A 274,847-nucleotide genomic window follows, 5' to 3' on the forward strand; every position below is an offset into this window, starting at 1 on the left:
CGGGCAGGCGGTCACCTGGGCCAGGCGGAGCCCGGCCGCTCCGCGCTCCCTGGAGCCGTGTGAGCACCGGGAGCCGCTCCCTGGGGCCGTGTGAGGGCCCGGTGCCGTGTGAGGACCGGGAGCCGCTCCCTGGGGCCGTGTGCGGGCCTGGTTCCCTGCGAGGGCCGCTCCGCGCTGCCCGGGGCCGTGTGGGGGCGGCGCGTGCCCGCGGGCCCTGCCCGGTTACCGTTGCCGGGGCCCGGCGGTGGCGGCGGCGATGGTGAAGGAGACGATCCAGGTGTACGCGCGGGTGAAGCCGCTGGGCAGGCGGCAGCAGGCGGGGGTAGGCTGGGAGCTGTGCGCCGGGGGTGCGCTGGGGATGCCGGGGAGAGCCAAGGGCTGGCCGGGGACCCTCGTTCCTCGCCCAGGTGCGGGCAGAGGAGCGGAGCCCGTCCCCTTCGAGAGGCTCGGGCGGCTGGCGGGAGCGGAGATGCTGGTACGCGGGTGGGTGTGCGGCGAGAATCTCTTGCTGTCCGAAGCCGTAGGAAGTTCATAAAATCACGAAGTAGAGGAGTTTAGGCTGTAACTGTTGGGGGAGTGGCTGAGGAACTTTCTCAGCCACTATTACAGAAGGGCTCCGCAGGAAAGCGCTTGACCCGCGTCACTGGGTTTGTGCAGCTCAGCAGCGCTCTGAGCAAGGGAGGGCAACGCGTTGCTCCCAGTGTACACCCAAGGGATAATAAAGATAATGAAAGTGTTCCTCAGGAACCGTGCATTTAGGTCTCTTAATTGCCTTCTTGTTTTAAACCAGCTCTTCTCGTCACAGCCTTTGTCTTGCCGTAGCCTTTCCTAATGTAGTCTTTCAGATTGTTTTGAGAGGTTTGCACTGGGGGGCGTACTTTGTTTTTTTATAACATTACAGATATCAAAGTGGTTTAGTAAGCAAATTATGTCAAAGAGGCTGCGCTTTTGTTTCAAGCGTGATTGTGGTGTTTACATGGCGACAGGGTAATGCTGTTATGTGCTGAGTTTGTTGTGTAGTAGTTAAGGGAGATCTGCTCACGTATTCAGTGCAATTTGTAACAAGTTTGTCTCCAGACAATTACAGGTGCTAAGCTTAGGTGAGTGTTGTATCTAAGGGTAACGCTGTTCTGTTGATGACGTTATTCTGTGAATTTGCGTCCATCCTTTATTAGAGTTATTCCGTTGATAATGAGGAATCTCTGCCCAGTCTGGAGATTACTGTGCCACGTGACTTAGCAGATGGGTTCATCAATAATAAACGAGAAAGCTACAAGTTCAAGTGAGTTGAAGCCTTATCTTTGTACCTTCTGCCTTTAGTGACGGACAGTGTTATGTGTAGTGATACAGGTCTATAGACTCTAGAAAAGTCTAAAATTAAATTATCGTATGGATGGGTTTATTTTTTCTATAACTCCTGTAACTAGAAGAATATGTCAGGACAGGCTCTTCACCACAACAGGTCTGATTGCATTGGATAAAATTGTCATACTGTTGTCTGTCCATTGCAAGTCATTATGTATTTCTAAATCTCATCTCAAAGATACATTTACCAATTCTTCTATTTTTGCACTTTGTTTTGAACTTATGTATGAAGACTGAATCAGGACTGTATGTTATCTTGTGATCTTATGAGTTGTCCTAGACTGGCTGAAGTTTTGATGTAAACCATTCTGTTTGGAAACTGTGTTTCAGACATAGCCAAAGCAAAGTAACAAAAACCAGAAACTGTTGACAGAAGTAAATTCTTGGTTTGAGAGTGTAAATATTTTTTAGGAACTTAAAATCAGTACAAGAATATCAAACATTTTTATTAATTCAACAGAAAAGTGAGGCAACACTTTTAAAATTTTGGTGATGAATAAAGCTAGATATATCATCTCTTATGATGAGGTCAAGACTGTCTTTTTCCAATTCAGCTTCATTTTTATGCTTCATTTTTTATAGTAAACAACAAGTAATTTGTTTCTCTATGCTATTAAAAAAGAGAGCTCCACATAAACTGCAGCTCAGACTGATGTAGTTTTAACCTGCTTGGAAAAGAGGAGCTGCCCTCTCCAAATAGATTCATATGCAACTACCTTAGTCTGTAAATGCCCAAGCCTGACTTAATGAATGCAGATATTTTTGTCTGACTTCATAATTCATTAAAAACTCTGAGATGCATTTTGAGAAACCTTATGACTTACTATCCTTAAAACAATGCAAGAATAATTGTTTGAGTTACTTGACTGATTAGCAGGATAGAATAAATGCTTTCATGTTTTGTGTGTTGCATTTGTCTGTGATGCTGCACCCACTGCATGGGTCAGCACGGTGCTTTTCTACACACCCAGTGTCCCTAAGGCCTTCCTACACACCCTGGCGAGTTCTGTGCAGGAATAGAGTTCCAAATAAGGGGGGCAACACAGCAGGGCACCTGCACTATGGGGAGCTGCTGGAACATGTGGATGGCAACTTCCTAACATACAGTTAAGACAATCAGGATGTTTACAAACGTGGACAAGCTGTTGAGGGATATTAAGCCTGGGGGTAGCTTTGACTGCAGTGGCTGTGAGATAATGAAATTCAGGACACTGAGAGAAGAGAGTTAGGCAAAAAGCAGGATCACATCCCCGGACTTCATAAATACAGACTTTGGCTTGTTTGTGGATCTGCTTGTAAGAATTTGGAGACACATTCCTGGAGAGATGACCAGGAAAACTGGCCGATTTTCAAGGGTCACCTACTCCAAGCTCAAGAACAGTCCATCCACATGAACAGAAATGATGCAGAGGCAGCAGGAGGATTGGAACAAATGGTCCCTTCCAATCTCAAGAATTCTGATTCTGTAAAATAACTGCAGATATTTTATATAGAAAGTGACAAAACATAATTAAATATCTCATTGTGACCTATAGTAATTGTGCAGCAGAATGAAGGAAATTGCTTGGAAAAACGTGAGCCTGGCTGTACTGGTGGGATGCTGTATTTGGTTATAGTGTAATCTATTTATCCAGGATTCAGTGTGGTGCCAGTTACAAACACTAATTCTCTTGATGGTTTTAAAATACGGTTTATTTTTTTCTAAGCCACATCATTTTATCAGAGGATTTTATTGTACAGATCTTGTCAAAGCAGCTCTGTGTACAGCCTATTTATGTACAATAGCACAACAGCAAGCTGTGGTTAAGACTACAGGGAAAACATTGTACTAAGTTATGTAAGCCTAATGATGTAAACATTGACTATTACAAACACAAACAAAAATGTATGAATCAAGTACTGTTTTAACATTCTAAGCAATTATTATTTGCTTAATATTTTCAGATTTCAGAAAATTTTTGATCAAGAGGCAAAACAAGATGTGATTTTTGACAGCATTGCCAAACCAGTAGCAGAATGGTATGTTGTTGATCCTGCACGTAACCAGGGAAAAGCTATTTCTGCTTTTGTTGTGTTATTTGAAGGAGAGCTGTCAAGTCTTTGTCTCATTGTTGTAAAAGTGAATTGATGTTCTAATTTACTAAATACTGACATGTCTGAATCCAGGAGTTATACAATCCCCTCAGAATGTTATGCATACTAATGTTCCTTTTTTGACTCTTCAAATAGCAATGCTCCTGTTGCCTCTTTTGTTGTATAGCAATAGAAATCCATGGCCAATTCTTTTTTTGTCTGTAATATAAGCTGACTTCATTGCCTTGGAATAGTATTTTCTATATAGTTTAATGCGGAGGTAAACCTAATGAAAATTTTATTCCCCCCATATAATTTTCATTAAGCTAGAGACTCTCACTAATGTTTGTGGAGATATTCCTAAGTCTTGTCATTACTTCTGTTTTGACATGTAAAGCTCTGCTTTTGGCACTGGTTTTTTTTTCTCCTCCATTTTCATAAGAAAACAATGCTCATACCTGACAGTTTGCAGAGGCAAATATTTAAGACTGATGAAGACCTCTGCATTCATTGAGTGGATTGAATGCTACTCTGAAACAGGTGGATTTTTTCAATGGAAAATGGATTTTATGCCGTTCTCTTTGCTCAGTTTACTGTCTGTGTTCCTGAAGTTTGTACTGGTGTGGGACAAAATCCCATGCAGGAGGAGGCAGAATTTCTGTATAGTGTTTGCTTGTTTATCAAATTTGCTGCTCAAAATCCAGACTGGTAGTGAGCTGACAACTATTACTTCAAGTGCCAACTTCTTTCTCATTCATTGTCTGACCCATCTGTTGGTTTAAGCCACAATCCTGCAAGTTATTCCTCAATGTATTGCACAGTCCTCTGTTTAGCACTGTAGGAAAACAAACTTCAGCTGGACACTCAGCATTTCTCAAGTTGTTACAAGGAAGAAAAATATATCCATCTCTATAATTTTATTGTCTTTCTCCCCACTCCTCCTGTTTTCGTCTCTGAAGTCCCACAAAGCAGGAAGGTAATTGACAGTGAAAATGAAAAGCCAGAGAATTTGAAATTTCATTAGAATATGTTAACTAGACTAAAAATAATGCTTGTTATTTTCTCATTCAAAAGATATTTCTTTGCTTATCTGACATTATAGCTTCATATTAACTCATACACTAAATTTTAAGTATTTCTGGGTTTAATGTTGACTGCAGAAAAAAATCTTTATCAAATTTGAGTGTGTTTGGAAAGAGAAGCATTCAAAGTCCCATTGTTATGTACTATGGACTTAATTTTGATATGTTGAGGATAACTAACTATTAAGAAACTGACTAATTTCTTCTCTTTGGAGTGTTTTTCTTGAATATGTAAATGTTTTCCAGTTAATGAGTTCACCTATGCAGTGTTGTATAAGTTCTTTAATAATCAGGAAGGGGTGGTCTTCTTTATTTCAGTGTCAGCTGATAAAAGACTTGTTTTATATATTAATTTTCTCCATTACGTGGGTTTTAGTTTCAGAGTTTAGATGGTTTTAAGTACCTGAAAGTACTTTAGTGCTATTAAAATCAATGGTGTTTTGGCAGACAACTATCTCTAAATATCTCTAAGTCCTTGTCTTTAATGCTGAAATTGACTTCTACAACCATTCTTAATGAAATCAAAATTGCCTCTGAGCATTATAGTGAGGTTGTTTTCTAAACTATGCCTGTGTTACTGATAATGTTACTCATGCTTTTATAATAGAGTAAACAATAACTGAAGTATGTTTATGTTTTTTGTCCACTCCCTTAATTTTTTACCTCTTTGTAGACAAAAATATAAATTTCAAAATAAATTCAGAGTCATGAATTCCTTGGCTAATGGAGTCCTGAACTGGGCCTGAAATTTGTCTCACTCTGTGGTTAATGATACCATTTTGTTTTTCATCATGGAGAGAATAAGAATTGCACTGTTTCTCTTGGAGACCACAGTTTTTCACAGTAAAATGTCCTTCATTATTTGTTTCTTTCACAGTCAGTATTCTCTTGCGTGAAAAAGCTGTTGCAAGTACACGTTTCTGTGTTAGAGTGACTTTACTAAGGGAACAAATTTTGTGTGTGTATTGCCATTGAAAAGAAAGTAGCAGGAAAATATCAATGAAATAGTTCAGTAACATTTTGAGGTTCTTTGTCATGCATTCTTGCAGTCCTGAGAAAATTCAGTTAGAGACTTGAATGCTTAGGAAAAAAAAATCTTGGGCATTGTTTAAACTAAAACCAGAAAGGCAATGCTCAGGATTCTAAAATCTTTCTATTTTGTTCTTGGATGGATGGAAATTGGATGCAACTATGCAACTTTCTTTTCTCCTTTTCCTTTTTTTTTTTTTTTTTTTCCCCTTTTTAAGTAGGTTTTCTTTGATGTTGGGCCACTTCTTCTCTTTCTCTAAGTCCAGTTACATTGTCATCTTGCCTGTGGTTTCAGAGGCACCAGACATGAGTTAGTTTAATTTGCTTCTTCAGTCAAAAGTGCCAACCTCTGCAAACCATTATAAACATATGACTTGCTTGAACTTTATTAGTTTTTTTTCTGTCCTTGAGTCATCTCTTACATTGTTTCTTTTCCTTCTAATTTTAAATATATATTCTTGATAATGTTTTGTGCAGAGTTTAAGAAGCACCACTAATTCTGTTACTGTATCAAAACCAGAGAAAATAAATAACACCCTGCTTTAAAAGTTTGCTAATGGCTAAGCATTGCTTTAGCCTCACAACTAAACAAGGCTACTCTCAAAATTTCAAATATTAGTATTAAGTTTATGTATGCAACCAGAAATTAAGTAGAAAATGTTAACTGTTTTGAATTTGTTGATTTTTCAGTTCTAAAATGAACTGAAAACTCAATGTTTCGGTATTAGATTTCTTGTTTTTTTAAAGAATAGCATTTGAAAATGTTTTCAGTTCTCAGGCGAATAAGAATTAACTTAACTGTTTATAAACCTAATGTCAATCACCTGTGATCTTTTGAAAAATCTGATGGCCTTGGGGATGATGCTCCCACTTCTGCAGGTTCTGATTTCTTATGGGTTATATTTATCCTAATAATTAGCATCTGTAATATATAAACTACTTCAGCTGACCCTCAACTGGTGGTGTGGGGCTGCTTTCTGCTGTGTAGTCTTACAGAAAATGTAGTAAAAACATTTTTATAAACAGTTATTCATTTTATACCTGTGTATATTTGTCACACAATGTTGAAAGTAGGGATCTGCCTCACAAAGACCTGTAGTATCTATATAGAGCAAAAGGACACATTGTTTCAGATGTCATCTTGAAAGAAATATAGCCTAAACTTTCCCCTAAATTGAGAAATTAACAGTGCTTGCTGTTCTTTCTCAAAGTGAGTGCAATTATGAGTCAGTAAAAAGTGAGAAGTGTCATTGATATTTCTTCTCAAATGACTGTTAGTTGCTTGTTTGTTTTGACATAAATTGTGCAATTTAGAGTTGTTCAAGAAGGTTGCTTAAGTTAAGTTACAGTTTGACAGTTTTGATTCAGAATATCTTTGTGTCACTTATCTGTTATAGTGTTTATGGTGAAATTCTAAATATATTTAGAGATCTTGGTCAAAACAAGAAAATATATTACTTTTTTTTTTTTTCCATGTAGGAAAACTTCTGAAATTTCTAAGGAAACTTGCCTGCACTAATTTCTCAAAACTGTTGCATTCAAATCAGTTTTCTTTTTTAAAGATGAAGCATTACCAATTTGGATTTATTCCACAAATCTGGCAAAGACATAAAGAAAAAAGAAGTCATACTGAGATACTTTGTTTATTTTTAATTAAAAGGAACTTAATCTTACCTTCAAGTGTTAGAAGATACCTGAAAGCTGAGTCTCTGTGAAGACAAATTCTCCTGAAAACTTGTTTTCCAGATCCTTGAAATTAAGTTCTTCCTTCCTTTAATCTTCAATATCATTTGGAAGGGGGAGAAGGGGTTGAGGGGGCTGGTTTTGCCAGGATTTGGTTAATTTATTTTTTAATATCGATGAATTGAGGTTTCATGAGATAGAAGGAAGGAAAATGAGGGACGCTGATTTTAAAAAAAGTTCAGATCTGCAGGAACTGAAATAAAGAGTATTCAAATATCAGAGATACTGGTGTCTTCTGCTTTTTTCATTAGTTGAATGTTTTATTGTATTGAATATTTGTTTTGACCATTGCTTTTATGTTACTACTCATTTAAAATGAAGATGGCAGAACTCAGATAAAATGTTCATATGAAGCCAAAATAAACTAAGAAAATTAAATAAGTTTTTAAGATCAAAGTCGTTTTTTGTTATTGTTAAGGATTTTCTCTTACCTACTTAAAGTGCAGAATTTAGTCTTACTTAATAAGGGGTTTTCAGTGTTTTATTCATTCGTTTTATAAACTTTGTACAAAACTTTCACTTTGAGTTTTTTAACCTATTAGAATAATTAAGTAAAAAGAGGTCGCTGTAGGTCATCTGGACCAATCTTCTGATGAAACCAAGTCTGGCTTCTAGGTCATGTTTCTCAGGCCCTCGTCCAATAGAGATGCAAAAATGTCCAAAGATGGGAATCCGACAATTCATCTGGGAACCTGTTCCAAGGTTTAACTACTCTCACTGTGAAGAATATTTTCCTTATACGCACTTGGGGTTTCTTCTCTTGCCACTTGTGACCCCTGCTTTGTTGTTCTACCAGTGCACACCTCTGAGAGGAAGGTGGTAGTTAGGTAGGTGTAAGGCTTTCTCTTTGCTGGGTTGATAGGAAACAGTTCACTGGGCTTCTTGTGCATGACATGCTGCAGCCTGAATTCAATTGGTCCTCGCAGGCTCATTCCAGGTTCTTTAGTGTATTTTTCATCTGCTGGGGAGCCCAAAAAGTGGGGACAGAACTCAAGGAGGAGAGTATTCCCCCCTTTTCCCCCCTTTTCCCCCCCCTTTTCCCCCCCTTTTTCCCCCCTTTTTTCCCCCCTTTTTTCCCCCCTTTTTTCCCCCCTTTTTTCCCCCCTTTTTTCCCCCTTTTTTCCCCCCTTTTTTCCCCCCTTTTCCCCCCTTTTTCCCCCCTTTTCCCCCCTTTTTCCCCGTTTTTATTTTTTCCTTTTTCCCCCTTTTTCCCCCTTTTTCCCCCTTTTTCCCCCTTTTTCCCCCTTTTTCCCCCTTTTTCCCCCTTTTTCCCCCTTTTCCCCCCTTTTTCCCCCTTTTCTCCCCTTTTCTCCCCTTTTTTCCCCTTTTTCCCCCCTTTTTCCCCCCTTTTTCCCCCCTTTTTCCCCCCTTTTTCCCCCCTTTTTCCCCCCTTTTTCCCCCCTTTTTCCCCCCTTTTTCCCCCCTTTTTCCCCCTTTTTCCCCCCTTTTTCCCCCCTTTTTCCCCCCTTTTTCCCCCCTTTTTTCCCCACTTTTTCCCCCCTTTTTTCCCCCTTTTTTCCCCCTTTTTTCCCCCTTTTTTCCCCCTTTTTTCCCCCTTTTTCCCCCCCTTTTTTCCCCCCCTTTTTCCCCCCCTTTTTTCCCCCCTTTTTTCCCCCTTTTTTCCCCCTTTTTTCCCCCTTTTTTCCCCCTTTTTTCCCCCTTTTTTCCCCCTTTTCCCCCCCTTTTTTCCCCCTTTTTTCCCCCCTTTTTCCCCCCCTTTTTCCCCCCATTTTTTCCCCCTTTTTTCCCCCTTTTTTCCCCCTTTTTTCCCCCTTTTTCCCCCCCTTTTTCCCCCCCTTTTTTCCCCCTTTTTTCCCCCTTTTTTCCCCCTTTTTTCCCCCTTTTTTCCCCCTTTTTTCCCCCTTTTTTCCCCCTTTTTTCCCCCTTTTTTCCCCCTTTTTTCCCCCTTTTTTCCCCCTTTTTCCCCCCCTTTTTCCCCCCCTTTTTTCCCCCTTTTTTCCCCCTTTTTTCCCCCTTTTTTCCCCCTTTTTTCCCCCTTTTTTCCCCCTTTTTTCCCCCTTTTTTCCCCCTTTTTTCCCCCTTTTTTCCCCCTTTTTTCCCCCTTTTTTCCCCCTTTTTCCCCCCTTTTTCCCCCCTTTTCCCCCCTTTTTCCCCCTTTTTCCCCCCTTTTTCCCCCCTTTTTTCCCCCTTTTTTCCCCCTTTTTTCCCCCCTTTTTTCCCCCTTTTTTCCCCCTTTTTTCCCCCTTTTTTCCCCCTTTTTTCCCCCTTTTTCCCCCCTTTTTCCCCCCTTTTTTCCCCCTTTTTTCCCCCTTTTTTCCCCCCTTTTTTCCCCCTTTTTTCCCCCTTTTTCCCCTCTTTTCCCCCCCTTTTCCCCCCCTTTTCCCCCCCTTTTTCCCCCCCTTTTTCCCCCCTTTTTTCCCCTTTTTTCATTTTGTTTTCTTTTTTTTTCTTTTGTTTTGTTTTTTTTTTTTGCTAATTTTGAAGGTAACTGTTCTGTTTGATTCAGCAAAAAAGGTCCAGCAGCCGAAGAAGCAGAGTTCTTGGTTATACTTAGGCAAAAGCCTCCCTAAAGTCTCATTAACAATGAGCACAGAAACAAATGAAAAGTTCTGTGTCCATAAGCTTTAAATAGAACAAATGATCTTCACTGGAAATTGAAACAAAATGTAGTCAGAAAACCCAACCACAATAGAACAACCTCAGTCTGCTTTCAACCTCTGTCTACTGTCGCTGGGCTTTTACCACTATTTAGATTGTCTCAGATACTCAAGGACAAAGTACTGAATGATATTTTAGACTGTAGTAACTACCCATAAATTGTCTAGCTCTCACTTGAGGAATTTCTCACTTGAGGAATGTTAGGTGGTTGTAAACATAATATATCTATCAATTTAAGTGGAATTGCTTCCATGAGTTATACTTCTGTATATTTAGGAATTAGACAGCTTTCAGGAATGAGACAAGGCAGTGGAATGACTGGAAGTGCCTGCTGATAGCTCTGTAACAGCATTCATTTACATAGGAGTCTGAACTGAATTTTCAAATAAAAGTTCCTATCTCACTGTTCATGTTTTGAAATCACCACTAATTACAAGTTAGAACATGCAAGTTACTTGATAAGTGAGTGAGAAACTTGGGGGGAAAATAACCACATGATATTGCTGTCCTTTACCTTCATGTAAAAAATTGTCCTGTGCTTGTTACTGTTCAGCTCTGTAAGGTAAAGCACAAGCTGTTGTGTTGCTAGAAACCAACATTAAGTTTTTGGTGCTTGATCAGAAAATAAGCATTCAATTCTTTGGGTAAAATGTAAGAACAGATCTAATCCTTTTCTAAATTATAATCATCTTGAAGAGAACCTATAATTTGATGATAAATTATAATGCAAAATACAACAATAAAGAAGATTTAAGCATGTAATAAACAATAATTATTCATACTTTGGGAGTTGCTCGCCTGCAATTTATGCTGTTATTTGCCTTTTTCCCATGCACTCTCTTATTCGGTTTTCTACCATGCCAAATCTTTTTGCACTGTTTTGTGTTGTTCAATGATATTAACTTTTTTATTACTTAATCCATGTTATCACATACAGATGTTCAAAATTGACATTGACTAATAGTCACACTATTATACTTAGAATGGTAGTTATATCTCTTCAGTTTTGAAATGTTCTTTCATAAGTATATATGTATGCACAAAATTAACTTTTGTGTAGTTCATAAGTTTCATTTTCTCTCCACAAGCTGATGTAGTAGAGGCTTTTCACTTTCACTGCATCTTCCCCTCTACTTTTGAGGAGGCGAGATCATGGTCTACAGCTCACTTCTGATCCAAAGGAGTTTTGTCAGTCCTGCCTGAGCTCCTAATCCCTTGTCTCTTGTTTATGAAAGTGTTTTGCTTCTCAGACTTAGAAAGGGATTTTGTTCTCCATCCTGTCCTCATTGAGTTGCATGTTGCTCTTAGAGGGCTTTGCCAGCAGTTTCACTGGTACTATTGGAAGTTTTCTTTCCTTACAGGCTTCCTTAGCACCTCAAGCAGGCTGTCCTTAAACTGACTTGCTGGTATGACTCTGAATGAAAGACATGAATGTTGTAAATATGGACAGGATGCAGTTATTTGTATATATTATACACACACACATATAGATACTTGCACATAAATTTAGAAAGTAATGTTGACTTTTAGCTCAGAATTTTAATAACATAACTGTGGAATCAAAATCATCTGTGTAATGCAATATTAAGGTAACTTATAATTGCATTAGTTTAGAGGAATGCATTATTGACATGGATAGGTTCACATTTTATGAGCAGTTAGGGTTTTCTAGAAAATTTTCAGAGCTGTGCTGATGTACTACAGAAAATAAGAATATATATGAATCAAATAACAAAAAGAAAACTCACTGACTTTTGCAGCTGTTTTGACAGCATATGGTATGTGACATTTTATCATGTGTTTACATGTGAGATGGTTCTAAACAACAGCTTTTTCTGAGCTTGTTAGAAATCAGAATACAAACATGTTGAGTTAATAGTCTGCAGCCACATGTTTATTAGTTTTTAACACATTGCAAGATACACCTTTAAAGATGAGGGGTAAGAAAATTTAACAACCCCAGCTGCCAACTCTGAAGAGCCAGAGAGCTCATCTGTAGGAGCTGAAGAGCAATTATACAGCATCAGAACAAGGTTCCATCTAGTGCACTATGTTGTCTCTCACAGGGACTAACAGACAATGCTCAGAGGAACAAAACAGAGTAAGCATGTAGAGCTGCCTCCTGCGTGTATCCTCTTAGTCTTTAGTTATTTGTAGTTCTAATTTCTCTGTGATTAGTAGCTCTGAAGAAAAATGTGATTTAGTCCAATCTCTGCTGAAGCCTGTGTGATGCGTTAATGTCCAAAACATGACATGGCAAAGAGTTGCACAGCTTAACTACAATTTGCTTGAGGAATCATTTCCTCTTGCTAGGTTTGAATCTGCTGTGTCTGAACTTCTGTTGATACCCTCTTTCTTCTGACAACTCATTACTGTCATCAGTATTCAGATATTGTGACAGTGGGCACTAGAAATTCCTAAGATAGATGAATGAGGTGTTTTATCATAATAATTGTTTTGATTTGTAACATCTGGGATCTAATATCTATATATATTCCATCTTTATGCATTTTGGGAGCAGATGTTCACTGTAGCTCCTTTCAACATGTTTCTGGTTTTGTCTTTGACATCCTACTGTAATGGATTAAAATAAGCAATTTGGCAACTACCCAGGCCTTTAAATAAACTTTAATAAGTTGGAGAATCATTGCATCTCTTGTGGCGCCAGACCAGCAGCTATCTATATACATGTTTCTTTTCATCTTACACAAGGGTTGTTTTCCCTCTTTTTATTTATTAAAATTGTAGTTTATTTATCACTTCTTCTTTAAACAAATTGCACAGGAATAATTTTTACTTTTCAGTTTGTTGATCAAAATGGGTAGGTCCTTAAGCATAGTAAATCCAATCCAAAATTTAAAATGATTAAGCTTATCTACTGTTTAGTGGAAATTAGGTGGAAATCAATGGTGGCAGTGTGGTGAATTAAAGAAAGATATTTGAACTGGACTTTCATTAGGCACTTCTGCAAACAGAAATAAGAGGTGTGAAAAAGATGAATCTGAATGCCATTTCATTATGGCATGAATCTGAATGCTATGTCATTAACAGCTATTTTGTCTGTTCTATCAAAGCTTCGTGTACAGTCATAATTATACCAGAAAAGTTTGCAATTACCAATGTGTATTTGTGTTTTTTCTTAGTAAAGGAAGATTTTATTACATTGATTTAAGCACAGGTTCTCCTGCATACCCTTTTCAAAGGATTGTCTGGTAGTTCAGTATAGTCATAGTCTCAGAATAAAAGCTGGACCCTGGTATAACAGTATCCTTAATGAGATTCTAACTATAATATAGTTTTCTCTATTTGCATTTCATGAGGTCCTATGTGAAATATTTCTTGATTCTCCTAGTGTATGAATAGCACAATTCTAGACATCTACAGTCTTTAAAGAGATTAAATGTCATCTTTGCAAAAAATCATCTGCCAAACTAAAAAGTATGAAAAGGTAGTGTAAATAGTAATAAGTATGATGAACTAATAATGGATTAAGTCAAGGCATCAAGAAATCCTTCCATTCTAGATAGTTTAAATTCTATAGAATCTAGAGTATATATATTAAAGTGTACTCTTGTATTACCAAAGATAGCTTCTATGCAATTTAGAATTACTGTTAATTGTACTTTGGTTCTATACAAAGTTAGTCATGGACAACATGTTCTACCTTAAATGTTAATTATCTTCCTTTTTTTAATTGTATAGTGTTTTGGCTGGATACAATGGTACTATCTTTGCATATGGTCAGACAGGCAGTGGCAAAACTTTTACCATCACAGGAGGAGCAGAACGTTACAGTGATCGAGGCATCATTCCCAGGACTTTATCTTATATTTTTGGTCAATTGCAGAAGGTATGGAACATTATTTTCTGTTAATTTCTTATGTCTGGTTTCAAATATTTAACTGTTGCTTATGGTTGTTTTTATAATAGTATTAGTGGAAGTCCTAAAACTAATACTTAACAAAATATCTAACTTGACACGGTACTTACTGTGTGCAAGCATATATGCGTAGTTGTTTTGGCTACCTGGTTTGTTGCAATAGTCTGAAAACAATGGGCATCGTTAGGGGGCTTTTGTTGTTGTAAAACCCAGGCTATTTTCAGTTGGTGCAGCATACCTTCAGATCACACAAGTGGTTCTCCTTGTCTAACACTTATATCAGCTCCACTCTGGTTTTGTATTGCATGCATTGCATTTCATTGTTGACTTTTTATGTGATGAAATGAGTCAATAAGTGAAAGGATGTGCCAGAGTAAGCACACTGATTTTTTTTTTTTGTTATGCTTATTATGTTTGTGAGAAATTTAATTTTCTTTTAGTGTCTGAAATACTTACATGAGTCAACACAGCCAATTATTCCAGTACTTTTATAATTATAGGAGAAAGTGAAGAGAGGAGTCTGGTGTAATTTATGTTTTGTCTCTTCATATATTCCACCAGGCCTCTGACTGATTAATCTTCACATTTTAGCAAAGCTATTTAATTAATCCAATTTAAATATGATTTGCCGTTAACATAAATCATTCCACTGTACATTTATACTCTTTCAGTTGTGTACTGCAGAATACCAATCTGTTTGCAGAAGGGTATACGGCTCAGTCACACTAACATGCCCTGTCTCAGTAAGGGTTAACAAGAGTGAGTAATTACTTTGGCTCTTTGGAAGTATGGCTTTGGCAGGTAAATGTACACAGCATGTACAGGTGCACAAAAACTTGCCATTGTGGGAATGGAAATAAACAAAACACACACGATCATGTTATCTTAGACTTTCTGCTGCGCTCACACAACCTCCATGGAGGACTTTTGTTGTGGAAAGTGAACGGGTTTATCGTGTAATTGCCAACAACAAACAGTGTTAACACACCAACATTCTTTTCTAATGTTAATTATGTAGTAAAGAAAAATAACTAGATGAGAATTAACTAGTATGTTTGTCAGATTCTCAACACAGAAATAGGAATGTTTCCCATTTCAGACTGCGTTTTGGATCAAAAGTTATACTTAGTTACACTTATGGGGCTATTTCAATTTTCCTGCTTCCACATCATTGTTTCATATATTTTTTTTCTTAGTGCATTTTAAAGGATCTCTTCTTGGTGTTTTATCTTTCCTCTCGCATTTCTTTTCATATCTGTCCCCTTTTGCATTTCTTTATACCTACAACTATGGTTTGGAAGATGCTCAAATAGTGGAGAAGAATCATTTGCCTTCTAACCCTAAGTAGGATGAAACAGGAGAAAGTGAAATCAGGGACATGAAATACAAGACTTGTTAAGCTCTTACTTGGACAAAGCACAATTTGAAACCAAAGAAACAAAATTGGAGAACTAAATGAGAAGCAAATCAAGCCCTTTGTTTTTAATAACATCTCCTTTTAATTTAGAAATTCTCCTATTTCCATGGCATCCTGTTTGAACTGTTCCTTACTACATTTTTTCCATCCATCTGTAGTATATCTTTTAAATTATGTCCCTTGAAGTATTGAACTGTCATAACCAATTAAAAAAACACGGGAAATAATTATTAAATGAAACTGACAAATTATATCTCTAAGTATTTTGCAAAAAACCTGCAGTGGATTGAATTATTACATTTCAACTGTGATATGAGTGCTTTCACAGTGGTTTTGTCTGCTGAAAAAAAAGTGACTGATTTTTTTATTCTCTTTTATTTCTTTAATTTTGGAAATCATAGCCCACTATTTTGAGGTTTATGTTGTTTGGATTTGGCTTTGGGGTAGGGGAAAATTGTCGGCAAAACTCAGTTGTGTTAAATTACTTTTTGGCAATGTAATTTGCCAAAAGAATTGTGATTGCAGAGAACAGCTGACATCATATCATATACAGTGCTCTAATGTTGTGATGAAGAGAATGAAAACCAGTATGTCACTGATGTTTCTAAGTTAAGCAAATCTTATTTTTGTTGCTGTTTTTACTTGTGCTTTGTTTTTTCTTTAAGCACAGTCTTTCTATCCATAATATGAGCATTTACCTTCTTATAAAAACTTTCTTTTTTTAGTGCAGAAGTGAAAAATGCCATGTTGCATAGTTCTGTAAGCAGCTCACATGTTCTAAATATAAACAGACTTTTTAAAGTATACAGAATCAATTAAAAATCCCAGACTAAACTCATGGTAATAGTGGTTTTTGTGGGGGATTTTTGTTTTAGTGAGTGTTGTGTGTGTGTGTGTGTGTGTGTGTGTCTCTATTTTATTTGGGAGCTTTTGTGGGTTGTTTTTTTTTCTCCTTTTTTCTTCTTGAGTCCTTATGCATATGGTAACACAAAATGTGAAAGTATCAGAAATTGAATATGTGCACCATACCCATGAAAAGAGACAAAGTGAGAAAGTGACCTAGAAGCCACAGAAATAAATTTGTCTTCTAATCTACCTCTGACTTCTGTTTATAACACTATTTTTTTTTCTTATCCAGGATAGCAGTAAAGTGTACACGACTCATGTTTCCTACTTAGAAATCTACAATGAATGTGGTTATGATCTGCTGGACCCAAGACATGAGGCCTCCAAAATGGAAGATTTGCCGTAAGTAATAAATACAGAAAATCATCAAAACCAACAGGAATCATTTTAGTATACGCTATTACATTGTTTAAGGACTTTTTGAAGTTGTGCTACTGATTCAGTGTTCATTTAATCAGAATATTTTGTTTACACAGTTCTGTCAATGGTGGTTAAGTGTTCTGTTATTTTGCGTGTATGGAGGGTAGGGAGTAACCAAAGGTGAAAGGATTGAAAGTGTTCACTGCTATTATGCAGAAGAGATCTCTTGCAGCCACTGACAAGGAGAAGGTGCACTTGTTTTTCTCATGGCACCCTGTCTCTTTGTATGGCATGTATGACTGTGTGGGGCAGAGACATGGAACAGATGGTATTTCCTAACAGCAATAATGAGAATCTCCCTGCTTCTATTTGGACCTTTTACTTCAAGGATAATTATTTTTCTAGAATATGCAATTGTGAAATAAGGTAAGTTACAGCTAGAAAATAGGCCACAAGTAGCTCCAAAGAATAGTATATTTCCTTCAGAAAAGATGGCTGTTATAATGGTAGTCATTGATCAGACACTAGCACCTAGTGATTGGAGAAGGGTAGTAAACAAATCCAAGTCCTAGTCTTCAAGTCTGAAATAATAGTTTATAGTCTGTGTTATTTTTAAATAGCTAAGCAAACACTTAATAGGTGTGAATAAGTGAGTTGTTCACTGGGTTTGCAAGTACACTGAAATAATGCTGGGCACTGTGGATTTTATCATTCAACATGATTGTAACAGACACTTGTATCAGCAGTGATTTTTATTGCTGTTTACAAGAGCAGGAAACGTGCTGAAAATTTTCAGTGGGACAATAAACGAAAATCAACAGAATTTTATTTTGAAATAACTAATTATGTTATTCACGTGTTATTAAATTTTATTTATTAAAAAATAAATAAAATTTATCTTTTTTATTTATTAAAGAAAATCTTGCGGCACAATATTTTGTGTTTAAATGGAGCTTTGTTTTTTCATGCAGTATGGGGTATCTAGGATATGTATGTACAAAGTAATTTTCAAGATTGATCTTTATGAAAGAAGCTGGTCTAGAGATTAGGAAAGCAGCACACAAATGCAAAGTGTGGGACTGAGCTGTGAATTGGTCTAATTGTTTCAGTTTATTTACCTGAAAAATGGAAGTAGAATTTATTGCTTTATGACACATCCGTGCTATGAAGACTGTTTGTCATTATCAGTGTCTTTCATGATGAAGTTTAGGATTCTAATCTAATTTATTTTCTGCTTCCTGTGGCATTCAGACCAATATTTTAATCAGAGGCTAATTTGCATAGTATAATTTAGTGCTGTGTCCATTTTTGGATGGACAGAAAATAGTAAATAGTGTGTTACACTTTTTTCTACTTATTAGATTTAATGCTATCAAGTTATTCAAGTTTATTACATTAATAATTTCATTTATTAACTTATTTGAAATATTTTATCTGAACTCATTCAATTTAACATTTTACAAGGATGAATTTATTCAATTCAAAGAAACTGAATTTTAATAATATAACTGTGACTTTGAAACAGATATTTGGGGTCACATGCTCTGGAAAATGTCATATTTTAAAACTAGGTGCTGAATATTTCCTAATAATTGTGATTTTTAGAAAGCTCCAATTAAGTTTATGTATGGTGATTCAATAAACTAAAGAATAATTCTGTGTTGTGTGTTAAGGTTATTTTAAAACATAAAAGTTGATGGATAATTTGATTGTAAATTAGGAATAAAGCATGCTGGGATAGTCATAATTACCTGTAAACTTGCATAGTGTATACTACTGCAGGATGAGTTTAATATGATAATAATTTTTTCTCTGCTAAGTAATAATAATGAGTGCTTTAAAGTTTTACTGTACATTGGCATTATTTCTACTACATCATTTATCAAGAAAATATGTTCTGTAAACTAAAACTATACCTACATAAGTTACATTTTTTATGCGTAATAGTTCTTAACTAATAAAATATGTTTTGTTTATTTTTTAATATTGTAGTCTGGGAATTCAAAACTTAAAAATTTCTAGTGTCATTCTGATCTAAAAAGGGAGTAAAAATTGCAGGAATAGGTGGTTACATGATTAACTATATTTCAATTACTTAAAAGATAAAGTAGAGGTTACTTATAAGTAAATAATCATATTTTAAAATATATCAGGTGTTTATCTAATATATATTTTTTGGATAATTTTATGTGCTTAAAACCTCTTAATATTTTAGTGGCAGTAAGCAAAATACAAAATAATAACTTTAAATTTGCTTGAAAGCCTGTATTTAATGAGAATATTAAAAAGAATTTGGTTTATGTACTTTAAAGGTGTCATATTATATATAATTTTCTGTTCAACCACACAGTGGATCATCTAAGCTTTGAGCACCATAAAAAGCCAAAGGCTTTTTACGGCTTCAAACCCTGTGTTCTTGGGTAAATATTAGCAGTCACAGCTGATACTTTCCTAAGTATTTAAGATGGACAGGAAGAGTATTGACGAAATGTGTCATTTTAGAAGAATAAGCAAAATGATTAGTTAACCTCATGTGATGTGCAGATTGTTCTGGAATAGTATTGCTATCCATATTCTTGCAAAAGAAGGGGATGTAATTTGAGTGAAAGATATGTACTTCTGACCAGCAAACTCTTCTTATCTTTATATTACCAGCTCAATGCAGGGACTAAGCACAGATTGCATTCAGGTGATAGAGGCTGTGAAAGGCTTGTGGATTCATGACAGACTTGTTGATAGTACTTGAAAAATGAGACCTTGAAACTGTATTTGATGCTTAAGGCAAAAGGAATAATACACATTTTTTAAATTGTCCATTACATTTAAACATTACATGATTATACCTGGAATCTCAGCTTCTGAAGTCAAGGTTTTGTGTGTAGCCATACTTTGTTTATTCTGTAGACTATGAGATTTTCATCTTAGCTCTGCTTACTCATTTCATCCAAGTCTGCCAGATGAGGAAGAGGCTCTCACAAATACCACTACTTTTCTGTAAATAAATTCCTGACAAATGCATGAATATGAGCTGCATGTCTATATGTATACATATACAGATTCCTGCATAGAACTATGAAGAAATTCAATTTAATATTGGCAATCTAATTCTGTTTGTAGCTGTAGAGAATTCTATGTTTCTACAAGGACATTCTGATTGTTTTCAACACATAAAGGTATGAAATAATTGCTATAAAGCAAAGCTGGTAGGAGACTATTTAAATACTTACTGCCACCTTATATTTTGCAAGAGTGTTGAAATTAGGAATACTTTTCTGAAGCTCTTAATTTGCTGTGCATTTGTGAATGAGCCTTTTATCTCCAACAGGTTCTTGGTTGTAGTGTATATGTGACCAAATGTTACTGAATTTCACTTTAATTACAACCTATCAGAAAAGTTCTTCCTAAAGTGTTCTTATTTATCCAGAAGAAAGGAATTTTTTGACATCATATATAGCACAAATGTAAAAACTGAAGTTATAGAACCATTAGTCGAGAATGACTAGATTAATTTATAGGTAAGCAATAAGTTACTGTTTTACCTCTCTGATGGCATATGAGGGCTAACTACAATTAGTGCTGTTTTGCCTTAGAATGATAATGTAAGCTGCAGTAACTGAGGAGGTACTTGTCAGGGAGCTCAGACAACAATTACTCCACAGTGATGTGGCCAGGGGAAAATAGAATGTAAATTTCAAGTCATCAAAAGGGATTCCCCGTTTTTGTGTGAAGAATCTTTTGTGTGAAGATTCTTTAAAGTCCTCTTTGAGAGGGAAGTGTTTAATTTTTAGTATGATGCAGTCTTCCTTTAAGGAAACCACACTTTAAGCTCAAAGCCAAATAATTTCAAACATCAGCAGTGATATCTATATCAATATATGTTAGGAACATGCAGAACTGTTATGTTCCATGGGGTCAGTGTGAAATAATTTCCCTTTGAAACAAAACCTGTTACTGCATATTGATGAATTATCTCAAATGAGTTTGTACTCTTCTGTTTCTCTACTGCCCTCCAAGGGCTTTAAGAGTTACCAAAGTGCTGACACGGAAAGCTAAAGCAACTACTAAAATAACTCCTGCCTTCCTTAACAAAGAAGGATAAAAATAAAATAAGACTAAAGGAATGATCTTAAACATATAGGAAACACATTTTATTCAGTCTGATTTTTTGATGCAAATAAACCTGATTTTCTCCTCCAGTCTCAACAGTGTTAATGTCAGCCCCTTTTAATGGCTGTACCAATTCTGTAATTTGGAAACTGACCACCAACCATAAACCTACAATAATATATTTCCATGTTCTCAGAATTATCCCTATTTAATACTTCTAAGGCTAATAATATTACTTGTTCACTTTTTTGTATTAAATAAATTCTTTCAAAATTAAGAGTGCTCATTGTGTTACTAGTGAATAGCAAAGGTTAAGAGAATACAAAGTTTTGTGAGGTTAGACTTTAATGAGGAGACAGCTAAAAACTGTTTTGAATAATTCCTTCAAAGACCGATTTTTTTAAAATTACAGTTCAAACAAATTACACTTAAAATGCATACAATAACTTCAGCATACAAGATATATTGGTTATTCACATCCATGTTTTATGTTGATTTGTTTCCTGAAAAAGAGTATAAAGTCCAGTGAAGCTTTTTAAAGGTAACTTTTCTACAAACATTTGAGCAAATGTCAAAATTTATTTAACAAATTTTTTTTTTGTGAGTGAGATTATTTAAGTTGCCTACAAATTCTAACAGATTTTGTATGTTTTGTTCATACATGAATCACTGATCTCACTGGTTCAGTTTTGATCCCTTGTTCTACATGATGGGATGGGGTGAGAGAGAGTGCACAGCTTTTTTCAGATGTTCAGTGAGAAAAGTTTAGCAATAAATGGCTTGATGGGGTAACTGCTTTGGTAAGCCAGAATAAGAGGAGGAAGATACGAGGCAAATCTTGCATCCCATCACATGCTGGGTGCCCTGCACCCATGCAGCATTGGACAGAGCCTGAATGATTTCCCCATGGCACACTGCACAAGAGCAGTACAGATCCTGGCCATGGAGAGAAGGTCTCCCTTTTGATCTTTTGAGCCTTTGTATGATTTTCTTACAAGAAAACAACTTCATTCTAGAAGGTGTTCTTCTGAGAACTCAGTGAATTTATTTGGCAACCAAGGGATCTGTGCAGCACAACTTGGGCCTGAATGCCCCACTGCATGCACAGCACCTTACAGGCTGTGCCTGCTCAGGTTCACTGTTACATGAATCATTAACCCCTAAATATGTAACAGCCTCCAGTCATGTCCATAACATCCAGAACAGCCTAACTGTTTTTGTTGTCTCAAAACAGAATCCATTGGAGACAGTGGGAAGGATTTCCTATCACAATATGATGTGTCAAGCAAGCAGTCTGCCCGAGCCCTTACTCATCTCATAGTTCTGCCATGTCTCATAAGGGAGATTATGCTCTAATTCTCTTCTTGGATGGTGTCCTGGTTCAGGGCAAATTTGGGAGAGAACCCCCAAAGGGGTTCCTCCAGAAAACTGCAGATTCAACTGCCCTCTCCCCGCAACCGGTTTGGGAAAAATACCTCCTTGGAGAAAGTTGGAAAAAACTGCTTATTGAACAATTAAACCTAAACAATATTGAGCAATAAAAGCTCTTGCTGCTCCAAAAGAGATGACAAACTCAGGAAGTCCCCTCCATGGGCTGTAGCTCAACTCACACAGTCTCTTATCAGTCCCTCCAGTGCTGGAAATGTCGTGACCCAGGCCCAGCTCGGTGGACCACAGATGAGAGCTGCCAGTGCTCTTCTGGGTGTTCAGTCCAGAGCAGGTTTAAACAGGTCCAAAGAAAAGAAAAAAAAATCCATGGAACTTCTTTGCCTCAGCTAGCTAAAACTAAATAAAAGCCAAGGAGAGCTGTGTCCTGTTGTCTGTCCATCTGCAGAAAAAACAGTCCAGGAGGAGGAATGTGGAGGAGTGAGTGCAGTTTTCTGAAAATAAAAATCCACACTTCTCTCCCCACTGTACTCTTGAAACAATCTTAAATTTGCAAAACTTATTATTCAGCATAAGCAGAACATATGACTGGGGATAAAAGCAACATGTAGTTAGCCCAGGACAGATAGAAAATCAAATCTGTGTGCTGTTGTGGTGGTGGTAGCTGAATAACTTTGTGACCTTGCCTCTTGAATAAGTGTTGACTTTGTCCTCTGTTGTGGTATTCAGGTATTCATGTGGTATTCATTATCTTTTGAAAGATCATCTTTTTGAGATGATACATAAGATGATTATCCTGACAATTCTTTCCTAAAAGATAAAGTCCCTTGCAGTTATAACATATTTGTTTCTTATAACTGATAGATACCTAATAAAATATAGATACCTATTTTATCTATTTATCTCTGTGCAAATAGATACCTATTTGTATCCATTAATTTATTATGTTCTTCTGAACAGAATACAAGATGCATACTTGCTGCTTTTCTCTTTTAACTTGATCCTAAATTTAATTGTGGCCCTATAGTCTTGTCACAATGACACAGTATCACTATGTCCTGCTCATGTATTGGCATAGGGCTTGTGTATCTTCATGTGTTGTTTTTTTCCATCATTATGATCAATTCTTAAATGTTTATAAATTTTTTAAGATTACTTTATATTTCTTCAATTCTAAGCCCTAGAGAAAGATATAATAATGGGAAGCTTGACTTTTAAAATGGTCATTCGTTTTCCAAAATATATTAAGGGGATTTTTTATTATTATTTTTAGTGCACAAATTAATGAGATAGTATTAATTAATCAAAGGAAGTTTTAAGGTCAATATTTGCTAGTAACAAGAATTTAATAAATGAAAGCAGTGTGCAAGGCTATCCTGCATTGGTGGCAGTTGAGTTGATGCAGGAAAGAGCACAAGTTAATAAGAGTATATTGCAATCAGAATTGCTCTGGGCTTTAGTCTGTGATGCAGATGCAGACAGAATACAATCTGACATTATCAAAAGTTTGATATGCAAGGCCAGACTTATACTTTGGGGTTTATGTTTTGAATGGGGAAGCTGAATTTTGGGAAGAAATGAGAAATGTCTTATACCACCACACAAAAATAAGGCTAATGGTGGGAGGCAATCATACTTTGGAAGAGCAATTGTTATGATTACTAAAGATTTGTGTGTATTTTATGTGCAATTTTTCTTGAAAAGAGTGAGTGCATTTCAATGTATTAAAATTATTTCTCTATATTCATTTGAATGTTTTGACCATCAGACTGTGAACTACTCCCACAATGTCTAAGAGCAATACTATGGAATGCTGCTTTGATGCTTGATTTCATTCTCAGTTTGAGGTGGGGTGGGGGAAAAGAAAGTAAAGCAGAGCAAAACCCAATCTCTCTGGTTTTGAAGCAACTTGGAGTAATTAACCTGCAAGAACTACCTACTGATAAAAACTCAAGCCCCATACTCCCTCTTGTGGTTTATCTTGAAGAACATGAAAAATATTTATATACATATATGTATATCTATAGGTGTATATGTATGTATAGAAAATATTATCTATACTTACACAGAAGATAAAGTTTTAGTTTAAATAAAAACAACTTCCAACTTTTAAAAATGCTCTAATTTGTTTTAAATTGTATCAGAACATGTAATTCACTCTGAAAGACATGTTATTTATCTTCAGATTTAGTGTACTTCTGTTTTAACAGATTCTTCTCTGAGTTTTCCAAATCCAGTGAGGAAACTACTTGGCCTCCATGTTGGGTACTATAGAATGTCCCAGCTGAGGAGACACTAATGTCTACTTACTAATGCCAATAAATTTTAACTCTCATTAACTGTTTCAAAAGAAAAAAAAAAATCTTATGTTGATCTTTATGTTCACTTTCAAAGTGAAAAGGATTTTCAGTAATATTTAGCAGCTCTTTTGGAGCTTTTGCCATATCCTTGATGCTTGCATCCAATTCCTTTCTGGCAGCTTCAGTCTTATAGATGTGTAACTAAGAACATTTCTAATAGGGGGAATAAATAAAATCATTGTTAGCTTGCTTTTAATTTAAGGGGGGGATAATTTACAGTTGTAGTTACTACCATTTAAGAAAAATGAAAAGAGAAGTAGTCTTGACAAATGTTTCTAAAGTTATTAGAAACATGTTGACTACAGATGTGTTGATTCTGAAATATTCCATGTACATTTGTATGTCAAAATAATGGTATGCTTTATGTATCATCTGTACTTGGTAATAGCAAACAAACCCTTACATATTATTTGTTTGTGAGGGTTCATCTAATCTCTTACTCTTGAAATTTTAATATCTCAATAAATAAAAATACTAAAGCTTTCTCTAGAATGTACAGTTTTCTTATATTTCTTTTCTATGTGAAGTTTCATAATAAAGGAATAAAAAGGGAGGGGACAGTAAAAAAAGACATCAATATTTCCTTTAATGTGAATCATTTATTTTTCATGTTCTTTCATTATGATTTAACTTTGGTTTTAGATTTCACCTTTTAGGCATGATCAAAATTAAATTATGAAACAACATTTCATTAAAACTCTAGTTTTCACTGTTGTTTTTATTTTGCATGTAGAAAAGTGACAATAATGGAAGACTCTGATCAAAACATTCATCTGAAAAACTTGTCTCTTCAGCAAGCAACAAATGAAGAGGAAGCCTTAAACCTACTCTTCTTGGGGGACACCAACAGAATGATTGCTGAGGTGAGATTTGCCGCTCCAATCTTCTTAATACCACCAAAATTAAAATGGTGAAAAACATCTCTCCTCTCTCAAATAAAATGTATATTTTTGAAGTCCTTGGGCGTAAATTACTATCCCCTTTGTGAGTGTATTTCCACAGTGAAATTAAATAAGCATTTCTCTGATGATAGTGTTCTATAGTGGATCTGATTGGTGGCTCTTGAAGTCATAACTCACTGAAATTTAAAGTAGAATACAGAAATTCTCATTAACTGTAGACTTACTTTTGAATGTGGCATGTATCAACATACACAGACGTGTAAAGATAAGAAAATATGTCCTTGCAAAGCATTGTCAAACATTCCCAGTGAAATTTTTCCCTGGAAGTGTTCAACACCAGTTTGGATGGGGCCCTGAGCAACCTGTTCTAGTGGAAGGTGTCCCTAGTCATGGGATGCGAGGGGATTGGGCTGTTGGAACAAGATGATCTTTAAGGTCTCTTCCAACTCAAACCATTCTATGATTCTATGACTAAGCACTCAATTGCCTTTGCAGTACTTAATATAAATCCCCTCTTTTTTTCCTTCTTACTGCATAATAAACATGTGGTGTTTTATGGAAAAACACAAAACAAACAACCTCCCAAACCAAACAAATGAACAAAACCCACCAAAAACCCAGATAGTAGTTCAAAGGAAATTCAAAATAAATACATGCCAATATTCACACACAAGGCTGTTTTTACGGATTCTGAAAAATTAAAATTAAATGTTTCCATATCTGTAAGGTTTTTTTTTCCCTTCATGCTTGGATATGGAACGTAAATATAAAAAAGTGTATTATATAATATGAGCACTGGCAATGTGTCTTTACTACAATAGAGTTGATTCTCTTTTAGAACTTTTTTGGTTTTCCTCCTCTGTATTTCCAAAAGGATATATCATAAATCATTGACAAGAAAGATACTTAGAGTATATGAATAGTCAGGTAGTTCTGTGCTCCTGCTGGATGACCACATACACCTGGACACAGAGGAAGAAGCATTTTATTACAAAACATAAATAGGCAACACAAATACTTGTTCTTTCTCAAGGATGACTGTTTCAACAGTTATATTTTGAGAGGTAGGAATATGTTAACGCAAGAGATAATCAACATAAGGCCTTCTCATAAACCTGAGCATTTAGGCAAGGAACTGCTTCATGATATTGAAATAGAAATATTGATACTATGTGGAGGAGATGAACTTGACAAAGTGTAATAGAAGACAAAAGGGTTAATCTAGAGATCTAACAAAGAGGACTTATGACATAAAACATAATTTCTCTGGAGAACCATATTTTTAGATCTTGAGTTATGGTAATACTTTCTGACCTCTGAAGATTAGAACCCTCTTAAGTAAACTTTAAAGAAAAAGAAACAAGATTAATAAACCTAAATAGAAAAGAAAGTAAAATAAATGCTTAATTCATCTTTTTAATGATGAGTTTGGCTGTGGAAAAACTCAGATGACTGTCATGGATCACATATGACATGTGTAGCCTCTAAAATTGCAATCTAGTGCTTTCACCCTGAATAACCTTTCTTTGAAGAGTTGACTCATTTGAAAATAAGAATGATAATTTAATTTCTGCATTGCCTATGCTAATGCAATCTAACTTGTGATTTGAGGGGTGCATTTTTCCCTCATCACTAATTGTGCTAAAAAAATGTCATCACAATATTAAAGTATTTTCCAGGCAAAATTTGTTCATTCATTCTATTTCAGAATCTAAGAGACCGTTTATAACTGAATGCTTCTTTCCCGCATGTAACTATATAGCCCAAGAGAAGGAAAAAAAGGCAACTAATCTAGTTTGCTCAGGATTACTTTGCTTAGGTCCTTTTTTCTAGTTTTGATGTGTACTACAAGTTGTGTAGATGGTAAGATGGGAGACATTTGTGCACAGACGATTCCTAATGTAAAAATCCAAATCGGAATTTTTTGTCTCATATTTTGCCAGAGAGAAATAGGCAGAGATCAATACAAAAAAACCTGGAGTCTTTTGTTGGCAGTTCTGCTGAATGTAAGGACTAGATTTTTGTTTGCTTTCTGATAAAGCAGTTTCTTGGTATATTTAAATACATAAGAATCTGCAGCAACAAGTTATAAAATCTGACCTGTTTTCTTATATTTTCTATCTGTTAAGACAAATTTATGATTTTGGTACCTAAAATGCATGCTGAGGGTTTAAAAATCAAGTTTGCAGTATAAACAATTGGTAACAGCAACATCTAAAAAAGCTGCTGCGTGGAAATAAATGTTTGCCTGTTTAGGTAGTGTTCACAAACCATTTTATCTTGGTATACTATTAATATATCTTCAGCTGAAGTGGTATTTTCTAAGTTTTTGTGATGGGAATCCCATATAACCTCTGCCTTTTGAAATAACCTGCCTAAACCTCTGTGATTTTGAGAATTTATAGTAGTTTTTAGTGTTTCTCTAAAAGCAATAGACTAAGGTAGCCTCCCAAGGATGTGCAGCAATTTCAAAACTGTAAAATCCTTTTCTGAGATTAGTACATCTGAGGACTGTAGTGACATGTACAGTTAGAATTTATTTTTTCCTCTACTGAAAAGCTATTTTGCTTTAATGAGGAAGGAAATGTTTTAGGGCATGGTTTGATACCTACAGCACTCCGTTTTTTTTTAATTTGGCACACAGTGTATAAAACGCAGTATTTGTTCCATCATTTAAAATGTTTGAAGGACAAATGGGGCAATCAGTAAGCTTTTGGCAATGTTTAAATATAATCATTTCAAGAAAGAATGAAATTTTATGGTTTAAGGTTAGTTGTGGAGCCTGACTTGTGACCTATGAATTGAACTCATTCTATTTGTATTTATTGTATATTAATATTCTCTTGAATATATTTAGAAACTCAGTGGTAGTGTTTGACTGCAATTTTAATTCGATGAGATAGGAAAAATAGGATTTCAGTGTGTGAGCATATGAAATTAAATGCCACTTTTGACAAAAATGCATGCTATCTGGGTTAGTGCTGCAGTCTAGAAGAAATTACAACTTTCTGCTTTCCTAGGTTCCTCTTTGGTGTCAATTATTAACTTCTTTCCACTCCAACAAATCTGTAATATTCTGTTATGAGCACCAAATAGTATTGTTATTTCAGCACAGGTGTTTTCATTTCCATGTGTGGTAAAAATATTACTGGTCATACATACTACTTCGAATAGTCCTTAAAATAGTCCTTGGGATTTATATGGATAAAAGGCAATATATAACATAAGGCTAATAATGTCTTCACCAGGGAATATTAATTACTTTAAAAGTTACCTGAGTTTAAAAGTTATCATGGTCTAACTGTGAAACTGTGCTTCTAGTAAATACGAAAATGAAGTATTGTTTCCAGGACGTGATTGCACCTATTCTGATCCTGATATTTTCATAGAAAACTTTTTTCAATTTCAAACTATGACAAGTGTACTTAAGTACAACTGAACAGCACCTATACCTGTAACATATTCTTTAGAAAGGGAACTAAAGACATACTGAGGTTTCTCTCATCTACCAGATATAAAGACAGGCACCTCCTATTCCTCTATTTGTGTGCTCTTCCTTATAGGATAGTTCTATTTGAACTGGAGTTTAAATTCATTAGACAGAGATATCCATCTGAACTGTGAAATGACTGTAGTTGTCAAAGCATCTTCCTACAGATATCCCTCTGATTGTAGCACAAAATTGGAGAAAATTGATTTGATATCAATCTTGAATTCTATCAGTATTTTCTCTTTTTTCTCCTTTCTCTTCTTTGAAAAGTTCAGAAGCAAAAAATCCTTAAGAAGAAAAAGAAGTACTCCTTAAAAGAAAATTTTGTAAATTTTCACTGGGACATTCTCTCAAAAAACTCTGAACACTCAGAATTGACATCTCTTTATGCATTGGCTAATCACTAATTCACTCATACAGGAAAATCATATTCTGCTGCTGTCTAAATATTTTGATTCAAGGAAGAAAAAATTTCACTGGAATGGTGTAAGTTGCCAAGTGGCGATGGTTTGCAATATGGGCTTAACAACTGCATTTAACACCTGCAAAATTGTTTTGTCCCAGCGGTCCTGCTCTCTTTCATGTATTATCTCAGTCAATGTTTTGGCAGCCATGCTTAACACATTATTCTTCCAGATAGTAGCAGCTTCTGTTAGTCTAGTGGTGATTTTCAAGCAGCTTTTCATACGTCTTAATCCTGTTTAAGACGCTTTCTCTTTCTTAGGTCCTCAATCCTTAAGAATGCTGTTTAGACCTGTAGCATCCATTTCTGGCTATTTTTAGTGAAAACATTTATAACAACAGCTGCAACAAATAAAGGATTTGGGAAATACATAAATTCCTGTATAAGCAAGAACTCCTGCAGTGTTTTGCTGACTTAAGATGGGTAAGAATTAGATTAAGATGGACAGCTTAGGTTCCAGCAAGTTTTTGGATGGTTCTTGACCTTGCATTCCTTGACAGAAATATCCAACTCAGAAGTTTCTTCCAGTATGACTGTGATGTAGATTCTCATTTGAGTAGAAGCTATCTTCTTGCAACCATTGTACAAATAGATGTAGCAGTTAAAGTCACAAAGCTTCTATACAATTTATTTAATTTCAGCACGGGTATATTGTCATCCTGGAAAAAAACAAGACTGGCTTGTATGGCTTGAAATACACCTTGTACATATTTTCCATGATCAAAAGAGGTGTTGATGCTTTACCAAGTCAATATTACTGAATTTGTCCTTTGCCAAGCTACAAATGGGCAGCAATAGATGACCTGGCATTAAGTCCTTTGTAGTGTTCACGTGATATCACAAAGCATCTGAAGTCTGCTTATGTGGTTTATGATGTAACAGAATTCCTGGAAAAAATTATTCTTTGTAAGTAACTGCTACTCATCAGTTGTTCTATATATAACTCTGACAATAGCAACCATCTGCTGAGAACCAGGCCACTCCCCTCTTTCTCTTTTTTTTCCTTCATCACATCAAATTAGTGTTAGGATGATTTCATATACATATGGTTTGAATACTACTAACAAAGCCAAAATGAACTCTGAAAACCACCAAAGGAACATTTTAGTAGGCGCTGAGACATTGTCCAGAAAATGTTGTTTTCTGTTTTCAAACTTTCTAAACGGATGAATTTGATACTCAGAAGTTGTATAAGATAACCAAATAGTAAAAGAAAAGGCTTGTTCTTGGACTAGAGATGCCAACACATCATAATTTCTCTTCTGTGCTGTGCATCTACTTGTGTGGTAAAAGTAGCTAAGAGTGGGGCGATAATGAAATTAACATTTCATGGTCGCATCCCATTTAACAGTTTAAATTTTTATTGCTATATGCTTTCTGCAAGAGTTCTAACAGAGCTTCCTGTATATGGGAACTCCAAAGCAAAGAGTATCATACTGCAGAAAGGAGTTTTGGTGTCTTGATTAAGCCATGGTTCTACTCTGAAGAAGGACTTCACAAAAATACCAGTTTGGGATTCTAGCCAATGACTTCCAAACCAGCTTCATTAATTTTTTTCCATTTACATGAGGAAAAAAAAGCTGTGGAGAGAAAATCAATGGAGCTTCTAATGACTAGTTCAGCCAAATCTACATGGAACACTCAAAATAAAGTTGTGGCTAGTGTATCAGAATAGACAATAAAAACCTTGTAGAGCAAATATTGCCATGTGCTTTTTGGAACTCAGAGTCCTGAAATTAGGTTCTTTTAGGATTTGAATTTTTTTTTGCCTCTGTTGACATTAAATGGGTGTGACTAAAAGCCCTTTTTGAAATAGACAAGGTTTTGCTTTAGTGTGAATCTCACATTTGCTTAACAATGCTTATTCAGAAGTATGATGATTTCTTCAGTTTCTGTTATAGCAACATTTGCTTTGTGCTTCCACCTGTACTGATACTTGATCTGGCTTAGACTTTTCTGCATTATACTGTGACTGATGCTATCTCTGTAGTGCAAAATGTCCTTAAATATCAGTTCTGTCAAGGAGAATGTGCTTAATTATTAATTCTGTTGGGGATTTTTAGCTGGGAAAAAAAATCCAGTCCTGCTGCAAATAAAAAAGTCACAGGCATCCCAGTAAAATAAGTGAAGCTGGCTCTGATTATTCATGGAATCAGAATTGCTGAATGAAGTACATTTTCACAGCATATAACTTTTTCTTAGTCTAACTACATTTTAAGTAAGTTTGGGAATGCTTTCTTGCTTGACACCTTTCCTTCAGCCTGTTTATTTTCATTCCAACACTACAACTCACTTCGTCTTCATTTGCCCAGCATCACCTCTGAGGACAGCATAGCATGTGACTGACTGCACTCTGATGCTCATTTCACAGGATTATGAATTCTAAAATTCTTCATCTTTATGAACTAATGAAGAAAATTCTTTACCTTCTCCCTCTGAGCTTGCCTGTATTAGGTAAAGCAGCCCAAAAGAAAATACTGCCAGGGCTGAAATTTCCTTACAGAATTTTCACCAATGGCTACAAGTATATGTTGTTTCTGCACACTACCTACTTGTTCATGTCCAGTATGCTGCCATTTTCAGGTATTCTGCACAGTTGTTTTCTCTAGCTGTGCTGTGGCTATATCAAGAAAATTATCTAGGTTAAATATATATGGTTTGCTCTCTTTTTTTTTTTTTCTTTTTTTTTTTTAAGCTGGATCTGTTCCCAAAAGCCATTTGATTGTGCTGGCACTATTAAGACTTTAAAAAAGGGAACTTGAAGTGGAGATAATTGAACCAAATGGCCCATATTATTCCTGTGAAAGGACAATTCACTTGTAGTCTTTTTGTTAAGAGCTGTCCTTTCTGGATCTGTAAGACAACATCTTCAGTACCTGCAATGGGAAGGCCATTTTAACATCTGCAGTGTTGCATGCTAAAGCAGATTATGTAAAAAAAAAAAAAGGCAATATGTTTATATATCTGGTCAGAATCACAGGATAGGTCTACATAAAAAAAATACTGCAGAATGAATAAAGTAGAGACCAGAGATTAATGTAGACAGTATAACCAGGATGTTTCTATTACTTTTTTCAGCAGCTATAAATAAATATAGATTTAGTTGCTGACTCAATAATATTGATTTATTATTTTACTACTCTGGTTTTTTGCAGGGTCAGCATTTATGTCCTGAGAACAATGTATCATACTTGTTATAGTTTATGAATAAAAATACTATCTGTATGCTAAACCTTTAATCTCCATATATTATCTCAAGCTTTAGCTATTTATGAAATGAGGATTATGTAAAGTAATTTTAGATTTAAGTTTCTAACAATACCTTGAAACAAGTAAACAAAAGGTGCTTTTGATGTTTAAAGGTATTTTATATGTTTTTAATAAAAATGCAAATGTGATGGCATATGGTAATTAAAATCTAGAGTTAAATAACTGAGAGCTGTTTAAAACTTTTAGTTCTGCATTTCAAATATATTGAGAAAACCTCTGAAGTGATACTAAGACTGCACATTTCTAAAAATTGACCAAGACTTTCTGTGTTTTAAATTAAGGAAGTGTGGCTGTAGTTATTCCCAAAAAAATATATTCAAAGCCAAATATTTTATGAAAACTCTATCATGCCACCTAAAAGTCTGATATTGATTTTGCCAAGCAGAATTTTTTCATAAAAGTTATAATTCAGAAGTCTAAGGCCTTATAGGAAGTCCTAGTCCTTGTTACACTGGTAGCTACCTATCATAAAAAAAAAAAAAAAAAAAAATGCACCAATGAGGAAATTATTAAGTTCTTAGAAATCAACATTCAGTAACTTTTCCTCCAGTCAAGCTGCCCTTTTCTAGTATTCCTCGTGTAGTAAGGCCGCTTGTTTTGCTGATGTTACAGTATTTTGGACCAACCTTAATTGCTTACAGTACAATTTGTCCATATTAAAGTTATCCAAGTATTTTTCCAGAATACAAAAGTCAGGTAAATCCTTTTGGGTTCTTTTTGCATCTTCATTACGGGTCCAATAGCTAAAAATTGGGATAGATTATTTCAGTTGCCAGATTTCTGAGCTATAAAGAGCTGAATTTATTTATCCACTGAACATTGAGAGTTCTTTTTTCCCTGTCATTGTAGACACCAATGAATCAAGCCTCAAGCCGGTCTCACTGCATTTTCACGATTCACATCTCCAGCAAGGAGCCTGGATCTGCAACTATCCGGCGCTCCAAGTTGCATTTAGTAGATCTCGCTGGATCAGAACGTGTTGCAAAGAGTGGAATTGGAGGCCACTTGCTGACGGAAGCCAAATATATCAACCTGTCATTACATTATTTGGAGCAGGTATAATTGAAAAAGAGTAAAACATTTCTCCCTTTACTAAATTCCTGTTTAACAATGTGCAATGTTTTGGAAAACTTTATTGCAATATTTACTCAGTCTTAGGCTATTTATTGCAGGGTTTTTTTTTTTAACATTGAATTGATGTCTCTTCCTTTAAAATAAAATATTTTAATTTAGAGCAAACTTAACAATTAAGCAGTAGGATTATAATAGGTATACAGGGTAGTATTTCCAAAATAGTTTTTTTGTTTTCTTTGAAATACTAAAGATATTTACAAGATTTGAGCTATATTTCTCCTAAAAATGTTCTGCATAATCTTCGTCCCCTTCCACAGCTGGGATCAGGATGTATCACTGAAAAGAAAGTGTTTGGGCTTTATTTGGTTCAAGCATTGTAATATGGTAAATTATTGGGCTCTTCCCTCATGTGTCGTTGTTTTATTCCTCTACCAATTTAAATCTTTGATCTTTTTGTGACAGAAGATATCATTGGTAATGTATTTATGCATTGACTACCATAACTGGATTTACACCAATAGTACTCATGGATGTAGTATAATAATAAGTAAAGAAATAAAATTTTGTTATTGTTATTATTATTGTTGTTCTAGTTATTATTAATCTCCACAAAGCTTTGTCATTCAGCAGTTGTTACTAAAAATATTCACCCTCTTAATAAGGTGTACTAAAATCCCTATTCTTCTTTCACTGTTGCTTTTTGGTTTTCCTCTTTGGAAAAGGCAAATATTGAGCAAATAGATTGCTCCTAACCAACCTCATTAATTAAAAATTACTTCAGACGGCAGCAGTGAAAGGAAACTTTGGAGATAAAGATTTCTAGTAAAAAGGTTTGGTTAATTATGGCAATTATTATTATGATTAATATGTTTTACAATAATTATATAATTATTAAGTTAATTATTGAAATAATTATTTAAATACTATTTTTAAAAAATTAAGGTTTTAATATATATCTCTTTGACCTACGATGATGTTTTTATATGTGTGCATGTTTATGATGCTTACCAAGTTAGAGTAAGAAATCCTTGGCAATGAATGAAATCTCTTGTGTGAATGCTGCACTATTAAGCAATCACTGATGATTTACAAGCATCCATTTCAGATCCCACACCTGGAAGAGAAATTAATTTCTTCCTAAAACAAAAAATATTTAATATTGCTTACACAGTTACAGCATGCACTGTTCCTGTTGCTAGAAATTCATTATTTTGGGAATTCCAACGGACAATACAGTACTTTCTCCTAAGGCTTCTTTAAAAATTTTTATGTAGAAACACAGCAGGTCAGTGAGGCTGTCATTTAGGGGGACAATTAAGGAAAATACGGAGAAGAAAAAAGGCTTAATTCTAAAATTCAAATCTGTACTTTTTGAGTTACATTATAGTACATATGCTATTTAGTAAAATATGCAGTTGAGGAGATCATCATTAAACCTGAAAATTTTGTGAGTGTGTATATGTGAAAATTCTTTAAAATAATGATTAGGAAGTAAACAGTTCTACTTGCTGGGGAGAATATTTTTCAGTTTTGTGTTAAGTGTTTTTCTGCTACCAAGAACAAATCTCTTGGATTTCATTTAATTTATCGTCAGAGATATTTCATCTGTCAAAAGAAGAAGCTTAAGGTACAGCAGGTGGCAGTCAGTCATTTACTATTGCACTAGATTTTTTTCATGCCCCTCATTTGTTTAAATTTTACCTTGAAGAATAATGTCTGTATTTAAATTGTACTCAAGGGAAGTGATGAGTATCACTTCCTAAAATGAATGTCTTCAGAATAATAAATTATACTCAGGATCCCTTCTTATTTATTGTATGATTTTCATGTAGTTAGCAGGGAAAGATATTATTTTTTCATGCAAATTTTAATTCCTATTTTAGAGAAATACTGTTGGAAATAGGCATGTTGTATTCTGTCTGGGATTGTGTATTAATAGAAATGTTTTCTAATATTGAATAAAAGACCACCAAAGACAGTAAAAATGTCTTTTTTCCCCCAAATAATTGGGAATTTAACCATTCAATCCTGAACTTGCAGTGAATAACATATTAAAGTGCACAAATTCTTCAAAATTTTAATTTCTTATTAAAATTCTCAAGTCTTTATCTATCTACTGGTGGTCAAGTGTTGATTTATGCCATTTTGAAATACTTTTCATGGTAAAATAGTCATATTAAATGATTTTTATCAAGATGACAATAAGAACACAGTTCTGTGTTACCACGCTTGATCTACTTGTTAAATATCGGCAGCATGTTAAAAAAGTCTTCAAATAAATCCACTATACTTTTACTCCAAGCAGCCTCTACATCTAGAGAAAAATGAAGATAGTTCTTTGTAGCTGATCTGAAATGATAGCAGGAATTTGGAAGTACTTATTACTATATCTGGATAGGGTTTTTTGTCTGAGAGATGTAGTAGCGCATTCTGGAATTACAATTGTAGTGTAACTGTGCATATGTAGATATTCCCTTAAGACAGAAATATAGAAGATCCTGGACCAGATTTAGAGTTGCAAATTAAGTTGTACTGCCATGTGATTTGACACTATAATGGAATTATTTCCCCCCAAAAAAACCCAGGTTACTGTGTTCTCATTGCTTTAATGAATGTGTTTGTTAACCCTCTTTTAACACATGTTCCTTTTACAGAATGTTGAAAGATTTTTATCCATTAATGGATGGTTGCTGCCCAAATTTACCAAAGGGGTTTTTTTTATAGTTTGTGTGTTTGTTTGTTTGCTTGGGGTTTTTTGTTTTGTTTGTTGGTTGGGGTTTTTTTCTGCAAAGACCACAGTTTAAGCTTCTAAACTCTACCAGAAATGGGAAGTAGGATGGGAAACAAAGAGAAGATCTCTGAAGCAGGAATATGGCTTCAGAGCATGTGATACACTAAACAGCAAGATAGAGGTGTACCTGACAGCTGTTTCTGCAAGTGATGCACGCCAAAATGCCCATCTCTTGAGGATTCTCTGAGAACAGGATGGCATGAGATCCTGGTGCAAATCTGCTCCTTGCACGAAGGACGTGGATGGAAACAGGGACCCTTGGGCACATTTCAGATCATGTCATATTCACTTGCAAGTCTTGCACTTTCTGTTGCGCTAGCAGTGTTTCCACATGTGTCAGTGGAGTTATTTGTGAGTGACTGTACCTGCTCTCTTTCATATAGGATACAATTTTACAAAATGTGAGAAGAGTTCTGACAGCTACTAGGGCTTAAGGTGGTTTATCCGACCCACTCAAAATGAAGCTTTTTGCTTTAGTGACATTGTTAAGCATAAAATTGCAGCTATTAAAAAAAACCCTTTATATATCTAAAGGATAATAACACCTTCTTAAATGAGACAATTTTCTGATTTTTGCATTTGGTGCCTCTTAGAGAATCCAGGTTCAGCTTCTGTACAGGTGGTCTTTGTCACTTTGTCAAAGTATTCAGGAGTCTCCTCTTTCTGTTCCAGATTACTTGATTGGATTGTGAAGATCTATGTAGATGAAGTTTTACTAATGGGACTTTGAACTAAAATAATTTGTGTTATGAGACTGTCACATGACAGTGCAATGGGTTCTGCATCATGATAGCTGGTCACAGCTTTCCAGCATTATTGTGGGAGGATTCAGATTCTAACTGGGCTGCAGACTTCCTGCATGGACTTCAGAAAAAATGAACTTCCCTGTAACGATGTTCCCATTTTTAATGGAAATAACTTATCTTCTCTCTGGCTCTTTTCTCATCTTGTCTATTCCATTTATGGTCTCTGTGTGGCAGAGGCTGAGAATGTGCTTATTAATGTATGTGCTAGAGTACTATGAAATTTCTATGCAATATTATAAAGTAACAAAGTTTTAATGTGTTTCTATATAACAAGTTGTAATATGAGATTTGAAACCCTTGATCCAGGAAGGGGTTTCTAGATTCCTTTGCAAGACAGTAATTTTCTTATTATGCATTTGTGTTCCTCAGGGCTGCCAGTGTAAGACTTATAGCTTTAACTTTGTGAAGACCATTTAGAGAAACTAATGCCACAAAAAAGTCACTACTAAATTTTTAAAATAGCATTTTTTTAATGTAGTGTAAACAAAATATACACCGATATGTAACATTTATTAAAGAAAAACCAACTCCTAATCATTTAGGAGAGCTTGCGCAACTCATATAGCTGATGATTTTCAGTACAGTGCTTGGCCAGATAACAGTTCACATCTTTTATATCACAGGACATTATGGGGTAATCTAGCTTTTTATTTAAAAATTAGGTACCATAATGTAAACAGCTGAGGAGGGAAACTGAGAATGGTAGGTGTACAATTTCCTTTCTGGCCAAGGCATATATATTCTAAACCGAATCATTTCTTTCCAGCAGTACATTGTAATCATGCACCCTTTTATTTGTGCTTTGCTTTCCAAGACATTTTCTCAGAAATAAATATATTGGCCCATGTACAAAGTGCATGTTTTAAGAATGTGTAATTTTTAAAGCGTGCTTTAGCAAATATTGAGGAAGTTTTTACTTTAATACTATACATATTTTGTAGTTATGACAAAAAAAGTATGAGGAAGATTTTCATTGAGTTCCTGTGTCTTAGGAAAACCTGTGGGTTTGAGTTTATCATGTTCAGTTTCCATGTTGCTGAGAGACTGTAAGGCTAGGGCATGATAAAATTTAATGTATTTGGTCTTTCAGGTCCAGCTCCTACAAAGACATATAAACATACTGAATTTTAACTTGGAATTCTTTCAATAAAGCCAGTGGGTTTGCAGCTAACAGTGGAGTGCATAAGCATCCCAGTTTTGTTGTGTCAAAAGTTCTTGAGCAGATTGGATTTGTTCTTTATGTGTTTTATATGTTGGATATGTTCTTTATACGTCAAACATTAAGAGACATACAAGTTTAAGTATTTTATTTTTGCTATTGTTTCAGGTAATAATTGCCCTTGCAGAGAAAAACCGGTCCCACATTCCTTACCGAAACTCTATGATGACCTCCGTGCTAAGAGACAGCCTGGGAGGAAACTGCATGACTACCATGATAGCAATGCTTGCTATGGACAAAAGAAACATAGATGTATGTTATTTCTATCTTGAACAAAAATCTTGTCACTTCTCTCTAGATCCTACTCTTTTGATTTTTAGTATAGATTAAAATTCAAGTGTGTAAGCTTTTATTCTTATCTTTTTGAAAGGATATTTTAATTTTGTTTCTAGGAGATAATTTGGAATAGAAATAGATAATTAATGAAAAATGCTTTAGGATAGAAAAAAATCATTTAGAAAAATGTGCTTTTCTCCAAGTAATCTCAAGTCAAGGAGCAGTTGGGAAATGACTTGCACCTAGTGATGAGCTACACTTTTTTTTGAATTTACTGATTTCCTGGTGAATAAATTTTTGAGTTATGAAAGTACATTTCCACTTAAAACCTTGGCAGAACTTCTGTTAGACTTCTTTGGAGTCAATTTTATAGAATATGGTAGACAAATGGAGCATTCACTTGGAAAGAAAGGGAATTGGGAGGGTAGTTTGGGATTTATGGAAATGTTTCAAGTATTTTGTATCCTGTCACCGATTTCCTGAACTGGAATTATGTGTAGTGATGTTTTCTCTTTTTTGCAAATAGATCTGTATTGGTTTTTATCAAAAGTCTGTAGTTTTTATCAAAGGGCTCCAGACAGATGTAATGGGGCTACATCTGTCTGGAGATTGGTCAGCAATGATATTATTCAAGGATCTGTTCCAGGGACAGTTCTGTTCAATTCATTCATCAATGATCTGGATGCAGGAGTTGAATGGCCCACTAGCATGTTTGCCGATGATGCCAAACTGGGAGATGCTGTTGACTCTCTTGAGAGACAGAAGGCCTGGCAGATGGATCTAGATTATTGGAGCATAAGGCTGTGATTATTGGGATGAAATTTAACAAGTTCTGTGTTTATATTGGAGTAATGTCCAACACAAACATAGTTTGAGAGACCAGTGGATGGAAAGTAGCCTTGCAGAAATGGATCCAGGGGTGCTGGTCAGAGGAGCAGTGAGCCCTGGCACTTAAGAGGGCACCACATCCTGAGATACATGAAACACAGCACAGCCAGCAGCTCTAAAAAGGTGATTATCCTGCTGTCTGCTGTTCTCACCTTGAGCACTGTGTGCAGTTCTGAGCCCCACAGGTTAAGAAAGATGTGAAGGTCCTTGAGTGCAGCCAGAGGAGGGCAACAAAGCTGGCTAAAGTCTGGAAAAAATTACCTGTGAGGAGCAGCTGAGGAATTTGGGCTTGTCTAGTTTGGAGCAAAGAAAGCTGAGGGTGGCCTCATTCCTCTCTGCATCTCCCTGAGGAAGGAAAGTGGAGAGGGAGGTGTTGAGCTCTTCTCCCTGGTGTCCAGGGATGGATTGTGTGAGTATGGTTCAAAGATATGCCAGGGGAGGTTCTGGCTGGACATTAGGAAGCATTTCTTTGAGAGAATTGTTAAACACTGGACCAGGCTGGAGAGGTGGTTGGTGTCCCAAGCCTGTCAGCATTTAAGAGGTGTTTGGACAATCCCTTAACAATGTGCTTTAACTTGGTCAGGCAGTTGGATAAGCTGATCATTGTAGGTCCCTTCTAACTGAAGTCTATTTTATTCTAGAACATGTAGCTATGTGAGTACATAGAACACTGCTCAAAGCCATTTATAATCAGTTTATTTCCTGATTTTCCTAACATAAAAGCATTCTAATATGACTAAACAAGAAAAGAAAAACTATTTAGTCTGTTTTCTGAAATACAGTGGAAAATATTATACTCAAACCGTACTTCATTTAGTTATAGACCTTTCCTTTAGAAAAGTGGACTTTGCTGTTAAATTAAGACATATTGCTCAGACTTGCTAATGTAGTTATGCAAACATATTGTCTGATTACAGAGAAAGTTGGGGAAGTTTGCTAATTTTATTTTAAGCTCTGTGAGATCAGAAGCCTTTCATATATGAATTCATCAGGTGTGTCTCTCATTGTGTTCTAGATTTCTATTTTGGAAATATTTAGATCAAGCAATTATTTAGATCAAGCAATTATCAAGAACGAGCTATTAAACTTTTCATGTTCTTGCTTTAATATATACTATTTACATCACAGATCTTATTCTTTGGTCCTCCCAAAAATAAAATAAAATGAAACAAAAACCTCAAAAAACAAAACAAAACCCAACAACAAACCAAACAAAAATGTAACAAACAAACCCCAACAAAACAACAAAATCCCTTCCTTGATCCCCAAAATCTGGAATGTCCAAATAATAAAGGAAGATGATAAGCTAATATGTCCAAATAATATAAAAAGATTATAAGTTGCTAATCATCAGAAAATGTCAGAATTAGAATAGGTGCATGAGTCATTATCTATAGCTATGTTAGGGCCGCATGTTGGTTATTTTTTTCATTGGGTGTTCATTTCACTCACAAACAATGCAAAAGATAGAACTATCTGCAGTATGAATTGAAGTTGTATAATAAAAGCCACTTTCTGAAGGACCTAGTGTTGCTTCTTGTAATGAAAGTAATGAAGCAGAAAATTCAGAGTAAGAAAGGGTACTCATATGAAGAGGACAAATAGATTATTATCCTATAGAAGTGGATTATATTCCTACTTCTACCAATGAGTTTACTGAATTTCTTAAGTCACTACCTTAAATGTTTTTGGAGTGCTTGGATGAAGATGTTGATTCTGATTTGTAGATACATTATTCAATATAACTGTAGCTGAAGCTGAATGGAAGCTATTTTGAGTAGCAGATCATAAAATTACAACGATTGAGTATAATTTTTTGATACTTTTGACTTCAGTTTCCATTCTGTTAAGTATAATCATTCCACACACTTGCAGAAAACTTTAATTGATTAATCCTTGTAAAGCCCTGAGGTATTGTGATGATAAGCATGCTACCGAAATGATTAGGAAATTAGATGTCTGCCTTGATTGCCATTTTGATTGCATGGAATAAACAAATTGTAAGCTAGCATATTGAACATTGAGAACTGAATTGATTACCTACTCATTAATTTAACATGTGCTGCACACTAAATGGGGCAAAGAGATCTAATGGAAATGTATGTATGTATGTGTACTGTACATATAACTGTACTTACTCTACATATAGGATTTAATTAAAATCACATTGGCTGATCATCATTGCAAAGGAACAGCACAGACAGATATAGAGTCCAACTAATACAGTCTGCAACTCTATTAATTGTAAGGCCTTCCTTTCTCTGTGTGTATCCTGTGTCTTTAGCAAGAATCATCTTTCCTCGTGTAACACTTATTCAATGTTCCAAACCGAAACCTCCAAGCACTTAAACGGACAGAAGTTGTGTAGAAAAAGGTGTATGAACATAACATTTAAACTGGTGTTTCCCTATACCGGAAGACTGAAAACTGCAGAATTACTTCTGTTCTGAAAATCGATTCTGCTACAGTAGTGAATTAATTTAGGGGCTAACAAATTCTCTTTTAAATGCAGGCTGCCACATCCCATAAGGGTTTATCATCCTCAAGGATCATTTAAATTTCTAAGATTTATTTTTAAGATTTAATTCTGTGTTTTATTACTTGACTGAACTTTGATGCAGGTGCTAAGGTTTTTTTCATTAAATATGTACATCTTATAACAGGGTCTGGCATTTAAGTATCAGCTGATCTAGAATGCGAGAACAGTAGTTATCAGCATCTTTGATTTCTCTCTGTGTGCTAGATGGGAGTACACAATGGCTGTCACAGAGTTACCCCAACCAACTCAGTCTGGTATCTTTTTTTTTTCTGCCTTTCAGTCCTGTGGATCCCTGTCTTAGCTCATCTGACAAGTTTTTATCTGGTACCATAGTTCCCTTGTATGCCTCCCAGTTCCAAGTCTCCTAGCTTGTTTCTCAGTTGTCCTGGATTTCCTCTATTCTTCCCTCCATTTTTTTCCCCACCTTCTTTTACCTTAATTGCCTAGTCCCTTTTTCACCAAAAAACCAACCAACAAAGCAAAACCAAAATGACAACAACAAAAACATAACTTTTATTACTTTTCTCTTTTTCTCATCATTCAAAGGTTATTGCCTTCTGTGTAGCATGGCTTTGTTATCCTATAGTTCCAGCTGGGGACTTACCTGAAACACAGTTGCTCAGGGGATAAACTGTATCAGTAAAATATGTCCTATGATTTAACAGTTTTATGTGCTCCTGTCATTAATATGCTAACCTAATTTCCCTTCGGTATTGTGATTTTGGAATAGAAAATGGTAGAATATTTCTGTAACATACTCAAAAAATGGAAATGTAGTTTAATGGCTTCGTTAGCAGTCTGGCTACTTACCTGGTGCAAAGGTAATTGGAATTCTCTCTTCTCTCTCATTTTTTAAAATTTTTCTTCCAGGAATCTATATCAACCTGCAGATTTGCACAGCGAGTTGCTCTTATTAAGAATGAAGCAGTTCTTAATGAAGAAATTGACCCCAGATTGGTGAGAACTGTCTGGGCACAGAGGGAAGGAGATTGCCTGGCTTAAGTTTTGTTAATCAATAGCATACAAATTGATGTTGGGGATTTTATACTGAAAAGTGCCATTAAATTGTTTTCAGATGCAAGCTCCAACTTTTTTTCTTTAAAATAACTGCCACTTTAACTTTTTTTCTTTTGGACACAATTATAATTAAGTGAATCTTTATCAAATCTATAATTAAGTGGATCTTTATCAAATCAAAGGCTTTCTCAACTCTTAAAGCATCCGAGGAGAAATGGTCACTTTCATTATCATCTTAGTGTTGTTTCTTTAGTATGATAATTCCTAAATCATAGTCACAGACCATTGGATGGTTCTAAAACTCTAAGAACATACCAAGATTGCTAATCATTTGATGAAGGCACACAATTTCACTGAAACAATTTGTGTATTAAAAAGCTGAGAAATATACCAAGTCCTTCATTGAAATTGATTCAAGGAACATTTTAGATAGGAACAAAGAACTTTGTGAAGTTACCATTAAGAAAAAAAGTGGGAAACAAGCAAAGGAGACAGAAATGGCTAATTATGTAGCTAATGATTTTATTCATTGTTACTTGATGGTAACTAACATATTTCAGTTATTGTTAATAATTGTACTTTTATTTTTTCTTGTCTCTTCTTCTTGACTTTCAAAGGGAATAGAAGATCCTTGTCAAGTTTTCAGCTGGTTTCCTTTGTCATTATTATTATTTATTTTATTTTTCCTTGCAATTTCTAATAGCAATAGTATCACAGAGTTAAAAAAAAAAAGGCAAAAAAAACCCCCAATAAGCATTGCACAACTTCTTAATTTCTATCTGTCTGTTTTCTTTTCTTTTATACATAGACTTTCTAGTAGCAAATCATGCAAAGCATTTCTTCCATGGCCACAGAAAGCTTTGATTGAGGTAAAGCATATGCAGGCTCCTGAACATTTACTACATCCTGTGGAGCTATACTCCACAAGTTTGGTATGTCTTGCTCTGCAGGATCATTTAGCAAGTAAAGCAAAAGTGGACACATGAGAGTTACAAAACCATCCCCTCTTGTGGAAAAAGCAGGGGAACACAAGTACCTTGAATTTATATGGCCCTGTGCTCATTGTGGAATTTGTTGCCCATCTTAAGTGTATTCCCAGGGGGCAACTCTATTATTCAAAGTGCTGGACTTAGGATCTTTTTCATAAAAATTAAATTTTATTGTAATAAGATAACATTAATTTTATGAAAAATCAAAACACAATTTATTGTCAGTATCTATCATCTGTGATATATGCATGCTTTATAAAAGGTGTTCACAATACGTCTTGGTGGATCTGAGTTAAGTCAGATTATTGCGTAAACTTTATTCTTCATAATGGAGAATTCCTGACTTTTTATCTTAATGAGAAAATGAATTTGTACCTCTTATACTTTTAAGTGACTCATCTTTGAACCTCTCACTCATGGCTAAAGGACATAATTTAAACTGAAAATTGAGGTCTTGAATTAAACCTCATCTCTTCTGGTGTTCATGTAAAAATAGAAATGAAGTTATTTGCCTTCTGTAGATTTTTGTTTGTCTTAATAAGACTTGAAAATGAATCTTCTATCCATATCCTGAAATTGGGATTTCTGTTGTTGTGAGATTGAAGTTAATCATCCTACTAAATTTGAACATTGAACAGAGATCTTACTGTGATTCAGCTGTTTTAATTTTCTTGACTCACCAGCTGGCACAAACTATATCAGAGTGTGGCGCCAAAATGGGGCAACGTAAAATTAGGGTAAAATGTTTGACCTGCAACATTCTCTAAGTGTTCTTGCAGCTTCTCTAATTAACAATCATAATTTTAATAGGCTATTAAATAAAATATTTTAGACTTTCAAACTTTATTCTAAAAACAACCCTATACACTGTAGGTTTAGAGTTAAAAGAAGTAATCATATGCACATTTAAAATAATTGAGTTTTCAAAGTAAAATCTTAGGAAGTTATGATTTAACCATTAAAAGAAATAGAAATGTTTGAAGGAGTTTTAACATCCAGCAAAAATATGTGTCATTGATTTCAACAATCTCATTACTGGAAAGTGCATGCAATCAAAATGATTAATTTTCCTTAAAAACATTCTTCTCTTGGAAAGTTATTTTGCACATGGAATCAGTGTATGCAAATCCATCTAAAAATACCACTGGCCTACTGATACATTTGAGCCATATAAAGAGAGACTTCATTAAATAATCAACCATTAAGTGTCCAAGAATGCGCTCATTCGTGTCTTAGACTTAGGTATATGCACATTGCTCTGCTTTGTAGAATTTGGCTTTGAGAGTTTAATGATTAGTAAAATTTGGTTTTATACAGGCATTTATTCCCAAAGTACAGATTCTGACAATGACTTCCTAGAGTTTAAAAATCTAAAGTTTTCCATGTAATGTTATTACTATTCATTAATACCATTTAATTTCAGTGTTGCTTCCTGCCATCAGTTTGTTGTTAGCAACTGATGCATCCTACAAGTATAGCATGCAATAATTTTAATAATATCAAAATGTCACATGAAAAAGAAAAAAAGGTAAGATTAAAATTATGATATTGCTTGGAAATTTCTGTTTCTATAAGAGAAAGAAAAAAAATTGCTTTTGTTGTATAGTTGTCCTTACTCTAACAAAGGTGTCAGTTCTTAAATGTGTTTTCATTATTAAGAGGCAAAACAAATGAGTCAGAAAAACTCTTTTTATTCCTATGTCAAATAATATTTCTCTTTTGCAAAATATCTTCTAAGCTCTTTCTGTACAGCCAAGTCTTCTAACACAAGAATTTACTGAATTTGGAAGACTTTTCTTGGGTTTTTAAATGGAAAAAAAGGAAAAAAATGCTTGGTGTATTTAAAGTATTTTGACAGTTTTTAGAAAAGACATCTTGTTTAAAAAAAGAGAAAACTAAAGTGTATTTACCTAAACTAGACCTTCTACTGAAAAAATCATAAACAAGCTATTAATTTGTTGGTGATGCTTGGTTTATGTCTTGCTGTTTGTAGATGATTATCCAGCTGAAAAAGGAGATCCAGGATTTGAAGGATGAGTTGGCACTGGTGACTGGCAAGCAAAGAACATCAGAGCTTTCCCAAGAAGAGCTACTTCAGTAATGTCTTACATTGTTTTCATTTTCTTCTTTTATTATTATACTTTTCATCCGTTTCTTTATTGGCATAAATATTTAAATTAATCTCTGAGTTTTAAGCTTCCTTGAGTGAATAATAAAGTGGAGTTAGGTGCCAGTTTAGAATGGCAGATTTCCATGAAAAGCTCTGTGAGGCTGCTGGCTCATGTTTTTGCAGCCTCAGCATTGAGGAAGTGAAGTAAAGTAAACGCAAAGGATGGGAATGCCTGTCAAATGCCAGGCAAAAAGAAGTGTTGTATAATAGGGGAGAATGAAAAACAGTCTCTCTCAAAACTGGATATGCAATCTGAGTAGATTCCAAAAAGTATTCTTGTGCTAAGATGTATCCTGTTGCGGCATTAGTTTGATATAAACCAAAAGAAATCTCACATTTCGGATCCACGATTAGTCTGTGTCTTGAAAGCCAAATATTCTTTTTTTTTAAATGGAACATTCGGTTGAAATATACTATTAATTCATGTAAATATTGTAACATTCTGTAGCTTTTGGTAACAGATCAGTACAGCATATAGAAACTTTCTAAATATGATGTGTTTACTCAGGTCTAAATGTTCACATTGACTGAATTCAATTTCTAGGCTTGAAAAATTGATTCTGTAGTATGGACCTATTTAATTACTGTACCTCAAGTCTATAAAGAAAGAACTACCTAATTTTGTTTGATTAGGATGTTAACAGTAACCAAATTGAAGCTGTAGGAATATTTAGTCTTTAATTTCTCAAGGGACTGCTCCAGAAGACAACTGCCAGTGCTCACAATTTCCCCCGACACATAGGAGAGTCTGGAGACATGAGGACAAGCTGCTACCTTGAACCTTGAATTTCTCATTTAGATTGTTCTCATTATTGATCCTTTACATCAGCAGTTATCATTAATTATAATTAAAAAAAATAGTTATATATTAAAACAAAAATTAGTTATCTCCTACCCAGAAATGTCCCTGCAGTTCCTATGGAGTTAATATATATTTATCATCTGCCCAAACATGAGTGTCAAATGCACAAATAACATTGCAGAGTAGCATGAGATGTGACCAAGACTAGCCATAGAAAGAAAAGCACCTTTCTTTTTCATTATATGCAGAATTAAATGCCCTTATTGGTTATCTTCTTTTTACCCTGGCAGAGGGGTAAAAATACACCTTTTTAATCTTCAAAAGATGACAGACTTTCAGTGATTTTATTCAGACATACTTAAATAATTTATATGTTAGTTTAAATAAGTGCTTTCATAGCATAATTGTAAAAATCTGTCACATTAATTTTCCACTGTTTGCTGATTACTTTGTGTAGAGAAACTGGGGTTTTGAAAATCGTATGAGTTTTCTATTACCACAGTCACAAATCTTATTTGCTAAGATTTTTTATCTTTTTGCCATGGAAATGGCAGTCTTATAAACAGGAATAGGTTATAAATAGTAATGGATTAATGATTTATCAAATTTTTCATTATGATTATGCAAAAGAAAAGTAGGAATGTACCATCTGCATAAAATTGCACTGTAGCATACCTCTGGGAGGCCTGATTTCAGAATTGTGACTAAAAAGCATATTAGTTTTATGTTTTTCCTTTTTATCTATGTAGCACAATATATAGTGCATTACGCTATCAGAAAAGGTTTCTTCTAGGCTCACAACAAGGAATTTTGCATCCCATTACTCCAGAAAGAAGCAGGGTGGAGACTTTTATGAGTTTCTACCTGTATTAAATCGCGCAATGAGAAATAACTTTCAAGGACCTCAGCTACGCTAGGTCAATGCAAAATTTTAAGGTTTCTAAATTTATCATTTCTTTGTATTTACTTAGGGTCATGTAGCACATGTATTCATTGTTTCAAAATTAAGTTCTTTCTTGGAACAAATGCTGTGGAATTAAAATATAGAGCAGCAGTTAAGTACGGCTGACTGGGATATAATAATTTGCCTGAGGATCAATACTAAACAAGAAGGGCCTCAAACAATTAACCTCATCAATCATCAGTGCCATATAATAACATTTTTCAGGGATTGTTTTCTTAATATGTTTTTAAGTGAAAAAAAAGAAAATTGGATATATAGAGTTGTTCAGGCAAAGAGAGTGTTAGAGAATAACTGTCACATACATGAGTCAGACTGGCTTGTTGGTATTTGGGCTGCAGTTGAATGGAATGCTGAAAGCTAAGTCAATCTTTTCTAGAACAATTCAAGGGAAGGAAAATACCAAATGTCAGTGTTTATGAGTTTTACATTTGTCTGTGTTCATGCAAACAGAGTGCTCACAGATAAACAGCTGATGCAACTCAAACACCCAAATGAAAATATAATGAAATGATAGTATAAAAAGCCATTACTTCAATGAAAGTATCTTTTTGTGGTTTTGAACATTTATACTTTTTGAGCTTGCTTTCATATGGCGATAACATTTGTGACCATGCTGATTTACATGTGTGAGCTTGAGGTCCATAAATGTTCTGAGCATTTATGACAATCAGCAGATAGAATCTAAGTGTTCTGTCTCCAGTTAGAGTCTATCAACACATAACAGCAAATCTCCACGACAGTTCTGTTTATTGGGACTGGCCATCTGAGCTTGGAGCTACTCATTATCTGGAGAGTTTGTACACATTAAAGAATAAATATACAAGTGAGTAGTCCAAACAGAACTATGGACCTGGATGATGGCTGATAAAATCATGATTGACTATTACTGGAAAATGTCTATGTTGGGATTTATATCTGGTTTTGCATCTATAATGAAACATAAATAATATTATTTATCAGGAGCCATACAGATCAGTTTGTTATGACAGGGAGAACAAGAAAAGAAACATGGTAAAGGTGATAATGCAACATACTCTGTTGTGCTTTATTTCAAGTGGCCACCCAAGAATGATTTTAAAGCACTAGTATTGTAGGGGATTATTTTTATTGTTTTTATTGTTGATGTTTTTCTTTAATGTCAGAGAGGAAACTGTAATTAAGGTCATTATGGATTTCAAATCCCACTTAGACATTTTTGCTGAGTTAAAATATCTTCTGTTTAAACTTAAATAAACTATATCTCATTGTGTGTCTGTGTATATATCTATGTAAATAATTCAAGTTTATATAGTTATTTTCCAAATTCTTAGACTTTGACTGAAGTCTAACTGTGGTTAATTTTATTGCAAATGCTTGACTAGTAAGGAGAACTGTTACAAAGGATAGTCTTATAAAAAATGGATATGTTATAATACTTTTTTTGATTCATCATATGTATTTTAACAGAGGTCACAGCAAAACTGATCTGCTAAGAGTATTCTGATCCTGGGTTGGTTTTTTTTAATTCTTTGATGCTGAGCACTGATGGTCAAAGGTACAAAACATGTCAATGAGAAACTCCATGCACTGAGTACACATTTATTGTTTTTGCCCCACACAATACTTTATCTTAGGCACTTTTCCGTAGAAGACAGATGCCAAAATGAAACCAAGCCCAGTAGTATGTGTGTAGATCCAATATTTTTTAGTCTAACACAATGCTTATGGTATTGCATAGGTTTTTTTTCTCTCTACATATGTTGCAGGAACTAGGTGTTAGTGATTACCCAGGAAACAAGTGTTAATAATAGGTGAAAATTATGTTTTGTATATTTCTTGACTTACTAAGTCAAGAAATGCTGAACATTTCTCATAACGATGAGCTTCATTCTACTTGTTTACATTCAGAGCATTCCAAAAGAAATTGATGGGCTACTCAATACAGTTGGAATTGCTAAATATTTGCAGATAGCCTATGAATAAACTGATTTTCATTCTTTATTGTTTTTTCCCTCAAAAATCAAAATTCTTCAGGGATTTATTTTAATTTTTTTTTTCATTTAATGGAAGGACAAAATCTGTCAAATAGGCTTTCCTCATAATTGCTACAATGTCACGCTAATATTCACTAACTTTAAAACAAAATGGAAAACAAATGCTCTTGACTTTTGGAAATGGTAAAGTATAATATGATGCACCTTATCAGTTGTGTGTGTGACTAAAGCTACAGCTCTCTGAAATTCAGAATTCTGTGTTAAATGGTGAGCACTTGCATTACTGTGTCATATTTTTCATTTGATTAGTTTGTTCTCATAAATGTTAAACATAAATCAATTCTTCTGCTCTCATTTTGTTTATCTAAAAAGCAAAGCTTAAAAATTTCAGCTAGACTACATAAGTGGTTCAGAATGTACTTCATAAAATGCTTCCAAAATCTGAATTGCTTGCTTTGGATCTTGTCTTCTATTTCCTCAGCAGTAAAAGGCTGATCTAAATATTTCTTTGAGCTGAAGAATTAGTTTCATATTTAAGGGGAAAAAATTAGAAAAGGAGCTCTTTGAACTATTTTAAAAAGTAGAAAATAACATCCTACATCCCAAATACAAGGAAATTGTACTCTTTCAGGTTTCAGCATTATGGTTTAGAATAGAATTAAATTACCTTCAAATGATTTTTTTTGTGAGTTATATGCCAAAAGTAAAAGGGAAAGTCCTTTTTGTTTGAATAATTTGTGATTTATTTTAATAATATAAATGAGCTCACTAGCAATTTTCAGTATGTGCCCAGAAAGTCAGGATTTCAAATCAATGTCTTATGTTCCAGAGAACCCACGCTTCCAGAGCTTTTGCCAGCTGGAAATCTCTGAGAACAGGACCGGAAGTACTGGCTTAGCACTTTAATTTATTAATAACTTTACCTTATTTCTTTGAGATACATATGTTAATACAGACACTTCTATTTTTTACTTCAACAGTCATATATATTGTTCATGTTACTCAAGTCCTGGAGATCTCATTACTTCTGTCTTACATTTGTTCTGTTTCAACATTGGGACATCTGTATGCTATCATAGTATTAACAATATTGCACTGTTGTACAATATAGACCTTTAAGAGTTACTCAGTTAAGCTCTTGAACAAATGGCTTCTTTTACAAAGCAGAGTAAATGTTCTTATTTGCTGATGTCAGTGTTCAATTTCATTTGCAAGGTGGAAGAAATAAAGACATATCACCTTGCCTTTTGGCAACACACTTTTGCAGACTATAGATGTAGAAGTTAGCAGATTGACCGACATGAACTGTGTAGGCAGTATTCAAGAGAAAACAAGCTACCTTAGCTATAAAGTAGTCTTAAGATGTCTCATGTTAACTGCTTGCTTAGATGCCTGATTTAGAATGCTATTAAATCAGTGTATTTTCTTAGAGGACATGTTTTCTCCTACATGTTATGAAATCTGTAGCAACAGCACAGAAAGTTCAGATTCCTAATGCATGCAGCTAAGCTATGTGCTTAAATTGTAAATAATTTTCTGTGATCCTGCTTTTTGTTCCAAGGCCCCTGAAGGAAGGGGAAAAAAATCTTATTTCAACTGATCACCTTTTACATTGAAACTATTCAGAGACAATAAACTGTAATGTTCTTTTCAAAGGATAGCAAGTTTGTTTCAGCATGGGGGTGGGAGGGAAGTAGGTGATTGACTGTGTCCTGCTTTTTAGTGTTCAAAATTATACCAGTCATCTAATGTTATATGGTTTCAACAGTAATAGTGTAATAAACACATATTAGTGAGGTGTATGGAGAAAACATAACATAGCTTCCATTGATTATTTATATGTTTGAAAAAATCTTGGAGCCAATTTTCAAGTATATATGACCAAATGTGATCATAGAAGCTTTTAGAACCTCACTGAAATTCACTGAATATTTGGTCATGTGCATTCTTCTGAAGGTACCACTAAATATCTGTTTGCATATTTTGGAACTTTGAATACTTTTTGGTAGTCTTTTTCTTTTGAGCTTGTAAGTAATAACCTGTAAGCGATACTTTACAGAGTTTTTTTAACTACTTCTGTCTTCTAAACTGTAAGATTATCTTGGTGTTCATCCATATGAGTACTTTTGGCTTCTTTGAATTGCTATTATGCTTGTCCTATGTAATTTCATTTTATTTCAAGTTCTTCCTACTTTGTAGATATTTTGATTTTTTAAAATTTTGATAAAAAAAGGTTGGTTTTCTCTTGCTACTTTTATATATACTCCAGTGATTAGAACATAACTACTGTTATGGCCACAATTATTAGCTGGCAGTGAGTAGCATTCCTTTCTGTATGCACTTTTGGATTGTTTTTATAAAGTGCTGTTGAAGAAGGAAATCATCTACTCAGCAAGCTACTTGACATGTTTCTTCTCTGAAAAAAAAAAATTTGCATGTGTAGAATTAAAGGCAGTAGGCACCTTTTTCCTTCATAAACCAGCCTTGGTCTTTTGATTGTCCAGTCCAAGCCACCCCTTTTCTTACCAATACAAAGATTTAGAGCTGTGTGCATTTCATCATTGAAATGAATGCTTTTCAACTGTGTAGAAACTCATCTTACATCTGTTTGTCACATGGTAGCCATCTAATTCAGAAGAATCTCCTATAATATGTAGTTGTTAGAGCACTATATAGATATTTTTCAAAACTGTGTAAATCTTCCAGTCTGTAGAAGCGTAAGACACTCAAAGGCTTACTGCTCTTGCTTACTACCCTGGTCTAAGACTGAACCAAATCAATGCAGCCTATAACAGGGCTATGATAATAGAACTATTCCATGAAATATCAACTGAAGGAATTGTACAAAGGCTTATTTAACTGCTTCCACTATTTACCAGAATTATTATTATTTCACCCAGGAGTTAGCACACTTTTGTTAAATGAGGGGTTAAGCAGTTATTTCTGGACACAGCACACAGAATTATCCTCTATAAATGTCAGTTAAGCTGTCAAATGTACTACCTGTCAGCAATGTATATCAGCTCTTCTCTGGGCAAGCTGAGTGTATTCTGTGTACTTTTACCTTCTGTCATTTCATTCACAACAATGCCTGGAAATACCTTTCCTTTTTTCCCCTGTCTCACATAGCATTATTCATAGAATCCACTACTTTGAATCTCCATGGTCTTTCCATGCTGATGCACATTTGAGGCTAATTTAGCTTCAAGTTAGCTGTTTTAAATGTAATAGTCATTCTGCTTCCACTGTCATGCATGTTTTAAATCAATGAATTCGTAAAACTTTTAGAGATGTGGCATTCCTAATTAAACAATATAGCCATTATTATTAAACTTAAAATAATTTTTGGAATTTATATATTTTAAAACAAATTGATACCAATTATGTTACCAATAGGAAAACTATTGCAAAGTCAAGGTAAACAAACTTGTTTAATTAAAATTAACTCTCTAATTACCACAAGTTCTTCATTAGCTGCCTTGTTAGCAGCCTACTTTTCATAAACTTAGATTTTTGCTCGTGACAGAGTTCACAACTGACACACAAAATTAATTGTTATTTAAGTGGACTTAATTTTGATACATAACATGCAGTGTCAGTGATCAGGGGTTAAAAGGCAAGTTCTCTCAGGAATGAATCATGGCACATAAAGCAAGGTCAAAACAAGTCCTTCCAAATCTGTGTTTTGAGACTGTGCATCCTGCAAGCTATTGAGAGCTCCAGACTTTAAAAACTTACTCAGTTGGCTGGAAGTGCTTTTCTGATGCATTTCAGCTGTGTAATTTGCACCCTGGTTCATCTAAACAAGTGACTGATTCAGAAGCAGATTTTTAGAAAAAATATAGGTGGGTGTTATTTAATGAATGGGTAAAAGTGAAGTAGTACAGTGCTCAGTTAATCATTCTGAAGTTGTGCTATCAGAAAAATTGCATGGAATCTGCAGTAATGTGGGTAGAAAAGTTTTGTGATTTATGTGCAGTCTAATCAGTAAGCATTCTTCATTAAAGAAGAATTTCTGAAGGGTGGAAAGTAACAGAAGAGAAATAAAGTTGATAATGTAAAAGCTGTTTCTGAGCTGCAGTGCAGTGTGTGTTTACATTATTTGCAAAAGAAAAGATATAAAGAGGGGAAGGCTCCGCCAAGAACTTGGGCCTGATTTACAGTCACTAATGAAAGAGCACTGTTAGTTTAACACGTTTCCATCCCAACTGTTTATGACTGTTCTACTGTGAGTTTTCTTCCAAGCATCAGCACAAGGACTTGCGCTTGACACAGCTTGTGGTTTCACATTCTGTTATCATGATTCAAACCTGCCTGGATCAGCACTGTAATACTTTTCTTTTTGTACTAGCTTAATACGTAAAGGGTCACTATCAAAATTAGTTTTAAATTAATCTTGCAAATCACTTAATACTGTTCCCTTGACATTGACTTTAAAACTTTTGTGCATGTGTCTAATCTTTTGCTCCTATTTGGGGTTTTGTTGTTTGGTTTTGGGTCTTTTTCTGATGAGCACTGGGAAAGAAAAACCCATTCTTTGTTTATTGCTGTTTTTCACAGAAAATTAGTTTTTGTTTCATACTTCCCTATTCTTCATCCTTCTGAGAATTTCTGTTGGGAAAACTATTCTTTCTGATACAGCAGGGTTCTGGCAATAGTCTTCAGCATACCCTTGCTCTTATTAATGTAAGTTAGGCCTGCTGTTCTCAGGGCAAACATTGCAGTAGTAAAAGAACAGAAATCTATTAAAAATAACCTTGGATGCTCCATTTACTTTAATAACATCAAACCATATTTACTGCTCTGTAGTTTACCTTACAGCATACAAGAGAAAAGAGAAAAAAGGGAGTCACTTTGCATGCCCATGAGTTATGAGACATCTTCATATGATACTTATTTTCCTGTCATGTAAAATTAACAGTGATTGTCCACGTTGCAGTTTTGATTCTGGAATGCTGCATGAAAACATTTTTTAGAGCCTTACTAAGCTAAAACTAATGAGGAATGCAGCATCTGGCTTGCTAATGTTATTAACTACAACAAATGAAAGATTATTAGTTTAATACTTGTTTACACACAAAAAAAGACTTTTTAGGATTTCTAAAATATACTTTTAGGTTTGGGGATTTTTTTTTTTAATACTGGTTTAATACTTTCAATGTAAGTATCTTGTGGCTAGGTACTTCTATTTCAGATAAATGGAGCCTTTTCTGATACAACTCACCAGCTTAACAAAATCCCTTCAAATTTAAATAAATTAAATTGACCATCTTATGTTAGAAGATTACCAAATACATATATATATACATATGGCATATTTTCACTGAAGCAGTTAAGTGTAACAAGTAAGCAATTCAGTTATTTTCAATTCAGTGTTTGTACCTAGCTCCATGATTAGATTTCTATTGAATTTCAGTTAATTAAACAGCTTCTATCATAGCTTTTCCCTATCAATCTGGCTTTAAAAGCAAAACAGTGTGAATTCATAGCTATAAGTATTTTTTTTATAAGGGTCTCTCCAGTGTATACAAAATTCTTGATGTTGATCTTCAGATGATAGTACAGAAAGCATTTCTCTATCTGGTTTTCTGCCTCAGTGAGTGATAGGTATTGTTACAAGGGTTTTGGTGTAATTTCATTACTAGGCCTTTGTCTTGAATTTTAATTGGGGGATTTTTTTTTGCTACCAATTGATACCTTCCTTGCAAAGCTCATTTTGTAAGTTATGACTGAGAAATAGAATGTCAAAACGGGAATTTATTTCTTCTGTAGTCCATCTTTCATATAACAGGGAGGTCCAGGACTGCTGTAGTGCTGCTCTCCAAAAATACAGTCAAGAAAGGAAAACATAATATCATACTGTAAGCAGGAGTGTTCACATATATTCAATGTTATGGAAAGTGGTTTTGGTATGTTTGTAAGTTGATTTTTTTTTCTTCTTGATTTTAGCTGGTTTTCATTATATCCTTGAACCAAAACATTTAAACATTTTTTCCTTCCCTCTAGTTTATGAGCTACCTTGGCATTCTCAATCATTTTATAGAAGCTATGTATATGATTTTTCGAAATGATTTTCCAATTGACTTTTGACAGTTTGTGTAACGGGGAAATCAAGGTTCAGCCTGGGTTGTTTTGGGGAGAAGAAATCTCAGTCACATACTTTAAAATTTTTCAAACATGATGTGTACTCGGTGTCCAACATGCTCTTTCCTTTGACAATTTCATTATCAAAACACCCTTCTTTGGGCAGCTTTATTTTATAATTTCTGTTTTGAGAGAACATAAAATATTGGCCATTATTCTCAGCATAAAAGCATAAGTTAAAAAAAGAATTAATTGCTCAGGTCTTTTTGAAAGAAACTCTAGTTCACAACTCTTACAGAAAATAGGACATACTGACTGACTAGGTGTATGGTCTTAGGACTGAGCCACAATAGATGACTAAAAATACTTTATTTCCTATGCCTTTTTTATTCTACTATGACTGAGTAAAAAATGAACCTTTAGAAAAAGGTTTTTTATTTTACCTCATGATTTCATATTGCCTTTGTTCTGCCACTTACCCATATCTCTGAGTAGATCAGTAAAGGAAGATTTGCTAGAAAGTTCTCAGGACTTCTTTTTCTCTACGAGTTTCTTGCTACTCTTGAACAGCTGGATGCTACTTTGCTCAGTGTTGGGATGTTTAATCTGTTCTGGTTCAATTCTTGCTGACATTTTCTTGCAAAAGTCTTTGGTTTGAGAAAAACAGTTCAATTTGCATTCTCCTTGTAGAAAGCTAAGGATCAAACATAGGTGACTATTTCAGAAGATGCTACTATTGCTAAGGAGAATGGTATTATCCATCTCTTGAAAGTAACAGAATGAAAAATGAAATCTCTTTTGGGTCTCCTTTATTTTCAAAAAGGTTTTTCTCACTGTCTCTATTGGAGGATGACTACAGTTTGTGCATGGTTTTGACCAAAAAAATTGTTCTAGGCTTGTAACTGTAGGTGCCCTAAATGAATTTCATAGATCTTTTACAGCCCTATTTTATATAATTCTGTGCTCTAATTTTCATTTATTCTATATATTTAATTTTATGGAATATTTAGAGAAAAATAGTAAACTGATTTTGTCAGGAATATGAGAAGTAAAAAGGATACTCCTCTTGTAAATTCTGTTGTCATTTGTTTTTGTGCCACCTACCAAACAGATAAACCTTGTCTAATATATCTTAGGAAAAAGTAAATGTACAGTCAGTATTCCTTTTTTATGCTTATTCTCATCTGTATTTTTTTCCCTTGCCCTGTGATTCTTCATTGTCTCCTTGAAAAATCTTGTAAATATTTCTGAAAATGAAGTAGCATTGTCTATTTTTAATTTATAAAACTGAAGATCTGAACTGTATAAATTCATTTGTTGTTTTGACGGTCTTTGAGCTGCTGAATCAGTTAAACAAAAGATGGTTCAGTTTACTACGATCTACTCATTGAGAAGAGAATCTTCAAGTTGCCTCTGCATTGCATTGTTTAAATAAACCTTTGTTTATTGCTTAAATTTTCTGGAAGAAGTCCCATAATGTCCAGAGTGTTGCCAGACTTTTTGTTATTTTAGAAAGAGTTCTGGTTGGTGTTTTTTACATGGAAACCTCAAAGAGTGAGAGAGGCAGTGATTTCTTTTGCTAGAAGTCATGGAGTTTTGCATGGCTGGTTTTCTTTTATTTATTTATTTTAATTTTTGTTTTATCCATAGCATTTAGACTTGGATGGTCTTTTCCTTATCTTGTTCTCAGTCTTAACAATGAAATATTGAAAATTTATCTAAAAATTTAGTGACAATCTAGGGTTTCCTACAACTAAGAAAGAGGCTGAATTTGTTTATAACTTCAGATTTACACTGTGCTATTTTAGATTTGACTCAGTCTTTTGGTGCTTAGATCTCTTTTGGCTTTTATGTACTACTTGGAAATCAAAACATGAATTATATTGTTGTGATTTTTCAAGAATTCAGAAAAGGTAATATGAGAGAGAGGAAATAACAGTTTATATCTATAACTACTATTTGTCTAGTTTGCTACACTTAACAAATGAACCTTGACTCTTGACTGCAATAATAATTTCAAAAAATTGAACATTATGTTTCAGGAATTATATATTCTTTATCTTTCTCTAGAAATATTTTCACATTATAGTAATTGTAATTGCAAGTCAGGGCAATTTTTTATGATTGATTCCCATAGCCCAAATCTGTTGTAATCTGAGTATGGGTAAATCCCGGGCAACCAGATAATCTTTGAAAGGTTAAAACATCTCCCTCATAATTTCTAGTTGAAGATAAAGGCCCATTTGTGTAGATGACTTCATACAGTCAGTCTAGACAATCTGATTATCAAAAACCAATTTTTAGTTATTTCCTCTTACTTACTGAAACCAATAAGGTGCTTAAGACAGTGAAAAATACTGACTCTGTGTAATCACAATCATATTCTCATTAAAAGTATAAATGCCTCTTTTTTCACAGTGCTTACAAAAATACCTGCCTCCATGGATGAAGGATTAATTCTCCTGCTCTTTGTGCTTAGTGTGTCTGCAGAGAGCATGAGTAGCTTTGTGCTATTTGTTGTACTTCTGTTTTGTTGTATTCTTAATGCTGTGAAAAATCATGTAGCAATAATTAAAATTTTGGGTTATTTTACTGAGTAAATTTTGTTATCTCTTCAGCTGAGAAGCAAGTCAATGCCAATAATATTTCTGTAGCTAATATTTCTCTTTAAATATTCTCTCCTTCAACCTCTCCATATGTACAGTTCACATTGACTTCAGGGAAGTCCTATAAATTAAGATGTTGTGAATTTTGGACATTTGATGAGTGGGATATATAACATATATGTCTTTTGCTATTTAAGTGAAATTATGAAAATGAGAAAGCAAAGTTTGTTTGAAGCTAATCCTCTTGTTTCCTTTTTCTTCTGTTCTGAGTGTTGCCACTTTGCTGTCTCTAGAGGAGATAAATACCAAAGGTTTTTGTTGTTTGTTGTTTTCCAATTTTCATTCCGGTCCTGCAGCATTATTTTCTCCAGAAAATAGTGTTAGGGTTTTTTTTCAGATTGTCATGCATATTATTGTTTCACTCTCCAGCAGGAATTTCCTATTACTGTAATGTGAAGAATTCCAGTGAGCGAAGTCTTCAGAAGCAGGGAAATACCACAAAACATACTCTAGGGTCAGCTTTGGATGCTGTGATATTGTAATGGCTACAATTTTTCTATGTGGTTACAACAAAGTGATTCTGATAATAAAACAGCAACAAGATTCCCAATCCTGTGACTGAAATGACTATGAAGTGACATTCAGAAGGCTTGCATATATAGTGGGGAGCTGAACAAAAACAGTCCAAAAGAAACACTAGCCACAGAGATGATCTCTTGCCCTTCTTGGGCACTTGATGCAGCTACCTTAGATTCCCTGGCTCAGGCTCAGAACTTAATCTTCTGAGGATGATAACCTAAATAAACATTTAAAATGATATAATTATGCTTTACAGGGCATATGCCCGTCACTGTTGCCTGCCTTTTGCCTATTAAGTAGCAAAGAACATTTGTCAGGAACCGGGAAGCCATAAATCTGAACCCAGTTGATGGAGTTTAAATTTGCACTTGAAGTTTCTCAGAAATATACCTTAGTAAGTGGGTTAAAAGTCTAATTTGGGCTTAGAAATCCTCTTCCCTTTGTCTTGAGAATGAACTGCAATGCATCCTGAAATATGAGACCTGGGAAGATGGTGACAGCATGTAAGAGGAAGACTGACTCTATCTGTAGAGATGCGACATCTGGCCTAAAGCATGATATATTACGCCTGTATAGGTTTCTGGTCTGATAATTTTAATTTGGGTTTAAAAAATAAACAAGGTGCTTCTCTGTGCCAGATTGTCTTATGAAGACCAAATTACTGAACGGTATCTCTCTAAGGAAGACTTGCAAGGGAACACATTGCAAGAGAATAAAATGCTAATATTTCATTCCTCAGAGGAGCAGTAGGTCTTTGAGAAATGCATAAATATCTGCACTAGAAGATATTTTGCCTTACTTGGTTATTGGAGCAGGTAATTTATGCATGAAAGCTGTGCTATCTGCTGACTATTGTAATAGAAAAATAAGTTGATTTTTCTTTTGCAGAAATAATCATATTAAGTTACAAATCCTATGCCCAAAATATTTTAAAGTGTAGTCTTCTGAGAGAGCAGATTTTAAGCCTTTTCAATTATGAGATAGCAGAAGAGGAAAAGGTTACAAAATAAATGAGAAAAAGAAAAGATTACTTCTAAGTTGCTTTTTTTTCAAGAACTATTCCTTAGCATGTACCAGTATGTTCAGATATGCAGTTGTAGAATCTTCAGTATCAAATCCAGGTTTCATTAATCAGAACAAAAGTGCATTTCAAATGCATGGACCTTGGAGAAAAATAGCCTATTAATATCAGGCAGCTTGGTACATTTTGTATTGTATTTGGCATGCCACTTTGCAGAGTTGTCTCCTTGTTTGTGAAATTTCTTTTTTTCTCTTCAAAAAATGTAATTTCCAGGTTGGATGACTTAATTGAAGCATTTCTCAAAGATAATGATCCTGATAGCTCTCTAGATGTTGGTGCTGACATGCGGAAGATCAAGTATTGCTTCATTTACATGAAGGTATTTTTTTTAAATGGGGATCAAGGTGTGGCTGATACTCTGAAAATAACTTGAAGATATTCATGGTTTAAAAGTGTTAAAAGAAATTCAATGTAGTTGAGAGGCACTGGGAAAGGGTAAAACAATTGAACTTGAAATAGTGTGGAGGACTCATAGAAAACTTAAATTTAGATGGGGAAATTCAGCAGCATTTTTTGGAAACATCAGGATCCCAGCATGCAGTAAATTGTAAGACTGGAAGTTACTGGAATCAAGACAAGTTGTTTTTATATGGATAGATGTTCTCATCTGTATTTCCAGCATTGCTGAGGCTTTATTTTGGACAAACTATGTTGACAGAGGTAAAAATGTAGGTTAAAAACATTATATCCCTTTACCTGTTGCACTAATTCATCTGATGGGGATGCAAGACCTTCTGAAATATTGAGAAAACAAGACACACTTGATAATTGTGAAATTATAGAAGATAATACTTTTCTGTATTTTGGGATATTATCTTTTCAATATAACAGTGTATACATTCCTGATTTTAATTTATTATTTTTAAATAATTAGTTTTTAATTATATTTTTAATGCTATGATACTAGAGAACACTAGAGTTTGTGTAGAAGGAGTAAATTGAACCCTTGCTAATGAAGATTAAAGAATACAATTTGTTTCATACTTGATTCAATGGATATAATTTGACAGTCAACTGTGGCATGATTTTTTTCTGTCAAGACTATAGAAAGGTTTTACCTTTCTTTCTATAGCTAGACTCCCTCAGAATAGAATAGAGAGTTGGATGGAAAGTTAAAAGAGTGTGCTTTTTCTGTTTCTCTTTATAGCAAATTATAAATCATCCAGTGACTTCAGGTAAAAAATTGCTCTCAGAAGACATCTCTGAAGAAAAAAACAGTAATGAAGAACTGGAAAAACTGAAAGGACTTCTGCAGCAAAGAGACAATGAAATCAGTATCCTTTGTGGGGAAAAAAGTGCTATTTGGGTTTGAGATGATCTTACAACCATTTTTCTTTGTGTGAGAGAGGCTGTGCTGTGTTAAAGGAAATACTCAATTCCCAGCTTTTATGTGACAGGACTTCTGCTTTGCACCTGCTTCTCTTTCCGTTTTTACCAAAATCTAAATTCTGGATCCAAGCACCTCTTCGCTTTAGAATGGCCCAACCAATAACCAAATATTGTGGATCAGGCCACATTTAAAACATTCTCCTCAAGCAAACTAAACTACTTTTTAGAGGGGGAAACTATATAAAGCATATAAAGATGCTATATAAAGACCAATCTATACCTTACAAAGAATAGAATTTCCTATGTGTCTTATTTTTAGCCAAATGAGGTGTTGCTTTGGGGACTACTGGGCAATTTGCCCTTAGAACAAATATAAAACTTGTACTTTTTACATTTAAATTTAAATCATTTTGCACATAAAAGTGCTAAACTATTCAGATGTTCTTTGTCCGTTTCACTGCCTCACAGGAAACATAAGTAGCTGCACTGCAGCCTGACAGGTGGGATGTATTTTAGCAGTTTGGCAGACCTGTGGGCTAACCACAGCCACTACAGCCCCAACTTTGTGGCTGCTCAGTGGGGAAAGTTTGTAATACAGCAGAGAAATTAAAATATGGGGTTGTTGAATGTAAAGGTAACAGGGGTTGTCTCATAGTTATTAGTAAAGAGCAAACTCGGGTGCATTCTTTGTGCTCAACGATTCCAGCTCAGTTTTATATGTCAAATGAGAATAGCATTTTTTATTGGGGTGTAGCATGTTACCTGTCTGGACTGAGGTGGCAGGAAAGCTTCCCCATTTCTGCTCTTTCACAGATGATAAGATTGTGTTTTTCCAAGGTGCAGTTTCAAATAAATTTAACTAACACACTAACTCATTTATTTTGAAAGAATTTTCTTTCAAAAACTTCTTCAGTTTTTTTTTTAATGGAAATTTTAAGATCTGAGTTCCCAGAAACATTTCCTCCTGAAATGAATTACTTCATTAGCATGAGAAAAAAAGCAAAAGATCTCTATCAAACACATTTCAGCTCAACAGAAGTATACAGCTTTGCTCACAGAAGTGAAAGGAGGAAACTTGTGCAAATCCATGTAAGAGTTAAATAGAAAGAATATAGGAAGACTTTGAAGAGAAGACTGATTTAGGGAGTCTGCAGTGGCTAAGTGACAGTGCATCATCACTAGAACATTAATAACATGTCTAATGTGATGAAATGGTGGGAAGTATGGAAGCTGTTGAATAAACTAGGAGTTCCCTCTTGCCTACTGTAGCTAGAAGCTATCATAAAAACTGAATTGGAAAGTGTTTTATTATTATTACTTAGTCTAGTTAATAATATTCCCCAAAGACTACTTAGAATTTCTGCTGTTCATTAAGAAGATTAATTAGGATTAAGAAGAGCAGCATATAAAAAAACAGATCACAGGGACTTCAGTGTTGCTAATTGAATGTATGCAGGATTTCCATTATATGTCCTCTATGAGCTGTTAGGCAAAATGTATTTATATTTAATATACTTCCAGTAAATTCACAGTGTTATTGCAAGAAATTTCCTAAAGACTTCTTCTGAATTTTAGTGAACCTTTTGTGAAAAGCTTACAGATAGGATATACTTGCAAGGCTACCTGTAAATTAAGAGGTTTTTTCTTTTGTCATTCTGTAATAAAAAAGTTTTTTTATTACAGAATTTGAAAAATAAAAAGGGCCTGCCACAATGGCAATAAGATCCTGTTTGTCTGAATATGCTTTTATCAGGAGTTGATTGAATGGGATCAGCCATTGTAGTCGATGTGTGACTTTGTTATTGTTTTAGTAAGAACTAATCTGCTGTTTGGAAAAACTGAGGTGGATGAAAATAATTGCAAAGAATATGTCCAACTTTATTTTCACATTCACACATATGCTTCCATAATGTGAATTTTTTCACTTTGGAAAAAAATAAAATGCTTATGGACAAACAATGATGATAGTAGCTTTAAAAAAAAAAGAAAAGAAAAAAATTTTTCCTTAATATATTTTGCAGATATTCTGGTAACTATGCTGAAAAAAGAAAAAAAGAAATCACGAGATACTCTTTCCCAGTTTAATGCCACCTCTGCTGGTTCTGCAGTCTTGGAGCAGTCTCCTTCTGTGAGCTTGGAAGAACGTCAGAGTCCATCTAGATGTTCTAGTCTGAAAGAGGCAAAAGTTTTCAGTTCTTCCATTCCCAGACTACCTTTTCTTTGCAGAGCAACAGGTTAGTGTAATTAATTAAGTTAACAGTTATTGCATCATTCCAGTATGACTTATAGCATATCCTTCAAATGTAAACCAAAACAACGAAGCTTTATTTTTAGTACTAGTCATATTGTGCTAATCCTATATCTACAAATGCAAGGTTTTAAATTTAAAGCCCTCTAAGGTGCTGATGGCTTTTACAAATTTATGTAAATACTCTGTTGAACAGCCGTATGGAACCATAGTATAAATTCAGTTGCAGGCCCTTTATTCTTTCAGTAAATTAAGAGAAAAAAATGGGGGTTTGAGCATAATTCATTAAGAAATATAATAATATTTTCCCCCAGAAGATCCATTTCAATTTATCCGTATAAGTGATATTTCAGGATTTAAGTTTGTGTTTAAATCATTGTAGAAGCAACTCAAACAATTAAATAATATTGACCAGTTAGCATGGATTGGTAGGGCAGTTTTTATAGTGGTTATTTGAAAAGTATTAAATGTGGATCATTGTAATTTTCTTTCCATACATCATTTGAGCTAGTTATTTATGAAAATAGGTAGCAATATTCTTGCAAGTTGTTAATTTCAAAATCCACATGAAAAAACTTCTAATAACTGTAGACAGATTTTTCTTGCATGGTTTCATGTTTTCTTCATTTTCTAGTTGAATTGTTCAAATAAAAAGATTTTTTTATGTCAGCAGGTTCTAGAAGTTCTTATGTTTTTGTTACTAAAGAACATACCTCATCCTAAATTATCACATGTTACATATTCTTGATTTATATATCTGTAAGCTTTTCATGCATTTTGGGGGGTGGCTAGCTGAAGAAGACTTTTTAATGTGAAACTCAGACATGGCAGCTGGCAAGTAGAAACTTAGATTTTGCTAGTGTACTAGTGGGAATGGCATTCTTAAACCACATAAAGTTGCCAATTATCCTCGAAAATTGCATTGTAATTGAACTCGTCAGTTTTCACACTTGCTATTTTGTTTCAGTTGCTCAACTACTGAGGAATTCCCTTTGCCTTCTACTCTTTGTATTCATCATCCTTCTTCTCATTTTATAGGAAGAATTTATTGGATTTGGTGTCACAATACTATAAACTAAATATAATCATGTCCTTGGAACACATTTCCTTTTCATTACCTCAGAAATATGCCTGCAAATAATAGCTATATTTTTTCAACAAATTGCTAGTGTAATTAGATCTTTTATACAGTGGCATTTCTTTGATCTTTTAAAAAAAGCCCTCATAAGCATGAGAAAATTCTTAGTATTGATCAGCGCATTCCCTTTTTACGAACATTGTGTGGGTACATTCATATCAGTTTTCTTTTAGTGTAAAGTAAGAAGTTTGAGCATGTCAGCTCAAATTGACTGGGTTGTAGAACCTTACTGCCTGCACTCTGCACTGGCAAGGCCAGGTTGGATGGGACCCTGAGCAGCCTGCTCCAGTGGAAGACATCTCTGCTCTTGGCTGGGGGTTTGGTACTTTTTCATCATCAAGGTCCCTTGCAATCCAAACTATTTTGTGATCCTTTGCTAAGTTTGGATGAGACATCGTTCTCACTTAAGCACATAGACTCATTTTTCATCTATTGAAAGACTGAAAATTATGTTCATTGCTATAAAATTATCTATCCATTTCAAAATCTATCTAAGCTATATATATATGTATGCTATTTTTTCTATAGGCTTTAAGAATTCACTAAAGATTGTGAAAGGGCTTGGGCCAGAGCCAGGAGCAAACTCCCAGGTTGAAGCTTTCATGTAGTATTAAAGCTATTCTTCATAATTTAAACCCTTTGCATCCTTTACATTGTTTATGAAGATTTCAATTTACAGCACAAAGGCTTTATAGTATGTTAACTATTTGAAAATTTTGCTTTTCTTTTTATTTAATTCTGTACTATCAAACCTGCTATCAGCCTGATTTATTGCATTATAACATCATATTTCTATTGTCTCTAATGTGTTTTTCATTTTCTTATCTAATTTCCTCATCCTGAAAGTTAAATTAGGAAATCAAAAGAAAATATAAGGAAAAAAACTTAGTTTAACAAAATAGTTGTTGGAACATCTATCTAATAATTTGTTTAATAAATATATATTTAGAAAGTTCATTTATTTTGCAGTTGATTTGTTATGTAGCTTTACATTTGCTTGCCCAGAAACAGATCTTTACCATTCTGTGATAGAAAAATATTATTACCATTTTTTCCCATATGATCTAGGACCATATCTAGATTGAAAGATATTGTAACTAGGTTTCTTGTCTATCCTATCCAGACACTTCTTGAAGTAAGAGAAAGGCAGTAATACTATTTCACTGCTGAGCTTGATGTGATAATCTGTGATAACAGGAAATCTATCTTGGTCTCATCACAGCAGTAAAACAATTCCTGGTCCAAATTTGTCCCTCAGCAGGCTGACTTTGAAGGTAAATGAGTAGTGACTCCAACAAGAGTTAATGTTCTACAGGTACAGCTGTAATTTATCTCTTTTTAGGTCATCCTGCACTGAATGTGCATGGTCTTTTCAGAAGAAACTGAGTGAACATAAAAAAATCTTCAAAGATTTGGCGTACAGTATTATTTACCGTCCTGTACACTCTGCCTTTTCCCCACCACGTGTATTCTCAAACTCTCAACAGAAGCCTTTAATCGCAGTACAGACTCAAAGATTAACAAGGCCTAACACCCAGATTTGATTTCCATGTAGGTTTTTGGGTACCATTATATAATATTTTCAGCTGATAATACTAAGCTGTAAAGAGTTTATTACACAGAGTCATAGAATTGCTTGGGTTATGTAAGGGTCCTTAAGAATCATCTAGTTTCAAACCCCCTGCCATGGCCAGGAATGCCACTCACTAGACCAGGCTGCTCAGGGCCCCATCCAAGCTGGCCTTGAACGCTTCCAGGGGTGGGGCATCCACAACCTCTCTGGGTAACCTGTTCCAGTGCCTCAGCACACGCTGAGCAAAGAATCTGTTCCTAACATGTATTCTAAAAACACTGTCTTTCAGTTTAAAACCATTTATCCTGTCACTACCTGTCCATATAAAAAGTCCCTCTCCCTCCTTTATAAGCCCCTTTAGATAATGGAAGGACACAATGAGATCTCCCTTCTCTTCTCCATGCTAAGCAACCATAGCTGTCTTTGCCTGTGTCTGATTTAATGTTGAAAAGTACTTTTTCTGAACAGGTATGTCTTTAGCTGCTTGTTTGAATATTATATTTGAAATAATGTCACCAGTAAAATATTGTTGAATATGAGATTTGATACCACTGGAGACCTAATTAAGAACAGCTGCAATTAGACATGTGGATTGTTGTTGTTTTGTATTGTGCTTTTTTTTAGTTTGTGCCAGAGTATGGATTAGGCTGTACTTCTTGACAGCCACAGCAGAGAAATATAAAAATGCATATTGTCCTAGTAATGCCCTAGCTTTCTCTGCTGGTTTTGGGTCACATAGATTGAATTCTACACTAATTACAAAAGATACCAGTTTACATGCTGTCAGATTTCTTCTTCTTGGATCCCAGAAGACTTCTTTTAGGAAGGACTGGATGGCAGGCAGGCTGCCTGGAAGCAGTGGAAGGCTGCCTGCTGCTGTCATTTTGTCAAGTCAGATGGCATACAACAGTGAACAGACCAGAACTTGCTATCTTAGTGCAAGTGTTACACCATAAAAGGGGATAACTTGCTTTTTAATATCCATCCTCCATCACAGAGAGCTCTAAATTATAAATCCATGACCACATGAGGGAGAGTGAGCAAAATAGTCTGGCATAGTAGCCACTGTTATTATTGCATCATAATATCTTTCCTGAATCTGAAACAGACATAACTAGCTATGAATTTAAATTATGTTTCAGATGATCATACCAGAAAATGCAAAGATAAGTTATTGGCATAATAACCTGAGCATAACAAATGCTTCAGCAATTTTTAATATAATAATTTATATTCAGCTTTTAATATAATAATTAATATAATAATTTATATTCAGCTTTTAATACAATAATTTAGTTCATAATCGTAAAGTATCTACTGCAGCTTTGTGTTAATAATTCATATCTTCTAGACATATAATTGTAGAACTATATGTAATCCTTCTTAGGAGTTGAGTCAATTGTTAATTAGTAGTTTCAGGATAAATCAGAGAATGAATGAGTCTATCAAAACAAGAAAAAAAATCAGACTTCATCAGACAGTAGAGTGATAAATATTGTATTGTATTTAACTTTTATTGCATGATATCACTCCTGTACAGAGAAGTCTTATTTTGGAATCAGTTTCTGATTTCAATGATGGCCACTTGCCTCTTAGGATAATTCTGTGAGCATAAAAGATGATATATGTATGATATAATTTTTTCCCTGCTAGATTTGTTTTTCTCCTGAAATATAAACAGTTTAGTTACAGAAAACAGTGTGACTATTGTGACATTTAAAGAATGCAGTAAATCTTAGTAAGAGGTTCAAACTGTTGTATATGCTGATGGATTTGAGAGTGATTATTTTGCTCATAGAAAAGATTTTGTTAGGATAATGTTTTGACCAGTTTGAGCCCTTTCATTTTTTTTTGTTGAGAAGTTGTGAAGTTTTTTGAGAGTTTTGTGAAGAATTTACCTTCTTTGTATCCCCTTCATGATTTAAGATCACTTTTTGCTTGACACCATGAAAACACCTATATAAAAAAGTATTCCTGCTGAAAGGCTGACTAACTGGCTTAGAAATGTAAGGTGAGAGATGGTTTCTGTAAACAGATTACTCTTATGAATAGCATGAAAATAGTGAAGCTAAGACACATACTGCTCATTTCTGAATGCTAAATATTTCTGTCATCTATTAAGACATTTTAAAATATATATCTTGTCTATTTATGTAATAATTTGGGGAAAATGCTTCCTTCTCTTGTTGAAAATCTATCTATTGTCTGAAAAGAGAAAGTTCCCTAATGCAAAAGGCTGACTGAGGTTTTCAGTCAGTGGTTTTCCATCTTATGTTTTTCACTTCAGAGTAAAGGCAGGCCTCAAACATTCAGAAAAATTATATGCTTAGCAAACCCATATGTATCTTGGAGCATTTTCTGTGTCCAGTAGTGCTTTCGGGTATCTGAAGGCAGAGTCTTGGCACTGTGCTCATGACAGATCTTTTGTTAACAAACACATGTAGTTATTTTATTGCTATCTGGCCAATAAAAGAGTTCACTGGTGCATTTAGGGCACTGCTCAGAATTACTGTTGATCTTTCTCATTAGTCAGAAAAGAAAATATGTTCTACATTTTCTGTTAAAGGTCCAGGAAAAAGTATATGTCCCATTTACTCTCCAGCTGAACTTCTACCAGCTCCTAGTAACATGCAGTGCATATTTCATTGCTACTGTTAAATCTTTGTAACAACTATTTCTTGTTACAAAGATTTGTTAATTTCTGAAGCATTAAATATTTTCTATAGTGCAGAGTGATTATAGTGTAGAGTGCATTTTGCCAAGTTTAAGGACCAAGCAGGAAGCGTCAGACTTCACTGCTTGATTTAGTTGTTTTAAAAAGTCTTCAAAATAAATTCAGCAAATATTAACAGACAGCAGAAGCTTTTGAACAATTTTATTCAACTTTACTTCTGATAAGCTTAGCAAAGTTATTTTCTGATATTTCAAGTTACAAGATAAAATGTGTATTGCTAGGGCTTCAATTTATGTCATAATTATGAATGGCTGTCAATGGCTATCTATGAGACGTTTGTAGCATGTAGCTGTGAAAATTTTTTACTCTGTCACATGCTGTTAGACATTTGGTATCTCTGTTGTCTTTTTAAATCACAGTTTTATTCCCTTTTTTAATCTTGTGACATGAACAAAAAAGTAAACATTAAAACTCAAAGTAATTTCTAAAACAGAATTACCCTCCTTAAATGTACACTCGCTGCAATAAATACCAAGCAGTATTTATTTAGTATTTATTATTTATTAGCAGTATTTATTAGCAGACTAACTCTGAATTTAAAGGAAACTCAACTAGCTTCTGGGGCTTGCTCATTTGTTTGTTTGTTTGGTTTTTTTTTTCAACATCGATTCTTCTATCTGTACTGCTTCCAAGAGCTTTATTTTATTGGAATTCACTGTGAGACCACTGTGACTTTCGCTTGAGTGAGAACTTTGAACTCACTGAGCTTAGTAAACAGCAAAAAAAGGACTGTGTTAAGAAGTTTAAGACTCCAGAAACATCTCTGTAAGGAGCAACAGATGACTATTTCTTGTGACATAGAAATATAATTACATGTTATTTGATTTAAAGGGAGCTTCTGCAATTGATAATCAGTGATAAAACCCTCTGTGTTACAATTTTCATCATCTTAACTAAGTGTTTAGAAATATGAACATCAGATTATTTTTATGAGATGAAGCCCAGATTTTCCTCTTTGGTGCTTAGTTCCCATTTGCAACTTCAAAGGCAAATTTTGTAACTTGTAAGGATTTAATGAAAGTGAGAAGATCATAGCAGTACTTTCACTAATTTTTCAGAGACACTGAACCTTACTTATATATTGAAAATGTTGTTATGTAAAAAAACTTACTTCTTCCATCAACAGCTTTTTCTTTCTTCACATTTTTTTGGTTTTACAAAACATGTCTGTTTTTTCTAAGATTCTCATCATGTTGTTCTTTCCACTTCTCAAATGGGAATCTCTTCTGATGTAGAACGTATGTTTGGAAGCTTGTTAAAGATGCTTTTGGCAGTTTCTACTGCCTTCCTCTTGAGTCTGTTTAGATGGGGAAATTTTCCAGTATTTTTATACTAGTTTACTGTTCTCTGATCTGGATTAGTCTGCTAAATGTAACCTAGTGTTCCTTGGAAGTTCTCTGCTATTTCAAATCTTTTTGGCTTTCTGTTTCATTAGCCATATTTTGGCTGTCCAAAAATACAATGGGATCCTTCAAACTAACTTCTTAAAGTTTTTTTGGGTTTTTTTGGTGGCTGAAGGTCTTTAACTCTTGATATTTTAGAGGTAAAATATGCTTCCGAAAGTTTCTGCATGTTTGAAGGGTGATCAAATTCCTTTATATATTGACTGTCAGGTTTGGCAAATACCTCTGTAAAACTTCTTCCATATTGTTGTTGTTATGAGCATCAGTCTTGGGAGACTACAATGCCTTTTAACAGAGCCACTACATGCAAATTATGTATGCATGTGGGTAATCAAAATACTACAAAGTTCTTCTATTAGCTTAAACTCTAGATATTTCTGTACAGACATTACTAATTCTGCTAAATAATATAATATGTCATGTCTTGAACTTTTTCAGTAAAATAACTTTAATGCTGAGTTGAAAAATTTGATTATAATGTCTAGATTTCTGTCTCTTTTATTTGTCAATTTAACCTAAAAAAACCTTTTTTTCATTCTGTTCCTGGCAGAAACAGATATTTTCTGGAGACTCTAGTCTCAGCATATTTGAATATAAAACCAGAGTAGGTATTAGTGGAAATATCCTACAAATCCCTACCTTTTATTCCTGATATTTGTACATTTAAGCAGGTTAAGTTTCATACAAATGTTTCAGGCCAATTTCATGCTTCTGTTCTTGCACAATTTTTTCACTGAAGTTTTCTGTGCCTGTTTGCCTCAGTGATAATTGACTCTTAAGTTTTGGATGCTTTTGTTGAAAAAATCATTGCACAGTTCACTTACCTCTGATGCATCAACATTTTTTTTCTCTTACACTTTTAATTCTGAAATATCTATTTAGTAACTGTGCCTTTGATTCATTAATTTTCAGCCCTGCTATAAGTTCAGAAGGATACTTTCAAAAGAATAACATTATCTTCACAGGTTATATTTTATGTTTATTATACATTGTATATTTAGGTTAATTTGAGAAAAAATAGACCATTATAGATATATGTGTGGAAGAAAAGAGTAACCACATAAATGAAAATAAGCTAACAGCTAGTGATACTTGGTTTTCCACACTTACACAGTAAGTTTGGTAGATTTTACTTCTAGGTCAGGTAAAACCTCTTACTGATTTTTATTGCAAGGCTGGTCTTACAAATCTTTGAGTGAGGTTCTCTGCTTTAACCATCTACCAAGCTATATTGAAAACAATCTTTGATCTTTTTGTTCATAGAGTCGGGTTCCAACTGGTCTAAGACTTCTTAAGGCAATTTTGGCATTTGAAATGATCACACAGAGTTATACAAAGAGCTGAAGTTGTTCTTTGTAAACCCGTGCATATCAAAGATGCTTCACATGCAGATAATTATGCCATTTTCCTGTAGCAGAACTTATATGACTGAAGAAATTATTTAACATTTGTAAGCATTTAGCAGTAATTCCAGCTCTTCTTCAAATAACTTGTATCTGACTTGAATGCAGTGAGTGGTGGAGTTGGACATGATAAAAGTCTGTCTATTTTTGTGTTCTATTACAAAGTGTGCTCATGTTTAATTTTCTCTCCCTTAACAATTTCTTTGTTTTCCATTTTTCCTAGCAATATTCTTCCTAGAGATGAGTAATTTGCTGATGACTGAGCAAAACATTTGCTGAAAGATTTTGTTGTTTCTTTTTTAATGATTCTATGCTAAATACTCACACAAATAGCCCTATCAAACTGTGAGCCCTTCCTGATTTTCAGCATACTTTTACTAAACTCTCATACAAATAAAATTAAATTTCATCTTTTACTCTTTCCTTATCATCATACTAATGTCCAAGAATTTTCTATAACCAGTATTCTTAGTCTTTAATGTGTCTTGACTGTAATTATCTCAAGCCTTCTTATTTTAGTCACCTCACAGCCCTTGAACTGCTGCTGCATGTTCATGTTACTTAACTTGCTTACGGTTGCTGTCTTAGCTATTGTAATGTTTATTGTAACCCTGTAATTCCTTAAAATAAAGATCATCTCAGAAACAGCATTTTGAAGTTCAGTTCTAGGCAAAACTAATATAGACATGTAATCTTAAAATCTGGCGCTGTTAATATCAGATGCTGTGTTTGAAGGCTTCTGCAGTTTATTTTATTATGCATATTTTAATGCCACTATTGCTTTCTGCTGCCATTTTAGGCTTTCTACTACCTAGATATAGAAGCCTTTGAGAACATCAGTTTATTATGCTGGACATCACAATAAACTTCCTCAAAAATCTAAATGGAGAGATTAACTTCTTCCTTAATATTTGTTATGTATTTGAATCACAAGTCTTATGAGGAACAGTTGAGGGATCTGAGGTTGTTTAGCCTGGAGAAAAGGAGGTTCAGGTAGAGGAGGTGGACCTCATTGCTCTCTACAACTACTTGAAAAGAGGTTGTAATGAGGTGGGGGTCAACCTCCTCTCCCAGGTAAAAAGTGACAGGATAAGAGGAGACGGCCTCAAGTTGTGCCAGGAGAGGTTTAGATTGGATATTAGGGACAAATTTTACTCATAAAGGGTTGTCAAGCACAGGCACAGGCTGGCCAGGGGAGTGGTGGAGTCACCATCCCTGGAAGTGTTAAAAAAGTGTGGATACAGCAGTTGGATATGGTTTAGTGGTGAATATGGTGGTGGTGCTGGGTTGACTGTTGGACTCGGAGATCTTGAGCTTGGGCTTAGATGACCTCAGAGATCTTTTCCAACATTAACAATTCTATGTATCTGTGATTTACACTCTATTTTAGGAAGGTTTTTTTCTTAGCCCTCAACATAAATCAAACCAGTTTCTCCATATGTATGTCTCAAAAATATAGGGAATACAAAGAGGACATGTTCCTGTGTCACTGCCAAAATACACAGCAGCACCACCTCCTGGGCATAAAAGTGCTGGAAATACCTGCATCTCTTCCAAAGACAGATAATTCACAGGAAGGGTAAAAACCCAGCATAAACTGCTGATTGATAAATTTTGTTCAGTTTTGTTTCTTTCTTGATATCTGTTACTTAGTGTTTAGATTAAGTGCAAAAACACAAGATTTATTATTTCTTCCTGTTTTAACTTGCTATTATAATTCTGTTTATGTATTTAGCCTATTCTCTTCTGGTTTCTGATGTGTCATATGCATATTTAAAATGATAAGTATTTAGACATTTATAGCTCAGCCTTTTATATGCTTGTTTTCTGAGCACAACAACTTGGCCCAGTGATCAAAACATCCGCATGGCTGAATGAGAATAATTTAGGGTAAATAATCTCCAGCTCTTGTGGGGAATCCCGAGTTTGGGCACATAGCCTGTAAAGCTAAGTTAATCAGAAAAAGGAGAAGTACTTAGGAAAAATAGGTCTAAGGCAGTCATGAGATTCATTGTATCATTGCATGACCAAGCAGGATTTATAGTTAGGGCATCTGTAAACAACTAATGGTGTTGATCTCTGTAGGCGTGTTTTTAGTTCCCTGTGATGTCAGTTGGACCTAATCATATATCAAACACTCATGTAATGTTTTGATACTCTGTGAATTAGAACTTTAATCTAATTATCCTATATCCTTACTGTTTGAAGAAGCAAGATTAAGTCCAGAGAATTTCTTTCCCATGTATAACTTCCCTTCTAAGAATTTCTTCCCTTGTAAATTGTTGCAGGTTGCTGTCATGTGTTGCTCTTAGGTACAACTTTGAGTGATTTAATGGTAAATAAAACTGGATATAAAAATTAAGGTATTTTTCAAAGTTAAAAAAAAAAGTCCTGATAGGGATTTCTGAATTTTAAGATTGCCTGGAATAGTTATATTTTGGAATGTGGCCTGTTTGATTTTGATTTTAAAATTTTGACAAATGCTTCTTTGAGATTGGGATATTAACATATCCACTTCAATCCACAAAATTATTATGCAGCATCATGGTAAAATGGGAAGAACTACTCAGAATGAACATCACCATTTTTGAAGAGAAAGTTTACTTGAGATTTATAATACAACTTTGAGGTATTTTAGACTCAAATAAATAGGCATGTTTTAATCTGTGACTTATAAGCCCTGAATGAATAGAGCTTTTTCCTAATAAATGATTTTGCTACACCCTTCCATGCATTTGTTGCACTAGGTTTGATTCCTGCAGTGTACTCTGTGTAGAGCTACAAATTTAAACTGGTTTGAAATTTAATATGGTATAAAAAGTATCTGCTTGTCTGTTAAACAGAAATGATCTCTGCATATATGTAATGCCACAGCTCTACAATATTTCTTAAATTAGGCCTTTGGCCTAGAAATGTCAGTCATTTAGGACCTGCCTTTTTAAGAAACCCTGCTAGAAGTTGCACCTATTACGAAAGGGAAGATCTGTGGTCAGGATATTGTTTCAGAAATGTCTTTGCTGTCGGCATTCTCATGAGGTGCTTCAGAGTTTTCTTGTTTTGCACACTTAAAAGTCAGATTTTCTCCAGATTTTTAAAAAGAAGGAATAGATTGAAAGGTGCCAACCATGAAAGATACACGTTTTTATATTCCTATGGCTGAGCTTGTTAACTGTAGCTCTTAATATTAAATCATTGAATTTATATTTAGGGGAAGAAAGCTTGGTAAATTGAGTCATGTCTTGAACTTTTTCAGTAAAATAGCTTTAATGCTGTGTTGAAAAATTCTATGATAATGTCTAAAACAGTGGAGGCAGACTCCAAAAAAAGAAAAAAATTGAAAAGATGATTGGTCTTTTATTCTGTCTTACACTGTTACCCTGGACTTTTTTTATTCGAATGTCAGGAATCTTTTTGATCTGTTTAATGGAATAAATTAAGAGACCATGTGCTGGTTACAAATAGCAAATGTGTTTCTGAATACTGCTTTTGTCTTTCTTGTGAAAATACTGTGGCTGCCAAGAAACTGTAGTAGGAGTAGACAGTGGAAGCAATTGATACTACAATAGTTATTGTACCTCACACTTGACAATCTGAACTCTGGGAGGGGAAAATTTATTTGGAAGGGGTAAAAAGGAATGGGCAGGTGCGGATTGGAGTTACCTTTTATAAATAGGGTAGAAAGGAGCAAAAATATATGTGGCTTAGGATGTGTTCCTAATGAAGCTGTGAATAAGATCAGAAATGAAAGAGACTGTAGATTCAAGGGAAGGAAGAGCTAAGTTACTAGGAAATGAAAAGTGAATCCAAGAGAGTTATTGAATGGGAAATGGGCAGAAAGACATGACAGTAATACATGTTTTGAAATTCACATGCATTAAAATGGAAACAATAGTTGGGAAGTGGCTGCTTGTCATCCTTAATTTACCTGTAGCACCCAAGAACCGAAAGTTCAAAGAAAGAGGCCTCAGAGGAATCACATTTTAGATTTAACAGAGCTTCTTTAAATTAGTAGTGCTGTAGGAAGAAGAAGTACAGTTTTAAACTGAGGCATATATAATTGTGATCCCTTTGGTAAATTTGTTAGTCTTCAAGATGAAGAAGATTGATCTGGAGTCAAAGGAACCAGATTAATAGCAGATTTTCTTTTCTTTATTGATACTTTTAAACACTTGGTTAGGAAAAACTGTATTTTTACAGTCGAGCACCTAATTTTGTCATAATAGACATTATGCAGAGAAAGGTCTGGTAAAGCACCTGTTAACAAAGTCCAAAAAATATGATTGACAGCCTGTTCAGCTCATCTGATGAGCATCATGTATTTCATGATTTCCTGTTGCAGCAGCCCAAGTGTTTGTTATAGATACTTTCTCATTAAAATGTCCTTTTTTATCTGCCTCTGAATGAGGCATTAAGAGTGTCAATGCCAAGAATAACAATGACTATGTTATGTCATGTTCCAATGAATAGTCTCTCTGCAGGCTTTTCATAAATGACTCTTTACAGTACATTCGCATGTGAGGCTGTACAGAGAGAGGAGAGGGAAAAAAAGCAAAATGGAAAAAATGCAGTAGTATCAGGTCATGCATGGATGAAGTAGTCAGTGTGTTTTTTGTTTGGAACCTGTTTGATACTATTTTTCCAGAGAAATGTAAAAATGAATTTATTATTACTGGACTGTAATGCTTTGAGTGGTTAAATATGTACTAGTGGTGTACAGTTCTGGGGCTAAATTGAGGTTTTGTGTGGCTGAATGGAATGCCCAGCTTGGTTGGATTGAAAAATGTCATAAGACTTTTTTTTCCCCAAACATTTCTGCCAAGTGCGTACAGGAAGTGGCTTTGGCAGTTGTATCCAAACAAGTAACTTCATTTCCTGGAATCTGCTTTTTGCAAAATGTGGACTTTAGGAAAGAAAGTGTAAAGAGGGATGTTAAGTGGTAGAGGAAAGATCACCCTTAAAAGCCTCTGAGAAGAAGGTACAAATTATCAAACTCCATTTTTTCTAAGTATAGTCACAACAGTGTTATATAATATCTTTTTTTGAAATTGATATTTTATTTATATAGTAAAAATAATATTAAAAATCTATTGACCATAACTGCACATAATTATGAAACCATTGTATTTATTATGGTCCATTTAACCATGGTCTATTTTATGTCTGTTTGCTGTTTACTAGCAAGGCAGCTACAAAGTAGTTGAGATGGAAAAGAACATGTTGTATGACCACTCATATTAAAAGGACCTATGAGCAACCTGAGATTTTGTAAAATTTCTGCTTATTGTCATTAAAAAAAAAAAAACTAAAAAGAGAATAGATGTTGCAGGTATAGTTTTCAGTTATACAGAACACACGGGATGATCTTATATTAAACATATTCTGCTAAGAATATGAACGTGTTATCTGACTGGTCAGGTGCTTTTTTGCATGCTATTGCCAGTTCATCTTTTTCTAGTCTAACTTGCTGGATTTGAACTACAGTTTTTTTTCCTCTGTTTTGTTTCGGGGTGTTTATTTGTTTTGTTGTTTGGGGTTGGTTGAGGTTTTTTGTGGGGGTTTTTTGAGGTTTTGGGGCTTTTTTTGCCAACTCTTTTAAAGTTACTAACCTTAATATTTCAATAATAGTGCCTGCATTATAATGTACTGCTGGGTATCAGCCAATAATATAAACACAGCCTTCATCATCCTAAACCCTTAATCTCAGGGTCAAATCATTGATATTTTTCAGATGCTTGAAAAGCGGTAGTCTGAAGCTGTTTTGCATCAAATAATTTTTAAGGGTTGTTGCTAATGAGGGGCTATTTCAGAGTTCCTAAGAGGGAAAAAGTACCTTGAGAAATGTAGTAGCAATGAGTTATACTGTGATGGGTCAGATAAGAACCTTGGACAAAATTTTAAAATTTCCATTTTCTTATAAATAATACTACAAAATCCTATACTTCAGACAGCAAGGTAAGTACTTAAAAATATCTTGATTTCAGAAAAAAAGCTTCAAACTTCAGACAATCAATAAATCAGAATATATAGTTTTAGTAATAGATGTAGTTACTTGCTACACAATGACAATACATAAACCAACTTTGTATAACTATAACTATTGTTCTATGTAGTCTTTATCCAGTCATTAAAGATTCTGCTCATGGATGAAGAGATAGGAAAAAATGCTTTGGAAGCAGTTCAGAACAATAATTAAAACATAATTAAAGATAAGCAAACAAGTAAACCTTTCCCAGGTGGCACAGGCTGTTCTTGTTATGTCATAAACAGCAGCTGCTGTACATTTTGGGCAAGTGAAAGCTTTAGCTTTCCTTTTTCATATTTAGTTCTTTTTATATTTTATTCTTCATGCAATCATCTATTTTTTTTTTTAATTTCACTTTTTTATTGCTTAAGCAGACAAGCTTCAGACAGTTGTTAGCAGTTATGCCCTTTGACTACTTGTGCTACCCTTTTTATTCCAAAAGAAATTAAATTTCTTTGTAAGAATAACGTGCAAGCTCCTGTTAACATTTGCCTTTGCATGTTTCTGATTTTTCAGTGAATGCTTGTGATAAAGTGGATTGTCTAACAGAAGTTGTTAGCTGGCTTATTCTTGTTGTTTGTCATAAAACAACTCAGCTTTCCACTGCATTATAGAGGCAATACATTGCATTGAATAAGATCCTAGACTGAGATGTACGGCATCTGGTTTTTATTTCAATCCTTATTATTTACTAAGTTTGTGAACTTACACAAGTGACCTCATCTCTCTGAATCACTTTTTTCAACTGTGAAATAAATTAAGAGTGGCTTATCTTCCTTGATCACTTTAAGATTTCATGTTCAAAGGCCATCTGTAAGAGCAAAACCTTGTTTTTCTAACATTGAGGAGCAGTTGAAATGATTTGTGAAAATAAGACAGTGAATTAGATGCAGAAACCAACATGAAATCTTGGAAGTCTTGACTCTTAATTTTTAGTCAGCATAACTATCCAACCCAGTTCCTGAAATTTTCTTTTCATTGATAGCTTATTTGTTTGGGAAGCTTTGCTGAAACTCTAGACTATGCTGGCTACTTAAAATTCTATACAAGCATGGGCAAACATATGGTATGTTTGATATTTATTATAAATTCTGAGAGTAAGCTACTTGCAAAGCTGTCTCTACTTGCTCAGTAAAAGAGAGAAAAGCACTCAGAGTGGGCTAAAAAAGTTGTGTTAAAATTATTGAATATTTTTATTTTGAATCTTTTCTTCTGCAATACCTCCCCACTTTGGTCAGCACTCCTTATTTATGCCATTTACATCCAGCTATAATCCTGGGGAGAAATAATTCTAAATATTTCAGAAATTTCCTTTAATCGTTAAGTGTACAGAGAGAGACTGACATCAGTTTGAATAATGACCACTGGCTGGAAACAGAAGAGTGTCATAGCTTTGTATCAGAACCGTTAAAAAAACCTTGCATTAGGGAATACTAGAAGAAAAGGAGTTCCAGGAATATATCCTTTGGATTTTCAGCAGGTTTATTTAATTAAATAAAGCCTGATACAAGAGCTCATGGCTCTGATACAGCACATTTAATGTTGTAGTAAGGTTGAATGACAAGGAATCTCCATAATTTATTGTCCCCTTTGATCTTCGGGAAAACAAGCAGTTTAAAGCCGTCAAATAAACATAGTGTACTTGGCTTTCAGGAAGAATTATACTATTTTTCTAGTGATGGTCACTTATTTCAACAGATTTTCAAGGGGCAAAGCTGCTTTTAATTCTATGTCCTGACATAAGCAGATTTAGAGCTACAGAGGTTATTGGTTCAAAAATTGTCTTTTGATCCTTTGTTGCAAGTTAATTATATAGTTCACTTGGTTACAAATTTTGGTTAAAAAGGAATTGAAAGAAGTTTCTTTTCACAGTGGAAATTGTGCCAATAGGAAACAGAATTAGATTCAAATACTTTATATTACATTATTGGGTTTTTCATCTAGTTTTGTTTTTTTGGTAAGAGAAGTTCCCTCAAATAGCTTCCAAGACCATTGAATTTTCACCAGAAAATCTCTGTGGTATCATGAGCCAGAGAGACAACAGGGTATTCTTGCCTCTGTGACCAATCAATTTTGCCTTTAATATCTCTGGTACAAGAATGTCATCACTTTTGGTTAACATGAGAGTTTTTTGAATCACAGAAATAAAAGTCAATAATTATAATTCAGAAGAACCCAGATTAGTTTATTTTTAATTATGATTATTCCCAATTTTAATACAATAGACATATTAGGCATCGTAACAAAGTTTTACTTTTATCTATTTATTTACTGTGGAGTCTATAGGCAGAATAAATAAAGCTGAGAATAAATTAGTGCGAGCAGTTCTCTGAAGAGAACATATTTAGGTTATGTCTAATGTTATTGTGCAATTGAATGTGTGTTGCATAAAAGAAAAATCATTTGTATTTTGAATAATGAAGGTGTCCTTCTAGTTTTGGGGGGATGAGAGGGGGAAGTTTCACTTGTTTATTCTCAGGAGCACGAAAGGGTCTGTCTCTCTGCTTATCCATATGTTTATTGTGTACATATGTTGGCTGTCTCTTCAATTGCTGTGAATGTACTTGGGAAAAAATATCTGCACCTGTTTGTTTGCAGGATCAGGAGTTTAGTTTCTAAATTAATTTGCTTTCCATTATCACTGTTGAGGATGGAAAAAATGTGTAATCATGTAGTGCAAATATACATCTAATAGTAAGGGATTTGGAATCACTATAATTTTTCAAAGGCTCATGGAATATATATATTTCTATAAATAGGAACACACCAATGAGACAAAAAGACAAAAAGTGGTCAAGAAATTGCTTAGGATGCATGAATAGATTTCTAAAAGACAAATATTTTTGAATTATTATAAGCAAGTAGATGTTGCAAAATTGTAGGTTTATTTTACCACTCTCCAGTATCACATCTGACTTTTATATCATGGGGAATGGTTCCTGTACATGAAGACAATGAATGATTATTTTGCTGAATGTGGTAATTTGTTGTTATGGAAGCAGGACTTATTTTAATGGGATAGGCCACACTAACCCACAACTACAGGGCAAAAGGCAGTTCCTGCCTTAAGGAACAATTTAAGATGGAAGCTTCATCCAAAATTTGAATTTACTTTAGCATGATGAGGTTTCGGGGATTGAATTTGGAGTTAATATGTGCACTTCTGCTTCAAAACTGTATTTGTAAACCCTGACCCAGTTATTTCTGATGTTTACTCTGAAAACAAAAAATAACATGAATAGCACAGATCTTTTGGTTAACTTAGTGGCAATTTTGAGGTATTAGCTATTTCTGGCTATTCATTCTCCCTTTGTTATGATATAAATTCATTCTCTGCAGCAGACCTGCCCTCGATGAAGTTATCTTAATCCCTTCAGTGCCCCAATATGGTGGAATTTTACCTTGAAAGTATGGGAGAGTAGGAATTAATTGTCCAGTAATTTTACAGTGCTCATAGTTTTATGACTTTAAGCTCAAAACAGAAGTTTCTTTTAATTAAGTAGTAGTTCTTTATTTTTACAGCAGCAATAGCATAAATATCGTACATGGCCAGTGTGATCTCCCTGACTGTAGCAAGCCTGAGACTGTCAGGGAGAGAACTAATTTTTAATGAATATGTTCCTGCTCCATTTCCCTTTTATATTCCTTATTGTTTCTGGGAGCAGTACAGTAGTTAGACATAAAAGGTGTTCTTCATTCATCATCCTAGAGTGCATGTACCATGCTCCAAAGATGAATGTGCAAAGAAGAAAAGGTGCAGGTGAAGCCTTGGATTGAAAGGAAGAGGCTTTGAGATCTGGCTGCATAGGGCTAGACATAGGATGTAGTGAAGAATAGTCCTTTTTTAGCCATTTGAAGATTGCAGAACTGGCAGTGGGGAACTCTCACATTCATTCTTATTAATTCAAAACCTAGGGATATTTATATATTTGAATGGCTATTTTCACAATAACAATGGGCATTAAGGATTGTATTTCAGGTGATAATGATAGTACTAGAGGAGAATTTAAGGTTCCTGATTTTAATTACACTTTCAATTTAAAATATAGACATTTCAAACATTGCTTCTAGGTCAGATGGGTTATTAGAATCCTATGGGTTGTGTTTTTCAAATGTTTCTCAGTCTTCTATGAGGAGTGCCTGTGCCAAGAGGAATAAACAGGGATATTTGTTTGAATTCCAGAAATATTTCTGTAGTATTAATGAAATTCCTCAAACTTTTTTTTATTCCTTCAAGCCATCTAAACTAAAGACACTTATTACCACTTACTACTTTTAGTCTTGGTATAAAAAGTGAGGTTATTGCTTTTATCATTTTTTCATATGTTAGAAGTCCCAGATTTAGCACATGCAAGGTTTTAGAGGCTTTTAGCTGATAGATAGGATTGGATAGTGCAATACCAACTTTCACTGACCCTGATAACACTTTGGCCAACTTCCTTCCATCTTCCTTCACTCAAATGGGTCTTTAGGTGGTGTTTCTTTAGAGCTGCACTCAAATAGCAAGTTACACATTTTGAGTATTCACTTAAGTATATATCCCCTCTAAGGAAAAATACATCCACATACTTAACCTTCTGCAGTTGCTCTGCAGTGGTTTTACATTGACCATTTTTAACCTCCTTTGTGGTGAAATTGCTAGAGCAGAATTACTGTCATCCCTAAAGTAACTGAAGAGGAACACCAGTGGATGCAATCAGAGGATAGGAGCTCTGTTGTCACATTAGGAACTTAGAAGCATGAAAGCAGATATTCAGTTGCGATAATTAATGACTTATTGATTTATAACCAGAAAAAAGGGTCACCTCACAAGGGCCTAACTGTCCAGCTGAGTTTGTCAGTTATATGTTTGTTGATAAAAGCACTGTTTCTGTTCAGTATACATGAATTTTTCTCTGCAATGGTTAATATATTAGTAGAGTGTGAATGCATTTTTATTTAAATGAAACTTTTCAAAGTCATCTGTAAGCTACTAAGTGAAGAAAATCATAGATTTATCTTAGAATTTCTTAAGCTTGAGCTGTATTAGAAGAATAACAAAAGAAATATTTGAATGGAGTTTGTCTCTGCCTTCATACAGAGTTTTCCGCTGGTCTCTGGGACCTGGGATAGCAGAAGGCTGGGGGTGATAGTAATGACTAAAGTGAAGAAGGCATTCAGAAGCCCTGCCTTTTCCATGTGCTTAGTCACTAGGTCCCCTACCTCATTCTGCAGGGGACCCACATTTTCCTTGACCTTCTTTTGTCACGTGTATATGTATAGAAGCTCTCCTTGTTGTCTTTAAGCCATTTCTTTACATATTACACTTTGTGTAGCCCAGTACAAGAAAGGAACAGTTAAACAGCATAACATCAGTACATATAAGGTGATAAGGTAATGCTAGGTCACAGATTGGACTTGCTGATCTCAAAGGTGATCTTTTCCAACCTACTTGATTGTGTGATTCTACATACTTACTGTACAGCTCACATACAATCAACATGAATACACAATGGCACTGGAAACAGCCAATGGTTTCAGTCTTGGCAGACAAAATATTTTTGATAAAAACAAAGGGAAGATAACTCATTCTTTTACTTTTCTCTACAGAATGAATGTATTAGGGATGGAAATTGAACTTTTCTTTTAACAGTTTTCAGTTTCATTTCAAAATGTCTTGCTATAGATGCAATTTGATATCCAAAAAAATTGATCGGCTGTTCATATATATTTTTGTAACAAGGACAGTTACTGCTTTTCCATTTTGATTAATTTATCAATACTTCCATTGAGGCAGGATTTCTGTTTTTACAAATGACCGCTAATGACTATATCTCAAACCATTGTGAACTTCAGTAAATTTAGTATTATAAATTAAGAATGTTCAAGTTAATATTTTTATTCCTGCTCATGGAATCTGAAGGTTTTATTCTTAGAATATTGAAAGGGAATATTACTGATGTGTTGCACAATTTTGTTCATAAAAATATGATGTGCATGCTATTTGTCATAATTGTCAGAAAAAAATTGATTTAAACTCTGAGCTATTCATTTTACTTTATCTCATTTTTAGTGAGTAGTAGGATTTTAGTAAAGCTAACTGAAATATAGCTCTAATTTGCAGTTTTAATAAATTGTTTTGATGACTGCCTCTGCTCAAAATGTTTTATTAAAAATGCAAATTACAGCTTTATTTAAACCTGCTCAGCCTTCTAGACTGTGTTATCACTAATTTAGAAAGCAAGTACAATTACTTCATGGTCTTTGCAAAACTGATTTTAAAAAAGAATGTACATGGCATTCAGAATAGTTTTTCTTTTGTCTACAGTCTACAAAGATTTAATATTTCCTTTACAATTCAATCCTTCAAGATAGATTTTTTTTTCCCATCCAAAATGAAATGCAGTCAAAAGAGTTTTTAAAAGCAGTGAAAAACCTTTAACAGCTGAGGAAAGTCTAAAATAATTAGAAATTTTACCTAAAGATAGCTGAGAGTTTTGTAAAAAACTTTTTCTGCTCTTTCAAAACCACTATAGATGAAAAAATTGAATAGATGAATGTGGCTGAACAGGAAATAACTGCTCTCTTTCCACATTCACTAATCTTTACTTTGTGTTACTAAAATGCACTCTTTGTATAACACAAGAGGCACAACTTCCTTAATTCCAAAGCAAATTCAACACCTTTTGTCAGGTTAGGTGTTTAGGAACATGCAATTTACACAAGTGTTCTCTAAGTGTCTGCTGATTTATGGGCACAGGACTCCCATTTTAACTCTGCTGGACTTCTGGAGCTTGTCATGTGCCTAGAAGACCCCAGTTGTGAGATTAGTTGAAACTACTGAAGGCTCTATTTTGTGTGTATACTTAAAGTACAGTTAATGAATGTAGCAGTTACATGATTCCCTCAAAGAGGGATAAAATGCTTTTTCAGTAGGTGAGTGCTTGAAATTTATTGTGGTCACTTCTGAGGTATAACATGACTAATGTTATATTGTCATGCTATTGTTTTTTCAAGTCTGGACATTGGTACATAAGAGGCTTCTGTGCTCATTCTCAGAGATGAACCCCAATAAAGCTTCGAGAGGGCAATAATCAAATTTCTATTTTTTTACAGATCAATTTTATTCATTTCTTAATTGCTGATGTTCAACTTCCAGAAGATCTAAGTGATGGAAGTAATAAAGCTGTGTTCATCTTGAATATAAACAGATAATAAATTTTAAAATTACTTAATTTAGATTGCTGCCTGGCAAAAATAAAAAGCTTACCAGGAAGTTTATCTCATGGTTTCTTCTCTGAGCTCTCTACCTCAGCATATCCCATTCGGTGCTGGTGTTCCTGCTGGGAGAGAGAAAAAAAATATTCTCATGAAATTGCCCCTGCACTCCTGTAGTTTATAGCATGAAATATTAAAAGAAAAAGATATTCCCAAGATGATACCCACTACAGAGGATTTTTTTTCTTTTTTACCTAAGATGTAGTATATAGAAGCTTCTACTTCAGAAAACCTCAAGATCTTAATAAAGAAAAAGCTAAAATGTAATATGAAATTAAAAGTACAGTAAGTTTCAAAAACCAGATTGATATTTATAACAAGTTCTTTTCCCTCTCCTAAAGGGTTCTGAAAATGAAGTATGCCTCTTTTGTGGTTTATGGTGTTACTGGCAAGCCTGGTGGTAGAAGTTATACTCCAGACACCAAAAATACATGCAGATGTCTACAGATGTCCCTAACAAAAAAACTTCACTTGCATTTGATCCAAGCTGTCATGACTCCACTGATGTAGGTTGTCATTTTGTAGAGCCCTTAAAATATTCTTATCCACAACTCAGAGTAATTCTTCTAAAATTGAGAAAGATATATTGAAAAGGAGAATTTATGTACTGTGTCTATCACTCAAAACAGCATAAAACTTGTAAATTGAGAAAATGTTGAGACTATTCTATTTTTTTATAAATATGTTGGTTTGGTTGAAAAAAGCAGAAAAGTTTCTGAGCCTAGAAGCCCTTTTTTGGGTCTAAAACAGAAGTGCAAATATTGCTGCTCCAGCATGTCAAGTACATGAAGCATGTAAAAACTAATTTAATTTGCTATTACTCAATCTTAATTGAAAACCTCTTCTTAAGTTCAGTGGTCTAAATTTGATTTTAAATCAAATCTAATTTGAGTTGACACAAGTGCATAAATATAGGCCCTTTCTTGTATTTAGTAAAACTTTTACAACTGCATCAACCATTGAAGGGAACAGATTTAGGTTCCTAAAAACAAGGGAAATGCAGTTTCTTTGTAATATCTGGTTTTTGATGTAAACTGCATAATGGAGTATGACATATATATCCTGTTTTATGAGAAGTTATCTGAAATGTGTGATTCTGTCATATGCAGAAATGAATCTTATTTATTTAGAAGTGGCAGCACCATTGGGTGGGTCTCCTAAAGTTCTTGTGGGTTTGACTTCATATTTTCCTTCATATCCACCCACTGAGATTCTGCCAAGCCTACCATTCTTCATTTCATGCTTTCCCTTTGTACCTACTAATTAAGGACTTCCAATGTGTGTGTATATTATACAATCAAATATGATCTCACAGGCAGCTTTAAAGAAGTAAATGATTGCAAAAGATGACATTTTTTCTTTTGAAGTAGGGTGTCATACATGAAATGCAAAATATTTCTCCAATAATATTTGTGTCAGAACACAACTACTTTATTCCCCACTGCTGAGATACATAAACATTTTGTTTTTGCCAAATAGCCTTAAACTGCTTTCTTGTTTCTATGCTCCAACTTTGGCATTGATAACACTGGTGCCCACTGGCTTTTTAAAGAGAATATACTAACATAATTAGGCAACAGAAAAGTAGGCATGCTGTAAATCATTAGTTCTAGTGCAGATATGCTAGAGCATCTTGATTCCATGCCATGTAATCAGAGAAATGATACTAAAAATTATATCTGAGAAATATAAAAAATTATGTCTGAGAAATCCATAAGAAACAAAAAACATAATCAGACCAAAATGATCCTGAGTCTGACATCTAGGAAAATATGTGCTCTATCAGGTAGAAGTCATGACCATATTTGGTTGCTATTAACAGTTTCCTTTTATCCTGCAATTCTCTCTAAAATTGTGCTTTGCAATATTTGACAGGGAGGCAAACTGGTATACTAACTTTCCAGAAGAGGAAAATGAGGGAGCAGTATTTCAATAGTTTCAATCTTTATAGGTAGATATCGCTCTAAGATTCAACCTGATATTCAACCAGACTCACCACATTTCAGTAAGGAGCCTAAAACCACGTTTCTTTCATTAGACATTAAAGGTCAAGTGGCTTTTGTTGCAAAAGTAGAGGAGTTAAAAACATACCTGCACTGCCACTTGAGATTTCTTAAAATAATGAAACTGAAGAAATTTAACGTAATTGAATTCAGCTATCATGTCCCATTTAGAGTTTTTTGTTGTTCTGTGGTCTTAGACAATCTTAAAATAGTCAATTTCATATTCTTTAAAATTAAAGTTATACTTAATTTAACCCTTGCTTTTGAAATACAGTTCAATATTTTCCTTACTACTCCTGCAGAGCAATATTAATTAATGTAATAGTCTACTCCTTATGAGATTCTTGTAATTAGTTAGTTGCTGCATTCTTTGGAAGCATTTCAGTTGAACTTTATAAAAATTGACTTTTATAGAGTTGACACTATATGAAATATCTAGGGTTTTTCTGTTTTATTTCAATCAGCTTAAGTAATCCCATTCTTAGTTATATTAATTGCATTAGAAATAGTGTTTGTCCTTGATTTGTGTCCATCATGCTCCTGTGCAGGATTTTTCTTTGCTGTTCATCATTTTCAGGGTTTCAACAAATTGTTCATTTTGCCCTCTTCCTCCTCTGTAAATAAACAAAGAAACTCCATAGCCAGAGAAATTAATTTATGCTCATTTTAGTTTTATTTAGTTAATTGCATCTGAATATTTTGGTTTTCCTTCAAAGCTTTTAACTTCCCCAGAAACTTTAACATTGCAGGAGTTCTGTGAGCAACCTTGTTTTATGTCTTTCCCATTTTTGAATTGTAGTTTAGTGAAGATAGCCATATATAATACACACATTTTTCATGAGAAATTTAGCTGAGCATTGCAGTGGGGAAGTATTTGTTGTATATCCTTTTGCCATCTGCTTGCCTATTTGTAAGTATTTATTCTTTATTGACTCAATATTGCAAGCTCGGTTACATCTTTTTCCATTCTGAACAGATGGCTATGACATCTTGATGGATCCTGGTAAAGACATAATGAATTGTGCTAACATGAACTCTAATACCTTAGTTCTATAGAAAAGATTTACCAAATAATTTGCCTTTAGTTTCCTTTGAAAGTTTTTGCAGTTCCTTTGTTCCCATTTGATAATATGTGGAAATACAGAATAGCCCAAACAGGCTGACAGTCCTTGCAAGCATGACGACTCACGATTCATGCTAGTTGGTATCCTGAAATTCTTCAGACTACCCTCACTTGAATGAGACTTTTCCTTGAGCCAAGAGGACTCCTTGTCACTATTGATTTCAGTGCAAGATTTGATAACTCTTGTCTAACAGACCACTTAGTAAAAATTGAAAGAAAATACAATGACAAAGTCTTTTACTCTGAAAATAAAATTTCTGCAAAACAGATACATGGGCAGATATGTGGACAGATGCGTTTCTCATCAGAATACATTGTCTGAACAGTTATTCCCAAGAGTTTGCTTTTGTCAACAGTCTTAATGTTCCTCCCTCAGAACAGATCAACTTGCAATCTTAATACTTCTCTTCTGGAGAGTTGTTTCCAATTTTTTTGTGGGTTAAACCAGCAGCCTCTGGCATGAGGGCTGCTGAAACCTCCTCAGAGCCCTCATACCAGGACCAAAATCTGGTTACAGGGTGGTATTGTGAGGAGACACTGTGGTTCTGCTTTCAGACAGAGATGATGTCAATTTCATGCTATTGTTTGAAAGATTTTCCCAAACCTAACTGATGAGCAATGTAAATTTTTCCTTAGGTTTCATGCATTAAACTTTATGAACATCTTCTCACTCTGAGGAATAACCCTTTTACAACAAACCAAAAAACAGAAGGTGGCCAGTCTCAAGACTGGAAATGCCTTTTCCAGATTGAGCAGTCTTGAAATTTGTATGGGAAAAAAAAAAAAAACACTAAAATAAGTACTTTAAAAATATCTGATATTTATAAATTTTGATCACTAATACATGCTGCAATAGCATCTGTTGGTGTTAGATGCATTTAAATATCAGTATGGTCATGTAAATAGACAATTGTGTTTGAACACTTTTAAAAACAAAATAAGGCCTATGTTTGCATCCCCTTGCATGCATCCCCTTGCATGCTCCTACCTACTCAATCTAGTCCTTGATTAATTCCAGTTCATACTATTTAATTTAAAAATAGCATTCATCCAAATAATTTCTTTGTGGCACCACACACCTACCCTACATATTCCTTTAAAATTAAAGTTTCTTTAAAATTAACATTTGGTGTTTAAGATGGCTGTAAATAGCATTTTGTATGAAACAGCACAAAATAAATGCTTAAAATCTCTAAATTAGTTAGTGATAGAATAGCATGTGCAATGTCTGCCAGGGTCTTGACTGATATGCAGGCTTATACCGCCTATAGACATACAACTGAGTCCTTAAATCCCTTTTGTCTTTTCTCACCTTAAAAAGTAATCAACAGCATTCAAAAGCCTCATTATGTTTTTGCTAACTGTATTTTCAGTAATTACTGGTTTTGAGAGTTTAGCCCATAATCAATACCACAGGAACCTTTCTATTTCTTGGTCACGTCAGATCTTGTTCTAGTTCAGAGCCTGGGAGACATCGCTGCCACTCTGCTTACTTAGGCAAATTCAGTAGGACAGATGTGATTTGCACATTTCAGCAGAGGAGCTTATTGTACCAAATTTTTTTGCTTAATATGAAAGTTGAGAGAGTTCACTGGGTCAGAGAACAGACAGAAATCAGACCTTCAATGAGAACATTCCTAAACACCCAAATTCATGATGTGGATTGAACCTGAATTTTACCAAAAATTTCAGCTATGTGAATTTGCTATAAATGATGATGGGTTTGCTGCAAATTTTTCATTGTATGAGTTGAGCATATTTGTGTTTTAGTATTCAAGCCAAGTTACACAATCTAACAGGAAAGGTATCATTAAAATTAGGTTGATGCAAACTTTATCTCTTTTTTATGCAATCCTGTCAACTGGGGTTTCATGAATGTGATTGAAAGAAAATTTTATGCTTTTTCCAATGATCTGAATTATTTTTATGGTAATGACTATTCCAGGTCACATTGCAATGACTTGATGACATGTGTTTCCTGGTCCTCATCCTGCAGGATATGGTAGTTCTTCCTTAGATAAGAATTTTCAAATATTTATTTTGTAACATTATGCCATGATAATTAAGAAGGAGAGGAGGATTTTTTTTGGCTCTTTGAGTGAAATAAATTGTTTTCTCTAGAAGTTTTAGCTGAACTATTCACCATCCTGCCAAAACTTTGTCCTTATCACTGGTTTCTTCTCTTAATTCTGTTTTTGTTTATATATTGTAGGCATTGTTGTACGTAGATTTCAATTTCAAAGCTAGAGAAAAACAAATCCAATAACACCTTGTTTAAAATAACATAGAGCTTATTTGTTAGAATTAAGCTCAGGAAAAACAGCATGCCAATAATGGCACTTGGAGGTCATTTGAAAGAAGGTGAGGCTATTTTATGAAATTACAGATTATTTAAGGAAATGTAAACATCATGATTGAAGATACCACATCAACCATGGAAAAGAAATAAGCTTCACTACTGAGCAGAATGAAAACACAACTACTCCATCAAGCTTTCAACATCTCTTGCAGTCTTTTTACTGTTATTGATATTATTGTCTTCCCTTACTTTCTCCATAAATGTCACTGCCATTACTCATAGGCTGCAACATTATTCTGTAGCTGATGTGTGCTCATATTATACTGAAATACAATTTCAATGGTCCTTTCTGTTTCATTCCATTTATACTATTTTCAGAATGGGTTTGTTTACTACTTCATATGTTTCTGTATTTTCTTAAAATGAACAGTGTAAACCAGAAAATTTCCCCTTCCAAAGTGTTCTGGGGATCTATTTTTGTGTGCTTTGTTTGGCTGTAGAAATCTGATTCCTAGTGCTGGAAAATTATTATCAGGTTACCTTTAATTTTGGTTGATGCATTTCTGCCAGGCAGTAGCAATAATCACTGTAATAGTTTTGTTTTCCAAACTTACTTTACTGTTTTTATTTGTACTGTCAAAGGCAGCACATAGCCAGAAGAGTTAAATACTTTACATTGCAGTGTTATGTATGAGTAAGGGCATGTCACTGTTTATCTTAGGCTTGATCATGAATTTTTTCCAGGCTTTCTGCACTTAATACAAGCTTTTTCTGCAACAAAAGCAATTCTAGGGGGTCAGTTCAGGCTACATGTTAAAATTAGTGCTAGAGATGGGATGAATGTACTATAAAATTCTGCTCACAAAGCTGCCTGTTTTTCTACAAGGCAAGCATGAAACATGAACATTACACTCTCAGGTCATCACCTCAGAAAAAAAATATTTTCATGAATTCTCTTGCTCTTTTGGATCACACAGCAGTAAATAGTGTACTTTATCTTTCCTTGATTTTCATATACAGAAAGGGTGGAGCATTTCTGCATGCTTTGCCATTCAGACATTCCCGGTGGTTCTATTTTCAACTCAAAATTTTTGAATTAGTAACAGATGTTCTGATTCTTTTGACAGAAAAGGGGTAAAATTTTCTCTGTATTTTAAAGAAATCTTTTTACACTTTTACTGATCATTGAACCCTGACTCCTACTTTTTGCTACCAGCCTTCTCTCTAAACAGTATCTTATATCACAGAAATCTTGCTGCAGTCAATGGGAACTTATCCTGATATACATATGATGAGGGGCACCAGAATATATTTAGAATTACTTTAAAATGCAGCTTATGGATCAGTAAGGGGTAGCATCCCAGTATTGCACATCCCAGCCTGTTTAGGCATGTTTTGCTTATTTCTTGCCTCAGCTTCACTGATGTAAATGAGTATAAGACTTGGTGATGCTGACCCCAAAAACAAGGTATTTCATGCCTATGAAATAAGAAATATGTGTTCAAGAAAGCAGAAGAAACTACAGAAACCTGAAGAAGGAGAAAAACCTTACACCAAAATTACAAAGCAGGTAGCCTGGAGAAGAACTGGTATATGTGCATATGTTACTGGTAATGCTGGTCCATTGGCATTAAGCATAGAGAAGACTCTTGCACAGCAGAAATCCTAGAGAGTTTTACAGCTCTTGTTCAAAATGGATTGAGGAGTCTTGGATAGCTGTGAGGGAGGAAGGCAGACTTCTGGGTAGGACGAAAGAAAGACTCAAGGGGGAAAATCAAAAGAGAATCAAATTCCAATTTAAGGAGTATCATTTTGGAGGTTTAAGTTGCAACCTGGAGGTTGAATTAAAGGTGGAGCTACTTTGCATTCTTCACAAAGTTTGAGTGTTAGAGTCCTCTTCCTTTCTGTTCCTGAACTGTCTTCATTCCCGTAGTTTATTTAAGTACAAGTCTCATCCTTTCTTCTTGCTAATTTATTGATATATAGGTAGTGATGATAACACAGATGCTGGCAGAAGCTCTCATTCTCCTTAAGCCTTTGAATGTTTTTGTTAATAATAATACAATGTATCTTACTTGGATATATAGATCATCCAGCAGCAAGAACTGAAAATAATACAGACTGTAATATTTTTCTCTAATGGTTTTAAAAGATTTGAATACCAAATAAGTCTTGACATTGTTGTGCACAAAAGGAAACAAGCACCATGTTGTAGATGTAAAAAGGCACCAACCATTTGTGTATGTAGAATTCTTGCTTTACCTAAAAGGGTATGGAAAAGTATTTGCTAATGCATTATTAAAGCCTGATTTTTTCTTCCAAGAATATTGAAAATATTCAAGATATACTTAGGGCCCAATGTGAAACAGATGGAAGAAATACAGAAGCAAACTGCATTGTAATGTTGTGAAAATACCTCTGGCACACACTTAAGAATATTTCACATATTTTAAATTTTCGAAGTTCAATTTTACTTATGAACATTTAAAATTATCTTGAGGAATGATATACCTCAAGCATTGAGAGTTTAGAGAAGTGATGTGAAATATAATTTTTCAGATAATAGAAATCTTTTGTCAAAAATGCTTTCCAATCAGTGGAAAATCAAATTAGTCTTCTCTTTGCTTCAAGACCCCTGGGCTGACTTGCTGAGTTTATCTAAAAAAGGATTTAAATAAGTGCAAAATCTCTATGTTTTGATGACTGAAGAAGTTCTCTTTTTTTTTACCTTGGCCCAGGAGGAAAGATGTCCCTTGGATGTCAGGAAGCTTTTGAAATTTTCAAGCAGGACCATGCTGACAGTATAACCATTGAGGACAACAAACAGCTTCTGAAGTTGAGGTGGGTGTCATAGGAAAATACAGCTGGGGGAAGACATCTGAGGGTTCATTAGCAGTCTGAGCAGGAACACATAATTTTACACCAGACATCCCAGGCTTCTGCTGAGGACTAGTTACAGGCCCTTCACCTTCTCTTACTTAAGACATTTCATATTCAGAAGGCACTGAGTGGTGATAGAAGTCTGGATAGAAATGAAAATAGCATGAGGAATCTTAGTGCATATTTCCGCTGGTTTTATTCATCTTCACAGCCATGTTGAAGCAACGTGGCAATGACATTCGTGATCAAGAATTATCTAGGGGAAGTAAAATCCATGGGACTGAATCAATTATTCCAACTTCCGTTGTCAAAAATGCTTCACTGACTTCACCACTGAATTGGATAGTAAGCTAGGAGATACTTAACATATGCATGTCTGGTGTCCCTAACCTGTTTGCCAAGTGATTTTAGCTTCTTTCTTCCAGTTTTGCATTCACAAACAGAAATAATACTTTTGTCCTCCACATTTGTTTTTAATGTTGGCAAAACACTTCATATGTCTGGTGAAAATAGTGATAATGGCAAAACATTGAAAACACGGGTTTTCATACAGATTTTAAACCTCACAAGTTAAACCACCAACACTTGTCTATGTTGATTGGATAAGAGTACTGCTTCACTGTCAGCTTTTCAAGTGTTAACCCTCCTAGTACTGCAAAAGAAATGCGTGGCTTTGAGATTGCAGATGCAAAAGTGAATCTCTCAATCTGTGTTTGTAACTTCCATGTTTCCCCTAAGAGTTGCTTGGGGCTATTTTGCTTGTTTTCTATTTAATTCAGGGAAGTGTTTATTTGATTGTAGGACGTTGTCATTTGGTTTGGTTTTTGTTCTGAGGTTTTCTCCTTCTCCAGGTTTCTTCTGCTTTCTTCTGTTTTCTTTAACATAATTTTCTACTTCACATGCATGGAAGACTTTTTTTTTTCAGGCATGCCAAGTCTTATACTCATTTATTTTGGTAAAATTGAAATGATCTCCACATCTTTGTGACTTGCTCAAGTTCCTGCTATTTATCACTTTTCTGAACTGATTAACTTTTTATCTGGATCTATACCTCAGCCACAGGAAAACAAATTGCTAAGATATTAGATGTTTGTAAGTATTTATCCATGTAAGCTGGATATCTAGCAATGTCTTTCTTCTGATCGATTTATCAGATCATGCCACAGCACTGCCTCATCACTGCATAACTGATTACACTGCAGTCATTTCTGGTGTTGGTATTCAATAGCACATTTAATAGTTACAGCATGACCATGAGAACAATACGGTTCTGAGCCATGCTCTGCTCTTCTTCTAATCAATAACAATTCTTCCATATCTTTTCTATTTTTTCTGTATGTTATTACTATGAAGCAAACCAGTATTTCCTTCTGGTTTCAGAATATATAATAGAGATGAGCAGAATCTACTAAGTTCTGTGAAAGATTTGCTTTCCTTAAAGGACAAAGATTCATACTAATGCCTTGTGTAACTCCTCTCTAATAGGCATCAGCTGATTGCTGAAATCAGTGCTAATGTGAATTTTGATATTTTGAAATAGGCAGTTTCCACTGCCATTTGCAGTCATTTTTAGCAAAGATGCTTAGCTCCAAGTTTACCGAGTTCATTAGAATGGATTTGTATGAAATCCAGTCTGTAATTTGGAATGCACCCTCTCAACTACTAGTTACATAAAAGCTCTGTTGCCCAGCCAGTGTTCAAATTGCACAGGAAGAGTGTGGACACCACATGTTTAAAGGTTACCATAGCTTCCCTTTATATGTAGGCTTCTCTTGTTAATAATTTTGTTTATAGTTGCATAACCACTTCTGTCATACCACAAACAGTGTTTGGTTCACAAATTACTTATTTTTAGCTGTCTTATTTTTTCCTTTGGGCATTTTGGGTAGATCCTCTTGGTTTGCTAATTATGATAGAGTCAGAGAATAGGCTGAGTTGGAAGGAATCTTTAACAGTTGCCTAGTCAAATCCTGCTGCAATAAGCAGGGGTATCTTCAACTAGATCAGATTGCTCGGAGCAAAGTCAAGATTAACTTTGAATGTTTCCAGGGATGGAGCATCCACCACTTCTCTGGACAATGTGTTCCAGTGTTATAGCCCTCTCATTGTAAAAGATTTCTCTCTCAGACCTAGTCTAAATCTAGCCTAAAGCACTACCCTGAAGCACCTTGTCCTATCACATCAGCCCCTGCTAAAACATTTGTCCCTATCTTTCTTATATATTAAAATATTGAAATGCTGTAATAAGGTTATCCTGGAGCCTTCTCTTCTCCAGGCTGAACAACTCCAGCTGTCTCAGTCTGTCTTCCTAATAGAATCCCAGCCCTCCAATGATTTTTGGGGCCCTGCTCTGGACCCACTTCAGCATGTCTATGTCTTTCCTGTGCTCCAGAACTGGACACAGTGGTGTTGCATACATTGAGTGCTGGTAGCTTGGTGTGCAGCTCCACTTTGTGCTCTGGTTGGCAGGAGCCCTAGGCAAGAGGCCTTGAACTGGCACTGACCCTTTGCAGTCAGGACAAAAGGACACAGGGACCTGGTGGTCCCAGCCAGATGGACACAGACACACAGTAGTAGCCCTTGCCTCAGGATGAAGGGCAGAGACTTTCATGCTTTCAGACTAAGGGTAAAAGAATCCAGGGTTTTCTTTGTTCAGGGTCTCTCCTCAGAGGCACCAGCTTAAGCTGTTATCCTGCTGTTGCATCATGATTAAATTATTTTAAGGACCCAGACATCTAAGTCTCTGCTATGGGAAACTCAGGGTTGAGCCAGTAAGGAAATGTTGTCTGTGTGGTAAGTGCAGGGAGTCAAGCAGTTCACTTTTTGGCTCACTCACTGCAAAGGGGCTTTGGTGCTATCTCAGGTGATGAGAGTATAACTCATTTTGGCTAAGAACAGGGTTAATTTTTTGTGGGAGATGTGAGGGGGGCAGGGCCTGGAGCAATGTGGGTGTAACCAAGACCCTATTGTCATTCAATACCATGCTATGTCATGGCAAGGGGCAGAAGAAAAGGATAACCTAACCATAACCCTCTCTCATTTCAGAAAATAGCATTCCTTTTCCCTTGGGGGAGTGTGGCAAACAGAGTGGTGGGGTAACACTGGTCCCAACTGAAGGGAGCACTTTGGATGGCATGGATGTGGTTGGATCAAGCTCCAGACTTTCTCTTTTGCATACCTCTGTTCCTCTGTTATGAATATTGTTGCTGTTATTAATAATTTTCTTATTTCATTGCTGTTTCTAGTAAATTGTTCTTATCTCAAATTATAACCTTTGCCTTTCCTGTTTCCAATTGGACAGGGATCAAGTGGAAGTGTGTTTTTTTAGTGGGACTCCTAAATCAGAAAATGCCATTCCTAAACCATTCTAGCCCAATCCCTACATAGGTAGCATCACTATACTCTTCCTAGGTTATCCATCTGTGCTTCTACTGACTGTGCATTTCCTGCTTGCTTTACTTTAGATTGATTTGCAGATCTCAACTCAGTCATGCTAGTCTCTTGCCCTCCTTGTTTGATTTCTTGCTCCTGGGGGTTTTGAGTTTTTGCACTTCATGGAAAACATTCTAAAAGACCTACTGGCTTTGTTCTATGCCTTTGTCCCTGAAGGCAGTTTTCCAGGGGATCTTATTGACTAACTCCTTGAAGAGCTAGAAGTTTGCTTTCCTAAAGCCCAGGAGTGTAACTATACTCTTCCCATGAACCATATCCCTCTGGACTGTGAACTCCACCAACGGATGGCCACAGCAGCCCAGGCTGCCTCCAATCTTGATGTCTCCAATTAGTTCATTACTTTGTTGACCAACAGGCCCAGTATCATGTCCCTCTGGTAAGGCTGTCTATTACCTTGCTTAAGAAGTTATCCTCCGTGCAGTCCAGGAGTCTCTTTGATTGCCTACAGCTTGCCATGCTACTTTTACAGCAAATGCTGACTTGTTTGAAGTCTTCCAGGGGGACAAAAGCCAGTAAGCACAATGCCTCCATCAGCTGAAGCATGAAAGCCTGATAAATAGGCTCCCCTTGATCATGCATCCTGTAGTAGATGCCAACCACTCAGTTCCCTTTGTTGCCTTAGTCTCTGGTTCCTACCAGCAGCTATCAGCCTGCTCAGATGATAGATAACTATTGTTCAGAGATACTTCTTCACATCAGTCCGCCTCTTGGTTTAGAGACCACCCTTTCTCCTTACTTGTCTCTTCAGACAATCTGTAGCCACTAGTAGGCAAACTCAAGTTATGGGATTTACCCTACCAAGTTTCAGTAATGGCAACTAGATCAGAATTTTCTACCAGTCTGGTGAGTTCCAGCTTCTTCTGTCTGTTGTCCATGCAGCATGCATTGGTCGAAAGGCGCCTTAGCTGTTGGCCACTCCATCTTCTTAGAACACACCTTAATTCCTTTGAAGTATTTCCTTGCTGTTCCCCTGTTGGCTCCTACTGCCTCAGGAGCCTCTGGCACATCTCTGTAAGACATCAAATGTGCATTATATCATTCTTATAGTAATTGAATGGTGAACTGTCAGTGAGACTTGGAAGTTTCACTGTGAAGGCCATAACTGTTGCCTGGGCTGTGAAATTATTCATATAGATGTGACTATGCATAGCCATACCTATAAAAATATGGATGTATTTTTTCTGTAACTACTGGTGTAAAAATGATCAAAGGCAGTCAACTAATTAAATACTGAAAAGCATTTGTTTTGTTATATATATATATAAGAAAAAATCTGTTTTTGAAGAAAACTACTACTACTTTCACCTACTACTTCAGAGCTCTTCACAGGTGCAGTAGCTTATACTGTAACTCAGTAATGTCTCTGAATTTAAAAAGTCAGAAAACTGATACAGTGAAAGATAATTTGAGTGAAACACAATTGAGTCAATTTGCCTTCAATTCAAGTTGCCTACGGGAAGTGCCTTTGTAAGACAGAAAATATGATCTTCTACAGCTTTACAGCAATTCTTTTTCATTTTTCTTCCATGCCTTAATAACTGCTTCCTTGCTCAAAAGAAATTACCCTGTGTTGATACCTGGACAGAATCAGATTTCTGCAATTTGAACTTCTATACCTGACTTCCAGAGAAGTTAATAATATCCTATTTCTTAGAGCAATCATGTTCTCTTCGGATTGTTTCTCTGAAGGGGAGAAAAATGCATCCCATCTTCTGGTGAAATATTCTACCGAGAAATCTTTCCAGTTGTGCCCCTCCAATGTAATGCATACTGCATAAAGCCTCTCAATCCCATCTTGGACAATATTTCCAGTAGTAAAATTCTACTGAGCTTATAGATGAGATGTAAATCTAGTTTGCTTTTTCTTGTTCTCCATTGTTTTTATCCCATTTTCTTCATTCCTAGCTTTCTGTTTTTTAGCTGGTTAACGGTTAACTTGGTTTTTCAGTACCTATGGGCAAGTTTCATGGAAAGGATGAGTTTCACTTGGGTCACTTTTTGTTCTAATTTCTAATAATTAAAAACAAGTGAATACTCATTTAATTCACTGAATGTCTCTCTCATTAGACAACCTCTGAGTTTGTCTTCGTTTACATGATGAGTTAGAGATTTGTTTTCCAAGCTGTTTATATTTTGATTACTGGCACTTGCATTCAAAGAGTGAAATCTTTGCCAAAAATGCTTTTTCCACTAAAATTAGTGGCTAAATTCACTCTGATGTTTCATCAGAGTATTTATCTTGTAGGTAATAGAAACCATGATTTGGGAATTTCAGCCTTTTTTGTTGAGTGGTTTTCATGTAAGATACACATGAAGTTTTTTCAGCTAACAATATAGTTGTTCAGTCATCACTATGCATATCACCTTAATGCTAGATAATGTCATCCTTTTTTTTATTAAAGTATTGAAAATAGCTTTGTCTCATTCAATATTAGAGTCAAGTCTTGTGCATTTACCTGACTTATTTTGTTTGACAAGGATTCATAGTCACAGACGGAATCTGATGAAATATCATAAATTCATGCCAAATTTCAGTTTATGGTATTGTGCTGGTTTATAAACTACAGTTTTTGAACAACAGATGCACAGCCTATTCAACTATTGGCAGTAACCTGTGAATAAAGGCTGGATAAATATCTGGCTTCAACTTTTCCAGATACATCTCTCTGTGAACATGAATCAGAGTCAACAGCCAACATGAGACCTGTCTCAGGAATTAATAAATAATTGATGAAATTATTATGGAACCTGAGAGAAAGAAGGGGAGAGATACTTCAGGGTTGCTTTCCTTTGATATTTATGCAATCCCTAATGCCTACTTGGGGCTCTAAGTTAACCCCAGTAGAAAAAGCTTTTCTAAAATCTAACAGAAGATTCAATGGCTTCCACCTTTTTTGGTAAGAAAGAGTAAGTGTCCAGAAACCCTCCAGCTTCAGCCATTTAGCCTTGAAAGCGTATGTGTGTAAGTTGGACAGAAGTACAACTTGTGGATTTCTTCAGTTTCTTTGTCTAGACCAATATTCTTCTAGATAGTTTCTCTCACACCAGACAATCTCTCCTAATGGAAAATTTTTTCCAGTTAATTCTACTTACAAATAAAAAACTAGTACTGAGTAATTCTGTATTTTATTGTCATAAGCTTCTGGAGCTATGTGTTCTTTAGAATAATTCTGTGTCATTATGTTTGCATTGACAGGTTTGATGAAGCTAAATGCCTTGGAGAGAAATTAAATGAAGTGAGAAATAAAATAAGTGAGTACATTTTAACTTCATTTTCCCTTTTGCTAATGAAATCACAGAATTCAAATATATGGGAGGAGATTCTAGTTTCTAAAAGAAAAATGCCAATGCATTGCTAAGACTTCCAATAAGATAAACTGTAAGCCGATGATAGCAGTAATAATTTTATGTACAAGTTTGATTATTTCAAATATTGTAATGTAAAAACCAGTTCCCTTCTTTATTTGATAGAATGTCTGAAATTTATCGAAAAAGAGAAGGTAAGGTATTAGCATGGAATTTTAAATTTTATTTTGGAATAAAAGGATCCAAAACCATAATTTGAAAAATTCATATCTGAGTTAAGGATTGTATTTATCCATAAATTTAGATGACTTCTGATAAAAGATTAGGACTCTGCACTTTGTACAGATTAATTAGTTCAATTTTGAGGAGTGCCTCAGTTTGGGAGGGAGTTTCATTTTTTTTCTTCTAAGGCCCCAACAGTATATGGTTGATATCCAATTTCAGATTGTTCAATGTCAATAATCACCCATAGATATATTCAACCCCAAGGCAGGTCTTATTTGATCGTCTTAGCAGCCTTTGGTATGTTCCTAGATGATTTTGGAGTTCTGTTGATTCCAAATCACTCAATTGACTCCAATCCTGGAGGCTGTCCAGGATTTGTCAGATGTTAAACATTTTTCTGACCCTGAAGTTCTTGGAGATCCATGTCCTCCATTTTGCACATTCAGGTGAGCCATGTGTCTTCAACCTTTCAGATGCAGAATGTGAGGGACCAGATTGAAAGGTAATCTGGCATCCAGGGCAAGTGGTGTAGATCTTGCTCTTATTTTCTATCTCCTCCTTCTTTGGGTGGCACCAAAATAGACATGGACATTGAAGTCATTATCATCACTTCATGTCTTAGAATAGCAGTTGACTTCTGGGAAAGGACAATTATCTCACAACACAGCTGCCAAGTGCTCTGTACTTGCACCATAGCCATGATTATATTCTTTGTGGTCATGAATGATAATTATTGCCAGATTCCCCTCCCAGTCACCTTTGGGTTCACCACAAGTCCCTCAGAGATATTATGCAGTATATTTAAATTATGTCAGGTATGCAGAAAGCCTCAGCCATGTTGGCAAAGTGTTTTCAAACCACAGCACAACTGATGTTTGGAATAGATCCAGAAGCAGACACATCAGGTGCTGAGCCTTCCTGCAAGTTTTCTCAACACTTGGTTATTTCTGTAAGACATGACACTAGAATTCACCTTTCTTCTTTCAGTAGGTTAATTTGCCTCTGTTAGGCTGGCCAAAACATAAATGTCAGTACAGAACCTGTGCATAGATATTCATAAATTGACCCATGCAAGAAGAATTTCATTATCTACCTCACAACTATGGGTTTCTGCAGTGTCCATATAAACTTGCTTAACTCCTGCCAAGTAGCCTTTTTACTGTGGCAAACTTGGAAAAGCAAGTTAAACATACCATGGAGGACTCTTTTCCAAACTCTGCTACCACCTTGAAGTCCACGTTGTCTTGCATTCCTTCTGTCTCTTAGATTTGCTCATCTATGTTACACCCAAGAAATTCCTTAGCCTAAATAAGGTGTAGCCAAAAGTCAGCCCTGACTGCCAAGTTTCTTTCTCTTATGGAAGTTGAAATTAATTTTAGAGCAGGAACAGTGAACAGCAGCAATAAGCAGCTACACAAAAGCACATCTTGCTCAGTATCTGGGGTTCCAACTGTGCTGCTTGAAAGGAGGAGCCTAGCAGCCACCTTAAAGGCATTTTCCCTGAGGGAGAACAAATGTTTGGAGGGCATGGGAGACAGTAGAAGATGCAGTGGGACACAGGCCAGTCCTGAAGGTACCACTTGCAGCATCATGCTAGGACAAGACTTGTGTGATCTCTCAGTCCCTTGAGATTTGAATCTCTCAGAAATAAGGTAACCATGCAATGTAGACATCATCTCTCAAGACTCTGTTTCCATGGATTGATGCAAAATCTAGAAGAAACCCTTGGTTTGGACTGAATTGCTGTGTGTTTTTCCTCAGTAAGGCAAAATTTCGGAGAGCCGTAGTGCAGTAGAGTATGGATTTAGCTGCAATTAAAAACATCTGTTTAAAACTTGCTTTTGTTAAAATTCTTCAGTGTTAATATTGAAACAGTGAAGTATATCTGGGAAACATGAGTGATACAACAACAGTATATATAAACTAAAAAACCAAACTGATGCCTTGAACAAAGCAAACAGCCATGTAACAAATCAGTAGTGCTGCACTGTGCTTGACAACGCTTACATGCCTCCTGTAGGAAATTGTAATAGGTTGTAGACCACATGAATGCTGAAAATGCGCCTTAAGAATCAAGCTAGAAATGTCTCCAAAGTTCTATAAAAAAATTGCACAAAGCACATTTTGTCTTGTTTTGGTATATAAGTGTAGCTACAAGAGAAGCGTTTTCAACTTGAAAATTAATTTCCTTACTTCCTTTTTATTTTGGTAGCAAAATGGGAAAAATATATTTTCGTTCAGTTTTTACTCCATTTGTATTGTATAAGGAAGAAATTATTTCTGTGTTGTATCCATTTATAGCTATCTATATCCTGATTGATGCAGGTCATGCAGATGTAACTACTTTGTGGATGGTTTTTATGCACTGATGTCTGAGGCTTAAAAGTGATTATACTGTAAATTCCTTTCTTCAATTCTTTCTGTGTAATACTCTGCAACATGTGAAAATTAGCACTCTGGCTAATATAAATATTAGATTTTATTCATCTGTCCTTTCATCCTGTCCAGCTTTGTTTAGAACATATTTGTTAATGTATCTGCCTGTAAGCACCTCCTAAGAAGTATTCAAATTTTCTATCCAGTTCAGCTTAGTCAATTCAATTACACTACCTTATACAGTTTAACAGCATAAAACATTTTTTTTCAATTAAGTCTGTTTCATCATTGAAGTCATACTCAAAGGATCATTAAAGATGCTAAGTAAGTTTCCTAAACTTCCAAATTATTACTTAAAATGTGGTATGAGAAATAAGAGTCATCTGCAGCCTGCAACTAGATCTTTCATTTACTTTTATTGTTGTTTTGGTTTCCTTAAGCATTCCTGGCTGCCTTGTTGTGTACAATCAAGAACAGATCCCATCAATATCAGTTTCCATTATTTCTAAGTTACTCTTAATAGTATAAAGCTAAAAACCACAGAGGCCATAATAATCCATTTCATGCAGTCCGATTATATTTTGAGATAGTGACAGCAGCATCTGGCTGTAACTTTTATGTCATAAATACTCTTTCATTCTGACTTTGGAAATATTAGTATTTTGCAGTGAAAAGTACTCCAACCCCTTCTCAATTACACTAGTATTTCAAAAACATCAGGAAATTAGGGCTGTAAAAAGAAATTTGTGGTAGGATTTTCTTGGTAGGCTTTTGTAGATGTACTGCTTGCACAAAAGATTAAGGAAAACTATGTCTAGATATAAGGTGGATTTCAAGTGTGGAATAACTATATCAGAAATGAGACATTGTGACCAGCATGCCTCTTTGCTAGTATACCACTTAGTCCTGGATTCTGTCTCCTTTTATGTTTAATTGTAGTACAGGGATTTATATTTTTTTTAATGAAATAATACTTCTTAGATTTATCATTATGCTTACTTTTCACAATGACTTCCTAGAATACGAGGATGACTTTTATTGAGGATGAAAATTGTCTTTTTCTGATACTTGGGAAAAAAAAAAAAAAAAGAAGAAGAGGGAAGTATTTCTAAGTCAGGGTAATTTTAGTGGCACTATTTGCTGCATTATGACACTAAACTCTCTATAGGCAAAAATAAAGGAGCCGAGGGCTTTAGTGCAAGCATTGAGGGGCAATTCTTTTTGCAAGTTATTGCATAAATACACCATAAAAATGCAGAGAAATTGTATAGATTTTGAACATGTAGACATGCCTGGATTTGTTTGAGAATTGTTTACATATGGCTGGAGAATGTACCCAATGACTGGGCTTTAAAAGACAAATACAAAAAACCAACATGAGTGAAACTGGAAAAAAATAACTGAGAGGACAGGAAATAATGAGAACTCTGTAACCAGCATAGGAGAAGTGGAAAGTGGGCCAGCACTGACACAAAGTACATTTTTGCCTTTCTAGTCCAACATTAAGAACTTTCAAAGTGTATATTTTGCTAGTAAAATAAAAAAGAATTTAAAAAAAAAAATTTTCTTGGGAAAAAAAGTGCTGTATGACTGCATGTGTTTTTGCAATGTATTATTTTCAGAGTTAGAGTCTCTAACAAGAACTGTAGATCCTTTTCGTATTACTGAAGAAAACAGTGAAGGAAATTTGATGCTGAAGCTTAAGATTTGATTTCAGAACAGTGAAGAAAATTTCTCATTGCAAAAATTTGAGTGCTTGTGCCTAGCACAGTGTGGTGAGTCAACCTCAGCTGACTATCCAGCAGCTTCCTCACATCCCTTCCTCAAAGGAACAGGGTGGAGAAGTAGGAAGAAAAAGGTTGTGGGTTGAGATAAAGATGAGGACATGGTTTAACAACTACTAAGTGAAACAGATTGATGTCAGGAAAATTAGTTTAATTTATTGTCAATTAAACTAGAGCTGTATGGTGAGAAGCAAAGGCAAAACCTCTGAAATAAAAACTTCTCCCCTTATCAGGGCTAGCAGGAGGGTTTGTTTTTTTCTAGGGTGCTGCTATGGACAAGGTGGTTTTACACTATTACTGCAAAAATTCTGTGTCAAAGTGGTAAGGATTACTCTACATCTGAACAAACTATAAAGCATTAAATAACAAAAAAGACCCAACTGCTACTACATTAATCCAAGAGTGAGTTGGGGAACTGCAACTTCTATTTTCAATGTAATCAAACTGATACATTCATTCAGAATTTCACCACCAAAGAAAGTTTCCTATGTGCAAGAATGTGCTGTGTGTTAGAAGCCTTTAAGTGCAGTAAAGATTTCCATTTCACTCCTATAAAAGTCTGACTGTTTTGGGTTATTTTTACCACTATTAGATTTAGTTTTTTCCTAAAGGGAAAAAAACATACTAAATGGTATTTAATGCCCAGAGGGAAGCAGCTGTTGTTTTTAGTCTGTCCAGAAATCAGCTAACATTATGATTGAAGCTGGAAGAGGAAGGACAAACTCATGTGGGAGTAATAACTGTGTGAGGAAACAGGCACTCTCGGAATGAAAAAGGGTAGGTGGGTGGATTATGTGCACATGATGTTGATGGTGCATCTATACCCTCAGGAATACTGAGCTGTTGCGCTGCTCTGCCTCATTTCAGGTTTAGATTTTTGTGCACAAGATCATGGAATACCAAAGCAAATTATAATCTTTAGTGACAGCAGGTTCTAGTACTGCAAAGCAAGGTTATTGAAGAGTCCTCATTTAATTTGCCTGCAAATAATTCAAATACTTTTCATATGTGTCACAGTTAATGGCATGATATGCTGAAATGGTAAGGATGAAGGAAAGCAAGGACAAGACATGCCAGTGCTCAGAGATAATATTGGTTCTGATTCACTAACTTGGATGTCACACTGTTATTTCTGTGAATGCACAGTAGATGTTAAACCTACTCCAAACCTAATTAATATAAACCCAGAATTTTTATTCACCCTTTTTTCTTTGTGCAAGATTCTATGTATGTATACGTAAAAATCAATCTTGTTACTGTCACTCTTCCTCCCCATCTTGATGAGCCAAGCAGACCTATGTTAAACTCCAAAGTAAAAATATTTCTTGCAAGGGTTTCCTTTGCACCATGCAAGGGTTTTCTTTACACCTGCACAGCTTTATGAAGGACATTGATAGCAGCATTTTTGCACAGAGAGAAAAATAAATAAGAGAGATGAAGTTCAGGTTTTTTAGGCAGAGACGGTCTGAGAGCACTCTGTGGTATACATTGTTGTAGCTTCACATTTGGGCAATTACTTGAAAAAAGAAGAATCGGCTAGTTAAGAACTAGAATACCACAGCTGATACTAGAAATGCTACACATATTTTAAGCCTTGATTATATGAGCTGAAAGAATTGAGGGAAGTCATGCACAAGCAAATAGCATTTTTATTAATTTTGCTGAAGAAGTATCTGTGCTTTGGAAGGATTGGATTTCTCTGTTAAAGAAAAGTTCTGTGATTTACATGGAACCTAAATGAAATGAAAAAGCTGTGATGATTTGCTAGATGAAGAGAGAATCCGTCAAAATCTATGCATGGCTTTCTTAAAGCTTAATATTATTGTATTAGTATTATCTATTTCTTATTGTATAGTATTATCTATTTCTTTACAGTAATATAAATGTTCTGAGTTAAAGACATTAACTTACTGGACATTGTTTCAGCCGTGAATGGAGACAATAAGAGAGAAATGACTGTGCTTTGAAATGCATTCCATTCTTTAGTGTAATATTCTGAGATAATTACTCTTTTATGGAAATAAACACTGTGACTTCCTAGTTGCTGATTTAATTAACTGTTCTAGTGTAATTCCAAAAACTATCAAGTAGTTATGAAAACTTATATGTGCTGAGCAAATTTTACTGGAAATGACTAGTGTAGAAGAAAAATGGCAAGGTTTGGTTTAAAAAGGGATTGAGAAACTTCAAGAAGAAAAGGTTACATTCCACAAAAAAATGTGGTTCAAATGAGATGCAAACAACTCATAACTAAATATATTTGTATGCAGATTTAATGGGCAGATAAGTCAACAATGTCATTCCACAGCATTTCATTCTTCAGGTAGTTTGTATTCACAGCAGAGACCTTTAAAACCCATAGAACTTGGAATCTTGAAATCTTCACTAAGGAAAAACTCTAGCTGAGGTCAGTTTGAGTGCTACTTGTGTATGGAGTGAAAGGAAGATTTTGAAAAGTTTTCCACATTTATTTTTTTTTTTAGTTGATCAAGGGCAACAAGCATTAGCTATAGATTCATAGAATCATTGAATGGTTTGAATTGGAAGAGACCTTAGGGGTCATCTGTTCCAAGTCTCCTGCCATGGGCAGGGTCACCTTCCACTAGAACAGGTTGCTCTGAGCCCTATCCCACCCAGTGCAAATGGGCACTTGGTGCAGCACATGCTGTGCAGCTCATTCAGCACATTCTCTGTCAGGTGTACTGTGTGTGCCTTCTTCAAAGCCAGTTCAGTGTCAGGCTGCATGTACCATGATTTCTGTGTCCAACATCCCTAGCTGGATTGCTCAGTACCTGAGAAATTCCAGATCAACAGCCAGATCAGTGATCTAGGAGAAGCTGAAACAGTAGTTTATTATGAGAAGTAGATTTGACAAAAACACATCAATGTAGACTGGAAGCTCTCTGAGCAAAAAAGCCAGCCTGCCTGCTGCTTCACCACTTCTGTCCTGCACTGGGATATATGGAAAATTAAAGCTTCAATACACATAGTTTCCACTGATTTCTTTTCTCCTGGAACACTGCCTGTCTGTTACAGATGTCCTCTGTCACTTAACAGAGACAGTCTTGGTATCAGGACACAAGTTGTATCAGAAAATCGTGCACAAACATTATTTCTTCCATAATTCATCTCAGGTGTGTAACTATGCTTCTCAGGTGTGTAACTCTGTTGCTTATTCCTGAGTGATGTGGCTTATACCTAACATAACAAAGCACATTGGGTCTGCAAAACCTGCAGCCATCTCTAAGAAAAACAGAAGAGAAAACAGGCCATGGGGACAAACAGTCCCCCAGATGTAATTTCCCAGCTGGGATGTTATTCAATGTGGCCCAGTGCCTAGAAGCCCCAGTCTGTTTCTGATCTGCAGGTCAGTTTCAAAGCAGTTTTGTAATAAACGAGGCATGTTTATGTGTCTACCAAAAATAGCAGTAGCTGTTAAAGTTGAAGCCATTCAGCATGGCTGACACAGTCTTCAGAATCTTTCTCCTTAATTTCTTGGCCCAATTGTTTGGCAACTTAATGCTGAAAAAAACCAAAGTTCCTATGTGTGTTTGTTTTGGATAAATATCTAAGTTTCGTGCCATTACGACAACAGTTTTGAGATCTAATTTTTTAAAATGTTACATTTTGATTTTTGGAAGCAAGGAATTGAAAACACAGAAAAACAGCTGAGTTTCTAAAGATATTATTTTCTTAACTACTTTGTGACCATCTGCGGTTTCTTCTTTTTAGAAATGTAATTTACTTTGCTTTGTAGGATGCTACATCTTATTTTTCTGTTTGGTTACAAATCCTTCAGTTTTAACATATTTCCTGCTTTCCATTATGCAATATATCTTCATCCTGATCACTTTCATCCTGATCCTGTTCAGGTTCTTTTTCTACCACTTCAGGCAGGATTTGTATGGCCTAGTTAACCATAGATCTGTAGAGCATAATCTAAAATTGTGTGGTCTTTCACAGTGTCTTCTGGAAGATCTCTCAAGGTGCTGTAAGGCAGAATTGGTGTCATGACTTTCACACAGGCCTGGCAGGTAGCTACCATATGGTAACTGGTTACTGTCCTCTGAGGCAGACTATGATGGACGTTTCCACAACCTATTTTCTTGTCCTTTGAGCATCTAGTTGGATCATAATATAAAGCAGAGAGATGGAATGTATTTTTCTTTCTTGCTAGAACTTCAGTGAAAGGTTCATGTTAATGATTTTTTGTTTCTTTGCTCTTTTGCTATGTTCATAGTGAGAGTAATCAATTAACTACCTTGTTTGTAATCAACAGATCATATTTTGATTCCCGTGAAAATTTTTTTAAAATCTCAAAAGTCTGCCAAGTAAGCAAGGCTTAAATTGTCATGAAGTAGTGCAATTATGTTTGCTGAGTGTAATTCTAAACAACCTATGACTAGGTAATTTATAATACAATAATTCTTTTAGCTGAATTGAGTCCCAGAAAGCTGATAGTAAGACGTGCAAATAAGAAAGAGAACCAGACAAAACTATAAAGTCTATTATAAAAGCCTGTGAATGTTAGTATTCCTTTCTGAAAACAGTAGAGAAAGTATGTCTTTGTTATACTTATGGTAGGCATTGCACATGTTATAGGTCCTAACTGTAAGTGGAGCAGGAAAAATCAGCATTTTCCAAGGCTGAGGATCAAGACACAAGGGAGGTGCCAAAAGGAAGATGTGAGGAAGCAATGTTGGGGCAGCACCATGCTCCCCTTGGCATGCATATGCCCCTAGTTTTTGTAGCTTTTTCAAGCCTAACCCTAAGCAGAGCAGAAAAATCAGAATTTTTCAAGGTGAATTTCCACCTTGTGGGTGGTGCCAAGGTGTGAAGAGAGCAATGGTGGGGTTGGCATGCCTTTTCTAGTTGCAGTGTCCACGGACTTCAAGGCTCTGCGGTTTTCTCAACACAAACTGTAAGCGTAACCCTAACCCTAAGTGCAGCAGCAAAAGCAACTTCTTGCCCAGTTCCCTGGAAAGTAAATGGCACCAAGAACAAAGCTGTTGAGAATGCAATCTTTGGGAAGTGGCGTGTTCCTTTATAAATACAAGGCTCCAAAACCTACCAAAATGATACCAAATAAAACCTAAGGGACTGAAGTTAAAAGAAGAGACAAGAGACAAAATTCATGAAAAGAAATGGGGAAAAAAAAGGTAAAACAATAAAAAGGCATGGGGTGCATAAAGGGCAAAGAAAAGAATCAAACCCTACAGAATTTATCCTCATTGAAATCACAAGAACTCTTCCTTTCAGGAAAGGAAATGAAATCTTGAAAACAGAAAGGAAATTGTTACAAACACTCGGAGCTTTTCTGTTTGTGTTACAAACAGAAAAGGAAGTGTTACACACACAAGAATAAAATTTTAAAAATTTTTAAAATTTTGAAATGGTGGAACTAGAAGAAAATGAATAGGGATGAAATGAAGTGCAGTGAAAAGGATCAAAACTTGCTGAAATTATTATCACTGAAATTGCAAAATCAGGAAACGAAGTCAAAGAAAAAGATGGAAGAGATAGGTGAAATGAAATGCCTAATGTAAAAAAAATCTTCAACTAAGGAAAAGCAAAAAAAAGTCTTGAGATGCCATGAAGTACAGGGAAATGAGCAAAACATTGTTTAAAATTTCCTCATAAAAACACGAGATTTAATTTCCGAAACTGTATATTTCAGGAAAATTTACTTGACAAAAAAGAAAGCAATTTCTTCGCAGATATATTGTTTGACATGGTCTTCTGATTTTGAGATTTCAGTAAAGGTTAATTGGGGCAAGTTTTGGACTTTTTCACGAAATTTCATGGCATGCCATGCAATATAATTGTTTTCACTTAGGTGAGAATTTTTTTTTTTAATTAGGCAGGTCATTTCCTCAATATCCTCACCTATATTTTGTCTGCGTTTGTTTCCTGGATTTGGGATTTCAGTACAATAAATTTTGGAAATTCTTTGACTTTTTCAAAACACCTCATTTCATCCCAATCCATCTGCCTTTAGTCTAAATTTCCAAATTTTATGGGTTTTTTTCAATTGCATTTTATTTGATCCTATCTCCTTTCCAGACTGTTGAAACACTTTCTTTTCTGTTCTCAAGATTTCATTTCCTTTCTTGGATGGAAATTAATTTTTTTTCTTTCAAATTAGGCTGGTCCTTTCTTACAGTTGTTCTCTTGTCTTTTCCCTTATCTTGTTTGATTTTTTTCCCCTGATTTTGCAAATTCGGTGAGGTTAATTTAGGTAAGATTTGGTCCTTTTCACTGCAACTCATTTCATCCTGGTCCATTTGCTTGTCTTCACTAAATTTCCAAATTTCTTAATTTTTATCAATTGCATTTTATTTGATCATATCTCCTTTCCTGAGTGTAATGCTTTCTTTTCTGTTTTGGTCCATAACCTTGCATTTCATGGTATCCCATGTATTTTTATTGTTTTCCCTTTGGTGACAATTTTAAAATTTTTTAGATTAGTCAGGTAATTTCATTCAATTCTTTTCCTGCTGTCTTTTCTGTCTTCCTCTTTTATTTTTTTCTCCTGATTTGACAACTTCAGTGAGGTTAGTTTTGGCAAGTTTTGGTATTTTTCACAGCCCTTAATTTCATCCTGGTCTATTACCCTGTTGACTATTTCCAAATTTTTTTTTCAATTGCATTTTATTTCATCATATCTCCTTTTCTGAGTGTTTGTAATTTTTCCTCTGGAAATTAACCTTACTGAAATCCCAGAATCTGGCAATGGAGTCAAATGAAAAGACAGGAGAAGATATCCATAACCTACCTGTCTATGAAAAAAATCATGTTCACCAAAGGGAAAACAATGAAATTGCATGGGATGCCATGATTTGCAGGTAATGGATCAAGGCTTGCCAAATCGTTCCTCTTTGAAATTGCAACCTTTAATTTATTTTCTGAAAAGGAAGAATTTTCTTTCCATAAAGGAATTTAAATCTTGAAATCAGATAATGAATTGTAACCGATACTCTGGAAAGGAGATATGTTCAAAGGCATTTTGGTTTTTTTAAGCCTTTCCATAATTTTGTCAGAAAATATTACTATTTTCTTAGGCATAGATACCCAGCATGTGATTATTTTCACCATGTAAGGTGTGGATGGAGAAATGTTGTTTTATTGCCATGGTCTCCTTGGCATACCTTTTCCTGTGCACTGATCCTGATCTCTGGACTTTCAAGTTTTCTCTACCTTAACCCTAAGCATAACCCTAACCCCAAGGAGAACAGTAAAATTTAGTTTATTGTGAGGCTGATATGTCCAGCCTGTGGGTGGTGCAGGCTCTCTTCCTTCAGATATACACCTATGTTTATGGCAGCCGTGCCAGAGCTGTCTCTTCTGCTGCTGCTGCAGCATGGTCGTGCTTTGGCCATTTTCAAACAACAGAGAAGGACACGTCATTGCTCTGTCTTCCTCATTCCTTAGCTGGTGTAGGACTTTTCTTATCTGATCTGGTAAAAATGAGACTGGTAAGAGAACCAGGCAGTTCTAGTAGCTTTGCTGAGGCCTTTTTCTTTTTTGTGCTCTTCCTTATAAGAAGAGGATACCATCTTTGGTAATATAAAGTAGTCTTTGCAGCAGCACTCAGCAAACCTGTTTCAGAAAGTAGAAGTCTTGTGGCTTCAGGGGGCAATGCATATGTTAATGGCAATGCTAAATATTGTCCATTGTTTCAGGGTTGCTTGCATATGTTTGTTTTTACTTTCAAACAATAGGCAATGCCCCAGGGTTGCAGTATGTATTCTGAATGGGTTCTCAGAATGAGAAAACATGATTTGTCAAATGACTTATTCAGAAAATACCAAACTGAATGAACTCATTTGAGCAGCTCTATTATGCTCCCCTGGTGTGCTATTCTTTAAACAGAAGAACCTTATTAGTGTAACAGTCACTCCAGGCCCAAGATGTTAATGTTTTCTTTGGCTCTAAGTTGGAATGTACATATGTAGGAATCATTTTCATTTTCTAATTATTACAAATGATGTTCTGTTCTTTACAAACAGAACTAGTTTCAGGGGGAAAAGTTATGCTCAGGAAGAAACCAAGTAAACATTTTTTACTTACGGTTTCTCTAGAATAACTAAAACTAATTGACCAGGCTCATTGGATTTAATCAAGACACGACTATAAACTTGGAAAAATACTCAGTTACATGTTTCTGCCTGCAAGCTGTCTTTTGACTGAAAATAGGTAGTCATTGCTAGATTGCTACCCTGCATTTTGCTGTTTTATTAGACTATAGTATGTTCTTATGTCAATCTATTCAACTTGCTCTATTAAAGAAAAAATGCTAGGTGATAGTTGATGCTATATTTTGAGGTGTGTGTGTGTGTGTTGATTCCTACAATCTTTTGTACAAAAAGTTTTCCTTGATCATAGAATCACAGAATATACTGACTTTGAAGGGACCCATCAGGATTATTGAGACCAACTCCTGGTCCTGCGCAGGACAGACAACCCCAAGAGTGACACCATGTGCCTGAGAGCATTGTCCAAATGCTTCTTAAACTCTGTGAGGTTTGAGGCTGTGACTATTTCTCTGGGGAGCCGGTTTCAGTGCCCAGCCACCTTCTGTCTAAAGAACCTTTTCCTGGTATCCAACCTAAACCTCTCCCGATGCTTTATCTGATGCTCCCAAGGTATGCTTGGCCCTTCTGGCTGCCAGGGCACTGCTGACTCCTGTTCAAGTTACCATAAACTGAGAGCCAAGGTCCCATTCTCCAGCACTGCTCTCCAGCCTCTCATTCCCTACTATATACAGACAGCCAGGTTTGCCCCACGCCAGGTACAGAATCCCTTGTTGAACTTCCTCTAGTGGGTGATTGCCCATCTCTCTAATTTGTTACGGTCTCTCTGCAGGGCCTCTCTGCCCTCAAGGGAGTCAATAGCTCATCCCAATTTAGTGTCATCAGTAAATTTAGTATTCCCTCAAGTCCTGCATCCAAGTCATTTAAGTCTTTAGTATTGGACAGCCAGACATTTTAACAGTGAAGAATCAAATCTTCAAATTTTAAAGTAGATCTCCACTTATTCAGAGTAGTACTGTACAAGAGTGATATTTCTTCCTGAGCACAGAAAGGGAAATTTGTTCTTCATAGTATCTCATGGTTCATTTACATGTCTAGACAGCATTCATGCAGACTTGTAGCACAGGCATATAGACCTACACATACTAAAAGACAATAGCTGTTTTTTTCTAATCAAACTAGTTCCTAAATAATGTAATATCACTACGGTTGATTGTGAATATTGCAGAAGGAATGCACTCAACAGCAAATAGCTGTAATATGAAGATTTTTTCATGCACTTTATTTAAGGCTGAGGGAAGCTGTCTGTTCTGAGCTAATTATATCATTTTAGCAGTTATATATAATCATGTTGTGTTTTAAATTGCTGAGCAATTCAAGAAGCAGTCTTGGGCTTATCCACAACAGTGAATATATGCTGCACCTTCACAGGAAGCTATTTCAGATTTTACTGGGTTGCTAGTATGTGTCTGACACTCAAGGAGTCACTTCTCAAAGGTTTGGTAGATATAGTACAACTAAATGTGAACAAAAAAATGTGTCCTACACTCATTCTTACTCTGACTTGTTTCCATCATCCTGAAATGTTTATCTGCATGGGCTCAAAACATGGTAGCATATCTAATCAGCTTCAGCATAGTAATTTTTTAAAATTTATTTTATTTTTAATTTTGTGTCATATTTGTTAGATTCTTAATATCAGTCTGTCTCATCTGACCAGAAGTTACACAGCACTATGTGCTCAATGCCAGGACAATTCCTTTGGTAAGAGCAAAATTTTAAGTTTCTGAAACTGAAGTATATAGTGAGCCCTGGAACTCAGTATTTAATTTTATGTTGGACAGCTCTGGCCAGAAGAAATGTCACAAAATGAGACTGGACATCAAATTGTTGCATAGAAATTACAAAGCCATGAAGGCAGAAAAAACAGAAAATAACCATGTTCATCTGAAACTTGGATATAGTCATTCTCTGCCCAAAATATTAACTGGGTCCAGTGCATTATTACCAGAAAACTTGTTGAGGGTAAAATCCTTTGGTGTTGACTTTGCTTGTTTGCGCTTTTAAGAACCCTTTATTTATTTTTCATCCATCTTAACTTTGCATATTTGAAAGTGTGGAAAGGATAGGAGCTGTATACAAGGCTATTTCTCTATTTTCCTTATTCTTTTTCTTCACATTAATTTCTAAGAAATATTCAAGAGATAAGTGGCATTTAATCATATAAGTATCCAGAGCACTAAATTCACAGCTTATGGCTCTTTATCCATATGGCATTGCTTTTCAGTCATGCTTTTTGGACCAGCTTAATATTTAATTCATGAACAAATAGATGTGATAAACAACAGAACGATAGTTTCCAGATGTGCTTCATTTCTGTTTCTTTCCTAGCATATGAAGATAAACAGAATATTTGTTCACTGTGGACAATACCTAAAATAGCACCCTGGCATCTAAGATACAGCTTAAGTGAAATTTAGGTACTTAAATTCAGGAGAGCTACCCAGGAAAAACAAAACCAAATAAATCCCCCCTCCCAAGAAAACTGTTCACTTATTTCCTGAATGCAGCAAACTGCCATTGCTACAGCACATACAGAAGTACTACTTTATTGGCTGAGCTGCCTATCCACTCCCCATGGAGCATCCAGACATAATGTGTGCTTCTGCTGAAGTCCCTTGGAGTGTGCTTGCTGCTGTATATCCATGCTTGGCTAGAAATGCCTGGTCAGAAATAAGTAGACAGCCAACCTTGGGACATGAAAATAAAGGTCCAAGCATTTGTTTGTAAATCCAGAAAGTATTGGTTCTGATCTCCAGTTTCAAGGAGATGCTGAGCTGCAGTCCAGAGCTGTTGGTGTTTTATGTAGGTTATCCTAAATGTTCAAGTGTTGAGTATCTGGATTTTTAGAAAAAGTATTCAAGCGTTCCCTTGGGAATGCTTCAACAATTAAGGCCTATGTAGCCTATGACAGCTTGTACTTAGAGGAAGATTGAGGTCCAGAATGATGTCAGCAGGAAAATAAAGTCAGTTTCTGTATAGTTTTGCTGTTTAATCTTATAAAATCTTTTTTTTTTTTTTTTTTTTGTTCTTTAGCAGCCAGAATGTATGAAAGGCTATTAAAAAAAAATGTGGGATGTAGGATAAAGGATGCTGTGGAAATGCAGGCCAAACAATAAACAGGAATGTCCTTCAGTCATAAAGTGTAAGTCATCATCTTGTGAGACAACAAAAGTAATCTGGCCAGAATTAACAAGAACAGGAAGAAAAAGGGGAGGAGACTTAATATGGAGGTTAGAAGTAAATACATAGAAATGGGTCAAGAGTTTAGAGGACAGTAAATTGAGTAGCTCAATGAGCCACAAGATGATTGAGTCCAATGTCTAACTAATCACTATCTCTTCAATTAGATCACAGCACTAAGTGCCATGTTCAGCTTTTTCTTGAATGCCCCCAGGGATGGTGACTCCATCACCTCCCTGGACATTCCATCCCAATGCCTGAACAACCTTCCAGTGAAGAGATTCTTTCTGGGAAGTCAAGTGCATTTGTCATCCTGTAGCAGTGACTGGCAGAGACTGCTATGTCATAAGCTTTCCGTCTGTAAATTTGATCATACTTGAAGATATTAAATGTTTCAATAAAACCTATTATTCTCTCAACTGAGTCTGGCAAGGAAGGGAACATGCCCCAGTCAGATATTTTAAATAGTAATCTCAAAATGTGCAGTATCCTACATGGTAGTAAAATGTATCCATTTGAATCTGGGATATTTAAATTCCAAGGAAGGAGATTATGTATCCTGTATTATGGAGGAAAAACTGTGTATTTCCATGTGTGTTTGGTAATGTGCTTAGGCTATGGTTTGCAAATATGAATTTGTGGAAATCAGGGTTGTGCTTCAAATTCTAAACCTGTTATCCTTCCTGGGAGCTCTGACTGCAGAGCTCTATTAAATCCCATCAGCTTCCTTGCTCCCAATGGTCAGGCCCATCTCTTTGCTGGTAGTTGCTTTCTCCAATCTTTTCTTCCCAGCTGGCAAAAGAGAGCGTTTACTTGTATTTCAGACATTGTAGTTGAGTTGATGATAGTGTCTCAGCTTAAATTGCTGGTATGACTGTGCTGATGTGCCAAATTCTGCTGCTAGAGCAGCCAGAACATGGGCAGACATTTCCTTCTACATTCTCTGCTGTGGGGCAGGGACCTTTGACAGCAAACTTTGGGATGGAGGGAAGGGAGAGGGAAGAGGAGAAAGGAGAGGCAGTAAAATCTCAAACCACTGCAGAAGGGAGAAATTTGCTGCAGCAGGTTATACTCTAGAGTATGTTACCTGAGGTATTGTCACTCATATATTTTTAATGCTGATGAGGGCCATATTTCATACCTGGAAAAATGCATGTGCATCAGAGAGGCCCTGAGTATTGTAATAATATATTTTCCTCCCTAATGCCACCAAGAATTTTCTGAAAATGAGAAGCTATCAAATTACATGGGGATTTGGCCAACCATGTATTCCAAAATTAAGCATTTCCATCAGACATAGTGTTGAGCCAGTTTACTAATGCAGACTACTTTGTCTCTGCACATTGTCCTAATAGAGCCAACTGACATGTTTTTGCCATTGGAGAAGGACAAAGTTTGAAAAGAAAATTCAGAATTTGTCCCAAATATTTCTCTGGGTCAGAGAAAGGCTGAATGGTTTATTTGTTCTTAGTGCTGCAGGATTTTGCATTAGAATAGAATATTTTCTTTTATTCCATGAATTTTCTTGTCAGATACTTTTTATCATAGACTGTGTTCTCATATAATTTCATCACCAGATTTTAAAAAATATTATAACACATCTGGTTAGATTTCCTATAACTATCTCTGTTTAATCTTCTTAGTTTGAGAAATTGTTCCATTTGAATATCTATGCTTGGGTTCAATGTCTCCTACTTTCAGGAATACTTTGTAAGCCGTTACAACTCTAACCTCAAATGCAGTTAAAAATATATCTGTACAAAGCTCATGGAAGTTATGTGATTGCTCCCCTCTTTGTCTCTGAGTGATTTTTTGCTGAATATGCATCTTTAACTTCTGCTCATTCAGCAGGACTTCTTATCTGATTTGAGTGGGTGCATGCAACTTCATGAATCAGATTTAATAGTTTCAGAATCTTGAGCTGATTTTCATAGTTGGGTGGTAGCTGAGTCCAATAGCAAATATAGGGGCATTGCATTACAAACAAAACCCCCACTTATTTTCTCTCATGGTTTAAGCCCAGCTGGCAAAAAAGCACCACACAGCCACTTGCTCACTCCCCTGTGGTGGGACTGGGGAAAGAATCAGAAAAGTAAAAGTAAGAAAACTCATAAAACTATATATTTTAATGGGTAAAGCAAAATGTGTGTGTGGAAGCAAAGTAGAATAAGGAGTTCCTTCACTCCCTATTGACAGCCAGATGTTCAGCCATCTCCAGAAAAGAGGGTTCCTTCACTCATAAGAGTGACTTAGGAAGACAAATATTGTCACTCCAAATGGCTCTGCTTCATTCTTGTTCCCCCTAGCTTTTTTTAACTAAACACTATACCACATGGGGTGGAATATCCCTTTGGTCCATTGGGGTCAGCTGTCCCAGCTGTGTTCCATCGCAGTTTCTTGTGCACCCCCAGATTATTCACTGGTGTGGCAGTGTGAGAAACAGGGGGGAAAAAAGGCAACATCTAATACCATATGGCCTGATTCGAGACTCAAAATCCCTGGAGGGTGTGTTCCAGGAATCAGATGCCCTGGATACATAGAAGGACATTCTACTAGATATTTTATGTAACACCAAAAATTATTTAACAATGAAGAAAGTGAAGCATACAGCATTCTATTTGAGGTATAAAGGGTTCAGTATCTCCATGATGAAAGGGTGCACTAAGATAAATTAAGGCTTGAAAAATGCAAAATAATAGGAAAATACTAAAAAATAACAAGAGATGAGAAGTCATTGACAAAGGTTTTAGCCTGTCAGTTCTTGAGTTAGCAGTCTTTGAAACCTTATAATAGTATTATATTGAGGATCTAATAAAACATAAGAGAAGTTTTATAACCTGTAACGTGGACCCAAACAAAACAAAAAACTTTTTTAAAATCAGTGGGGTTTTTTTTAATTGTAACATATTCACTTTTGTATTGTTCTGCAGCATATGCTTCAGGTCAAAGCATTCCTTGTCTGTAATACATTGGAAAATAATTTCAGATCCTTGAAACAGTCTGGAACAATGCAAAGACAAGTTAAAGGAGAGCCATAATATTCAAGTTATGTATTCTGTCCTATTTAGTCACCAAATGGGACACTTTCCTCTGCTTTACATCACTCTTAATTAGATTTCTCTATCCTCCTTGCTTTTGTCTCCTGTCACAAAGCTGAAGTTCTGTGTTACCGGCTCATCTCTTTTCCATACCTATATGTCTCCAGAAATGCAGGCCAAAACCAACAGATTTATCACAGCCTTAATGACAGCTGGCTGCATGCTGAGTGAATTCTTAAATTCCACAAAACTACTTTTCTTGCCAAAACATGTGGAGTTGCAGCAGTCAACATTTTATTGGGACCGTTATCTCCAGATGAAGAATGACTCTGCTGGAAAAAATTATTTGGTATCAGCTACAGACCTATTTTTAGCTTCTTGTTTGGTAAAACTTCAGAAAATATAATTAGCCATATGTTGAGCGATTTTCTCTACATCTTAAATTCAATTTTTGCAAACCACATTTAAGCACTACCTCTTCCACAACTTTACACTTAGAATCAGAAGACATGGTAGGGTTTTTTATGAGAATGTGATTTTTCATACTTCTTTGAGTATATATTTGTGCTTATGAAGATTGTAGAACTGGCAGTACTTAAGACTGAAATCTTCCTTTTGTTTACATGGGAAGATTTGTGCAGGCAACGGTACTGGAATCATCCCCTACTTCTGTCACTTATGAACTTCAAGCCTAGCATGGGGACAATGGTGTTCTCAGAGGCAGGAAAGTAGTGCAGGTCAGAAACATTCATTCTCCCCCCCAAGTATTTATAGTGAAAACAAAACAAGATTACTTTAATCAAAAACATATACAGAAAAACTTAAGGGTTTACCAAAAATAAGAGCTTCTAAGTGAAAACATTTTTTCCCCAAATGAAATCTAAACAAACTGTCAAATTTCAAATTGGATTAAAACAAATCAAAAGATTAAATCACATCTGTCTGGCTAAGTATTGGTATGGAATTATAGTCAGGTGCCTCATGATACTACTATGTCCCCCAAATCTGAACTTGTGTTTGGCCTACTTTTCCCATAATACAATTTCAGTTTTTCCTTAGGAAGTTTTCTGGGAAATGAAGTTCCGTTTTTGCTGCCCTGAAAAGGCAATTTGAACTATGTGAATTGGATAAATGTTACCTTTCTATTTAAAGAAGAAAAAGAAAACTCCTTTGCTAGAGGAATAGTAAGGCTGGAGTTTTATTTTTCTAGTCGGTGGAGAAGTGTTCTTTGGTTCCCCTCTGATTACAGGTGGTCTGATTCAAACTTCTCATTCTTTCACAAAGCTGTTCACAAACAACAAGAAGAAGTTGTTTTCTTGCAACATCATGGTCCATGTCACAGAGCAGAAGTGTACAAATGCTTGAGTGAAGGGAGAGAAGAACATTTGGGGTAGTTTCACACTGCTGAATGGTCTGACAAAGCTCACAATACAAACAGAGCTTCTGCAGCCTCTGTCGTTTCTATCCCAGCTGTGCTCAGACTAAACTCTATGTAATTGAAAGTCAAGCCTCTTGGCTATGATAATTTAAAACCCAGTCCCAATGTTCTTGTGTTTCCACATTTTTGTACTGATGGCAAGCTGCTGTCTATCTGCTTGATCTTACTCTCATTGACTTATTTGGCCTGCTTTTTTTCAGTTGGCCTCATTGCTATTTGAAATGCAAAACATTTAGATCTGTTTCTAGCAACTTTAAAGAAGGAGACATAACACCATTTGACAAAATTGAGACCTGCATGTCACCCTTATTTTCAGGAGGCTCATGATGAAAGCCTGTTGTCCCTACTGGAGCCATTTTTTTTCAAATGACAGTGGCAGTTGCCTTTTGCAGCTCACAGTGCTTAAGAGAGTTTCTTACACAAAGGGTAAATGTATAGATTGTTATAAATGTATAGATTGTTTCTGAGGTACCTCTGGTAATGATAATCCATTGAAATGAGTTTCAAGATTACTGCAAATTGTTTCATGGCAGTCTCATGGCTCAATATTGAGTGAGTAACATCACACTGTATGAAACAGTGCCATAGAATATAAGGATTTAAATAGTCAGAATAGCAAAAAGCAATTTGAGGAAAAAGTAGCATGTTTAATCACATTTCACTGAGTATTGAAATCAACTGAGTTCCTTTATAGAGCTTTCAAAGCACAAATAGCAAGGATGTTGATCATTCTACCGGATTTTTATCAGTAAAAATTAGTAATCAAGGGTGTTTTTACTATAGTTAAGGGAATCAACGTATTTAACTGAATGTGTTGTTTTGGTCAAGTGTTAGTACAGCTGAGATGGAGGATTTATTTGTTTTTGTAGCAGGGTTAGATGAAGTTAGCTACTTCGCTTAACCTCTTTCTCAGTAGCTGAAGGCTTTTCCTAATTTTACAGATTATATTTTCCTAATTTTACAGGTAACTTTAATTACAGAAAAAGTCATTAGCTTAATTAAAAATAATTTTAAAAGAATAAAACTTCCTCTGCAATAAAAATAAAAATCTATGTTTATTTTATAGTTGAAGAGTAGGTAGAGTGTTTACTTTTGCTTGTTTTCTATAGACATTCAAAACAGCAAAACTTGACTGATATACTGCAATGTATTTCAAATAATACATTTCCTGCAATTCTACTAAATACTTACTGACTATTCTCACAATTTCCAAAGAAATAAAATTTGTTATGGTCCTTTTGTGCTCACAGAACAATCTAATTCTCATGACCTGTGAATTTAAGTGTTTATTTATATTCTCTGGTTAAGCATTTGCCAACTTTTAATGACTTAATTTGTCTCTGATTAGCTTATTCTGTAAGACTTCTCTTGTAAGCAAAATTATATTTTTAATTTAAAATGCATACTTATATGATACAGATAATCGCAGGTCTGGGGAAGAAAAAAGTGAATCCAGCATGGATTTTTTTTCTTTCCCTGGTATCCAGATTTACAGTTTAGTAAATATTATGAACAAACCTCTGCTTAGAAATTGTTTCAATTTGAAAACTTGAGAGACATAATCCCATACCCCTTCAGAATACATTTACTGCCGAAATTCCGTATTTAAGGTTATGTTATTCCTTTATTAGTTCCATTAATGTCTTTGAATAATGGCTTCCCATGTGGTAATCTAATTGTTGCTTGGAATAACTGGGATATTGGCCCATTGTCATAGATCAGGTAGGAAATTGATAAAAGAAGGATAAACAATTAGTTTGATGGGGCATGGGAGTCTAACTAGGAATGTTGAGATAATGGAATTGGTTAATTTTTGATTGAAAACCAATGACATCTACACAGTGAGACCTGTTGAGCACTTGTCATGATTTAGGAATATTACTGCCCAACTCAGTGCCCCCACCAAGGCTCTCCGAACCACACAGCGCTATCTCTCACTGCCCCATTCTCCCCTCCTCTTCCCAGCTGTGGTGGGATGGAGGGAATTATTAGAGGTAAGAAAGGCAAAGATCACAGGTTGAGATAAAAACAATTTATTGGAAACGAGATAAGAAAGTGAACAGTAACACCAACAATGTTAATAACAGAGGGTACAGGAAAAGAAAGAATTCACACAGGAAACCTCCTCAATATTAGACAATATAGGATGGTTCCCTCTGACATGTTTTCTTGACCCTTGTGAGAAGAGTGTCTCTTTCCCCTGTCCCCAGCAATGATATGAGGTAGTACTGAATAACCTCATGATCCCCTCCCAGCTATTGAAAAAATTAACCCCAGCCAGAACCAGGACAATAGTAGAACTTGCAGAAGCTCTAATACATGGAATGTTTAAAAGTGAACATGACAGAGGAGAAAAAAATGGATTTGGGGGAATTAGTTTTTCATTGGCAAAGAGGTGGACTAGTGACCTACTATCTCATAAGCACCCTTAAGTCTGTTTGAACACATACTTGGAATTCTATATGTCCTCTGGTCCCATTTGAAATTCTTTTGTATCTACCAGTAGGAAATCATTATCCTGTGAAAATGCTGGACAGTAAATGCTTAATTTTTGGTCTTTCTTACTGGACAATTAAATATCAGTATTTGTAGAGTCACTTGTTTCCTTGCAGTAGAGAGAAGGACAGAACTCAGAAATCAACTTGTCCCATGGATCACAAAAACGCCTAAAATTGGCCAGCAGCACAGAGAGTTTAAAATGGTGGGAAATATGCAATGACTTCATTGATTTTTGATACTTTGTATTCTAATTATTTGCATTTTGTGTCTTTTACAGATCATCTGAAAGGAAAGATAATCCAGAGGCAGATACAGAGAGCAGCTCTAGGTGAGAGAGTAGTATTTCATACAGGATACAACAGGGACAAGCTCTCTCCCAGGGCTGAATCTGCTTGGGTGACAGGCTGTGTTTTCTATGACAGATTTTTTGCCACAGTATTTCTACAATAGTCCATGCCACAAAGAACATGTGAAATTTGCCTGAATTTTGACTCAAAAGGCATCTAATTTTATGTGTGATGAGAAAAAATAATATGAAATTCTTACAGATTTGGGAGTTTGCTTTCTGATTGTCCTGAGGCTGAGCTAATAGCCATGTTGTCACTATCTAACATTTTTTTTAATTTTTCTCATTCCAAGGGGAACTGAAGGCATATACAGTTCATTTCTCTCACATCTACTTATTGAAATTGAGAAGTTATTCTTGCCATTTCTGTTGACACAGCTGTAAGGCTAAAATTGTCTGTGTAAGTTGCTCACAAAAGTTTAAAGTCATCCAAATTTGGTTTAAGATGCTTTAAGCTGACTTCCCTGACTTTGTACTGAAATGGCCTAGGAGTGTTTAGAAGAGAATTCCACTTTGGGGCCAGTAAACTTCAGCCAAAATTTGACAGAAAACGTCTGGGGCAATCAGTTTAGATCCCTCCTCATTTAGATCCATAGAAGAATCCCAAAATGTACGTTCATGGACCTCCTTCACATTAAAGATGGAGCTAACTTGGATCAGATTGCAGCTGATATGAGTATTTCTATGTATACATAACATAGAGAACATTTATCTCTTAATAAGAGAGAGAAAATCTGGGGACTGTCTCTTCTTACAAAAGTCGGGTGAGTAAGTTACTTCAGAATAGCAAAACCGTTTCTGTTTCTAGTTTACCCATGCATCTCAAGCTTTGGTGATAATGTTATTGTTTCATACCCTTATCCTTTTATATTTTGATTTAAAAATCAGCACTAAATGTAATTTTGTCTGCCAACAAAGCCCAGGTATCAAACTCAGTTGATTTTTATCAGGATGAGAAGGTAAAGGGAAGGAATTGCTGATCTCTTCCTCCTGTTATCCAGTGACAGGACACATGTGAAAGGTTCAAAGCTGCATCAGGGGTGCTTCAGATGTGATATTACAAAAAGATGCTTTACCAAGAACAGGCTTCCTTGATAGGTGATCAATGTCCTATACCTGATTGTTTAAAAAGTATTTGAGCACCCTGTTTATAGTAATATGCTTTCACTTTTGGTCAGCCCTGAAGAGGACTAGATGATTGCTGCGAGTCCTGTTCAACTCCTCCCCTTCCCTGCCCTCCCCTTCCTTCTTCTGAAGTTCAATTTAAAGGTGCGATCTTCAGAATAGCAAGGAATAATTTCTTTAATTCATTCCAGGTTTGAATACCATCTCTTTAGTAATTTTTTTAACATTCTGACAAGTTACATCAAGATAAATCATAGCAGTGCTGTTTATGAGAATTCCTTATTCAATGTTTTGAAAAATGAACTAATATATTCTGAATATATGTTTCAATCTGAATGATAATATCTGGTCTTGTACACTGACTTTTTTACTACATAGAAAAATTGTGTTTCAAATGCTGTTTTCAATAACTAAGCTGTTTTTTATAATGTAGGTAGGTATTATTTTTCTTGTCCTTAGGAAATGCCATAGTAGTGACTTTACAATTCTGTGACTATACATTCACAGTGTGAATATTCTATTAGTATTTCACCTCATAGCAGGCAACCTGTGTGTTTTTGCCTTTTTGTTTTGAGCATTGCTGTCTGCTTATTCTCACTGAGTCTGGAATGCACAAAGTATTTTCCAGTATTTACATTATTATTTGAAATTCTCTGGATATTTAAACTTAATATTCATTCTATGAGTTGGAGAGTATTGTTTGCCTGTCTGCCTTTCTGGATGAATGTGTTTTCAAAGAGTAACAGGTGCCAAGTCTCCCAGGAACTTCTTGATGATCAGAATTTCATCAAGATATTTTTAAATGAAAACTGTGTGGTCAAAAGTCTAATTAAGGCTCTGTTGAAATCCCAACCTGAAATAAAACACACCATTGTTTCAACTAGAAACCAAGTTGAGTTAACATCTTCCAGCTGCCTTTTTTTTTTCTTCCCATTAACTTAAAGCATTTTATGGTTAAAACTCTTCAAGAAACTATTCTAGTCTGATTTGAAAGAGTGTAGATCTGTTTCCCTTATGGCTGTACTTAAGATGTGGATTTGTTTTTAAAGGAAAACACCACTACTCAGCCCATTGCTCTTAGCTATCTCTTTTAAAACACCATATGCTGGGAGTTAAAAAAGGACACAAATAAATGGGAGGTATCATCAGAGACAAGGGATGTTCAAAGTTTGTCAGTACACTACCAGAAACATTGAATATTTTATGTAAATTTGCAAGGATTCATCTCAGTGTGCCTTTCATCTTTATTAACTGCAAAAAATACCTTATTATGCAAATAAATAATTTTAGTTATCTTTATTAAAATCTATCAGAGTGACACACTTAACTGCATTTTTAGGCAGGATTTAAAGTTCCTTTTGCATGCTTAACTGCACTTCAGGAGTATTTAAAATTAAATAATGTGCACACTGCCTAAGTATTGACAGCAAAAACACTGGGTCACAAACATGATTCAGGGTGGTAAAGATGGGAGAAAAGAATGGAAAGAAAAGCTTTCCCTGGGGTTTACAGTGTTTTAGAAGAAAAGTTGATGTTTTGTTTTATTCTAGTGAAGCATTATCTTATGATGCTTTAAAGTAGTATTTTTGTAAAATGCAGAGCCTGATGGCAAAACCTTTTTGCTTCTGAGGAGGTTTGTTGGGAGAAAATTATTGTCCAACTCTGTTGTCTTTGTAAAGCTACTTGAAATGAAAAAACAAAAAGAGGATACATGTGGGTCTTTGTAAGGAATCTGCATCCCTTGTACAGATTTCAGTATTAAGGCACAGTTTTATCAATATTTTATTAAAATCTTCAACCAAACCAAATAAAAAACACTTGTTTTTTCAGATTTTGTAACTTGAATTTTATAAATAAGATTCTGTATTTCTCATATTATTCAAAGACTGTTCCCCAGTTCTTTTTTAAGCAAAATTTCCTTGAAAAATTATTCCTCATAAAAAATAAAATGACGAGGTGATTCAGAAACAACAGATATGTTTCAATCCCTGAAAATGCAAACCAGGATTTGATTTGGTGTGGCAAATGCCTGTGAGCAAAGATTTTGGCATGCTATTTTTATATTTGGATTTATAACACATATTTGGTTTTAAGCAAAGATAAATTCCTGCTTATCTTTCTTCCCTTTACAGCTTTATCTGTACCATTTTTTCCTACATTTTCAAAGCTAGATGCCCATTCTAAAGATGTTAGTATCAGTCTATGCCCTTTTTCATTCCTTGCTGTGTGTTTCTTTGTAGCATGTTTGATTCTGCTTCCTCACCTTTCCTTGTCTAGAAGTGAATGAACGTGATCAGCACAGAGGACAGACAGTGCTGTATAATCATGGTACTCCTGCAGGAGTATTCCAGCCAGTCTTAGGAAAGGATTTCAAGCAATGATTCCTCCAATGCTTTGATGCTGCCACTACCATATATCCAACATCAACATGCAAATATGTTGTCTGACAAATTTTTGCATATCAGAAAAGTTACAAAGGGGAACTGCTGCTTCTAGCTGTCCAGTGTCAGATCACAGAATTATTTGAGTTGGAAAGGAGGTTTAATCCTCCAGCCATGGGGAGGGACATTTTTCACTATATTAGGTTGCTCAAAGTTCCATCCAACCCATCATTGAAGCATTCCAATGTGGCTCATGCCACTAGAAATGCTGGTCCACCATGGTTTGTACCTGCTCTGGATATATGTTCAGGAAGTGTATGGTAGTCCTCTCTGCAACCCTTGCAGCCTCTCCTAGACATATATAACATTAATTAGTCCAATAATTATGACTGTCTTGAATTAATCTGCTATGATCTGTGTGAATGGAAAGCACATAGCACTTCCAAACTGCTGGTTTGCATCAGAGTTAAACTGCTCTTTAAACAAATCCATATTTAAATAAAATGAACTTGGTTTCTTTCACTGCTTTGCATCTTGTAACTGAGATGACATTTAACTTTTTTCATATGAAGCAGAAGAGTCTTGATCTGTACTAATGCCATGAAATGAAGAGACACAAGTGTTTTCAATCTCAAAATGACAGAAGCTGAGGAAACTGGCAGTTTGTGTTTTCCCACACAAATCCAGCATAGTCCATGGAGAATAATAGATGGCCTGTTTTAAGACCATCATTCTTGGTGATGAAAAATGATATCTTATGTATGGGCTAAATAAAGCATTTTAGAGAAATAATCTGAAGTCCATAATTTCAAGAAGGTTGTGGTTTGTTTTTTTGCTTGGTTGGGTTTTTCGGTTTTGTTGGGGGCTTGTTTGTTTGTTGTTTTTTGAAAGAGATAAGGCAATGTCTCCAGTACTACCAGGCATCCAAGAGCTAAAATATGCTAGACAGCAGTGTAGTCAGTTTACAATAGCCTCAGAATAAGGGAAAGATTTCTCTTAGGAATACACAATTTTCACAAGTCACGATCTTTCTGTGTGTTATGTTCTTCTGTACATTTGCGCTTGAAATGTCAAACAGCAGTGGTGGTTTTGTGGTTTTGTGCATGCAGCACACTGATTTTTATTCGTAGGGTGACCTCTAGTGGCATCAAGGCCATTTTCTTTAGAGATGAGTTTAATTTCTTTAGTGTTTCAAAAAGGAAATAGGAATGGTGAGTGACAGAAAGCTGGTAAGATTGTGCTTGCTAAAAGGGACATTTATTTTTCATTATTATTAAGACAAAGATACCAATGTCACAACTGGATGAAAATTCAAAATCAGTACCTCTTTGCCTTTATTAACAAGTTTTACTCTGCCAAAGATACAGATACTTTTGAATTTGCTTTGTACAATTATTGAAATGTATTAGATACTTTTAGAAATATTTACCAAAGTGTTTGTTAATCAAATGCTTGCTACAGTATAGGGACAATTAATTTTGAAAATATATACAAGCAGTTATTTGGACATTACAAGTTGTTAGACTATATCCTTTGGTAACTGTGAAGCTACACACTGTAACAAACTTACTCTCTTGGTTTTGCATGCTATTTTGTGCTTCAAGACAGCACAGCTTGTGGCTGAAACTATGAGCTCTTGAAGAGTTTTTTATTTTTGTATCTGCCAAGTTCTTCTGTAAAGATGATCACAATCAGGAAAAAAACATGGATTCAAAGCAGCAGCTAGACAAGCTGCAATGATGCCCTACCACAGCACTTGAGGTTTCTTTTAAGGTAATATGTTTTGGGATTTTCCCAGTATTACATGGGATGTAAGTTTAAAACTGTAGGAGTATATTCTAAATAAGACGACACTTCTTCCACCTGTCTCTTCAGGCCTCAATCTCACACAGACTTTTCTTTCTACAGGTTTCTCTCCAGTCCTTCTAGAGTGTTTTGTAGTTTTATTTTTTGCTGTATTTTTTCTATTACTTTTTTTAGCAGGATTTACTATGTCCAAGGTTAAATTCTAGAAGCAGGCTTCTCTTTCAGTTTGTCTTCAAGAAAGAGAATACTGATATTTGCTGGAAGTCTTTGCAAATATGTCCTCCTCAACTGTCAGAGAAAATTCTGAGATTACTTGTGTGCCCCTATTAAACTTCCCATGTGACCCACTCAAAACCAGTGATCAGACCTTAGAAAAGAGCAAAGACATTTTTTGATCAAGTGATATTTTAATTATGAACTTGTGGCACAGCTACCCAGTACTCAGCCTTTTGACATTGACTTTGGCATTTCACTGTTGTTGGAACAGCTTGCAGCTTCTGTAAGCTTTCTTGTAGTAAGCATTTCTTCTGAAATAATGAAAAGTTCAGTGGGTGTTGTATTATTATTTAGAAATTCCTTCTGGTGTCTTACAAGACAGAATGTGAAGATGAAGCTTTCAATTCTCTAATTTTGTCTATTAAGATAAGATAGTAAGATTCTGTGAGGGTAGTTACACATTGGAAAAGTCATCAAAGAAGTTTGCAGGATCTCTGTTCATGGAGTTTTCACAAGATGTCTGAACATAATCTGGTTCAGTTTTCACCAAACCTTGAGCAGTTTGAACCACACAGGCTTCCAAAGTCCCTTCCAACCAGAATGATTCTATGATTCTAAAACAGGACTTGAGGTATAGTGAACAAAAAATAAATCTGGTTCTATGAACACAGACTACAGATTCTAGGCCTAAGTTTGTTTGCTTATCTTCAGTATATCTTTGAGTACATCTCTCTTTTGGCTCTAAAAAGCTGGTAAAAAATTGAACTAAGAGTAATACAGTGTTTAAAGTTCTGTAGGTTTCTTGCTTCTGGCCATGTCCAGTAGGTGTGTTGGGCAGCTTGACTAGTTTTGTTTCAGTCAAGGTTTTCTCCATGAAAGCTCTCTGTAATAAAATTTCTGTGACCCAATGAACTGTAAACAACAAATTGAGCTCTTTTACATCTGTATTTATGTGAGTTTTTCAAGGTCAGACCTAGAGTAGAAATTACTATCTAGCTGATTATGTAAAGGATAGGACAAGGGGTGAACAATGAAATAGCATGGCGAGTGTGATATCCAGCATTTCAAAACAACCTGCAGGTCTGGTAAAAAACTTCTGCCATTTATTTTTTGCTGAAATAGCTAGAGCAAATTAATTCATTCCTTCTTTGCTGAAAAATGTTTTCATATTTGAGATCAAAATAAATAATTACTTGGAACAAGTAGCTAATAATATCCTACAAATGTGCAGAGGTTGGATACAACTTGTCCAGATAAGAATCTTTTGGTTAAGTTGTAATTGCTTCTGGAAATGTCAAGATTGTCTCTTCTCAGTACACACTACACTCTAATTCAGCCAACAACTACCAGAATTTCAAGCCCAGTATCCTTTCCTTCACAGGTCATAGGAAAGAACTGAGCTATAAGAACTCCTTAAATACCCCTGTATTTCTTGTTCCTTGTTGAGCTGGTAGCACAGCACAGACAGCCCAGCTGTTCTGCAGCCAGAACATGGGAGAAGCAGCAAAAGTATGCTTAGTCCATGGGAGAAGCAGCAAAAGCATGGCACTCTCTATGGGACAGGGGTGTGGCCAGTAGGGATAAGGGGTCCCAAAACCATAATCTGGTCCCTACAACTGCCCAAGTTGCACATGGCCCTAATCTAATACACATGCCAGAACACAGAACAACATCAAAATGAATCTTCTTAAAGAATGACATTCCTGGTGACATTAAATCCTGTAGTTTTAGTTTCAGAAATTTTCTGGAAAATTCATACATCATACCAACATGTAAAAAAGCATTTAGGAAGCTGTTTTAGAGGACCAGTGGAGTAGCCATGTGGGAGAGTCGAAACTAAACTTTCTCTAGTACTTTTGTCTTTATTCTACACTTAACTGAGGTGGGGTCTTAGCACATCTCTTTGCTATTTGCATTGAAAAAAAAATCAGATCCATGATAGAGGAGCTTCAGCCCAACATCTTCTGTTTTATTTGAGCCAAGAGTTAAACTAAATAATCTATAGTGCAACCTCATGCTCATAATATAATGATTTCACCAATAATGATGTCTTTCCTTTCACTTTCCATCTCCTCTACTCTCTTGCACATGAAAGTAGCAGAAAGATAAAGTTGTTCCGACTTGTACAGCCATATACATTTGTTTGGTTAGTATTCACTTCTTGAATCAAGCTCAAAACCTCATTTATTGTCTAACTTGAAAAACATCAGTTTCATGGCCCTATCATGGCCCCATTCATCTATACCTATACACAGCTGAAACAGAAGCAGTTAAGGATAAGCATGTATGCTTATTTTTCCTCAATATTCTTTCAAATGACATTGCTATAAATTTAGCATACAGTCCAGAATAAATGCTTCTGTGCATTGTCACAAGCATTTGTACTGACAACCACAGTACAGTTCTAGGTTTACAAACAGTTCAATGCAGAATGCAGGTAAAACACCCCTTTACTTTTAGAAAACACTGGGCCTATTGAATTAATCCCACAGTTGCTATGTGCATTGCATTCCTAATGTGATCTGCAAGCACAGACTTTGCTGCCCATGCCTGTGTATGTTGTTCATGCCCAGTAATCTGTGACACTCATTGTGACTGCACCTTTAGCACCTTTAGGTGTGTCTTATTCTTAGGAAAGTTGTGCTATATTATTCTCAGTCAAATCCTTCTCTTGAGTAGGCATTATTTTACAAAAGTTGTGCTGCTTATTGAACTGCAGTCTGGATATTGGTGGTGGAGTATTCCTAATGTCTCATGACAAAGCTTAGAAAAGAGAGATTTTTTTTTCCATGAAAGCTCTTGGATTTTGTAGAAATTAATGTTTACAAAACTTCAAAGCTTATGGATGACAAATCACACCCCTTCTTGGGAGGCAGAGAAAGATCATTCAAACATATCAGGTATGATTTAATCTAATATTATGAACAAGATAAATGATGCAACAGGATTCACATGTAATCAAATAGTAAAAAGTATTTATTAAGTTTAGGCAAGAATTTGTAGGGGGTTCCTGGCTAAGACCCAGCTATGTTACTTCTTCACTAAATTAACTGGCATGTATGGAACATATTAAACTTGAAGCTGCTTTATTGTTTTTGTTTGGGTTTTTTTCCCCCCTAGTTTACTTTAATTGTATATTTGGAAAGCAACAGGGAATTTTTAGCCATTATGGTTTTAGAAGCTTGTATGCCTTAAGTGCAGCTGACATGAAGGTAACACCTCCTGTTTTGTATGCCATGTATTTTCAGGAAGAAAAATATAGATTACTAGCTTCAAAGAAGAAACTTTAGGGAATTAAAGTGTGACTATTTAGGAAAAACAGCTCATTGAGATGGGGAAAATATTTCTGCTTGCCAGGTGTACATTGGAAGCTAGTTTGAGCCAGTATTAAGCCAGTAAAACAGTAAGCAATGCAATGTTACCAAAAAACCAACAAAACAAAAAAAACCCAAAAAAAGCAGCATACCAATGGACCCTTTTACTAAATTCAGTTATCAAAATCAACAAAATACACATCCTTAATCCTTTGCACATATTAACTTTTAAAATGTTGAAAACAGGACAGTGTGTTTCAGTGTGTTCTATGACAAACTGGCTGAAAATTTTAAAAATCTATTACATTAAGGTTAAGTCAATTGCTCTAAACCCACAATATAAACTCATCCAGACATTTGGATATTTTAATCTTCTCCTGAGTTACATTGTGCCTACTCATCTTTGCTTTTGTATAAGGTACACAAATAGTGCCCAGTGACAAACATAGGCTGACATGGCCCTGGGGAAATATAAAGAAAAAGAGGAAAATTACTTGTAAGATGATCCTGAATAATGATAGACAGATATTCCTTCTAAAAAACATCCGCTTACAACATATGTTCCATTTTGAAAGTACTAATGCTTGAGTTTGCCAAAAGCTGCAAAGCTGATAAATAATGCAATAAATATATTAATGAGATACTAAAGTCAATTCTAAATTTGGTTACTTCAAGTGACTATAAATTAAAGCAGATAAACACAAGACTATCCAGTGAAAAAAAAATGAAAATATTTAACTGCAAAAGTACAGCTGGAGGGCAAGACACAATGTTATTTGAGGCACAAGACAATAAATCCCTAGGAGTTTGACTTCCAGGACACATTTAGGTTGAGAAATATATGAGCACCCCAGAGAGTATAAAGTTCGAGGTCACAGAGAGTTTCTTGCAAAATTTTCTGACTGTAGGCAAGAATCTGCCAGAGAATTTCAGATTGTTGCCAGTTTGCAGTAAACTATGGTGATAACACTTGGTATCATTCTAGAAATAGTGTGTTTCATCCATGCTTTCCACATGGCTTTGAAATAGTGATCCAGTTAGCAGGTGCTACAATTTCTCTCTGGTACTTTGTGATTTGATCGTGTGGAATGTGCTGTAAAATTTACTATTTCCTGTACTCCAAAATGGGGCCATTTCATTAGAATAAAATAATTATATCTTAAAATGCCTCTTAAAGTCTTCTTTATGGGAAAAAAAAGCCCCCAAAATTACAAACTCTTATCGTATGAACTGTCACCTCATGCAGAGCTCACCTTCATCTCTATGTGGGCAGCTGGTATCAGTTGTATCCTGTGCTCACTTCACCAAATGGGTTGGATATGAAGATGAAGCAAAAACAGATGAAGCAAAAACAGTTAGTCTTAAAGTAAGCATCAAATTTGCCAGCTATTTGCCTACCAAGTGTAGCACTGCCAGTCTCTTCTTTACATCTTAGGACTCAGTATTCTTAAAAAAGGCTTCATGACTTAGGATTCATAATTTTTGCCACTCAGCTCTATGTGCTATTATGTTAATGTAAAGAAACTAGTATTCTTTATCAGTACATTGCTGACTGCTGCCAAAATAGTTCTGTTGTACAGAACTGGATGCCAACAGATGCCCCTAGTGTACACAGACCCAATGTCTTCCTAAGCATGCATGTCATACCTCCCTGCACCCCTGAAACCTGGGGCTGCATTATCCAGGATTAAATTGCAGCAACTGCATTCGTTGCCCAGGAGAAGTCACTGGGGCATGAAAAGTGCATGTGGTATTACACTCCAACTGAATTAAATCATCTCAGCTGATGCACTAAAAGCCTAGATCTAAACTGTGCAGCTGAGTTTCATATGACAAACTGTCAAACAATGAATTAAAAATCAATCCTGACTGAACAAAGCAGATACCACTTTGTGTTCTGTGCAGTTGCAGAAATTATATTTGATAGTTAATATTTTAGCAGTAGCACCTCTACTACATCTTTTAATGTATTGCAAATTTTTTCGTGCATGTGGGCAAAGCTGATGTCACGATTTTTCAGTGCTTCATAACTTCAGTGTACTTGGTATATTTTCTGTTTCTGCATGGGAAGGTAGATATATACAATAAACTCTTTAGAGGAAAAAAAGCTGTAGCCAAAAGAATTTTTTTCTTAGGTGTCTAAATTGAATTTGTGAGTAAATAGTATGCTTTTTATGTTTTACAGTCTATTCATTCTGTGTCCGCTTAACATTATTATAAAATGACTGAGCCTATGTACTAAAAAATGCTAACATTAGATATGAGATACAGTGAGCCAGTAACCTCTGCCTTAGCTTTCTTTCTTCAGCTGTAGCTGAAATTGCCTGGACTGGTAAGAGGAGAGGGGTGTGAGGCAGCAGAGGCCATGGGGCAGAAAGAGGCCACTGCAGGGATTCATCAGGAAAGGTAAAAAGGAGGAGAAGGGAGAACAGAAGTAGCAGGGAATGAGGAGAAGGCAGAAGTAGCAGGAAACATAAGTGTTGAAATACCATCCACCAGACTTTAGGTGTCTTTTTGCTTGGAACATCAGGAAAGAGCCATGATCCCTTGCATATATTACAGTAGGTATATTCCAAAGGTCTAGTCTTTAGAGCAGAATGTTGTTCAGTTCACAAACATATTGCTGCAATGAGCAGACATGACAAGAAACTGAAATGGACATTACAACAGCTTGGGAAAAGACACTGGAGAACTTACAAAGCAGCGCCCTGGCAGGCATGCCCTGGACTTGACTTTCTACTGGACTTCACCTGACACTGTGATCAGATATCTTCTGCTTTTGTGACCCAAGCTCAGTGATGTGCACAGGGATATGTAAGTTTTAGCCATTTATCTGATGTTATTTCTGCTGCTGGGGCCACACCAGCCTGCAGTATACTGATCTCTTTTCATTCACAAAACTCTGCTGCTCACCTTGTCTACAGCTGTGCTTCTGCCTTTCATCACCAGCTAGGGGTAATGGGCAGACTTGCATTCATGGGTGAGGATGCTGCATCCTGTTTATGATAAAGGTTTTCATCTCATACAAAAGGCTTTATTATTATTTCTGAAGGTAACATGCAACCAAAAAATCCCATCTGCAGCATGTAATCAGCAGAAAGAAAACAATTCTTTTGCTGTTTTTATATACAAGTGACAACATTTTGCCTAAGTTTGGCTGAGCTTTCAGAGCTAATATAAAAATATTTTTCCAAGTACTAGATGTCCTAATAAACCAAGGAAGGAAAGCTATACTCTGGCTTGTATCACTCTGTAACAACAGCAGAATTTGGTGATGTTTTCATGTAGGGAAGTCCTCACTTCAGAAACAGCATTATCATTTTAAGATGTTACTTTCTTCCACCCTGTGTAATTTCCCTACATTGTAAGCTGCTAGAGCTGCTGCCTCCTGAATTCAGTCACAGTCACAGGTTGTGCAAATAGGACAAATGCACTTCAGCGTGCTCAGGAGAGTCCCCTTTAACCTGAAATTGGCTCACACTAGGTCTGGCTGGAATATTCATGTAAACAGTACAAGGATTCTCACATGGTCTGTGAGCATGGCTCACTTGAGAGCCAGTAACTCCCTAAATCATTTCAGTTTGTTCCACAAGAGCACATTTCCCTCAAGCCTGGCTGCTGTGTGTTCATGAAGTTCAGAAAAGCATGAAGCCTCAGGAGCTCTGCAATGAGAGTCCCCGCACCAGTTCCATCTGCAGCTGTGCTTTCCCACAGTATGCCTTCTCCTGGGGATGATATGTGAGAAATCAGAAAATCCTCATCCCTTGTAATCATGGAAAGGTTTGCTCCTTTCCTTAAAGGTTCTGGCACGGTTATGATGACCTTTGTGTTATCTGTTAAGTTCAGGTATAACTTACACAATATCACTGTTGTATCATCTCCTCCACCTTTTGTCTCGTTTGTTCACTTTAACATTTCAAGCCATTCATCTTTTAAGGGTACTTTCCCCACCACAAATGTATTCACCCTATCCTTCTTTGTAATCACACACAGCAAGACCTTCCAATGTATGAAATGAGACTCGTGCATGGGCTTTGCCCACCTTGACTGTCTGTATTAACATGCTTTAGCTAAGTAATGAAATAAAATGCTTTTCAACATCATCTGTATTAAGCTGTAGGGTGCTACTACAAAAGATTAATGGTTTCAGCAGGTGTGTTGACAGGCAGAGAGGGGTCACTGCTGCCCTCTTGTTCCAGACAGAATTCCTCTCCTTGAAGAGAGGGTATGCTCCTCAGGCCTTGTGACAGACTGACATAGGATTTATTTTCTTTGTAGAAATAAGAGTTGGGGTGGAAACTCGTGTGTATTGTACAGCAAATCTTTTGGTTTTTAAAAATTTTCCTTGAGTTAAAAAGGTCAAACATATTTTCTTGGGAATGTAAACCTCTTCTCATTCATCCCAGAAACAGAAACTGTTGTAACATTAGTAGGTAACTTTACATTTCCTTTCACCACTGAACATATAAACCGTGATGGAAAGACTGTTTCACAATCTCTCAGAATAAGCATATTGTGTATTGCATGTTAACTACCTCTGTTACAGGATAGGGAAATCATAAGCTGCTAACTTAGGCTACTCTTAAGGTATTTCCTTAGTTATCCTTTACCTTGAAAATTTTCTCACATAGGATATAAAGGGATATTTTCCTTATATATACGTATATAAGTATATATATATATATAATATTTTCTCACATATATAAGGATATTTTCCTTATATATACTAATTTATTGCTTTCCAAATTTCTCTTTCAAGAGCTACGGATGTCTCTTCTTTTTGCAACAGCTTCTGGTCCTTTTTTTGTTGCCAAAACCATTGCAAAAAGTGGTTGAACACATTTGATAGTGTTTTATGCCAAATATGAATGTTTAATTTGTTTTTATTTATAGCTAAAATTATTGTTCCAATCTTTAATGATGAAAAAACCCAGTTATAAGCAATTTGATTCAAATTACTATTTATTGATTATGTCCTCTACTAAGTAAGGCCTAAATAGGGAATTTGAAGAAGCATTTCCAGAAGAGAGAAATGGTTAATCACCCCAATTTCATTAACTGCCTCTTAAAAGCTAGTTTTTATTCTAATCAGAAGTTGCTTCTTTGGACACCATATAGTCATTGCTAAAATCTGATTTACCCTGTAGCTGTTTTAAATCCTTCTGAAGAACCAATGTTTGATCCAGTGGAAGAGAATCTTCGAATGCAAATTGAAGAAGAAAAAAAAAGGTACTACTTTTGCCTCAGATTTCTACCATCCTTGAGAAGATAAATTATACTGATAGTATATTCCAATTACAATTCTACGCACACAGTTACCCTCAGGGTTTTCTCTGACATTTTAAAAATATCAGCTTTGTGGTTCACTAATAGTTCTAAATTTGTGTATATGCTGTTGGTTTGTCTGTCAGATGCCACAGTAGATGAGAGAGCTAAAATTTATGCTTGAGCTAAAGGTTAAAAATAAATAAAAACAGCTTAATGCCCTCCCTGAGGATTAGTGTTTGCAACTTGTTGTTTGAATCCAAATGTATTGTGAGCCTTTTGGGTTGATTCAGAAAAGTCCTGCCTTTCTCAACCTAAAGAAAGCCTTTAGGTTATACAGAACTCACTAAGTGTAAATAATATGCAGATTACAGTTTGGTTAACCAATCCTTGCCAGGAGGATTAAAAAAATAGATACAAGGATATCAGTATGAAGCATTTTGCTAGCATTTGTTATTCATAATCTCTGAGGAAACTTCTGGCTCTTTCATGTTCCTGGTAAATCTCCGAGTGTCTAATAGCCAAGAGGGTAATGAAGTTTCCATCTGACAGGGGAACCAGTCTGAGCTCCTATCTGAATCCCAGATACCAGTTATTTATTAATGGTAACATGTTGGTAATTCCAAAGAAATAATTTCCATAGTTGATTGAACCCATATTTTACCTGTTAATCAATGTTGATCCCACTTGAATTTCACTAATTTCTTTATGAAATAAAGGATTTGTGGAATAAGTTTCTTGCACTTACTGTCCTGTGAAGCTTTTGTAAAATATGAGATGTTTCCTTCTACCATCTGTCTGTGTCCTCTGGATCTCTGATTATTATACATTATTTTATAGTGTAAAATAATGTATAGTATTATACATTATTTTATAGTGTATTATACATTATTTTATATAGTTTAAATCTCTAACAGTTCTAGCTAGGATTTACCTTTGTTCAGATATATGTTGGAAAATCTGTAATACACTTTCTTCTTCTCATATTAGCTATAAAACAGTGTACAGTCATTTCAAAGGACTGAAGGTAGAGATTGAGCACCTGCAGCTTCTTATGGAGAAAGTGAAGATGAAGGTGCAAAAAGACTTTGAAGTCTGGTGGTCTGAAGAGGCAAAAAAATTCCAGGTATGAAATAATTTGTATTTCTTCCATTTTCATGTAAATATAACATCTTCAATAATTTCTTTAAGAAGTAGTTAATTGACTAGACAGAAAGGAGTATGAAGGAAGGAATTCAGGGTCTGGTTCACCTGTACTTATGCCAAAGTGAGTTGGAGAAAGGTAATGTGAATTATACTTGTGTGAAGCTAAAAAAAAAGATCAAACAAACCCATTTTTTTCCTGCTCTATTTTCTTTTTGATGTTCTCCCAAACAACTTGATTAGTAGGGAAGTATGGGCCCAAAATGGTAACAACTCTGAAAGAATATTATCAGATTGCAAAAAATAATCTTTTTTACTTCTAGCAAAAATAGTTTTTATAATTTCATCAGCATTTTTTGCAGCAAATATAGTTACTTTTTAGCTTCCTTTGCTTGCAAAGACTCCAGTAACTTTCCAGCTTCCCATCAGCTCCCATCACAGTGTTTCGTCACTCTCTAGCTGAAGTCCACCAGTGTTTAAGCACAGAGTGCACTAATGCAATGACTTGTGTAAAAATGAACTAAAGACCTGTCATTTTAACCAGTGTATTGGAAGTTCATAACACAATCAGTCTGAAAACTACACTCTACTGAAACAACCTAGCTTTCTGGTGCTCCCCTTCTGACACTTTTTTAATGGCTTTGAGTAGTGACACAGCAACTCACAGCAAAACTTGGCCATGAAACGTACATCAGCCTCATGAAAAAGAATGCTGAGTGCAGTCCATCCCATATCATTTATTATTAACTGGAAGAGAAGATTTACTCCTTGAGGAAAAGTTGTTATAAAGAAAGAAAGTTTTAGCTTATATTTGGTTAATTCTCATGAGTATAGATTTAAACCATATTTTTGAGAAAACAGCCTAAAATAAATGCAGAACTTAACACTGGGAACTTAGTTATCCATACATTGCCATCTAAGCAGCCTAATTGCAAGTTATCCTGACCAAATACTTTTCCAGTTAAAATCCCTAACCGTATAGGTGGCAAAGAAGATGACGTTTTAGTCACCCTCCTGTCTAAATATTTAGGCTTTTCAAAGCACTGCAAGTAATATTCTTGAATATACAGCAGCACATTTTTCTCCATCCCTTAAAAGGAGATGTTCACAGTTCAACCTCTCATGATTCATCAATAGAAGAATAGAGAACTGGAAAGCATAATTGGGATTGATTTCTTAGATCTTGATCTATCTATACATCTGAGCTCCCTAAGAAACTGAAATCAGTGAACATATGCTGTAACATATTAAAAACCTGTAACTTGATCTTAAAAATACTTGAACCAACCCTAAAAACTTTTCTCTTTGTTCAGAAGTGTTTGTGCAAGTGGAGAAAATATTGTGTGATTCAGGCTCTGTGTTTTCTGAATGAGTCATTGCTTACCTTGTTATTGCTGAAATTTATAGGCCAATATGAAGCTCTTTAAAAAAATCTTAGCCTGATAATTTTGTTTTTCAATCCAAACCCAGGAGGAAAAGCCAGAGATGGTTGCCTCACCAAATACTGCCCATCCTGTTTATCCACAGCTTATCAGATCCTCACAGCACCTATCACCCATCAGGTAAATTGTTTATTTTACTTTTCCTTCCTTACATGGGAAAAAAATGCACTTTTAATAAAAGTGAAGTTGTCCAGAATGCTTTTGCAAATACCACACTGAAACACTGTATTTTCAGTTGCAGCAGAAACAATTGTGTAAAAAATGAAATTTTATTATTCAGTTATTTGGAAGTCCTATTGAAGGTAGGACCTCAGTTCTTTTGACATGTTTGTCTTGGAACCTTGGAAACTTTTCTATAGGGGCCCCACAACAGCTAAAAAAGGTAGGCCTGTTAGCAGTCAGGTTTGTGAATGAGGAGACTGTATCTCCTTTGGGATGTATGCAGGAGACTTCAAAACAAAAAAGATTTAAAAATTATTTCATACATATCCTAGATAGACTTGCTCCTGAAAAATGTCATGGTACTACATTTATGCAGCATATTATTCCACAATGATATTATATTTGATATTGTAAGATGGGGATGTGTCATATACAGGAGAAAAATGTAATCATCTTAGTTGTTTCATCAACAGTCACCTCTGATTTTAAAACCTCTAACTTAAACTTGTAGTAATAGGTTTTTCATAACCATCAGGGAAAGTAGTGTGCAAGAAACCACATACCTGACTGTGCAGGTTTCCATATTCAAGGACAATAAATGGAGGTGTTCTCTCCCCTTCCTTCTTTCTCCCTCCCTCTTCCTCTTTCCCTCCCCACCTTTCTCTCGCTTTCTTTTTCTTCCTCTCCTCCTTGTTATGCAATTAACATTCCTCTGATGACTGGCTTTACCTACATTTTTATGACAGTCATCTGCATAAATGATGTTTTACTGTTTTCTTAAAACTGTAAAATAACTTCAAAGTTTTATTTAACACTCTCATGTATCCATAGTAAATGCTCCGTAATCAGTATAGAAAATGATAGACATAGTCCTCTAAAGTTTTCTGACAAGACATTTTCAGATCTCTCAAACTGATGAAAATCAACTCTAGTCTTCTCTACTTTGTTTTGGTTCTTTTCCAATGTCCTCTCAAGACTTAGGCATTAATCACTTTGAAAATGGTTTTAGGCCTAATCTGTGCTGTTCATCTCTGGTCTAAGGCTGAAGGTTACTTGTCCCAGAGAAAAGCTCACTGACCAGAACATGAGAGCATTTTTGGTCCAGTTTAGCACAAATTCAGCCAAATTAGCTCAGCAATTTGTGTAAATATAACATCTTCAATAATTTCTTTAAGAAGTAGTTAATTGACTAGACAGAAGGAAGGAATTCAGGGTCTGGTTCACCTGTACTTATGTACTTATGAAAGCCACAATGGCTTTCATTTAAGGAATTTATCCATGACTGTCACTCTCTACACTGTCCTTTGAACTAAGCATCTCTTGCACAACCCCTCTGCCCCACTGATCTTGGGAACAACAAATTTCAGTTGGTGTGCTGATGCATTGCTCAGGAGAGCAATGCCTTTCACATTCTAATTAAAAATTCTTGAACTAAAAAGAGCATATGGTAATGCCTAGGCACTTTCTAGTGCAATGGGGAACTGGCCTCCAGCAGTGGTGAATCCTCCTTTCCCTACCCTGGCTCAGAAACAAAATTGCATAACTGATTTCTTTATGTCTTTTTAAGCTTTTCTATCAAATGCCTTTAGTGTTCATGTTTATTACTGGAGGACAAGTCTAAGGAAAGTCCATCTGGCATTTTGACTAGAATAGAGAAAGGTGCATGGTTGCTTTCAGCTGCCAAGCTTACTTCAGAGTCCTGTACTGCCCCACGATTCCCTGCAAAAAGCAGATGTTCTTTACAGTGAACAGTTTTCTCTGTGTCTAAGTAATGGGCATATTGACTGAGGCTGACTGGATGATCCTTGCATAAATATCACAGACACAGAATATTTATCTTCTGGAACTAAAATTGTAGAGGGAATTGGGATGAATGTAGTTTTTTTTTCCCATCTCTATCAATATTGCAATAATCTTTAAAAGTCAAGCACTCTTTCCTTCCTGTGGTTCTAGAAAGTTGATATTATTTTATGTTAGGCTGTTTAAACATATTTTACTCAGGTACATTTCTAGCGGCATGTATATGGAAGTAGAAACACTGCTTTTTCTGAGGCAGGAGCTACAGGCTTAACCTCCCACTGTGCATGAAAATTTACTTTTTCCCCTACCCAAGTCAATAACATTTTAGAGTAATGGTTTCAAATTTCAGGCTTTAAAAGAATAAAATAGCAGAATATTTATTTCCCAAGGATTTCTTTGGCCCCAGTTGTCACAGCAACTTTACTTACCACTTCCCATAATTTGTGTAGAATGAATCCAGGCTACAGGCACTTATTTTCCTGAGACACAAATGGCTCTTTTTTTCTAACCTGTTCTAGCCATTCTAAAATGGCTGTTTAAAAATCAGCCATCTCTCTTTGGAATGACATTGCTGTCTTCACCCAGCAGAATAACCAGCCACCAAAGCAAAAGCTGACATAAATTATGTTTGATATAATGTGGTGTAAATAAAACCTGTTTCCAAGATGGAATTCAGTTAACAGGTGTGTTCAGTAAGTATAAGATCTAAAACTATGTACGCTAAATTCTAAGACTGCTATTGACAGAGTAAGCATGCAGTAAAACCATTCAGACAAACTCCTGAATGGGAATGGATGTAGATACAATCTTCAGGCTAGCAATAATAATTTATATAACTCAGCATGCAAAGGACACAGGTGTATTCCTAATCTTTGTGTGTTTGAACAAGGTCTTTTGATCACGTTCTAGTGTATGACTTGTGTGCATTGTTATTGTGTGACACACCTAATATGTCATGTTTCCAGAGAAAATTAAGCCTTGGGAAGGCTCAAATTTTATTTTATACTAAGTTAATTTATAACTAAAATAACAGAGAAGGGAGGCTGGTAATCCTTTTGAGGCTTAAGAAGGATACACACACCTAAAAGGCACTTGATCCATGGCCAAATATGTCTCTTTTTTCAGTTGAAAAAATGGCTGAATTGTTAAAGTGTTGAAATGGTTCTATGTTAATAAAAGAGTTGAATAGTGACCATTTCTGCCTCAGTCAGTGAGATCTGAAAGCTGTGGTGCTGCCTGAACTCACACTGTATATATGTTTATGTCTCTCAATGGATTCCTGTCAAGTCTGCAAGATGTCTGAAAATACACATCGGGCTCAGGATTCCTTATGTGCTCCACACATTCAGAATTCAAACACAGCCTTTTGTTCTTCCTCATACAGTCTCTCTCACAATGGCTTTCATTTAAGGAATTTATCAGATCCTTGTCTATTCAAATTGCTTCTCTCACTGAACATTTTCTTTCAGTAGTGTTGAACGGTTCTTGTATTCCCTTTGAATCATATAAATTTTAGATAGTTATTAAAATCTTATAAAAATTTGGGATTTTTTTTCCTCCTCCTAGAATGGATGCATTCCTTTTCATCTCAGTCAAATCTTTCTTAACCTCACTCATTTCCTTTTACTGCATCTCATTTGTCCTATTCCAGAAAGCCCCACAGTATGTTCAACCTCAGACTCCTCGGCTCTTCTGTTTCTTATTCAAAGTGTTCCTGGCACTTTAAATTCCCTTGGAACCATTTTCAAATAAATCTTCATGTTGTCTGATGACTCTGAGCATCAGATTTTTTAACAATTACTGTCCTGGATTGCAACAGTTACCCCCTATGTTAATGTTGCATGAAACAAAGTCAATGTTTACATATTTTACAGCATTTTCTGTCTAATCATTTTTTATTCCTGCCAATTTTCTGCAGCGTTACATAATGATAAAAACATAATCTGGGAATAACATCATCAATTAGTGACATTTCAAAGGTTTTCATGTTCTTTGGTAACAACTGGAACAATACATCTATGAATTTGCAAGTTAGGCCAAATTTAATTTTGTAGCCAGCTACTAAAATGCTCAGATTTTAGCAGCTTGAATCTTTCCTGTCTGTACACTGAACATCTGTTCCCCTCATGTCCAAAACTCAGATAACTGGACAACTGCAGCTGAGGGTTTTTTAACATTACAGAGGTTGCACAACTTCAAATTTTCAATTTCCATTTTAATCTACCTGATTTGCCATTATTTTTCAGCTGGCAAATTAAGCACTCATACCATGACATGCATCATCTCTGCAGCTCCTGTACCCTGTGTACTTGATGGAGCTGATCCGTCCATGGGCCAGTTGTCTCTGCTCCTTGGGTTCCTGCAGCAAGGGAAACTCTGCTGCAACCCTGTGTTCATCTCTATGACCCCTGCCCCATGCCTGGCTGAGAAATATACCCTCAGCAGAGGATTCTCCCTCTGAAACTGCCCCAAAAAAGAAAGTTATCCACTGGGGGAAGCATCAGGTACCAGGTTATAAAAACAAACAGACATATAAAGTTGACAGACTATCTTTAATCTCCAGAAAAAGTAGGAATTTTACTGAAGTTGTCAGGAAACAGTCTTTGAGATTTCTGAAATTCAACTCATGGAAAAATCAGATAGATTGAGAATGAAAATGGGAATCATACACTGTCAAAACAAGCTGAAAAATGTTAGAGGTTAAAGCTTGGGTGACAGACAGACACAGGACTTACATACATTGTACGTCCACCCAAACCCAAAATGTGATCCAGAAATGCCTGTTTGCACATTAGAGAAATGTTGAATGGCACCTCTAGAGATTTCTGGATCAACCCCTTGCTTGAAGAAGACATTTATCACACTAAAGTGTGTCAGGCATGGTTTTCTTTGGCTTTGTTGGAGCCTCCTGAGATGTCCAGTCCTTCCTGCTGGTCACACAGAGAGGGGTATTATTACCTCCACCCCATGCTGGCATAATGACTTGCCATTAAATCTAAAGCATTACCTAGAACATTTCTAAATTTTTTGCATTACTAGAACAGCATCTAACACTCAGATGAATAAGGAGGGTCCTGACTTCTAAGAACAGGTTAGGAACAAGTTGTATCTGAATGCACAAACCACTGCACAGCAGAATTACACTCTTTTGTCCCCTTATGATTCAACTTATCTTGCAATGTCAGTATCAGAGCTTCAGTATGAAGGATTCAAGTTATCCCCATACTGACATTCCCTCAAGCCTAGGAATCAGAGAAATCTCTAGGATATAAGAGATGGATTTGAGTTGTGCCAAATTGATGGACTCATTTCTTTGATTAGCACACTAATTGCTAACATCTTACATGGAAGCAGAACTTTGAGTCATTTAAAAAAATAGTTACAAGCTTCCTTATAAATTTCTTTAACTTGCAGGACAACAGTTTGCATCCCACAATAAAAATGTCTGCTTGCAACCCCACAGGCACTGGATAGGAGATGAAGGTCCATCTCTAAGTGCAATAACATTAATTTCCTGATTTTGGGCATCATCCCACTCAGTCTAAGTGGGTTTTTTAATATTGCTTTCCATGGGTGCCAATTCTCCCAGAGCACCCTGAGGCAAGTTTTGCCATATTGTCCTTGGGTCCAGGAATGTACTAGAAAGTGACATCCCTAGAGTTCTAACCATGCCACACCTTAGTATATAGGGTTTGGGGTTTTTTTAATCCGTCTAAATCCAAATCTCTTTCAAATGGGGATTTAACAATTTTGGGCTTTTTTTTTTTTTTTTTTTTTTTTACAATGGAAAAAAAGAATTCAAATAGGTAAACTACTGCAACTTTAAAATACTTCAGTTGACTCATAGTATTTGTAAAATTATACATCTTGTGCATAGCAAAGAGAAAGCAAAGATGCTTATTTTAATTTTAAAAAAGCAATAAAAAAGAATCACATTAAGTCACATTACTTTATGTTTGTTGTAGGCTAAGAATAGAGTCAGGGATGGTTGCTAGGGTTCAGTTGATGTGGAGCAATTTATTAAACCTCGGTTATGTGACTTGGATGCCTCAGTATCTCAGGGCACAGACACAGAGGCCTTTTAGAAAACTGAATTTAAAACACTAAATCACTTCATTTTTAAGTACTGCCAAATCGGTGGAAAAAATGTTCAGGAAATCCTAAAGCAGAATGACAATATAAGGTTCCCAGATATTGTTGAACCACATAGTAGGTAATAACATCACACATCCTTTCTAGCTCTTGTAATATGTAGATGTAATAAAGTACAGAATATTATTGACATTAAATAAGATATTGCTTTAGTTGAATTAGGCAGGTGTGAATGGTGTGGGACTCGAGGAGTTAAAGAGAATCATTCAGCAAACCTGGAGCTGTTCAGCTGAAAATGACTTATACTCCTGGGCACAATATCTGCTGCAAAACTGAACCTGGCACAGTGTAACACAGTAAAATTTTAGTAATAAATTTCTTTCCCTTTTCAAGTTCTCTGCCAGAAATATCAATTCATCAGCCAACAATGAACAAACTACTGCAGAGTTAGAAAAGCAAGAACTTGCCAATCCTGCCATCTACTGGAAAAATCCTTACACTGAGTAATTTACTTTTTCCACTCTAAGATTGGCACCAGATCTGGCAGTATGTGCAACTCCCAAGAAAAGCAGAGAGTCTCTAGATATCCAGTGGTGGAAAACTGTCTCCCCAACAGTGAGCTTCCTTGATAATGATATCTGCAGAGGCAGGAATGCACAGCAGCTGTTTGCAATATATTTGGCTATCATCAACAAGCCCCATCCCAAAGTCCTCACTGAGTTTTTGCCCAGTCTCTCGCTGATTTTGGTAATAACTTTGCCTGACTAAAGAAAGAATAGAAAATGAGCAAGGGCCTCACTTGGCTAATACTCAGTTTAAGAACTAAATATACCATTACAAACTGTACATCGGATATATCAAAGTGCTTTACAAGTCTGGCTTAGAAGGCAAATAATAAAAGTATATTTTTTGTGAAGGTATTCATCATTCTTTCATAGCCACATTCTCTACAAAAACATAATCATCATATGGATTAAAATGAAAATCTTCTTTCAGTAAACAAGTGTTTTATATAGATTTTAAATTTTTGAAAAACATCTTCTTTGTAGTTAGTTAGTGTATGTATTAATATTGCCCACACAAGGGCTATATTCTTTTATTTCCTTCTTTTTCCTTCATTTCTTCATTTCCCATTCAGTTTTGCAGACACCAGTAGAGAGAGCCCTAATGAAGATCCACCTGTGAAAAACAATTCAGTCACTTCTGGTAGCCCAACTTTAAAAACAAGGTAAGAACTATACCTTGGCTACTCAGAGGAAAGAGCAAAGTACAAAATAATATAATGCCTTCACAATCCTCCATCCATCTATTCAAAAACAGTCTCCTTGAAATATAAAAATGAAAAATTTTACAAATTGCAGTTTTTCCTCTAACTTCCAAACCAACTGCAGGCTGCCACATAGCTTTACACCAATCTGCTGGATCATCAGTATTACAAAGGTGGTTTCGTGTTTGGCCTGAAGCTTTTTCCTCTATAAACTTATGAATATTCATGACTGTGCCTTCCCAGCCTTCTCAGAGAAAGGAAATCTGAAAGAGTAAATAAAAACATTTGAAAATAAGAGAAATCAGTGTGTATGTATTGAAGAATTGTAGAATGCAGGAACTAGGCAGAGATTTTTTCATACTTGTGATTTTATCTTTAAAATATTTTTAATCTCCCTCCCACAAACTATTCTATTAAAATAAAAAGGCAACAGTTTCAGGCTTGGCAAAGGTTATATGTCATGTTTTCTCAAAAGAGGAACTGCTTTGTGAAAATTAGCTTATCAAGTTAACAGAAACTACTAGGGTTTTGAGCCTCTCTGTTTTTTCTAGCGTGTTTATTTCCAAGTTCTTTTCTCCTGCTGAAATATTACGCCAAGTCACTCTGCTTCCAGAAGAGAGAGTTATATTCTTATTGTGCTCAACAGTTCTGGCTATCAATGCCCTTAGGAAAATATGGTCAAGTTACTGTTTTTCCAACTGCTTTAGTAAGAAGAAAGCACAAGGTTGGTTTTTTTTCTTTCATTTTCCAAAACAATCAATTTCTAGAGTAGAAAAAAATCGTGGAAAATGTCATCCCCCAAAACCTAATGTTTTAAATTGCATTTGGGTTTAAGAAAAGCAGAAGAAAAATAGAAGCTAAAATGAAATTTAGAGAGTACCTTCTCAATATACTGTGGGTTTTTAATTTTTGTATTGTTGCTAAGTAAATGAAAATCAATCAAGAATAGTCCCTTATTGGTGTTCTGTGATTACCTTGTAAATTACATAAAAATAGGGGAGTTTTAAGTTCAGAGTAATTTCTTCTTTATTTTTCCATTTTGGTTCACTGATTCAGCAACTGAGAATTTAATTAGTAGCACAAAGACAAGGATATTACACTGCTGCATAGGTCAGTCATAGAAACCACCTACTGCTGCAGTCAGTATGGAACAGTGAAAATAACTATAATTACAGAGGTATGATTGTAAAGAAAAAAAAAATTCCCTTCAGTTCCCCTTGTCCTTCTGTATTGTAATTTTTTGTTGCTGTATTTCTCCTCTCCCAATCTTTAAATAAGGTTAAAGATGCAGGTGAAAATTCTTAGCTTTCTCAACCAATTAGAACAGCTTCATTGTATTACATCATCTTACACCACCAGAGCATCTGTCAAAAACAGTCATAAGTCAATGATTTAACAGCATAGGTACATGAGTTCAGCTGGGCCTGGAGATTCAGCAGCACAAAGGATTTGGTCTGTCAGGAGATGTCCTGTGGCATTCACATTCTCTGAAAAAATTCCTTCCTACTGTGCAACCTGCACAGGATATTATTTTACCCTTAAGCAAAATTCTCTGAAAAAAATCCTTCCAGGATTTTTCTCCTGGGAAGCTGAGAAACCTCAGAGAAAAGGAAAACAGTCCTTATCTCATTTGCTTCTCCCATGTTTTGCTCGTGTGGAATGTGTTTGGAGATAGTTTACCCACAGATGATTGTTTCATTGGATTCTGGGTGTGAGTTGTTTTGACTCATTGGCCAATTATGACCAAGCTGTGTCGAGACTTTGGAAAGAGTCATGAGTTTTCATTATTATCTTTTCAGCATTTAGTATCTTTTCTGTATTCTTTAGTATAGTTTAGTACAGTATTATATAATATAATATAATATAATATAATATAATATAATATAATATAATATAATATAATAATAAGTTAGCCTTCTGAGAACATGGAGTCAGATGCATCATTCCTGCCTTTGTCGGGGCACTTCCCTGCAAATTCAATAATGTCCTGAGTACCACGTGATTGTTTACGTCTGTGTATGAAAACTTAACTCCCCCACAGTAGGCAAAAATTCTATTGATCTGTTCAGATGTATAACAGCCTGAAGCAAGCAAACACATGGCACAGTCACATGCATAATTTCCTTGGTAAACTCACTACATTAAGCTTTTTCACTTGGGAATTAAGTCTTTGACTCAGCACTACAATATTTTTAACCATTTGTGAGATGTCTATAGCTGATAAGCAAGTAGCCTTCCCATACTAAAGAGATGGTGGCTAAACTTAGGAACCTACATAAGACCATTAAGAAGTCCTGAGATCAATTCTCTACTAAACTGTGCCATATTTAACAGTACATCTAAAAAATAAAATCCTTTATGGTGAAAAAAAGAGGAGACAGAAAAATTAACCTTCTTACTCCCTTGAGTTCACAAGCATGCTTTCTTATTTCAGGACTCCACCAAGTTCAAGTACATCTATTCCTCTGACTGGAGACAGCCAGGCTGATGCTGACATCCTAGCTTTCATTAAAGCAAGACAGAACATCCTCCAGAAGAAAGGTAAATCCTGCCAAAATATTGAAAGCCGAACCAAAATCTCCAGTACAGCATTTTGAAGTCAAAATAGCTTTAGTCCACATTACACTGATGCAAGTGAAAACTGATTCTGGCTTCAGTTATATTACATTATGTTCTCATCTGTTCTAAACACTTGAGGTTCTTCACATGTATTTCTTAAGTGGCTCAATGCTGCAGTGAAAAACTATGAAGGCTCTCTGTTTTACTAAGCCACCATCAGTGAATGTCTGGGGCATACATGGCTGTGCAACCTGCACAGTATATTATTTTACCCTTATGCAAATGCATTTGAATGTGGTTCCTTGATGATCCAAATTTTCTCTACAGATTTTCTTTAAACTATGTGTTCTGGTTTTCATCTGGTACAAATTTAGTTGTAACAATTGAAACCAAATAAAGATAACTCAAATGATTGCACTGTACCCCTGCCTCAGGAGGCCGACTGGCCCACTGTGCCTGGAAAAGAAAATATCCTTAACAGGTATTTCACTATGTCAAGGTCTAATGAAAATTTCTATGAGTATTTGTCATCGAATCAGGTACCAAGAGCAATCATAGGAAGGTAATAAAGTTCACTCTAGAGTGTAGATAAGTAAAATTGGCAAGAAGCAGAAAGCAATAAATAAACAACAGTGGCAGTCCAAGGTAACCTAAAATTTATTATGACAAAGAAAAATGACCTGTGCCTTTTTTTTCCCCTGAATAATAGTTTTTAGTGGCAGCAACCAATTAGACAGAATATGAGCATGTTAGTGGTTACTGAAGCAATAACTTTCCATCAGCACTTCAGTGCTGACGACAGCATTTTTCAACAAGCTATCTGCACCTGGCAGATGGTGTTAGCACTGTCACAAAGTGGGGCTTTGGTATCACACTACTTATCAGAAAACTGTCAGGTAAACACACACTGGCTGAAAAAACAACCTCCCTACACTCATCCAAAGCAAACATTTAGCACACTTAGGCTTTGGGATCCCTTTTGTCTTTATTTAGAAAAGCTGTGGTCAGGTTTCTTTTGCAAATGAAATTAAACTGGATTTATAGGCAGCTCATCAAAAGAAGGTTAGAGATAAATGTCTTACAACAAATATTTCAGGCCTTCAGAAGGCCCAAATCTAACTTAATGTGTGATGTAGAGTAATGTAATTAACAAGAGCACGTCTTATCCTATCATCATCTCCTAAATCACACCATATCAAGAATGTCTCTCTCAAATGCCTTTTCCATCCTGATTGTTTTCAGCCAATGGCTATCACCTGGCATCATCCATCAGTTTCAGAAGGGACTAGACATTATCAACATTGACAAGTATTTAGACCCCAAGTCATAAACGGTATTCTTGTGGAACAATGGGCAGTCAACACTTTTAAAATTATTCTAAATTTCAGTCAGACAAGATGAGCTGCCCTAAGTAGATGAAAAAGAAATGGAGTATCATTTGATCTTCCTGGTAGTGCAGGGCTGGATGACTCAACAAATTGCTAAGTATGAGCAGGAGAATAAAAATGTAAAGAGGCTATATCAGTTCAGCAAACGTGTAGGGACCTGATTTGTCACAGACAAGAGACTGCTCAGCAGCAAGTTCTGAGAAGGATTTGGAGTCAACCTAGCAGATAAAAAAAGGCTTTTCTTCCATGTAAAGAAAGGCAAAACCTTCCAGATTTAAGGGATGATAGCATGAACCATTGAGCAAATAAAGTTTGTAAATTCTAATTTAGCAAGATAAAGGAGGAGAATTAGAGGGTTTTCTTTTAGGGGACAGGGATGGGGGCTATGATGTCCCCATTCCCACCCCCACAAAATAAAACTCTCAGATGTAGAGTTAGGTAGAGAGGAAAAGTAGAAGAAGAATGTAGTCTCACTTCAAACTTTGGGAGAAAAACACTGTGTCATCAGTCATATAATTTTTTCTTGAGAAATTTCAAACATATGAAAAAGAAAAGAGAAATTATTTGTCCAGAGTCATTAAGCTGAGTCAGACACTTCCACACAGAATCTAAGTGTGCTGAGTCCCCCTTCAGTGCTCTGTCACTTCCTTACCAAAGTCTCTTCAACTGAGATGTTCAACAATCCTTTCTACATTTGCATGCAAATGTATTCACTCTCTGCATGGCTGTTACACACACAGTGCCCTGCAGGAAGCATGAGGAAGCATAGGGTCAGCCAAGCCAAAGTCTGCTGGGCTTAAAAACTGTCAACATCCTTGCTGCTCTTTCCTTTATTGATCCTGACCCTTTCAAACTGTTGTATTAGTATCTTAGAAGCAAGCTGGGGGCCCTAATATACATTAGGGTGGGGGGGGGGGGAGGGGGATGTGTGCAGAAGCCAACAGAGTGGAAAATAAGTTTCCTAAATGGAAAGCATGGGAATGCTCAATTTCCTTAGTGACAGTAATGCAGAGGTGGGAATGAGAGGTCTCAGTAAAGATTACCTCAGGGACTGTGGGTTATTACCATTTGCTTTCTAAACAGAGCAGAATTAAAGCAGGTACATACAGAGGGTCTTGCTGGGATTGTGTGAGCGCTGTAATAACTGCACTGGAAAGCTTTTTAGAAAAGGGCTTCTCGGCAAACATGCTTTTGATGCCATGTTCAGTGTTGGGGTAGAGAAATGAAAATGCAGCAGAGTAGATGAATTATTTTTGGGTCTTTAAAGATTTAAATTAAAGGATTTTTTTTTTTCTTTCTTCTATTTTGTCTTTCTGAAGTTTGTTTCAAAAGTGACAATGCAACCTGAAATGTAGTCTAATGTATTTTTTTATCTCCTTTCAGGTTTGGGGAAGAAATGAAATTCTTGTCAGAGTCCACTATTTCCTTTTAGAAACAGGGAGAGACCTTTATTCTTTCCCTTCCTCTTCTGTTTAGAAACAGGTACAAGTAAGTACTTCAGATGTACAGGTTTAATTGTCTTTGACAGCAAAATCCATTTCTCTGACAATAGATATTTGAGTATTTGCACTCAGTATCTTCACCTTGCATGAAGATTAACAAAACTGAAACAACTAATCAGGAGTTTGCCAAACATGTTTGTTTATGAGAATTCTTTATACATTTCTAAATGTTAAAATTATCTAATGTATTAATGCTCTTATGCATCTTTAATCTGGGAAAGGTTTATTACTGCTGGTAGGGTTTTTTTGCATTGATTCACATGAGGCTTTGTTAATTATACCTATTGAACATCAAGAGATATCCATTCAATAACAGTGAATGGGTTACAAAAATCCATAAAATTTCATTTGAGATTTTTTCCCCCTCAAGGAATAACAATTTTCATATCAGATTATTAGAATATTGAGATTGCATTGTAATAAAGAACCAAATGTATTTTAGAAAGTAATTCTAGAGCTCAAAATTTCCCACCTGTTTTCTTCGTATTTGAATGGACTAAATGTTGTGCAGAATGGATTAAATGTTGTACAAAATGCATACCCTCCCAGAATACACAGGTTTCAGAAGAAACAACTACACTAAATAGGCTTTAAACAGAACAAAGCCAATACTTCTGAAACACCAATGAGATGTGAAAATTTAAATGCATTTATGTCTTATATGCGATGTAATTTCACTATTGACTTGGTACTATTTTATTGCATAATATCCAGTTATGAAACAATTTGTTTTACACATCAAATTAAAATCAAAATTGCAATGCAAAGTACAATCTATTTCTCTTAGATAGACATACTACCATATTGAAGCTGTCATTTTTCATGCTAGTGATAATCTTACAGTCATGCATTTAGAAGTGTATGGGTTGGTCACATAAAAATAAAACAATATATTGGCAGAAGTCACATTCTCAAGGATGTATATTTCTTTATATACATGCTGATACTTAATTCTTTGTCAAATTCATAATTATACAGAAGTAGATGATGAATTGCTGTGTTCAAACCCACAGAAGATGTTTGTCAAATTAACAATTAATATGCAATCAGTTAAAAAATATTAAAGTTGTACCTTTTTTGCATTTTAATTTTCTGCAAAGTCAACACTGATACCATATAAATTGGTAAGCTTTAGTAGAATTTAGTATGTGCAAACTGAAATAAAAGTCAGATCTACTCTTGCTTTGAGAAGAGTTCAAGGATTTGGTCAGAATTTGAAAAATCCACAGGCCTTCTCCCTTTTATATGTCTGCTTTGTTGGAGATTATATTAAAATGTCCTTCTTCCAAAATTTTTATGTCTGTCATTATTTTTCTTCTTCTCACTCTTTTATATATAAATACTGTATTAAATATGCTCTTCATTATTGTTCATGCAGCTTTTTTGAGGAGAGCAGGCCACATTCCTGCTTCCATTCAGCATTGCTAGCTGGAGAAGAGCCACAGGTTACAAAATGTTGCTGGGTCAAGCAACCACCTTTTTTTGTTTCCAGTGAAATACCCATTGTGGTGAATTTATTTGAAGGTGGCTGAAAGGGAATCATTGGTCCAACATCTCCTTCCTTTTGACATTGAAGCATTTCCAATGGCTTTAAGTAGCTGGTTAAAAGAAGGATCTCAGTGCTATCTTCGTATGAGTTATGTGATGATGCTACTACTTGATAATTCAGTATTCTGTTCTCTGTTTGCCACACATCTCACTCACAGAGAGAAAAGAATTCTTTACTCTTCAGTTTCAAAATTCTCTAGCCTTTTTTTACTCTATTATAAATCTGGTGTAAAATTCAATCACTGTCAACAAAGTAGTACCTGATTGGCAAAATGGTCTAAGATTAAGATTATACCAGGTGCTTAAGATCTTTGACAAAACTGCATCCAGTAATAAAAAGCAGTAAAAATATATAAAGCCATACAAAAAAAAAATAGAAAGTCTTTCTTGCATATTTTGAAAATTTTCATAAGATCATGTGGGGAAAAAAAGATAGCTCATTTAGTAAATAATAGTCTAATGCATAAAGCATTCTCTTTTTTTAAAAAAAGCATTCTCTTTTTTTAAAAAAAAAAACTGCTCCTGTCTTCAAAAATTGTGTTTTGTGTTCACAGGAAAATTCAGGTTGAAATTATCTCAGCAGATCTTTAATCCCTCCTCTTCCTCAAAAAAGCTTGAGCTGCAAGATCAAACCAAGCTGCTGAGGGCTTTGTTCAATGTGCTCTTGAAAACCTCCAAGAATGAAGACCACATGGCATTTCTAAGCAATTCATTCTAATGTTTGATTGTCATCATGACAAACAGGTTTTCCCTTATGTCCAGCCAGAACTTTTCATTTTGTCATTATCTCTCTTCCCTGCACAAGCCACGTTGTCAAAACCAAGCTCCAGCATTTGATTGCCTTTCGTCAGGTGCTGGCGGGCTTCTGAATCTCTTATCTAAAGTCTGTGTAGTTTACTGAAAGCATTTTTTGATTCAAGAATTGTTTTTTGGCCACAGACAAGCAAAATTCCTTCTTTTAATAATCTCTCTTCATATAACTTTAACATTAATTTGAAATAACCCAAGCATTTGCTACATTGAAGAAACAACCAGGGGCCCACATTTATCCCGGTTTTGAATCCTCTCTAGGCCACCTGTAAAACAGCATTGCTAAGCATGGCATTCCTCATGCACATCTCACTTCAGTCAGTTCACATGCTATCTAGTTGGCTTGGGTTCAATGTTCATATTTATTTATTTATTATCTGCAACCAGAATAAATAGAAATATCTTTGTTTTTTCTTTTTTTGGTGGGGATTTCTTGAGGAAGTAGCTCTAGAATGCTAGATCCCATACAGATATTTCTGGCATTAATTATGCCAGGCATTGTGGATCATCTCATCTTTTATTTCAACACATTTCCAATCTTCTATATAGTTACATTCAGAAGAAGATGCATGTCCTCTGCTGTGTTACAGCACTGTAGCTTCTGGGAGGGTTGGGATATGACCCAGATTATAAAAAAGGCCAAGGATCTGTTCTCATTTATATTGAATCTGCCAGGGTTCTGTACACAGTCTGAACCTCCATTACTGAAACCTGTGAGATAACCAGGTTTTGGCTTGGGCATTTCACTACTTCCTGGCCACTGCAGCTTTCCAGAAAGCTCCAAGAAGAGAATGGCATAGCCTTATGTTGAGTTTCTCTTTCTTGGAAGATGGACATGCCCTAACTCAATCTCCCTCTGTCGCTCCTGTGTTTTTTAAAGAAAGAAGCTTTGAAGAGGAGTAATGAGGTTCACAGATGTAACAGTGTAAGTATCTAATGTAGTATATTCTTACCTGTTTAATCAATCATGGGATGCAAGTATCTTATGTCATTAGTATAAACTGAGAGCACTTCAACATAATAAAATGTTAAAATCTTATAAATGTTGCTGCAAACATGCAGCTGGTGAATATGGATGCCAAGAAGATGAACATCTGGAAATGCCTTGTTACATATAGCATATTTGGTAGCTCTATATAGAAGGTGTTTGTCTTTTCAAAGTGAATTTTTAATAACCACAACAATCAAACCACTGGTTTCATTTTATTTCATATTAATCACTTTTATTGTTGCTTTAATCAATGTTAAACAATCTTATTTTTTTTCTTAATATTTTTACTTCCTTCAATGTTTGCTTTGAAATCCCATCTATAAGACAAGCAAATTAAACTGTCATGGCTGAAGAAATTCAATGGTTCTCTTATTTATATTTAATATGGTTCTAAAATAATTTCCTTAATTCTTCTCTGCAGTGCAGATTTTAAAAGTCATTCAAAGAGCAAAACTAATTAAAATAATTTAGTATTTCCTTGTAGAAACTGTTCTGGCTGAAATGCTTAGTACATGAAAGAATGAATCCCCAGATCTTTGCATCCACTTTGTCAACTAGTTCTGTACAGAGACATTTCTACCAGAAGAACTAGTCCAAAAATCATTCTCCATCAGAAGCTAGATAATAACAGGATCAGTCAAGGTATCTTTCAACTTATTTTATTACTTAATTTAGAAACAGCTTATCTGTGTTGATGTAAGTAATACTTCTGATCACAGTGGTATTTTTTCTGGCTTTTGAAAACCAGTGAGGAAAGTGAGGAAACCATGTCACTTATTTTTTGGCCTATCTTTTATTTTGCATCTATCCATCTCAAAATTTGTTAGGGGCTGTAAAAACAATAGGTAAAGCATTTAGAGAACACTGAATCCTTTGATCTGCTCCAAGTAATACATGAAAAGTGATTATTATGTATATTGTAAGCCAGGATGTCATTTGGTATCTGTCATTTCCAGAATGGCTCAGATTTTCTATGGGAAAAGCTGGATTCTATTGGGTCAGTCACACTGAGGAAGAAAGACAAGTGAAGGAGTAATCAAGGAGATTGTGCCCAATCCTGGATTCAAAATATGTTTTGTGAGAAGTCATTCCCTAGTTTTGAGACCAGACGCACTCTTACATTCTATATTGTCAGGGAGCACTGAAAAGCAGGACCTTGGAAGAACAGTCTACTTCCACATTCAGCTACTATTAAAAAGTTCTTGCATTTTGCACTTTTTATTCCTAAAGTTTGTGAACTCAGATTTTGGTTATTTTGTAATCAGAAGAGCATTAGAAAAGCAACAAGCGAAGTTAAGACAGAGAGTGTGCTTTGTCATCCTATCATAAAAAGTGATTTGCTAGTATTGTTGTTTCAGCACATTGTGTATGATGTCTTTTTACCTGGAAGCTAAATTTAATTTCTGATGCGGTAAGCCATGCTGAACTCTCTCTTCCAGATTCAGAACTCACACAAAAACCATAAGTCTTCAGTTTACTTCAAAATGTATATATTGGGTTTTCTTTTTTCCTGTGGCAAGACATCATTTCTGGGCTGCTGAACAGATTCTGGCTTTATTTGGTTCCTATATTGCAGCCTGACACTAGAGGGGGAAAGAACCAAACCAGTAGGAAGTACTATATTGTAGAAATAAGCATACTTTGATGAGGTTAGTGACTCAATTTGCAAAACCTTGGAAAATTAAGATCCCAAAAGTAAGTATGAGTGGACATTTTTTCTTAAGGCATAATTTATACTGCCAACTTTGTCAACTGGCATGCTTTGTTGATCTGGACTGAAAGAACAGAAGGGGACAAAAAATCTGATTATGTGCTGTATTTGTTCATTTATATTATATAGTTTCATACCCTTAATTGTGAAATTTACTTCAACTGAGAAAATTTGTCCCAGCACAGCTGTGTGCAATTCCGTAGTTTGCATCCATTCCAGAAACCCAGTAGGCTGGCATTCTCTTGGCCTGGTAGGCATGGGTCCTACCAACAACACAACCGACACCTGGATCTCCCACCAGAGACAGCCCTGCTAGTGCAATACCCCAGGCTTGTCTACCCATATCATTGCTCTGGGAATGGAATAAAAAGCTGCACCTTTTAGTTACAGAAGTCGGACACAAGAGTGATGTTCTTGTTAAATACTGTGTATGTAGATGTCATCCTTAGCCCTGAACAAGAGAAGGCCTTCCATCAGTGATAATAAGCTAGATGTCTCAGCTGATTCAGATCAGTTTGCTTCATAATGTTGTGGCAGTCCTTAGTAACATCACTGCTGCTATAACTTCCATCTCCCAAATGTTTTGGTTTTTCAGCTGAAAAGAAATGCCAGACCACCAAGGCTCTGTGTCCTTACACATGGCACTTCCCTATTGAAATCTTTCAGTTCCCCTACTCACACTGACAGAGCAGTCCCAAAGACCAGGATGGTCTCCTTGGAATTATCCACAATAGTTTTCACTTTTCAGAGTCATAAGTGGCCTTCTGCTGCTGGTCAGCCATCCTCCTCTGGATGATGGCTGGCCCCAGGTTGTGAGCACAGTACAAATGGCAAGTCCAGGGATACTCCCAAATACAGATATTGATATGAATGAAATCATTTTTTCAGTCTTTTTCTATGAGCACTACCGCTTGTTTGAAGATAGGAGTAAAACCATACGAATGCTAAGCAAAGTAGGGATATCTATATCCAGAACATTTTAACTGTAAGGGAGTATAATAAGAAAATTGCAGCCCTAGCCACCTGGCCATCTTCGTGTGTGTGTGTGTGTATCTGTGTTTGTTTTCTTTCAGAAGCAGTGTGACAGATGACATTTGCCATAAAGCTCTTCCTACAGAAAAAAATGCAAGCCCAGCTCATTTCCAGTGCATGATAATTATTAAGGCTCCCATGAGTGAAACTGATACTTTTTTAGCTAATGATTAAACATAAGCCCTCCTTCCCCTTAAGTATTTGGATTAAAAGGGCAATATAGAGACTTGAAGGCAGTAGGCATGAGTGGTTTATTCTCTAACTCTGTGAACTAAAGGATGGAGTAATCTGACAGGGTTCAGGAGCAGTAGGTGAGGCAGTGAGAGGACTGATCTTATTAGGACTAGAAAAGAAAGAGGTTCTTTTGTGTGACCCAGTTGAATTCAGGATGTTTTTAAGCTTCACCATGCTGGTTTTACTGGTGCCAGCAATGTTGGTATGGTACAGACAGCAGCTATTGATTTTTCCAGTTATTCAGTTCCATATATTTCTTTGTGGGGAGTCTGCTGTAATTAGAGAGTTTAGAGCATTTTGTTGTAGAAAAGTCTAGTGTTTAGAATAAGGCTTTACTTATCAAGATTTTAAGAGTCTATTTGTGGCTCTATATTCATATGACCTAAGGTAAGTCATATAACCACAGTTTTGATTCAGCTTCCCAGAGACTGGAAATTAATACCATCCTCAGAGGGCTTTATTCATTCAATGGAGATCTTTGGATAAGATCTAATAGAAGAAAGATGCTACGATTCACAGTCTTATTAAGCTATAAATGTTCACCCTTTATTTTGGATAGAGAACAGATGTGGAGGGATGAAATTTCTCTGTTAGTCTCATTTTGTAAGCCCTGATACGTTGACGTTTTATTGAAAAACTCTCCAGGGCAGTAGCTGGGAACATGGTTGTGTGATTCCTGGTGTTTTGGGTAGGTCACATCCTGGAACAGTAACCTATGAAGTGCTGAGCAGGGACTGGCAAGGGCAGATCAGCAGCATGCCCCTCCTCACCATGCACAGCCGGCAGATCAGCTGGACTCCACTGCTGCTATTGGGGTACCTCTTTTACCTCCTCCTGGGTGCTATGGTGTTCCAGCTGCTGGAGAAGCAGGCAGAAACACATTTTCGGGACCAGTTCCAGCTGGAAAAGCTCAAGTTCCTGCAGAATTACACATGCTTGGACCGACAAGCCCTGGAGCAGTTTGTACAGGTAAGAGGAAAGGGTTCCCATTATTTTGGCTCAAGTATTATTTTCATTAGAAGAAATTATACTATCAGGCCAAGTAGCCTAGCATGATATAAACCAATCAGCTGTCCATGATATTAAATATCTAACTTTATAAATAACTCAAGCCCATTCATATACTTCCTTATCTTGATCTATGGAACTTGTTTCTTTCCACAGTCATGAACTCCCAAAATCTAAGTGCATCCAGTGATGCACTTGCGCTACATTGCAATAATTTCAACTTCATGGTTCTCTCATCATCTCCCTTATTAAATATTACTGGGAATTATGCATGGGAACAAAAAAATAAGAATCAAGCCTAAAGAAGTAGGTTGCCCTTCCAAGGTTCTCCAGTCCAAACCTGTGCAAATTCTGCCCTTTCATACTAAAAACAGCAATGTGCAGGCAACAACTGACAGAACCAGAGGACACAGTCTTAAGCTGTGCCAAGGGAAACATAGGTTGGATATTAGGAAAAATTTTTTTATAGAAAGGGTGACAAAGTATTGGAATAGTTTGCCTGGGGAGGTGGTGGAGTCACCATCTCTGGATGTGTTTAAAAAGAGACTGGATGTGGCATGCAGTGCCATGGGCTAGTTGAGGTGTTAGGGCTGGGTTGGACTCGATGATTTTGGATGTCTCTTCCAACCTTGTGATTCTGTGAAATTGTCTACTACCTTTTGAAGGCAGTCCTGCCCTCCCAGGCCTAAATAAAAGATAAAGTCAATCATCACAAGCTGTGTTATCTATCGCTTATAAGAGATAAAGGGCTTTTGTTCAATATGGGTTGTCAGTTAATGACAACTTCAATTACATTTTAATCTTTTCCTCAAAACTGGCTGGAGGTAAATTACTATACCTTTCCTGGTATTATAGATATATTCTCATAATAGGTAGCGCAAGAACTGTGCAGAAATCCTTGAACTTTGAACTCTTCAATCCTTGAGTTTCTTTGTGCTCAAAACATACCCAGTTGCAAAGCTAGGTGCCTAAATAGTTTGAACTCTTTCTACCATGTTGTTAAAACTGATAAAAACTCAATTTGTACTGCTCAAGTCAGAGAACTTCCATGAAGGTATAAGATTTTGATCAACAAAAAGCCCAGACTTCATATATGGATTTAAGCAAACAGCAAAGTTCAGATCAGAAATGGTAGAAAAGGTGCCTGAACCTTTACATCCACAAAGCCAAAGTTCTGCTTACTAATACTGTGATATGTTACTTGTGGAACCTTGGACATGTGCCAGAAAATGAGTAGAGCTTTCAAAAACTTACATACCTAAAAACATGTCTATTTTTTCACCTTCATGACTTAGTAATATTACCTGTCCTTCCCTTATCTCTCTAATAGTGATTGCAGAGGTGAAAACCCTGATTCTCATTCTAAACCTAACTGTGATACATTATGGGATTGAAAGGTTTATTTAAATCTTCACTAACCTCAAAACATTAGAGGAGGTCACACGTACCAGATTCTTCTCTCTCTGACTCCAGTGGACTTTTCTTAAGTCCACTGCTGTGCCACTCAGAGAATCACATTTTGCTGCTGTGTCTCTGCTGAATTAAACACAATTTCACTTGTAAGCTGTTCCAGACAAAACCGGCTGAGGGCACCAAATCATCTACAATGCACCAAGCTTCAGAGCACTCAGACTTTGCAGTCCTCAAGGTATATGTAAGTGCAGGTACTCTCTGACCCATATGTTGCTCCAAAGACCTGTTAACAGATTTGTCTAACTCTTATTAATATTAGAGAACATTAGTCTTCCCATATTAAATCTCTAATGCAGGGAAGCAGTTGTGTCTCTGCATGTTTTAACTATATGGTTAAGGAGGCCTGTTCATCGTGTCACAAGTTCCAGTCTGAAAAGTCACAGTAGTTAGACTGCAATGAGACACAGCCCCCAGGCTCAGTCGATTCAGTTAACAAGTATAAAATGTCTTGTCTTAATGCCTTAATTCTTTAAACCTAAATCCTACAATGTGAGATTCAACACAGATTTTTCTTGGCATATCTATTTTCACTTATAATGAGTTACCACTTATAATTCATTAACTTTTGACTCTATCGTGCATGAAACAAATTCTTATAATTCCATGTCAATAAACTGCATTGGTTCTGCACAGCTAAAACTGCCTAGCTGGGGGATGATTCTGAGGTGCAGCTCCTAACATGAGCAGCCTGGAGCTTTGGGAAAGAGCAAATCCAAATTCCTTTATCTAATGCATCTCTGGTAGGCATACTTTGGTCAGGAAATTATGCCAGTCTGACAGCATACTGCGAAACAGATGCATTGAGTAAGGAGTCCGTGTTTTGATCATGTCTATACTTTTTCAGTCTCAAAGGACGTGACATAAATACAGACCAAAAGGACAAAATCCTTATCTATGACCACAGTTGGCTGCAATGTGCATTGGCAGGGGGATAGGAGCAGAAACAGCAGGCAGTTTTTATTCTCTCCACACCCTGCTATAGCTTAATGTAGGTTTCATATTCTTACTGTAAATTACAGCACATTGCTTTTACATACTGACAACTTCTCTCCCAAAGACAACAGCTAATGTTCACCAACCATTCAGCGGCTGCCATAACCCTTCCCTGAGCTGTAGGTGAAAGCAGTCTGGAGCCATTATAACTGTCCCACAGGAACCTGTTTGTTGGGCACTGAGATGCCATTCCATTCACAGAGTTCTTTCATGGGATTGTATTTTAACAGCATCAATTACACCAAGAAATCTGGCCTTGTCAGACTGTGTCTAAAAGGTTCAACATTTAAAGTTGCCTTACTCTTTTGTGTTGGCTCTCATGATGTGAATATAACTCCTGTGAACTCTTGTGCATTGAAATGCATAGAACTGTCAAGTGTTCCTTACAGGAGTAAATTGAACCTGTGATTATTTCAAAATACTCACACCTCAGTAGCTTCTGAGTGTTTCTTCTAAGCAGCAAATGAAATAAGTGACTCTACAAAATCTGACATGTTGAATTCTTCTCATTCTAAGAAAAAGCTTTTAATGGATAATGCAAAATTTTTGTCATATTGAAAATAAGCTCCGCTGACACTTCAGTCATGAGATCACACATGATGATGTCCAGCAGCCCTCTGATAAATTTGACCAATGATACAGGATTTTTTACTGAAGGAATCAAATTATCTACTATACTTAATATACTCAGTCCACCAGTACAAATCAGTTAATATTGCAGAACCTGTCCAAAGGTTTCACTAGAAAAGCACCTTTGACTAGAAAAGCAATCTTTCTGGAAGTGGCTACCATTTGAATCGAGAAAGAGTATCTTCTTGGGTCTCATACTCCTGGAACCAGCTAAAGCTGGGGTTGCTATTGACTCCTGTTTGTCTTGCATCATACAAAGTTTTTGAAGAGATGAACAAGTAATTCCTTCAGGCATTTTGCAAAAATACAAAGGCTGTGACTTAGCTTTTGTAAGGTGTGTGATAAACAAGGGGATTCTAAAAACCCCAACCACTGAGCAGAGGGAAACCAATCTCCCATAGACAAATCCTTGGGGACAGCAAAGGGACACAATCTTTATTAAGGAAGTTGACAGGATATTTGATGTAGGAATGTTAATTTTTTGGCACACTGTAGTTTTGCTTTGGTAAGAGCTGTCTGGAATAGCAGAGACTATTTTATTAATTAATCTTTCAGACTAGGAGAAGCCTCATATTCACTGAAAATTATATGGAAGTCATAGCCAAAAATAGTAATTCATCCTTAAAAGCACTTACATGGAGGAAACAGAAATGAGCATGTTCCTCATGCCCCTGCCCACAGACACAACTATACATTTACACATGCCTAAATTAAAAACTTGAACGAGATTAAGAGATTACAGAAGGAGAGAAGAGCAACCACGTTCTTTTTTATGGCACAACTTTATTTTTTTTCCCAGTTTGATCACTTTGGGGAATTGTCCACCTCCTTCCCCTTGGATTTCATCTAGCTGGGGAGCCTATCACACTTTAATGACTGTTCTCCTGTAGCAAGAGTTCAAGTTCCTGATCAGCTCTATTTCCAAATTTTGCTATGTCAGCAGAAGTTCTTTTTAGTCCAAGTCTATCCTGTTATCTACACTGTTTATCACTCTGCTTGCTCAAGATGGAAAACAGTATTTACTTATCTCTATTTCTGACATTCTTCCTCATCTTTGCTCCTTTGACCTTTTCCGCTTCAGGTCCTCATGGAAGCATGGGAAAAAGGGGTCAACCCAGAAGGAAACTCTACAAATCCCAGTAACTGGGACTTCAGCAACTCCTTCTTTTTTGCAGGAACTGTTGTCACCACTATAGGTGAGGTTCTCTATTTCCTTAAAAACTGGTGTTTCCTCCAACTGTCCTGTAAAACTCCCTGTAAAATGTGTAATTAGTGGACAGAATACACCTGCAAGACAATCAGCTACTGTGGGTTATGGTTTTCTATTGGTTTCCAATTATGCCTGTTATTTTTCTCTATACGGTATTTTATACTCCCAAAAAAGCTGAGTGCCTGCTTGGTATATGCAAGATCATTTTGTACATGGACACATCTCTGGGTTGCTTTGAAGACTGAGTCACACTCACCACAAAATCAGAGACCTATAGAAGGTTACAATAGTACCTGGAAGAGTAATACTTTTCATGTTTCATTTTCAGCTAGTAGTAGTGAACGCAAAAGGCTTCATCATAAGCAATGGCAATTTGCAGACAGATTTAATTGCAGAAAATCCTAGATCCACAGGTTCCTGAAGATTAATGTAGTTGAGGTTCCAAGCTTATGAACATTCCATGACACCTGCAGCTTGCCTGTAGAGCCTTTTCATGTAACTGTTTTCTTCTTTTTTTCCAGGTTATGGCAACCTGTCCCCCAGCACAGTGGCAGGGCAGATCTTCTGTGTGTTTTATGCCTTATTCGGTGTGCCCCTCAACCTGGCCTTCCTCAATCAGCTGGGAAAAGCTCTCAATGCTCATCTGCTTACCCTGGAAAGATGGGTGCAAAAGCCAGGGCGTGCCCAGGTACAGTGTTCATATACCATTGGATTTCACTATTTTAAAACTAGTTAAAGTTCTTTTCTCAGATAGCTGCTGCTGCAAGCTTAGGTTTCCTTTGTGAACCACAGCAGTTACATGGCCCTCTCTATCATAAACTTGATACACTTAATCTACCTATGATAGCTTTAAAGCTATAGGCTTTTGCTTGAGAGGCCCTAGATTTGCCTTTTTAAAACCTTACTCAGCAAAACTATAGACCTGGTGACCTTGGCACAATACGTGCATGCACATACATTGCAAAACCAAGCTCTTATTCTCCAGCCTATGCCAGAATCTGTCCAGAGATTAGCTCTACACTGTGCAAAAGCAACTTATTTTTATTGGCCTAATGATCTGGCTGGAATTAACTTTCCTGTTTGTGCCAGCAACTGAGCATTTCCTTCCTTTTCTTTTCTTAAAATGCAAGTACTCCTCCTTACTTACAGTTTACTGGTGAGTTGTTGAACTAGTCCAGACATTTTTCAATAAGAAAAGCACTGATAATGGAAAATACATGAAGCTCATTTATTACAAAGTTAGTGCATGTTTCTGAGAAAAGGTTCAATGAATTAACCCCTTCAGTTAGGGAAAAGGGAGATTAGATATGTGAGATATGTTGAAACATTTCAGAGTTCTGGCACAAATTTTTTCTTTTACATTTGTAAAGTCTCTTGGGTCACTGCATTCTTTATCTACTATGGGAAAGCTAAAAAGGTACCGTCAAAGGCAGACTTGGATTATATCAGCAAGAAATTCTTTAGCTGCATAACCTCTGCCTGGTCCCCAAACACATGCAGCTCTACCACCAGAAGGATTTTCATGCTAGTATAGCTGCATCTTTCCTGAGATTTCTGATAGCAGCTCAGGGATGTGACCTTTTTTTCTCCCCTTTCCACTCCTGAATTGACATTTCTGACAGGACTCCTACAATCAGACAAAGCTTTGGAGCTGTATCTGCTTGTTTGCTCTGAAAAGTTTATTCAAGGAAGTTGGTTTATCTTCTTATAAACAGAATTTTGTCATGCTCTGGGAAATTAATTGCAATCAGTTCTTCATTTTCCATGACTTATTGTTCCCAACATTACAGGTTTATACAAGAAAGTCCTTAAAAGGCAGGTTCATTTCAGTGTACATTTTAATGCAAATTTTATTGTGTAATTAAACTCTATTACAGTACTGGAATGAAATGAGAACAACTGAATTATGTATCAACTATAATCATGTCAATCAGTAATTATCAAACTGCTCTGCAAATGAGGCAAATATTATTACACAGCTAGAGAGACATGACACATAATATAGAAGTGACTTGTCAAAGTCACCCAGTCATCTCAAGTCATGTTTCTCAAGCTCAGAGCATTTTTATGTGAGATAATTCAGAGAGAGAAATTAAAACATGGTATCTGGACCTTCTACTTCATAAGCAGTGGTTTGGCTTTTCCTCCAGTCACAATAGGCTCATTAATAGAAAATCATTCTCCGGTTTGATTGCCCTTGAGGGCATTTTTAAATAATTGCAATGAGTTTGCATCAGGCCACACATCATTAGTCAAAAGTTCACCAGAATATGTTCCCTGGAAACCCATAAGTTCCTGATCATCAGTTGTGCACTCCTAAAATCCCTTCAGGACTCATCCACTGACCACTCTTTGTACCTATCTACCACAATCACATATATTGTAACTTATCTCCCTGAAGGCAGATGTTTGTCCTGAGAGACACAGATCTGCTCTGTGCTAACACAAACCAGCTCTGCTCTGAGCACTTCTAAGTTAAAAATGAAACCAGGCAAACTGACTTCACTTAGGTTTCATCCAAACATATTTTTTGATGAGCTCTTGCCAGACACTCTGTAAATCTTTGGAAGCAGTCATAGTGAAAAGATCCCCAATTTGTTCTTGTCCATCTTTGCTTCATGACTTATGCAGTATGTGGTGATTTTCCTCAAAGACAAGAGCTAGTTGATTACAAGAGCATCTCTACTTGAATTGAAATTATAAAATTAGTATTTCATTACAGTGGCCATCATAGTAAGTCTGAAAATATGACTGGACCATTCTTGAAAACTCATTGCAAAAAGCTTTTAAAAAATCCTCCTTTTTTTCCTAATTTTAAGATTATTTTTTTTCATGCTTAGGTACAATATCTACGTGCAGACTAAGCAGTAAGCTCAGCCTGCAGTACATGGAAGCATTGGCTTATCCTTCTTTTTTTTGCCATCACTCCCAGGTGGGGTGGGTTTGTGATTCAAGAGTAAAACAGACACAGCAATTTTGACAAGACATCTGCTCCATGCTTTTTAGCTGCCATCTTCCTTTTCTCTTTCAGGTGGTTCAAACACTGGCAGTGGTCATCTTCCTGATCACTGGGACCTTGCTTTTCCTGGTGTTGCCACCATTAGTCTTCAGTTATGTAGAAGGCTGGAGCTACGGAGAAGGCTTTTACTTCACCTTCATCACCCTGAGCACCATTGGATTTGGGGACTATGTAGTAGGTAAAAAAGAGCATGAACTGGATTGAGCTTTGTTGAAATTCATAACTCTAGTATAAAACTAAATACAGGGAGCATAGATATCCATTCCACTATAGATCTGGTCAAGAGTGAGCTCAGCCGGACTGGTAACAATGAGCTAATGTTTTACAGGACATGAGCATTTTTCTCTTGACAGCCAACCAAATAGTCACCCAACTTATTTCACATGTGCCACTGAACACTCATTCAACAGTGGCTGTGTCCAGGCTGGTACAAATGTTATAAAGAGTGAAAGGTGGAATATAAATAAAATTCCTTTTTCAGTATTAAGCCTTTGAACCACACTCTCCTAACGCTGTTTTGTTTTAGCAAGTGCCTACCATTCCCAACAACAAATCATATCAAATATTAAATAATCAGTACTTAAAACAGGGAGAAGATTACTGACAACCACAGGATGCCTCTGAAAGAAAACAAACCCACAGACATTGCATAGCCTTTAGACCTCTAGATTGAGAACATAATGGTAGAGACATGAGACACATTTTTCCACACGCTTATTTGAACAAATGCATAATCTTAACAGATTATGTCTAATGTATTTATTTGTTAAAATCACTATTCACAAGTACTAGCTCTCCTCTCCTAGATGTCATAACTATTTCCCAAAAGGAGATAAAAAAGAATCCCATGCTGAATCTGGCACTGTGGAGTTTCATGACTCTATCAGCTGCACTGATTGCCCATGCTGTGGAAATACCAAACCAGGGATTAAGATTCTTGTAACCACTTAATTAAAATGGCTACATTTACCATATTATCCATGTTATTGTGAATCCCAGTACTGACGTACTATCACTCTCCAAAAAGCAATCACTGATTCACTAAATTGTAGCTGTCTAAGTCATCTGAGATCCCCTGTGTGCCTCTTGAGTAACATACAGTTAATATGGACTCAACATTTAATTTCCAAGACTTTTTTCCTTTGTTGTTGGCTAGGAACCATTGACTTTGAGCAATATCTAATTAATATTAGATATTGCTATTTTTATTATATAGTCTCAGCTTCAGGGATTTCATGCTAACTGTGCTAAGCTTAACCTGAGACTTGGCATGAAAAAAAAAATCTATCTGCTGATGGATCACACAAACTCATTAACATATACACTTTTGCAAGGAGTGGAGGGGGTGTATGAGTATGTATATTTAGCAGACCAAAGCTGCCAAGATAAATATAGAAATTTTCCTGGATTTTTCAGGCACGAACCCCAACAAGCACTATATCCCTGTGTACAGGAGCCTAACTGCAATATGGATTGTTTTTGGCTTAGCCTGGCTGGCTCTGGTTTTCAACGTGGGAGCTGACTTGATGGAAAGATACCTTCAGCTAAAGTGGCACAAGTCTGACTTAAGCTTGGCAGAAGGAGACACCACCAAATTGGAAGATGAACCTGAGCAGCCTAGGATCCATATCCCTAGCTGAGTAAGGTACAAAGAAAGCAGTCTTGAAAGTGCATCTTCCATCTGTATCTCACACTAAGCGACCCCTGTGGATAAAGAACTAAGCCACAGGTTGTGGACTGTTTCCTAAAGAGGAAATGGTTCAGATACGTGGAAATTTCCACACCCTGTGTAGGCATCAGCCAGTTAAAACTCCAAGGAAGGAGCATAATGATTACACAATTGCCCCAGGATTCATTTTACACTTCTCATTCTAAGGCAACTTCCCCTGAAGTAATCAATTATTATCCTTTCTCTTTCTCTAGTGGGATTCAGTTCTTATGGTCACTCATTTTCAAAAAATCCAGAGTGACTGCCTCCCAACTTCAATAAGAAGTCATTTCACCAGGAATCTCAAATGGAAAAAGTACAGAAATCTTTCTTCATTTTCAATCAAAAAACAAACAAAACCACAGAGGAATGCCTTCAGTTGATATTGTCTGAAATTAACATCTTTCATATAAATGACAGCATTTCTTTATTTTCTGGGCTAAAATGCTTCTCTTTTAATTGTGAGGAAATTATGTGTCTGTCCAGCTCTGCCTGGACTGTTACAACTTGTCTCAGAGCAAACAGCCAACTCAAAGCAGGTCCTTATCACATTCATTTCACAGCCACTTGAAAACAGCACTTTAAACTAAATCTAAAAGCAAAGAGGCATTCCTTATTTCTAGCCAGATCACAAATATCATTAGAGTCTGGAATTTGCTTTGGGCCAGGTAATGGAAGAGCTATTATGCATCACAGAGAACTGATGCTGTATGTTTAAAATAGGCCTATGATAGGTTCTTCCATTAAATCTGATCCTCAGTCAGGCCCATTGTGTTACCCATCAGAAACAGGGTGACTGAATTTATCCCAGTTATTTTAAGTCAAAAGAGGCAGCCGCCACCCTCAAAGGAGCTGAAAAACCAAAGTACACACAAGCACCTAATAAGGGACTAGCCACTGAGATGCAGCTCTTTAGTCATACTCTCTATTAGACTCCAGAAACTTGATAAAACAATTATCCATTCATTTGGGTACCATGCTTAATCATCACTGACATGTTCCATGGGTGTGCTTGTAATTATATACTCACTGCTATTTATTCAGTATGTTTATGTCTCATAGTAACCATCAATTAATTCCTTTGAACTAATTTTTAAGTGGAACTTTAATGTAAAGGATGAGTTAAATATGGCTGGGTACACAGACTTGCCTCAAGCTAGCATAGGTCTGACAGATTATAGGAACATCAAATGTCAGCCTTTCAGCATCTGCTTTGATATTTCATTTTGGAGATGTGTCTATAAAACATGTAGAGACTTGTGTAGGTCACTAATTTTTCCCTTCATACTTTGTGAGCTAGATTTTTATTCCTGAGGAGGGTCACAGCAGATGTTTGTTCTTATACCTGACAAGGTCCATGTTTTCTTTGCCAGTTGCTGACTCCTGCTTAGTGCAGTGTGGCTACTCAAATCTGAAATGCTGGCAAATAAGAATACTGGTGATGGTTTATTCAACTAATTTAAAAAATGAATGTTCAAACGCTTATTCCATCCAAGATTTCCCTCATGTCTTACCACTACCTACCTCACAGATTTTTATCTCCTTGGTTTTTGCACTGATCTTCCTCTACGCCCTCAGCTATTCCCATAAATTTATTCAATGGCTTTCTCTGTAGACTTTCACTGGAAGCAGCCAACTCTCTTCTGTCTGGCTTTTTGTATTTTTGCAAATCTCATGGGAAACTTTGTTTCAGTATTTTCTGTTCTTTAGACACAATGTTTGCACTTGCCCTTTTAACATCATCATTATCACTGTACTCTGTACCTGCCTTGTGTTAACACCAGGACACTTTTGGCCTCTTTATGTAAAAGACAAAACTGAAGTTCTGCTGACTTCTATATCTAACCTGTTTTCTTCACCTTGCCTTTTTCCATGCCTTCTGTACTTTATCAAGCCACAGTCAACCACAACACATACACTAGTCTAAAGGTGATCCTATCTACTGTTTACACCATGCTGCATGCTATAAAAAAATGATAAAGAGGTTTATCAGTGATAGAAAGCACTTACTAGCAAAGTGTTTCTCAAAATTATCCTTACTTGACATTTGACCGCAAAAAGTTTGGATTGTTTTTACTGCAGTCCAGAATATTGTTCCGGAATCTGATACTGATTTTGCAAAGTAGCAGGAAATGGTGATACTATCTCCTGGATGTTTTGCTACTGCTGCACTTACTAAAGCTGACAGCAGTTCTCCAGCTGCCCAACAGAAGACTCAGAAAGCTACCCTTAAATCAAGCATATGGCCCTGCTGGAAGAGAAATGAGAAGGATGCTGATGCCCTCTCCTGTGCTACATAAGCTATAGAAATTTATTGCTTATTTTGTCAATTTTCAAGGTTCGGAAAAGCTCCTAAAGGTCATGCACATCTATAATAAAAGTTACTTTGAAGTACATAATGGGAGTACTGACCCAGCTTTTGAGCATGGATAGACCAAGTGCTTTCTGCTAGTGTTACTCTAATAAAAATGTAGTCATCAAGTGTCAACTGACCAGCTAAGAAAAGTAATGTGGAAGAACTGCACAATCACAGGAACTTGCTATGAGCTACAGGAGCCCACAAAATGGATTCTTATGGTCTAATAACCCATTTTACCAGTGGTATATTTTTGCCCAGCATGGAGAACACACATGCTCAGTTTCAAGCATAAAAATCAGCACACTTGCAGCCTCTGAATGTGGCTCTGCAGGCTGTGGCAGAAGCAATGGCCCAGGCAGTGTTCATCTGTGAAGTGGAAAAGAAGCACTTTGTCCTGAGCAGCTACCACCTGCAGCCCAGGGCAGGACAAGAAGCAAATGTCCTTCCAGGCTTACCCTTACCCTTTTAGCCTACTCAACAAGCCCTTCTTCATCCTCTGAAATACATGCTGTCCTTCCAGACAACACCAAAGTATCATTGGCAAAGATTTGAGCCTTTCTCTATGGAAATGTAAATAGAAGACTGACAGACGATGTTTCTGAGAAGGAAGGAAACAGCCATGTAACTATTATATGATTCTGTAAAGATTTGTTGTGAAACTTGATCCCTTTCTTCCCAAATTCCTTCTAGCAAGCACATGCCTGATATCCTGAGTTTTCACAGCATGTCTCACAGTTTAAAACCCCAAGTTTTTAACTCACCTGTAATTAGTTTTATATATCTTTAGTGTAAACATTAAATTCTATATGTTTAGTTTATAATGTTTCAACATAGTTATACTCAGTGTGCTTTGTATAGACTCTCTGGGTTTAAATATAGCTAAAATATCAAAATGTAGCTCAGATGTATCTATTTCCTGATCCTAAATGTGATTAGTAAATATATACTTGCATTTTTCTTACTTATGTATATTTTTATAGAGGGTTTTCTTTTATATATATATATAATTCAAATTTTGTCTTTAAATATCACAGAGTAATTAATATCCTGAAAAGGCAGAATTAAGACTGAGCCGTAACCAGCATTATTTTTGTTTTCTAAGACTGTGCTCTGTATGATGTCGTTACACTGGAAATGGTCTAGCATACAAATTTTTGCATCTTGCCAGTGAAATCGTGTGTCTATGCCAGTTAGTTTAAAGCACATCTCAGAGAACCATGAATTAGCACATTGCCAGAACATTGCCAGGGGGGCAATACATGTTTGGAGGCTGCCTCACTTGTAATAGTATGTACGCTCCTCTGGCAAAAATAGTCACAGGGCAGAGTGAGAAGACACGACCCTCTGTCAGTGTATAAAGTCATCACGGGCAGAAACTTACTGGGTTTATTCACCTTTATCTCATATTATGTAACAAAATAGGTAAACTACAATGTTCTTATATACCCAAAACGATTTGATTGTTTTATCTACCAGTGAGAGAACAGAAAGGAACATTGGTTGCTGTCTTATACAAGAAATTAATCAAATAGGTCTCAGAAACTACCTATATGAAGAAAGTATGAAACATTTTCTTTCACAGGAAAATCACAAATTATAAAAGGTCTAAAAAAGCTGCAGTGGGGTGGGGTGGGGTGGGCTGCTGCAAGACGAGTGGCACGACGGCCTTCATTGCCCAGCACGGCTCCGGGCTCCCCTCCTGGCCGCCGCGGGTGGCAAGGGCCAGGCCGGGGGAGGTGCTGGGGGCCGGGCTGGTGCTGCCCTCTCCTCCCGCCCCGGGCCGAGCCGCCTCTCCAGCGCCGGGGGCGGCGGCGGCGGCAGCGGGGCCGATGGTGGCGGCGCGGCAGCAGCGGCGGCGGCGGCGCTGGGGGGTGCTGGTGCTGCTGGCGGCGTACGTAGGATACCTGGGGCTGGGCGCCGTCGTGCTGCAGGCGCTGGAGCGGCCGGCCGAGGTGCAGGCGGCCCAGAACCTCCTCCAGCAGCACTGGGAGCTGCTGGGCAACCACACCTGCCTGCAGGGGCCCGCCCTGCAGCGGCTCATCGAGGTGAGCCCGGGCGCGCCGGGAGCTCCGCGCCCGCTGGGGCTGCGGGGCAGCGCTGCCTTCCGCCCGCGGGGGAGCGGCACCAACCGCGCCTCCAGCCCCAGAGTAACTTTAACAAAGAACCAACAAAAACCAGCAAACTTTTTCCTTGTGTAAGTGTACGCGCGCTCATCCCGAAGGAGCCGCCCGCGGCGTGGGAGGTTTCCGTGGGCAGCCGCCTCGGGCGCGTCGCTCCGTGCCCGGGACGCGCCGGGCTCCGCACCCCGCGCTGCGGCCGCCGGTGCTCCCCGCTGATGGAGAGATGCTCTCGGTCTCCGCCGCCCTCCCACCAGCCGCGGCGTTCGCGGGTTTGGAGCGCCGCCGGATGACCGAAGGCAGGCGGTGGTGGAGTGTCCCGTTACGTGACAATTACCTGCGGTTAATTACAGGTGGTTTAGGTTTGCTCTTGCACTTCGGAAACTGTGACGTCTTGCAAGCGGTAAATTCTAATGGGAAGGCTTTGTCGTGGTAAATTTAGTTGGTGTGTATACGTCTGTCAGACTCTTTCCATCTTCTGCTTGTTTAAAGGGAAAGTCTTTATGTCTCTTAAGTTATCCTTAAAAATGCTTCTGACGATATTTGTAGGATGGTTGCAAAATGTAAAGCAACAACAAATGCAGTTTTACGAAAGTACAGATGGTTGAATTTTTATAATACAGATTCGAGCTAAGTGACTTAAGTGCGTTCTCTCTTTGCTCGCCTTTTGCCTGAAAAAGAAAAACCTGCAATATTGAAGTGTCTTGAGTACTTACCCAAACCCTTTGATTTCAGTAGGTGCTGATAGTTGAGTATGTACTTCTTGCTTTGAGGCTTTACTCATCTGCCTCAGATAGGTGCTGCCATCACAAAGAAAACCTGGGGTTGTTTGGTTTTGATGAGTTTTTGTTTGCTTGTAAAAGCAGTGTATGACGATGACTGAAACCATAGCAGCTGGTCACTGCAGTTCAAAGGCTCTAAAAGAGACTTGGAACTTGAATATATACTTTTTTTCTTTTCTCTTCATCAGAGAGGAAAATCCAAAAGCCACCAAATAGGATAATCATGGGTGTTTCAGCAAGGCTCTGGCAGACAAAAATTATGCTGATTCCTTATGTCATACTCTCGTCCCTTGGCTTTCTGAGTGGTATATTCTTTGTTGGCAGACAGTAGTACAGTGATCATATGCTATAAATTTGGGCCTTTGTAAGCTACTGAAGTACCCACTTTTATTACTTATGGCGTATGGTATGCTATCTGTGGAATTTTAACAGAGAGAAGTGAGAAATAGAGCAGAGAAGATCAGACTGGCATTTCATAAAGCTGAATCTTAGTTAAGCTTCATTCAGCACTGGTCCATTGTGTAGTGAGCACCTGGTATGACGCTTGCCCAGGGGTTGCAAGCCCTTGGTGAATGATGGTAATGAGGTGCTAGTAATGGAGAGAAGATAATCACAACTAAATAGGTAAAAATGTCATTCAGTCAGTTTGTTTTACTGCAGCATGACCTCTACGTGTTCTTGATACCCCGAGAATAGGAAAACCCCTCAAATCCCTTTAGACCAGAGGTTGTGACAATATGCCGTGTGCATACTTAATTGTGACTGAGCAAGCCCTTGATGGGAAAGTTACAAATAAGCTTTGTTTCTTTTTATGCAGTGTCCGTGTGTGCCTTCATGCTCTGAGAAGCCATACTCTGTTTGAATGGCTTTGTGTGTTATTTTGAATTACTTTAATGCTGAGAAATTAATCCTCAAAAATCCGCAGAACTGATGCTTGCCTATACTCTTTTCTAATTTCCTAGGCAGCAATCACTGGCATGCTCTAGGTATGCTCAAAACGAGATGTTTTTGTGTGCAGTAAATTGTTATTGCACATAGTTTATCAGGCAGTGTCATCACTGGCTCTTTTCAGATAAGAAACTTGTCTTCTAGATACACAGCTGATTAATTATTTGCTAATTAAGAAAGACATAAAGCATGTTTGTGAAAACTTAAAGCAGTGTGTGAATTTTAATTGCCTTGACATAACTGGGAACTCCTCATTGTTTTCTTATAGCTCTCAGATTCCAGATAATGCTAAACTCTGTTTGTTTTAAGTGTATATGGGCCAATATGAAATAAAATCCTAGTTTGCTGAGCAATGTACAAATGTAATTTTACAACCTGGTTATCACTTAGTTCCTAGTTACCAGCTGGGAGGGGAAATCCACTGTTCCAACCCTTGTGCAGATGGGGGAGCAACAGAGAGCCCCAGCTTTAAGGAGCTAGCAGGAGAGCATGGAGTGAGGATGGTTAGGAGGGAAGCAAAGCAAACAAACCATGCTGCAGTAGCTAGATGAGTGAATTATCATTCAGTAATTTCTATGACTTGGGTCCTTTCCAAGGAAGAAGCAGCCTTCTACTTGACAAAGGAGAGGACAGAAGGAGGTTAACATAGCAGACCAACAATAAAAACAACAGTGGAGGAGAATGTGTTAGGAAGCATGTGACATCTGTGGTAGTGGGCCTCTGCTTCTTGTAGCTGGATTTTGTTGGGGCTCTCTTGCCTGGAGGAATTGGCCAGCTCTTCCCCTGCAGGAGCAGTTCCACGTTTCCTGGGTAGTTAAAAGTAGCCCATGTGAATGCTTTACATGGAAGCAGATAAACAATGCATGGTCATGTGTTTATGCACACACAGAGGGCACAATGGAGGCACTGTGGCCACAAGTCTCTACAGTGCATCCAGTGATGTTTACTCGAGGAACGCATAAGTTTGACCTTGTTGACCCATGTAACCCCAGGCTATTGTTCTGCCGTTGTATACGGTCTGACTGCACGCGTGCTCAGCAGGAGCAAGACTGAGAGCAGGCCATCCCCATGAGCCACTAGGCGGCATGCAAAGAGGGCAATATCTGCCCTTTTGTTATCGTGATGGTGGTGATCTTTACATGCTGGAATTTCTGGATGTGAGGTCACATCAAATGTAGCCCTCAGTGGCAAGACTTGCAGAAGATGGCAGCAGATGCCATGGTAGAACAGTTGCAGGTGATACACTTTCAGTACAATGAAGAAAAGTAGCTGGACTCAGCTGGGGAGAAAAATATCTATGACCGGGCAAAAAATATGTTGGTTCTAGGTTCTGGAAGTGTCCAGAAAGTAGTGAGGCTGCACACAAAGAGGACACTTTGTATATGGGCATATTTCTTGGGGCTGAGACCCTTTCTGTCCTTTTGGGGTTGGGGACACCTAGACATGCTTTGATGTGAATCACTTCTAGTACAAAAAGTGCTTTACTGCATAGTGTGAGTGTATATGTAGCTCTAGTCCAGCTGAGCTGCCCTCCAAATTCACTCATTTTCCTGCATTATTTTCAATGTTTACAGGCACTCAGCTGCTGTACTTGCCAGTGTCTCTTTGATCAGATGATTGGCTGTAGGGTGTAGGGCCAAGCTTGGAACAGCACTTTTTGTGTGTTACCTATTACCATGGCATCCCTTTCATGCTATCCTTTTTTTTTTTTTTTTTTTTTTTTTTTGATAGAAACCTTTTGTGTTGTATATATATTTCCCTAGTACAGATGTTTCCTATACTTATTATGTTGTTCTGTTGGTTTTCTATTGTAGATATATAATGCTATTTAAATACAGTTTCTTTCATAAAATGAGAAAATGAAAGCTGAGCTAATTTTTTTTCTTATACCTAGAAAGATGTAAGGTTTAGTGAAAAGGGCCTAATGCTAAAGGGCAGGTTATAAACTAAATGGCTACAGGTGGATCTAGATACTCTTATCTCCAGAGTCAACAGCTAGAGGTACACAGAGAGTTTGAGTAGATGTTTACAAGAGCAATGAGATCCCATGTGACTGAAAGATCCTCATCAATACCTTGGCTTGTACTGACATTGAACCAGCAGAGAATTGTGACAGCTGTCAGGAAATAAAACCCTGCAAACACAGTTTACTAAAATAATCTTGCACTCAAATGATGCAACAGGAAGGGGTGAGCATCAGAGATCACCTGCCAGTGGTGAGGGCCTTTAAGGAACAGCACTGACTCCTGGTATTGTGGAGCTGTAATATCTATATGGAACCCAATTTGGTCACATTAGCTTGTCACAGGGTTGATCCTCTGTAATTATTTTTCCCAACTTTGTGCTTATCAAAATGTACTACTGCTTTGCTTAAGCTACAGCCAATTCATTATTCTTCCGACCTGTTGGTTAAAAGAGCTGTAGGTGCCTTACCAAGAATATGCATTCTGTGCTAATAATACCATCTTCTAGCATACAATTGACAGCAGTTGTTGAAGGTAAAATCATTATTCTGTAAGGCAGTAGGCTGGCACTATGTCATCAGACTTCTTGGAAGGTGATGAGAAGACATACTGATGACCTGTTTCTGGTTAGTTGGCTCAGCCCTAGGTCTTCTGGTAGTGTCCAGTACCTAGGTACAAAAAGAGAAAGGCAAGGGAAAAAGCACAGCAGCCTATTATATCATACCTCTGCCTAGAGAGATAGGTTCTTTTGATATTATCAAATTCCCAGTTACAGCTGGTCAGGCTTGGTGGGAAATAACAAGAGAGTGTAGCCAGCTGCATTTGAGTGGTGAGTGTCTCAATAATTTGCCCTACCAGAAGATTTGAGACCCACAACTAGCAGTGAATAGCTAAAGACTGGGGGTGTCTTCTAAAAAGAGAAATGGTAATTGTTGTCAGTTGTTTGAAGATGTGAGTTATTCTTATACATATTGTTTTTAATACTTTATCTTTTTTAATGCAGTTAAAAGAAAAACAACTAGGGAAAGAAATCTTCAGTTTTACAAGGATAATACAATGCAGCAGTTCTGTGTTCTGTAAATTATACAGGCAGCTTCTTTGAACTTCTTTCAACAGGCCCTGCCTATTTCTGTTGCAGCCCAGCTGTTGTCATTGGGGTTTGGGAAGTGACTGGAATTCAGCAACATTTTGTCTCATGAATCATGCCACAGGTTCTTCCTTGATATAAAAGCTTAATTTTCAGAAAAAGTACTAGTGGTTTACAGTAGCATTGGTTGCAGCATTACTGCACTAGGCTACATCTTTTGTTCCTCTCCTGTTGCTAAGTCTAGATGAAATCTAGAAACTGTAGTGCACATCCAGCTGTGAAGTAAAAGTGCTTTTGCTCTCAGGGTTCCTTTGGTATTGAGGAGCTAGTGCCAATTACATTGGCAAACATTGCTGGGGAGATGGGGGAGCAGTTACTTGATCTGCTCTGAGGTTGTTCAAGTGGCATAAAATTAAGGAAAAAAAAAACCCCAACACTATGAATTCAAAAGAAAACCCAGCTGGGTGTTTTGTTTGTTTGTTTTTTGGTGGGGGTTTTTTGTGCCAGTTCTTTCAGGCAGAATTCATATAAATTTCCTCTCCAGACAAAGACAAGGGATCAGAGCTCACGGCTGGGAGGAAAAGTGGGATCAATAATCTATTTGTCAATTATTTGGAAATGAATTGACCTTTGTCTTTGCAATCTGAGACCAAGGTTAATGTTAACCATTTTTTTCTCATTTACATCTGGTATCCTGTGAGGCATAAATGAATGTTTATATGCCAACATTACACAGAATTTCCAGTGCACAAAGTTTGTGAGTTGTTTTCTCATTAATCTAAATGGTAGTTTGGTGCCTTTTGAACACATTATTTTCCTCCTTTATATGTTGCAAAGGTGAGGAAATTGTCTGTAAGGAGGCAAGCCTTTTTCAGGAGTTCATGTACGCCCTGGAAAAGTTGATTTCTGTATATGAATATATAAACTTCAACTAAACTTAAGAATAAAGTTTCTTATACCAGTCCATTTTTGCCTTCTTTGAGAACTGCTTTCAAATACACTTAGTAAATACTCCTTTTGCCTTTAAAGGTATCTCAGGATTACTGTCACCTCTGGCCAGAATGCCACAGTTCAGAAGCAGGGGACAACAGCAGTGACAGGAGCCACAGTTTATAAAAAGGTCATTTTTTATGACTCTTTCCCTGATGTTTTCCTCCAGAAAAAAAAAAAAAAAAAAGTCATGAATTCTTATGGATATATTTGGTAGGGTCATAAGCTTTTGGGGCTTTGCTTTTGTCATTTTCACTTAACTTGCTCATCTTGGGGAGGGCAGGCAGATTAGAATCAGTCTGTTTAATCATTATATAAAGCTTATTTTTTGCTGTAAAGATTATGGGAGGAAAGAGAAGCATAGTGTTCTGAAGAAAGATTGTAAAGAACATAGTGCCTCAGTTTACATATACACATTCATTCATTCTCTACTGCTGACCTTAAATACCTTTTCTGAAAGCTGTATGCTGGTCATATGCTGTTGTGACTCAGTGCAGAGGCGAAAGACTGAATTTTTAGCTGGTGTCAATGAGGTCATATTAACTAATGGTCCTTCCTTTTGCAGCACTTGGTGATCAGAAGCTGTGCTGCAGCCACAGGCAGGTGGTGGGGGGCCCACATGTGGTGATAACTGTGGAGGAGAGGAAGTGTAAGCTGAGAAAGCTGGGAGTTGCCCAGAGCTGATAACACAGCAAACATGGTCAATGAGACTTACGGGTATGGCTGAAGGATAGAGTGGCTCTGCAGCCAATACAAAAGAACAAACCTACAGTTTTGGGGGAGGAAGATGCAATACTCAAACGTCAAGTGGAAATAAAAATGTAGTTGTTGGGGCTGGGTTTTGGTGGTTTGTTTTTTTTTTTTTGTTTTGGAGTTGGTTTCTTTTAGCTAGACAGTATGAACAGATCTTTTGAGTGTAATTCAAAATCTGTGGTTGAATTTTTGCTAGTATGACTACTGGTTGAATTTTTGCTGGTAATAACTACTTTGGGTTTATTGCTGCAAAGCTGAGTAGAACTGGTAAAACTCCAGTATAGGTGAGTCTTGCATTATCAGTCATCTGTAGAGGTGCAGCCCCAGAGCTGTGAAGGGTTAAAATTCAGGCTGTAGGAGTGATTTAATTTTTTTAGTTTCTTTTTTTGACTCTGATAAGGAAGCTGTGGTAACATTGTGTTTGGGTGTTCCTGCAGAAAGAACCAGCAACTGATAGGAAAGGACAGGGAAGGAAAGGAGTATTGCCATCCTAAAATAAGTGTGATAAGGGAGTCAACAGAAATCCACAGCTTCCTCACAGGGTTACCCCTTAGCTTGAATTCAAGCAGGGAGTTCCTTGCAGAAATATGCACAAAGCAGGCTTTTGTACTGGGATGTAATCTAACATAGAGCTTGTATTTGCAAGCATGAGTTTATGCCATTTCTAACTGAAACTTCAGAGCTTATACTTGAGAAAGGTGGAGCTGGAAGCTCAAGTTGACTCTTCTGAGGCATTTTTTTCTAACAAAGGTAACAGGATAGGCATCTACATTTTAAATAAACCTCTTTGAGTGGACGTCATGCTGGTGTTCTAATCACCAGCTATGGCAATATTAAGGAGCACCAAGCAAAGCCTACTTGATGAGAAAATGCAGCAGCCTGCAAATGAAGTTTCATTGGCCCATGAAGGTCTAAGAATTTAAAATCTCAATTTATAAATCCTGTAGGAGTTACAATAATTCCCACAAAACTTTTATCTGTAATTTAAAATTATGTAAGTATTGTCAGCTAAAGATGCAGTAGTCACTGCAAACTTTAAATTATTACCACTTTAGAGAGGGGGAAGTAAGTGCAGAGAAGTGAAACAATGGTTTTATGTTGTACAGCTTGTCTGTCAGTAGAAACCAAAGAACCGCTGCATTCTGGTTTTTCCTAGTATTTTACCCACCCACCTGTTTCCTTTCTGCTTTCTGAATTGCACATGACCTTTAAAGTTCCCAAAATATCAAGCCCAAGCTCTGCAACTTCAGTATTTTTTGTGTTGTTGTGGTATCGACTGAGGTCTTAGGTTAGACAGATAACTGCTTTTGAACACTGGATTTAAGATGCTGCTACTACTAGTGCCTTTTAATGCATTAGGTTTTGAGGCAAACACTGTGCAAATCTCCTAGTCCTCTATCCTAATCAGTGTACAAATCAGCCTAATTAAGAGAAAAAGGAAAACCCCTAGGATTTCACCTCAAAGCAATCATAAAGTAAAACAAAGGTTTTGGGTCTCAAAAAGGCTGGCTAAGGAAACTAAGCACTTATGCAACATATGTGATTCACTTTCTTTTCCCCTGATCCCACAGGCTAAAATATACTTCAAATTTACTTGCAAATCCATAGCAGAGACATATCAACACCTCTTCAATGGAAAAAGCAGGGAGAATTCAGCTGTTCTGCTAGAGTATTTATCAGCTGGGTTTTTTCCTGTGTTCTCTCTAAAATTATAAACCATTTTTAATTTTTCTTTGAAGAAGAGCTATAGCCTAAAGTCTAAAGAACAAGAGCAAAAGTCTAAAGGAATATAGTAAATTAGGGAGAATATTCACTGGTATCTCCCTGAATGCTCGGTCAGCCTTCAGGAGTTTGCAATCCAATGACTTCCTGTGCCAGAAGTAATTTCTGTGCATTAATAGCCATCAATGGATTTCTCTTTCATGAATCTGCCCCCATGGGCACATCTGCAGGAAGGCAAGCTCCATTAGTTCTACAATTCTCAGAAGAGTCAATCTTTAGTTTTCTGTCATCATTGTTGCTATGTCAAAGGTTGATTCTAGACAGTATAATAAAACATTTTTTACTTTAGGAAAACAAAGACTGTATCCTTATCTCCAACCACTGTGAATCTTCCCTTTTAAGGGTGGTAATAGGTAGCTTTTCCTTCCTAACAGTAATGAGCTTGACATTTTTTCTGGGAGTGTTGTTTTATTTAAGTGGCTTTGATTTGCATGAATATTCAGTGCTCCCCATTGGGCTGGCTTCAACAGGTGGGTGGGCCTAGTGGTTAATGATGTTCTCTGGTTATTTGATAACAAGATGTAACAAATAAATGCTTAGAGACTTGTTGCTGAAAGGGCTTGGAGACCTCAGCAAGCACACCAAGTGCCTCACAAAGTACCAGGAACAGAAAACAGCTGGCATGCTGCAAGCTCAGGGCCCGCTCTTTGCCAGTGAGTCACGGTTCCGTGGTACTTCCATCCCACTGACAGCAGTGCAGGTCACTGTGCATTTAGGGCAGGTGCTGTGCCCTGTCTTCAGAGCCTCAAGACACATCCTGCACTTCCTGGCAGTAGCATCACTGCCTGGGGAAGGTCTACAGTGACCCTGGGATTCTGAGTTGTTACGAGTCACTGCAAAGCTGGCTCACAACTGCTCAGCCTCTTGCTTCTAATCCAAGCAAAACAGAAGTGCTGCAAAAATGTGAAATTAAACATTTAATGACTTGGTTACTGCTGCTTGCTTCTCATGATGTCTTTTGCAGGCTCTTTGTTTCTCTTTTCTGCATGAAGGTTTTTCCATTTCTATGGGCCAATTGTGCTGCAGGTCCTTGCAATCCTCTCTGGTTCTTAAGTGTTTTTGGCTTTAAAAACTTAATGTTGAGTGTAGTATTATCTAATGCTGAGCTTGTATCAGCAAGACATCAGGCAGGAGAATGGACAACGAGCATGCTGCATGTTTGAATTTTTCAAGTATCCCTGATCCAGCTGATAATAAATTATCCAAGAACTGGACTGTTGCTGTTCCAGCAGGTATATATGTGTTCAAGACTAACAACTGCAGAGATCACAGTTTACAGAAGGAAATTTGGAATAAAATATCAAGCTTTTTTATTTCAAATTTAACTACTGGTTTCTGGAGGGGGAGGAAGGTAGGTCATCTGTATAATTTTCCAGCGTCTCTCTTGCCATTTAACTTACTTTGGGAGTTATTTTATGTTCATGCACACTGATTCCTGTCTAGGCCATTGTCTGCAGAGTTTCTTACACTTCTTAAACCAAAGGTCAAATATTGTCAGCCTACACCCCATGTAACCTGACAAACTTCAATGCAGACACCAGACCTGGAAGAAGAACAATGAGTGGGGGAATTACACACAATTGTTCAAAACAAATCCTTCTGAAGGCTTTTGAGGCAACCTTTTCTCTCTCTTTTGGTTTTTTTATTTTGGTTTTTTTTTTTTTTTTTTTTTCCAGGGGTAGTTGCATGGAAAAGGGAAGCAGGGCTTGGTTCTTTTATGTCACTAATGCTATATACAAAATCTTTTTTTTTAGTTGCCCCACTCAACATTACAGCAACAAATCACAGAAGGAAGCAAAATGCAATAAAACATGTGTGGTCCTTAGCCATTCTCAGAGCACAGGGTCTCTGCTCTGTCTCATAATTTAGAATTTAATAGATTATAGCATGACTCTGAGGGGTTTAAGTTGCCTTCAGTTATGAGTAAATCAAGATATTGCTGAGAATGCATTATCAAACAGTGTTTATTGCTTAGAAAAATGTGTTGATTTCTGAGCTGCTCCTTCATCTTAGTGTGAGAATTAGTAGCTACAGAGAAAAGAGAGGATGATCCTTTTAGTTAAGCTGCTGCTTGGGACCCTGGAAACAGTTTTTAATTCACAGCCTTGTATAATATATAAATAATGTAAATTATGTAGAGCACGTTACATCAGTAAAATGGGGCAAAGCTTCCTCACTTTGCAGGTTTGATGTGCCAGTTTGTTTGGTGGATGTATAAACTACAATTCCTTTGCAAAACCAAAACCTGATCAAAATCTGAGTGTGATTCCTTTTATTATCAGTGGTGAAAGTTTTATCAGCAGTCTTTTTTGTTAGGATGGGGACAGTACTATTTAGTATCTGCATGTCTTTTTCAGAGATGATGAATTTTATGTGTTCTTGGTTATACTTTGCATTCAAAGATAATTTACTGTGAAGTGTGAAATGTTTAGTGTTCATGCTGTGAATAATGTTGTTTTGGACACAACTATCATTGATTTTGTTGGCATGGGAAGGTATAGTCAGATGTGGGCACTGTTAAGACATCTCATATCTTATTTTGTCATAACTCTGCGCACTTCAGCTAGTGACTTCTAAGTCTTTCCCAGGAGGATTGAACAGAATTGGGCATAATGCTAATCTGATGTGTTCTTTCCCATTTGTAGTCCCAATGTGGGGACATATTGGCCAACCTGAGTAGTCTCAGTCTCCTATAACACACCAGATGCATTCCTCTCCAGTCCAGGGGGCTTCCCTGCAAGGGATCTGTGTCATTTACACATGCAGGTATATTTGTTCCTCAGGGACTTCTGCCATTGGAATATCCCATCTGGAAGCATTTCATTTTTCTAATGAATTTGCCATAAGGCAGTCTTAATTATTGTCTGTCTAGGCCTTCTCTAGTTAGATCTTACCCTCCAATCTCTTCCACATTTATCTATATAATCTACCATGTGCATGTGCAATTTTATTGTATTGCTGTAGGTGCCCTTTTCTTAGAAGCAATATGCTGGCTTTGGCTTTTCTGACCTTGCAGCCCTTTGGTCTCTAAGGCACAAGAGATCCTCTACTAAAAGGGAAACAACAGAATCCGAAGTGGTTGTAGTTTGGGATTTTACCAGCCAGACATGGAAATGCCAGTCACATGAACTTGCCTTAAAGGGGTTTGTGGGATCTCATGTTATTGTCTCTTTGCAGGGTATCATCCAAGCCTACAAGAGTGGCATAACCCTCCAGGGAAACACCACTAGCCTGGGCAGGTGGGACTACAGTGGGTCTTTCTTCTTCTCCATATCTGCAATAACAACCATAGGTAAGAGTTCCCTGCTTACAGGGCCGCCTCATAGGTGGGACAAGAGTGGGAATGAGGGCCTGTACTCATCTGCTGCTCCAGCACTGTGTGGGTCCCTGGAGCTTGCAGTAGGGAAGCACCCATGACCCCAGCCCTAGGAGTGCTTTGTCAGTGCCTTGTCAGTGATCTCTAACTGATCAGACACAGGCATAATTAGCTCAGGACATATTCCTGCTAAGTTACATGGCTTCTGGGGCCTGAACGTCATGGTGCTGCACTGCCTGGACTTTCCCAAGTCTTGTCCCACTCTGAGAGGTCTGAAGTGAATTGTGCATTGAAAGGGCTTTTACTACCACAAGGACAGGAATGATTTTGGAAAACTTTTTATGCTGGCTATTGCATCTCCAGAGACTGTATTTATGAATTATTCCTCCTTATTGCTGCCTGTATTAGATGAGGACCTGCTTGTTCAAGTGGAAGTTAAATAACTGAATAAACATCACAATTCAGTTGACTCATGTTTCAGCAAATGGGTAATGCAAAGCCACGAAGAAATGGTGGAAATCAGTAGAGGGAGGGAAAGTGGAAAAAATAAAATGTACTGGGTACAGAGCTAGTTAAGGCAGATGCTGTTAATTATTGTCAGTTTGTGTCCCCTGTCCCCAAAACCATTAATAACTTGCCCTGATGTCTTTTTCTTATGGTATGACCCAGTATTAAAAAAAACATAGAGGGGAGAGCATGTGGAGAGATGGTTATTGAGTATCAAAAATCCCTCCTGGGTTTCTTGATTTGTCAGCTGTCTTGGATTTTAAGAACATTTTTAAATCAAGATTTTTCTTTTTGTACCCAAATGGAACCTTCTTTTGATTTCTGATTGTTTTTGAAGCTGCATTGGCTCCAGAACACTGAGCCCCCAGGCATGAGCTCAAAGAGAGGGTTTGTGGGTTTTCTGTGGGGGTGGAGGCGAGTGGGTGGTGGTGTGTCATCTTGCTGTGACTCAGTACATCTTTCTGCCCTGCTCCTTTGCACATTGTTCTGGTTGGGAACACACTTTCAGTGTGCTGCGCTGCCAGGCAAGGGTTGCACCAGATGATGGCAGTGGAGGCTCATCAGACAGGATTGCTCAGGCTCTGGGTTTCCAGCAGAGCCTGGTCAGTTCCTTCCCGCCTTTGGTACAAAGCAGCATCTGCTCAGAGCTGCTTTGCGTGCCTCAGTAGTGAATCCTGATGAGTTCCTAAGCCATCAGAGTGACTGTTTCACCATGGCCAATTTAAGTTAATGATATTCAGGCAGAATCAAATTTATCGTGTTAAAATATAAGGGGATGTTGGCAGAGACCTAGACTAAGCATTTCTGCTCTTCTATACTAAGAGTAGCTGCTAAACTACTCTTCCCACCCCAACCCCCTGCCCCCACTCCTCTCTTTTTGTAACTCCTTGCCCTGATGGCTGTAGGGGAGGAGGACAGGACAGGGCATGACACAACTGAGTTGGTAACAGAGGCAATTGGAAATTGAAAAGAACCAAATCTTGCAGCTCTTTATCTCATGATTTTAAAGCTGGTGCTATGACTCTAGAGACTTGTTAATGATTTTCAATTGCAGATATGAGAATGCAATACGAACCACTTCTATGCAGAAAACTTCAGAGCACTGGACCCTTCACTCTGCTTTTTCAAGTGAAATTGTTAGTTGCATGCAGATTAGTGTCATAACACTCTGTTGATATGTTGTAGAAGAGAAAACTACAAATGGTTTCACAGAGCCCTACCTGAGTCTGTTATCATAATCTCTCTTTATGCAAATTCTTAAGGTAGTTGAGGGGTTCAGCCTCGATGAGGATACCACAGTGTGACTGGGAAGGATAATTGATTATGTCAAGAAAAGAGACAAACTTCTTTCCAAAGAACTCAATGAAGTTCAAAGGGGTGAGTCACAATAGGAAACTTCATGTGTAAGGTGTGGCAATGAGATAAATGACAATTGAGAAGGCTTCTGGAGATTTTGTAGAGGTTTTAGTGTTCTTACATGGCAAGGAAGGGTTTATCTCAGGCTGTGATTATGGAGCCAATGAAAGCAGGTCCATCTGCACAAGATTAGCCTATAGGACTTAAAACCCAAGGCATTCTGGCAAATGAGTTCAGGAAGGGTAGAGTTAAGACGATAATGCAGAAGAAAGAGTCTCAGGAATTTAGGAGTACTATATAAAGATTTGAAGAATATGGATGAACCTCTCTTCCATGTGTTCTAGCTGCTGCAAGTCCTTTGGCCTGTTTGTCTCTTCCACATTTTTTCTTTGTAATTAATGCTATCTATGCCTTGGTGGCTTCTTATGCAAAATAACAACTTTGTGACTCTTGTCCTGTTCTCAAACAGCACTGTCAAAACCACTATCACTTTTACCTTAATCGTTTTCCTTTGAGATGCTCTTTCTGTTCTGCCAGCTTCTGTGTTCTACTTTAGGTGCTTTAACCCCCCCTCAGAAGGCTAGGTCCATTTCTCAAGTCCTTACCCCAGAGCACTTTCTCACTGGGATACAGGAGGGGATGTTACCTTCTTTCCCCATTAACACCAGCTGAGGGGTATTAGCTTCTTTCCCCATTTACAAGGTTTAAATCCCCGTGTCTCCTGTTGCAGCATCTTCTGCAATGTATCCTTCTTGCAGTTAAATGAGAGCCTCATCTATTTTCACTACTAGTGATTAGAAGCAGCATGTGAACTTCGCTTAAAAACAAAGCACGTTCTGACCTGCAGGCTGGACATAGTTGGTGCCTCAATTGCACATGTTTAAAGAACAGATATGGATGAACTAAGATCTCTTGTTTAAAGAAGTCCCCCAAATCATGAGATTGCCTCATGGCCAATCTCATTATTTGAATGGAACTGCATTTATAACTTTGGGACGGGCAGCCCTGGCCACCTGCTGATTCTTTCACCCCCCCTTCTCTACTTTCCTCGTTGCTGTCCTTGACATATCATATCATGCCAGATTTGATGTTATCTCATTTTCTGCAGATTTTTCCATAGGAACCCTTTCTCCAATGCCTTGAGGGGTCATCCTCAGAGTTCCTGTAGAGCTGTAGTAGTAAACATGATTAAAGAAAGAAAAGCTGACTTGCTGCTGGGTTTATCTCTTGGACTTCTTTATCCCTTGCCGACACAAAGTCTCTCCTTTCTGTGTTTACTCTCCTCCTACTTAGTTTGGACTAACAGGACAGAGGTCAAAGCAAGTTCAGAGTGGGGCACAAGATCAAAGTTCCTGAAGTCAAACGACCACAGGGTGGTGTAATTTCAGAGAAGGTGCTAGGGAAAGGCCCTTTCTGTAATCAGTGATGAGGCTGAGCCTAAGAGTAGAAGGAGTATTGTCCTCTCTAGCCTGAATGTCCCACCTAATATAGAATGGATGGATGCCATTGCCTAGTGCTGTATTGCCATTTTCTGATAGCACAACCACCAAAATTCAGTTGTGTGAATTTCAAGGGTCCTTTTTTAGATATAAAATGGGACAAGTAAACCATCTCACCATGAAGAAGGGAAGTTCCTGTTCTTTCCTTCTCTAGTTAGCACAGCACATAGCTCCTAAAAGCAGTATCCCAAAGGACTGGGAGATAACAACAGAGGCACGGATCAGGCTATTCAGTGAGTGATGGTATTAACCACCCTGTTACAGACATTTAGTAGTTGCCCCAGAGGATTCCAGTGCAGGGAATAAAACAATAGCAAGTTCAGGGCTGTGAAATTCTGGTAGGGTAAAGCTTTGGGCAGCAAGAGTTTTGTGAAAACTCTGGCCTTCTGCAGTGCTGCCCAGTGTCTGGTGGAGTTCCTGAAAAATGGTCAGGTTCCTCCCATTGCTGGCTGACAGTCTGTTGGGGAATTCAGTTAAACTAACTTCATGTCTCAAAGTGGTTACTTGGGACGACTTTCATATTTGAATCCTCTGTGAACCTCAGGATCCTCTTGCGTAGGGGAGTTCTCAGCTGAAAATCTGCCACTGTTGATGTGTTGATCTTTTCCCTGCCCTGTGGCAGCTGGCAGAGTTTCTCTATAGAGAGTTTCTCTTGGCCACTCAGGATGTGGCACAGTGGTCCATGGGAGGTCACTGTGGGTCTGGGGACAGCCACTCACAGCAGCATCCTCTGAGCTATCTCTTGAGCATTGGAAATGGGATCTGCTTTCCTGACTGCATGCTATCTCACCCAGCTGAGCCTAAGCCCACTGTACAGCTTTCAGTGTATGCACAGCATGAGTCAAAGACTGCAGTACTCATCTGAAGCATTTTTTCACTCATTGGAGGAGTGTGCAACCAAATTTTGTTCTCATCTGGAACTTCATAGGGCTAAAACTCTTAATAACTTCCCTGGTTCAACCTGCCAGGGTCCCAACGAGCTTCCCCATATGAGCCACAGTTCCTGAAATTCTGCCACCATTAGCTTTAAAATCAAATTTTTAACATTTTTTGTTTGTTATAACCATAAAACTGAGAAGCCAATGCCAGCAATGTGGCTGCTTGGGGATTGTGTCCTGTTTCTGTCCCACATGTACAGGCTCCATGCCTGTAGCATCCTCCCTGGATGGATGAATTGGGAATACCTGACTTCCCATGCCAGCTGTCCTCAGCTGTGTGCAGCTGATAAGTGTTCTTGAACTTAGTGCAGACTTGGTGGATACAATGTGAAATCTCACAAGAAGGTTGAGAAGCCAGCATGTTAATATGTTTTATATAGTTATGGAGACATTCAAGGCAGGAGGCAGGATAGGAACCCCTGACCTGCTGATGTTCAGGTGAATGTAGGTGGTACCAAATGAGCTCTGAAAATCCTAATGCTTGTAAGATCATAAGATAATTCAGGCTTCCTGGTACCTGAGGAGATCTCCAGTGCAACTGTCTGTTAAAGCAGCCAGCTATGAGGTCAGAGCAGGCTAGTGAGTGCTTTGTCAGGGTCACCTTCCAGCTAAGCTGGGGCTATGCTCACATTTTAAGGAACCAGACAAACGTTACCATAAGGCTGTGTGAGTGATCAGAAGGTGTGTTTGTGGTTGTTCCAATTTGAAGTACCCAAAGATATCTTTTCCATCTAAAGTGAATTTTCTTTTTTTTTTTCCTTCAATGAAACGTTTGAATTTTTCATGGAAAAAACCTTTCATTTCTGCTGGATTAAAACATCCAGATCACTTGTAAAGACCACAAGGGAAAGAAATTTTAGATTTCCTGAAAAGTGTTAGAGGAGGAGCTACTGGTGGGAGGAGCTGGATGGTTGAAGGATTTAATTTCCTTCAGTGCCTGGGAAAATAGGAATATGGCTCACTGAGTATCACCCCAACTGCCAAGCAAGAAGTTTTACTGAGTATTTAAATGTGTAGTGAAAAATAAAATAATTCTGGTATTGGCACCCCTCAGTGAACTGCACAGTGGATACCTGGCCCCCATCTTAGATGAATTCCTGATTATTCAAAGCAAAATATTGTCAACAAGAGCAATATGTAAATTTTGGATTAGACCCATGTCTGTAGGAAATGATGGCTTGTATACTTTCAGGTAGGAGAAAAGATGTAATAAAACAAGAAGTGTTGCTTCTCTAACCATAGCTTTATCAGTGGTTTTAGCACTCAAACACATTTTTTTGGGGAGATTTGGTTTAATGCTAACCCTGGATTATTCTGCAGATGAATTTTTTTTTTCAGATGTTTTTCAGCCTATGATAGACACATATTGTTCTAAGCACTTTTTGATGAAAATGCTCTTATATCTGGACAGTAAGAACAAATCTTTCATTGTGGGTAGCAGGAAGTTGCAGCTGCCTCAGTTAACTGAGGGCATTGCAAGTACTGTCTTGTGAATGAAAAGATCTTTCACTAATAAGTCTTATCTTCTTAAGAAGTCTACAGAGATTCTGAATCCCTCATGGGCAGGAATGTAATGGGAAAGTAGGGGAAAAATCCTGAATTACTTAATACATGTAACAAAAGCACATGAGTTAAAGCACATGGCTATGAGCATTTAGAAATAAAACCATTCTTGTTTCCTCCAAAGAAGCTTAACTTACATTACACCTTATTTTAAAACAAGAGGAGCTATACATGCACTTAATCCAGCTGCTTCAGTGGAAACACACATTTTTGTCTTTGCAGATTTTAGTGATCATTTCTCAGTGTCTCTTTGCTCAGACATGCACCTGTGACATCCCAGCAGCAGCTCATGAGGGATGTGACAACTGGCAGTGCAGTCTTAATTTCTGAATCTCGTTCAGATCTTCTAATATCTAGCTCACAATGATTTAAGACACCAGCTAATACTGAAGAGAGGAAGTCCCATTTTCCCATTCCTGCTTAAGTTTTATAACAGTTAAGGTTTATATACAATTAGGTTGGCATTTCTTTGTCTAGTACAAGAACAAGTGGATGTAACCAGACAGGAGTAAATTTCTGGCCATTTTGCATGATCTAAAGTCTCCTGTGCTATTTGATTATACTTCATATCCTATATAAAAGCTGGTGGGACATGGTTTTTTTGGCATGTGTACAGCAACTGTGTACCAAGTCTTCAGAAAATTGTCTCAAGTTGCTGAATCCAAGGGAGGAGGGACCAGAGAAATCAAATGCAAAGCATGTCTGGTGTTTGGAGGGCTGAGTTTACTGGGCACATTAGACCTTCCTACATCATTCAATTTGCCATTCTAAATTAATTGTAACATACAAGTTAAGTTTAGGTGCCATCCAGCACTATGTGGCATCCCCACAATTCTGAATGCTGCTGTGCTTCGCACAGTGGCCAGAGAACATGGGCCTTTCTTCTTTCATGTTTTTCTGCAGAGAAACTTAGAAATCTGTGGTTAAAAGAACTGCCCAAGACATTCCAGAGTCTTTCAAAACTTGATATAGAAGGAAAAGAAAGGGGAAGGGCTGGGGGAAACCACCTTGGGAATAACTGACCATAAATGATTGTGACTCATCTTCAGCCTCCAGCCCTACAGTAAATGCCCCCCAGCACTTTCTCCAGGGCCAGGTCAGGCCACAAAACACCCTAATCCCATAAGAGAAAAATTGGAACTAATCCACAGAAATGTCACAGCCAGTATGAAATGCATCACACCAGACACATATTTCTATAATTCACTTAGAAGGGGTCATCTACCAGATGTTCTTGCCTACATGTCTCATTTACCACACTTGTTAGTCTAGAAATGGTGAAAGATGGCAGAAATTAGCAATCATTGAGGAAAAGTGCATTAGCATTGCTAAGAAGGAGTAGCACTGTCATGAAGTCTTAATTTAGCCACTTTTTTTGGACTGTACTTCAAAACATCTAGTTACATAAGAGCACCCATTCTTTCTGGGGGATGCTCTCCCCCTTCCCAGAGACAGGCTCCTGGGGCTCCATTGGAGGTGGATTGTGTGCCTAAAATTATTGAAGGGGCTGTCCTCTGTGTAATCAAATTTGGGATTTGTGGGGGTGCATTCTTAGGAATAGTTTGCCCCCAGACCATTTTCTGGGTGTAGTTTGCTGACAGTCATGCACAACTAACTGCAGAGTTGGCCATGGTGAGAGATTTTTGTCAGCAAAAACTTGGCCTGTGTAGATATCCCCAGCTCATAGCTGCACACATTTCTACATTGTTGGTCAGTGGCTTATTGCATCTGGCATGTGACAGAGGTTAGTGAAGAAATGGGACTCTGGAGTTAACCACAGATGTTTGCACTCTCACTTATCTGGGATACAGAGCCCAGCCCTGGGGCCTCTCCCTGCTGGGCGCTGCTCACTTGCCCTGAGGCTACAGCACCCAGAGGCAGGGTAGCAAGGCAGCAGTGCAGGGAGCACCTCTGTGCTTGCTGTGCCCCTGGCTGGGCGGTGCTGGGAGGGGATAGCGTTATTTGTGGTGAAAAGATAATATCCTCTGTGGACATACAACAATCTCTAATAAGCAGAGGTGATTTTGGAATCTAGTCAAGGCCATAGGTCTCTGACTGGCTAACGCAGTGTTGAAATGCTTGTGGTGTGCTAGTTCTCTGTCTTTGAAAGCATCCTGTGAAGTATACCCTAGTTAAATCTTTCTTGTGGCAGAAGACACTGGAAATTACAAGTGCAAGTCTGCAAATTCATGGGGCATTTTAAAAAGAACATATGTGGAATGAAAACAAGTGATTTTGAAGCCAGAACAATCTGGGGATACAAGCAAGGCTGTGATTGCAAGGCAGGACCTTTTATTCGATCACTTCCTATGATTAGAAGAAAGAGGAAAAATTTAAAACTCCTTTTTCTGTAGGTCAAAAATTGAAGTATTTTACATAGGTTAAATGTAATTTCTCTGGATATATTGACTCTAGACAATAATTTTGACAATTTAAGATGTATTTGGTACTTGTGGTGCAAAAGAATACACGCCAAGAGGCACTGTTAAGTTCACTAGTCCTGTGGGACAAAGGTAGAAAAGGGTGGTTGTTATAATTAAAACACTATTGTTGTGATTCAGAGACCATCTGACAGCAATGCAGGATCATGTACCAGTAAAGCCCATGCCAACAATGCTTACAGAAATTGAACTAAACGGAAGGTTTGCATTTACGTCAGATCCCAGCCAGGGCAGTGGGCAGGGGAGAGGAAATTGACTGGTAAATGGAAAAGGAACTAAGCAAAATTGGCAGCAAAAGAAATGTTATTTTCTAGCCCACGAGAGGATATGACAAACAATGGATGTAACTTACAGTTATTTATAAAAAAGGTCCTTTTGGAGCAGTGACCTTCTCACCTAACTTCTGTGGGTGATGGAGGTTCACCCCTCCAGGGGGAAGGGGTGTAAGCAGAGACTATTTTAGATTTAAGGCTTCATTAAAGCATTTCATCAAATCCCTTGTCTAGGCTATGGGAACCTGAGCCCCAGCACTGCAGTTGGTCGAATCTTCAGCATCGTGTTTGCACTTTTTGGGATCCCCTTGAACCTTGTACTCCTGAATGAAATTGGGCACCTAATGCTGCTTGGGGTTCAGCATTGTGCCTCTCGCCTAGAGGAGGTGTTTCACTGGCAGGTAAGCAGTATGGGCCAGCATACCTCAAACTAAAAAAAGACATTGTCTGGTATTTGAGATCCTATGACTAACAAGGAGAGCCTGGCTGACTATTTGACCAAAAAGGCAATAATACTCAGGAATAACTGGAAGCAAATAAATTTAGTCTATGACAGCCCTATGAGGTGTCAGATAAGGTTGTTTATTAATTGAGGGAAATTCTGTGATGAATGACTTCCCCTACAGCAACAGAAGTGATAAAGCATGTGAGCAATGCACAGTCCTAGACTATCTAGTCTGTTTGTCATCAGTTTTAGTTAGAATTGCATAAGTTACATGGGAGCATTTGTGGAACAGGCTTTAAACTGGCATGAATTTAGGACTTATGAAGGTGATGCCCAATTTGTGTTGGCTCAGTGTCAATGTTTAACCTCAGCTGACATCTAAGCACCATGCAGTTACTCACCCCTTCCCAGGGGTCTGGTGAAGAGAATCCAGAAGAGTAAAAAATTCATGGGTTGAGGTAAAGACAGTTTAATAAGTAAAGCAAAAGTTGTGCACACAAGCAAAACAAAAAAAGGAATTTGTTCACCACTTTCCATCAGCAGGCAGGTGTTCAGCCATTCCCAGGAAAGCAGGACTCCATCGTGCATAACACTTACTTGGGAAGACAAACTCCATCACTCTGAACAGTCCCTGCTTCCTCCTTCCCCCAGCTCTATATGCTGAACATGGTGCTGTATGGTGTGGAATATCCCTTTGGTCACTTGGGCTCAGCTGTTCTGGCTGTGTCCCCTCCCAAATTCCCGTGTACCCCCAGCCCACTCAGTGGAGGGGAGGGATGAGAAGCAGAGAAAGCCTTCACACTGTGCAGGGCACTACTCAGCAACAATAAGAACATTCTGTATTACCAACAGTGTTTTCAACAAAAAGTTAAAGCACAACCTCCTACTAACTGCTCTGAAGAAAATAACCATCCCAGCTGAAGCCAGCACACATGCAGGACAGACACACCATTTGTTATAATGGAATTCAATGAATGTTTGGATGTTTTTGTGGAGTCCATCATCATATCATCATCATCTCTAACTGGAAAACAAGTTGGACTTTCCTTGCTTCCCTTCTTGTGACAATCTTTTTTTTTTTTTTTTTCCTTCCTCTTTTACCAGAATAAAGCTTCCTTCCTGATGAAGACCTGTGCACTGGTAACTGGCTTGTTATTGTTCCTCCTGCTACCTCCCTTGTTATTCTCTGACAAAGAAGGCTGGTCTTATGAAGAAGGCTTCTACTATTCCTTCATTACCCTCAGCACTATAGGGTTTGGAGACTATGTGATTGGTGAGTTGTTCACATTTCATTGCTGAGCAGCAAATCCATGGCACACAAAGTTCCCCACGTGGCAGTTTGGCACCTGTAGCAATCCCCAGACCTGATGATCAGTATGTTGTGGTGTGCATTTGGCAGGTGGGAAAAGACATAATTTCTGCCATAGCAATGCCACCTGAGGAAGAACAAAGGCATTGTTTCCCAGTCAGTAAGTGGCACTGAAGTGGCCTGTCCCTTGAATGTCTGCACCACCAGGCAGGAATGCCATGGTTCAATCACAGTGGTTGCTGAGGGCACTCTTATCACACTCCAGTGCCACTCTGCCTCTTCATTAACAGACAGGGACTGTTTCTTCTGTCAAAACCCTAGGTGATTACTTTCTAAAAGGCAACTTAAATCACTTAGGTATAGGCTGTCAGGCACTAGGCACTACTTAGCTTTGGATGCCAAAACCCTTTGCCAGAGGAAATGGGATTGGATCCACACCCACTGCATTTGCTGAAACACAGGACACGCCTCTTTGATAAAGACTTTCTCATTAAAAACAAATTGATTATAGAAACACATGCACTCTTGAATTCCTGAGAGACAGATTTGCTATTCCTATTACAGATTTGCTATTTTCTTTTCTTCATAGCACTCCCTTGATGCTTAGACAACTTAGTGGCATTACCTTAGGACTTGTCTGTAATGCATCAAAGTTATGATTAGAGCTTGTCTAGGCACATGTAAATAAGTTAGGAATAAAGTTAGCCTTGGTAAGGGTAGCCAGATGGGGCTTGACAAAAGCTGGGTCAGCTCAGCATTTTCCTATACTGATTTTACATGCTGAACTCTGCTACAATAGCTTTACTTCTCTCAGTTTCTGGTAATACATTTGGTATTCCTTCCTCTTCCAGGTGTGCCTTCACCTGTGTAGTACCTTTGTAACTGGAATACTGCCATAGAGGCACTAGGTTTGTATGAGAATAATTGAATGTCAGTTGTGGTGTAGAGAGGCTAAACAATTCTGCCTTACAATTCTGTATGAGTGGTTTATGCCTCAAAAATGAGGTTCAAGTGACCTTCACACTGTTTCCTCACTAGTGTGATACAGAGCTGGGAGGAATAAATGACCTGTGGGGAAGCGTCTCTGCAGAAAAGGATCTGGCAGTCCTGATGGGCACCAAGCTGTCCATGATCCTGCAGAGAGTGCCTCTGTGGCCATGAAGACTGGTGATAATTTCAAATTGTCTTCTAAGGTTTGGTTGTTCTTAGAGGCTTTGGGACTTCTCAGGCCTCTTTTCTCCTGCTCTCAGAGACTCTTGCTTATATCTGGTTTAACAAGATACATATAGTGGTGCATAACACCTGCTTACCTCTCTGCCTGCAGGGACCTCTGTTACATGCTAATAGAGTATTTTGGTGCTGAGTGATAAGCAGAGAAACTAAACTATGCTTGAATGCAAATAATTTCACTTTGACATGGATGTAATTTGGGATTTGGTTTTTTTTCTCAAGAGTGTTATTTGAATTCCTAAGGAGTACTTAGGCTGTTGCTGACACATGATGAAACATACTTACAGCATCAGTTCACATGCTAAGTGGATGGCATACTTTTGTTTTGTGTAGAAATCACTAATATCCCATGATATTTCAACTGTCTTTCCTTTACATGTAATGTCTCCTTTGAGGCACTCTTGATCCAATGTAGAAATGTTTTGGGTGGTTCTGTTGTAGGGATGAACCCAGATCGCACCTATCCCAGCTGGTACAAGAATGTAATCTCTCTATGGATCCTCTTTGGGATGGCCTGGCTAGCACTGGTTATCAAATTTTGCATCAACATTCTAGAGAGCTCCAGTTACTTCTGTCAATGCAACAAGAAGAACACGGAGATGGCTGAAGATTTAATGGATGGTAACAAAAATAGCATGACTGGACTTCAGAATGTGGAGATCTGCTGTGACAAAGACACAAAAATGAAAGCACCAGTTGAGTCTCACTCTTACACAGCTCCTACAGAAGCCCTGTAGGGAAGAAAAATGTTCTCTGTGTTCTGCAGGTTTTAGTGCACCCAAGATGAGCCATTTAGAAATGTGTATGTGGAGCTGCTCTGACCTTGGAATGGGGTGAAGGTTTGCTATTGAGCTTGAAATGCTTTTATTTTGAATTGAGCAATGACAGAATGTTTTAGTTCCAGCACCACCAAGTACTACCAACAGGACTCTTAGCCAAAAGTAGATTTATGGAAATATTACCTGCCCTCCCACCTCAGTCTATGAGGTAATCTTTGACATCCCAGAGCAACACTAGCTGTTGTGCATTTCTTTGCATGATTCTTGCAGTCTCTAGTTATACCTATATAAAAGCAAGTGCCATTTAATGCAGGAAACAAACAGCATATTGCCAAAAGAAATGAAAAGCACTGTTTAAAGCTATCTGGCAGTCATGGCAGATGTGCACCATCACCTATGTACTTATGCTTAAGAAAGGTAACAAGGTTTTGCTCTCTGATCGTTCAAATGGGGATGGCAATGAGGAAGAGCTCGTAGAGGTGCCTGATAGAAACAGATCATTCAATTTTTTAAAAAGTAATTTCTACGTCAGAAGTCTGCTTACAGAAAGAGACTGGGAATGCTATTCCTTACTTCAGAACTTATGTGGATTCATTCTTGGAAGTATTTTGCAGACCAAATGTCATCAGCTTAATGCGACAGTTCATTTAGATGAATTTGTATTTTGTCACATCTTGGAAGTCAGAAAAGGAGGACTAGAAGCAATTTTAAAAGTCAGTGGTTCCAACATTTTCCTATCACCAATATTAACAAATTCAGTCTAGAAACAGACTGAATTTTCTTCAGCTATGATCAAGAGATGCTATTGTGATGAACTTCTCATGTCGTTAATGATTAGTGTACTGTACCTGTTCTATCTAACATCTTATATATAATAACAACTCTTTGATCTGTGGAATGACATGCTTGTTTGGCTTTTGTGTCAGTCATGAAGCAGAACTTGGTTGCGTCTTTTTAGTTCCATTAAATTCTCAAAAATCTTTTTAAATATTATGCCATTTATAAGGGCACAACAGAGTCTAACTCCTGGTGCTGTTTGTATTCCGTTATCTGTTCTTCTCATTTTGTTACTCCTGTTGTGCTATTTGCATCCTAAGCATTAACTTTGAAAACTTCACCATGGCAGCAAACCAGAATGAAGCATTTGATTGAGCCTTCAGCTTTTGCAATGAACTAAGGTCCCATGGGGTTGTAAGAGAAAAGACTGAAAACAGAGTCTGCTGGAGTACGGGATTGAGGAATTAGAAATATTCATTGCTATATTCACAGAAATGGAGTGAGTGAAAAGTGTGCAGTCTTCAGGAACAAAAGTTCTGAAACATATATTGTGAAAAAAGTGTTTCCAGAAGAGGTCAGTCTTGAGTATTGATATCTGGTGGAACTGATTACAGGAAAAAATGCAGCAAAAGGATCAGCTGAATGAAATTCAGTCTGCTGACCTTTTTCTAATTGCATAGTACTAAATGTTCTCTCAAATACTGTTTGAAGGGGCAGCAGATATCAGGAAGAGGGAGACAGTGGACCTCTTGGATCATACTGATACAAAATAAATACATTTCAAATTTTTGAACATTGTGTAATTTTTTTAATAGCCTTTAGCATAAACTTTTCTGTTCCATGTTTCATCATTCTTGTTTTCACTGATGGATACACAATGTAGATTTTATTGGCCTACCTGAAGAAGAAAGTGTATTTCTTGAAACATGAGTAAATTACAATTGACTTCACAAAATGTGATACCCTTTAATGCATATCCTTTGCACCCTTTTTCACAGGCAAAGCTTAGTAAGTGTAGGTGTATTGTAAAATCGGGATGCCCAGGAGGTAGTAGAGTTTCTGCTGTCAAAGCACAGGAATTACTGTGTTAATCTGTTTCAGCTTTTACTTGAAATGTCACAGACTCTGGGAATTTCTACCAACTCTGCTATTTGATGAGAAGGCTTGTAGAAGATTTGAGAAGAGTTTCTTCTTTTGGATTTGAATGTCTATTATAATAATCTCATTTAATTAATGTTCTCATCTTTCTTTAGGCTGTGGATGGAGTCTTCAAAAGTGCCTTTGAGGTTTAGGCATCCTGGTCCTGCTGAAGAGCAGAGTTACATGTCTTTGGGCAGCTAATGTATATTTCTGAGAGGCAAAGGGGAAAGGAACCCAAGGAATAGTCTTGAAAAAAAAAGAAGGTTAAAAGCCTTTTGCAGATCTCAGGGCTTCCACTGTATATAAGGGTTCAGCCACAGACTTAGGCACGTGGCTGGGTCCCAAGATGCCTCATTATCTGCCCCAGCTGTCCTTTCTGAGTCCTGTCCTTCTGCAGCCCTGCTGCCCAGCCCCTCACCAACAGCACAGTCCTGCCACCCACAGTCTGATATCCCATACTTTACGGGAGACGCGTCAGAGCTGCTGGCAAGCCACGCATACCTCCAGAGCCACAAGTTCCTGCTTGGATCTTGGCTCACCAAAAATTTTAGGAATAAATGAGTCAAATACCATCTCTGGCTGGTTTTTCTGACACTGAATTAGCATGTTGCCTCTTATGAATACCCTTTTTCTGACAATTCCTCTCAGCCAACCTTTGATGCAGACAATAGATATTAGTATATCTGAGTCCCTGCAAAGTGCTGTGCCTCTGGTCTTTCTGCTCTTTATAAACATGTGTTGTGGTTAAATGATATGAATGTATTTGTTCCCAAGGGGATGAGAAGAGAGTGGAGTTTTGCAACATCACAAAAACATCTTCATCAATATGTCTACTACACCAAAATATGAAAGGTTGTCTTCTCAAGGGTAAAATAAAGAAAACAAAAGCATGGTCCTGTTATCATTCTTGTCACAGCTGACTTGCAGTCTTCCCTAGTCCGCATTGGAAAATTACAGATGCTCCTTGATAGGTTTTTTTTGTCTCTTTTGTTCAGATAAGTATGCAATTTTTTCATTAGCAATTTCAAATTGACTTTCACTGCTATTTTTCTCCACAAGTCAATTTTTCCTTATTATCCTGTTTTCTTCCTTGGGAAGAGCGGAGGTTGGAAACAGGTTTGGTAGTTGTAAATATTTATGTAAAATCACTCTCCAGAGGCTTTTTCACAATCACATAGAGAATAATGTGCTTCTGACCTTTATGCAGTTTCCCAGGAAATCAATCCCTTGAAGCAAGAAGATAGAGGGGGAGCTATCTCCCCAACTTCAAGGACAAGTTCTGGCTTCAACCTCAGTGTTTCTTACTCTAGCTCTTTCTGTTAGGCCAAAAGAGATGTTTATTCCTTGGAGAGGGGTGTGCCCAGAAGTCCACAACAGGATGTCACAGCAGTGTAGTACAGACTGCTCAGAACTGCCCAGTTTTTGTCCAGTTGACTACAATATTTTGAGGTCCCTAGAGTAGAACAAGGAGGCTCTTTTCCCATGATGGTCTATGGCTTCAGAAAAAGTCCAGGATGTTATTTTTCTTGCAGCGTATGGCTGATGATATCTTGTCTTACAGCTGATATCCCAGGTCAGTTTAGAACTGAATAGCCTAGAGGAGGTTCAGGGGGCTGTCATCAATGTATCTAAATATCTGCAGGGAAGGTGTGAAGAGGATGGAGTCAGGCTCTTTTTCAGTGGTGCCCTGTGACAGGGAAAGAGGCAATGGGCACAAACTGAAACACCAGGAAACACTTTTTCACTATGAGGATGACCTGGCACCTATTCCCCAGAGAGGTGGTAGAGTCTCCATCCTCAGAGATCTTCAGAAGCCATCTCTTGGTGACCCTACTTGAGCAGGGGAGTCGAGATGATGTCCAGAGATCCCTCCCAACCACAACCATTCACATTGATGCATTTTAAGTTCAAACCATCCTCCTCCTAGTAGTCCACTGTACACAGCCTTCCCCTCTCTCCAGACTGTCTCCATTAACAGCCAAGTTGCACTGCCAGCAGGCCTGGTAGAACTTCCTGCAATTTTGTCGATGCTAATTATTTTTTATCTCACAGGCAGAAATGCACTTTGTAAGAAGGGAGCAAATACAATTATTTGGGGGTAGGGAGAGTGTCGTGTCCATATGTTAGATACCATTGTACCATTCCAAAAATGTGCAATGATGTTCAGCTTTTCAGGTTGGTATAGCTTCCTGTCAGTGTTATGGATCTGCCTGCAAGTTCTAGAAGATGGATTTGGTGCTTCATCTCTGACACACTTCAAGTAAGACAAACCTCATTTTGGTTTACCCTTTCTAAAATAGAGACTTACATTGGTACAGGTGGCAACTTATCATTTTGATTAGGGCAAAATTTTAATGTATTAAGGTCTTACAAGCTTGTCATCCATGTAAATAAATATTCTGTCTGATGGAAAAGGTGAATGCAATAAACACAAATAAATGGTCTTTTTCAGTACTGTTATTGCCATGGCCTAGGGAACTGTGTACTTGATAGTGTTTCCCCTTCCAGTGGTCCTGGCTTTGGGTGAGGTAACATCAGGGCGGATAATTTTTGGGATTGCCTCTAAGCACCTTTTTGGTCTTAGATGGTTAGGGGATTTTTGGTTGTTTGTTTTGTTTTGTTTTATTAGTATCTCAAGTAAGTATGTGGAAACTTACAGATGAAATGGAGTTGGGTCTGAACATCTGGGCAGCTGTCACACTGGATGGTCCTGGGCAAAGATTCAGGGGTTTCTCAGAAAGATTATTACAATGGAACAATATCTATGCCCTAAAAAATCTTGGAAAATCATACCCTTAAACTCTTTATGTTAATATAACTGAAGATGTGATCTTCAAAACTTCCTTTCAAATTCTGAGCTAAGGTACCTTTATTTTTAAGGGAAGCTGTATAAGAAAATATTCCTAGTAGAAAATTGATAGATCTATATTGCTTGAGTCTAAGTACTGGAGCTACCTCTTGAGGCAGTGTAAATTAGAAAGGCTTTGAAAATGTTTTAATTTTTATGATAATATGTAGCCTGTTTCTTCGCTGCTACTGGGGTAAACACACTGGAACAGAGGATTTAGTTCTCAGGTAGTATGAGTTTCCAAACTCCCTAAATTAAAACAAGAGTATGCTTACCAAAGAGAGCTGTAACAAAATAAAACAGAAAGGGAAGGAAAATAACAGGAAAGAAAACGTTGAGGAGAGAAACCTGTGGAGTTTATTACTCATTCCTGAGGAACCTGGTTATCAAATTTGATTGGGTTAATACTTTTTTTCCCTTTTTTTGGTAATGCCTTTAAAAGATATGCCTTAAATAAATGAATCCAACTGTATTTATTTAGTGATTGTGGAAATGCTTCAGACATCCATGTATCTGAGTGAATAGGAAGGCCCAATGCATAAATTTTGGGGTGTATTACAGCCCCAGAGGCAAAACTGAAGAACAAACAGGTGTGGAAATTGAACAAAAAGGCACACAGAAAGAATAGGATCAAAAAAGAAGGATTAATTGAGGTAAGGAGAAATCCAGTGGGGCAGCATTTGCCCAGCTTACTGGGGTAAATGAGAAATGGGTCATTGAGGGAACTTCCAATATAATTAAAAATCAGAAGTAACCTAATTTGGGTAACTACTGATCAAGAAGTCATGATTGTTCCACAACTGCTGTTACTTGACACCTAATTCTATTACAGGTTGGAGTTGCAAGGCTGTTTTTAAAACATTTCAGTTCTCCAGGTTAATGTTGTTAATCGCTTTTCCAGCTACTCTTTTGGATCTGCTGAGTTAGAACACTATTGTGGTACTAATGATCCTCTGCACTTCAAACTGATAAACAGGGTGTCTTCCAAAGACAGGTTTCAATCTGTTGATTAAGGTTTGGTTAGAATGTAAAAATGCAAATTTTATGAAGTATAGTACAGAAAAATATATTCCTAGAAGACAAGTGGGATGGATGACTGCATGCTGTACTGAAAGTATCATAAAAAGTGCCTGGTTTCTTGGTTTTATGTGGTTTTGCTGTCAACAAAGCACAATGAGGAGTTTAATTAGTTATGGGCTTTAAAATAAGGGAGAATTGCTCCCTAGTAATCAATAATTGTAAGACAATACTTTAATGGAACACAACCCATTTGGGCGCACCCAAAACAAAGCCACATCTCAGATATTACTTAGTAAGGAGACTGAAGTGTTGACACCATTTGGATGAGAGGACTTTTGGAGTCTTACAGGACTTTGAAGTCCAGGGATTCCAAAAATGCTGGGTTATACTTTTCTGAGTCTGCCCTTTGAATTTTGAACTGTTACTGCAGTACACAACATTGTGTGTCTGTGTTTGTATGAAAGAGAGAAAGAGTATGTGCTGCTGGTGTTGCAAATCATATTATGGCCATGTTAATTCCTACAGTACATTCCCCATATGGCTCCCACCACTTTCCTAGCAATTAAAACAATATTTCATTATTTCTTCTTCACACACCTTTTCTTACTCATAGTTTTTCTGGTCTTGCTTCTGTCTAATCAGTGTTTTCCATCTTGAATAACATAATATTCTGAGTTAGAAGGGCCCCACAAGATTCATCTGGTCCAACTCATAAGTAAATAGCTCATACTGGGATTGGACCTGCAACTTTGGCATAATGAGCACCATGCTCTAATCAGCTCTGATCCTACATTAGTTTTCTCAAAACTCCTGAGCCAAACTCAGCTCTGCTCCTCTTGCACTCCCCCTGTGTGCTCAAACAGGTGTGTATGGCAGAGTCCTCTCTACTGTGCTGGGGCCAGGACTGTATGTGATGCAAAGAGAAGAGGCAAGAGCAGAGAGTTTGCAGGAACTGCTTTTCCTGCTCCTGCTCTCTTCTCTTAATGATCTTAACTGTAGGATGCCAGCCCTGAGGAGGGCTGAGATCTCCCCAATATCTGCACCAGTTCTGGTCTGCTGGTCTTTACCATGAGGAAAGTAAGGGGGTGCAGACAGTCTCAGGTGGCTGCCTTCCTTTCAGGTTGGTTATAATGTGCTGGAAAACTGAAGCTTTGGTTGTGCCATGCTCCAAGCTCATTTGGAATGCGGAGAATTTGAAGGAATGGCAACACTTAAGATCTTCAGGAAAAGCCTGAAGGAAGGTGGTGATGGCTTTGCATTTTGGCATGGCTTTGCATTTTTTTTGTCTTCCTTTTGAGAGAATGCTAGCTGTAGTTATTCAGGAAGTGCCAGGCAGCAATGAATGACCCTAGGAACTGAGCCCAAAATATTTCTCTCCATGGATTCTCTTGAGATCCATCAGCTCTAGATGTTATTGCTGTTTGTTCCATGATAGTGTTGCCTTTGGGGGTCAGAACAAAATGTTTCAGCTGAGCAATGCATTGAAGGCACAAGAATTGAATCTGAGGATATCTTTTGATGTGACATAAAACTAATGATGACAGCTAGTAGCCACAAGAGAGTGTACTGCATAATGTTCTTGTTGTGACTCTGGACTAAAACTTTTGAAGTTTAGAACTTGTCCCAGAATTTCTTCATGATTTCACAGATAAGGACATTTACCACTCTATGTGCATCATCTCTATATAACTTCTAATTCTTAGGACTGCAGTACAACATTCCCTGCTATGCATGTAGTAGCTAGCAGAAGTCGTCACTGCATCCAAAGATAATTAAAGGACCTAACCAAGCCAGGGAAAAAAAAAAAAAAAAAAAAAAAGCCAAACACATGGACCTCACTTTTCATCATAGTGAAGTACCTTTGTCTGGACTAGGTCCTAATGTTAGGTGTAATGCCAGTGCTTGGGACTGGTATCTGGGAACGAGGGATCTGTTTTTAAGTCTTTAGTCTGAGACAGGTAGAGCAGGCCAGCAGTATGACATGATTGCCACCTACTTAAGGTTCATGGGCAGGCCATCTCAGGCACTCCTGAAGCTGTTTCACTGCTCATAAATTATTAACTTGGCTTCGAGGTACAGAACTACTAGCTATCTTCTCTCTTTCTTCATGAATCACTGCATGTGTAAATCTTAATGTGGATTTAGTCCTTAGGGAATTACTACAATAGGAAGCAAAAGAATATCCAGTTTGGATAGCAGTAGCCACTGGTGTGAAGGATTGCCATCACAGGTGTCACCGAGTTAGCTTTCATGAATTTAGGTGCTTGTTGGTTCTCAGACACTGTAAGAACATCTTGGTGTTAGGTGGACTTATCCCACAGAGGAGCCCTTAGCCCTTAGAATGGTAAACATGTTCCCCATATAATGTATGGCAATATGTAGAGACATTTCTTTGCCAAGGACTTGTCCATGTGAGCTTGCAAAACAAGAAGTGACAGCAGCAAAGGGTAGATACAGAAGTAGCTGACTGGCATTTCCACACAGAATTCAGACACAATTTCTTTGGCAAACACCTACCTGCAACTTTTCTGTTTGTAGAAACCCAGTGGAGACACCTTAAAACAGGCAGCAGCTAAATGGTTAGGGAAGTCATTGAGGTTAAAGCAATGCATGTTCATATTTCTGTGTGACTAAAATCAAAGGATTTAAATCTATCTGACTGTAAAAGCCGCAGGCTAAAAGGAAGCTGGTCTTTCTCAGTCTCCTTTGCTAAATGTTGCAGGGATAGAGAGCCAGTGGTTCAACCTATTGCTCACTCATGAAAGTATGGGGATTATGAAAAGGTGACATTTAGGATCCACTCCTGTGAATAATAAATAGTTGCACCAAGTGGGACAAGTGTACTGGCAGAGATTGACAAATATTTAACCCAAGGTACATAAGCAACCCCAGTTCAGGTGGGGCAGAGCCTTCAAACCCTGGCCCCAAATCCCAAGTGATCACCTGCTGAGTAGCTAGTAGCAATTTTGAGAAGGTCTCTAGCCCTTAAATAGAGCATGGAGGCACCTACAAAGCAATTGCCACTGGAGAGCCCTGAGGATGCCAGTTAGAAAACAGAACTGCAGAGCACAGTTAAGCTCTGCTAAACTCAGTTAGGTTACATCAGACCTGAATGATCTGGTTTAAAGGATGTAGCTGTACATACAGCTGGAACAACTGTGCAATGCCATTAGTCAAATAAATGACGTGCAGAAATAAAGTCAACCTGTGGGTGGGTGAGCAAGTTTCTCACCTATAATCTTCCTCACCATTTGCTTTGCAATAAAAGGGAGCTGTCAGAGACTGCCAATGGGAGCTGTGTCTCCCAGCCTTGCCCTCCCTTATCATATTTCTGAGCAAAGCCAGCTGATTAAGCAGCGTCTGGTGTGACTGACCTTGTATCTGAGGTCAGTCAGAGACCTGCAGAGCAACCTGTTGATTCACTCTAACAAACACAGGCTGTAACTTTCAAGTTTGCAGCCCTCGATGCCCTCACTCAGATGGGCATGGAGGAGTTATTTTAGGTTTATTTTAGGTTTAGATGTCTGTTAACTTGACATACAGTTCAGCAAGTTGCTGTGGCTCAGGGTAATTTTAGCCTGAGAAATGAGGGATGATGAAACCCTGTCTGCACACAGACACACACAGGTGTGCACAATATGGTAAGAGCAGGATTTGGAATGCAATAGGATATGTCTATGAGGATCAGTGAAGTAGAATGGGAGAACATGAGATCATATTGTAAGAACATGTGTTTCTGGAGTAATTCAAACCTTATCAGCACAAGGAAGTGTTTGCCAGTGTAACTTCAATTGGTATTGCTGTACCAGGAAACCCTCCTAGCAAGTATAAAGCTTGTATTACTTTCCACAAGGAAATAAAGGCTTATCCTGTTGGAAAAACTGTTGTATTCTGGCCCAACACATTTAGGCTGGCAATCTTGGAAGGAGAAGTAAGACCTCTCTTTATCTTTTCATTTTTCTGTAAGTCAACATCAATCATGAAATGGGATTCATGTTTCTTATTCTATAGTTCCCAGGAATAACAAGAAAAGTCACTACTTGAGCTTTGTACAATACTTTTCAAAAGAAGATCTCTAATGCTCTCTACTGATGCAGTGGTGTACTGTTAGCATGCTGTGAGCACTCACACAACCCTTCAGACTGCCTGTTGTCTCTAGCTGGTGGCAGCAGTTGAGGAATATTAGGTGTGGTCTGCTTGGCTGCCAGTTACTCAGAGATAATCTAGTTCCCAAATACTGAATTTCTACAGGGAAAAAATGTTTAATCACACCTAAAGCTTAATTAGCCTCTTCATCCTAAGCTGGAGATAGTGCATGTGACTGTAGGCATGTGGTCCTGTGTGATATGCCAGAAGCAGTTTGGTAAAATCTTTTGGTGTACAAGAAACCCAGGGAATCACCATCACTGCACAGATACCACAGACCAGTTCCAGTCTTCCTTCTGCTTCTACTGTTCTTTAAAATTCTTAGTTTGCCTGAAAAGGGCACCTGTAATATAACAGACTGATTTGTTAAAGATCAGGGAAAGAATTAATGTCAGCCAGTATTAGACATCTATATACAAATTGATCAAAAGACTTCATGATTTTTCTGATCCACTTTTAGAATAAGATGAATTTCCTCTAATAGTGAATGTCATTCAGTTGGTTTTACAGGAGACCCCAGCATTGTGCACATTCAGATGGCAGATGAATCACAGCCTAGAGGTCTTTACCCACCCTGCACCTAGGCCTCTGAGTAGTCTTCTCTGTGGATGCTAATAAAGCAATCACTTTTGCTTTTATTTTAGGTCAGTTTCACATTTTGGTATTCAGGCACTTGGCAGCTGTGTAATGTTTGGTTTGCAAACACTCCCAGGGAAGGGCTCAATCCAAGCCAATTATTTTCTTTACAAAGAGACAAAAACTCAAACATTTTTCTTTACTCTCACATTTTGTAAAACATTTTTTTGTTTTTCTACCCCAAAAAGGCCCAGGCTCAGTTCCTATACCCTTCACATATTTAAAGATCTCCTCTTTCCACACTTCACCCAGGATTATTGTGTGCTCGATTTTTATAGAGGTAGAAGTATATTTAACTCTTCTTTAGCAGCCTAGACATTTTAGAAGCTGGAAAAGGCATGGACACATCCACCCTGTTCATCTCAGGCACACGGACTAAGGCTGACCTGCTGCTACCTGAGCTGGTGTGTCTGAATGATGCACAGCAGCTCTTTGGAGGAGCTGGCTTTGGTGTAAAAGCAGCAGATTTCCTGGGAAAGGTGCTCCCTTCCAGGAGCTGTGCTGCACTGGCACCCTCACACTTTGTGCTGCTGCTATCTCTGTGCCCGTGCTTTGCTGGGTGATGCAGACGTGCCAGCATCACCACCCAGCACTGCTGTCACCCCTGCTTTGTGCCATGCAGTGGAGAATGCTGTTCTGAGGAGCCTCCAAAGAGTAATCACAGGGAGTGTTAAAAGCCAGCACTGTCTCTGTTTATAAAAGCCAGGTCTCACTTCAGCTGTTTTCCCACTGAGTTCTCCATTAAACTGCCAATCCAGTCTTCATGCTTCCTCCCACTCATGAAAGTCTAGAGATCAAGATAATCTACTTCCAAGACAATGGAAGAATACTAAATATATGCCAGATACTTGATGGGATAAATGAGCATATTGTGATTAAAGGAAGTGAATCATATCTTCAGACAATGTAAATTTGTACAAACTTACCTCAGCCAAGAATGTATGCCCACGGTCATACTTTTAATTGGAATTGAAAGTTAACTAATAAATGGGAGGGATTTAGGTAGCAGGTCAGTCAGGCTTGTCCAGTCCTTCTCATGCTGGAGGCCAGGTAGGAGCTCTGGGCTTTTTCCACTTAAGCCCCAAGTCCCATAGTGGTGTCTTTCACATTCCTGGTGCAGGAGGGACCCCTTTGATTTCCACTTCCACTTTTCCTTTCCTGCACAAACAGCAGCTTCTACATCCACTGAAGGAAGAGACATTTGCTGTGATGCAAAGCAGGCACTGAATCTGGACAAGACACTTACCTGTTTGAAATAGTTTGGTCAGTCTGTGCTGTTGTTCAAGGAGTGTTTCATGTGGGATGTTCACATTCTCATCTGCAAGTTTACCCAATAACAGGGGTGCTTGTAAGGCAGCCCAAGAGCAGCTTTCAGCTCATTGAGGAGTCCATCTGTACCCCAAGCAGTTTCTCTTTTTTTATCAAATGGTTTTAAATTATTTATCTGACCATAAAATTCTATACTCTCCTGTTCAGAAGCTGGACAAATCTGTCTTTTATTTGGTTTCTCCAGTCTCTCTGAGGGCATAGATACAAGATAGAGGAGTATATTTGTTTTAATTCTTTATTAGTTTTGTGTTCCATATAGAGACTGTTGAAAGGCTTTACTACTCTGTATCTTTTGAGCATAGGCTTCTCCTGCACAGAATAATAAAGAATGAGTAGAATAAGGCCTGCTGGATGACTCCCAAAGGATAAGAAAGACAGCAATTCTAGCACTACCAGAGACAAAGAAAGCAGGTGAGAAGGAATCAGCTCAAAGATAACACCAAAAGGAAATAATGTTGTCTGCATAGACTGAGTTGGTTTTGGTTTTTGTTTGGTTATGGGTTTTTATTTGTTTTTTATTTGGTTTGGGGTTTGGGGTTTTTTTAATAGACACATTAGATGGTTTTGTCTCTTCTATTTTTTCCAGCTAAAATGTTTTCAATCTTTTTCTTTAAAGATTATTTTCTTCATGGTGTTGGAGAATGCAGAAATCAATATGTTTGGATTGTTTGATGCTGATGCCACACTGAACCTCTGGCATCATGGAAAGTGCCAATTTAATTGGAAAGACCTAGTTTTCCATTTTCTCGATCTGTGAAATGTGATTTTAAATATAAATGAGAGTCAGACCCAAGGGGATTATCTAGATTTATTAATTTAAATTATCATCAGTATCTTAGTGGATGCTCTTGTGTCAGTTTCCAAGTGATTTTTAAGGTGGATAGATTGGGAAGCAGACAGATGTATAAGCAGGTTAGTGGGTGAAACATGAACATAGCTCAGAAGTCACGGTTGCCTAAACAGGAGTGCACAAATGGAGGGAGCTGCTGGATGCAGGGATGCCAACCAAGTCACTATGGGCAATGGTGGGTTTAGGTCCTTCCCCCTTCTCTTGATCAGCCCACCAAGGGATAGAGCTGTCCCTGAGGCCTGAGATATGTCCCTGTCCTTGTGCTAAGGTTCCAGCTATGGAGCTGCTGTGAGCTCCCTCGCTTGGCACGGTGCTGCCTTGGGGACAAGGCCTTTCTCTCATTCAGGGCTGCCCAGACATTACAGAGCCACTCAGCAGCTGGGTCCTGAAGGCTGCTCAAGGATGTTTTGTGTAATGACATCCTGGCAATGAGGTTGCAGAGCAGCTACTCAGGGGTGAGGTGAAGTAATGCCAGTGCAGGCAGAGTGCACTGAGGTTGGTGAGGCTGTGATGAAATCTAACTCACCCTGTTTTCTTGCAGAGTTTACAAGTGTTATGAAGTGAAGATGTGTGGCAGTATTTCCCAGCTTTAAATGATGTAGGTTATCCAGGCTATAAAATGCTTTGGTTTCCTTTGAATGGTTTCTATAAACAGCTACAAACATGTCTCTCTTTCCCCACTGCTTGATTTACTGATGCCATACTCAAGCCTGCTGTTATCCCATTGCTTATTGTTACCGGTCTCAATAGCTCTGAAACAAAGACAAAACATCTTGTTTATTGGGGCAGGCATCTCAGATGACATTTTCCATTACTTTCAGTATCACTGGTTTTTCCCTCGCTTTATACATCTTTTGTAGCCATGCAGCATAAAGGTTACCTGAGCCAGGCTTTTGCCTGCTTCTGGTGGGAATTTTGTGATACTCTGGGAAGAGGGGGTGCTTGTAAGAGTCAAGAGATGCACAAGCTGCCTTGCTGTTGGGGAAGTCATATGTACTAGTTGTGAACCACTTAAGGTGATTTGTGAATGCTGGCTATGCCTGCTCTTGCATTATCACAGTGCTGCCTGCAAGATCTGGCCTGTGTGGTGTTTTGTATTGTACTGTTGTTTGTGAATGCTGGGTTATCATGGATTACTTTATTATTCCATGTCATTCATGCACACTCATGCAGGCAAGCCAGGTTATCAGTTTGGATCCTATTTTCTGTCATTAAAGATGCATGCCTACATGTAAATCTACACTAAAAAAAGCTGTATTCATACACTAAATCTCAGTTTTCTCTTTGCCTGCTTTACTTGCTTTACTTTGCCTGCTTTACTTTATCTTGTGTTAATCTCAGCAATGTGTTGTAGAAAGATGAGTGCAAACCAGTGAACTGTGTGGTTGGCTGGTAGTTTAGAGGTCTGGATTCTGTTCTCTGTTTTCATTTTGACCTGGTGCTTGACCCCGGGACCTTTCTTTGTTCATCTTGTCTCTTCGGATTGATGGTAGATTCAAGTCTGTACTAGTTGGAAGTACTCAAGTCAAGGGAACCAGGATAAATCTGCATTGCAGTTTTAAGCTGTGTTCCTGCCTGTGCATTTGCCTAAACCCACCACTATGTCTGCACAAAAATCTTGCTTATGTGGCTTGGATTAAGTGATAAAGCTCAAGCTATTCCCAGCTGCTAATCAGTGAATTCCTGAGAGTGCCTTTTGTTATGTATTCTTGGCTTGACAAGAACTGTTGGCTAAAATTATTTGTCTCCCAAGGCACCATCCTGTGCCCAGGGTCATAGGAGCTGCTGGTTCCTCCAAGCAAAAGCCAAGTAATCACAGCAGGCACCAACATTATTTGTGAGATACATTTCTCTACAAGCAGTAAAATCTTTGTCATGCAGTTATGGGCCGGTGTGTCTCATTCCTGTAGCAAAGTGAAGCATCCTGGTGTGAGTGACTGCAGGAATTTCTGAGCTGTCCCTGTTTCTCCTGCCCTCTCACAGAAGTGGTGGAGGTGCTGCCCCAGGTCAGGAGTCCTGCAGAGTCCTTCCAAAATGCTCCCATTCAGACTGGGACCCACCCCACAGTGACGCTTTTCCTCATTTTTAGCTTGTGTCTGCTAGAACAGACATTTATTTAGACCATTTAGACCATTTAGACCATTTATCTCCCAAACTGTGGGATAACTGAGTGTTGCAAAAGTCAAGTCTTTCACTTCCATGACTGGTGCTGGTTTCAGTCTCTTTTCTTGGCAAGGCAGTACATGAGTTGTTCTTCCATAAATTTCTCAACAGTTTAATAATGTTTTAAGAGAGTATGATTCACCGCTCTCATTACTAGGCAGTTTTTGTTAATAATCAATAATTATTGCTGGCAAACATCAAGTGTTTCCTGTCTGAAAACTAACATTTTTGCTGCTCCAGTTTCTAAGCTAGTGTATGAGAAGACCCAGTTTGCCTGCACTAAAACTGTGGTTGTTGATGACACTTTTGCTGATGAGGTGAGACGTAGGAAGATCCACCTGAACACCCTTATTTCTCCACATGTTAGTGTTTCCTTATGCTGCTACATAGGGGCCTGAAAAGTCAAGATACAGATCTGATCAGTGATGTGTTCTATCCATAAAACAAACATCTGTTATTCACCAGAGTAAATTAATCATCCTTTTTAAAGTCGTTTGCCCACTGGATTATAATTTAACTTTTATTTGGGAGTGTGAACCGGGAACCTGAATGCTGACCGCATGGTCAAGGAAAGTAAATGGTGTTTCCTCATTCCTTTCAAGTGGTTGGGCAGAAAATTGGCATTGTAGCTTTTGTTTATCTTGTGTACTCATAAGCCCTTCTCTCTTTCTTGCTCTGAGCCACAGTTCATGTGGTACTACCAACACCATTAAAAATCAGATCATCCCAAAGGACTGCTTCTCCAGGAAAGGATGGACAGCCAAAATCCTTTACCTCAGAGTTAACTGGCTTCTGAATGGTGCATTCTTAGAGCATGGCAAGCTGCAAGAAGGAAACCTACCTAAAAATACCTATCAAACTGTCCATCAGGTTCCCTTTGTTTTGTGGGTCCTTGGAAAAAGAAATGGTTCGAAACAGGTTCAGAAAATCAGATCATGTTAGTTGTAACTTGATATCAGTGAGGTTAGACCTGGGGTTCCTATTTCTTGTCTTTTTCTAGGTCACAGAGACCTTCATGGCTATGAAAAGACTCAGATCAGTTCTCTGAATTGTTTTTCATTACATTTACATGTAGTCTGAGACTTTTGTTGAACTAATTTTCAAGATGCTGAGAATTAATTAAATTTTTTATTGTCCGTGCTGCAAGTACACATTATTTCCTGGAGGCCTGGTGAGCTGTGAGGGACCTGAAGGCTGGAAAGTCAATGTTACAGATAGGAGTAAGACTCAGAAATCCTGTCTCTATGACAGTTCTTCCAGTCTTAAACTATTGCTGACTCAGCAATGTTTTTTTCAAACATATGTTATCCAGATTTCTTTAAGGACAAATATCATGACAATTTTTTAAAAAAACATTAGCCCACACCCATGCCTTTTCATTCTGCTTTGTAGGCCAGATCAATTTGTAGGCCAGATCAATTCTAATACCCAGACAAGTTGTTCATGGGAAGAAAAACCCTCATTAGCCTCAAATTAGACCCAAATGATGAGATTTTTAGTTATGATTATATCAGTGAAAGGTAAATTACAACCATGTGATGTTACAGGTACCTGGCAGAGGAAAGTGAGATTCACCCAGTGCAGACACATCTGAACAAGATAATTATTAAGTGCCCATGATAGTTAATAGAGAGAAAAAAGATATGCCTAGGTCATGATTAATTTAATGCCCAAAGTGTTGATGAAAGTACAGTAGATAAATCTGACTATAAAAGTATCTATTTCCATTAACTATAAAATGAACTTAATATGACTGCCTTAGATAGAGATTTGCATCACAAATGTCTAAAGGTGATGAGATCCCTCAGAGAATGAGATTCCACAACAAACAAATGTGGAGGTTACCCTGCAATGTGAACTCTGTAGTTCCGGAGCCCACACTCAGGAAAGAAATTATTATGCTGGAGAAGTCACCACCTGCAGTGGTGCAGTGAAAAGCTCCAGTGTGTACAGGAAGCTGTATTAAGATGCCAATAACAAGATTTCCAAGATACCTGCTAGGAAAGCGATCTATTTTATAGGCTGAAAGGGTCTGGTTATCTACCAAGTTGGTTAATTGAACAAGAACAAAGTTCTGCAGAGTAAAGCCATGCATGAAAAAAGCCCTTTAGTCAGACTATGGCACGTGTATGAGACTGATACACCCGGCCTGTAAATGCCTCCAGGCCCCAGAGATGCGGGTGGGAAAGCCATGTGGGCACTGGCATGTGTGAGGATGTGGTGTTCCCCAAAGCAGTGACAGTTTTTCCTCCCTGGCCACATTACGAATTAGTCATATTCCAAGGGCACTGGGGCTGCTTGAATGGGATTTCAGGTTCCCATCAGTTATTGCATTTCCCTGTGTCCATCCCCTCCATAGTTTCAGTCTCTGTTCCATACAGTGATTTATGTGTCCCAGAAAGACGAAAAGTAAGCTCCTGGGCTTTATCCACAAGAACAGAAAGTCCCCATTTGCAGTCCCCATAGCCCTGCCAGCAGCAATGGCTGTGGCCTCAGTGAGTCTGGGCAGGTGCCAGTGCAGCTGGCTCCTGCTGAGCTCTTCCATGCTGCGACTCCATCGCCTGCATCCGAGGCAGTATCTATCTGCAGCCATGCTAACATGGCTGAAGTTAATTCCAGCACTGCTGCACGAGTTTCAGTGAAGACAGCTCAGGTGTGCACTCCACCTGGAAGCTTTACCAGTCCAGTTGCTGATGAGCTGCCTCCTGTCCCCACTCCACAAACACTCTTCTGACTTCGATGGCAACCTGACTGCTGAATCAGCTGCGTTGACAGGAACATTTGACACCAACAGGACTTAGTCAGCTAAGGCAACCTGCTTGTGGTGTCCTGCTGAGTGGTTTAGTGCCCTGACATGAGGACTGGGATGTTTACCTTAGGCTGTTAGATGGTTATCCTTTTTTTCCTCTATGCTCTGTTAAGTGCCTCTTCAAGCTTACCTTGTCCTACACTTCTGCCCCAGCGCTGCCCCACTAGGCAGAGGGGCAGGTGTGAGATCTGGCTGTTTGCTGTAGTGGTTCAGTAACCTAAATATTCTTGACCAATGTCTTCATTGTTATCCTAGACAAATCTAGCCACCTCAGCAGGCCTTTCATATACCCACATTACAGCAAGAGTACTCAACAGGCCCGAGGGAGTTTAAGCCAGAAGTTCCCAGATGCCAGACTTGTGACCCACAGTGTGAAAGCAATCTCTGTTAGGAGGTTTGCCATGCTGAGGAGTGACTGCTGCAGCTCTCCTGATGGAGAGAGGCTGACATGGTGCCAAGCACAGGATATGACTGGTGTGACATCTGCAGATCATGCCCTGGGGTTGCAATCAGCAGTTTTGGATGACGTTTTGGGATGCCAGCATAACACTTGGTATCCTGGAGTTCTGACCCATCACTTTGATTTCAGCTCATTTCTATAATTAAGGAAAAAAAGGAAAACAGCAGATCAAAACCCCATGTGTGTTCTTTAAGAATCATCAGAGGCTGGTAATGCTGTAAGAATCTTCCTGAGCAGGAGAGATTTGTCTATTAACAAGGGCTTTATAAAATCTTCATTATCACCACCTACCTACCAAGGGATCTAACAATTTCACACCCTTTTTATTATTAGCTACACATAATACCCCCTTAACAACAATTTAAAAATAACTGCAGGAAGAACTGAATCACACATAATTTGAACAATTAGAAGTGACAAGCTGTTTTTCTCATCTAGTAAAATATGTCCATTTGGCATACTTTGCTGTCTAGCATAGCTCTTTTATTCACACCACTCCAGTCTCTAAGGAAGACAAGCTATTATTATTATTGCTCCATTGACAAAGTGGACATCTGTACTTTCAACAAGATTAATATATTGAGTGCACCAGAGTTATTTTATAGACCCTGAATTTTTTGTTATGAAGCAGACCCAGGAAACTGAAGACACAAGGCCAAGCCAAGCAAGTCCTTGTGAAAAGCCTCCCTCCTTGGTCCACAGAGTTAGCCAAACAAAATGAATCAGCCCTCCCATGTGTAGCATCTCCTATTTATAAACTGAGCCTTGTAACAACATTTGCTCCTGAACTTTAAAAAGCTTCAAGGGTTTTGAGAAGAAAGCACACTCCATGTCGCAGGTGCATAGCCATTCTCCAGAGAAAACAGGGGCCCCTTGTTGAGGATGTTATGTACATGTTCTACCAGCCAGATTATTTTTTTTGTTTATTTTCTTCTATGAACAGTAAAGTTCAGGATTCTTGCTGAGCAACAAGCTTGACCTAAGAGGCAAGCAGAGAGCTGGGCTTGCAAAGACCTGATGCCTGAGGGTGCTTAAAGCCTAACTCCTATGACTTTTTTCTTTGGAGACCTACCATAGGCATAGCTTTAAGATTCTTTATCACTTTCAGAAATGAACCATTTGCCTCTGATTTTTAGGGATATTTATGTGCCTAAAAAGGCAGGTAAATAGTTAGTGAATATTTCAGAATAGTTTTGTATCTAACTTCTATCAAGCAAATGTCAAATGACTTAATGCTTTGAAAAAATCTTTCAAAGAAGATTTCTGAATACATTTACATCTCCAGACACTGTTACCCCATCAGTGAAATGAAAACTATCCTAATTGTTCATTTCCTTAAAGGCAATGATGAGACCTTGCTAGGAAATAAAGAGCTCTGGAGCACCAGTGCTGCTAGAGAATGTTAGGTAGGATGGTGAATCTGAGGATGGTGAGAACATCCTTGTTTCTGATGTGTCTCTTGCCATAGGGAAAAGAGGAGGCAGTGAGCTGAAGCACTTCTATTTATTGTATCCTTATTTTGCATTTTTTCATAGTGATTGCCTTCTTGTCTTCACACATCTCTGACCCTCTTCACTCTGCCCTGTTCCTCCCACCTGCAATATACACAGTTTATTTCATCCCACCATCTTGAATAATAATGGGAGCTTCATTATCCAGTGGGAGACAGTGTGACTCCTTTCTTCTGTCGCTCTGAGCACTGACATAGTGCTCGTAATTACAACTACCTCAAATAGCATGCTAGCTATTTCAGGAGGTGAAAAATGTTCTCTATTTGCTACCAGCAAATCCCATTCTTTTCTGCTTGATCCAATTTTTTTTCTTCATCTGTTTTCCTGAAGCAAGTCAAGCATGTTTTGATTGTGCACTCCACTAGCAGAAAAGCAATGTCTAATTCTTAAAAATATCGTGTTGGTTTCCTGTGTGCCTCTGTGCCATTGAGGCTAAGTAATCCCTTGTGAAAAATCTGACTCTATTAGTATGCAACTCCAAGCTCAGAAGAAATCCGTGAGTATCCGCTTGTTGGTGTGCCAAGCAAATCTAGATAAAAGACATCAAAAAGATAAGATTGATCCATTCCTCCAATCAATTCAAAGGGAGCAAGCTCAGTGCATTGCTGTGCTTCCTTGCATAAACTGTAGTGACTACAGGACAGGGTTCTGCCTGGTACCCAGAGTTTGTCCCTTTCTACAAAGCATTAATCTTAATTCTTCACAGAGGAAATCATTGTTCAGTAGTCCAACAAGTAATCCTTTAGTCTTGTATTGTAGTGTAGCTGTACCCAAGAACCACTGGTAAACATTCCTTCTCGCTGGAAACTGATAGTCCTGATTAATTTACAGGATCACACTGCAGATGATTCACTCCAACAATGATAATTTGTCCCTTAAGCATTATGTCCTTTAATTTCCCTGATATTAGGTATACAATTCTGGTCTTTTTAGCTATGAAAAATTGTATTTGAATGCAGGTGAATTTCAAGTCAGGTGTTTGAGACACAGGGAGAGGTGGGAAGGCTTTACATGCAGAAGGAACTGGCTGCAGGAAAAAAAAGGAAATGAAAGAGTTTACATGATGTAGTTAGGGAATGGCAGAGATTTGGAAAGTAGTGCCTCATAAAGCAGTGAGATTCTCAGTGTCCTCGCTGAATGGGAGTAGGAAGCAGCCCTGCCTTGGGCCGCCACACTGCAAACAGTTGTACCTACCTTGCCTCCAGCAAGGATTATACGTGAACAGCGCTGTTATCATCACTGTTCGCAGGAACGATCAAGGGTTTGCCTCAGGAACACCCTTTTGGACAATAGTAGCCTTCCTGCCCTCTCTTCTCTTGAAGCAAGTAATAATTTACAGCTACATCAACAGCAGTCACTGCAGCCCTCAGGCAAATGAATTACAACTGCAGCTAATAATGCTGAGCAAAAGCTACACCCTTTCACTATCACATAGATTCCACAAATGGCTTAAAATGGGGACAAACCCTGCAAATTCCTCTGTGACATATTTCTAATCTTGGCAGCCTGCATAGGGCTGTGGAATCAGTGTCTATTACTTATGTATTATACAAATTACTTACCATTTTGTGGAATAACATAAACCTGTAAACCATGGCACAAATTATCTGTAGTTCAGTCTTCACTGAATCCTAAGAGCTTGTGCTGATGGAGCTTGTGCTTGCCTCCTGATCCCCATACAGGCTGCACATTTAGGGCCACATCCAGAGTAGGGCTGTCTGCCCTGAGCTGTGAATTTAGGTCCCAAAAAGGCAGGAGGGTGCCAAATTCACAAACCTGGAAAAGCTCACTCCACAGCTGTGTTATGAAACATCTGTGTTTTCTTTTTGTGTTGAGCTACAGTCTGGGGAATAAATTAGGAGCTGTTAGGTTTGTGGGGTTCTTTTTCCCTGTATAATGATTTTTTTTTTAATGAACTGAATTTTAAAAATGGGAAATATTTGCCATTATGTGAGGAATAATCTGTTTAGTGACAGCCTAGTAAAAGACAGTCTGTGTCCATAACTTTCCTTTTCTGCAAACACATCCACAGCCTTCTGTTTTCTTTTCTCTCACAAAACTTTTTCATTAAAATAATGAGAGAAACAGTCTGGATTTTCAAATGTAAAATCTGCAGAACTCGGACACCCAAACTTCCCCTGTAGAAAGTATTGCCAGCTCAGAACAATTCCTGATGGGGCAGGAGACCTGGTAATGGGGGATATGGAAGAGGCTGAAGATCTTATTTTTTTCTTTTCCTTAGTCCTTGCTGTCAGAGTCTGCCTTCAGCCTCACAGAGCTGCATGCCTCATGGCAGAGCTTGAAGGAGACAAATATTACTAATGGGAACGGGAGATTAAGTCAGAGACTGCGTAAACAAATGCTTCAGCGTAAGCATGGGGACGTGTGTGAGTCCTTGGGCTGTGATGGCACGGATCCAAGAGTTAGGAGGGAGCTGGCTGGTGTCATTGAGTATGGCAAGGCCATACTCTATCACATGTGAAAAATTATGGTAATTTGATGAGGTTCCCAAGGTCGGGAAGAAAGGCAAATGTCACACCCACCTCCAAGAAAGGCAAGAAGGAGTGTATGTCTTAGCAGGAACCTTGCTAGGAGCAGGATTTGCTCGCAGCCTAATGAGGCTGCACTTGAAGAACTGTGTCCAGCTTACAGGAGGGCATCTGGCAGAGGACCACAAGTCACAGGGCATGGCAGAAGACAGACAACAGGTTTATTTACCCTAAGAAAGAGGAGGAGAATAGGAAAGCCTATTGCCATCTTCCACTGATGGGGAGGCTGCAGAGGGAACAGAGCCAGATTCTTCTCAGACATTTAACAGGAAGGTACAAAAGAAAATGTTCTCAGTTTGCAGTACAGCAAACTCTAATTGAATATAAGAGAAGAAAATCTCATCCTGAAAGTGACACTGCACTGGAACAGGGCAGAGAGGCTGGGGAGTTTCAGTCCTGGACATTTTCAAAATTCAGCTGGTCAAGGCCTTGAGCAACCTCACCCAGCTTTGAGGTTAGCCCTGCTGTAAGCAGGAAGCCTGTCAGGTGGCCTCAGGGATGCCTTCCAGCCTGAATTAGTCTGTGGCTCTGTGACTCTTGTGTTGGGGCTTGAGTCTTTCATGGCTTTTCTTTCCTATGTGTATTCCCAAAAAGAGGAGAAGAAGACAGGAAAGTGTGTGCAACTATTAAAAACTAAAAATATTTTCTTACCCCATTAGAACAAATAAGGAAAATAAATACATACTGAAATGGACCAAATTATATATTTTGTTCTTAGCTTGCTGTTGTCTGGAGGGTAATGATTCCAGGTGAAGAACCATTGCTTTCTAGAAACGTAAGGATGTTTTGCAAGATACCTTCTGGCTTTTTAACAGTAGCCTAAATTTATTTTCAATTACTGGAATTGCTTCCAGTGTGTTCAAATGCTTTCAAATATAAGGAAATCCAAATCATTGCTGCTGATGGCTGGGTCAGGAGATGGTGACTTCTGGCATGTGGAATGCAGTCTCATCTGACACATCTGTGTGCTGGCCTTCTGCTGGGATCTTTTCTTGCAATCCCAACATTGCATTGCATCATCACTCAAAGCTGTTCTCATTTAACTCCTAAATTTAACAAGTGTCTAAAACCTCCAAATCCACATAAAAGATGCTAGCTTTTAAAGATTCTTCTGACATCTTCCTTTGATACTGGAGCTCATTTAAGATCTTTCCAGAATGAAAGTAAATATGCTGGGGAGAATAAAATGAATATGATGGACAGTCAAACACTTATTGATTAAAAACACTGTTCCTTAGTGCATCATCAGTTTGGTATGGACATTTACGAGCAAGCATAATTTTACTAATATAGTGAGGCCAATACCAGTCTACAGCAAGCACTTATGGAAAAACCATCTGGCTCCACAGTATTTCTATTACTGTTATGCAGCACACAGTAAATTTCACCACCTTCAATTCCACTTTCAAATTTCCGTTCTACAAGAATCTGTAGGAACATCTTGTCTGCATTCTCCACCCACACAAACACATGCACACACAGGCACGGTGTAAAATAGTAAATTAATTGTTGTTATTCATATGCTGTTCATTGTATATTCATAGCCACAGGTTTTCCAGCTGAGGTTCCCAGCCTAGTTAACACAGTGGCAGCACACAGGTATTCCCTCAGCTGACGGTGCTAGTGCAAAAGTGAGAAGTGATCTCTCTAGAAACAGCCTGAGCACCTGGAAGTAAAGCTAACTATTGTTCTCTTCTGAGTGTGAAATGGGACCAAACTCCTTCCCTCTGTTTGGGCTGATCTTCGGTAAATGCTGAACTGCACCTGCAATAGGCACATTCCCAAGCATTGTGAATGTCCAGTATCACTCTCAGCTAGCACTTGGCAAAGTACAGTAATGGATTAGGACAGTCTCTTATGACAGGGCAGATCTGTACGACATCCCAGACCAGGTCTATTTTCTGCACATCTGTGGAGCAGTGCCACAGACAGAATCCTTGCCGCAGCTATCTCACCTCAGTGCCTCAGCACCCTGCTTGCAAGGCTGATGTTTCCCAACTACACACTTCCTCCTGTTGGCCAGATCCAAACTCAGTCCTCTCTGAGTAGCCTCAGCTCCCGTGTCTTCCCATGAAAAAATGTGCTCTCGAAATGTTGTCATCCATTTTTGTAATGGAAAGAGCTGCTTGATGCACCTCCCCTGAGAGCCTTACATACACACTAAGTCACGCTGTGATTCATCCTGCTTAGCTGGTGTGCCTGATGCTGTGATGCTGTGTGCTCCACCTTGTATTAATACTCAGACTCTGAGTCCAGAAAGGCCCCTTTTGCAGCCTCATGGACTAATAATGATCCAACTCTCTAATAAAAGGTTAATTCTATTTTTTCTTGTTCATCTTATCTCTTGGCCCAGACACAAGCTAGAAACATTTTTTGCATGTAAAGCTGCCAAAACCCAGACGTCTTACACAAGAGCAGATGCTTAGAACTTTGTCCCTAGCTGGCTGGCAGTGCAATGCTAGAGCAGAGCCCAGTTTCCTCCCCTCCTGGCTGCAGCTCGGCCTAGATTACACAGACCCTTGAACCAGCAAGTTCCCACATGGCAGCGAGATTTCTGCTTTGGTTTCACTTGGGTCATCAACGTTTTAGTGACACCACTGCCATGCACCTAATCTGGGGATGCTCTGCAGGCCCTAAAAGAAATCTGCTCAAGGGTGGATGCTTGCTTACGGGAACATCTGCCAACAGGACAGTTTCATCAATTTTAGGGCAGATGCCCCCATCTGTAATTGACTTCATGCTACAAACAAGACCTATCTTCTTCACTGTCTCTGATGGTTCAATGTTCTGTAGCTTTCAAGTTCCCATTCTTTGCAATACTTTTTTTTCCCTTGACCCCTGGTTTATAGAAATTATCATGTATTCCTTCTTCTTCTTCCTTCTCCGCCACATACCTTCACATTATTTCTTATCAATACCAAACCTCTATGAACTAGTGCATAACTAGGTAAGAGCATCATTACTCATGAGTGTGAAGACAAATCCTACCCGTACTTGTGCCTTGGTGTTTCAGCTGAGAGCCTTCTGTGCATAGCACATGGATGGTCTCCCCAACCTTGCAATTTTTTCTTAATCAAAGGAACAGCTGGTTCTCTCTTCTACACTATTGTACACAGTTTAATGAAAAAAAAAGTAAGACACAAGCTTAAAAAGTTGAGCATACAGATGTATGCACAGATGTAGAAAACAGTATCAAAGCCAAACACTCTATGTTTCAAGAAGCAGAAGCAATTTCTTGTGTTCAGTGGCATTCATACTCTGGGGTTCTTTCCAGATTGAACATTTGTTATTTGAATACTGTATGAGTTGTCTATGCAATTTGCATATCAACATAATTACATGTTGTTGAACTCTGCGAATGTTTAGCACGGACCTTCTTGTGCTTTAACAGGGCAAAAGGAGCTGTACAGGACAATATACCAGTACTCCTTGCATAAACCTGTGAGAACTTGAGCTCACAGTGAGCTTTTGTATCTTGAAACAAGCAAAAGCATCAGATCTCATGCATCATCTCCTTCTAAACTCTCCCCTGGTTTCTTATATTACCTTGACTCATCACAATAGTCTCTTCCCAAGCACTGCATCTGCACTCTGCCACTGAGAGCAAGCCCCCCCAGTCAGGTAGAGTCCAGATGGATGAGTGCAAACATACTGTGCAAAACTCTTCTCAGGACTGGAGTCGTTTTAAGAGATGGATCCTCTGAGTACTTTCACCCTAAGACATATTCCTTATGAGGTCTCATGCTGTTTGAAGGCAGGAAATCCTTATAGCATTAAATAAGGATGAAACCAAGTGTAGAACTAAGCAGGACTGAATTAAAATTCTAGAGTAAAGAAGGAAGGAAAAGAGGAAATGCTAGTCATCAAGATGTGAGATGACAATAGACTAGTAAAGAACTTCAGCTGTGTAAGTGAAGGTACTTGTGAGAGGCTGCAAGAGATAGATTTAACTAGCCTTAGCAGATAAACAATCTCATTGAATCATGTCCAGAGTACAGGTATATATGATAAAATGGTAAAAGAAGTTTAGACAAAAGATCCAATATTTTAGTTAAGATTAAATAAGGATAAAATGACATCTAGGCATCTCAACTGGAAGCTTGTTGGGGGGGGGGGAGGGGGGGGAAAGGCAAAAAATCCCCAAAATAAATCATCAGGGATGCAATAACTTTGTCAGTCCTCTACTCAAGTGGTCACTTCCAGGGACGTGACACATGTCTGCAGAAACTGCAGAGCAGTTGGCAGTGACTTGTCTCCCTGAGTGTGTTCTACAACAAAAAGAGGCCACCAGTGATGATTCTTTCAGTGTTGTTCCTTCTGTGAATATATTTGCCTTTTGCTTCCCACTCATTCATAAACAAAACAAAAGTAGGAAAACGCCAACCAGTGCTGAGGGAGAATTGGTGTTGCTGCATAAAGGATTCCTAAAAATTGGGAATGTCTTCTTCTGAACCTAAACCAATGACTCTTTGTCAATTTGTTTGCAGTGCCAGTTGTGCCAGTTGCATTTGTAATAGCTCACCATTCATCCTGAGAAAATAGAAATAGAGCTATTGAATACAGGCTGCTTAGGGAGGTTTGCTTTCTCTTATGTTCACTGATGGAGAGCTGTTGTTCAGCTGCAGCAGTGTGCAGGTGTGTGCTTTCCTCATAAGCTCAGTCCAGTGTGGTAGGCAAGCTCCTGGTTAAGTGACACAGATCCCCAAAAGTAATTGCAGACCACTCACCCTCTCCTCCTCCTCTCCCCTTGCATTTTACCAACATCTTCATAACCTGCCATGAGATGAGAGCTGATACCTGCTCTATACCTGTATATCCTGTGACTGATTTAAGCAGCAGAGAAAGTGTGTGTTATCACATCCTTTCTGAAGATCTGTTACCATTTTTCTCCTATCACAGGACTCATATTTTCTGGCTGTCTAATTGCAGAAGCATTTGAAGGCAAAGGACTTTGTTATTGTTTAAAACTTTGAACACTTCTTGTAACTCTTTCCATTGAGGGAGTTAAAAAATCTGATGCTCTTGTTCTGATGCATTTTGGGCCCACCATCAAACACTGGCTGTCACTCCCCTTCTTTTTCTGAAAGCCCCTGCAAACTTTGCTTCTGGCAGTATCTCAGAATATGACTACATAGTAGTTTTAGTTGAATCCCATTACTCTTTCCAGTACACTGCTTGTTTGCAGTTGAGAGTGTGATTTTGATTTTCACTGCCTCGTGTATAAGCTGCAAGCCTGAAGGGACTTTTTATTATTGTAATAACAATTCTCAACAAAATCAATGGCACTTTCATTAGTGGTGTGGAGCATCCATTTTGTTTTGCCCCCAAGGAACAGATGCCTTATTGCAGAAGATGTTACAATAGAGGCTGACGCTCAGCAGTTACAGAGCAGAGCCACATCATAAGGAGGATCTGTCATGAGGCTGCCTTTAAGAGGCAGCCAAAAGAATTTGGCTCACACTACACTGAATTCTCTTATCAACAAATTTGGCATCAAAGGAATCACAGTCTTCTTCTAAATTTTCTGAGTTTGAACAGTCTGAACCTCAGTGATCTGGTGACCTCTGCCCTCATAGCAGCCTTGCTATGTGTTGGAAAGTTGGAATAGAGTTACCAGTTTGATATGGGAAAAGGAGTTTCTCAAGTAAATGCCTACCCAAGATGTCACATCAATATAAGGCCTGGAATTGCTGAACTATGTTTTTAGGCACTTGGCTCACAGTAGATACCTGTAGATTCAACAACAGATGCCAGAGGGTCTTGCTCCAGCACCACTGCACAGGAGCACATCCCAGCTGTGCTCTCACCCACAGCTTCTGGGTTTCTTTCCCATGAACACAGAGACAGCACAAAGAGAAAGATAGAGGAGTGAGCCTGGTGCAAGCTTTACTCTGTTAAAAGAGGTAGGCCTTGGACCTAACTAGGACCTATCCCCGGAATACAAATGTGTTTTCCTGAGGCACAGAGGCAGATTGAGGAGCTGTGGGGTGTTCAGACTGTGCTAAGCCAGTGCTATTCCTTCTTCCCTCTGCTGCTGTATTCTGCCCCTGAAAAGGGTGCACCAGCTGTGCTGATAGAGCTGCTTGTGTGGTCACTGTGTGAACCAGATTGGGAGACTCCATCTGAGAAATAATTTCCTTTTTGTTATTTTCTGACTGGAGTGGTTGCGCAAAGCTGTTTACAGCACAGCTGCACTACTGAGGGATAGCGTGCCACTGGACAGGGTGTAAATGAGAGGAGGCATCTCTGGGGAGGAGTCTGTAAGGAGAGGAAGGAACTGATATTTTAAACCAGAATAGCTGTGAAACTCTTTGTAATGTAAACTACAGCTGAAGTCAGTTCATCTTCTTGGGCTTTCTTTGTGGTCACTAGGGAGAGATAAGCTGTTTCTGAGTGATGGAGAGCAGAAGTCCTTATCTCCATTGATTATAGAAGGACCCCAGACACTGAAGTGCTTAATGTTACAAATACCCCCAAAACAAGCAGTGAAGCCAAACTTCCAGTGTCTCAAGCAACTTCCCTCTTGCTGCCTTCATATTAAGGAAATAACTTTCATTTTTGTGCCAAGAGTCTGCCAAAATAGCAGAACTATGTTCCTGAGTGTAAAGCTACTTTGAAATCTGATCAGCGAACAAACAGGAATCTGAATCCTAACTTCACTTACCAGTCCTGACACTCCTCATCTCCATAGTTTGCTTTATTTTCAGATATTATACAGAGTTTAAGATAGGTGTCTATCCCCATCATTAGCTAATAGAGATAACCTTTACAAGTCTGCCTGGACTTCTTTTTTTCTTCCTCTGAGTATGCCTTTCTTAGTCAGTGAGCCACATTTCACCCTTGAGCTTGTTTACTCAGCTCCCACTCCAGTCTCCAAAATGCTCCTTCATTAATTCAAATGGAGTCTGGACTGAAAGGGGGGGAAATGGCACTATGCATCTTCTAGTTTAGCAGGAACGAGGAAGCTGCAGCTGCCTGTCCATGAATACCAGTTTTTGTGCTCTGCAGGATCATGTGGCAGTGCACATTTGATATGGATAGACCATGAGTTCAGGAAACTGTTTTGGGCAGATTAGTTGTAGGAGAGCAGATCTTACCTGCTAAGCTACTCCTTCAAAACATTTTGGACATCCTTGAGCCAGCAGAGAGAGTAAGAGTAGTTCAGTGCCTTGCATTCTGAGGCCACAGTGGTTTTAGGTCCATGACTATGTACCCTGAAAGTAAAATTACCATAACAGGAAAGCCCAGCCCAAGAAGTGCCTGCCAGCAACTCAACCATCATGTATTTTATCTTGTGAGGATGGCATTTATATGTGGTCAGCCATATCAGAATTTGCAGTGTTTATTTATATCAGCTGAAAAAAGACCACACAGCTATTGCGACCACACAGTTGTCAGCAGCCATCACCCAAGCAAAACAATATTACATGTTAATTGACCATGGAATAGCATGCTGGGATTTTGTCTTTCCTTGGTTTTTTTTCGTTCTCCCTGTTAATTAGACCAATAAATCTACCACACTGTAAATCTGTTTTTTTCATTTTTCAGCTGACCAATCTGCAAGTCACTTCACACACACTGCACCAATCACAAATAAGATTGCAGATTTCTTTTAGTTAGGTCATTCTATAGATGTAGATTATGCAATAGCTGTACCAAGATACCTGGTTAAAATGTACTACATTAAAGTATTTAATGCAAGATCAAGCTATGTCTTAACCATATCAAGAACTAATCAGATCCTACATGAAGATACAGTTTCCTGATATACATGAGAATTAAAGCATGTATCTTTCAAAGATTTGTGGTTTTAAACTGAAGTTAGGATGGTGGTGTGTCTTATATCATTCCAACCTCCAGTACTGGCAAGTGTAGTTTTAGTTTATATCTCTCTTCTGTGGCGTACATCCAGAGAAAACAATACATAAGGCAATGTCAGAATGTCCTTATGCAGAATTGCAGTGCATAACTAAATCTCTGCAGCATCACAGTATTTGTCAAAATGATACACCTTTTTGTTTAGAGCTTACTATTCCCTTCCCAGTCTCACATCCAGATAAGATTAGTTAATTTTTCTTGAATTCTACTTTAGCCCATGTGTAATGAAACCCTCCAAACCCTCCACGTAAAACTGTGAGCAAAACGTCATGCTTCTATAAGAAAATGCAAGATTGTTCTCAAGCTGGTAGTGGGAGTTTAGGCTATTTACTTTTAGTCATTCAAAAATAAGCGATTAATAGTATGTAAGAGATCCTGGATAAGTCCTTGCCTCTTTCTTACAAATTCGCACCTGCTGACACGATGAAGATTAGCAACTTCATTCCGCCTGCTCCTCTTGTAGTTGGAAGAAACAGGAGCACAGAAACCATCATAGATTGGGATAAGCACTCTGGTAGCAGAGTTCTGAACCATCTTTACCTGTACAAGGTAAAAATGGCCCCACCCTGTTACGGTTTGGGGATCACCAAGCCCACACCTCTTGCAGCCTAGTCCCTCTCTCATGCTGACACAACAGCTTGTGGGGCCATGCCATGAGCTAGACCACTGAATGGAGATGAGTTTCAAACAGGTACATCTGTCCCTTTACCCATGAATGGTTGTGGAGGCTGGTGTGAAGGAGCACCTGGAGATGGAGGGGATGAGGCAGGAGCAGCCCAGCCAGACGGGTTCCTTGCTGAAGTGCCTGCGCTGTGGCAGGTGGTGCCACTGAAACAACACCCAGTCCCAGCTGAAGGTGGGGTCAGTGCTGAATTACTGGCCGGCCCTGCTGACTCAGGAGAGATAAGGAAAAGATGTGGGCTATCCCTGTGATAGTGAGACTGTCTGTCAGGCAAAGGTCCTGAGGGAAAAAAATGCCTTGTTTTAAGAGCTGTGCCATGATACAGAGTTGTGTTACAGTAGCACTAACAACAGTGTCCCATTTTGCCAAACAGCTCTAGGCAGAGAATAAGGTGTATCCTGTTTCAAATGGCTCAAAAGTCTGCAGATGATGGAAAATACTGCATTTGCCCTGAGTTCTCCCTGTATGTCAGAGATATGTTTAACAGCTGTTTGCCATTTCAGAATCTTCCCCGTTCCTATCACTTGGCTGTGGGAAGTCTCTGCTTCTCCTGGCACCCCCCAGTTTGGCCAGATGGCCACTGGCATGCCCCATTACTCCCAGTAATACTGGCCCTGGAAAAGCCAAATGCCTCCCCAGCACCTGACTAAGATCTGTTCATTGCCAAACATGGAGTATGGAAAGAACATTCCCTTGGATCAACCTGCCCAGAACTAACTAACTAACTAACTAACTAACCAACTAACTAACTAACTAACCAATTATCTATCTGCCTATTTATTTTATCTTTTCCTGTAATGTAGGGCCACACTCCTAAATCTTCTGCATATTGTTTATCCAATATATCCTTTACAGGGCAATGATGCAGGGAACTGGGAACTCTCTTAGATACCCTGATGCCTTCCTATGGCACAATTTCTGTTGTAGTCTTCCATACAGAAGTTTGTTCTGGAGTATGGCAGAATGTTCTGTGGCCCATGGTGGGGTGTGGAGCAGACGGCATGAGGAGTTTTTTGGACCAGCATTGTCTGGAGCTACAGAGGTACTAAATCAAGGTTGTTATCCACAAAGGAGGCCTTTTTTGCATGTTAAATGGAATAAGAGAGTCCACCAACTTTTCCCCTTGAGGTTTTTCTCTTACACTTATGTCATTAACCTTTTAGAATATATAAGGGATATCTTGGGTTCCTGAAACTTAATTGCTGTTTTATCTTCTGGCATGACAAAAACACATGTCATGATTAGCACTTTTTCCTGCCTACAATGGTCCTTTTCTTCAGGACCTCCATTAAAATTCCTTTGGAAACTCCACTGGCACTCCCATAACTCACAGTGATACTCTCCCTTCCATGCTCAGTCTCCTGACAGTGCTGCCTATATGACTCGCTCATGGATTGGTCTACTGACTGCATCGCCCCACACCACTGCTTTTCCACACTCATGGTCTTCATGTTGCAGGTAGAAGTAAAGTCACTGTCTGCCCCGACCCAAAACATCTCTGTCAGTCTTCCCAGGTCCATCTGAAACTGAATCCTTTATTACTGGCCTTGAAACTGAAGCTTCATTCCAGTGTAGACATCCACACATCTGCTGTCCCCATGGCCCCTCCTGGCTGCCAGACCTAAACCAGAAACAGAGCAGTCGTGTTAGCCTGGTCCTGCCCCTGAGCACACAAGCCTTGCTGAGAGCAGGCATCTGAGCTCAGCTGTGAGTTCCACACTAAGGCTGTCACCTCTGTGCCAGAACTGGCTCGTGTCCTGGCAGCTGGGAGAGCAGGAGGAGCAGCCCTGGGACCACCTCACCTGCCTGTCCAGAGACACCCTCGTGTCCCTGCACAGGGCTGCTTCCGATGTCCAGCTGCCCTGACACTGGGAGCAGCTCCCAGCCCCGGGTCCCCAGGTCCAGTGCAACTAGAGGGATGAATAAAGAACCTGAAAACATTACTTCTGGGAATCACATCCTAAAGGCAAGAAACTCAAGGTTTGCATCTAATGGTGTAAAAAGGACTGTAGTCTAAGCAAGAGTAGGAATATAGCCTAGTAATGGATCTTGTTTTAAAGCTAAAACATATCTGCTATATTATTTCTGTTAAACAAAAAACAAAAAAAAACAAAAAAAAAAAAAAAAAAAAAAAAAAAAAAAAAAAAAAAAGCCATCATTTATAAGCATTTCCAAATGCTTTAATCACTACAGTGCAGTTAGGCAAAAAGCTTGTCTGTGGATCTGGAATCACTGTACAAGCTTTATTCATTACCTGTGCAACTTGGCAGCAGTAGAGAAGCCCATTGCAGCATCAGTGGTGAAATGCTTGCTTACTTACGTGGAAAATTATTAGCATAGTTTTCTTGTTACCTAACAGCAGTCTGAATTCCTGAAAGGGATAAAGGAAGATGATCATCTTCATTCTTTCCAGCTGCACCAAATAAACAGCATTCCTCCTTCATGTTTGTTATTGCTTACAGGCAAAGAGCCCCATTTTTCTTATCCAGCTTTGATGCTTATGAAAAATTGGAAATTGAAGGGACACACCCTGCAGCTGCTTTCAGCCAGCAAAGGGTTAATTGCAATTGCCCCTGACATTTGGCACTCGAGATGGATGATAAAACCTTATCTTCACTGAAGCAAAAAAATCTCACCAGGATAACAAGCATTGCATTGAGGAAAAGACAGTTCAATGAGCAACAGCTTCTTAGTAATAGGAAGCTTTGCAGCCTTTACTGTATTTGTATAGTCAAGGCAAGCAACCATTCCCCACTCTTTATCACAAATATAAAGATATCAACTGAAAGTGCTGCACAGTTGGTTTTGGCTTGAGAAGCACTAAAGTTTATATTGGTGTCAGGCAGCTTTATTTAAAGCCTAAACATTTGTGTGGTAAAAAAACAATATATTGAGTGTCTGGTTGAAGTATTCATAACCTTTTTAGGATAGACCAAAATGTCTAAATCTTAATCTAGAAAATTGTGAATCTGTGCTGGTGTAGCTCCCTCTTTACACTTGTGCAATGTAATTACTTGTTGATAATTACAACGTGTAAATTGCTTTAAGGGTGTAGTGACATTAAGAATATTGAGATATTTGTGGAGCAAAGCCCGTAGGAGACTGAGCTGTTGGAATGAGTTACCCCTCATGCATTTGGGTTGAATAGTGCTTTACCTTCTGTAAATGGCAAACTTATGGAAACAGCCATTGGAAACAAACACTGAACTGAAGAGCCTGACTACTCAGGGCTTTGTACCTTATAAATGTAATAATCTGTGATGAGTCTGAATAACATCTGCCTTTGCTCACTCAGATGAGTGCAGATTCACCTGAGAGCATCAGGTCATTTCAGCTCATCCTTTTTTTGAGCTGCTGATCTCTTTGAAGTGATAATACTTCTATGGGTCCTGTGTCTCCAGAGCAAAGGTACTGTACCAGCTTCAAGAACTTAACTCCTAACACTCCAGAGAGAGAGAGGAAGATAATCAGAGTCTGTTTTGTAGGCTTTAGCTCCATGGGAGCTACTGGGTTAAGATGGATGTTGAGAGAGAAGAGGCGGTGAAAATACCCATCTCCTCCTGAGTTTTGTCTGCCATACTCATCTTTTCTCAAATTTTCCAGTGAATGGCTCACATTTTCCTTCCTCTTGGAAGAGCTATTTTCTTCTGTTTGCAGTCACATAATATTGCTATGCTGTCTTCAAGGACTAACATAAGGAAAGTATTTAATCTGTTTTACCTAAGGCTATTAAACAAGCTACTGTATTTAAAATGTGACAGTGACAGCTTTCTATCACATGACGTAAATTGAACTAAGGTTACTTTGGCGGCATATGCTCTTACAGTGTGAAAGTAAACCTGGAGTAGTACAGGAAAAAATATTCTTTAGCCTTTCATTTAAACATTTAAATTTATTTTATCCATTAATATAATTATATAATAATTAAATAATATATTAATATAATTATGAATATAACCAGGATAGTTATACTGACAATCTCCCTAATGGAGTTGTACCTAATGTGTATAAACTAATTAGCTGGTTTAAATAAACTAGAAGACCCAAAGGATTAATTTTCCTTTTTGTTTTAATTCTCCCACTGATTTTTCTAATTCTGTTTTAATTCCATCTGTATGAGCAGAGGTGTGATTTCATCTTTAATTCTTTCCTCTGAGCTTGCATACCTTCCCTTTTGCTTTCCATGAAAATTTTCATTAGCAGATTCAAGAAGTTTAATTGAAACAAAATAAATTTGTAGCAAATATCCCATAAAATATTAATACAGATCTTGAAATGCTGCTCTCTATTCCCAGAACAACTGCACTGAAAAAAAAAAAAAGGGGGGGGGGACTGAAAAAACCCAAACATATCAAATAACTGGAAGGTTTCAGTGAAACCCATCTCAAAAGTAGCAGCCAGGTACCTGTAAAACACATTTTGGCTGGGGAGTACACAGCAGTGCTCATGGTACCCCAGGGCTGGACACAGAATATGAGAGACTGCATTGACATTGCTTCTCCCCATCCCCTGGTACAGAGTGACCTCCCCAGTGGCCTGTGCCCTTGGAGGGAGCAAAGTGGGGTAAGAGAAATCTTGGGTCAAGCCCAAGCAATCACATTTTCATGACCTGAATATTTCCCTTCTTATTCCTATCCCTCTAAGTTAATCACACCCTGAAGGACCTTGCAGATTTCTGTGGGTTTACTTTTATCCTCTGTGGGAAGGAAAGAGCCATGATTCCTCACCAATACGTGCTGTGCCAGCAGATATCCAAGGGGCTTACTCAATTATTTCCCAAACAGAGTGCCTTTGTCGGTGCAATTAATAGGTGGTTCATAATATGTGAATGTATGACTGTCCTACTGCGGTAAATGTGTCCTCACTAGGCCTTAGTATGGGATATGGAAGCCTTATGCCCTAAGTAGCACCTACAATAATGTCATCTGAAAGCTATTTGCCACATTCAGGCAGAAGCTGAAACTGATCTCAGATCCCACTGCTGCTGGAAGCAGAGGGCAGCCCCACCTCTGCCTGTTCTGTGGGCCCCAGTGATGCTCATGAGGGAGCTGCTCCTGCTCAAAAATTAGTTTTATCAATAAAAAGCTTCTGTTTCTTCTTGTTCAGCTGACTGGCCTGGCTGTCCGTCTGGATGCAGCACATCATGTGTAGTGCCAGCACAGAGGAAGGGACAGAACTGCATGAAGTGCAGCATTAAATCAAATTAAGATAATTGGGGAAGTAAAACTTAAGTCAACAATTAATGTTGATTGGTGAATGACTATGAGCAAATTCTTTTCATGACAACTATCCATGCAGAAAGACAAAAATATGTCAGACAGATATGTTACAGCAGAGAAATGGCTCGGTTCTAGATAATTCAGAGTAAGAAAGGAGTGATAAGACACATTAACCCTTGAATTAATGAACAGAATGTTTCAATTTTAGTTTGGTTGGAGCAGAAACAGAAAAGCTTAGGCTGCTTTTTCTTCATTTTTTGAATGCAGCCCAAGATGTGGGCGGTAACAAAGCATCAGAAAGGTTGCAATTGATTTAGAGCATATGGCAAAACTCTTTGTCAAGGAAAAGGAGGGGAGGAAGTTTTGTTTGCTGGAAGAAAAAGAAATGAGAAGACCAAAGCAGTTCAATCTGCTGAGTGTGAAATGCATTAGGAAGGTAGGAGTGTTGCACAGCTGAATGCTGTGCTGTCACTGCCAGACGCTTCTCTGCTGGCTCCCAGTCCTGGAGCTCTGAATGAGGTCTGGCAGTCCCAGCCCCATGTCAGACACAGCCCAAAGCTGTGGGGACAGCCGCACATTGACCCAGCCCAGCACAGACATAGAGGGACAGAAGGAGGGTTTGTAGGCATTTTGAAACAAAAGGAAAAAAGCTTTATAGGTATTTTGAAACAGAAATGCAGGCAATATATACCTTATTCAGATATGGATGGCATTCACATCTGATAGTTGCACATTTGTAGTAAAAAATCCAAAGGTTCTCCTGTGCTCCAGATTTCTGCATTCCTAAAACTGCCTGTGCCATTGTGGAGTTCTTAGCAGTGCCCTTCCCCACACAGCACCATCACTTCAGGAATCATGTTAGCCATGGTAGGAAATGAAGACCTGCTTTGCTTTAACTCCTACCATCTACCAGAGCAGGCTAGTCACAGGCTCTGCCTTGCTTCTAATGAAAGAAGATAATTGACATCTTTTCTCTGTTTTGGGAATGAAGAAGGATGTGAGAGATATAAAAGTGAAAGCTACTCTGTAAAGCTTTCTAAAACTGCTACATGGAATTTACACTACAGTTGGGAAACCACTGTGCTTTATGAGATAAAATTTGGTCATGAGTGAAGCCACAGAGATGAAGCCATTGACTACAGAACCCAAAGCAAGCCTGCAAATTTTATTGCTTTCCATGGACTGCTTTCAGCTTGAGCTCACTGGGAATGAATGGAGTCCAAACTCACAGTGTCAGGTAGGCTGTGTGGTCTGTGATCAATGTGCTGTCAGTGGAAAGCACACTGATGGTCGGTCCTTGCCAGTTCAGGTGTGCCTGCACTGCCCACACAAAATCAATACAATTAATTTATATATCATTGAAGTTACAATTGACAACCCAAGCATTGATCACAGTGCCATAAGAGGCAGATCATAACTTGGAAAGCAGTGCATGGTCTAACAAAATAGCACAGGAGGAAACCTGGAAGAAGAGGGACAGATGTCAGGCACAGTTTGTGAAGAGATGCCACTATCTCTTTGTGAGATGTTAGGAAGCCCACATTTATTCCCTTTTGACTCTTTCATGAAGGCTTTGTGCTCCAGCTAATGGGTTGGAAAGTTTTGACCCCTTTGATGCTTGAAGATCTCTCTGCCCACTTAATGTGCAAAAAAACTTAATCTTTCTTAGGAAGTAAATGTTTGGTGCTGTGAAGTGTTAGATAAAATTTTTTGAGGAATTCATGCTTATGAATTAATAGATATTTATCACAGAAGAGATTGTAACGATTCCCTTGTTCAACTTCTGTAAAATCCGGCTGAAAAAATTTGTCTTAGTGCAATCAATTTATCTCCTACTTAAGCCTATGGAACTCCTTCTATCATGTAATGATACATCATAAAAATGTATTCAGCAAAGAGAAATTTCAATTTTTCCCAGTGTAGATCCAACCTGGTAGGGAATTATTTCTGCAGGACAATAGTTCCTTATCTTAGCTGGGGAGCAAAGATGAAGACAGGTACTGTAATTCAAAACAGCCACCCAGCTGTGAAAAAAGTTTTGTATTCCCTGCTATCCAGATACACCACAGAATCTCAGATGAAAAGTTTATAGCAGTCAAGCAGGCTCTTACTGTCCTCCACTTACAATGGAGAAAGCTGGGAAAACAGCTGTACTTTCTGTTTTGATATTAGCACAGGTGTCCTTAAAATGAAGTCCATAGACAGCCTTTATAATATTAAGATATATTTTATGATATGAAGATATGTTAGAATTTAATCTTTTGAAGAACTTCAGTTGCTGACCAACTCTCTGCAGGGCTTTCAAATTCTCCTTTGTAACATGATAAATAGGAAAGAAGTTGTGAGCTCTGATAACCCTGTAGTGTGTTCAGAGTTGCCTTGAATGGTTTTAGTGCCTGTAGGGGTCTGTTGTCAGTGTTGCTTCTTTGTTGTTTTGGAGAGGGAGTGGGCAAAGAGGCAAAGTCGTGTGGACATGCACGTATTTCTGTTCTAACCATATGCTTAATTTGTTTAGTCCTTTTCCTCAGTGGATCTCATGGTACTATATCAGGAATAATCCGTTCCATGTCTCAGATTGGAATGCACCCTCGGTGGAGGAAGAGAGGAGGATGTAAAGGTAGGGCAGTGCTTTCAGGGGCTCACCCCAGGAGCTTGGCAGGAGGCTCATCCAAGGATGCTCAGCACTAATAGCAGACCAGAGAACAAGCCCTGGAAGCCTAGCTCCTGGTCTTTTGCTCTAACCTCAAACTCATATGTTTACTGAGAGCATACTTCTATTACTTCCTTAGCAATTTCCACATGATAATCTCAGATTTTGCTTTCCCTGTTTGTTACATGCCCACAAAAGTCAGAAGACAAATGTGGACTTAAATGTTCTCTTAAGTGCTAATGAAAAACTGAAATTCGAGGAGCACAGCTCTCCAGGGGTATTACTGTCTTATGTCAGGCTTCCCTTGGAAATGGCAATGCTGATGAGTGCCCTTTAATGGTAGCTACTACTCAATACTACCTGCATCCCTGAGAGACACAAATAAATAAATACAAGCCATTTCTAAACTCACTTGGTAACTTAGTTGTTCAAGAGGCTGACACCTCCTATTGTAAATACCCAAGGTGGCCACAGGGGAAACACCATGTCAAGTTTGCTTTTCTGTATTTGTGGAGCACGTTTATACCCCAGCGGTATGCAAATATCCAGTTGCATCACGTTGCCTGTAACTTCATTTATAACACACATTGCTCACAACAGCCTGAGCCCAGGTAGATCATTCAACTGAGCAAACTGTCCTGCTCACAGTGACTCAGAGGAAAGAGACCTACAACAAGCAGCCAGGTGATGGATACACAGCAGAACGTGAGGCTGGTTTTATTTTTCTAAGCAGTTGGCATAACTTACTTCTGTAGCTCACAAAACTTCCAAAGTGCTCACTGACATACTACAGAGGAAACTAAAACTACCATTCCTATGTCTTAAGAGCCATTTCTTCTAAAGCAGAGTGAACTCTAAAATAGTGGACTGCCATAAATGCAGTACCTTTAATCCTCTTTTGTATTTCATCTTTTGAATCATGAAACACATAAAAACATTTTTCATATAAAACTGATGCATACTTTTATGAGGCAAATGATTGAACATTCTTTTCCAGGCAATAGTGCTGAGAAATGGTTTGCTATAGATGTATTGGGAATTAGTTTTTTTATTAAAAAGATAATAGTAGAAAAATAATATCTCTTAGCCTCAAACCTTGTTAACTCGAATTTCTGTGTACATCTAGTTCGAAGGCATTCTGAATTCTTTCTTTTAATCCTTGGAATGACAAGGACGAAGCTTTGATGATTTAACATCTCCCATCTCAGCTTTCTGCCTCATTTTAGTACTTCCAGAGTGGGAGACGGCTCCCACGTCGGGGATGTTCCTAAATTCATTGACAGATCTTATAGTCACTGAGAAAAAGCATCATTAATGCAGAGTTAAAACTGTCCCCTGGTATTTCATGCCTTTCAAGTCAGCTTCAGTTCTAGCACCTACATCTGAAAATATGGGAAATAAAGGATTAAAGGACATATCTGAAACCTTGACACTCGCCCTTCCCTGTCAATAGCACCGCAATGATGTGCAAATCACCCAGCTACCTTGCCTGTGTAAGGCGTGATTAGCCAGAAGGATTAGTCACAGCAGTTCAGCAAAGCTGATTCACGTTAAAAGCTGATGTGGATGGACCATTCGCACTTGTGAATGGAGGAAAAAATTCCTTGCCCGGCCCTTCATTTGAACAAAAGAGGGTTTCCTGTAGCTTGGAGAGCTCTGCACCCCTCATTGAAGCGCTGCATGGGATCGGTTCCCTGAGTAAGGACGCCAGCAGCTCTCTGTGCACAGGCTCAGTGGCCGGTGAGTGTAGGGCTGGATGTGTCAGATACAAGAAGGCAGAGAGACTACAAAAGGCGAGAGGAGCAAAGGGCTTATCAAACGTGAGTGATCTGTTGTTCTGGGAGTGAGGTGCGTCAGGAATTTGGCTGCAGGGCAGATGCAGCCACCCCCCTGCAGAGTTCAAAGCCACCCTTCGGTGTGGGAGCGATTCCCGGAGCCGGGGTGCACCAGCCAGGCAGGGGAAAGGTTGCCTGAACTTGTGCTTTCATTCTTCCTTTCTAGTGCTCAGAAACTTGTATATTTCTAACTTGATTATTTCTAAAAAGACCTGGGACTTTATCACATAATCTTAGCTATGCTTCAAGAAAACTATTTGAAGCCTAATTTTCCACCCTTACTCCTTTTCTGTAAGAGAAGAGAGAAACGCAGTTGACAAGAGTTAGAAATCCTTCCGGAAGCCAAAGCTATCACAGTTTTGCAGGAGAGATGCTATGGCAACTAGTTAAATATAAAGGAGGCTATATGTTCTCCAAGTGATTCTTCTGTTATTTATAGAAATGGGGGCTGCAATATTTGGGGTTGCTGATATGGATTCTCTTAAAGAAACAGTGACCTGCACTGGATGGGAGAACTATTGTATGACTTGAGGACTTGGAGCTGCGCCCTGCACCAGCAGCCCGTGCAAGTACATCCCTAGTTCAAGTAAGATTTTGCCCCCCCCCCCCCCCCATATCTTTTCTGTGTTTCTGGCTTTCAGGGCTCCTGACAGGGACAACTAATTAGGATTTCCATCCAGGTTTGTATCAGAGAGGTCTGTACTGTCCACCAGCAGCTCAGGTGAAGAATACAAGTGTGAACAGCTTTAATATGTTATTCCTATACACCTAATCCTTGTCTTCTCTCTCTCTCCATACAGTTCTTTTCTGCCTGTGCTATTCTGGTCTTTCAATTTCTTCCCATTTATGTAAATTTTCTATTTCCTTGAAGTTGTAAAATCGTGCACTTTTCCCATTTCGTGCAATCTCTCTGTAGTGACTGGCAAATAAGACCATGTGAAATAAGATTGCACAGCACACCACACTGATTTTTAGTGTATTCCATTCCCCTCAGCAGTAGGAATTTTCTCTTGGGCACCCAACACGCTACTGCTGCTCTACTACTACTGTAATGTCATTGTGATTTCCAATAATAACAAGAATTATCACCTTATTTTTCCAGAACTTGAATGCTAAATGTTCCAACTTTTTAGTGGCAGAAAAAGAGACTATTTTTTAGATTTATCTGGAGGAATAAAGTGAATACTAGAAAATAATGCTACAAAAGAGCTTAATTGGAATAAGGTACTAGAAACAACAGGATAAAATTGACTTTATATAAATGATAGATAAATAATGTCTGAGGGTCACTTAAGTTCAGCTGAGGGGTTCAAATGAGGGTGATGCAGGTTCTTATTAGATGAAACAGTTCATTTTTCAGAAATGGTGACCTTTACCCAACTGGGTTTTGAAAAAGAGTATTTGACTGTGCAGAAGGTTATTAGAGTTGGTTAATTATCTTCTAGTGCATTTGTAGAATTTGATAAGCATGTGAATTTGAGACACCCCTATAAAATGGATGATTGCTTCTAAAGAAAAGTTCAGTGACTTCCTCTAAATGAGCAGTAAGGGCAAGCCAATGGCCTCAGCCATGAACAAAGTCTCTCTCTCTCACCTTTCTGTTTTCTTTTCCATCATGAAACACCTCCCATTCTGTGAGTATAATACTGGTGTCTCTCCTACTACACTTTTCCCAGAAGCTTGTTTCTATAACATAATCTACCAGATACAACCTTGTAAAGTGGTAGAAAAGTACTTGGACATTCTCTTTCTCTTAACTGTTCAGCTGAAAAGTGTCACTGTTGTTCCACTATTCCCCTCCCTCTATTTAATTTGTTTCTTTCACCAGTTGTCTGACATCTAACATTTTAGGCATCTCCCTTCCAGACATATAGCTGCACCTGATCTCATCTGAGGACACAAACCCTTCTGCTGAATGATGGGTTAATTTATAATAGTGAGCAAACAATGGCATTGCTCTTACCCTTGAATGAAGAGACTTGGAAACTGTGCCTGATAAGGGTGCAAAAGAAAGCAGATCCTAATGTTCTGCTGAGGTTTCAAAAGTCACCTGTGAAATGACTGTTCCTAACAAAGTCTGGACCTCTCTGCTCTACAGAACCAGACCCTCAGGAGGCAACCTGAGAGTCTTGTGGGTCAAAACTGTGGTTTACATGTGAAGACATGTAAAACTGGGACTCAAATACTGGCATTTAATCAGGATGGTCAGAAAGGAAAAGCTCAGGCAGGCACAAGAGTGAGGATTCTTATTCCCAGTAAAGCTCAAAGAATTTACTATGATATCTGTGTTCCCAGAAGCAGGTAAACAGCTGCAACATGGCAATGTCTGGGCAAATGAAAAAGCCCCACCCAAGGTGGACGTTGTTCACAATTTGCTCACAGTCATTTCTCGCTATGCATGCGAGTAGTTCTTGTAACTTAACAACTTGTAACTTGACTATCACTTCTGTATTAGACCTTTGCTCCCATTCTATCTCCGCACTTCAGTTTAAGCTCATCGCACTCCTGTAGGACGCTCTTCTTCCTTTTGCAGAGGAGAAAATAAGGCACTGAGACATCATTTGCAGATAGCTTTAATGTGCATGTTATAATAGGATGAATTAGGATTTTCCAAATCCATGATTGCTAGTGCAGCTGTTTCTTCCACAGTGACTTCTTCTTCACCTGTTGGTTAAGTGTTGTATCTTCCCTGGGTTTTTAAATCCTTCCTAGATGGCCTATATCAAAGCAGGATTGGGGGCACCTGAAATACAGTGTCTGGTTTCTGAACTATCTCATAAGGGCCCCTCTGAAAAGGTTCAGAGGACTGTGATATTCAGTTCCTACATTGTGTGTGCCCACCTCCAGACAGGTCCCTGGTGCTAAATGGGGAGCCCCACACAACAAGCAGGCAGGGGCAGATGTTTAAACCTGATGTTGACATCAAGCATTTCAATATTCAGGGCACTGAGCCAGGCAACAGGACATGCTGAAGAAAAGTTTGTGTTTAAAGTTCTCCCTCTAGCCTCCATAAAATAGTTTAACTCATAAATTGAGGTAGGTGCTTTGGTGAGGCAGAAACCGAAACCAGCACACGAGAATCGACATCGCAGTCATGCAGCTGAATGAGGGCAAACAAGGTGGAAGAACAGCCCATTCCAGTGGCCCTCCTCAGCCCCAGGGGCGTTGAACCCAGGGCTCCCTCTCTGCAGCACAGCCAGGTATTGGCCATTCCTGGTGGACACTCCTACTCTCCTTTGGAGGATAAGGGGTCAGGACTACGCAACAAGGATCAACAAGACAAGAGAGACACAGAATGTCACCACAGCATCTGGGGACTCAGGGAGAACCTGCATCTCCTATGCCATGGTTGGCAACACTTTGTGTTGCTGATCTATTCTATGGATACAAGAGTGAAACTCAGCTTCTCAGTCCAAGCTATGTGTCCTTAGGCAGTTTAGATGATATTTGAGTTATTTGCCTCAAGTAGTTGGGAAATTGTCTTAAATTGCACTTCATGTGGTTAAATGCTGTTATGGATTGTTGCTGTAATTCAGAAATTAATTTAGTGAGAGTTAGGAGATCTGGTTTCTATTTTTTGTTTTGTCACAGATTTCCAGCATGATCTTGGCAATCAAATCAATTCAGGTCAAGTAACAGTGAACAGTGACAGTGTTTTAGGCATTGGCTAATACAAGAAATTGGAATGTATCTGCACTTAATTTGTGGAGTCCAGTATTTATCCATTCCTTATACACATCAATCACACAAGTTTACTTATTTTCTTGTATTTTGTGAACATGCTGACCAAACAGGCAAGTTTATCCTGGAGTTAAATTGAGATTATGATATTTCTGTACATCATAGGTAGTGAAATAAGCAAAGCAGTCTGAGACTCTCATGTGCATCATATTGTGTGCAGATGCATATACTTAATGCCCTTACTTTAGTTAATAATTTTTAATCTTCTGAAGCTTCACAAAATATGTCAATATTTGATATGGATGCTACCTTAGGCAAGAAGTTTACAATGCTATGTCACTCTCTGTTTCTGAATCTGTTCCAGGAGGATGTGGGGCAACCATTACTTCAGACAAATGTTTTGATTATGGAAATGTCTTAATCTAACCTCTGTGACGAGACAGACTCATAAACAGTGACACCATTTAAGACATAGTAATGTATCAACACTATAATTAATAATTAATGTACTATTTATATTGTGGTAATGTTTACAAACACAGTTTACAAACATGGCAAGACCCAAGTCTGCTGTACAAATACACACAAACATTATTTCTGCCCGAAAGAGCTTAAAATCTAAATCAGGGGGGAAGAAGCCATTTTCAGGATCTGGAAAAAGGAAAAATATCAAACCAGTGACAATGTAAGACTCTGCAAAACAACTAATCTACACTGTAACAGGGAACTCATGGTTTCTCTGCAAGGGAAAGCTACTCTAATAACTTAACTTGAGGAGATTTTAAACAGTGTAAGAGGTCATGCAGATACTTCTATTTCAGAATATTAGTGGCTAATTTAAGTGTAGATAAAGATTTGCCTAAGTGTTTGCCTACATGGTATATATTTTTCTCATTAGCACAATGTAATTAGCTAATGAAAAAAATAGGTGTCATTTCCTCATGCAGACATCCAGAGGGAATACAGAGGTTGGCAATTATGCAGTTGGTGCAGGGAAGGAATATTGGCACACTCAGTTCTTCTCTGGAGACTTGCTAACACAGTATGCTCACTTTACTTGGATACCTCCTTTTAGGAATTCCACACTTCCATGTCTTTCCAGATGTGTTCTCTCCTTCCAGGTGCTCAGTAGCCCAGTTATTACAGTAGTACAGCCCTGCCTGGACTGTCTGACAAGAAAGCCCAAAGAAACTTCCAGCAGTTCTGTGCAGATCAAAGTTACAGTGTTTGTGCAGTTTGTCCTGTGAGCCTCACCGTATTGGATGTTCCTGCACTTCATGGCACAAATATACTTCTGTTAGAGAACTCATACAAAGAAGAAAGGGACCCCTCCCTAAACTAGAATATATACTGCCCACATTACATTTTTTTTAATAGTAGAAAAGCGTGTCTTCAGTTTACAGTGCTGAATTATTCAAAGTCACACGAAGTTAACTGGAGATAAAAAACGATACATGAAGTATCTGAATGGTGATTATGTTCCTCCTCACATGGGGAAGGAGGGGGATTAAGTAAATCCCCATCACAGCTTTCTTCTTATTGGACAAGTCAGTCAAGAGCAAAGGGAATAATTGGAGCTGTAGTCTTGACCTACAGCAGTGATTTTTGCTGGTGCTCATCTGTCAAAGCTGCAATGGCAGCATCCACATTGGTTGAATCATATAGACATAAATTCACTTATCAAGTTAAATTGAGTTTTTCAGGCTGTAATTATGCTGTCACATAAAACCCTTTACTATTTAGTGGATGAAACTAGGGGAATCTTGCAGTGCATATGATTCACCCAGGTCTTTTCAAACTGACACAAACTGATGTGGCCTCAGCTCACCCTCAAATGAATATTGCAAATTCAGATGGCTCAAGAGGATGGGAAGACCAGAGCACTGGCAACTGTTGAGACAGGATATCAGAGTCCAGAGCCAAGGACAGCTCCAGCACAGCAGTAACTGCCCCAGTGCTGGCACGCCACTAAATGCTTCAGATTCCTTGTAGGTAAGCAGCCTGTACCCAGGACATGCCTGAGTGAAGGAAGGCTGCAGACAAATAAAAAAACATGTACTAGTAATAGAACAGTAGGGATTAAACTTTGCCCCAGGTGTCTGCACTGTTTTCAGGGCAGTTACCCTGGGTTGGTGTCTGTGTCACAGGGCAGGGAGCTGTGGGAGCTGTTGTTGCTTGGGGCAGTTGCTGGAGGGCATTCAGCCAAGACACATCTGGACACAGGCAGACAGAGACGGAATTATTCCCGCTCAAACTGTGTTTTCCCCAGGATTCACTCTGAGCCCTCAGCAATCTCCTCCACCATGTCACTCCACATCTCTGATATGCTCATGGTTTCTCCACTTCCTACAGTCAGGCTCCATCTCCTCCACATTCCCACCTTGACCCCTCAGCCCAGACCACTGGCCTGCCAGCCTGGCTCTGTCCTGCCTTGCTCCTGCATCTGCAGTGAGATGCTGGGAATGGCTTCCTTGCTCTGCACAGTGCTTAGCAGTGTGGGATAGCTGACTTGTGGCCTCTTGCTTCATCCAGCTCTGGGCCCAGGTCCCAGGGATGTTATTTGCAAACGTGTAATTGTTCACAAGGAACCTCAGATGCACTCTAGACCAGGAGATTAAATCCCAAATGGTTGCAATTAGACTTGTGGAGTGGCAGGGTTTACCAGTCTGAATGTTATTCACCTATATTGCTTGTGGACCTCAGCAAGTGTCTTGAACATTTATTCTGCACACAGAGTCATCTAAAGATGCTAAATGAGGAATCTCTGTACTGCTCCATTAGTTACTGCACATGTGCCCTAGGATAAGTGAAATTAAAGTATGTGTTGCAGAACCAAAAGCCCAAACACAGTCTGAGGAGACAAGCATATTTATAGGTATCTATCCAAGAATGTCTTTGCCCTACTTTGGCTAGAAGAAAACCAAACTTTATGAAGTGCAAAGCGCCAAGAAATGGAAAAACAGGGAGTAGAAAATCTGGAGGTATTCTGGACAGTTCCAGATTTGTGTGAAGATTGTTTACAGTTTGAGTTTCTGATTGTGTGTTAGAAATGGCAGGGTCCTGACCAGTACTGTCTATACTGCTAAAGTACATGAAAAGCTCTGCAACCTTGCCTTGCAAGATAGAAATAATATAACATATATATCTTGTCCCCACCACCCATTGCACAGCTAGGGACCTTCAGCCAACACACTGAATTAGTGCTTCAATGGCCTTCCACAAAAAGAACTCAAACATCAAGCCTCAAGCCCTCCCTATGAGGTAACAAAATACCTTTGCCATGTGCATGACCCAGGGTCATGATTAACTAACACAGCTAACTAACTGCTACCTGCCCCTTTGGACATTATGAATGGTGAGGCTGGAGTAGAATTAACTTATTACACACCTTCATTGCCAGCTACACTGAGTATCCTATCCTGGAGTTCATCTTCCAAAGTGCATTTATACTTTTTCTGGACTTTTAAGCCCATTTCAGACTGATAGCACAGAAAGACTGTGCTTGTAACAGGGTTGAAATCAGGCATATATATTGTCTTTGTCAGTGTCTGGAAATATTTCCATGTTATGACTATGAACTTCAAACATACTTTTAGGGGAGATATTTCACAATTTAAAATCAAAAGCACCTGATGTACTCATTAATAAGAATGAGCCAGACAGTGACTATTTAGGAAACATTTTCCTCAAAGATAAACAATGATACCTGAAGGAAAGAACAGAGATAAGGAAAGCTGGAAAAATCATAAAGTAGTCCATAAAGTGAAGCATCAGGAGAAAAATATGCTGTTATTTTTCCCTGTTGATTTCATCTGCCCAGGAACTGTGTCATTAGTGCGTATGGTTCTCTGCAAGGCAGAAGGAGATGGCTCTGTGCCTGTTAAGCTGATGCTGACCTGCCTTCCTCACCTCACTGTTCCAAAGATGGGCTATTTTAGCTGCCTGAGCTCTGCTACCTGCACAGGTGCTGTCTGTTGAGACACTGCTGAGGGAGAATTGCCTTTCAGAAAGCTCCCCCTGGCAAAGGGTAACTGAGGCATCCTTGGCCTTGAGTAAATTAGAGACACTGATTTGAACTTGCTTTGACTTCAGGTTTTGTCCTGCTTTAGGTTTGCTTGAGAGCTTGTGGCATTGTAGATAGTAGGAAAACAGGGATCGGTGGCAGTTTAGGAAATTAAAAGACTGCAGAACAGGCTTTGAAACCCATAATCTAAATCCCAGTTAGCAATACTTCATCCAGTGTAATGTGGTAGCCAGCCTGAGTCTGGCTCCATGGAAAAACTGCCTGCTGGTTATTGGCTCCCTTGGGAGAGCTGTGCTGGGAGGCTTTCACCCTGCCCTGTCCCTGGGGGTGGTTTGGGGCCGGTTGTGGCAAAGGTTAAATGACTGCTTTTATGAGCTAGAGAGGAGAGGAATGGGGAAACAAGTGTGCAATAACTGGAAGAGAACTGAGGACAAAACTGAGAGCAATGGGGAATGTCTGTGGCCAAAGCAATGGTTATAGTTAGAAAACCTGCAGAATGAACTGAGGGGTCCAGGGTGGCCTAAAGCAGAAATCTGACTTGGAAACAGACCAGAGTGATGGTGGTGGTCACTTGCTGTGAAAACATATGGAGCAATGCTGTTCTTATGAGTAAAAACATGAAGAACAAGGCAGGAAGAGTCATGATCAGAGAAAATGTTAGGATCAAAGTGATTTCCAAAAAGCAAAAGGACAGGGAATCAATGGCCATATACATTTTCACTCTTACCCAGTACAACTAATGAACAGAAGTACAGCTAGAGATCAAGTATTTGTGGATGGAAGTCAAGCACCTAACTGCAGACATCTTGCTTTCTTTGTCCTGGAAGCTTTGAATTAGTGAATTTGGCCTGAACAGCTCTCAGGGTAGACTTTGTGTGCAGATAAACATGTATGACACAGCAGTGCACCCACCAACCTGAATCTCACAACAGAGTTATGTTAGGAATGGTAATCAGTTGTGGTGTCTGTGGACAATTTTTCCATCAGGGATAACATCAGCAAAACAGATGGATTTTTACAAGAAGTACAGTGTAATTTTAGTGTCAAAAAGCCCATTCAGATAGGAAAGTAAAGAAACTGTTAATATAAAAAAGCAGTTTCTATAGAATAAGACCTTCAAGCAGGAGTGAATTGCCTTCATTTTGTATTTTAATACTGGTAGGGCTTTTTCTCTCCCTCAGATCTCAGTTGACAAGGGTGGACTCATTCTGCAGGTAGTGTCCATATGGTTTGAAGTTATGGCAGAACAGATTACTAGCTATGGCAAATAGGAAGGAAAAACAGTTAAATAAAAAAGAAAAAAAGCAAGCAGCTAAATAGTGACAATCACACGGTTTTGCTAGTATTGTCATGGGTTTTCCCAGGACAACCTCTGCAGTGATGTCTACAAGAGCAAAAGAATGCTCCATGTGCAGTAAGATGGTCTTTTATTCACAGTAGCTTGATTTAAGCTAGGAAGTTTTAAATCCTTGCCTTTTTTTTTTTTTTTCTTTTTAGACTAGACACAGTTGTGGCTCTAGAGATAGCCAGTAGGAGTTTTGAGAACTCTTCTTTAGGTGCGATTTTAAGAAATAACAGGAGCTGAAAAGCAACAGTGATCTGCCCAAAGGAGCCACACATTATGGACTGGGTCTGAAATTATATTAAAGTCAGTGAATTCATATAGGCAACTCTACCATCAACATTCTCAAATGTGTTCTTAAAGAAAGGACAGTGCTCAGAACCACAGAATTACTGAAGGGGCAGGTAGGGAGATGTTTGAGGTTATACCCACTTTTGTTTATCTCCACTGAAATGCTGGTTTGCATGTGTGCCTTGCATGAAGGATAAGATCAGTGTAACAAGCAAAGTCCTTGGTGCATGTAGAATTTGAGTGTCACACAAGATCAGGTATGTTCCTACCTCTTTTCAAACAGAGCTGATTGGTGTGACTGGCATAGACATTATATATGAGTATCAGGTGGTGTAAATTGGAAATGAGATAGTGGCACTGGACAGGGTGAAAAAGGTGAGTGCTACAGGATGCTCTGTTGATATTCTGTTGATATTTGTTGATATTGGGCTACTATGTTCAAACCCATATAATGTCAGGTCTAATCCATGCACATATTTTCTGGAAATTGACAAATATAGTAATAAAACCAGCCTTCCTTACAATGATATGTCAAATAAGCATATAGACACCAGTGAAGCAAAAGCAGTTTATTTTTCTTTTCACAATATCTTTTTCTTTTCTGTGATACTTTCACACTCAGCCACTAAGAGGTGCCTATTAAGAAAAGGGAATTTTTTTTTTTAATGCACGGATACAACTAGGGCTCTTAATTCTTACTTAGTTACTAAGTTTCTGAAACTAGTGAAATCTCATGCCTGAAGATGTCCTGGACATTTATCACACTTGGTGTCTAGCTGGGAACCCATGAGTTTAGGCATCCATTTTAAAAAGCAGGTGAAGGTTTCCTTTGTATTTGTATCCACTTTGAATGTCTGTTGCACAGCGGGCAGGTGAAAAGGCAATGATAGTGAGGTGAAGGCACTGCCTCAGGTAGCAGTTATCTGGATATCTGGATTCTGTGCCTGGGTCTGCCAAGCCTTCTTATATTAGTTGCATCATTTTTGAGCTTCATTCTTTCCTATCTACAGAACAAGGAAAACAAATCCCAATTTACATTGGCATTGCTTGCATTGCCAGTGTTAATTCATTGCTGTCTGTAAAGGAGATCAACCCTCTGATAAAAGGTGCTAGAGGAATGCAAAATATGTCTATAATATAAATATGAAAATGGGGATACTGTCAAGGTTTGCCTTGGCTAAATCAAAGGTTCCAATACCAGCTGTAGTCCTTCTGAGAGCTGAAACTGTCTGGTCTTTGGATATGTGGCAGGATATGTGAATTCTGATGAGGGCAGGAATAATATTTAGCACTAGTGAAGATTTTCTTTAAAGGTAAAGTTTCTGTTTCTTAGTAACACAGAGTTTTACTGTCCAGCTTGTCATGGTTGTGTGATTTGTGTTGCAAAGAATGTGCTTCATCTCTGCTCTGTATTCCTGTTGGCTTCTGTCACTGTGAGTACATCCAGGTACTCAAGGACCTGTAAGCGTCATCACACTATCTTTTTATTCTTTTATTTCTTACTATCGGGTCCCATAGGGTTCCAGTGACAGCCATTAAGTCTTTATGACATGTTATGTAAGCAACATAAAAGGAACATTTAGGATGAGATTTAGTGAAGAAAGCAAATGAGAAGAGAAAATTTCTATTCAAAATTCACTTCAAATGAGGGTCAATGTAGGACACACAGAAGTGCACAAGCCAAATAAGTAATAATAAAGGGTCTGTTTTACAGAAATAGAACATCGAACTTCTGGACAGTGGCTGGAGTCAGCTATACCTCAGACATACGTGATTCTTGGTGTACTAAACTAACCTACTAAACATATGCTGTATGGGTTTGTAAATATTAGCAAATGCTGTTCTTAACTGCCAGAATGCAAATTTAGAGGCAAAATTTCTCAAATGGTCTGGTCCCATGGGTGAAATAACTAGTAATGAGAATATGAAGAACAGTAGCTCCTTATTCAGTTGAATGCTGTCAGCAGGGGCAGGGTAAGTATTCTAAGCAAGGTCTTGGCCAGCCTTTTGAGGCCTTCTACTGCTAACCTCACCACTCATTCCTTCATCATCACGCACCATATTTCCAGTGCATACCTCCCTTTTGGCATCAGCCATATTTTGTATTGATTCCAGACCTCAGGCAATGGAGACTACTTAAGTAGCACAAACAGAATTGCTTCTTAACTTGGTTACAACTTTTTCCACCAAAATACATTTTCCAGAAAATAACACTTTTTCACTGGCAACTCCATAACTACTTTTCTTTTTATTATTATTATTATTTTCCCTCTGGAGACACACTGGTACTTTGAAAGCTCTTGGCAGAACCCTGTCAAGTTGGCTGCCTGGCTAAAGGTGTGACTGCCTGATGGACTCAGAATCTGGCTGAGCTTCTTGCAGAATCAGCCAAGTCCCTTGGCTTCCCTGCTTATAGATGAGCAGGTATTTTGGCTGGCCAGTGGACTGAGTTGTTCCCATTTACTGGAAATTTGGCTGCTGGCATTTTGTCATAAGTATAATGTTATTAGCCTTGAGTTCTACACAAAGCAGAAGCTGGTGTGGTTGGAGTTTTCCTTCCTGCCACCACTAGTCAGCAGCGGTGAATATACAGCACTAAGGGATGCCATTTTATAAACTATTGCATCCAAATAGAAAGTCTTGGTATCACTTTTGATCTGAGTTTGTGTTTCAACCCCTGCCTAACACTGGTGGCAGAAGACTGCAGTGATTTCTGGTGTCGTCTAAAACACGACTTGTTTTCATTAGTTGATTCATTTTTTCCAAGAGGAACGAAGAAGATAAAAGCTGTTGTGTGCCCTCCTTTTTTCTACTCATCTTGTGATCTGCCAACATATTTCAAAAAGTCTCGTGGCTTAGATCCTTGACCTTAAGAAAGTATTAGAATTTTTTCCTCATTCCTGCTACATGTGAGTGCATGTGATGGTCTTGTCTATTTGTGTTTACGTAATGAAACATCAGTGCCCCAAAGGCACTGGTCATTCATCTACTTATGCCAGCATTCTTGGCACTGTATTGGTTTTTCCAGGCATTCTTTTTGTGCATCAGCATCAACACATGAGACAGCATGCCTTCTTAAATCTTTTTCAAGGGACCTCTTAAAAGCTTTCCTTATTTGTCTTCTCTACATATTTTTTTTAAATTTGAATGTAGCTAAAAGACAACCAATCTGACAAAGAATACAGACATCATGTTTTTAGAGATTAGGATCACTGTCTTTCCAATGAATTTGTATGAATATTTTTTTCAGGAGGTATAACCTTGTATATCTAAAGTCTAAAAATGTTTAATGGCAGTCAGTTTAATACACATTGTACATTCAATTTGTCTTGTCCAGCCCAGGAACGCCTTTTATATCTCATTAAAGGAACTCATATATTCATGCAGACTATTGCATACAGCACACATTCAGTGCAATTACAATTAAACCTTTGGACCATAATCCATCTTCTTGGATCCTCTGAGTTTTCCAGTGTCCCACAAAGTATATAAAACAGGCACTCCTTTCTCAAGAGTTTGAAAAGAAATTATTGGAGCTAGACAAGTTTTGAGCAAAGTGTGTTTGGATTATTTGTCCCAGTGTTTTTTATAAATCTAGTTGGAATTCAGTAGATACCTTTGTCTAGATCCCGGTCTTTCTCTTCTTTTACCACAAAGATAAGGGAAGATGTGACAGATACTGGATTTATGCGACAGCCTGGGCGTGGGGTGCTTGGGCTGTGGGAAAGCCTGGGTTAGCACCACAACTCCCCATTACAGTATTACAAAAGAAAGACCACAGAAAAGTGTCCAGGAATGAGCCTCTACCTGTTGTGTGAGAAACTCCCTGGAAGGCTGGGGCTACAATTGTTTGTCCAAAGTGAAAGTGCACCAGCAGATAACCAGAGAGTGGCTCTTTGACCACACGTGCTGATTATGTCAATTTTCTGAAAGGTGAGCAATGGAGACAGAGAATAGAGTTGAATCTGGATAATTCATGTCCTTTGCAAGGACCACAGCACTTGAGATACTGAATAAAGGGGCAACTGTTTCCTCCAGAGCTATCCTGAGAACTACTGCTGCTCTACATGTATATACTTACATTCTGTGAAAATACTTGAAACTAAATATTTTTAATTAGCCAGAACATGACATGTCAAATTAAATAAATTTCTAATAATTTCTTTGGGAAGAAGATTCAGATTCTGAATTTCCACTTTTTATTTGGCTTCCAAGGTACAAAATCAATTATTTGACAGCCATCTGGTAGATGTGTCTGCTGAAATTGCTCAGAACAAATTTCACTGAAAATTTTCTGTGTTTATGTAAACATAATTTTATGTATTTATTATAACCTCATTGCTAAGCAAATATTTTAACCATTTGCCTTCCCTTTGGCTCCCCCATTTCTGTAAGGTTTTCAAGGACAACCAAAACATCCAAATACAGCTTGTTTTTTCTGTGAGGATTTCCATGCTCAATATGTACCCTTGAAAGACCTGTAAGGAGAATAATCCATGTTTTTACGAATGTTTTCTAAAAATGTGTGTATTTTCTCATTATGTTGCACACTGAGGAGCAAGGCATGTGTTATCCCTTTCTTTTCTAAGTACAGGAAACGAGACACAGGTAGGCTGATTGTTGGCTTGACTTTACCTTGGCAAAGCACCCAGAAGAGTCAGAGGTTCTCTTATCTTTAGTGAATTGAAGGAGTTAGCAGATAAGGTACAGTAACTGATCACAGTCATGGTCACAGAACAGCAAATTAAGGAGAAAAGTCTGTAAGTTCTCTAGAAGGTGTCTAAAGCTGTCCACACTCAAATAGTTGTACATAAATATCCAGCTGAATGGGCAGCAGCTGCTGTTTGTGGGGTGGGCATTTGAAGCTGAGCAGTGAAACTATTGTACCAATGCATGTACCCTAATGCTTGGTCTCAGATTCCATCCTGTACGAGCAGCAGGAATGAATATGGTCACGTTAACAGGAGCACTGGCTGGGAACTGATGCAACAGCTTTATCAATCCAATAAATGCAAGAAAAGTGGGTAATTCAAGCTTCTATTGGAATGATATCTGCTTCCTCAAACCTATCGTGCTCCACCCACATTGTAAAGCTGACCATCTGTCCAATGTCCTTGTTTAAAAGACTGACCTCAGGAATTGTTTCAGATAGTTGCACAGATTAGCTGAGCAGATGGCTTTAGGTAAACATCCACCCAAGTGGTTAACACGTGCTTATCACCCCAGCAGAGCCAACAGTCATGTGCCTGCATTCAGAGCATCAGAAGTCGATTCCGCTGAGTGGTGCAACTCCTGCAGTGCCCAAAAAAGGTACCAGCATAAACTCTGATTTAGTGAAGTATTTAAACCTGTGTTTAAATAGCACTGCAGCAATCAGACTTGAACCTTGAATTAAGAACCTTTTTCAAATAGAGGAATACAGGAGTTTTCATGAGAAATCGGACTGAACATCCAGCTGGTCCAAGCCCACTTGAGACTGTGGCCAGACGGATGGAAATCCATCTGCCCATCAAAAATGGAAATCTCCATTCTTGATTCCCACTGGCAAGCAGAGGGGTCAGGAAGAGGCATGGAATTTCTCAGCCCCTTTTTGTCACCGTGTGTCATCTTTCTGATGCAAGCTTTGAACCTGAGAACTGTTTGTAATTAAATATGGAATGGGTTTTTGAGTAAAGTGTGCGTTAGTGATGGATCACTAATTTGAGTAAAGTGGACATTGAAAGGTGCTGGGACCCAGGGAAATACATGAGGTTTGACTGATACAGTTCCTAGAATTGCAGACAAATCAGCTCAACAAGCATGTACAATTTCCGTTCATTTTGCATTGTATCAAAGCACATACATGTCTTGAAAGGCATATGCTGAAATTCTAGGTAGGGTTCCAGGCACCTTGAGCTCATTTAAATTTGGGCAGTCCTAATCTTAACTTCTCCTTTTTCTCCTTCCCAGCCTAATATTCCTTCCTTCTTCCATGTGCTAAATCTAATATTTATATGTCTGCAATATGATCTGCTTTGTGAGATCACAGGATGGTTTGGCTTGGCAGGGACTTTAAAGGGCATCTAGTCCAAACCCCCTGCAATGGGCAGGGACATTTTCAGTGAGATCAGGTTGCTCAGAGCTCCAGCTCTTAAATGTTTCCAGGAATGGGGCATCTACCACATTTCCAGGCAGCCTGTTCCAGTCTTTCGCCACCATCATTGTAAATAACTTCTTCCACATATCTAATCTAAATTGACCCTCCTTCAGTTTAAAGCCAAGACTCCTTTTCCTATTACAACAGGCCCTGGTAGAATGTTTGTTCCCATCTGTCTTATAGGCTCCCTTCAAGATGATCTGGTTTATAAAGGATGACTTTTTGAAGGTTTTGGTTTTTTTAATTGCCACTTGCAAGCCTGTGGACCACTTATATCCTTTCCCCCTGATAAATGGGAAGATTTAACCTTCTAAAATTCCGTTAGTGGTATGTCTAATTAATTTTCTCTTAGTGTTTGGAGCTGCACTGCATATGGGGGCACTGTATCTGCAGAGCCAGCTCTTACAGCCAGGATCAGACCGTACTTCTGGCGAGAGGCCACCAGAGCAGGAGAAGCAGCAAACCTATTTATAATAGGCATTTTGTCCATCAGAAGAATGTCAGCAGCCAAATTACTATAACCTGCCTGAACCAGCTCAGCCCTCCTGCAAATGCAAGCCCAGATTGTATTGGGAATGTTTGTTTTGCCATTTTTCAAATACATTAAGTAATCAATGGCATATTCATGGCAGTCAGTAGAGCAAGTAGTTATTTTAGATGGACAACCCCCAAACCCTTATTGCTGGCACTAAAGGACTGCGCTTCTGGCTGGTACCAGCATTAATCCTATCTGGGTAAGCCCAGATTTGCCTGAGTCACAAATTTAAGCTGTATCAGCTGCCGTGCTTTCATCTATTAGTTTCAGGAATGTGGTTTCTGCACCAGATCCATCTGGAAATTACCTCCTCAAAACAGATTGTTTGTCAATATCTCCTTAGGGCTTGTCTTCAGTGCTAAACTCTGCTTTTTCTTTTTTTTTTTTAACCTTGGGGTAGCTGATGTACATCAACTTTCTGAAGATAAAAGGGAAGGTAAAGAATACCTGCGGCCACAAGAACAGTTGCAGTGGGACAGGAGAGAGATGCTGGCTGTGGGTTAGAACCTTAGTACAGTAGGACTTCATAATCTTAGGTACACCTAGGAGTTGTCTACCCTGTCCTTTCATTCCTGCTGGCAGACCTGCTGGACAGGTGAGTTTGGGGATGAGACTGTGCAATGTGCACAAGAAACACTGATTTTTAAAATTTACATATTTATTTTAAATAATGATTTTGGAGGCCTGACTGTTCCATTTTGATCTATTAAAAAAATCAGTTCTCTACTTTTCACATTGTTTCACACACAGGTTAGTCTTTGTTTTCAACTACATTAAGGTCCTTCTGAACCTTCACCTTGATAATTTTATTGCATGATAGCACTTTTTTATTGACAGGGAAGTAGCTTGTTGTTGTTAATATTTTCAAGGTGGTGCACTGGAGAGGAATATTGACTGGAGAAGCATTAACCAGCTGTCCCAGAACCTGAAACAGAATCCCAAAACTTCACAGGCAGATACATAGGGCTGGTGTGGTCAGGCAGCTAAGTCCATCTGCAAGCCCTGAAACATTTGGCTACATTCCCCTAGCAAGACACAGAAAGAGGCTATTCTATGAGTTTCTTATGTAGATATTTAGATGTTTTTCTGTTCAAATCATATTCCCTCCTCATGGAAAATACTTGTCTCTTGAAAGCTAGGATTAATGCTAAACCTTTTGTTATTCACATTACAAGGCGAGGTCTGCAAATTTAGCCAAGAATATATGATGATGATAATGATATACCATCCTGTCTCAGAACTGGAAATGATGCCACCATGTTCAACGAAGGTAGAAGATTAAAGTATTTAATCTCCTTGGTTATATTAAATTATCTGATTGATGAAAGAGGTGGGGAAGGAAAATTAAGATCATGAAGCTGTCTGAAGCCATGCTAACGTTTTGCTTACTTGGTGTATTGACACTGCCAGAAGCTACATCCTCATTCCTAAGTTTTTATGAGTCCACATTTTATAGGCTAGTTTAACAGCTGGGGTTTTCAGCCTGCGTGTGTGCAGCTCTCTCCCTGACTTCAGTTTCACTTTGCATGCTCTCTTTCTCCCTTCCACACCCTGCTCCTTCCCCTCAGTTAGAGATGCAAACACCAGATAACTGACAGTTCAAGAGCTTGTGATCACCACTGGCTTTCATGATTGGAGATCATTACTAAATGAGACATGTGAAATCCTTAGGCATGGAAAAAGTGTAGCTAGCTTAGAGCTCAGGGTTCTCTGGAGAATTTATGCCTGGAGACCTGAGATGGCTTAAATGCTGAAGTTCCTGTCATTTCTGAGTGTGAAGGTGACCTCAAAGTGATCACCACTCCTAACCTGCAGCTAGGCAAGTTTAAACAGTCCTGGTCAGAAGTGTGAGTTCTCTCTTTGATCTCTCTGAACAGTTAATTGTTTATCCTCAATTAAATATTTACTTTGGACTTGCTTTCTAATCTAGGGCTTTATGCTGCACGATGCAGGTGGAGACTCTTGCCATTTTAAGACCACTGATATAATTTTCAAGAAAAGCTTTAGTGTCTTAAAAAAATTCTGAGGTTGCTGAACGTGCAAGTAATTTCTAAAAGGAGTCTTGAACTTATAAGTCACTTTACAGAAAAGAAAACTATAATGATTAGAAAGAATGCACCCTGATATATAGGAAGTTTTGAGTAGATTTAAGGATTTAGCTTAAGTCAGTAGGCAGTTAACTAAAGCTAAATCAACATAGAAAATGCTATGTCTACTCAGATTATATCACATTAACCTCAGTTTCTATACAAATATAAGGCTTACTTTCCTAATACCTTTATAGCTGTGTGATTGCAACTTTACACAAGCAACTGCCCTGAGAAGCATGAACATGTCTTTCAGTGACATCATTGCTATAATGCCATACTGCACCCTAAATTAGATAATGATTTGGTGTCATGCATTTAGATGAGAATACTGATGTGGTACAAGATAATCACCCATCTCTTCTGGGTATCCTGAAGTTGTTCCCAGCAGAGTCCTCAGACTCCCACGTTCCCAGCAATGGCACTCACAAGGAAACATTTGGACCACTGGTTTTGAAACAACCCCTATGGCAAGGCAGGGCTGACAGCAGAGGATCTGGGTGCCTTGGAGGATAAATGTGAGACACCAAGTCAGCTGTGAGGCACTGACACAGAACTATGGACTTGGAAGCTCAAGCTCTTGGTTATTTTCCACACCTAATGGCTGGACTCAGAACAAGCTGCACATCCCCAGTGGATCCAGCCTGCATTTTATCAGGAGTGCCCTGAAAACATTGTGGTGGAACATTCTGGGGTTTATGAATATTTGTTTTTTGATAAAACCCTTTTACATTGCAAGTTTCTCACTACTCTCTACTGTTCAATTTTCACAATCACCTTTTGTTATATTCACATAGTTTGTCCCAACATATTTGATTCATTTGACTCTGACAGTGTTTGGAGACTGTCCCAAAATTCATTTGCAAGGTAAAATGACAAGAAAAAATTAGAAGTTACCTTCACAAATATTCTGAGGGCCTGAGTAGATAAAATTATGTATGTTAATGACACTCTTTCCTTCAACATCACATCACCTCACAGTGATTTTATGATTAAAATATACTATTTCTCTCCTCATATTTCTTGTTTTCTTTCTGTCTTTAGGCAGTTGCTTTTCCAAAACAAGCATATGCTTTTTATGAATTCTGTTCATCTAGCATATGGGGGAAGACACTGTAATAATAGCATAATATATTATTAATACAATAAACATTTTAAACCATTTCTATTTTATATTTGTGTGGTAACATTTAACATATTTTCTGGTAAAAAATATAGTATAATAATCATTGTACTGAAATATCAGTTGTTCTTGTTCTCTAAATAGAGAACTTCTAAAAACCATCTAGTGATTAATTTACTCACTGGGTTCTGATTCAGCATTTACCTAAATTCCTGTGCAGTGAAGCATTTAATCTTAGATTAACTTAATGTTTAAATAATTTTTTTTCAAGAAAACACTTCAACTAAATGTACTTATTATCAAACTGAATTGTAATTCCACATTAATCAGGACAGTCAGCTGGGTTTAAAAAGAACCATGAAAGTCCTTTGGGCCATGTCTCCACCTAGAAATTCTACTGTTCCAACTATGTTCTCAATTGAGGATGAAGACATACTGACAGTGAAGTGTTTATAGGAGAGCAGATCATTACCTTAAGAGAAGCAGAACAGTGTATCTGCTCTTTTCAGCTGCATTTTACCTACAGGTTTTAGCTATATAGTTATGCTGACAAAAGTCATACCTCAGACCAAAATGCTAAACAGCCTCACTGAAAATGGCAAAGAAATGAATAACATTATCTGTCAAAGACATCATGAGTTTGTGAAGATAGAGCTGGATGGAAAAATACTTGCTGTGCCTGAAAAAGCAATCCTACTGCTTAGTTAACCAAAGGGTTCCCAATTGATTAGGCTTTTTGGGAGGGTAAAGACAAATCCAGCATATCACTGCAACAAGATAAAATACATATGAGGATAGTAAAGTCTGAAGTAGGACACTAAAAGAGGTTACGGATTTATAACTTAATCTATATTGTCAATTTCTTTCATGCCTTGGTTTCTGTTTTCATTCACATGTTGCAAATGGCATGAACAGCAGACAGTAATTAAAGAAATGAGACAGGAACACCCTGCTAGGGAGCAGCACTGTAACACAGCATCCTCACATGATAAAGCTGTATTCCTGCATCAGGTAAAAACCAGGGCATCAGCTAAAACCCAGCAAAGCACAGAGAATGCCTCTAACAGCACGTCTGCTGCAAAAGTTAGTGGACTGGATTAATGTTATTTTTGAAAATTTCTTTTTTAGGGTTGAAATTTTCAAGTAACATACCCTGACGTTGAAGTGATTTACAAAGAGAAAATAATAATTTTTCTAATTCTCATGAGGCTCTGTAACTGAGAGGAGTTCTCAGTGCTATATTTTTAACACTGGTTTACTTAAAGGACTCTGGATGTTTTATAGTAAATTTTTATTTCTATTTGATTACTGTAATCAGTGGCTGATTAAATAATATGAGAGAATAGGAAAGAAGGAAACATGAAGTCTTTAGCAAAGAATTTTTTCACCTTGTAAGTCTTTATGGGGCATTAGAATTGTAAATTTGCATAGTAGAAACTGAGTTTTAAGTAGGCAGAAAAGAGTCCCCATCACTTCAGATCATCAGCTTCATTCTCCTAATTTGTTAATGTCCTATACCAGTGTCTGCTTACCGGTATGACACTTTTTCTAAAATTTTTATCATTCTTAAATTTCTATTAGTATTTTATTCCTAAAAAATAAACCAACAAGGTAGAGAATCCAGGTATTCAGAGGTATCCTTTTACTCTTTTTTTTTCCAAGAAGAAGAAGTGCTGAAATATTTTTTTGTGTTAAGACTTAAGAAGAATATTGCAGGTTTTGGTTTGTTTGTTTGCTTTTTTTTTCCCCCTTGGCTTCCCAAAATTTCTTGGGAATCTTTGAAATTAAGACTTCAAAGGTGTTATGGAATTAAAGATAAACATATTTCATTTAATCCAAAAGCAAATCAGTATGAGGGAGATGTCCCCAGAGAATTAGTCAAAATTCCTAACAGATTAGTGTTCTTTTACCTGACAGGGAATATTCAAATATTTAAACCTATAATACTATAACATAAATCTATGCCTACAGGCATATAGGAAAGTCACATTCATGGCTCTTAGTAGTAACTCTGTGGTTCCTATGAGGAATTTGAAAAGTCTAAATATGCCATTACTGTCACCCAAACTTTAATCTAATACCTAAACATGAAGTATAGGATAACTTTTAAAATTACCTATCTTGGAATTCTCACCCATTTGGAAACTAAAAATCATGTTGGGAAACAGTTTTGTAAATAGGTGAGTGAGAGATGTTGTATTTTTAACATATGAATATCTGGAGGATGTTTCTGTTTTCATTGGAAATTGATGAAAATTGAATTCTCTAAGGTTAGGAGAAGTACTGATCATTTCAACCCCTCAACTCTTCCCTGGACTGATCATGCAAAAATGCTTTTATTTTGTATTATACTACAGAAACTGATAATACTGACAGAGCTGTCAGTCCTAAACCTTAAGCCACTTTATTTTTCTACTTTCATTTTTGTAGGTCAGAACTGTGTTTGTCTTTTCTCTAAAGAAAAAAAGATATTAAAAAAGGTCAGTGCCAGAAACTGAGCGCTCATACAACACTTTGCTAACAACTTGGTGCCAGTAAGTAGCCAGTGGGACTGGTGACACACTTCCTTTCTGAGCACTGACAATAAAGAATGTGAATAGCACATTGCATAACCTGAAGATTTGCATTCCAAAAAATAGAGCAAGAGTTGAAATGATCTACAAACTGAAATCCAAACACCCAGAGCACATGAAATCAGCTATTCTCAGAGGCCACTACAGGTTGAAAAAAAAGTGCAAGTCTTGCTGTCCTGCTCACTTTCTCAAAATGTGACAAGCAAAGACAGCTTTGTATGCAGCTCTGCCATCACATTCTCAATTGGTTAAGCGCTGTTACAGAAGTGAACACGGGCAATATGCTCTGTGCATATTTATATATAAATATATCTCAACATACAGATTTATAATTTGATGTGATAAAATCCCATTAGGGGAAATAAATACTGTAGAAAAGTTTTCAGATTCCACTCTTAACTGTCTGTAATACACATAGGAATCCATCTGTGAATGCTAAATTGATTTAGACATGCAAATTGCATAACTGGTTGAACAGTTACCAGACTTGTGTGCTCAGGTGGGGGATTATTTTAACATCTACCTCAAATTGTGTGGATGCAGTGTAGGCGTTCTGCTGAGTTTATGACTAATATCCCTCAGGGGAGACCTACGAAAGAGGGAACATAATCTGTCGAGAACACACTTAATTTGATTAGTTTGAGCTTAAACATTTAAGCAGCCTTTGAACCTGAGCCGAGATTGTTCCAGGAACCTTCTTTAGGAAAAGCACCTCACCTCTGACTGCAGGTTCAGGATCGCCATCTCTTCCTTATTAAAGGAACATATCGTACATAAAAAGGTATTATACTGGATCTGGAAAATATTTTACAGGTGTGCACTAAGACTGTATTTAGGTACTTAAATACAACATACTCTACTTTCAGACAGTATTGTGTGCTTAGGACATGACCCTGATTCAGGAAATTACATATGGCAGGGCTTGTTTGGTTTTCAGTTTCATTGCATTTTGTGTTTCTCCTCACCACTGTCTTATCTAATTGTTCCTCTTGCTTTACACATCCACTGGCTGCGGGCTTCTTCTAAGAGAGTGTGGACAGTTCATCTCTATGCAAAGAAGTCCTAGTTGGTTTATTGGGTTTTCAGGGTTTTTCTAAAGCTGCTTCTCCCCATATGTTCCTTCTTTCTGTTTTAAAGTTGTTTCTCCCCATATGCTGGACCTTGAGAGAGGAACGTACCTCTGGAAGTAACCAGCACTCTTCAAATTCTTATCTAAAGGTATCCTACAGGAAACCTTGGAGCTCTTACAAAAATTTGGACTGTCTGTTATTTAATCAGATTTACAAGGACACTATTCTTTGGCTATCAAGCCCTCCTGAAGCCACTAACTGTTCTCTTCCTTCCTCCTTGCTTTTAACAATAAAGGTAAACATTGACTTAAGTTTGCTTTGTGCCATCTATCTGTAATAAAAAGGTTAACTATAAATGCTGACAAGATCTTAGCTCAGTATTAGTCCTGAAGCCCTGACATCAGTGCCCGGTTATGTCAAGTTACAGGCTCTCTAGCAACTGACAACAAACACTTAGACCCAGCCTTTACTGGGTGGGGAAACTGCAAGAGCATCTTTCTCACAGTAACCAGTCATCTGCCATCATTTCCCTGGTTTGTTAGTCAGAGACTTTAATGGGAGCACATCTCCCAACATCTTCTCAGTTACAAAGTTCCCAGTATTAATGTTCTGTCCCGTGAAAAGGCCCATACATTTTCTATATGGCTGGTTCTTGGGACAAGCCAGAAACTGAAGCAACCTCGCTTGAGTAACAACACAGAGACATATCACAAAGCTATATTTTTAAGTGTATTTCAATTGTGGCATTGCAATTACATGCAGGTAAAGCACTGCACAAATATCCAATGCTTGAGAAAATTAAAAGGGATGGCCTGACAGATACAGCTCATTCTAATGTTTGAGGAGCAGCTGGATATAGAAACTGTTCCAGGAGTGCAATAATACAGTTTGGGCTTCTCTGAGGATAGACTTTATCATCCCTCTCTGAGGAAACCTGGTAAGTGGTCAAAAAGGAAGTAAATAAAAAATGTCAAAAATAATATTGCGTAGAATCATACAGTGTGTAACTTAACATTCTGTAGGTCAGATAGATTAGTGAGAATAATTATGACAGAGAATATAGTCCAGCAGGAATAGGAGGCAAAACTTTCATTCCAATCTGGATTGATTCCCTGGCGCTTTTCTTGCTGCCCTATCCCTGCCTCCTTGTGTTTACTCTTGGTTTTTAAATTTTGTGAATCAGGGTAAATCACATGACCATATCACAGCTGCCTGTGAAAACACATTCCCACAACTGAGAGCTGTAGCTAGTGCTAAATAATACTTTAAAATTATTTGGAGACTATTAGGCAAAAGAAATATTCACCATATTCTATTATTACATTAATTGAAAGAGCTTCTTTGAGTGCATTTTTGAGCTGAACTAATTTTTATACATTTTCACCTAGAGTGATATCTTGCACACACTGTTTGGTAATAAACAACCACAACAACAGAGGATAAGTGAGTGGACAACAGAGATGGGTCTGCTCCAAAACTCCAAGTTCTGAATGTATCGGAACTTCAGCAAGTTCAAAGAGAAGTGAATACAATGAAACTCAGCCCATTTTAGAATTTTTTTTTCTGACTCCATGGGTTCCATTCATTTTTGGTGATACAAATTAGTTCTCACCTGGGGCATTTGCATTTATTTCTCTGACAGACAATTTAAAATTGAAGCAGGGGCTGGGAGGAGCATCCTGCTAGCATAGAAAAGAGATCTGGTGGTTTAGAGACAGAACTGGTGGTTCCTCTTTTCCTTGCTGGTTGAAGGGGCACTCTTCATGCCACTGCTCCTCCTTCCTTCAGCTGGTGCCAGGAGACTTCCTCTCCTCTTCCACACTTCTGCAATTGCTGACACCCTCTGAGAGTACAGAGAGCCACAGTTTCTGTCCTTGAACAGAAGTGCTTTTCAGAACTTTGGCTGCAAAACACAGGAACCCAAAGAACTTGAATATTCTCTGACCTTCTTGCTGTAATTTTTTTGTTGTTGTTGTTCCTTAACATATGCCAATCCCTTGATAATTTCAATGTTTTTCTAGGGGAAAGGACACATTTGCTTCGTGAGGAAGCTACAAGGAGCTCTATACAAGAGATTCTCTTAACATAACCTCTCTAATCAAGCATGCACAAACCAATCTTTCAGCAATAAGATACAAGACACAGCATTTTTAGGCCTTGACCTGATCTGGTAGGAAGAAACTGAAGGCTGACAGGTTACAACCATTTGGCAAGCCAAATAATACCCAAGAAATACATAGTTCACTGGATGAAATTTCTCTGTTCTAATTTGAAAAGTCAGCCTTGGTCAGTATTTCTGCAGTTATAAAGGCAATGCCATGATCCTTTGGTAATGCCAAGAGAAGTCCTGCTGAGCCTAAGGCAGTTTGAGTGAGATTCCCTCTGCTGCCACTCTCCCACTTCCAGCAGCATCCTCCTGCACCCATCCCTGCAGCAGCACCATCCTCCTCCTGTGCCATCCCTGCAGTAGCACCATCCTGCTGCCCATCCCTGCAGTAGCACCATCCTGCTGTGCCCATCCCTGCAGTAGCACCATCCTGCTGTGCCCATCCCTGCAGTAGCACCATCCTCCTGTGCCCATCTCTGCAGTAGCACCATCCTCCTGTGCCCATCTCTGCAGTAGCACCATCCTCCTGTGCCCATCCCTGCAGTAGCACCATTCTCCTGTGCCCATCCCTGCAGTAGCACCATCCTGCTGTGCCCATCCCTGCAGTAGCACCATCCTCCTCCTGTGCCCATCCCTGCAGTAGCACCATCCTGCTGTGCCATCCCTGCAGTAGCACCATCCTGCTGTGCCCATCCCTGCCAGTAGCACCATCCTCCTGTGCCATCACTGCAGTAGCACCATCCTACTGTGCCCATCCCTGCCAGTAGCACCATCCTGCTGTGCCCATCCCTGCAGTAGCACCATCCTACTGTGCCCATCCCTGCCAGTAGCACCATCCTGCTGTGCCCATCCCTGCAGTAGCACCATCCTGCTGTCCATCCCTGCAGTAGCACCATCCTGCTGTGCCCATCCCTGCAGTAGCACCATTCTCCTGTGCCCATCTCTGCAGTAGCACCATCCTCCTCCTGTGCCATCCCTGCAGTAGCACCATCCTCCTGTGCCCATCCCTGCAGTAGCACCACTCTCCTGTGCCCATCCCTGCCAGTAGCACCATCCTGCTGTGTCCATCCCTGCAGTAGCACCATCCTGCTGTGCCCATCCCTGCAGTAGCACCATCCTCCTCCTGTGCCCATCCCTGCAGTAGCACCATCCTGCTGTGCCCATCCCTGCAGTAGCACCATCCTCCTGTGCCCATCCCTGCAGTAGCACCATCCTCCTCCTGTGCCCATCCCTGCAGTAGCACCATCCTGCTGTGCCCATCCCTGCAGTAGCACCATCCTGCTGTGCCCATCCCTGCCAGTAGCTAATCCCCAAGGCAGGAGCCGTTGCCAGCACTGCGGCTGTGGAGAGGAAGCTCTCCAGCCCGGGGCTGGAGCAGGTGGAGGAGAACCTGCAGGGGCCAGCATTCAAAGCACCTTTGTTAGGCAGCATTCACCTGCCAGCAGGGGCATGCCCCGTGCATCTCCTCCGTGCATGATCCGACATGCCCAGTGTCAGAGCAGGATTAGGAGAGAGATGTGGGCATGCATTCTTAGGCAATGATTCCCTCTGACCTCCTCCCCTCTCACGTGGTGCAATCACTCGAGAGTCTCGCTGTTCCAGGCTTTTGACAGTCCAGAGGTCTGCAAAGGGTTGAGCCAGACTTGTTTTGTATTGCAGCTGAAATACATCTGGGACAATGGTTAAAAGGAGACCTGTCTGTCTGCAAGAGTTGGAGGATTTTATAGGTATGGAGGGCTTCTGTCCATCTCCTATATAAATGGAATGTCTGAAAGAATAATTGGGCTGTCTCTTTTCCAATCAGAGGCTTGTTGCTTTTTACTTGTCTCATTCCAATACATTATTTTTTAAGCAATGTATTTGGTTCAGCAAGTGCACTTGGGAGCCTTCACCCATGTCCTCACAGCCCCTGTGCTCAGCTGAGCTCTTTCACAGCACAGCAATGTCCTGTGCCTGGCACTATCTATGACACAATGCTCTATTAACCATCACTGCACAAGGCAGACACTCAAACAGGAATATTTGTGAATAGAAACTGCACTGTCCAAGCATGAACAACATATGGAGATGGATCACTCAAACAGGACAAAGTGGTGGTACAAAACCTTTCTCTTTCCCCCACATTACTTACAGCCTTTATCTTTATAGTTCAGTAGGCAGAAGGGCTTGGTGGTCCTTTCCAGAATGAGAAGAAGAAAAAAAAATACCCTCACTTTTCCAAATGTAATCTTTCATTGTCTTTAATCAAAACTTGCCTATGTGTGCAGAAGTGTAACAAAAGTTATTCCCACTTAGAGCCAACCTGAGCATTAAGTAGAAGTCAGGTGTTGTAGAAACCATGTGCTGGCTCTGTACACAGGGCTGAAATTCACTTAGTATTGTGCTGTGCACAATCCTTCAGGGAGAAAGTCAGTACAAGGAACAAAGAACATTCCAATTCTAGTAAGTCTATATTGTTAGTATAGTAACAGTATTACTATTGTTATCCTATATATGTATCTGATTCCACTGTCTTCTCTGTTGGCCCAGCTAGTGTTGGTATCACAGCAGAGGCAGCTTATCCAGCTGGAAAGCAAGCTGGCTGCAGGGCTAGCCACAGAGAAGATACCATGAGAAAAAACAGGATATGAGAAACTGCCAGAGCTCAATGGGAATAAGTGATGTGCCTAAAACTGTCCCCAGAAGAACAATAAATCTTTCGAGTTTGGAGGACTTTCCATTATGGAGGACTTCATAGCTCAGCTTTGAGAATCTGGCTGTTTCAGCTCTGGGCTTTGCATGTCACAGGTGGCCCATGTTGGTTTCAGTGGCTTTTTACACGTGCCTAAAAGAGGATTTGTGAGTTCTGACATATTGTCTCCCATGTGTGAGACAGTACTTAGTGTTACAGAAAGATCCATCTTTTTGTGCCATGCATTCCAGTTCACGTGTAACCGCCTACAATCACTTTTACCTACCTTACCAACACGGAATTAGCATAGTTTTAAGAAATAAAAATGTACTGGGAGCTATGGCTGTGTATTAGCTGCCTTTCCGTGGAGCTGAATTTTAAAGTTGGATCAGGTGTGCCAGAATCTCTTCTTCTACTCAGTCTGTTTAAAAGCAGGCATAAATGGTGTAAAGAGACTAACCAAAAAAGGCAGAGAACTGGATATGCAGCTTTGAAATTAGTTCAGGAGAATATCAGAGTCATTCTTTCCATTGTTATTTGAACACACTCATTACTGCACAGTACAGTGTATTCTTTGGAAAACGAGTGCATATGGGGGAACAGATTGGACAGTGTTACAGTCTAAAGTTATTTGCTATTCACTCTGCAAGGTACAACTGAAAACATAATTCACTGCAGGGGCTGACTGAAAGGTGCATAGCACTTATGTGTGCATTGGCAAGCTGTCAAGGTGCTCCTGTGAGCTCTTCCCTACCCCTGCTCCCTGGTCCTGAAGTGGGTACTCAATTGTCCTGGAAAGCCTATGCTAACTGCAAAAGACACATATGAAAAGACCACAAGATTATTTGATCTGCCTCCTTAGCAGTGCTAGATCCCCTATTTTATATTATTCAAGGCCTTTTTACTTTTTCCTTTTTTTCTCTCTCTGCACCCCTGTTTGAAAATATTCAATTTTTCTATCCACAGAGGACCAAATTCAAGCTTTATGTCTAAACCACAATCAATGTAAACTATATTAGATTTCTAACATGGAAAACTGCCAGACTCAGAGGAATTCTCCACACAGTGGGGACCATAAGGAAAGGTTCAGATTTGAATTGCATCTTAAAACTTGAGATCTCTGTTCAAAAACAGAGAACTTTGCATCAAGGTTAAATGGAGAAAAAACACTTTAGTTTAGTCACTCCAGACAGGAAAGCCAACTTTTTTCTGGAAAATAAAAATGATAGCTGGATTATGTGTGGCTGGAGTATCAGCGTGGCCCTGTTGCCCACAATAAGGCCAGCAAAGGCCTCCCATGGCAGTCAGCCTGCACAACACTTCCTCTAGGCTCCATCCCACCCTTTCTCCCAGTGGCAATAGCAGCCTCCCCACTGTGTCCTGCCAGTGAGGCGCCACAGCAGCTTCTCCCACTGTTCTGTACTAATGACAGATATCAAAATCCCCTCTCTTCTTTACCTATGAACCCCAGCAACGTCCTTCTCACACTGCTCTGCTAACAGCTGGCAGATTTCCACAACATTATAATGATAATAGATATTCCAATTGTAATCTTCCCATGTTTTCCAAGCAGCCTGCCCTACAAGCAGTCCAGGTATAAACAGAGGCAAAGGAATTTAATCTCTCTAAATGTCATACAAGGCATTTGTACACTCTGATAGCTGCAAAATAAAAACCATACTTCCCACTGCTGAGAATAGATATTTGTTAGTCAAGGTATAATTGTGTAACTAGGGCTTTTCTCAGCATTAGAAGGAAATTGGGAGGCATGTCTTCAGTTGATACATGCAGGATTAATGATCTTGTCCAAAGTGCTTGTAAAAGACTAGTGTTGAGACAAGCCCAGAACTAAATGAGGCCTCCTTTATTAAGCAAGGCTGCTGTATTTGCACTAGGCAGCACAGCAGAAGAAAGACTTCTCCAGCAGCTCATTTATTTATCTGGCTTAGACATTACTTATTTGTCATGTTTTAATAGCTCTGTGTTGATTATCAGTTCCTTTAGACAAAATGGAAGTTGCATGTCATTTGTTTATAACAGATACACACTGAAAAAACATACAACACAGTTAATGTCAACTGGCAGGTTCTGGCCACTTCTCTCTAGTGAAAGCAGCAGTTTCTTTAACCCAGCTATGGAAAATGATAGTTTTGGTAGGGCAGAGGCAGATCTGTGATCTGTTGTAGACCTAGTACAATAATTTCAGCGAGGCAGCCCAAGCTTGTCCATGTGGTTGTGACACAGCGGCAGCAATGCAAGATTGTAAGTTCCAGACTACTTTTAGACTTATCTTGGAAAATGGGGAGTGAAGGGGTGGGGGAGTGTAGTTTCTGCAGGACACATTTCTGCACTCAGATATGGGATGCGGTAATCAAATCTCTCTTAGGAAAATTAAGGGCTTCAGGCTTCTTGGTATATTGCCAGGGCAACCTTTACTTGGACAAAATGCTGCTGCTCCTCCTTCCCCTGTGAAAATTTCATCACAAAAGATGATGATGCAAATTGCTTTGTAGGATCACAGACACACCTTTATTAACTCTGATTGCCACTGAATTGCAAAAGTTAGGGGATAAGAGTGGGGAACAGTGAAGCAAGGGTAGAATATGAAGCAGGCTCCCCAGCCTGGAGTCTTTATTGTTACAAGTACCCACAGTCAGTGAGAGTTCATGGCTGCTTAGCTGAATGAGCATTTGCAGATTGGTTCCATTATTTGCATACACTTCCTTGTTCCAAAGAAATCTTGCAAAAAAACACATGCGGGGAAAACACTGAATTTTCTGTCTTGACTGAAGCAATGCCATTTGCAGAGTTCACCCATCTGCTTATTGACTTGATCTTATAAAATAAATGAACTAGCCCATTTAGTTTTTATTTCCTCCTCCTCCCCTTTTTTGCCTCTCTTTGGCAAAAGAAATAACTAATATTCAAAGGAAATGAGTTGTGAAACCTCTAACAGGCTGCTAACCATTAGTTTCTATAACCCATCTTGGCAATGCAGTATTCCCTGGGGATGTTCAGCCTCAGATGGTCCTCTTGAATGAACAAAAAGCTTGGGATGTTCACCTCAGTTTGGATGCCCTTAGAAAGCACCACAACCTTTTATCTTGATGGGGTCAGTATTCCCTTCCTCATATTCTCTCTCTCCCAGCTGCTTCAGCGATTTTTGCAGATGCACAAGTGTAGTTATGAGTTGTGTATTCTTACACTCTGTGCCCTCCCTCAACCCTGCTTGTTGCCAGGCCTCCCCCAAACCTCATTGTTGGCACCATTGTGAGTCTGACCTGAGTTACCAGGACTTCCCCATGAGCTCCCAAAGGAGATCAGCAACATGGACAATTTGAGTCTGTTTCCATTCACTCTCTGCTTCTTCAGTTTCCCTGGACTGTGTTCCAGTTGTGAGACAGAATGGTGAACAGAGCACTGCTGAGGTGCTACACAACAGGAGGAAAACATTCAGCATCCAACGTGCTTTTCCACCTCAGTCATGGGTTATCTTGCACTTGGCTGTGACCATGCACACACACATCCCTACAAAGTCACTGAGAGCCATGAGCATGGTGCTCACCATGAGACCTGGAAGTTAGGACTTGCAGGCAGCTTCTATGCTTAGAGCAATGACAGCACTCCTGTTGTTGACCGAAGCACCAGACCAGGTGAACTTTTTTCTGATGCTCTAACCCAGTCACCTTTGTGCCAAGTTACCTCCCAAGAGTCATATCTGCAAGTCACCTAGACTTCCTTGCTACTTTTACACTGAATTTTGGCATGTGGGAGGCACCACTGGAAGGCAGTAACACTGAAATCCAAGTCCCTCCAAACTCTGTAAACACCTCTCCTGATGATGGTCTAGGAGGGTACAAAGCTTAAGTTAAAAGCCACTAACAGCTTTGCAAGCCCTTCCCTTGCAGGACAGCTGTGGGAGTTAGTGCTCAGCCTTTGCTGTTTTCTTTCCCAATACCACATGTGACGGAGGAGGGATCACAAAGAACCATGTGACAGGGTAAGGGGCTGTGGAGACTGACTATGCCAGGAGCTCTTGTCTTCTTCCAAAATCCCTTTAAACACTTAAGGCAGAGGCTCATGCATAGAGGCTGCATGGGCCATGATCCTTCTTTCATTCCAGGACATCGAGCACAAAAGCAACTCGTGTCCACAGAAAACAAAAATCTTAAAAATCCGTATTCCTTCAACTGCATGGAGCCAGCTCTTTCACTTACTTACTCAATCTTTTCTTTCCCTAGATAAGACCAATCTAACCTCACAAGCTGTTGCTGCAGGGTTTGGAACTGGAGAACAGATGATAAAAATATGATCCTTTTCAATTTTTTTTTTGGTGTATAGCTGTCTTCATTTGTTATCCACGAGGCTCTATTCACCCAAGAGGAGAAACAAAAAAGCCTTCAACCTTCCGTTTGCTTTCCCGCTGCCAAAATTAATGTGCAGACATTTTTTCTATAAAGGGAAGAGTTAGGTGGGAACAGCTCTTCTGACATGTTGACTAACAAAACGTGAGTGCTACACACCGTGCATGGAAGGGAGCCCAGTTTGGATTTGGGAGCTGTTTAGTCACATAAAAGGCCCTTCATTGCACAACCTGGCACACAGACACACAGCTGTGCAACCCAGCTGGGCGACGGGGGAGGCTAACAGCTCCTTGAATTCCCCCCTGTAATCCAGCACTGCCACATTCAGGCAGTAACACTGGGGAAGGTATGCACTGCATGCACTGCATGACACCAGAATGATAAATTAAACTGGTTTGGGAAACAAGTCTCAGAACTATGGGCAAACATTCATCCATATTACTATATACAAATAAAATTTAATTCCTTCTTAATGACCCAAAAATAAGACTTGACTGTGATATTTTATTTAACAAAATAACAGATTGTTGCATATTCACTGACTGTTACCATGGTGCTCAGCTATCCTTGAGCACATTATCTAGAAGAGTAATGTCCTCCGGGTATCATGGTGGTAAAAGCCAGCCCAGGAGTGACATTGTACAAGTTGTTTTTTTTTTTAGAGCTGTATTCTGAAATGCTTGGATCACTGACATGAGTGTCAGCATGAAGGACTGCCATAAAGCTTCTGGCACTACCAGTGAGGTCATGGTGGAACAGAAAAAGAAGGCCAGAGTATTTATTTTTAAAATATTTTGAAGGAAAAATGTTTAGTGACTGCTATGGATGGCTGAGGAACAAGGCAGTCAAGGAAACAGATGCAGAAAAACAGTTGAAATACCTAGGTTTCTTCCTGATACCGAGGCTTCTTCCTGATGAAGACACTTCTCTCGAGCACTGCAGGTACCTCAGTGAAAAACAGATGATCCAAATGCATACTTTTCTTTGAACATATTACAGCCATTCCACACAGGTATTGTACTCATCACCAGTTATTCATTAAGCGGCATGACTAACATCTGTCATGTGGTGTTTGTTCACTCATTATCTGTCCATGGGTAAAGAAGTCTGCTGCAGTGGTATGCAGATTGTTTTGGTAAAGGTTTTTATTATGATTTACTATGTGTTACTGTACATTCAGAGGATAAAATGTGCTTTTGTAAATACTTAAGCCAAAAGGTATGAACAATCCCATGGAGAATTTTTGAACTTTCCACAAATGCCTCATATAAAATTCTGCATCATCTGCAGACCACCCTTTACCCTCTCTGTGTGCACTGGACTGCATCAAAGAAGCAAAACTGCTCACGATAGTCACGACAGGGCACCCCTCAACTTAGTTAAACCACCCATGGCTAGATGCATAACACTTGAAGGAAACGTTGGAGGTGTCTAAATTTCAACAGTTAAAAAATAAATGAAAGATACAGAGTTGACAGGCATTGAGAACAGTCATCAACCAGCCAAAAATAGGCTTCTAAGTGAAAAATGGCAGAGGCTTGAAGAGAGGCCCATAGTTCATACCCGGTATAACATGCAGTCTTTGCCACTACATGACAGGTTTCTTTTACCCAAATAATGTCTTTTACTTGCTCCATCTAAAACATTTTCTGACATTTATTCATTCATTCCAGGCTGCCCTAGGAAACATCTGTACAGCAAATGTGTCTTAGACATACAGCTTGGATGAAAGAGATTTCCTTTTGGACTGGACAGCCTGAAATAATGTCCTATGCAAATAATACAAATGATTGATATGTGTGGTATTGCTCACCACAGTGCTTTCTGCTGTTTCTCCCTTGATTTTTAATGAGATTTAAAAGCCTGTGAGTGAATAACCCCAGCCTTTTGATTAACTTAGCTAGCATGAAAAGCTGTGGGGCCTATGTGGCAGGTGCTGTGGGTTGACAATAGGGGTACTGTTTAATCCAAGGGAAACAAAGAAGAGAAAAGGGCCATGAATAAAAGGATATAGGATCTTTTCTGAGGTCAGGACAAGCATTTTAGATCAGGAGGTGCAAGGAAAGGCCAGCTACATAAAACATTCCTTCTTGTGACACTACTTGGCCAGCAACATGAAAGTATACCTTGTAATTTGTTCTGCAGAAGACAATGGAATCAAAGTGAAATATCTAAGTGCCTGAAGTTTTTTGGTACTCAGTGGATCACCTCTACTTGCAGGAGTAGCTGGTTATGGTCCCTCGGGGAATAAACTATTCTTCTGGATGTTGCTCCTTACCAGGCTCACCTCTTTTAAACCCAGAGAAACACAAGGAGACAGTCTAACAAGTGCAATAGCATTTCAACACAGGGAAAAACGGTATGTGATTTACAGGCTTGTTTGTTTTTAAATATGGACTGACTCAGTTACTGGGAGTACTAATTATGCAATCAGTGATTGGGAGTTTAGAGTGGAAAGCAGAAATGTTGAATCAAAATCACAAACAAACTTTCTGTAAAATGCCTGAAAGTGTTTTTGCCCTTGTCTGTCCTCTGCAACTGCAGTGGGTTCAGGGTCATTCGTGTCATTCCTTGTGCCTTTAAGATACTGTTTCAATGTATAAATGGGCCTTTAGAGACTTAAAGACAGATGGAGAAGAGTACAGTTTCAAAATTTAATCAAATACCTTCCAGTTACGAAGCACAGATGTTCAGGGTCAGGAACACACAAGCGCAGCATTGCTGTAATGTGTCAGGCTACTGCTGCCGCTGTCGGAGTAACCTAACCACTTACAGGTGACTCAGAACAAGGTGCAAGAGCACCAAAAGGAAAATTATATCATAATTTGCCTACTGAAAGCTCTTCAATTCTTTCAGTCACTTGCCACAAGTACTTACACACAATTTTTTAAAATCAGCGAGTGAGACAATGATAGATGCTCACATTATTCATTTGTGGCCAATGGCTTTTCAAGTTTTGCAAAGGTCTTGGGCCAAGTGATAACACCTGGGAATAATTTTCATGTGGTAATTGTGCATCTTGAAATTCTTTTCCTTTTAATTAAAAGGAAATTACAGCCTTTCAACTTTATGAAGCATCCCCCATTTTTCCCTTAATAAAAAATTAGCATAATTTATGACATTTAAAAAATGTTTATTGATGTTTTGTCTTGCTATTCCCTCTAATACATATAAATTATTTTTTTTAACTACTGCAGTTTGAAAATCTTTTTTTCTTTTTAATGCTTCCTTTAAACAACTGGAAAAATCCCATGCAAAAACTGATCACTTGATGTGCTTGTGGATTTTGTAGTTCCTCCAGTCCTGCTTTTAGGCTGCTAGGAATCTCTTGCAGATGTATTTTTATTGACCACTATATACATTAGTGAAAGGACTGCTTAAGGACCTTGTGATTTCTTGAGGGCAATATCACATGAGTATACATTGGGCCTGATTGTTTTATATAGGTAACTCCAACCAATGCATGTTCCTCTACCTTATATGTACTCTCCTTTTTTTTTTGTTATACTCTCTTGCATATTTTCCACCTCTCTGCTTTTTCTTTCCCATTCTCATCCATTCCCCCTTTTCAACTATGTATGCAGGGGCTTATCTCAGCCTTTTAGTTTGTGTACTCCAACTGAGTACCTATACACCCCAAATCTCTTAGTGTTGATGCAGTTGGCATGAACTACTCTTCTTCTTGAGTGTTTACTTCCGGTTGTGGGGGCTGAAGGAGAAACAGAACAACTTACCCTCACAAAAATGATGTTTGTAAGTCCATACCAGAAGCACTTTGCCCGTGTGTATAACACGTCACTGTATCTCTCCCTGACCCATTTAAATTCGAACACAGAAGGGCAAGGGCTTGTGCGTGGCTGTAAGTGGCCCCAGAAGAGGGCTTCAGAAACAGGATGAGCTTCAAGAGAACCTCAGCTTGGAAGATATTTTGAGCATCTTATGGAAAATCACTACCCGGTGTTTCCCCTCCCTCCCAAACAGACAGACAGGGACATAGCGATATTTATTGAGGGTACCAAAGGCATAAAAGAAATGGAGATGCAGTTTCTGCTCCTAGTGAACTGTAATGCCCACATGTGGACGTCTCAGGAAGGGTGAAATCTGCCGAAGGACATCTTTTCTCCTCAAAGCTCCTGCTCAGCTTCCCCTCATGCTTCCACACATCCAGGAAAGCCACAGGTCACATTTCACAGCCTCCCGGCGTCGAAAACGAGAAATTCCGCTGAACCTGCCGGCATGAGGGAACAAGTAAAATAAAACTGAGCGACGTTACCCCTTCTTACCCTGACTGGGGAAAAGACAGAGAGGGACGCACGGACGGCTGCGGGCGCAGGGACCAAGCGCGCTCAGGGAGAAGAGGCCGGGGCCGGGCTGCCCTCCCGGCCCCACACCGGCTCCCGGCAGGCAGGGCGGGAAAAACGGAGGTCGCGGCCCCGCTCCCCTTCCCCCAGGCGGCCCCTCGGGGGCTGGCGATGGCGATGGCCAGAGCCCACCACCTCCCTCCCGCGCCCCGGGATCGCCCGCCCCCGGCCGGGCCGCGGGCCGGGTCCCGCCGCGCCCCGGGCGGCCGCTCCCCGGCGGCAGCACCGCATGCGCGGGCGGGGGGAAGAGA

The 274,847-nt window shown here is 37.9% G+C and overlaps 3 protein-coding genes across 3 annotated transcripts; all 3 read left to right on the forward strand.

The window, feature by feature from the left end:
• The first annotated feature begins 256 nt into the window (after positions 1-256).
• Positions 257-152,783, forward strand: KIF6 (kinesin family member 6). The gene is made up of 22 exons (XM_058020745.1): positions 257-322; positions 1,176-1,282; positions 3,310-3,384; positions 13,614-13,761; positions 16,347-16,456; positions 25,061-25,190; positions 33,302-33,508; positions 38,451-38,594; positions 42,916-43,002; positions 46,045-46,148; positions 60,524-60,629; positions 61,458-61,584; positions 63,661-63,873; positions 93,581-93,683; positions 100,372-100,427; positions 123,395-123,445; positions 137,453-137,534; positions 138,561-138,696; positions 140,184-140,275; positions 147,348-147,437; positions 149,911-150,017; positions 152,779-152,783. The coding sequence occupies exons 1-22, from the start codon at positions 257-259 to the stop codon at positions 152,781-152,783; spliced, it is 2,346 nt and encodes a 781-aa protein (XP_057876728.1).
• A 7,224-nt stretch (positions 152,784-160,007) lies between these two features.
• LOC131081480 (potassium channel subfamily K member 16-like) lies at positions 160,008-169,224 on the forward strand. The gene is made up of 5 exons (XM_058020629.1): positions 160,008-160,220; positions 164,437-164,551; positions 165,087-165,253; positions 167,597-167,762; positions 169,001-169,224. The coding sequence occupies exons 1-5, from the start codon at positions 160,008-160,010 to the stop codon at positions 169,222-169,224; spliced, it is 885 nt and encodes a 294-aa protein (XP_057876612.1).
• Positions 169,225-173,480: 4,256 nt separating this feature from the next.
• LOC131081479 (potassium channel subfamily K member 17-like) lies at positions 173,481-199,271 on the forward strand. The gene is made up of 5 exons (XM_058020628.1): positions 173,481-173,696; positions 185,252-185,366; positions 194,201-194,367; positions 195,516-195,684; positions 197,392-199,271. Exons 1-5 carry the CDS (start codon positions 173,481-173,483, stop codon positions 197,685-197,687), a joined length of 963 nt encoding a protein of 320 aa, XP_057876611.1. The 3' UTR covers positions 197,688-199,271.
• The last annotated feature ends 75,576 nt before the right edge of the window (positions 199,272-274,847 follow it).

Source organism: Melospiza georgiana, chromosome 3 (genome assembly GCF_028018845.1).
Source record: "Melospiza georgiana isolate bMelGeo1 chromosome 3, bMelGeo1.pri, whole genome shotgun sequence".
In the NCBI taxonomy this organism is placed as follows: Eukaryota; Metazoa; Chordata; class Aves; order Passeriformes; family Passerellidae; genus Melospiza; species Melospiza georgiana.

What these genes read in the sequence shown, in the direction of transcription:
- KIF6 (XM_058020745.1), top strand. Translation starts at nt 257, where the DNA reads ATGGTGAAGGAGACGATCCAGGTGTACGCGCGGGTGAAGCCGCTGGGC. An exon ending in CATTACATTATTTGGAGCAG is followed by an intron (nt 33,509 to 38,450) that starts GTATAATTGAAA and finishes CTATTGTTTCAG; the next exon opens with GTAATAATTGCCCTTGCAGA. An exon ending in GCAAAGAGACAATGAAATCA is followed by an intron (nt 61,585 to 63,660) that starts GTATCCTTTGTG and finishes TATATTTTGCAG; the next exon opens with ATATTCTGGTAACTATGCTG.
- LOC131081480 (XM_058020629.1), top strand. Translation starts at nt 160,008, where the DNA reads ATGCCCCTCCTCACCATGCACAGCCGGCAGATCAGCTGGACTCCACTG. An exon ending in AACTGTTGTCACCACTATAG is followed by an intron (nt 164,552 to 165,086) that starts GTGAGGTTCTCT and finishes CTTTTTTTCCAG; the next exon opens with GTTATGGCAACCTGTCCCCC. An exon ending in AAAAGCCAGGGCGTGCCCAG is followed by an intron (nt 165,254 to 167,596) that starts GTACAGTGTTCA and finishes TTTCTCTTTCAG; the next exon opens with GTGGTTCAAACACTGGCAGT.
- LOC131081479 (XM_058020628.1), top strand. Translation starts at nt 173,481, where the DNA reads ATGGTGGCGGCGCGGCAGCAGCGGCGGCGGCGGCGCTGGGGGGTGCTG. An exon ending in CCCTGCAGCGGCTCATCGAG is followed by an intron (nt 173,697 to 185,251) that starts GTGAGCCCGGGC and finishes GTCTCTTTGCAG; the next exon opens with GGTATCATCCAAGCCTACAA. An exon ending in GTTTGGAGACTATGTGATTG is followed by an intron (nt 195,685 to 197,391) that starts GTGAGTTGTTCA and finishes GTTCTGTTGTAG; the next exon opens with GGATGAACCCAGATCGCACC.